The 288,358-nt window shown below is 44.5% G+C and overlaps 4 protein-coding genes across 6 annotated transcripts; 2 read left to right on the plus strand and 2 right to left on the minus strand.

Moving 5' to 3' along the window:
- Nucleotides 1–12,706: 12,706 nt before the first annotated feature.
- Nucleotides 12,707–60,305, plus strand: MPPED1 (metallophosphoesterase domain containing 1). The gene is made up of 7 exons (XM_069763380.1): nt 12,707–12,995; nt 21,410–21,677; nt 43,825–44,006; nt 45,113–45,338; nt 53,754–53,869; nt 56,481–56,594; nt 58,017–60,305. Exons 2-7 carry the CDS (start codon nt 21,526–21,528, stop codon nt 58,133–58,135), a joined length of 909 nt encoding a protein of 302 aa, XP_069619481.1. The 5' UTR covers nt 12,707–12,995; nt 21,410–21,525; the 3' UTR covers nt 58,136–60,305.
- Nucleotides 60,306–70,932: 10,627 nt separating this feature from the next.
- EFCAB6 (EF-hand calcium binding domain 6) lies at nt 70,933–195,157 on the minus strand. Of its 2 annotated transcripts, XM_069763367.1 has the most exons (31): nt 195,094–195,157; nt 191,369–191,519; nt 187,566–187,786; nt 186,170–186,261; nt 184,077–184,143; nt 168,625–168,761; nt 163,331–163,449; nt 160,968–161,095; nt 151,036–151,184; nt 143,140–143,250; nt 140,819–140,939; nt 138,942–139,112; nt 135,084–135,155; nt 120,588–120,748; nt 119,985–120,155; nt 118,372–118,543; nt 114,015–114,129; nt 112,545–112,678; nt 112,201–112,436; nt 108,606–108,702; nt 100,007–100,125; nt 96,192–96,419; nt 93,985–94,140; nt 84,154–84,349; nt 81,688–81,879; nt 80,007–80,234; nt 78,321–78,536; nt 77,471–77,645; nt 74,089–74,273; nt 72,822–72,971; nt 70,933–71,561 (listed from the first exon to the last, which is right to left on the minus strand). In XM_069763367.1, exons 2-31 carry the CDS (start codon nt 191,499–191,501, stop codon nt 71,439–71,441), a joined length of 4,575 nt encoding a protein of 1,524 aa, XP_069619468.1. In that variant the 5' UTR covers nt 191,502–191,519; nt 195,094–195,157; the 3' UTR covers nt 70,933–71,438. The 2 variants fall into 2 exon arrangements, with proteins under 2 accessions (XP_069619468.1, XP_069619469.1); XM_069763368.1 differs by lacking the exon at nt 81,688–81,879 and having other exon boundaries at nt 71,300–71,561; nt 195,094–195,139.
- Nucleotides 195,158–214,325: 19,168 nt separating this feature from the next.
- On the minus strand, nt 214,326–273,833 carry SULT4A1 (sulfotransferase family 4A member 1). Of its 2 annotated transcripts, XR_011320657.1 has the most exons (8): nt 273,556–273,829; nt 224,173–224,303; nt 222,351–222,431; nt 221,681–221,807; nt 220,260–220,354; nt 220,039–220,177; nt 215,116–215,432; nt 214,326–215,021 (listed from the first exon to the last, which is right to left on the minus strand). XR_011320657.1 is itself a non-coding variant. In XM_069763382.1 (7 exons), the coding sequence occupies exons 1-7, from the start codon at nt 273,722–273,724 to the stop codon at nt 215,320–215,322; spliced, it is 855 nt and encodes a 284-aa protein (XP_069619483.1). In that variant the 5' UTR covers nt 273,725–273,833; the 3' UTR covers nt 214,326–215,319. The 2 variants fall into 2 exon arrangements, 1 of the variants encoding a protein (XP_069619483.1); XM_069763382.1 differs by having other exon boundaries at nt 214,326–215,432; nt 273,556–273,833.
- Nucleotides 264,307–266,073, plus strand: LOC138675284 (E3 ubiquitin/ISG15 ligase TRIM25-like). The gene has a single exon (XM_069763375.1). The coding sequence runs from the start codon at nt 264,343–264,345 to the stop codon at nt 265,936–265,938; it is 1,596 nt and encodes a 531-aa protein (XP_069619476.1). The 5' UTR covers nt 264,307–264,342; the 3' UTR covers nt 265,939–266,073.
- Nucleotides 273,834–288,358: the final 14,525 nt, after the last annotated feature.

The raw sequence follows: 288,358 nt of genomic DNA on the forward strand, positions 1-288,358 counted from the left end.
TCTTTGGTGCCCACTTTGATGCCCATTTTTTTGCCAGTTTTATTGTTTTTGTAGCCGTTTTTAAGCGTATTCACATTAGGGCACCTCACTGCATTGTATGTTATTATTGTGATGCTTATTTTTAGTTGTTAAACCTGCAAAAAACAGAAAATAAAAAATTGCCGAATAAGAAACTGACGAATAAGAAACCAACTTCTGCCTCGTACTTCACCCTTCATTTCTTCTTTCCTCAAGTGATTACTTTTTATTTCTCCAATCAGTATAGCATACCTCCCAACCGTCCCGGATCCAGCGGGACTGTCCTGATTTTGACAGTCAGCCCCGCGATCCTGGGCGGGACATTACTGTCCCGCACTGGTTGGGAGGTGTGTAATATCACCCGATCAGATCCCTGAGTCCCTGCACCCGCAGAGCAGCACACTACATATTGGCTGCTCTGTGTGCACAGGACCTGTGATGAGGTCACAGGATGGGAGGAGTCAAGGGGTCACATGATCGGGAGGACCTCCATGTACAGGACTCTGCTGGTTGTCATGGCGCCGGACGAGGGTAAGGGTATGTGTGAGGTCAGGAGGTGTTTATAGTGTGGATGTAGCAGAGCCATGTGTGTACGAGGTGTATGGATCGGAGCAGCGTGTGAAAGGTGTATGGAGCGGAGTTGTGTGTGGGTAAGACGTGTACGGAGCCGTGTGTACGAGGTGCACGGAGCACAGTCGCGTGTGTATGAGGTGTACGGAGCGGAGCAGCATGTGAAAGATGTATTTAGCAGAGTCGCATTTGTATGAGGTGTATGGAGCGGAGCAGCGTGTGAAAGGTGTATGGAGCAGAGTCATGTGTGTAAGAGATGTACGGAGCAGAGCCATGTGTGTGCAAGGTATACAGAGCGGAGCAGCAAGTGCAATGTGTATGGAGCAGAGCCGTGTGTGTACGAGGTGTATGGAGCGGAGCCGTGTGTGTACGAGGTGTATGGAGAGGAGTCATGTGTGTATGAGGTGTACGGAGTGGAGCCGTGTGTGTACAAAGTGTACGGAGCGGAGCCGTGTGTGTGCCAGGTATATGAAGTGGAGCAGCGTGTGCAATGTGTATGGAGCGGAGCCATGTGTGTACAAGGTGTATGGAGTGGAGCCGTGTGTGTACGAGGTGTACGGAGTGGAGCCATGTGTATATGAGGTGTACGGAGTGGAGCCATGTGGGTACAAGGTATACGGAGCGGAGCAGCGTGGGCAATGTGTATGGAGCAGAGCCATGTGTGTACGAGGTGTACGGAGTGGTGCCGTGTGTGTACGAGGTGTATGGTGAGGAGCCGTGTGTGTACGAGGTGTACGGAGCGGAGCCGTGTGTGTGCAAGGTATACGGAGCGGAGCAGCATGTGCAATGTGTATGGAGCGGAGCCGTGTGTGTACGAGGTGTATGGAGCAGAGCCGTATGTGTACGAGGTGTACGGAGTGGAGCCATGTGTGTATGATGTGTATGGAGCGGAGCCGTGTGTGTACGAGGTGTACGGAGCGGAGCCGCATGTGCAAGGTGTATGGAGCGCAGTTGCGTGTGTACGAGGTGTACGGAGTGGAGCCGTGTGTGTACGAGGTGTACGGAGCAGAGCCGCGTGTGTACGAGGTGTATGAAGTGGAGCCATGTGTGTGCAAGGTATACGGAGCGGAGCAGCGTGTGCAATGTGTATGGAGCGGAGCCGTGTGTGTACGAGGTGTATGGAGTGGAGCCATGTGTGTGCAAGGTATACGGAGCGGAGCAACGTGTGCAATGTGTATGGAGCGGAGCCGTGTGTGTACGAGGTGTATGGAGTGGAGCCGTGTGAGTACGAAGTGTATGGAGCGGAGCCGTGTGTGTACGAGGTGTATGGGGAGGAGCCGTGTGTGTGCAAGGTATACGGAGCGGAGCAACGTGTGCAATATGTATGGAGCGGAGCCGTGTGTGTAAGAGGTGTACGGAGCGGAGCCGTGTGCGTACGTGGTGTACGGAGCGGAGCTGTGTGTGTACGAGGTGTACGGAGCGGAGCCGTGTGCGTACGTGGTGTACGGAGCGGAGCCGTGTGTGTACGAGGTTTACGGAGCGGACGCTGGCTGTGTCGGATCGGAGCAGATATTGCTCCTCGCTCTGAGGCTGGCGTCACACTACCGTATTTTACGGACGTATGAGAGGTGCAGAAAATACGGATTGCATACGGTACAATGACTCTCTATGGCCCAGCTCCTATCAGCTGTATTTTACTGATCCGTATTATACGGTCTTCTACGGCCGTAGAAAATCGCAGCATGTTGCGTTTGTCACCGTATTGCGCAAAACAAAAAATCGCCAATGAAAGTCTATGGGGGCAAGAAAAATACGGACCAGCAGTGTGACTTGCGAAAAATACGCAGCGGTGTTCTATATAAGTAATTCAATTGCCGGCTTTTGCTATCTCCTTCCTAAACCCGACATGATATGTGACATAGTTACATACAGTAAACCATCTCATATCACCATTTTTTTTTGCATATTCCACACTACTAATGTCAGTAGTGTCTATGCAAAATTTGGCAGCTCTAGCTATTAAATTAAAGGGTTAAATGGCAGAAAAAATTGGCGTGGGCTCCCGCACAATTTTCTCCGCCAGAGTAGTAAAGCCAGTGACTGAGGGCAGATATTAATAGCCTGGAGAGGGTCCATGGTTATTGGCCCCCACCTGGCTAAAAACATCTGCCCCCAGCCACCCCAGAAAAGGCACATCTGGAAGATGCGCCTATTCTGGCACTTGGCCACTCTCTTCCCATTCCCGTGTAGTGGTGGGATATGGGGTTATGAAGGGTTAATGTCACCTTGCTATTGTAAGGTGACATTAAGCCAGATTAATAATGGAGAGGCGTCAATTATGACACCTATCCATTATTAATCCAGTAGTATGAAATGGTTAATAAAACACACAGACATTATTACAAAGTATTTTAATGAAATAAAGACACAGGGTGTTGTAATATTTTATTAGACTCTTCCTTCAACCTTAATAACTATGTTACTATGTTACTACAACAAGGTTGACTCTTTTGGCTGAGCTCTACTCTACTGTATCCTATTAATCATTTGTTAAAGTATTGTGACGGTTCCACACTATGAGTGGACAGGGAGTACTCACTTGGCTGGTCGTTGAGGTAGATACCGGGACACTAAGGGTATGTGCACACGTTGCGGATTCCATTGCGGATTTTTCCGCAGCGGATTTGATTAAATCCGCAGTGCAAAATGTACTGCAGATTTATCACGTTTTTTTTGTGCGGTTTCCACTGCGGTTTTAGACACCTGCGGATTTTTAATATGGAGCAGGTGCCAAACCGCTGCGGATTCCGCACAAAGAATTGACATGCTGTGGAAAATAAACCGCAGCGTTTCCGCGCGTTTTTTTCCGCAGCATGTGCACAGCGGTTTTTGTTTTCCATAGGTTAACACTGTACTGTACACCGCATGGAAAACTGCTGCGGATCCGCAGCGTCAAAAACGCTGCAGAACCGCAGCAAAAACCGCAACGTGTGCACATAGCCTTAGGGTTAAAAAGTCCATTCGGTTTATTAGCGTACAGCATAAACCGCTCCTCAGGAACTTGGTAGCATGCAGCAGCCAGTACACTGTCCGTTACACATTCGGCTCCATAGTATAACCACGGTCCCTCGCTGACTCCGCTGACTCGCATAACATGGATTACTGTCTGATAACTGTTAGCGTCCATCACACAGGTTCCCGGACACCTCTTATCCTCAGAGGTATCCTATAACCACTTCTCACTGACCCCTAGTCAGTATCTCTCACGGTCTGCATCTTGCACCATATCTCCATCCTGCCCCATGATACTGCACCATGTGTCTCCATCTTGCCCCATGTTCCTGTCCCATCTGTCTCCATCCCTCCCTGTCTCCATCCTGCCCCATCTGTCTCCATCTTGCCCCATGTGTCTCCATCTTGCCCCATGATCCTACCCCATCTGTCTCCATCCTGCCCCATGTGTCTCCATCTTGCCCCATGATCCTGCCCCATCTGTCTCCATCTTGCCCCATGATCCTACCCCATCTGTCTCCATCCTGCCCCATGTGTCTCCATCTTGCCCCATGATCCTGCCCCATCTGTCTCCATCCTGCCCCATGTGTCTCCATCTTGCCCCATGTGTCTCCATCTTGTCCCATGATCCTGCCCCATCTGTCTCCATCCTGCCCCATCTGTCTCCATCCTGCCCCATGATCCTGCCCCATGTGTCTCCATCTTGTCCCATGATCCTGCACCATCTGTCTCCATCCTGCCACATGATCCTGCACCATGTGTCTCCATCCTGCACCATGTCACACGGCAATAGAGTTTAACTGAACCTGCGTCTTGGACGTACTGTAGGTTCAGTTAGTGCACTGGCTGAATCCTGCCGCTGGAGCTCAGTGAGCAGAAGAGAGGGGGCCCGATGCGGGCCCCATATACCAGTCAGGGGAGTAATGCCCTGATGGTGTCCTGGTGATAATTCTCTCTAGTGAGAGAATTGCCTCAATTATGCTGCTGACACTCGGCTCAAACTCTCATCCAAGTGTCAGAATCGGAGCACATTGAGAAAACACAGAAATTAACTTCTCCATCTTCTCCATTGTCTGAGGCTGTGGATGACGGACTGCACTCAGATGACAGCCGACTGCAGTTCGATGTTTCACATGCAACCATAGACTTGAGTGGGTGCTTGTGATCCGAATTTCGGAGTCACTCAAAGTCCCAGCATACTGCACACAGATCCGCGCTGCCCCATAGTATAACATTGGGCAGAGTGCTATCTGATAAACTATCACATAGCAATACATAGTAAACCCTGATGAAGGCCCTGTGTGTCTCAGTGGAGAGATGAGCGTGAATTTGCCTCTGTCTGGTGACTTCTATGGGAGCCCGGCAAGTGTAATCATCTGTATTCAGAGGTCCCATAGAAGTCACCAGAGAGAATTACATGTGTGACCCCCTCAGCCCTGACGGAGACAACGCCAGGACGAAGCTTTCCATAGCAAAACGCGCGTCGGGTGTGGTTGGCCCCTGGCTGCTGGCTTCCATTAGGTAAATACACCCCATGGTTCCACATGGTTTTTCAGAGTGAGATGTTCCATTACTGCGGGTGGTTGTGCTCCGGCACTCTGTTTACTTTGTGACGTTATTTATTAGTGGTTGTCTCCACATTACTATTATCATACTAATGCACCTTATATATTGTGGTCGACCACTACCGTCTGCAGGTTGGATTAACTGACTAATGAGAAATATATACATATATAACTATCCAATGTGTTTTGAGCTTGTCTGTTGATATATTTTGATTGTGATACTTGTTAATACTATCCTGGGTTGTATCAGATGCTAATCTAGCCATCTTTTCAGCTATACCTGCCGGTCCTTTCCTGTACTTGATCTTTTTCTCCTATCTATACATGTATTATTTTATACGCTTTTATTGATGCTGTTAAAGGTATAAATAAAGTTGACATTGTTTTATCCAGCCTTCTAAGCGTTAACTTTGGAGAGACTATTAGATATCACTTTTTTTCTGGTACATATTATTGAGATGATCTATTGGTGTTGTTGTCCTATTAAACATTTGTTAAAATATCCAATACAATTTTGGTATTTTTTTTTTTTAATGACCAATAATATCACATTCAGGGGACAAATATTGCCGCACCATGACCAGACACCATATTACCACAACATAGTGACCTATAATGCCAAATACATGGAACAAATACCACCACACCATGTCCAGACCACATATTATCACCACAGTGACCGAATAATATCACATGCAAGGGACAAATACCGCCACACCATGGCCTGACAACATATTACCACCACATAGTGACTGAAAACTATAATACTGATCAGTAATAAAAAACACAATACTAATATCACCATAAGTGCCATTATACACAGGAGATCTGTACTTAGTATGCAGTGTCTGTATACAGGTATTACAGTGATATTATACACAGGAGCTCTGTATATAGTGTCAGTGTACAGGTAATACAGTGATAACCGGTGACATTATACACAGGAGCTCTGTATATAGTGTCAGTGCACAGGTAATAGTGATCACTAGTGACATTATACACAGGAGCTCTGTATATAGTGTCAGTGTACAGGTAATACAGTGATAACCGGTGACATTATACACAGGAGCTCTGTATATAGTGTCAGTGCACAGGTAATACAGTGATCACTAGTGACATTATACACAGGAGCTCTGTATATAGTGTCAGTGCACAGGTAATACAGTGATCACTAGTGACATTATACACAGGAGCTCTGTATATAGTGTCAGTGTACAGGTAATACAGTGATCACTGGTGACATTGTACACAGGACTGCTGTATACAGTATACAGTGTATACTCTGTATACTATCGCTGGGGGTCTCAGAATTGGGGGACACCATGATCAGCATTGATGGGGGTCTGTCATCAATCGTTTTGCTGCAAAAACATTTTCTCGGTATCTGCAATATGGCCTTCTTGCGTGCGTGGGAGCATGTAATGTGGGGTGCATCCTACTGTGTGAGGAGCTGTGAGGAAGCATATGGTGTGTGTGTGTGTGTGTGTGTGTGTGTGTGTGTGTGTGTGTGTGTGTGTGAGAGAGAGTGGGAGGGAAGGAGGGACTATGGGAATATCATACTGTGCATGGGTGACTGTACTGTGTGGGGCATCCTACTGTGTGAGCGGCTGTGAGGCAACATACTGTGTGTGTGGGGAGTGGGCGGAAAGGAGGGCTGTAGGAATATCATACTGTGCATGGGAGCATGTACTGTGTGGGGCATCCTACTGTGTGAGGAGCTGTGAGGAAGCATACTGAGTGTGAGAGTGGGAGGGAAAGGGCTATGGAATATCATACTGTGTGTGTGTGCATGTACTGTGGGGGGAATCCTAATGTGTGAGGGGCTGTGGGGCAGCATGCTGTGTGTAAGGAGGTGGCCGGGACCCTCAATTGCTTCCTCTCTGCTACACACCGAGCCCATGCGGCATCCCTATGGTTCCCTCATGGTTTACATTGTTATGCTGTGTAGTAATGTATAACGTGCTGTATATGCTATGTAACTGCATTTGTACATAGTTAGCTTAGGGTTAGAAGGAGTTAAGAAGGGGGCCAGTCCAACCAGCTTACAGGAGAAGGATTCCTGCAGGCAGCAGAGCCCGGGCAGGCTTGCCCAGGGCAGGACGCTCTCCACAGCCAGGGACAGAAGGGGCACCGGTCGAGGGGATGAAAGCTGGCACGGACTTTCGGGCAGTGTGGACGGGCCCTGGTACTGTGGGACCGTCTCCAGAAGGACTGTTGTGGTTCTCAAATCTGGATGGGAGCCATTGATGCTGAGTGGCCTCCGGAAGTTGCAGGGATGAAGCAGGAAGCATTGCATTGTTTACATTAAAGTTTTCCCACTGGAAAAGAACTGTGGCCTGTGGTGTTTTCCTGAGTGCTCATCCCCAGCAACTGAAGTGAGCGTGTGGTGAAGGTAAAAGACTGTGTCACAGGACTGGGACTTCACCTGCCTTTTCTATATACAAGGTGTCGGGGTGCTCACTGACTGTTAACGGATTCGGCCATAACTACCACCCCGTGCTACCTTGTTACATGTGTGCAGAGTGGGAGGGAGAGGGGCTGTGGGAATATCGTACTGTGCATGGGCGCATGTACTGTGGGGGGCAACCTCCTGTGTGTGGGGATGTGGGGCAGTATACTGTGTGTGTGAGAGTGAGAGGAAAGCATTGACTATGGGAATATCATACAGTGCATGGGCGCATGTACTGTGGGGGGAAACCTCCTGTGTGTGGGGATGTGGGGCAGTATACTGTGTGTGTGAGAGTGAGAGGGAAGGATTGACTATGGGAATATCATCCTGTGTGTGGGTTCATGTACTGTGGGGGGCAACCTACTGTGTGAGGTGCTGTCGGGAAGCATACTTTGAGAGTGGGAGGGAATGAGGGACTATGTGGGGGCATAATAGTGTATAGGGAGCACTGTAGGGTCCATGAGAGCAGTACTGCACTGTGTAGAAACATTAATGTAATCTTTCTGTGTGGGCGCATATAAATGTTTTAGCGATGTAAGGGAAGTGGATTAAGGTAAAAAAGAAATTTCTGCCTGCGCTGCGCTGTACGTGTCGCCCTTCCTTGATTTTGGCATGGTTTAGATAAAGTTTACAGTGTACGATACCACTGAAGATCAATTTTGAAGGTGCATTACCAGGCTTTAACAGAAGAGGACAGCAAAGTAGAGAGAATAATGTAAATGTTCCCTTTTTTGTGAAAAAAAATAAATATTTTTAAAAAAAATTTTTTTTTTGCAATCTTGTCCATTTTCCAGGGACCAACTGGCAGGATCACCTTGAAAGAGCAGTGATCGATGTGTTATCTCCGATCGGTCACACACATTAGATGCCAGTAGCATGTGGCCGGCTGAGGGTGTCCTGACTCCCCTCTGGTGGGGTATCCGACGGGGCAGTTGGATTTTGACTGTTTGATCCTTTTTGCTGCCTTCTTACTCCACTACTTTATCAAACAATATTCATCTCATTGTCTGAGCTGGGAAATAGCGCCACTCCTGTCCACAGGCTGTGTCTGTATTGCAGCTATTTAATTTAATAGCTCAGAGCTGCAATACCAGACACAACCTAAGTACAAGAGAGGCGCTGTTTGCGTTATTTTGCTCGGCATGTCAGATCTCGGCCTTCATCATATACAGTTATATGAAAAAGTTTGGGCACCCCTATTAATCTTAAGCTAAATGTTTTATAAAAAAAATTTTTTTGCAACAGCTATTTCAGTTTCATATATCTAATAACTGTTGGACACAGTAATGTTTCTACCTTGAAATGAGGTTTATTGTACTAACAGAAAATGTGCAATCTGCATTCAAACAAAATTTGACAGGTGCATAAGTATGGGCACCCTTATCATTTTCTTGTTTTAAATACTCCTACTTTTTACTGACTTACTAAAGCACTTTTTTTTGTTTTCTAACCTCATTGAGCTTTGAACTTCATAGCCAGGTGTATGCAATCATGAGAAAAGCTACTTAAAGTGGCCACTTGCAAGTTGTTCTCCTGTTTGAATCTCCTCTGAAGAGTGGCATCATGGGCTCCTCAAAACAACTGTCTAATGATTATCCAACATAGTTGTTCAGGGGAAGGATACAAAAAGCTGTCTCAGAGATTTAACCTGTCAATTTCCACTGTGAGGAATATAGTAAGGAAATGGAAAAACACAGGTACAGTTCGTGTTAAGGCCAGAAGTGGCTGGCCAAGAAAAACATCAGAAAGGCAGAGAAGAAGAATGGTGAGATCAGTCAAGGACAATCCTCAGACCACCTCCAGAGAGCTGCAGCATCAACTTGCTGCAGATGGTGTCACTGTACATCGGTCACCTATACAACGCACTTTGCACAAGGAGAAGCTGTATGGGAGAGTGATGTGAAAGAAGCCATTTCTGCAAGCACGCCACAAACTGAGTCGGCTGAGGTATGCAAAAGCACATTTGGAGAAGCCAATTTCTTTTTGGAAGAAGGTCCTGTGGACTGATGAAACCAAGATTGAGTTGTTTGGTCATACAAAAAGGCGTTATGCATGGCGGCCAAAAAACACAGCATTCCAAGAAAAACACTTGCTACCCACAGTAAAATTTGGTGGAGGTTCCATCATGCTTTGGGGCTGTGTGGCCAATGCTGGCACCGGGAATCTTGTTAAAGTTGAGGGACGCATGGATTCCTCGTAGTATCAGCAGATTCTTGACAATAATGTTCATGAATCAGTGACAAAGTTGAAGTTACGCAGGGGATGGCTCTTTCAGCAAGACAATGATCCAAAACACCGCTCCAAATCTACTCAGGCATTCATGCAGAGGAACAATTGCACTGTTCTGGAATGGCCATCCCAGTCCCCAGACCTGAATATCATTGAACATCTGTGGGATCATTTGAAGAGGGCTGTCCATGCTCGGCGACCATCAAACTTACCTGAACTGGAATTGTTTTGTAAAGAGGAATGGTCAAAAATACCTTCATCCAGGATCCATGAACTCATTAAAAGCTACAGGAAGCGAATAGAGGCTGTTATTTGTGCAAAAGGAGGATCTACTAAATATTAATGTCACTTTTCTGGTGGGGTGCCCATACTTATGCACCTGTCAAATTGTGTTTGAATGCAGATTGCACATTTTCTGTTAGTACAATAAACCTCATTTCAAGGCAGAAACATTACTGTGTCCAACAGTTATTAGATATATGAAACTGAAATAGCTGTTGCCAAAAAAAACAATTTTTATAAAACATTAAGCTTAAGATTAATAGGGGTGCCCAAACTTTTTCATATAACTGTATAAATCGGTATAGGATTTGGAAAAAGTAACAGCGCCTCCCCGGTCTGCAGGCTGTGACTGGTACTGCAACTCCGGTCAATTTTAGGTGGAATTTTAGCCGGAAATGACTGATAACAGAGAACAGAAGACTGAATTATACCTGGGTCCCCATTGTAGAGTGTATCCCCCCAGTCTCAGTCGATGGAGGGAACTTACTGCTTCATTGCAATTTTTTATTATTAAATATTTAGCGACTTTCTGGTAAAATTGTGCTATCACACAAGATGTTCTGAGTAAGCTGCAGTCTAAAGTATGAAGGAGACAGAAAACAACAAATACAGATGTGATGAAATGTTTTCATTGAAACTTATGTACAGACTCATTTTTAAAAACTTGTGGCAAAACTTATTTTTATTAAGAAGATGTAGCAGTGCTGAGTGTGTCGTTTGGCAGAACTCCTAGTGATGTGATGAGATGTAGCAGAGCTAAGTGAGTTGTTTGGCAGAACTCATAGTGATGTGATGAGATGTAGCAGGGCCGAGTGTGTCGTTTGGCAGAACTCCTAGTGATGTGATGTAGCAGAGCTGAGTGTGTCATTTGGCCAGACTTCTTTTGACAATGCTTGTAAGCGTTCAGTATATGCAGATGTTGCAGAGTTGAGTTGATCATTGATCAGAACTCGGTGATCTACTGGGATCAGATGAAACAGTTTCCCTTAGGCACTGACATAGCAGAGGTGAGTTGGTCATAGGGATGCAGTAATGGGATTTAATTCTCCATGGAATCATTTCTGTAGATCTAGCAGAGTTGAGTTGGCAGAACTCATGGCGACTTACAGTAAATATGTGATGAAACATTTTCATTGAATAATATGTATAGTGTTTAGCAGAGCTGAGTTTGACACAAAGCCATCACGTTTCAAACACGGAATAGCAGGGCTGAGTGTGTCACAAAGAGATGACGTTGCAATCACGGTATAGCAGAGCTTAGTTAGCCATGAATCCATGATGTACCAAGCACGGAATAGCAGAACTGAGTTGGCCACTAAGCGATGACGTTTCAAGCACTTTATAGCAGAGCGATGATGTTTCAAGCACAGTATAGTAGAGCTCAGTTGGTCGTGAAGCGATGATGTTTCAATCAGGGTATAGCAGAGCTGAGTTTTAGCCATGAAGTTTCAAGCATGGTATAGTAGAGTAGAGCTGAGTTGGTCACTAAATAGTAACTTAAAGCATGGTATAGCAGAGCTGTGTTGGTCGTGCAGCTATGATGTTTCAACTATGGTGTGGTAGAGCTGAGTTGGTCACGGAGCGATTGACGTTTCAAGCACAATATAGCAGAGCTGATTTGGTCACAGAGCGATTGACGTTTCAGGCACAGGACAGCAGAGCTGAGTTGGTTATGGAGTGATTGACGTTTTAAGCACAGTACAGCAGAGCTGAGTTGGTCACGGAGCGAATGATTCAGGCACAGTACAGCAGAGCTGAGTTGGTCACGGAGCGATCGATGTTTCAGGCACGGTACAGCAGAGCTGAGTTGGTCATGGAGCGATTGACGTTTCAAGCACGGTACAGCAGAGCTGAGTTGTTCACTGAGCGGTTGACGTTTCAGGCACGGTACAGCAGAGCTGAGTTGGTCACGGAGCGGTTGATGATTCAAGCATAGTACAGCAGAGCTGAGTTGGATACGGAGCAATGTCGTTTGAGGCACAGTACAGCAGAGCTGAGTTGGTCACGGAGCGATTGACGTTTCAAGCACGGTACAGCAGAGCTGAGTTGGTCACGGAGCGATTGACGTTTCAGGCACGGTACAGCAGAGCTGAGTTGGTCATGGAGCGAATGACGTTTCAAGCACAATATAGCAGAGCTGAGTTGGTCACAGAGCGATTGACGTTTCAGGCACGGTACAGCAGAGCTGAGTTGGTCACGGAGCGATTGACGTTTCAAGCACGGTACAGCAGAGCTGAGTTGGTCACGGAGCGATTGACGTTTCAAGCACGGTACAGCAGAGCTGAGTTGGTCACGGAGCGATTGACGTTTCAAGCACGGTACAGCAGAGCTGAGTTGGTCATGGAGCGATTGACGTTACAAGCACGGTACAGCAGAGCTGAGTTGGTCACGGAGCGGTTGATGATTCAAGCACAGTACAGCAGAGCTGAGTTGGTCACGGAGCGATTGATGTTTTAAACACAGTACAGCAGAGCTGAGTTGGTCACTGAGCGGTTGATGATTCAGGCACGGTACAGCAGAGCTGAGTTGGTCACGGAGCGATTGATGTTTCAGGCACGGTACAGCAGAGCTGAGTCGGTCACTTGGTACTCATCATTGTGTTATTTCGCTCAGTGACAAACACGTCTCTGCTGCGTCTGTTGCACCTGCTGACGCCCGGCCCCTCCGTGTCTTCTATACCCCATCCCTCCTACCCGTACGGCGGGGAGCGCTATAAGCGGGCGGTGCGTGTAGGGGCCGCTGTGTACCGTTCTAGGGGGGGCGCAGGGACCGGTGTCAATCATCGCAGCCTCCACACCCCCCGCCGCGCACAGACATCCAGCAGCCGCGTCCTCTCCAGCGCGCCGCACATGAGATTAGCGGAGCTTTGGCGTCTGTCAGCGAGGAGCGGAGCCCGGACAAAAGCGTCTGCGATCCGGCATTGTGCGGAGGTCAGTGCCCCGGGGAAGGCGTCACTTGTCCCATTGTGTCCGGGGGGCTGTTTCGGGTGGGTTTGGGGGGCTGCGGAGATCTAAGAATGATTTCACCCCATTGTATGCGAGCAGCGGTGCATTCCAGCATCATCGGATCTGACGCCACAAAGTGTAAAACCGCTGCAAAATGACGGATTATGTGACCGTGGGCAAAAAGGAAAAGTGCGGCGCCCTCCGGTAACTTCCCCAGTTTGTGTCTGGGGTTATTGTCTTTACATTGGGGGAGAAGCCACCAGAGACCGGGCCACTAATAATTCTTAAAGACACCGCTCGGATTTCTAAAAATGACCTGGAAATAGGATTTGTGGCCATTACGGGTTGTCACCCAGCTTTCCAAAGACAGTTAGTGGCATCTACTATCATGTAGGATTGACTTTTATCATTTGTCCTTCTGGGAAAAGATGGGTGACAGCCAGACATTATCATTTAGGGGTTATCAGCGCTAATTATGGGTTGTCATCACTTCTAGAGGTCGTCATCCAGCTTTCTGCAGACCCTGAATGACATTAATATTTTGTCCTTCCGTGAAAAGATGGGTGACAGTCAATAATTATCATCATAATGGGGTTGTCTGCATCAACTTTATTTTAGAGACTATCATCAGTAATTATATTTTAGGGTCTGTCACCCAGCTTTCCACAGACCCAGATAGGCTAGTTACTTTATACTGTAACATTTTAGATTTATAAATGATAACATCCAGATTTCTGTAGTTCAGAATTTATGTAAAGCTGAAAAACAGCCCTATATGGTGAGGCCGTCACCCAGCTTTCCGCGGACGCTGACTGGCATGGCTACCTGCTTTTATATGAATTGTTGCTCTACATAACAGTATAATATTACATACCATTCAGGTTTTGGGGAAAGTGGTGTGATTCGCACTAATGGGTGCCATTATGATGGCTTTTTCACCCAGCTCGCCACGAATCCTGATTTTATTTTATTCAATTATGTAGATTTAAATATAAAAATTCAAATATACGACATTCAGAATTTGTGGAAAACTGGAGAATAGCCCTATATGGTAATCATTGAAATACTTTAAGGAACTGTCACCCAGCTTTCCACAGACCCTGAATGACATATTACTTTACACCATTATGATGGTTAAAAATGCAGCTTTATGTCCCTCTGAATGCAAGTGAAGCTTGAGAAGAGTCGGTAATGATAGATATTGCAATGCTCACAAGTGGTGTCACACAGCTTTCCTCATACCCTGAATGGTATATATTGTCATCAATGCAGATTTGTTATTCAGAATGTGGAGAAAGCTGGAGAACGGCTTCAAATGCTACTCATTACTATACCTAGTGGTGTGGCCACCCAGCTTTCTCCAGACCCTGAATGACATCTAAATCTGGATTTTTATAAACTTTTCCTGACTCGGGGTCTAGGGAGATCGTCTATCAGCACCATAATGATTGTCATTAATGGCTGTTACCCATCTTTCCACAAACCCTCGAATGGTGGCACTTTAATATATAATGTTAGATGTAGTATTACTTTATCAAAACTAATGCTGGTTTGTGTGACTTTCAGGACCTGGGGAAAGCTGGGTGACGGCTACTAATAATGTCCAATATAGAGCTCATAGGTGCGGTCTCTTAGCTTCAATGGCATGAATGGCAGATAAGTCTAAAGTTATATATAGACCATTCAGGGTGTGTGGAAAGTGGAGGGATCTCCCCTCAGAGCTCTGTAATGGATAGTAGAACTATGAATGTGTATATATATATATAATGTGTGTGTCTTGTTGGAAGGTGAACCTTCGGCCAAGTCTGAGGTCCAGAGCACTCTGGAAGAGGTTTTCATCCAGGATATCTCTGTACTTGGCCGCATTCATGTTTCCTTCAATGACAACCAGTCGTCCTATCCCTGCAGCTGAAAACACCCCCATAGCATGATGCTGCCTCCACCATGCTTCACTGTTGGGATTGTATTTGGCTGGTGATGAGCGGTGCCTGGTTTTCTCCACACATACCGCTTAAGAGTTATCACCAAAAAGGTCTATATTCATCTCATCAGACCAGAGAATCTTATTTATCATAATCTGGAGTCCTTCAGGAAAAGCTGAGTGACGGCCCCGTGGGCAGAAGAATGATCAGTAATTATGGAATAAGAGGCGCGGACTCCTCTCCATTTCATTTCAGCCTTTGTGTTGCGGCATGAGACGCTCTGCAGATTATACCGCCATCTAGTTATCATGGAATTATTTAGAACCTGAGAGTTGTCACAGAACTGAGATTTCGGAGCTGAATGACGAGGTCCTTACACTGGGGAGCGATGGTGACTTTTATTACCCATCACTGATGGCCGTGTGCCCCTGCTGTGCCGCTGCTGTGCTCCTCCAGGCTGCACTGACTACCAGGATACATACTCACAACATCGTACATTTCATTTAAAGGAATTGTCCAAGATTAGAATATTACAGCTGCTTTCTTTCAATAACATTGCCACTAATTTAACAGATTAGAAAACATATCTAACAATAATAACTTTTTTTTTTCTATAAACAGCGCCACACCTGTCTACAGGTTGTGTGTGGTATTGCAATGCATTCCTATTTACTTCAATAGATCAGAGGAGCAATTTCAACTCGAAGCAGAAGTGAAGTGAGTGTTCTGCCGTATACTGTATGTTTCAGCCATGTGAAACTACAACTCCCAGCATAGCCTGAACAATGGTAAGGGTATGACTCTTCATCCCCCTACAGTCCAAGCTGGCCCTGTGTCCTCTCCCACCACCCCCCGAATTAGTACCAGGTTACTATTTCCCCCTTTAATTAAAAATTCAGTCATGGTACCCCCCTTAGATAAAAAAAAAATTAAGCTACTGCATCCCCTTGAATTAAAAAAATAACAAAACCAAGCCATCATGCCCGTGGATGAATAATAAGCTACTGTACCCCGCCTTCTTGAATCAAAAATTGAATAGTGCCCCCTTCCCAAATAACTAATAAACCACTGTCTCCACCCAAAATAAAAAAACGAAGCCACTGTGCCCCCACAGAGAACAGGACATTTTAATTGACAGTGTAAATCCATATTTCTCCTGCGGGGGAGCTGCAGGTAAATGAAACACTTGTTGCTTGTTTATTCAACAGTTGATGGTCAATTAGCTGAAGTGATCTGTGAAAAATTCTTGGTGTTTTTTTGTGGACCCTTCTGACAAAAATGGAAAGTTCCTTTAAGAATTACAATACATTGATTGTACTCCACTTTGAAAGTGTAACCGTCGAGAATTACAGGTTACACCAATTTAATTTTTTTACGATAATTTTTGATTAATTGAGATTAGTATAGGTTCTGTCAATGTCACGCGAGGCGGGAAGAGGGGAGGAGGCTTCTTGTTGACGGGCGGGTCGGCGGGCGCTCGGCTGACGTTGTCAGGTATTGCGGATGATCTGAAATTGAAAAGTGAGTGTGATTACCGTCTGAGCGGCTCAGCGTGTTCCTACAACAGAAGTAAGAATTCCCAGCCATAAATATCATGCGGTGACATCCCGCTATTAAAATCTCACTAACAGAAACATATGCTGCAGTTAATGAGGTCTGGGGGCTGTCTGCTCCTCCGATCACGGCGCACAACAGAACGCCAGCTACCGCATAATCAGGAGCCGAGCCGCACAGGTCAGGAGCAGGAGGCTGCCGAAACTGTCACATCGGCAAAAATTCCTCATTTTTTTCTGTACCTTCATTCTTCCTATTAGATCTAAGTTGGAAACGTCCTACAGTCTTATAAGGATTGTTGATACTTGAGAAAATCCTAAAACGGGAAGGAAGGATGGCCAGATCTTGTGTCTTATTTTTTGATGAAGGGGCCCTCACTTTGGGCTTGAAGAAGAAGTGTTGAAGAACACTCCTGATCTTCTCCTCTCCACGCCCACATTATGCCCCTGGATAGTTCTCTACAAAGTCCCCACCATTTAGTGGCCTCTACCACCCAGTCCTCTGCAGTCACAGACCACTCACTGATGTGTGATGGCACTTGGGTCTTTATGGGTAGGAGTCTATCCTCATGGCGCATCTCGAATAGTCAGTCTTTGCCCCCTTTTCCTTGCAGTAGCTCTACATCTCAGGAACTGTGAGGGCATCTGTTGTGTATAGTACAATCTTTAGGTCACCCACAGATTTTGACATAAATTCAGATCTGGGATATTCCAAAACCTTGATCTTCTTCTGGTGAAGCCATCATTTTTCTGATTTGGAGGTCGCCGTCGTGTGGAAAGGTGAAATTCCTTTTCAACTTCAGATTTTTAGCAGAGGCCTGAAGGTTTTGTTTCAAAATTGACTGATATTTGGAACAGTTCATAATTCCTTCCATCTTGACTAAGACCCCAGTTCCAGTTGCCGATAAAGCACAATGCTGCCTCCGACATGCTTCACTGTGGGTATAGTGTTCTTTTCGTAATGCACAGTGTTGACTTTGAGTCAAACATGCCTTTTGAAATTATGGCCAAATTGTTCAACCTTTGTCTCATCGGACCAAAACACGTTCTCCCTCAAGCTTTGATGTTTTTCTTTGTGAGAAAAGGCTTCCGTCTTGCCATCCTATCCTACAGCCCACACATATGAAGAACAAGGGAGGTTGTTTTCTCATGTAGTACACCAAAACTTGCCCGAAATTTCTGCAGCTCCTTTAATGTTACTGTAGGTCTCTTGACAGCCTCCCATGCCAATTTTCTTTATGTCTTTTAGAAAATATTTGAAGGACATTCAGCTCTAGATAACGTCATTACGGGCGGATTAAGAGTAGCCAGGGTTTCGGGCAGTTTAGTAGGTGTTGGCCCCCCCCAGGTACCAGATGAGTCACGTGACATGTCATATGATCCCCTTTGATAGACCATGTGATAGGTCATGCAAGTAACAAACAGATTCACATCTGTACATGGAAAATGACAGAGAGAGCAGAAGTGAGGGGAGATCGGGACTAGTATTGCCCTTTACACTTCCCTTCCCCTGACAGCGGAGGTTGGCATCCTAAGCTGTAACTTATGGCGTCGCCGCTCCTCGTCGTCTACCCTTATATAGTCCTACCACTACTCTAGATGATCAGACAATATATAATGAACATATATAATATGTACAATATAGATACTAGTGGGCTGACGGATGGAGATATATATATATATATATATATATATATATATATATATATATATATATAATCAATATTTATCAACAATCTCACCAGAAAAAAACCCTAGCAAAGTCCAAGAAGTAACATATATGATGTCCTTGTACAACGAAGAATAACTCTTCAGGTCATAAATGGCCGTTAAGTAGCAGAGCAACTAACACCACAAAACATCCATATACTGTACCTCATAGTCACGTACTATACATATTTTCTGCCAAAGCTATAAGAGACCACTGTAAAATGTTCAGTTTGTCTGATTTTTCTCTCTATAGATATATTTTTGAGTAAAATGTAAATTGTTCATTTATTCTATAAACTTCTGACCACGTCTCCGAAGTTCCAAGCAATACATTTTGTTTTGTTTTTTTCTGACGAAGAAAAATAGTCAAAATTTAAAAAAAGTGCTTTCAAACCTCAAACAATGCAAAGAAAATAAGTTCATAATCATTTAGAAACAACAATACTAAGGTTTAACACAGGAAGAGTTCGGAAATCAATATTTTGTGGAATAACCATGATTTTTAATCCCAGCTTTCATGCGTCTTGGCATGCTTTCCACCAGTCATTCACACGGCTCCTGGTACAATAATGTCAGCAGTTCTTCTTTGTTTGATGGCTTGTGACTATCCATCTTCCTCTTGATTACATTCCAGAGGTTTTCAATGGGGTTCAGGTCTGGAAATTGGGCTGCCATGACAGGGATTTGATGTGGTGGTGGTTGCCAGAGCTGTATATATATAGTGAGAGAGAGACGCTCTATGGCCTGAACACTTGTATACATATATTTAGCTTATTGGCATCTTCCTCCAACGCGTTTCCCCCTCTTTTGGTCATTCAGGGTTTTATCAGCGAATTCCTTCAATCAAGACAACAACAAAAAAAAGATCATAGGCCATACTGCAATGAGGATTTCAGCTCACAGGCCCAGGCAATATGCCCCCGCATAACCCTCTACATACAATATGAGCCCCCACATAGCCCTCTACATACAATATGAGCCCCCACATAACCCTATACATACAATGAGCCCCCACATAACCCTCTACATACAATTTGAGCCCCCACATAGCCCTCTACATACAATATGAGCCCCACATAACCCTCTACATACAATATGAGCCCCCACATAACCCTATACATACAATATGAGCCCCCACATAACCCTCTACATACAATATGAGCCCCCACATAGCCCTCTAAATACAATATGAGCTCCCACATAACCCTCTACATACAATATGAGCTCCCACATAGCCCTCTACATACAATATGAGCTCCCACATAGCCCTCTACATAAAATATGAGCCTCCACACAGCCCTCTCTATACAGTATGAGCCCTCGTATAGCTCCTACACACTACATACAATATAGGCCCTCAGACTCCCAATATACAGTATGAGCCCCCACATAGCCCTCTACATACAGTATGAGCGCCCACACAGAGCCCCCTACATACAATTTGAATCGATACACAGCCCCTACATACGAGTCCACACACAGCCCCTACATAAAGTATAAGACCCCACATAGCTACCTATATACAGTATAAGGCCCCATAGCTCCCTATATACAGTGTTAGCCCCCACATAGCGCTGTACATAGAGTATGACCCCCCTAAACCATATAGCTACCTATATACAGTAGGTGCCCTCACATAGCCCTGTACATATATAGCATGAGCCACCACACGGAGCTCCCTACAGAGAGTATGACTCCACATGTAGCCCCTACATGTAGTATTATACCTCACATAACTACCTATATACAGTATAAGGCCCACATAGCTCCCTATTTACAGTATGAGCCCTCACATAGCCCTGTACATAGAGTATGAGCCCCCTACATCATATAGCTACCTATATACAGTATGAGCCCTCACATAGCCCCGAGCATATATAGTATGAGTCCCCACACAGAGCTCCCTACAGAGAGTATGACTCCACACACAGCCCCATACACCATATAGCTACCTATATACAGTATGAGCCGCAGATGGTGGCGCACAAAAAAACATTATGATCTGTGCAATCTGCCGATGGGGACCCGCCGGGCCCTGGGTGGTAGCCCAGATTGCCCTCATTATAATCCACCTATGAATGTCAGTGTTGTGCCAAATTTAAGCCACTTCTTTTAGACGACTTCATAGTCTTCCATTGTATATCTAATGGGAATTTGTTAGTACCCTTCCTATTACTGAGATCTTTCCACCATGACATCCCTTTGCTGTGTTGTTGGCTGTTTACCAACCACGGTTTCTACTGTAAAATGCTGAAAATGGCAGGAAAATCCTCCTAGAACAGCAAAACTTTATATGGGGTTAATCAGAATCAAAATAATTGATGGATTTATACAGATTATAGGTGACCTTTTTTTAGTTACTTGACAAAAACTGGCATCTTAACAAGGCCGTGTAGACTTTTTATATCCACTGTTTATGCTTATTTTAAGGCATTATTTGGTCATGATTTTATGTTTTTTTAATGCTTTTTTGTGTTCTGTACGGTCCGTTTTTTTGCATTATTACGTAGACCACGTATAACAGTATTATGTCACCACGCGATGGTGGTATTATTTAGGAACAATGTGACCTTTGTGGCACCGAATAACACGTTCTCCTGCCCTCAGCATGCTCTCGTAACCATTTATGATGTAAAAATTGGGTAAAATAAAGCCTCATGTAGAAATCTGCTCCTGTTTCCAGTATCTGATGGTAATTATATCTTCCTGCAGGGTGGGAGGAAAAAAAAAAACAACTTACCTTCTGTTAAAAAACCCACAAAGCTCTGTCATTTAGGTGCTGCTTTTTAGCAACATTTAGAGGCATGTCGCCTGTCATGTGCGGGATTGTAAAATTAATTTTCTGTTTTATCTTTCCTGGAGAAAAAAAAAAATTAATACAAAGGACGGGAGGAAAAAAAAAATGGGTTGTTTAGAGTCGGCGGCGTTGGATTCAGCTTAAAAAAAAATTAAAAAAATTAAAAAAAATTCTAAAAAAATTGATGATATATTTACTTAAAAAAAAAATACATTAACCCTTTGTTCTCAATTGCGAATGAAGGATTAACATTATTTTGTTGGGGAATAATAACAGACTATGACAAATGGCAACCCTACTTAAATATGTGGCAATTAACCTCCCCCCCACCTTCATAAATATACCCCCCTCCCCGCCGGGGATTTTAGCACATGGTTCATGTGTGAAACACTTACATCTTCTGCCTTTTTTTTTTAGGATTTCTAGGAGGGGAGTGTATTGTAGACGGAGAAGATGACAGACTTGTCTCTCATCGGGGTGGGAAGATAGCAGGGACAATCGCATGAAAATAAAAGCAGGACCACACTGCGACGATGGCGTACACCCACTCGCACATCATGGCATCGAGAAGGCACCCGCCAAGTCGAGTCATTATTGAGCTAGACGAGTACAGCTCCAATCCTACCCAGGCGTTCACCTTCTACAACATCAACCAGGGACGATTCCAGCCGCCCCATGTGCAAATGTGAGTACACCCATCACAGAAGGTGATTCTTAATGATCCGAGTGATTGCCCGTACTGATGTGCGGGATTTACATAGGACTGCTGGTAGACCTATTACAGTATGGATCTTTATGGAGAAACTCTTCTACTTTTTCTACAAATTGTTTCATGATGATTATGGTATATATTTATGAACCCAACAGTATAAAAGTGACTTAGTGAGGATGATAGAAAGATAATAGATAGATAATAGATTGATAGATAATAGATAATAAATAGATAGTAGTTGATAGATAATAGATAATAGATTGATAGATAGATAATAGATTGATAGATAATAGATAGAAATAGATAGATAATAGATTGATAGATAATAGATAGATAGATGAAAGAAAGATAATATATAGATAATAGATAATAGATGATAGATAATAGATGATTGATAGATGGATAATAGATAGATAATAGATGATAGATAGATAGAAAATAGATAGGTAAGATAGATAGATAGATGATCGATCGATAGATGATAGATAATAGATAGATAATAGATGATAGTTAGATGATAGATAGATGATAGATAGATAGAAAATAGATAGATGATAGATGGAATTAATGGTGCTATATCAATAAATAATAATAATAAATAATACATAGATAGATAATAGATAGATAATAGATAATAGATAGATAGATGATAGATAATAGATAGATGATAGTTAGATGATAGATAGATAGAAAATAGATAGATGATAGATGGAATTAATGGTGCTATATAAATAAATAATAATAATAATAGATAATAGATAGATAGATAATAGATAGATAATAGATAGATAGATAATACATAGATAGATAATACATAGATAATAGATAGATAATACTATTTACGGACTTATCAGTTATTGCTATATTACTCTGACTGGCTGAATATGATGTGGAATATTCTACATGTTTTATCTTTCCCATGTAATCAGTGATTGCTAATCAGGAGAACTGTGCAGTATAATGATCATACACCGCGGACGCTCGATCTCAGCGATGTAAGGAGACAGAAATGAAAGTTTCCATCTTGCGCTTCCGCCATCATTTGTTCGGCTGTCTGAATGGTGAAATGTAAAATCATCACCTGACACTAAGGAATTATTGTTATGGAGGCTCGGAGAAAGTATTTATTATGTTCCATAAATATCAGTGAGCGCCGCGGCGATAAATACGGAATAAAGCAGAACGGATGCTCACCTGTCAGCGAGGATAGAGAGGAGAGGGATGGGGCTGCGTGAAATCACAGCAAACCAGAGAGTTAGTATTATATTATTTATATTATTTATTATACAAAAAAGGGCAAACGTTTTATTTTTTATTTTTTTTACATTTCTTTTATTTCCAAGAATGGAGAAAAAAATAAATACATTTTTAGAAGATGACATGAACCAAATAATATATTCCAAATTCTCGCTTCAAGTTTGCCATTTTAGGAGTCAGAGGGTTAAGTTGAAGCTTCTGGGCCCCAGTGAAAAATATGAGGGACCCCACCTACCATATGCAATATGTATGTGGTGGAAAGGCTTTGGGGGTCTCCTCAGGTGCTAGGGCTCAGGTGCGAATGCGACTAATGCAACTACCATATTTTGGCAAAGGGCTGTAATGGCATGTTATAGCCCAACTGTTGGTTGGAAGCATTGGTGCTGCAGGGTACGGCAGGACTGGAAATGCTGGTCTGCACCTAGAGCACTGGAACAGCAGAGCTGGATTTGCTGGACACCACCTGGAGCAGCATAGAACAGCAGAGCTGGAAATGCTGAACATTACCTCTAGCCGCGTTGAGCAGCAAAGCTGGATATGCTGGATGGCACCAGGAGTAACATGGAATAGCAGAGTTGGAAATGTTGGACGGCACCTGGAGCTACGTGGATCAGCAGAGCTGGAAATGCTAGATAGTACCTAAAGCGGCACGGAACAACAAAGCTAGAAATAATGGACCATACCTGGAGCAATGTGGAACAGCAGAGCTGGAAATACTGGATGGTACCTGGAGAAATACTGGATGGTACCTTGAGCGGTGTGTAATAGCACAACTTGAAATTACGGACAGTACCAGAAGCAGCATTTTTTTTCAGCAGAGGTGAAAATGTCAGATGGCACTTGGAGCAATGTGGAATAGCAGAGCTGGATTGCATCTGGAGTACCATGGAACAGAAGAGCTGGGAATGTTGGATGACACCTGGAGCAATGTGGGACAGCCGAGATGGAAATACTGGACAACACCTGGACTTACGTGGAACAGTAGAGCTAGAAATGCTGGATGGTACCTGGAACAGTGTGGAATAGCAGAGCTGGATATGCCAGATTGCATCTGGAGTACCATGGAACAGAAGAGCTGGGAATGTTGGATGACACCTGGAGCAATGTGAGACAGCCAAGATGGAAATACTGGACAGCACCTGGAATTACGTGGAACAGTAGAGCTAGAAATGCTGGATGGTACCTGGAACAGTGTGGAATAGCAGAGCTGAAAATGTCAGATGGCACTTGGAGCAATGTGGAATAGCAGAGCTGGAGTACCATGGAACTGAAGAGCTGGGAATATTGGATGACACCTGGAGCAATGTGGGACAGCCAAGATGGAAATACTGGACAGCACCTGGAATTACGTGGAACAGCAGAGTTGGAGCTGGAACAGGAGAGCAACATACAATGATTGAAGCTTATCTAATAGGTTACAATGGGCAAACTTTGTTCCCAATGTGGTGCCTTATATTTCACATAAGTGTCAATGCCCAATTGGTATTCTATCCCCCAGCCCCAATGGATCTACTATGCTGTGACCCTGAGGATCTGTACATAGATCATAATATTTCCCCTCAAATCCAAATTGGGGCTTATCAGGCTTGAGAAATAGTATGGCAGCTTTCATTTCACCAAACGTAGCCAATGCGGCGGAACTAGATCGATGCGAATTGAAATTATAGGTGGTTAATGGGTCCTTAGTACCATTTGATAAAGTTCAAACATGTGCCCTAGTTGTACATCAAATAGAGTAAAAGTGTCTGGAATTAAAGATTACAAAATTGTGGCTATAAACCACCTTAGATGCCATGATAACTAATGACTGTGGCAGATTAGGGGTTCAGCTGCTGGGAAGCAGCTATACAGCAGGACCAGGCGCAGTCACATCTACAGGACATCAGCTGTACAGCAGGACCAGGCGCAGTCACATCTACAGGACAGCAGCTGTACAGCAGGACCAGGCGCAGTCACATCTACAGGACATCAACTGTACAGCAGGACCAGGCGCAGTCACATCTACAGGACAGCAGCTGTACAGCAGGACCAGGCGCAGTCACATCTACAGGAAGCAGATGTACAGCAGGACCAGACAAAGTCACATCTACAGGACAGCAGCTGTACAGCAGGACCAGGCAAAGTCACATCTACAGGACAGCAGCTGTACAGCAGGACCAGGCAAAGTCACATCTACAGGACAGGAGCTGTACAGCAGGACCAGGCACAGTCACATCTACAGGACATCAACTGTACAGCAGGACCAGGCGCAGTCACATCTACAGGACAGCAGCTGTACAGCAGGACCAGGCACAGTCACATCTACAGGACATCAACTGTACAGCAGGACCAGGCGCAGTCACATCTACAGGACAGCAGCTGTACAGCAGGACCAGGCGCAGTCACATCTACAGGAAGCAGCTGTACAGCAGGACCAGACAAAGTCACATCTACAGGACAGCAGCTGTACAGCAGGACCAGGCAAAGTCACATCTACAGGACAGCAGCTGTACAGCAGGACCAGGCAAAGTCACATCTACAGGACAGGAGCTGTACAGCAGGACCAGGCACAGTCACATCTACAGGACAGCAGCTGTACAGCAGGACCAGGTAGAGTCACATCTACAGGAAGCAGCTGTACAGCAGGACCAGGCAAAGTCACATCTACAGGACAGCAGCTGTACAGCAGGACCAGGCAAAGTCACATCTACAGGACAGGAGCTGTACAGCAGGACCAGGCACAGTCACATCTACAGGACAGCAGCTGTACAGCAGGACCAGGCGCAGTCACATCTACAGGACAGCAGCTGTACAGCAGGACCAGGCGCAGTCACATCTACAGGACAGCAGATGTACAGCAGGACCAGGCAAAGTCACATCTAAAGGACATCAACTGTACAGCAGGACCAGGCACAGTCACACCTACAGGACAGCAGCTGTACAGCAGGACCAGGCAAAGTCACATCTACAGAACAGCAGCTGTACAGCAGGACCAGGCAAAGTCACATCTACAGGACATCAACTGTACAGCAGGACCAGGCACAGTCACACCTACAGGACATCAACTGTACAGCAGGACCAGGCACAGTCACATCTACAGGACATCAACTGTACAGCAGGACCAGGCACAGTCACATCTACAGGACAGCAGCTGTACAGCAGGACCAGGCACAGTCACATCTACAGGACATCAACTGTACAGCAGGACCAGGCACAGTCACATCTACAGGACAGCAGCTGTACAGCAGGACCAGGCACAGTCACATCTACAGGACAGCAGCTGTACAGCAGGACCAGGCACAGTCACATCTACAGGACATCAACTGTACAGCAGGACCAGGCACAGTCACATCTACAGTACAGCAGCTGTACAGCAGGACCAGGCGCGGTCACACCTACAGGACATCAACTGTACAGCAGGACCAGGCACAGTCACATCTACAGGACATCAACTGTACAGCAGGACCAGGCACAGTCACATCTACAGGACATCAACTGTACAGCAGGACCAGGCACAGTCACATCTACAGGACAGCAGCTGTACATCAGGACCAGGCACAGTCACATCTACAGGACAGCAGCTGTACAGCAGGACCAGGCACAGTCACATCTACAGGACAGCAGCTGTACAGCAGGACCAGGCAAAGTCACATCTACAGGACATCAACTGTACAGCAGGACCAGGCACAGTCACATCTACAGGACATCAACTGTACAGCAGGACCAGGCGCAGTCACACCTACAGGACAGCAGCTGTACAGCAGGACCAGGCACAGTCACATCTACAGGACATCAGCTGTACAGCAGGACCAGGCACAGTCACATCTACAGGACAGCAGCTGTACAGCTGGACCAGGCAAAGTCACATCTACAGGACATCAACTGTACAGCAGGACCAGGCACAGTCACATCTACAGGACATCAGCTGTACAGCAGGACCAGGCACAGTCACATCTACAGGACAGCAGCTGTACAGCAGGACCAGGCACAGTCACATCTACAGGACAGCAGCTGTACAGCAGGACCAGGCACAGTCACATCTACAGGACAGCAGCTGTACAGCAGGACCAGGCAGTCACATCTACAGGAAATCAGCTGTACAGCAGGACCAGGTACATTCACATCTACAGGACAGTAGCTGTACAGCAGGACCAGGCACAGTCACATCTACAGGACAGCGGCTATACAGCAGGACCAGGCACAGTCACATCTACAGGAAGCAGCTGTACAGCAGGACCAGGCAAAGTCACATCTACAGGAAGCAGCTGTACAGCAGGACCAGGCACATTCACATCTACAGGACATCAGCTGTACAGCAGGACCAGGCACAGTCACGTCTACAGTACAGCAGCTGTACAGCAGGACCAGGCACAGTCACATCTACAGGACATCAGCTGTACAGCAGGACCAGGCACAGTCACATCTACAGTACAGCAGCTGTACAGCAGGACCAGGCACAGTCACATCTACAGGACAGCAGCTGTACAGCAGGACCAGGCAGTCACATCTACAGGAAATCAGCTGTACAGCAGGACCAGGCACATTCACATCTACAGGACATCAGCTGTACAGCAGGACCAGGCGCAGTCACATCTACAGGACAGCAGCTGTACAGCAGGACCAGGCACAGTCACATCTACAGGACAGCAGCTGTACAGCAGGACCAGGCGCAGTCACATCTACAGGACAGCAGCTGTACAGCAGGACCAGGCACAGTCACATCTACAGAACAGCAGCTGTACAGCAGGACCAAGCGCAGTCACATCTACAGTACAGCAGCTGTACAGCAGGACCAGGCGCAGTCACATCTACAGGACAGCGGCTATACAGCAGGACCAAGCGCAGTCACATCTACAGTACAGCAGCTGTACAGCAGGACCAGGCACAGTCACATCTACAGGACAGCAGCTGTACAGCAGGACCAGGCACAGTCACATCTACAGGACAGCAGCTGTACAGCAGGACCAGGTAGAGTCACATCTACAGGAAAGCTATACAGCAGGACCAGGCACAGTCACATCTACAGGACAGCAGCTGTACAGCAGGACCAGGTAGAGTCACATCAACAGGAAAGCAGCTGTACAGCAGGACCAGGCACAGTCACATCTACAGGACAGCGGCTATACAGCAGGACCAGGCAGAGTCACATCGACAGGAAAGCAGCTGTACAGCAGGACCAGGCACAGTCACATCTACAGGACAGCAGCTGTACAGCAGGACCAGGTAGAGTCACATCAACAGGAAGGCAGCTATACAGCAGAACCAGGCACAGTCACATCTACAGGACAGCAGCTGTACAGCAGGACCAGGTAGAGTCACATCAACAGGAAAGCAGCTATACAGCAGAACCAGGCACAGTCACATCTACAGGACAGCAGCTGTACAGCAGGACCAGGCAGAGTCACATCTACAGGACAGCGGCTATACAGCAGGACCAGGCACAGTCGCTTCTACAGGAAATCAGCTGTACAGCAGGACCAGGCACAGTCACACATACAGGAGATCAGCTGTACAGCAGGACCAGGCACAGTCACATCTACAGGACAGCAGCTCTACAGCAGGACCAGGTACAGTCACATCTACAGGACAGCAGCTGTACAGCAGGACCAGGTAGAGTCACATCTACAGGACAGCAGCTGTACAGCAGGACCAGGTAGAGTCACATCTACAGGAAAGCAGCTGTACAGCAGGACCAGGCACAGTCACATCTGTTGTGACTGTGTTTGCCCTCCACACCTTTAGTCAGGTGTGGAGATTTTTGCATTCCTCTGCGGTGGAATTTTTCTTGTTTTTATTACTGACCGCACAGCGTTCTGTCCTGTACTTTTTCTATCTAGCTAGAAGTGGCCTCCTGTGCTTAATCTTGTTTCATACTACGTATGTCTTTTCCTTCTCCTCTCACAGTCATTACTTGTGGGGGGCTAATCTATCCTTTGGGGATTTTCTCTGAGGCAAGATAGTTTTCCTGCTTCTATCTTTAGGGGTAGTTAGCTCTTAGGCTGTGACGAGATGCCTAGAGAGAGTTAGGAGCATTCCACGGCTACTTCTAGTGTTGTGTCGAGCTTTGGGACTACGGTCAGTATAGTTACCACCTGCTCAGAGCTAGTCGCATGTCGCTCCTTAATCACCAGACCATAACACACATCTACAGGATATCAGCTATACAGAAGGACCACCGTCACATCTACAGGACAGCGGCTATACAGCAGGACCAGGCAGTCACATCTACAGGACAGCGGCTATACAGCAGGACCAGGCACAGTCACATCTACAGTAAATCAGCTGTACAGCAGGACCAGGCACAGTCACATCTACAGGACAGCGGCTATACAGCAGGACCAGGCACAGTCAAATCTACAGGAAATCAGCTGTACAGCAGGACCAGGCATAGTCACACATACAGGAGAGTAGCTGTACAGCAGGACCAGGCACAGTCACATCTACAGGACACCAGCTGTACAGCATGACCAGGCACAGTCACATCTACAGGACAGCAGCTCTACAGCAGGACCAGGTAGAGTCACATCTACAGGACAGCAGCTGTACAGCAAGACCAGGTAGAGTCACATCTACAGGACAGCAGCTGTACAGCAGGACCAGGCACAGTCACATCTACAGGACAGTGGCTATACAGCAGGAACAGGCACAGTCACATCTACAGGAAATCAGCTGTACAGCAGGACCAGGCATAGTCACACATACAGGAGAGTAGCTGTACAGCAGGACCAGGCACAGTCACATCTACAGGACACCAGCTGTATAGCATGACCAGGCACAGTCACATCTACAGGACAGCAGCTCTACAGCAGGACCAGGTAGAGTCACATCTACAGGACAGCAGCTGTACAGCAAGACCAGGTAGAGTCACATCTACAGGACAGCAGCTGTACAGCAGGAACAGGCACAGTCACATCTACAGGAAATCAGCTGTACAGCAGGACCAGGCACAGTCACATCTACAGGACAGCGGCTATACAGCAGGACCAGGCACAGTCACATCTACAGGAAATCAGCTGTACAGCAGGACCAGGCATAGTCACACATACAGGAGAGTAGCTGTACAGCAGGACCAGGCACAGTCACATCTACAGGACACCAGCTGTATAGCAGGACCAGGCACAGTCACATCTATAGGAAATCAGCTGTACAGCAGGACCAAGCACAGTCACTCCTACAAGAAAAAAGTTGTACAGCAGGACCAAGCACAGTCACAACTACAGGAAAGCAGCTGTACAGAAGAACCGGGCACAGTCACACCTAGAGGAAAGCAGTTGTACAGCAGGACCAGGCACCGGCACAACTACAGGAAGGCAGTTGTACAGCATGACCAAACAATGTCACACCTACAGAAAGCAACTGTACACCAGGACCAAGCACAGTCACATCTACAGGACAGTAGCTGTACAGTTGGACCAGGTAGAGTCACACCTACAGAAAGCAACTGTACAGCAAGACCAGGCACAGTCACATCTACAGGAGGGCAGCTGTACAGCAGGACCAGGCACAGTCACACCTACAGGAAGGCAGTTGTACAGCAGGACCAGGCACAGTCACACCTACAGAAAGCAACGGTACAGCAGGACCAGACACAGTCACGCTTAGGCTACGTTCACACTAGCGTTATGCTAGTGTGCGTCGGGTTAGCGTCGGGCGACGCAGCGGCGACGCACGCGTCATGCGCCCCTATATTTAACATGGGGGACGCATGCGTTTTTGTTTGTTGCGTTGTGCGACGCATGCGTCTTTTTTGCCGCAAGCGTCGGACCAAGAAAACGCAACAAGTTGCATTTTTCTTGCGTCCGATTTTCGGCAAAAAACGACGCATGCGTCGCAAAACGTAGCGTTTTTGCGTGCGTTTTGACGCGTTTTTGCGTGCGTTGTGCGTAGCGTCGCCGACACAGCAGCGCACAACGCTAGTGTGAACGTTGCCATACAGAAAGCAGCTGTACAGCAGGACCAGGCACAGTCACATCTACAGGACAGCAGCTGTACAGCAGGACCAGGCACAGTCACATCTACAGGACAGCGGCTGTACAGCAGGACCAGGCAGAGTCACATCTACAGGACAGCAGCTGTACAGCAGGACCAGGCACAGTCACATCTACAGAACAGCAGCTGTACAGCAGGACCAGGCAGAGTCACATCTACAGGACAGCAGCTGTACAGCAGGACCAGGCACAGTCACATCTACAGGACAGCAGCTGTACAGCAGGACCAGGCACATTCACATCTACAGGACAGCGGCTATACAGCAGGACCAGGCACATTCACATCTACAGGAAGCAGCTGTACAGCAGGACCAGGCACATTCACATCTACAGGACAGCAGCTGTACAGCAGGACCAGGCACATTCACATCTACAGGACACCAGCTGTACAGCAGGACCAGGCACATTCACATCTACAGGACATCAGCTGTACAGCAGGACCAGGCACATTCACATCTACAGGACAGCAGCTGTACAGCAGGACCAGGCACATTCACATCTACAGGACACCAGCTGTACAGCAGGACCAGGCACATTCACATCTACAGGACATCAGCTGTACAGCAGGACCAGGCACATTCACATCTACAGGACAGCAGCTGTACAGCAGGACCAGGCACAGTCACATCTACAGGACATCAGCTGTACAGCAGGACCAGGCGCAGTCACATCTACAGGACAGCAGCTGTACAGCAGGACCAGGCACAGTCACATCTACAGGACAGCAGCTGTACAGCAGGACCAGGCGCAGTCACATCTACAGGACAGCAGCTGTACAGCAGGACCAGGCACAGTCACATCTACAGGACAGCAGCTGTACAGCAGGACCAGGCGCAGTCACATCTACAGGACAGCAGCTGTACAGCAGGACCAGGCGCAGTCACATCTACAGGACAGCAGCTGTACAGCAGGACCAGGCGCAGTCACATCTACAGGACAGCAGCTGTACAGCAGGACCAGGCACAGTCACATCTACAGGACAGCAGCTGTACAGCAGGACCAGGCGCAGTCACATCTACAGGACAGCAGCTGTACAGCAGGACCAGGCGCAGTCACATCTACAGGACAGCAGCTGTACAGCAGGACCAGGCACAGTCACATCTACAGGACAGCAGCTGTACAGCAGGACCAGGCACAGTCACATCTACAGGACAGCAGCTGTACAGCAGGACCAGGCACAGTCACATCTACAGGACAGCAGCTGTACAGCAGGACCAGGCACAGTCACATCTACAGGACAGCAGCTGTACAGCAGGACCAGGCACAGTCACATCTACAGGACAGCAGCTGTACAGCAGGACCAGGCACAGTCACATCTACAGGACATCAGCTGTACAGCAGGACCAGGCAGAGTCACATCTACAGGACAGCAGCTGTACAGCAGGACCAGGCAGAGTCACATCTATGGAAATGTAGGTGCACAACAGAATAAGGCACAGTCATACCTACAGGAAAGCAGCTGTATAGCAGAGGCAGGCACACTCACAGGTAAAGGAAGATAGCTGTCCTATAAAGGAAATAATGACGCTCTCTAGACCACCATGGCCCCTTAGTTCTAATAGACACCCACTGATCACACATTTTCCTTTCCGATAATCCCCTTTAACCTACACCCCCCTGAGTTCGCTATAAATTTGCTTTCTAACCTCTATGTTACATTTCCCGCTGGTTTTCTCCATCTCTGGCAGATTTCCTTCCCACTCTTATTAATAAAAGCCCCGTAGAGGTTTTATTGAATTCCTTCTAGGTGCAATGTAAGAAAAAAGGTTAATCTTCTCGGAGAAGCTGTAATTAACCTCGTCAGTGCAGCGGCCTCTGATACTGGGGATTCACACTAATTAAAACCCAGTGCTCTTTGTGGTAACGGGAGTAAATTATCACCAATTATACCGCGATTTGGAGCATCTTCATCAACGGTCTCTTGTTAGACGCAGAATTCAGTCATTATTCAGGAAGCGTGGCTTTCATATGCTGCCAGACTAATTATTTTTCTTAAAGGAGCCATGTCTCATTACTGCTGCTGGTAGAAACGGCCTCTTGTATAAGAGATAGATAGATAGATAGATAGATAGATAGATAGATAGATAGATAGATAGATAGATAGATATGATCTATGGTATAGATATATAGAAAATAGCTAGATAGATAATAAATAGATAGATAATAAATAGATACTAGATAGATAATATATAGATCATAGATAGATAATAGATAGATAATTCCCACTAGGCCGTAAGTCTCTCTCTCTAAGTCTGTTAAAGTGCGCTGAGCTTCCCACGCACCAACCGGCCTCCCCTCAACCTGTTGTCCTGACCCTGTCCAATCCCAGTACCGTATGTCAAAACTGGAAGTGATGGCCGTGCTTACTCACCCCGTCCCTCTGCGGTCACAGGCATGCCTTCTTCATCTCCTCATGGATCTTCACTGCTTGACCATCGGCGAATATCTGCCAGACCCGTAGCAGAGAGGACTAAGACTCGGCTTTTGACAGGCGAAATATGGTCTTTGGGTCTTCCCCACAGTAGGGCGCAGGTCTTGGTCTTGACTGGTGTAGCCGAAACTCTGGATCTTCCCAACCGTAGTCGGACCCTTAACTCCAGCACTTAAGTACTGCAGACTTCCCGCTGAGGCCTGTCATGCTGGCCTCAATGCCATCCATGGTCTGCGTCTGCTCCTCTCCTACACTTGGCACCAAATCCTCCTGTGGTTTGGCACGCAGGGCCTCTATATCCTGGGGCTCTGCCCCGCAAGTCACCTGACTAGGTCAAACACATGAAGCTGCTCCCCCTGAAATTCCTCCAGTACAAATTGGTTCCACCTGATTGCGCCCGGCCAGCAGAAGGCGGTCTTTCCTCACTATGATCATATTCTGCAAGGGCTCTTCAGAGGTGTCACTGCTTCCTCTTACAGATAGATAGAAAATGGATAAATATTACATAGAATTATATTAGATATAACAAGGGATACACTGACTGGGTGGATCAGGGAAATGCGGTAGATATAGTATATCTCGACTTCAGCAAAGCATTTGATAAAGTATCTGATACTATCCTTATTGAAAAAATGACCAAGTATGGGATTGGCAAGGCAACTGTTAGGTGGATTCTTAATTGGCTCAGTGATCATACTCAAAGAGTGGTAATAAATGGGTGCACATCCAATTGGAAAAGTGTTTTAAGTGGGGTGCCACAAGGCTCTGTCCTGGCCCCAGTGTTACAATTGGGGTACCACAAGGCTCTGTCCTGTCCCCAGTGCTGTTGAACATTTTTAGAAATGATCTAGATAAGGGAACTAAAAGTAAACTAATCAAATTTGCAGACAATGCAAAGCTAGTAGGGATAGCTAAAGGTACCGTCACACTAAGCGATGCTGCAGCGATACCGACAACGATCCGGATCACTGCAGCGTCGCTGTTAGGTCGCTTGAGAGCTCTCACACAGACAGCTCTCCAGCGACCAACTATGCTGGTAACCAAGGTAAACATCGGGTTACTAAGCGCAGGGCCGCGCTTAGTAACCCAATGTTTACCATGGTTACCAGCGTAAAAGTAAAAAAAAAAAAAAACACTACATACTTACCTTCCTCTGTCTGACCCTCGGCGCTCTGCTTCTCTGCCCTGTGTAAACACAGCGGCCGGAAAGCACAGCGGTGACGTCACCGCTCTGCTTTCCGGCCGCTGTGCTTACACAGGGCAGAGAAGCAGAGCGCCGAGGGACAGACAGCGGAAGGTAAGTATGTAGTGTTTGTTTTTTTTTACTTTTACGCTGGTAACCAGGGTAAACATCGGGTTACTAAGCGCGGCCCTGCGCTTAGTAACCCGATGTTTACCCTGGTTACCAGCGAAGACATTGCTGAATCAGCGTCACACACGCCGATTCAGCGATGTCAGCAGGAAGTCCAGCGACGAAATAAAGAGCTGGACTTTCTGCAGCGACCAACGACATCACAGCAGGATTCTGATCGCTGCTGTGTGTCAAACTGAACGATATCGCTAGTCAGGACGCTGCAACGTCACGGATCGCTAGCGATATCGTCTAGTGTGACGGTACCTTAACACTAGAGATGACAGAGAAAGGATTCAGAAGGATCTAGATAAGCTTGAACAATGGGCAGCGACTAATAGAATGGTATTTAACGGAGAAATGCAAGATTCTACATCTGGGCAAGAAAAACAAAAATTACTTCTACAGAGTGTGAGGAATAGAACTAAGCAACAGCACGTGTGAAAAAGACTTGGGTATACTAAAAGATCACAGACTGTACATAAGTCAACAGTGTGATGCAGCAGCAAAAATGCAAACATGGTTCTAGGATGTATTAAGAGAAGCATAGAGTCTAGATCACGTGAAGTAATTATCCTCCTCTACTCCTCCTTGGTCAGACCTCATCTGGAATATGGTGTCCAGTTCTGGGCACCACATTTAAAAAAAAAAGATATTGAAAAACTGGAGCCAGTTCAGAGAAGAGCTACCAGGATGGTGAGCGAACTGCAAACTTTGTCCTACAAGGAAACGTTAAAGGATCTGGGAATGTTTAGCTTCTAAAAAATAAGGCTCAGAGGAGACTTAATAGCTGTCTACAAATATCTGAAGGGCTGTCACACTGTAGAGGGATCATCCTTATTCTAATTTGCACATGGAAACACAAGGAGCAATGGGACGAAACTGAAAGGGAGAAGATGCAGATTAGATATTAGAAAAACTTTGTGACATTGTGATTAATTGGTGGAACAGGCTGCCACGAGAGGTGGTGACTTCTCCTTCAATGGAGGTCTTCAAACAGAGGCTGGACAGATATCTGTCTGAGATGGTTTAGTGAATCCTGCATTGAGCAGGGAGTTGGACACGATGACCCTGGAGGTCCTTTCCAATTCTATCATTCTAGGATTCTAGGATACCAGAGAGGGATAGTTAGAAGCGAGTCCATAGACAGGAGATGGAGATGTAGCGCGCTGCAGACTATTTCATGTGATGCTCTATGCTACTAATGTAGCGAACTCTCATAAACCTGTGTGTGCCGGTAGCTCGGCAGTGCTGGAACGTGCAGCAGGCGTTCTGTGTATTTTCTGCAGTGCGTTATGGATTTCGCCCTTTGCAAAAGGTAAAATACACAATGAAAATCTGCAGGAACAATTGACGTGCTACAGAGCTGAAATCATTACATATGAAGAAAGTCTCCGCACATGTGGGTGAGACACAAAGCCGCAGAAAATAGCCTCTGAGAGAGTTTCCCCCAACTAGGAAGATCTACCATTCAGGAAATTGGAAAAGCTGGGTTATAGCTGTATGTAATGTAAGAGCAGTTGGGATCATGTCTTCACATTCTCAATAAACTAATATTCAGCCTGACAGAAGCAGCAAAGTCCAGGAGTAATATTTTCTGCTGTCCACAGGCCAGGTGATAAGTGTTTCCCCACCAACAACCAATGATTGAGAGACATGAGCTTTAAAGGGACTGTCCAGTCGGAAGTTCAAAAGTGATATATAAGTCCCATCTTAGAGGGGATAGTAACCTGCTTTTTATTTTTATTTTATTTTTCTCAGATCTTGCTTGTTTGCTGATTTTTAGTTTAGAATTGTGAGGTCAGAGCTGTGATCGGTGTCTACAGCTCATCCACAGAGTCTACAGGAAGTCTTATGTAGTCAGGACACGCCCCTTTCTCATCATTGGTTTAGGAGGCTGTTTTCTCCCGCCTCATTGCAACTCTGCCTCTCCTGATTGGCTCCTGACAGGCACACTAGAGGGAGGCATTATCTATTACAGAGGAAGAGGATGATTATAAATTACAGATACTAAGTAACCAGAAAGAAGAGATAGATGATAGATAGGGGGAGGTGAGCTGTGACATCACCTATTGGTGGATCCTGTGTTACACACTGTATATAGAGGTGTTATCAGTCATTGTACAGGAGGAGGAGGTGAGCTGTAACATCACCTATTGTGAATGGTGGATCATGTGTTATAGACTGTATATAGAGGTGTTATCACTCATTGTACAGGAGGAGGAGGTGAGCTGTGACATCTCCTATTGTGAATAGTGGATCCTGTGTTATCTACTGTATATAGGTGTTATCAGTCATTGTACAGGAGGAGGAGGTGAGCTGTGATATCACCTATTGTGAGTGGTGATCCTGTGTTATCTACTGTATATAGAGGTGTTATCAGTCATTGTACAGGAGGTGGAGGCGAGCTGTGACATTGTCTATTGTGAATGGTGGATCCTTTTGTTATCTACTGAATATAGAGGTGTTATCAGTCATTGTACAGGAGAGGGAGGTGAGCTGTGACATCACCTATTGTGAATGGTGGATCCTGTGTTATCTACTGTATATAGAGTTGGTATCAGTCATTGTACAGGAGGAGGAGGTGAGCTGTGACATCTCCTGTTGTGAATAGTGGATCCTGTGTTATCTACTGTATATAGAGGTGTTATCACTCAGTCATTGTACAGGAGAAGGAGGTGAGCTATGACATCACCTATTGTGAATGGTGGATCCTGTGTTATCTACTGTATATAGAGGTGTTATCAGTCATTGTACAGGAGGAGGAGGTGAGCTGTGACATCACCTATTAAGAGCAGGGACAGTGCAAGTAAAAGGATGACGGCCGTTTCGCGTTATACACGCTTCCACGGGTCCAGATATGAAGTGTGTATAACGTGAAACGGTCGTCGTCCTTTTACTTGCACTGTCCCTGCTCTTATTACCTTGTCCATCAATTTATATTGGAAATAAAGGACTAAGGTTTCTTCGTCACATAAAGGAAGTGTTTCTGCTTTCTTCTTCCTTTGGATGTAATATATGGAGGACTATGGGGAGTGCATTATACAATTTGGAGGACTATGGTGCACATTATACTATAGGGAGGACTATGGGGTGCATTATACTATGTGGAGGACTATGAGGTGTATTATACTAAACAAGCAAAATGCTGCCTATTCATTGAGTGATTGGATTGTTTAGCCAGAACAGAAATTGATCTCAGCGGCACATCACCCAGTGAAAACTGTATATATGCTGCTGATAACATGATACTGTATGGAGACAGAATGATCTATTAGTGATTGTTCGGTCCTCATCATTGTTCCTCAGCCGGTGTAAAGAGACCCGGGAACAAGCGTTGAACAACTTCAATATTGTCGATCATGCTCAATTAGTGGCCTGAACTCAGCGCTTGTAATCGCAACCGAAATGCCTCTGTGTGATGGTGCAATATGTCAGCATTTGGGGCCCCACTTTAAACTTTTGCCCAGGGCCCCACTTTGTCATAAACCGGCCCTGGATCTATATTCCTAACCACACTATGGCTGTCCTCATGTCTTGTGGATCTATAATAAATCTGACACCAATTTAAACTTTAGTAAGTAACATCTCAACTCTCTGCACCCTCATGGAGACAGACTGCTGAATGCTGCACTTTAAAAATATGTTAAACTTCACTATTGTCAGACTACAAAGGGAAGTGTTCCTCTGACAAGCCGACTATTCCCCTGTGACGCTTCCCTGCTGCTCTGCAATTCTATCCCCTGCAATCCCAGAGGAGCTAATTATTACCAATGTATATCTATTGTATAAAATGGAGGAGGCAGTGGCAGACATTGAGGGGCTGACGAGGCTTTATATGTGGCTTTTTGTTTAAAATTTGTTGAGAAACTTCAAATAAATACGAGACAATCTTCTATCGTATATTATCTATCTATCGTATATTATCTATCTTTTATCTATCATATATTATCTATCTATTATCTATGTATGTTATCTATTTATCATCTATCTATTATCTATCATATATTATCTATCTATTATCTATCTATTTTCTATATATCTATTATCTAGTTATCTATCTATCTTATCTATTATCTATTTATCTATCATCTTTCTATTATTTATTTATCTATTATCTATTTATTATATATTAATCTGTCTATTATCTATCTATTTTCTGTATATTACCTATTATCATCATCTTTCTATTATTTATCTATTTATCTATTTATTATCTATCCATCATCTATCTAATTATCTATCTATCATCTATTATCTGACTCTTATCTTCTGCATACTTTGTGCTACCACTATTGTATTTGCATATCCGACCAGTGTATAACCATTGTGTATATAGTGTTTTGTCTAGTGTGCCCTTAAGACGATTAAATATATAATTTAACTTTCTGTTGAACTTTTATCTCGATCTACGAATCCACACGTCCGTGTTCTCGACTTAACTTTCCACGCCAGTGGCGCTGGTTTCTGGCCCGATATAATCCCATTAATGGACTGGGCTTATGTCTAACAAGGAACTGGTGGCAGTCCTACCAGGCACACCAGGCGCTGTTTCATTGGTACTGGTGAAAAGGGCCTCTCATTCTGTCAGGGTTGAGAGCGTGTGTGGTTTCACATCAGTGACTGTGTGGGCTACATCCTCTCACTCCCAGTGCCTCCCTGGGCCCATGTGAAGAGGGGGTGTCTGTGTAAAACTGTGCCAAGCTGACCTTGCGTGTTACCAGTTGGTGCAATTGAAGAAAGCGTACCACGTGAACCCCCAGACGTAAAAGTGACGTCAGGCAGGGTGGCGAGGTCGGGGTTCTGCACATGTGATTGTAGCGGTGGGATTTTGCGTGATCTCTCCAGTGTCATCCTTCACAAGGAGGCTTTGTAGAAAATTTGTGGCAAGAGTCGATATTAACTTTTTGGACTCTTAGGCCGGCGTCACACACAGCGTATGAAAATACGGTCCGTATATTACGGCCGTAATATGCTGAAAAGTCCCGAAAATAGTGGTCCGTAGCTCCTCCGTAGGCAGGGTGTGTCAGCGTTTTTTGCGCATGGCATCCTCCGTATGTAATCCGTATGGCAGCTGTAATGCGTGTTTTTATCGCAGGCTTGCAAAACTGACATATGGCTATACAAGGGATCCATGTGTTAAAAATAAAAAAAACATATATACTGTCTCTCTCTCTCTCTCTCTCTCTATATATATATGTCAGTAGACACATATATGTATATATATTATTACTTCATACAGCGCGATATAGCAGAAAGCCGGTAATTCAATTACCGGCTTTTGCTTTCTCCTTCCTAAACCCGACATGATATGACACCTGGTTTACATGCAGTAAACCATCTCATATCCCCATTTTTTTTGCATATTCCACACTACTGTTATTAGTGTGTATATGCAAAATTTGGCCGTTCTAGCTAGTAAAATAAGGGGTTAAATGGCGGAAAAAATTGGCGTGGGCTCCCGCACAATATTCTCCGCCAGAGTAGTAAAGCCAGTGACTGAGGGCAGATATTAATAGCCTGGAGAGGGTCCACGGTTATTGGCCCCCCCCCTGGCTAAAAACATCTGCCTCCAGCCACCCCAGAAAAGGCACATCTGGAAGATGCGCCTATTCTGGCACTTGGCCACTCTCTTCCCATTCCCGTGTAGCGGTGGGATATAGGGTAATGAAGGGTTAATGCCACCTTGCTATTGTAAGGTGACATTAAGCCTAATTAATAATGGAGAGGCGTCAATTATGACACCTATCCATTATTAATCCAATACTAGTAAAGGGTTAAAAAAAAACACACACATTATTAAAAAATAATTTATTGAAAAAATCACAAAGGCTGTTGTATTCATTTATTCTACTCTCAATCCACTCACTGAAGACCCTCGATCTGTAAATTAAAAAAAAATAATAAACCAACAATATCCTTACCTTCCGAGGATCTGTAAGGTCCAACGATGTAGATCCATCTGAAGGGGTTAAAATATTTTGCAGACACGAGCTCCGCTAATGCAGGCTGCTCATGTCTGCAATACCCCGGCGAATGAAGCTAAATATAGGTCAATGACCTATATTTAGCTTCATTTTCGGTGAGGCGCCCTCTGCTGGCTGTTCCTAGATCGTGGGAACTTTCCTAGAAAGCTCCCTTGCTCGAGTTCATATGAGGACAACCAGCAGAGGGCGCCCTCTTATGAACTCGAGCCTGGGAGCTTTCTAGGAAGGTTCCCACGATCTAGGAACAGCCAGCAGATGGCGCCTCACCGCAAATGAAGCTAAATATAGGTCGTTGACCTATATTTAGCTTCATTCGCCGGGGTATTGCAGACATGAGCAGCCTGCATTAGCGGAGCTCGTGTCTGCAAAATATTTTAACCCCTTCAGATGGATCTACATCGTTGGACCTTACAGATCCTCGGAAGGTAAGGATATTGTTGGTTTATTATTTTTTTTTAATTTACAGATCGAGGGTCTTCAGTGAGTGGATTGAGAGTAGAATAAATGAATACAACAACCTTTGTGATTTTTTCAATAAATTATTTTTTAATAATGTGTGTGTGTTTTTTTTTAACCCTTTACTAGTATTGGATTAATAATGGATAGGTGTCATAATTGACGCCTCTCCATTATTAATTAGGCTTAATGTCACCTTACAATAGCAAGGTGGCATTAACCCTTCATTACCCCATATCCCACCGCTACACGGGAATGGGAAGAGAGTGGCCAAGTGCCAGAATAGGCGCATCTTCCAGATGTGCCTTTTCTGGGGTGGCTGGGGGCAGATGTTTTTAGCCAGGGGGGGCCAATAACCATGGACCCTCTCCAGGCTATTAATATCTGCCCTCAGTCACTGGCTGTACTACTCTGGCGGAGACAATTGTGCGGGAGCCCACGCCAATTTTTTCCGCCATTTAACCCCTTATTTTACTATCTAGAACAGCCAAATTTTGCATATACACACTACTGACATTAGTAGTGTGGAATATGCAAAAAAAATGGTGATATGAGATGGTTTACTGTATGTAAACCAGGTCTCATATCATGTCGGGTTTAGGAAGGAGAAAGCAAAAGCCGGCAATTGAATTACCGGCTTTTCTCTCTAACAGCGCTGCGTATTCCTCGCAAGTCACACTGCTGGTCCGTGTGTGATCCGTAATTTTGGGGCTTCCATAGACTTTCATTGACGTTTTATTTGCGCAATACGGTGAAAAACGCAGCATGCTGCGATTTTCTACGGCCGTAGAAAGCCGTATAATACGGATCAGTTTAATACGGCAGATAGGAGCAGGGGCATAGAAAATAATTGTGCCGTATTTTTTGCGAGTTTTACGGACGTAGTTTCTGCGCTCTTACGTCCGTAAAACTCGCAAGTGTGACGCCGGCCTTACACCCAATAGGAGGCACTGGAGTTCTAGTCCTCTTCCTCTCTCTTGCATATGTAAATTCCCAGAGGAGCATTGCATGGCCCATAAGTCTCCTTACATAGGGTTGGCAATTTCAACATGGAGAAATCTACCCCTTTAAAGACCTGGATGCACATAAATCCAAAGTTAGACAAATTGTCTAAAAATGGAAATAGAAAAAAAGCAATACTACCGTAGGACTGCTCTCTCGCAAGTTTGTCCTAGAGGCATCACAGAAATATTGATGAGCCAGAAAGCACATTTGCAATAAGGAGCAGTCTAAAACATTGTAGATATTTTATTTAAAAGCTGTAGGAAACATTTGGTGATGGTAATGATTAGCTATTTTATCGAATTTGTCACCAGATTTCACATTACAAATTGTACACTTAATTAGATATTTTGACCTGATGAGCCTGGTTTAATCACTTTGAAAATCTTTGTCATATTGGCTATATACTCCTGATGTTAAAATGATCATTCGATGAGTCTACCTAGAGTTCATGAGTTCAAGTTGAACACACTCTCCGTCCATCCAGACTGACAGCTGCGGCTTATACTGAGCAGTGTCGTGTGTCAGCAAGGAGGAGGCACACTGAGGAGCTGACAACCAGGCTAGGTGGGTGGAAATTGACTTTGTATTTCTAAAAAGGATTATACAAGTAATTCGGTTATGGATTTTTTTAAAAGTAAATACAGAAATCTGCGTGTTTAAAAAATATGTTCTAGTCCCCGCAGCTGCATATCTCGTAGCTGTTCAACAGTCTCAACATATGCAGAGATTTCCTCTTTGTTAGGCAATCTCTACAAGTGTTGCGGCTGTCAAACAGCCGCGAGACATGCAACTGCAGGGACTCAAACATATTAATCGAGCATGCCGAAAACACTCGGTTAGCACCCGAGCATGCTCGAATAACACCTTATCCAAGCACGTATGCTCATCACTAGTAGTCAGTGCAGAAATCCAGGTCATCCCAAAGGGTTCACTTACTTTTTCTTGCATCTATAACTACTGGCATAGAAACAGACAGGCTACAAAGAATCTTTTTTTTTTCTTCCCAAGATGTATATATCCCCTCACTATAAATCTTCTGCCATGAAGGGGACAGTATCTGCCAATAAAATATGCAGAGCAGCCTCTTCCATCACAAGGTAGAACACATTCTGTACCGGAGCTATTTTAATCCGCAACATCGAGGGAATCTTCACAAGGATTTCGGCTTGAAACAAATATTAATAGCAGCAGACTGAGAAAGAAGCCGCTGTCTCTGAGGCTCCATGACAAACTCAAAGGGGAAGAATTAAAGAATTAGGATGTGGAGCTGTTATTAAAGGGCCACTTCGCTTCCAGACAGAAGTGAAAATTGAATTAAAATTAGATCGAAAGCATTTTTAGAAAATTAAGAGCTGTTTTCTGCTTATAAAAATGGACAGCAAGGAGGTACCCAAAAAACAGGGGCGCTACTATAGAAGTTGCAGTCGCACCTTGCACTGGATCCAAAAAGTGATAGTTGGCGCCCCTGATGGGAGATTTTGCATTGGAGCCATGAGCTTCTGCCAAAAGCCGTGATCCTGTCTTAGCCTTTGCAATTTCTTAAGGTATGGTTAAGGTTATAGTTTAATCATAGAGTTACCATTTCTTGGTTTTGACACCCATAACTTTTCCAGACTTTTGTATGAGTGTATTACGATATGTTACCGTATACTGTATATTCCTCCAGGGTAGATCCCGTACCTCATGACGCCCCAAAACCACCTGGCTACACCCGATTTGTCTGCATTTCCGATACCCATTCAAGGACTGATCTCATACAAATGCCATATGGAGATGTCTTAATCCACGCTGGAGATTTTACAGAGCTCGGGCTACCGAGTGAAGTGAAGAAGTTTAATGATTGGCTCGGTAAGTAGCGAGGAACCCTAGAGCACCGTAAACTAGGCTCTGTATTTTAGCACTCTGGATTATTGTATGGTCGTGAGATTTTTGGGATGTATATATGAAACGCAATGTCAAATGTAGCCTGAGGAACCACCACATCTAAGTGTGGGAGTAAAGTTGCCATCTTAAAAGATCAGGCATCCACATAGAAGACGAGTCAGAATGCCACATTTTGGATGGTTTTCGTCACCATGTCATGTATTGGGTGAGATGCTCCTATGCGTCCTAAAGTTTATAGGAGGGACGGATGATATAGCACTTCAGCTGGGTGGATGCATAAAGGTAAAGCAATGCACTAGACCAAGGTGAAAACCAAGAACTGACCACCTTCCATACAAGTCAGATGTTGGACACGATGACCCTTGAGGTCCCTTCCAACTCTAACATTCTATGATTCTATGAAGTCACTTGGACAGCTTCTGCATGGAAGCTTTTTAAAATCAATTTTGTGGGAATCCTACGAAAATATGGGCGCCATATTGAAGATTTTGCTTCAGGGCTCACGAGCTTCATATTATGCCACTGATGTCTACCCTCAATGGTGTAGGGATTACCAGTGCTACTTCCCACTTAGGGACTATCCCTGAGCAAATTCCATATACAAACGCCAACTCCTACTTGGGAGAAACTTAAATCCATTCTCAGTAATATACACATACTGGTGTTTTGGACCTAAAGTGCAGGATGGTCTTGACTGTCACAAAACACCTCAGCGGAGCTTTCTGAAGGCCATATGGCCTCCATGTTTTCCTGTGCACATCACCCATTCTAATAAAAGATGCTGATCTGATCACCGATCATCTTGATCATGTCAACGCACCATTTTTGGAAATGACTGTAACGGAAATCTGGCACTAGGCCATTACCACTAATGAGGACCCTCTAACTAACCCCCCCATAACTCACCCCTTCGTATTCAGTGACCCGATACGTCTTCTATTTGACATACCGAGATAATTTTGCGATTTTCTAGTGTATAACGATAAGTCCTGTAATCTCGCCATCAGTATACAGCTATTTTTATACATCGGCCCTCGGTATCTAACGATGTATAATGTGTTCTCTCTTAGGTGGCCTCCCGTATGAGTATAAAATAGTAATTGCCGGCAATCACGAGTTGACATTTGACCACGAGTTCATGGCAGATTTAATCAAACAAGATTTCTATTATTTTCCCTCCGTGTCAAAACTGAAGCCGGAGAATTATGAAAATGTTCAGTCTCTGCTCACAAACTGCATCTATCTCCAAGACTCTGAAGTGACCGTGCGAGGTTTCCGGATATACGGCTCCCCGTGGTAAGAACAACTTATTAAAACAGGCAAAACCTGATGTATTACAAGTTGAGGTTTTCCGTAAGGTAAGAATACCGCAAACGAGGAGCAGGGGAAGAGGCGCTGATGTTTAACACATTTTATCATGTACAGCATCGTAGAAATGCTACATCTACGCGGGGCTGGTGCAACTATGGCCTTGGGATGTATATAACCAGTTTATACTCAACTCTCATCATGTAGTGGAAGGGAGATAAAGCTCTTTATACATCACTGATGACCAATATATGTAGTAGGATGAAACTTGGAGCCATTTAACATAGGGGTTTAATAAAGGTGTTCTCCATTTTTCTTTAACTAAGTTTTTTTTGTAAGAGCTTCATTTTTTAAGTTACTATAAATCTGTCATATGATGAACAAGCGTTCCTTAAAGGGGACTTGTCACCTGCCATGAATAGACTATTTTTTTGCCCTGTTATAAATGCCGCTGTTCTCCTGAATCCAGCGATGTTTTTCTTTTGTTCCTGTTCCTCTCCTTTCCTGAGATACGACCCTCCCTTCCCAGTATATAAATCTAATTTTGTTAGGCACTCCCCTAGTCAAGAGTTGAGAACCACACCTGCTTTGCTAACAAGACTAGAAGGAAGAAAGGACGATATCTTGGGAACGGAGAGGCGCAGGAACAATAGAAAAACAACGTTGGATTCAGGAGAATGGCGCCATTTACATTAGGTAACAAAAATTACATATTTATGGCAAGTGGCAGATCCTATTTAAGGAGTCCAGATGTGTATGGAGTCTTGCAATGCTTCATGAGAAAAGAGGAAATTTAGCTTTTTTTCAGAGTGTCTAGTGGAAGTAGCCCCCATATAAGTCAACGCCTGATATTTTAATGACATTTGCCACTGCTTCTGCTTGCTTGCTTTAGAAAAGTACCCCTTTAAATAAAACGTATAGATATTCTAGACATTATCATAACTCTTAGAGGCATTGAGGCACATTTGTCATTAAAGAGGTTCTCTACTTTGGACAATCCGGACTGGAATTAGAAAAAAGATCCCTCAAAAATAAGCTGATCACAAAGTAGCTCTCCTCCAATCATCTTGGAGGGGAATAAATCACACCCTTCCCATTCAAATCGAAAGATTGTGGATTGCAGGTCAGGACTAGTCTAACCTTTTTTGAAGGAGTCTAGTTGGGGGATGGCCACCTCCATGTGAGCAGTGACGGTGGCCATGTTGATTTTTTTTTTTAGAATCAGATAAAACTAGAAAACGGGTCGAAAAAATTATTTTTACAACTCGTCAGGAAGGGTTTTCAACCCCTTTTTGTTAAACAAATGAGCGCAAAATGTACATCTCCAAGCTTCCTGTATCGGGTGGTCACACCCCTAGAAGAGGAGGCCTGGAAATCGGCAGGAGACTTAAGAAGCACTACAGATGAGTGGTGATGGATTGGTGAGTACTTACACTTTTTTATTTTATTTTTAAAACTATACAATCTCATGTAAGATCCTGAAACCCCTAGCAAACAGCTATTTTTTTTTCCAAAGGAAGCCATCTCTGGCCAGACATTTTTCTTGTATTGCCCACTACACGGTCAACACATGAATGTCTTGAGTTGGCCAGAGCAGTGGACTCTCTTACAGAAGGGCCGTCCATTCCGGCTCACGGGTGGTGGGGTGGTCCATATAAGGGACCTCCCTAAAATGAAATTCATATGACTTAATAAGGCATATTTACGGAAGTTATCACCAGGAGACAACCTCTAAAATTTAGAGACTTATTACATTACTTCGATTTCCACCCAGCAAATTGATAATTTACAAAATTTGGTCGCATTTGCCTATTTCTTTGCCAATAAAATTGTGTATTAGGAAGAAAAATGACAAAAACTCAGTGCAAGAGGCAGTCTCTGTTCAGACAAGCTCGTCCCTGTGTATTGTAAATTCGGGAAGGATATAAGCCACCCGGAGTGCGAGCTTAATAACAAAAGGATTCAGCTGTCTGGAAGTAAATTGTTTTCCAGATTACTTACTTCAAGAAGGAATCTGTTTCGGCAGGATGTACAATGGCCTCGGCAACAAGTTGAGAACATGACAAATAAATATGGAAATTTACATTATTTTTTTTTTGTCTTCCCGTTAAGAAGAATTTCATTGTAGATTTAAAATCTGATGGAGTCGATCTGTGACTTATTACGTTCCTTGGCAAAGTCTTGATTTTTTTTTTTTTCGAAAGTTGTCAATTGAAAATCTCTCTCGGCTTTATACAAATCCCTGTGGATTTTCATTATGGTAAATATAGACGAGGCCGTCGTTCCTGTGTTGTCTGCAGAGACAGTACGGAAGGGTGTGTGTGCTGAAATAAATAAGAGTTAATGGACAAATACAGGGTCCAAGATGAAAAGTAAAGTCCCTCTCCCTGAAAACCTTGTCTGTGTATATTGTGTTACCAACCGGTCTTATCTAGGCCTCCTCGGTACAATAGAGCCCTTAGTTCATCCATTCTCTAATAATAAGGAAGTGACTCAGGTCAACCTGTCTCAGTCTACACAGCAAAGCTGATATGTGAACTATAGTTAACAGGAGATCTCAGCTCAACCTATGTTCTGAAAACTCCAATTTTCCTTAATAATTTTCATAGGGATTGTCACATTAAAAATAAAGAGTTTCTTGCTGCCCTTTGGCAGATGTGTTACTATGGGTGAGGAAGGGTTGGCAATCATATCTATCTCTGGTGTTTAAAAGGACATTATTGGCCATCGGTCACAGTGTTCAAAATGGCATGATTGTTGGGAATGTTCATTGATTTAAAGACCGTCGAGATGCCCAATAAAAAGAAGTCTTTCACAGTGGACAGCCCCTTTAAGGTAGGAAGGAGGTGTATTATGGCTCTGTTTGGAGGCACTGCTATAGCTGGCTATGTCATGGGAAAATTATACCAATTTTATTATGGGTCTATATAAGGAGGTGTGGACCAATTGTGGGAAGATGTCGAAGTATGGTAGTGTTAAGTGGTTTTAGGTGTGTGATAGCGTTGGTTGACAAGTCTAGCTTGTTACATGGGGCACTGGGGTTGGCACTACCTTGGGAGCTCAGTGATGGTCTTTCTTAAGTGGCTGTTTTTGTTTGGGGCACTGTTATAGAGTTTCTTTAGCCGTGTGGTCGTTTTGTGGTAAAATCTGCACCAATGCTATTATGGGTCTATGGAAGGAGGTGTGGACCATCAAAGATGGAAGGATGTAGAAGTATGGTACTGTTATGTGGTTTTAGGTGGGCAACACTGTGGCTCAGTGGTTAGCACTGTTGCTTTGCGGCACTGAGGTTCTGGGATCAGATCCCATCAAGGAGAACATCTGCAAGGAGTTTGTATGTTCTCCCCGTGCTTGGTGGGTTTCCTCCAGGTTCTCCGGTTTCCTCCCACATTCCAAAAACATACTGATAAGGAATTTAGATTGTGAGCCCCAATGGGGACAGTGATGATGTATGTAAGGTGCTGGGGAATATTGTGGTGCTATGTAATAAAAGCATAATAAAAAAAATAACAATATCGTTGGTTGACAAGTCTAGTGACTGATGTTCTTATGGAAGAGGCTGTGGATCCTTCTGTTTGGGGCACTGTTATGGGGTTTCTTTATCTGTATGGCTCTGTCATGGGAAAATTTCCACTTCTATTATGTAAGGAGGTGTGGACCACCCTGTCATGGGAGGAAGTTGGTGTATGGTACTTTTATGTAGGTTTTTGGTGTCCAACTAGTTGACAAGTCTAGTTTGTTATAGGGACACTGAGGTTGGCACCACTTTGTGGATCACTATGACCCTCTCTGTCATGGAGAAGGCGGTGGCTGGTTATTTGAGGCACTGTTATAGGGTTTCTTTAGCTGACTGTGTCACGGGAAAACTTTACCTTTTGTAAGGAAGTAAGGAGCACCCTTTTACAGGAGGCAGTCATGTACGGTACTGTTATGAGGTTTCAGGTGTCTGATATTATCATTGGTTGACAAATCCAGTTTGTTATAAGGGCAACTATGGTTGGCACTACTTTCGGGATCACTCTGGCTCGGTTTGTTCTTTGGGGTTTCTTTTATGGGTTCACGGTTATAGGTTTTCTTTTGCCGGATCTAAAACTATATGGATTAGTGAATGGATTCCTTTATAGATGGAGGTGTAGACCAACTTTTAAAAGATGAAAGATGGAGACGCCATAACTGGTACTGTTGTGCTTTTTGAGGAGTGTCAACTGGCCCTAACTGCTACTGTTGTGGTGGCACCGTGCTTAGCTGTCTGACACTTTCATTGCTTAACCCTATTTTATTTCTTATGTGGACACTGTCAAAAGCATCGCCGTAAGGGGAGGGCACTGTGATTAATAACTTTTGTTTTTTACAGTATTTTTACTCTTTTTTAACTTTTGTACAGGAATGAGCGGATCTGTGGAAGTTCAGATTCTGGTACAACAACTTCAACCCGAACTCGTTTAAAAACAAAGGGGACACGAACTTTTGAGCTGGAAAATTTTCTCTTTCTTTCTCTCTCTTTCTTCCACTCTCTCTTTCTCTTTCCATCTATTTCTCTTCTCCCTTTTCTCTCTCTCGCTCTTTCACTTACTTTCTCTCACTTTTTCGCTCTCTTTCTCTGTCCATCTCTATCTCTCTCTGTACATCTCTTTCTCTTTCCATCTTTTTCTCTCTCTCTTGCTCTTTCTCTTTTTCTTTCACTCTCTTCTTTGAATCTCTCTTTTTTTCTCTCTCTTGCTTTCACTCTCTTTTGAGCTGGAAAATTCTCTCTCTTTCTTTCTCTCTCTTTCTTCCACTCTCTCTTTCTCTTCTCCCTTTTCTCGCTCTCGCTCTTTCACTTTCTTTCTCTCACTTTTTCTCTCTCTCTTTCTCTGTCCATCTCTATCTTTCTCTGTCCATCTCTTTTTCTCTCCATCTTTTTCTCTCTCTCTTGCTCTCTTTCCATCTCTTTTTCTTTCACTCTCTTTCCATCTCTTTCTCTTTTTTTCTCTCTCTTTCTCTGTTGCTGTTTCCATCTCTCTCTCGCTTGCTCTTTCACTCTTTCTCTCTTTTTTCTCTCTTGCTTTCACTCTCTTCCTCTTTCACTCTCTTTCTCTAACTCTTTTGCTCTCTTTCACTCTGTAACTCTATCTCTCTCTGTTTCTGCTTCCATCTTTCTCTCTCGCTTTCTTTTTCTCTCTTTTCACTTTCTCTCTTGCTCTTTCACTCTTTCTCTCACTTTCCATCTCTTTCTCCCTCTCTTTTCTCTATCTCTTGCTCTTTCACTCTCTTTCTTGCTCTCTATTTTTTCTCTTTCTTTCTTGCTTTCTATTTCTCTCTTGCTTTCTCTCTCTCTTTTCCCAGACTCCCCCTTGAACTCTGAACATTGCTCCAGACTTCCTTCCGGCAGAAGTCCGTGTTCGGCATTTAGCACTGGACACTAATTGTCCAGTACAAACCCTGAACTTTCGGGTTCACTCATCTCCACCTTTGTACAGTTTATATGGCATTATGTAATTATTTACTTATTTTAACTCCCTGGGAAAAGTTTTACAGTTCCGCAAAATAGTTTTCAGATTGATGCCTTTGAGGTCGCTGGTGAAAGCCTCAGTATTAAGGCTGCCGTTCCATCTGAGAGAATGACAAATCTAATTTATTCTGAGCGCCGCCTGCAGCCAGCCGCACACAGCAGGAATTATGTCGTGATTACTGTGGTTTTATCCGCTACAAGTGGGAATAACCGTGACGCTTGCTGACATATGTGCGGTAAGACGGCAATGTCTGCACGTGCGTCCGGTGCCATCGCTGAACTCATTATGTGCAATTATCAAAGTGGAAGTCAATTGAGAAAAATGTATAAAATAGTCGCAAAACTGGATTATCTTCTTTTTTTCCTAATTTGAGAACCTTAGCTGCATTCCCTCTTAGAGTTTCTCCCCCATGCTTGACACTGCAGGTGTATTTTTTCAGGTGCTGTGCCTTCTAAAAAAAAAAAAGCATGGAGGAAATTGTTTTCACCTTTGGAAGCCCCCTTTCTTTAAGGAAAAATGGAGGCCCCCATGACCTCGGCAATATGATTCACGATGGCCGACTCACTCCATAGAAGTTAATCATGAGTTAGGCGCAATCCTAAACCCGCTAATATGTGAGGAGCGAGTGGTAGAATCCTGTGCACATGAACATCTATGCAACGTGGCACCAAAATGTTTCCACTTCTTGAACAGACCCCAAGGTTCAATACAAGAAGTGACAGACGCCCCCAAAAGAGTGCGTCAGCTAAATACCCTAATAACACAAAGGTGGATTGCTTCAAGGGGTGTAGAGGTAGCAGTGGCATCGGGGTCCTGATGCCTGAGAGGAACCTAAAGCCCCTCCATCTTATAAAGGTTATGGTATTATACACAGCACAAGATTGTTGGGGGCTGTTACAGATTTTGCATCTGAGCCAAAGGTACCTTAATGACAGACTGTTAGTTACAGTTACCCCCATGTTAATGTATTACCCACAGATCCCCCATAACAGTGCGTCATCCACCGATCTATTATAACAGTACATCCACATATCCCCCAATGTGTCATCCACAGATCCCCCATAACAGTGCGTCCACATATTCCCCATTGTGCCGGATTTCCGAACCTGCCAGATTTCCTCGGAATGACCTCCATGCAATTAATGGAGACGGGTACCGTCACACTATACGATTTACCTACGATCACGACCAGCGATACGACCTGGCCGTGATCGTAGGTAAATCGTAGTGTGGTTAAGAGTGTTACGGAGTAAATAGGGATTACTAATTCCGTGCCGTAGGCCATGTAGGATAATGGCGGCTTCCTAGGAGCCATTATTGGGGTTAATATGCAATAAATAAGAAGGTTACCGGGAAAATAACAGATAACCCTCCACGGTCGGACTAGTTTTACTCTCTGTCGCCAGCGCATTTATAGGAGTACAGGTAAAGTTTGCATTAATTTTCCCCTGGGTTTGGTTTTTCACATTCTAATTTTCCACTAAATGAGACATCTGTTCTGAGAAGAGAAATTTCGATGGTTTCCATGGTAACCATCATTCTGCGTATGAAATGTATTTGAATGGTTACCTCAGAATCTTAGCGGGAGCGTGGGAATATTAGTATTAGCCTTTGTGTCGCTTTCTCCTTGGCCAAATCTCTATATATAATTATCTGTAACCGAAATCCCACGTTGCTGATTGGTCGCGCCCGGCTGGGCACGACCAATCAGCGACTGGCACGTTTCGGCCAATCAGTGATATTGGCGCGGGATTTAAACACCACTTCACTGATAATGTATATATTTTACCTGGAAAATCCTGTGTATAATTTGCATTATTCTTGAATCTTCATAAATAAACTACATACATATTCTAGAATACCCGATGCGTTAGAATCGGGCCACCATCTAGTCTTAAAATATTTGTGAACGAGACGACTAATTAGACGTAATGCTGCTCTGTGGATTGAGGTAATTATGACCCATCAGGTCACTGCTTTCATATTCAAGCTATGGAGTGCAGAAATGAGAAACCAAATCTGATTGGATGTTGCTGTGGACAATCCTGACTACATTTGGTTTTTTCTGTAGTCAGGACTGAGTAGTTGTTTTGTTTTTCCTCAAGATCTAAAGTAATGGATGATCCCTATATACGATACCTTACAAACGTCCCTTTGACGAGAACAGACCATTTTAATAACACAGATCGTGTCTCCCAATATTTGATTTACCACCTACGAGACATTTTAAGCTCCACCCTGAGTTTCCCTTCAAACGCATGCCCAATATTTACCAGAAATGGCCATATTGGGGTAACATCTGAGTAGCCCAGTAGAGTAGCGCCATTGGTGGTAGGCCACATGACTGCCATTGGGGCTCGTGAATAGGGTGGGCCCAGTGCTGAATGGCCCTACCCCAAGCATGGTGTCCATCTACTTTGCTTTACATCTAGCATACATGGGTGGGCAACAAAAAGAGACCATGGCATTTACGTGTTTAGATGAGGGAGCCCTTTGTGTCCTCTACCCAATGCTTTGTCTGAGGTTGGCAGGAGGCCCCAAATTTGAAGTGTCCCTCTATCACCCTCCTGGAGACCCCAACTCGTGATCGAGGGAATCAATCGAGTTGTTGAACGTCTGCTGTAAACCAAAATTCGTCCTTTCACTATGGGACCCCTACATTTCTATGTAAGCCCATGGCTTAATCATCACCACTTTTAAGACACATTTTACGAAGCATGAACGAGGCAATCATCACCCCCATTGCTGTTAAAGAGATAGTACAGAATTTAAGAAAAAAAACCCAAAAAAAAAACATGTATTTCTCCTAAAAACAGCGCCACACCTATCTACAGGATGTGTCTGGTATGGCAGTTCAGCGCAACTAAAGTGATTGGGACGCTTTCTGATGACATGTTCTTTTCTTTTATAGGCAACCATGGTTTTATGGATGGGGATTTAACCTCCCTCGTGGGCAGGCTTTATTAGACAAGTGGAACCTCATTCCAGAGGCTACAGATATCCTTATAACGCACGGGCCACCACTTGGTAAGATATACAAAAAATTAACAAAAATAAAAACACATAGCAACCCTACAATGTCAACCTTTCAAAGCCATAAAGGGTCAGAGGTAGCAGTCGCATTTAGTCTCTCTAATATAAATTAGGGCCCTGTTACACATTTTGAATTGTGGCCTAGGAGCTTTCAGTTACTCCTCTTAAAGAAAAGAGGTTGTTCTACTAAAACATAAATCTTGTAGCTCTTCACCTTTCACTGAATGTCAGTGAGCTAAATTGACAGTGAATTGATTTCTCCTTAGGTGCTGAAAGGCCAGTGCCTAGGGAAGCGCTTTATGATAGGCGGTGTGACCTTACATAAAAAAGGCTTTTGCAGTTGCAGCCCCTACCTCTCATGGGACTTCTGACTACTCCTTAGACCTTGGATTGCTAGTGCCAGGGTAGCACTATATGAGGGCTGGTCTGACCTCACATAAAAAGGGGCACCATTTTTCAGTTCCTGCCTCTCCTAGGACTTCTGACTACTCCCCTAGGTCCTTTTTTTTTCAGACAGTGTCTCTCACAGGACTTCTGATTACTTCCTAAGCCATGGATGGCCAGTGCCTAGGGCGGCGACATATTAGGGGAGGTGTGACCTCACATAAAAAAGGTTTTTTTTTTTACAGACCTTGCCTCTCGCAGGACTGATTTGATCCAAGAGGGGGAAGTTCTAGAAGTGAATTATGGTGGGACCAAGACAACCTTTGGTTTCCAGCCCTGTTATCTACTAGATTCTTATGCCAGCAGCCTACATGGAACATGGTGCAACTGCACGCCACAGACTTGCAGCACAATAATGCCATAAGTGGCAACGTAAATGGGCCTTTAATAGAGGTGAATTCAGGCAGTATGATCTATAAATATGGCCGCATGCCAAGGAACAAAAGTGGCGCTGCTTCCGGAGAGTCCCCTTTAACACATCCTGCTATTTCTTTTGTCAGATTCAGTGGGATTCCATATTAAAATAAATCTATCTGATCATTTTTCCTGGCCTCAGAGCTTTACAATCCCCCCCGGACGTCTTGATTTAGTGAAACTGGGATGTTGCATTTAGGAGGCGGTTTTATCTTTTTTGTCTTCCTCTTGATGGCAGCTGCTTTTGAAACTGATGATAAATTTGGAAGCGCAGAAAGAAAACCAATGAGATTCGTTCTATAGGACGAGACTGTCAGGGAACAATTATCCTCGTATTTACAGGATGTAAATGACGCTGATGAAATTGCTCGGTGTTGACTGACTGTCATCCGGCATATTGTCCCAGTTTAACCTATACGGTGCTGACGCAGACTGTGACAATGAACTTCCATATAAACTGTATAGTAATTTCATATGAGTTGGTCACGTACCTTTGCGGCTTGGAATCGTCTTAGTCGTGTGACCTATTTAGAGATGACAGATTATTGCAAAATTCTTTGTGGTCAGATTCACTTCGATCCGTATCAAAAATGTTCAGATTACCGTAAAAGATGTCTGTTAAGATCTAAAAAAAAATAATAAAAATACTCACCTGTCCTAGACCCTCACCAGTCTTTCCCCTCCCACAACTCCTCAGTCTTTTGCACCGGTCTTCTGCTCTTCCTTGTGTCTCAACCATATGACCAAGTGAGGCCAATTACTGACCTCAGTACCGGAAGAATTGAAGACCGGTGTGGATCTAGAAGGTTAGCATAATGGATCTTACTATTTTAATTCCCTTGCAAGTCTTAAAAGTATCCTTTGAGTCAAATCCCCAAAATTTTGGATTTACCAGAATCTAACCCACACCTTACAACCTAGTAGAACAATAGGATGCGGTCAATGTGGTTCTGGTGGGGCCATCTTTACTGCCCAGCACTTGTGACCCTGGCCAGTGCTAATCTTGTCTAAACACCTGAGAGAGTTTTGGATGGATTTCCAAAGAGCTGTACTAAGGTAGCAGATTCAGGGGGCATTGTAGAGTCTCCAACTAGCGTAGTGAAATATTGGCTATTGTATTGAAGAGTCGGGAAGGAATTTTACCCTTAATATGAAGTTACTAATGTCTGCCCCATGGGTTTTTTGCCTTCCTCTGGATTAACATGTTAGGCCATAAGTTAAACTCGATGGACTTAAGTCTACCTTCAACCTTAAAAACGATGAAACTATCATGGGATGACAAATTGAATTACCTTCAACCTTAAAAAAATGATGAAACTATGATGGGATGACCAGGTGAGCTACCTTCAACCTTAAAAAATGATGAAACTATGATGGGATGACCAATTGAGCTACTTTCAACCTTAAAAACGATGAAACTATGATGGGAAGACCAAGTGAACAAGCTTCAACCTTAAAAACGATGAAACTATGATGGGATGACCAAGTGAGCTACAGTACCTTCAACCTTAAAAAATTATGAAACTATGATGGGATGATCAAGTGAGCTCTGTCTTTCTAGCCACTTAAGATGCCACAGTCACCAATCACCGCAGTATTTAAGGGGTTTGACAGCAGTAGCCTAAGTTTTATTTGATCTTCTTGCAGATAGGACACAGTGTTCAAAGTAACATTTCTTCTGACATCTTAGTACATCTCCGGTATATTGTTGGAAACATGCAGCATTAACATTACATTTGCATTGCAGGATTTTTGGATTGGGTGCCGAAGAAATTACAGAGAGTGGGATGTGTAGAATTATTAAACACGGTGCAGAGAAGGGTCCAGCCCAGGTTACATGTGTTTGGTCACATACATGAAGGTATGATCATATTAAACCCTATACATAGTGTGACCACATAATAATCTAAAAGTGGTTTGGGCACAAAGTAGAGATGTGCGGATCAGTCAAAATTCGAATTAGTCTGTTGGCACTTGTTTTCTCCAGGAATTTCAATGTGCGGTGATGTTATTCTCTGTCATTTGATGTCCACTATTATAATCATAGATCTCCACAGACCCCAGAAAATAACAAACATAATATGTTAAAAAATTAGGAAAATCCCTAACCTTAACGTTCACCTCTCTGGCCCCTCTCCTCACAGTCACCCGTCCGGTCCTTGCCACATCTTCAGATTCTCTGTGGCTCGCACTCAACCGGGATGGTTCTCAGTAAGTTTGCGAAAGGTCACAGCGTGATGACATGCGTTATGACCAAATGTATTCATGCAAACAACTCTACCGGGCCTTATGAAAGTCGGTAGTCCCAGCTCAGCATGAGAGGCTAGTAGATTCCAGTGGCAGCATCACAGTCACCCTTCTGGTCCTTGCCACATCTTCTGATTCCCCGCCACTCACGCTGGAATCCCCAGTCCTGTCACACTCAGCTGGTACGGTTCTGCGTAAGCTTGTGGAAGGTCACAGCGTCATAACATGCGTTATGACTGTCCATGCTTATGCACACAATTCTACCAGGCCTTATGAAAGTCAGAGTCGCAGCTGAGCATGAGAGGATAGTGGATTCCAGCGGCAGTACCACAGTCACCCGTCCAGTCCTTGCCACATCTTCTGATTCCCCGCCGCTCGTGCTGGAATCCCTAGTCCTGTCACACTCAGCCGGGACGGTTTTGCGTAAGCTCAGGGAAGGTCACAGCGTCATTACATGCGTTATGACCGCCCGTGCTTATGCACACAACTCTACCAGGCCTTATGAAAGTCAGGCGTCCCAGCTGAGCATGAGAGGCTAGAGGATTCCAGCGGCAGCACCACAGTCACCCGTCCAGTCCTTGCCACATCTTCTGATTCCCCACTGCTCACGCTGGAATCCCCGGACCTCTCACGCTTAGCCAGGATGGTCCTGCATAAGCTTGCGGAAGGTCACATCATTATGAAATGCGTTATGACTGTCCGTGCGCATGCACAGAACTCTATCGGGCCTTATGAAAGTTGGGAGTTCCAACCGAGCATGAGAGGCTAAGGGATTCCAGCGGCGGTGGACCAGAAAATATGGTGAGGACCGAAAGAGTGGCGATGAGTAGCGAAGGGACTGGAGAGGTGAGCGTATAAGTATTCTTTTTTAAAAACTTTTAACTTTTTGATGGTCTTTTATGGTTTCGAAAAATGGCGGGCAAAGGCCACCATTTTGCGGAAGCAAATTACAAAATATCTGCATCACATTTTGACATGGCCATAGGCCCCTTACTAATGAAACTCGATAAATTGTAATTTATTTCTGTTGTTTTAGGTTATGGTGTCATGGCAGATGGAACCACGACATACGTCAACTCCTCAGTATGTACGGTCAATTACCAGCCAGTAAATCCACCCATAGTTATTGACTTGCCGAACCCAAGGAACACGTGATTCATACATTGTCTACATCTTCATCATCCTCCTCATCAGCTGGTCCATGGATGCCGCTTACATGCGTGATGTAAATACCAGCGCTGAATATGGACTTCTATGGGATTTGCAGGTGGCTAGTTCTTGCGCGAGCCCATAGCATGAAAAATCATTACCAAGCTAAACCTGACGTCAACCACTCGGACATTGCTATTGAGAGAACTGTGATGTTTTAATGATGTCATCAGGCTGCACATAAGTCAATGTCTATGGATTTCCATGCTGCTGCTATGGTTATTTAAAAGCACAGTAAAAAAGCTAAAAAAAAACAAAAAACTTTTTTTGTATACTTAGAATAAGCAAGAATCAATGAAATGGACATTAAATGCCGAAAAATGCTGAAGACCTCTTACATTATCCTTACCAGCTGCTAAGGGGTTAACTCTAGTGAGACTTTTATATATGTTGACTCATTCCTTTCCATCTCTCACTGGTAGCACTGGTGCTGCCACGCCTGTTTTGCAAGCACAGTTCTCGTTAGTCGTGTTTGGCTGAATTCTTCTTTCATTCTGAATGCAAAAAGGAAAAACTTTTTTTTGTTTGTTATATTTTAATTTTTTTTCTTCTGTATATAAATAAAAAAAATCTTCAATCGCAGAAGAAATTCTGATTAATAGCAAGTTAAGCATTAGAAATTAGATCTTAACAATGATTGATGGTACAGCATTTAATTAAGTATTAATTGGGCAACTTTATAATTAAGGTAAATTATATGGCACTATTGTGCAGTTTACATTACAATTGGAACATGAAACAAAACGTAAAATAGAAATAAAACAAACATATAACCCGCTATAAGTTGTGGTGACACGGGGGTCAGTGGGTGCTCTTGTCCGGTAGCCCAAAACTGCATGGACCCACTGAACACCTGCTCTCCTTTTACATGAGCGCAATACTACTCAGACAACACAGGGTGAGGGTAAAACAGTGTGGCAATACTTTATTGAACCACAACACAGGTAAATAATACATAAAACAGTTGCAGCAAAATACCCAAGATGTTGCAAAATTAGAGTCTCATCCTTCCGCTGACTCACCAGGATAAGAGCGGCTGTGATGTAAGAGATTCTAGGCATAAGGCGAGGTGACTGGAGGGTCACAACTTAGCTTCTCCAAAGATCTTCATGGAGCCAGGTGACCGGTGGGTCTCAATTCTGGCTTTCCCAAATGTATCCATGGGGCTCAGGTGACCGGTGGGTCCAAATCCTGACTACCCCAAACGTATCTATCGGTTCAGCGATGGTCAATGGAGCAGATCTGTATTCTTTCAGCTGAGGCCATGGTCCCCTAAGTTGGCATCCTGTAGAATGCCAAATCTATGTCCCTCGTGATGGAGCCATGATCTGGCAGCTATCCTATAGAGTGTTCCTGGCTGTGGTTTTGTAAAGACTCTCTGGTTCTTTGGATCTCTTGGATAACCTGTTACAGAGGCATATCCCAATTTTATAGTTCCCAACTGTTGTCCTTTAAGCCTTCATCCATAGGTCAAGGGGAAGGGATTATAAGGTTAACTCACATTACTTGGTTATTTATAGTTTATCCTTCAATGTTTGCAAGTCAACAAACTGCATGGCCTGGTATAATGTGTAATCAACATATTAGCAAGCATAATTGTTCAGTAACCTTGTGTGCCTGTTTTGCAAAGATAAAAGTACAATAAACTGTAGGAGCTGATATAAGAGGTAAATAACAACCATTCATCAATTTACAAATATCAATTCAACCTACAAGAAGACAAAACATAAAGAAAACAGTCTATGCCTCCTGGATTAATGAAATTACGTTTGGATAATTAAGATTAAATGCTGTGTCGTCACTTAAGTAAAAAGCAATAGTGCGTTTAAATAACACAGATGTGTAGTAAACACTGTTTTTGATCAAAAAAAGCATAAAGGCTATCCCGCAAGTGCAATCGAGCACGTCAGAGACATTATTGTTTGGCAACTGCATAGGGCGCTGCCAGAAGTGGATCTTGATGATTTACCCAAATGTATTCTGCGCGGCAGAACATTCCTCAGACAATTAGTACTTACTTAATTGATACCAGCCAAGGCTGTAATTTTCAATCTGGGGGTTTCTGCAGGTGGTACTCAGACTCCATACTGAATAAATAAAGATGTTTTGAAATGTTTACCTTTTTTTTTTCTTTTGCAGATCATAAACATGTCTAGCGATCCTGTGATTTTCATACTTCCTTGACTTTTAATTCTTGATGTTGGGATCTAAGGGGTAAAGTTTCTCATCAGTTGGTAATTTGCGTTGCTTCACATTTGATACCAGGTGCTGCTGATCCTTGGCTGCTGTGAACTGCCACTGATCTTCAGCATCAGGATCTTGATGACCAGTGGTGCCAACACAGACTAGCACTTTGGTGGGAGGAAAGTACCTCCCATTCCCGGCAGCCCCTTTACACTGTCGCCGCTTATCAACTAAGTGATCAGTGACAACAGCATTCAGAGGCGTCAAGGCAACTTCTACAAGCAGCAACAGAGCTCTGCGCCTCACAACCTCGCTTTGTGATCTCCATGTGCCTTTGAAATGGATCCACAGCAAAACCCGAGCTGGGCAATGGGGCTTATACGGTGAGCTGACCCTGACCCTTAGTTAATGTTATGCTCATGCTATGGGGTGGCCTGTGGGGGTGGTCTGTGGGTGGGGCATTATGTGGTGCTCTTGCTTACATATGCATCCTTATGGGCTTATGACAGGTCACTGATCTTTCAGTGACCTGCCTCCTATTTTACATAATGCATATAACTTTGTTAGCTTACATAAAATGAATTCACATCCAGCAAAATGATGCCGGCGGCAGCACCTGACAGAGGCATCTTTCTCTTACCTATAGATTCTACTGTGCAAGCGCCGTGACCGGCGCCATTTTGCTGCAGCCACATTTTTTCCTCTAGCAAAATGGCGGCGGCACCTGCGCCGTAGCATCTATTTCTTACCGATAAAATTCTACTGTGCAAGCGCGGCTGCCGGTGCCATTTAGCTGCAGCCACATTTTTTTTCCTACAGCAAAATGGTGCTGGCAGCGGCGTATGCGCAGTAGCATCTAGCAGTAATAGATGCTACTGCACGGGGGTAGCCGTGGCCCTCATCTCCCATGCCCTATCACATTACATGAAAGGGTTATGGCTGGGTCTGTGGACTTGAGCAGTGAGGGCGCTAGGCCCATGCAGGCTGCATGTAATCAATGTTGTAGTCAATGTTGCTGGTTTGCCAGGACCAGGTGTTGAATAGTGCAATGAGGGAGACCACCAGTAGGAAATAAACTTTTTACTGAACGGAACTTGATAGGGAATATATACAAGAGATAGCGGATACACAGTCTTATGAATGTTTGCTTTACAACTGGAAGTATTTTCCTCACAGTTTCCTTCCTTCTTTTCTCTATATTCCTCTTTACTCTTTCTACTTGTCCTCAGTGTCCACCGTTTCTCGCTACTACACCACAACCCAGCTCGCCATTATAGTCCTGTCTTGCAAGAGTCCTTTACTTGACCTGCGGTTCCGCGCTTTTTTCCCCCTCATGGTGCCAATATGGCCGGTACTTATCTTCTCTAAAGCTGACGCTCTGTAACACCGTCTACTCGTCTCACCTACTCAGTTATGTCTAGGTCCATTGCCTTCAAGAGCTATAAGCTAGTCGGGGGCCTTTCTGCTAGGCGTCCTATTTCAGGACCCATCTCCAGTAGATCACTCGTATCTTAGTCACTTCTGCTCCAGGACATGCTATCTCTTTCCTTCAGCCGTCTCTCACTTTAGGGACACCCCAGAAGGCGGCACTGCTCACAATGGACATTAAGTCCTCTTTTTGTGTACTTCAGACCCTATCTGACATTCTAACAGGAAACTGTCACTTTTCCTTCAACTTAGTGCCTCCCATTCTGGGCTAGTCCCAAACATTAACTCTCACTCTCCCTGTGAACTAACTGTTGCTGGGCCGAATACAGCTTCGTCACCAACTACACTGATCACTACACATACAAACATCATCAACGTGTATCACTATTCACATTACACAATATACTTCTTTCTTCAAGGGGGAACGTGAGCAGCATGTCCAGCTCCTTACAACTACATGGTATGTAAGCATGTAGTCACATAGAGCGACTGTAGACTTTCTCCAACAACCTGAACAACTCATTTAACTTTGCTGATATGGCCTTGCATCTACCTTGATTACTTTTTTTTTACCTTTCTTTACCTTACAAAACATCTGCTTTTTTTATAGTTTTCCACTTGGACTGATTTCCACTAATGACGATGTTCCCTGCGTAAGTATGGTCTGAATGGAGTTCTTGTTAATCACTTTTTTTTTAATCTCCCGCTAGAAAGAGGCACTTGTAGACTAATGTAGACTGACTACCTTGACCATTAAATTACCTCAGTCTATGGGGTAGAATTGAGTCTGTACAATCTTTTCTATTCTATCCGGGCAGCTTCACGGACTCAGAAACCATCACAGAAACAATAAACCATAATCCATTTTCTTTCCGTTCAAGGTAGGACGACAATTGAATGAAGTTTGTTGAAAATAAAGTAATTCATTTTAGCCGTCACTTATCCCGGGCGACAAGACCTCGGATTCGATCCCAGGGTGTTGTTTACCTGCAATAAAAGCTGAAATGACCATTGTCCTCAGTCTGAAAGCTTTCAAGAGCCGTTCTAGTGACGCTATACATTGCGTACAATCAGTATAGAAACCGATATCATTGTGTTTACTTAATTGGTAAAAAAAGTTTCTTCTTGGCCTTCTCTTTTTAGGACACTAAATTACAATGAAAGAGTTTCTTCATTACCTGAAAATCACAAACAATTTCTGTAACTTCCAATGAGACTTTTGCACCCGTCCACATGTATTTTGTACAATCCTCGTAAACAAATTGCTCCATGTGTCTCAGATGTGAAGGCGCCTTCTCCAGATACGAGGTTTCAGATCGTTCCACACATGTTCAAAAGGATTTAGATCATGGTTCATAGAAGGCATTTCAGAGGAGTCCAATGCTTCGCTCTTAGCTGTGTTTTGGGTCATTATCATGTTGGAGGACCCATAAACTGTGACTCAGACCAAGCTTTCTGACATCGGGCAGCACATTTTGCTCCAGAATGCCTTGATAGTCCTGATATTTCATTGTAGCCTGCACAGATTCAACACACCCTGTCCCAGATGCAGCCCCGAAACATAACAAAGCCTCCTCCATGTCTTACAGTAGGCACAATGTTCTTTTCTTTGTATTCTCCCAGAAGCTCTGTGGCTCGTCAATATGCATTTTGGCAAATTTTGTTTCCCTTTTATTTTTTTTATAATATGCTTTCAGAAGTGGTTTCTTCCTTGGTGGTCTTCCAAGAAGTCCACTTTGGTCAACATATCAACGGATGGCGCAATCTGATACTGATGTACCTTGACCTCTTATCTATTTGGAAGTTATCCTGCGTTCTTTGCTTACAATTCAAATTATCCATCTCTTCAATTTGTTATCAATTTCCCACTTCTGACCACGTCCAGGGAGGTTGGTTACAGGCCCATAGACCTTAATCTGCTAAATAATATGTGCAACTGTAGCAACAGGAACATCAGGATTTTTGAAGATGGTCTTATAGCCCTTACCTTTAACATATTTGGCTATAATTTTCTTTCTAATCTCCTGAGATGTCTCCTTACCTTTCTTTGGTTCTTGTTCACTGTGGTACACACCATGATGCCAAACAGCACATTGACTACTTTTCACCCTTTAAATAGGCAAACTGACTGGTTACATGTTTCGAGACACCTGTGATGCTAATTAAAGGGCACACTTAATATCTAATGCTACATTTCCCAATCATCATCTGTTAGGGAATAATTCCCCAACATCAGAATCAGAAAGGATCCTATTAACATTAGATGTTTGGCCTTTCCTAAGAAAAAAAATCAGAGTGTTTGGCCGACTTTAATTTCAATGTAAACGATTATTTTGCAGGTGGAATTTAACAACCTTTTTAGCAGGCTATCATCATCTGAAAATAAGTTTGCATGCTTCATATTTTTGGCCGGTAGTCTAGGACTTCTAGGGCATTTGCAGTAACAAGGAAAACATTATAGCAGTCAACATATATTGGGAAAATCTTAGGTTATTTTTTTGTACATTGTCTAAATGTCCTGATGCAAGCCAGTGAGATTCCGAAAGCGCTCTTCTGGTTATCCTTCTCATTTCAGACTGAGACAGGTAATTAAAATGCAAATTAAAAATGGAAATTAAGGATGTTGAACACATCTCCCAAGAATACACCACAAGGAACTGCTGGATCTTGTTTTTTTTTTTCTATATGCCCAGCAATGCAGAGAAAGATAGTGACAGCAGTCTACGTAATACTCACCCGACTCTCGTCAGCTTTCATTTGGTCAACAGCTTTGATATTCACCAGGCAGGATCGCAACTTGGTGGATTTGCTCATAATTGTTAATTTTGACAATTTAATGGAAAAAAATAAAATAAATAAAACACAGAAATATAAAACAAAATTACAATTAAAGCATAAAGTGGATCTGTCATTAGATTTCAGAATATATACTGCAGTTTAATAGATACTAGACTTTATGGGGCTGGTGTGCTTACTGTGAAAATCCATGTCAGAATGGCCATAACATCCTTCTTGAAACAAAACTAATTTTCCACTCACCTAGTCTGATTGACAGCTCCTCAATGTCCTTCCTGTCTGCTGATGAATATCCGCCTACCGAGCCTGATTGACAGCTCTGCAATGTTCCTCCTCTGCTGCTGAAAGTCTTCCTCCCCCCAACCCGACAGTTCCTCAAAATCCCTCCTCTGATGAATTTCTGCCCCCCCAAACTTGACAGTTCCTCAGCATCTCTCCTCTCTGATGCTGAATCTCAGTCCATCTAGCCTGATTGACAGCTCCTCAGTGTCCCTCCTCCCTGCTTAAATCTCACCCTGCTCAGGACAATCAGCTGCTTGCATCTGTCCGTTAGGCTGGGTGGGCAGGGACAAAAAACACTTGGACTCATGAGGTATAATTACTCTTTAGCTTGACTTATAAAAGGCACAAGGGATTGGAATTTGAAAGCATGTTTATATTGGTAACTCATTTTTCAAGTATGTTCTGACAGCAAAAGAAAAGATTCAATATTACCTTTAATACTGTTTAGCAAATGGTACTGTATGTGTTCTTTTTGAGCCCTCCATTTGTAAAGAAGTACAAGGGTAAATACCCTGTTCCTAATATCCGTTAATGACAACTTTTTACAAGTCTCTATGCCTAATCTAGGTCTTAAATGAAGTCCTACTCTGCTAAGGGTTGCTCAATACTTTGATACTGATGACCAATCTTAAGGATAGGTCATTAATATAACATTGTGGCAGTCCAACATCCGCCATCAGCTGTTCTCAGAGCCGATCTGCAGCGGCCACTAATCAGTTGATAGAGGTGTTCTGTTCAGCTTCAGGAATGGCTGATCGGTTGGGGTGATGAGTGTCGGACACCCCACCGGTCTGATATAGATGACCAATCCCAAGGTCATCAATATCAAGGACCTATTCCGAAGTCATTGGAGCAAACCTTGAACTATCCGGGCTACTGGTGCCCCATTGAGTAGAGCAAGTTTATGAGCCATATGGAAGAGCACAGGTTATACATCCCTCATGGTGATGACTCCGATTAATGATGCCAAGTTATGTGCAGGAGCATGCATTGTTGTTTTACAGATTTTGGATGGCCAAGGACGACCATATTTAAAGAAGGGGGATATGTAAGGAGATGGACATCTGTCTTAATCAATAGTGATTTGTTTGACATGTCCTGGTATATGTAAGCTGATTTGCCATTAAGCAGTCTAGAAACACTGAATGACCCCTCCTAAGAGGAGCTGTGGTGGCAGCCATATTGCATGCTATAAGGAATACTAGTTATATCAGCTTGACAAAAGGAAGCAGTCAATGGCTTATACTTACATGCATTTTTATTTTTTTGGGGGGTGGTAGAACTTCCTTTTAGTGCAACAATGAAAGGGTTAACTAAATTGCCAAGTAATAGAATATCTTCCGACCATTAAGAATGGACTGAATTGCCACTTCCTGACGCAAAACTAGTAAACGTTTGTCATTGAACATTTTCTGAGTGCCCATAAATCTTCAGCGATACTTGTATATCGTGATGGACGACTCCCATCAGTTTCCAACGAAAACTCAGTGAGAGATGTTTTACCGGGCGCGTGGACGGCGGTTAATATCAGATTTGTGTTTTCACGGGCAGAAACAGACAGAATATGGAATGTTCATTTAATTATGGCTTCAGAATCCCTACATGAAGCTGATCGATATTCAGCTCACGTTAGGATGAAGACATTGGGGATGAAATGTATTTCTGTACAGATAGAAAGCGGAGACGGAGGCAGCGGGGACGCCAGAAATGAATGAGGGATGAGTAAGAAGGATGTCCTTTTCACTTGTTTGTTACAATCAGGCGCGTAGAACAGATGCTTGATGATAAAGTACATCTGAAATGGATGTTTTTGTTGGGCTGAGTGCTAAGTGGATTGCTAAAATAACTGTTGATTAGGTTTATCAGACGCTAGAGCTTCTCCGAGAGGAGGAAACGAGATACACGGGTATGCAAAAAACAACACAAAAGCCGTAAAAATCACACCGCAGTCCAAAAAATAACTAGTATATACGTAACACTTCAATCAATATACTGAAACTTGACTGGGGATGCGGTTGAAATGCAAATGGTCACTTGTACAGCTTTTTAAGGGTCTCCTAATTCCCAAATATTCCAAATTTTGACTATTTCAGCTTGTTTAAAATTTTGGGCTTGGATAGAAAGGTTATGAAGCAAAAAAAAACTATCATTATGGGATATCCTGATGGGACACGGTTCGCTCATCACTATTTAAAACGTAAGATTTCGATACGTGAAAAAATGCAAAAAGGAGTTGTCGATTTGTTTTCACCTGTCCACAGGATCGGTGATAACTTGATCACTAGTTGTTTGGTTGTTGGGACCAGCTTTCCTGAAATCAGGGGTTTGAAATGCCCCATTAAAGATGGTTCGTGTGTGCCACCGCTCCTTGCATTGCCTATGGGACTGCCTACCTCTACGAGAAAACTAAAACTGTGATGGTGCACATTTGCGGCTACGCATGATCCTCGCAGAGTGTCAGAGCCCTTTTGTCAAGTTAGGAAAACCCTTCTAAGAAAAGAAAAGTCTGATGAAATTATAATATTGCTATTGCCCTAGTGTTAAAGGGATGTTTTAAACTAAAAAGAAACATTGGCCCAAAATCTTATACTAAGTAATGCCATGCCGATTCCCTGCCGCCCCCATTTTGACGTTACTAAAGCCCCTAACCAGTTTCTGTTAGTCCTTGTCTATTCCGGGGGACTGAAGGCAGTGATTGGCTGCAGTGTACTCACGTTCATCTAGACGGCAAAATCTCAGAGAGGTCATCTGACCAAAGCCAACTCGACTGACGAGGAACTCAGGAAGCCTTGAAGCCTGAGCAGCGAGGGATCGGTAAGGTGTGTATTACCTTTTTTATTATTTTACACCATTTTGAATAGTTTTTTAAGTGATCGGACAACGCTTTTTAATGGTCAGAGATAAAGCTTTGACACTATTATGATGTGTTAGTAATTCTAAGACCTTCCAAGTGTCACTAGGGGACAACAGTATGTGGAGTTGCGAACAGTCAGGGAGCAAAATAAAGGATACCTGGGCGAATGGTGGGGGAATACTGTCTTAGTGTAATAGAATCCCCTCCATCCTACGTTACCGAGCAATCCTGATTAAAAGAAACACATAGTCAAGGCATACAAGTGGTTAAATTAAGATGGCACACACTACAGAGGTCCAAAATTTAAAGCCTACCAGAGCAACATCGGCATGGGATTGGTACACTTCTCATTGGTTTCTTTCACATATTTCAGTTTCCACCCAGACTTCTGAAAATTCTATAAAATTCCTATAAAATTGTTTCTGGTGATTACTCAAAGAAAGAACTAAATTGTATATTGGTGCACTGCTTGACCCAGAACTTGGTTCTCCAGCACTTTGTTGCTCTGTTGAGACAGTGGTCAGTCAGAGCTCAGTATACAGTGAGTGCACGTAATAATTACCGCAGCTCCTTCTCTGCCTGTGGTCAAGGTGCATGTACTGAGCCGCGTGGCTGTGAATCCAGCACTCACTAGAAAGGTGATCCATCATCTCAATGTCTCTCACTGCTCTTGACATGTCTCCTCTCCATAGAAGGTAATAGGAGGTGTAACCTGACACATCAGTGAGCTGGCATTCTATATTGTGCATCATTTTTAGGCTTATACGCCTACTGGAGGCGGAAACTTGGATGTAGCAGACTGTGTCAAGGTATTCGCCTCCAGAAGGCATATATGGCCAAAAATTATGCACTTTAGGACACACGGGGACTCTGTCAGCACCATTATAATCAATGGGCCTGTCTATACACCTGAATCCTGTTTTGAGGGGGTTTTGGATTGTTAAGTCATGTGAGCACTGCAGCCAATGTCATGCTAGCCCCGAGAGACATCACTGGAACAGCGTCAGTGTGAGAGGTGAGTATCTGTAATTTTTTATTTTACACTGGAGACTATAGTACTTAAAGGGAATGTGCCATCAAAAAAAATTTTCCCACAATTTTTTGCTTTAAAATGTTTTATTCTTTTTTTTTTAACGGTATAAAACATTAAAAATTGTTTAAAAAGGTTAGACACTTTTAAAACACTAGCAGTTGCTGAAATTGTCATGAAAACCTAGTGTACCGCTAGCTCACGTTACGACTGCAGTAAAAGTGGGCGGGGTCCACTCACATGTGTGTGATGTCACTGCTCCCCGCCCCTTCTGGGCGTTTGCAAAACGATAAGGGAGGATGAAGTTTAGGGTCACAGTGCGGAGATATTTTGTTGGTGACTGCCAGTGATATGGAGATGTGGAAGGTGTCACCGATGACGGCCGGCAGCACTGATTCTGTTAGTTGGTAATGCTCGTCGTATCACTTGCTGGAGTAAGATGCATGGAGTGTTTCACATGCTGGAATTATATTCAAAGACTGTATCACATGCTGGGATTAGATACAGGGCTCAGTGGAGTGTATCACACAGGATGAGATTAGATACGCAAACTGTATCATGTGCTGGGATTAGATACACAGAGTTTATCACACACTGGGATTAGATACAGGGGTCAGTGTAGTGTATCACATATAACAGAATTATATTAAGGGCTCAGCGGAGTGTATCACACAGGATGGGATTAGATATGAGGACTGTATTATGTGGTGGGATTAGATACGCGGAGTGTATCACATGCTGGGATTGGATACGCAGAGTGCATTAAAAAATGGGTTGATACACAGAGTACATCAAGCACTGGGCTTGGCTATGCAGAGTAGATTACGGACTGGGCTTGGATTCGCAAACTGCATAATGCACTGGGATTAGATAGAGTTGTATCACATACTTAAATTTAATGTGTCTGCATCATGCCCTGGGATTAGATACGCATCTATGCATCATGCACTGGGATTAGATACGAGTTTCTGTGGGCTGTATCACACATGATGGGCATTAGATACACGTCTCTGCAGGATGCATCACACATAGTGGGGATTAGATATACAACTGTGTAGGCTGTATCACACATCATGGGGATTAGATACGTGACTCTGTAGGCTGTATCACACATAACGAGGATTGGATACAAGGCACTACTGCCTGTACCACACATGATGGGCGTTAGAGAAGAGGCAAAGTGCACTGCATCACATATGATTGCATTAGATACACGGCACTGTAGGCTGTACCACAAAAAAAAAATCCTGCACCTTCCCATTGAGAATGGGTTGTTTAACTAGTGGACAACCCCTTTAAAATTATTATTTTTCAATTGGACAACCTCTTCAAAGTAAAAAAAAACTAAAAATAAAGGAAATAGACAAGAGATTTTTGTGTTTAGGTCATACTCTGATATACCCTTTACTAAATATAAATTGAGTTTACATATTGTTTATAGTTAAATATATTTTAATATTTAGTTTTAATATTAATTTAATATTTATTTTTATTTTTTAATATTTAATTTTCTACCATTTCGAAAATGGTAGTTAATGACATGTAATCTTAGAATTTGACTAAAAATAATTTTTTTTTGTTAAACAGGGTTAGGGTTAAAGAATAAAAATAATTTCAGCCCCCGGTTTAAATGATGAGCTTGAGAAATTCCTTGGATTGCCGAAATGCCGATACCTGTATTAAGTCAAGTTAAAGATAATGCTACAAGCCATATGATAATTTCTTGCTTCGACGACTTCAATTTCAAGTCTATTATTTCCTTTCATGCATGTAAATAAATTTTTCTGATTCCAGACAAATATGAAGCCGCCTTACAGTGTGACGCCCGGCTTATTTGGATCCTATTATATTGTAATGAAACATTGTTCGTGAAAATGTGCTCCATTATTATAGGGCAAAATGGTGAGGACAAAAGGTAGATTAATTTCACAAAAGCAAATAATATTTCTAGGATTTTGTTTTCCCCTTATTATTCCTTGTGCATCTGGAAAATAGTGTCAGGATAATAGAAGCATTTTATAGAGGCAAAATTAATCGTCTTATTTAAAATACTTACGGCACATATCATAAAATATATAAAAATCACCCACTGGAGAAGAAAAAATGAATTACAAAAAGTTAAGAAAATAAAATTTCAAAATAGGAAAAGAACAAAACAAGCCATTTTTTACAATACCAAACTTATTTATTCCAAAAATATAAAGACAAAGTATTAAAATTATAAATGCCTTTTTTATGCCTATAAAAGCACCACTGCAATTTATTTATTTTTTTCAGAAGCAGATTTAATTAATAGTTTTAATGAACGCAAAGATAATAATTAAGTTTATTTATCACTTCTGTATGGTAGATGATTATAAAAAAACAACTAAAAAAACACACATCTCCCCATGAACTGGAGGAATTTTTTCGTTTATAATAAATGAAATTTTTATAATTCAAGTTATAAAGTGCCATTGATATTTTTGTCTCAGTCTAGTAATTAGAGTAATTAAAGCCAACCCTTACATTTGAAAATTCTGCTTTTTGTGTATTAAGATGTGGCTTAGAAGCTGCCGCCATTGTTAACATATCTTTGGTTTATTCCATAACATCAATTGATTTATCCTGTTGGAGTCGAAGCAGAGAAACAACTCACGCATTTCGCAGAAATAGTCACATTGCATCGTATGGAATTACTTTAGGAATTTCCTCAAAAAATCGCTGTAAGATATTTTAGATTTTAAATCTTTGTCAAAGTAACCAAAAACGTAGAAGAATTCATCCTCGGAAAGGTTGACGCTAAATTTTCGTAGAACCTGCAATGAGACATGGATATAAATTCCAATAATCAAACATACGGTACTACATGCATTTGGTGGTGGGATTACAGTTGGATATAGACATCTTAGACATATATGTTATATCCACAGAACCTGGGGCATTTATATATATCTACCTATGGAACCAACATCTATTTTAGAGCTGGGGCCGTATTGTGTACCACAAAGAATAGAGGTGAGTGCTCGGCAATTTCCGGAACTCCCATACAAATGAATGGAGAGAGAAGTCCTTGTGGGACCACCTCTTCATTCCGGGTTTCAAGTATGACGCCAACATCTTTTTTGGAATTGGGGCCCTATCGTGTACCACCAAGAATAGTGATGCGTGTTCGGCAATTTCTGGAACTCCCATACAAATGAATGGACAGAGAAGTCCTTGTGTAACCACCTCTTCATTCTGGGTCTCAAGTATGGTATCAACATCTATTTTGGAATCGGGGCCTTATAGTGTACCACCAAGAATCGTGATGCGTGCTCAGCAATTTCCAGAACTCCCATACAAATGAATGGACAGAGAAGTCTTTATGGGACCACCTCTTCATTCTGGGTCTCAAGTATGGCACCAACATCTATTTTAGAATTGGGGCCCTATCATGCACCACCACCAAGAATAGTGATGCATGCTCGGGAATTTCTAGAACTCGCATTAAACAAATAGATAGAGAAGTCCTTGTGTGACCATCTCTTCATTCCGGGTCTCAAGTATGGGACCGACATCTATTTTGGAATTGGGGCCCTATCGTGTACCACCAAGAATCGTGATGCATGCTCGGAAATTTTTGGAACTCCCATACAAATGAATGGACAGAGAAGTCCTTGTGTGACCACCTCTTCATTTTGGGTCTCAAGTATGGCACTAACATGTATTTTGAAACTGGGGCCCTATAATGTACCATCAAGAATAGTGATGCGTGCTCGGCAATTTCAAGAACTCGCATTCAAACAAATGGATAGAGAAGTCCTTGTGTGACCACCTTTTCATTCTGGGTCTCAAGTATGGCACTAACATGTGTTTTGAAACTGGGGCCCTATAATGTACCATCAAGAATAGTGATGCGTGCTCGACAATTTCTAGAACTCGCATTCAAATAAATGGAGAGAACAGTCCTTGTGTGATCACCTCTCCATTCCTGGTCTCAAGACAGATGCAGGTCTGAATCTCAAAAAACACAAGGTTCTACATCTTTGGGTCCCGGACAACCTTTATACACTTTTCAGTGAGCATTCCTATGTTACCTGTTTAAAATCCTGAATCTTGATATATCCAGACCTTGTCTCATCGTAAGACTGAAAAGTTCTTCTGATTGGTCTCCAGTTGCTCAGGATCTGTGGCTGGATCCTAACCATGGCATCTAGGAAATTGGGTCCGTATAATCCAGTACCCATCTACAGTCCAATAAAATATATGAGATGACAACAGAAACATCTTAAAGGGGTTGTGCATGTAACTGGGGCAAGTTAGAATGTGCAAGGAAACAACATCTGTAAAAGCCAAACTGCAATTTTTTTATGAAACCCAATTGCAAAATTTTTATTAAGCTTCACATGCAGACAAATAAGAAAAAAACGTAGCCCTAAAAGGTGGATAATCCCTTTAACTATAAAAAAACACACACAATGTGAGTGGCACTTTTAGGTAGAAGGTGGTTTTGGATGACTGAGACCTCCACTGACATTTTTAATGTATTCTCAGAACTCTTGTCATCCCGGCCCATTTTTTATAAAAAGTGGAAGGTGTGATGAAGGAGAGCTATTCTTCAATCTAACAATAAGTCAGAGACATGACATATACACCCTCAAAAAAACTGTTAAAAGTGTACACAAATCCTGTTGAAAGGAGTCGTTTTGTTGCCCCCCATTGCCTACTTGAAAGGTAAAACTGCTTTACACGCACATAAAAATCTAATATACCCAGGACCTATCCTGATTATCACACTTTGCAACTTCCATCCACTTTTTATCAGTGTGTTGTTCCTCTTCATCAGCATTTTGCCAGCACTACAGGAGCTGGAACTTCCTTCTCTTCACTACCCAGTATGCATTGACTTCCCTGTCATGAACTGAATGATTGTCTCTCTATTATTCCTTTATACAAGTTTGACAGACAGGAGAGCAAGAGCAGAGACAAAGATCTGCCCCATTTCCTGTGGCAAGACAAAGCTCCACCCTCACTTCCTGTAGAGGGACAAAGACCCGCCCCTACTTTACACTTGACAACAGGCAATTAATAGCAAGACAGGTAGAACGAAAAACCCTAATGGTTGACACTTTAATGTTATTTTCCAGGGGTAAAACAACTTAAATTTTTAAACAAAGAGATTTGCGGATTGTCTAGTTATCACATTATCTATCAAATGAGACCAAGTTTTGTGAAAGTCCAGAAACAATTTAAGATATGATGATTTAGAGATCAACCTGATGGAATAAATTAAAATAAGGGGACTGATTTAAAAGGAAACTAACTGTTATGTCAGGACCACGATGTCGAATATTTCCTACTTACCGGTATGCGCGGCTTCTGCAGCTTCAGCCTCTGTAGGAGGGTATTATTTTGGGGTGCTGTTCCGGGGGTGAAGGTCCGCATGAAATATGAATAGGAGACCTTTCCGCTATTTCCCAAATCATATTTCAGTGTTAAACTCTTCAGTTCTTCATCAGAAATTTCCATATTAAACTGACGCAGAACAGCTACAACAAGGTGTAGAAAGTAGCTTAGTTGATATTGGACTTATACTGTACATCAAGTAAAAAAATATGAGGGGGGCAAAACAAAATAAAAAAGCTGATACATTTTGGTATTAGTGGGTTATGTAAAAAATAAAAGATAAATGTACGATCATCACCGAGATTCCAATGATTGAGAGGTCCAAAGTCACCTGTGTGAAAGGAACAGTAGTGAGCATGTGCGACCATTGCTCCAACAGACAGGCAGTGGTCGCACATGCTCACTAACGTTACATTCATACGAGGGACATTGAGATCTCCGTCCTCGTGATCAGTGGTCGCCTGCGATCATTCAACATACATTTAGGACCTGTGACGTGGATGATGTTTATAGGACAGCCCCTTTATATAAAAACTGTCTTTTGTGAAGACCCCTGTGGACATACAGTCCTTATCTCCAGCCAAGTAGCAGTGCCTCAGGATACAGGATCCTAATTTTTGGTTCTTTTCCATTCTGGATCCCAGTGGTGTTCCCGTCTGTGATGCAGAAGCCACCCGTGATGGGGTTCCACATTGATATGTGCTTGCCAAAGAGTCGTGCCTATCTATAGGACAAGTTAGTAGGTCCTAATTAAGGATTATCAGGGGATTGATTTTTGCCTAGCTATATTGTTCAAGGAACTGTTGTGAACTGCAATGCCACATCCAACCTGTGGACAGATGGGGGCACTGTTTCTATAAAACAAAATCCGACAGTAAAATATATATATATATATATATATATATATATATATATATATATATATATATTTTTTTTTTTTATATATATATAAAAATAAAAAATAATTTATTCCTAAATTAAACAAGGTTTAATGATGCTGGCCGTGGAACAGTTTTTTGTACTAATGATCAAAACAAACGGTACACTTAATTATCTCCATAAAATTTGCAACTCTTCATTAAACGTCATTAGCGGTGTGTTCATCTCAGCGTAGGAAACCAAGTTTTGCTAAGAAGGAGGAACCTCGTGGGCATCTAACTTTAATTATAGAGAGATGAACACTGTTAAAACTCTATAGAATCATTTCACAATGATCACTGTATCACCCATGATGCCGGGATGGTATTGGACAAAGAAGTCATGAGCGCCACTGTCACCTGTCTTCTATCATTGTAGCTCTGGCCTGTTACGACCAGTACCAGATCAGGGTCAGAGGAGATCCCCTGGGCCAAATAGGAATTATTCTCTTTTACTTAGGTCCATTTCACATGCACGTGTCTCTGGTACATGTGGCGTCCGTTTTCATGAGCACATGTTGTTTTTTTCCAGCAGTAATGATGTGGGGGATAACCAGCAAAGGTAAAGCAGACAGCTGCGAGCTGGTATTATCAGGCTGGAAAGGTCCATGGTTATTGTGCTCTTCCCAGCCTAAAAATACCAGCGCGCAGCCACCCTAGAACTGGCACATCACGAGATGCTCGCATTTTGGCGCTTGGCCTTCACGCTTTCTGACTCCCCTGGTGTGGTGGTAATCGGGGTAATAGTAGATGGGGTTGATATCAGCTGTGAATTGTCCCAAAACACAGCTGACATCAAGCCCTGGTGTTAGTAAAGGAGAGGTGTCTATCAGATTCCCCACTACTAACTTAGTAAGAAGAAAAAAAACACACAAATATTTTATTCAAAAAACACTCCACAACTATTTCCCTGGTTCAACAATTTATAAAAAAAAATCCCTTGCAGGTCCGACATTTTTTTAATACTGTGTTAGTAATGGGGGAGCCTGGTAGACACATCTCCATTACTAATAGTAGAGCTTGATGTCAGCTGTGTTTTTGGACAATTCACAGCTGACATAAACTCCAACTATTATTACCCCGATTGCCACCGCATCAGGGCAATCAAGAAGAGCCAAGGAAAAGTGCCAGAATTGGAGCATCTCATGTGATGCGCCACTTCAGGGGCGGCTACGGGCTGGTAGTTTTAGGCTGAGAAGGGTCCAATAACCATGGACTTTACTAACTTGATAATATCATCTCTCAGCTGTCTGCTTTACCTTTGCTGGTTATATAAAATGGGGAGGACCCCACAACAATTTTTTTGATTTATAGATTAGGTTAATAGCTGCAAGATTACGTCAACATACAAAGCACTAAAGGGTGCAATTTTTTATAATGTGTCTTGGGGTTGTGAAATTAGATATCTATCTAGGCATTTTTTCCCGTACTGGTATCAGGATGTGACATGGCGGCCATAGTCTGGAAGGAGGGAAATGTAGAGTATCATGACCTGCCAAATCCCAGACAAGGATCACAAATTGTAAATCATTCTGAGGGTCGTACCTTTTGCAAAAGTGATAGGCATGTTCTGCTTTGAACAATCCCTACGTGTTAGGAATGTCTCGACAATAATCATGCTACAACATGTCTCCTGCAGAGACTTCTCAAGCGATTTGCTATCATCTGTTGTGAAACTTGTCAATAAGTATCCAATTTCCCTGCAGCACCCCCGCAGGGGAAATTAAGTATTACACAATATTCTCAAGACCTCCTTCTCTACTCCCCTCTCATCTCTTCTTCCCACAACCGCATCCAAGACTTCTCCCGTGCTTCCCCCATACTCTGGAATTCTCTACCCCAACACATCAGACTCTCGCCTACCACAGAAACCTTCAAAAAGAACCTGAAGACTCACCTCTTACGACAAGCCTACAGCCTGCAGTGATCCTGAACTTACTGAACCGCCGCACAACCTGCCCTACCCTCTCCTAGTGTTTCATCACCCACCCCCTGTAGACTGTGAGCCCTCGCGGGCAGGGTCCTCCCTTCTTATGTACCCGTGTGCCTTGTTACTTGCTCATGTTTAATATATTTGTCTATATTTGCCTGTATTCACATGTAAAGCGCCATGGAATAAATGGCGCTATAAAAATGTATAATAATAATAATATTATTCAATTAAATCGCGCAGTTGTCTGTGCAATACAATAAAAAACAGGACAGGTTCTCCAGAGATGATCTTTGTAGTCTCTCTCCAAGAGATAAGGATGCCTCTCTAGTAAACGTATTCATGAAGATGGTTTTTCTAAACTAAACAACCCCAATAAATCTAAAGATCCAAAATACCCCCTGCTGGCGTCACCAGCTCCTTTGCCAAGGTCTAGGAGATACTCCATAAGAGGCCTTCAAAAAATAGTTGCACTGTGTGTTATCTACTCTACCTGAAAAGTCGGTGGCCGTGACCTGACCCTCCTTTTCCTGGTCCTTTTCTCGAAATGCTCTATGAACATCCAGCCATCGCTTCGAGATTTTACTTTTCAGCTTGTTTTCGATTTGCTCGCAGTTGATGATTGGCGCAGGGTGTGGTGCTGCTGTATGTGGCCTCGGAGCAGGAGTCTGAGGGAAGAAAGGGTTAAAGGGGTGGTCCAGAAAAACATGGCTGCTTTCTTTTGGGCTATAGACCATGCATGGGTTTTCAGCTCAGCTTCAGTCACTACAACGGGTAAATTGGCATACACTAGGTGAGTGGGGCCCTATGCACAGGTTTCACACTAGTAATTCTAATAAACGTAATTCACTTGATACAAACAGAGCCTTAAAGGGGTTGTCTGGCCTTGAGGTAAAAAATTGCAGCCACTGTGTGACTATAGCCTTGTGAACCTTTCCAGCAAGCTCTACGCTGTGAGGATTCTCTGGTGTCGGCGCCGAGAGTTGGCTGTTATGTGACGTGCATGTTTCCAGACACATTCCGACTAGACGTGCCGGCATGCACGCGTCTAGTTGGCCTGTGATCGTATGTATTCAAATCCCATACTTGCGGTCACATACCCGCCGCTGGCAGTGGAGAATCCTCACAGCGCTCGATGTCAGGATTCACAAGTCTGAGGTCACATACAGTGACTGCAGACTTGTACCCCAAGGCTGGACAACCACTTTAATAGGTTATTAAAATCTCAGCCTTTGAGGTCACAGATGATAACTCCATTGTGGCCCTGACCAGAAGCTCTGCCTTCCTCCATTATTTCCATATTATTTCCATGTAATGGTCATATGTGAAGGAGCAGAACTTACGGGAGGTTTATTTAAGGTGGATGGCGCTGTTTTAGGTCGTCTGGTCACCGATGGCCGACCTTCTGTGACTGATCGCTCGGGCCTATAGTTCGGTTCTGCATTACGTGGCAATGGTAACGGAGTAGTTGGCATTTCTCTGCTAAACATCTTCAAGAAATCATGGTATTTGAGATTCCCATACGTATTCAGAGGCAAAATGCTCCAAAGGTGGTCAAACTGTGGAGAAAGAGGGACAATCTAATAAATACCCATAAATGGGAGATAAAGGTAGTTGGTCCTACAGTAAGAGAGGATTTAGGGTGTAAAAAAAGTAATAAGAAATTAATATAAAATATACATATATTATAATTTTCAACTGAGCATCGGAAACAATCAGTTTATTGTTTGCATTGTATAAAGCATTGTCAACAGTTTTCAATGAAAAACTGTGTGAAGATTTTTAGGGGTTGAATTAATGAGTTATTTCCAAATAATATAAGCTATCCCCTATCCATAGGATAATTTACTGATTGCTGAGGGAGGGAGGGGGCACAAACCGATGCGAACAGAGCTCTGCAGAATTGGGTAGAGGAGAGCATGCTCAATCTTTGCTCCATTCCTCGGCTATCAGACTGCTGGAAATAGTGGAGTGTACCGACAGTCCCATAGATAATGAATGGAGCACAGGTTGAGCATGCGCACCTCTGCTCCAGTCAAGACATGCTCAGCAGAGCCTGCCCCTGCGGATCCAGAAACTCATTCTCACGATCGCAGGTTGTCCCCGTAGTAAGTCACTCCTAATCCTATCAATAGGGGCTTGCTGGTCAAGACAAGCTCAGCAGAGCCTGCCCCCGTGGATCCATTAACCCCTTCGCAAGATTGCAAGGTGTCCCCGTAGAAAGTCACTCCTAATCCTATCAATAGGGGCTTGCTGGTCAAGACAAGCTCAGCAGAGCCCTACCCTGCGGATCCATTAACCCATTCTCAGGATCGCAGAGTGTCCCCGCAGTAAGTCACTCCTAATCCTATCAATAAGGGCTTGCCGGTCAAGACAAGCTCAGCAGAGCCTGACCCGCAGATCCATTCTCAGGATCATAGGAGGTCCCCTTAATCAATAAGTCACTCCTAATCCTATCCATAGGGGGTAATTTACCATTTTAGAAATAACCCTTAAAAAGGGTATTCCAATCACAAACATTTCGTACCACCTTAAGGTCATTAAAAGGTCACAAAGGAGGAATCACCCACTTCGGACTCTCTTCTAAAAGCCAAATTGGTGAAAGCTGAATAATTGGCTGGGAAGTAATACTCCATTTTCCCCAAGCTAAACCATTAAGTTGATCATCAGTTCACCGGCTACAAAACATTTAATCTATTTTGGAAAACCCATTTTCTAAATGTTAAATTAAAGGGTCCTCCTTTCAGAATTCTCATCTGTAAGACAGATTGGACAGCGGTTACTTATAGCGTGTTCTCCCTTTTCTCTATTAAGAAGACACATATTGATGTGAATGGGCGTGGTGTAATGCTGAAGTTCCCCTCCGGTGGGAAAACAGGAAACCTGATCACTTATTACCAGTTTCCACCACCGATCACGGCTGATCACTGGAGGACTCAGCAGGAAAACACCTTATGATCAACTTTTTGACCAAGAGTCCATTCTCACAGTTATAATGGCAGATAGTGGTGACTTAAGATTCCCCTTACCTGGTCATCTGTTAGCAACATGAAATTTTTATAAAAAAACTCTCGAAAGTCTTCCTTTGAGATGACATTGATGCCGGCATAATCAATGTTGAAGAGATCCTTAGTGATGGAGTAAAAGCGAGCGGCCATTATTTCCCGTATATGTGTCACAATGTCCTTCATTGTCAGATCTTGACCAGATCTTGGTCTGGTGGCCCTCTCCACTCGTTCCACCCAGGTGGAAACCGGCTGTGACAGGAGAAAAAGTAGTGTTTTAGTGTATTTTACATTAAAATGTTGAAGAAAGTTGTAGTTTTGATGGTCTACAGAGAGCTGTGGGCCTTGAGGGTATATAAAAACTCTGGACTTGTGGAATCATGGGTCACTGGTGAAGTGGAGAATATTCATTTAATGTAGCGGGTGCTGAGAAGATGCGGGCATGTGCATCTGGCCCTAGACACTAGTTGGGAGAATGGGTTTAGGGTGCCACCATGAGTCATTGGCAAATGGTGAGAATGCCAATGGTGGAAAGACTTGAGGAATATGCCTCTGGGCCCAGGTACCAGCCACTAGTTGGAAGAATCATTGGGGTCTAACTCATGGTCTACCAATGATGTCCTCTTCTGACATGTCCATATGCCACGTAAAATAGGTACAATCATAACAAGGGATGGCCTTGCGCTGGATGATGCCCTGTGTCTTAGATATGGTGTACTGCCATAGCATACCATGTATTTTGCTTACAACCGACCTCTTCGGGAGCTGAAAATAGCCAACTAGTAGAGCCTACAGCTCAACAAAAAGATTTGCAGGAACCTGCTCGGTAGACCATGGTTGCAGGACTAGAGCCCTGTGAAGATCTTATCTGCCGACAGCCTCAGTGCCACTTTCGATTAGTAGGGCTGGCGTGTCGAGATGTGCTGTTGATGCAGACAGGTAGGAGAAGGCAGGGCTGTGGAGTCGGTAAGCCAAACCTCCGACTCCGACTTCTCAATTTCCATGACACCGACTGCGACTCCACCAAAATCGGCTCCGACTCCACTCCACGACTCCGACTCCACAGCCCTGGGAGGAGGTTCACATGGCTTTGGTGACCACGAACTACCGACCTGCTAAACTTTTTGTTCCTCTCTATTAGGGGTGTATCCACACCAATCTGACACTAATGACCCGTCCTGTGGACAGGTCATCAATATCATATCAGAGGTCTGGAAAATAAATCCTAGGGTGTCAGGCGATTGGTGGATCCTCCTGAGTTGGGCTTCTCACTTTTCACAGTCCCTGAATCAACAGCTTGGCCGGCTCTGATGCTATGTCTACACCCGCTTTTTCGTGACTGTTCCCACCCTTCCACCAAGAATCTAATGTGACCATTCATTATACATTAATGATTGTGTTTATCTCGACAAGAAGTTTTCTTTCTTATTTTTTTTCCTGCAACGAGTAGTCGAAATCGTCACTCGTTAGTAAAACGTTGGTCCGTTCCTGGTAATCAAACTACCGAGAAGACAGACGGTCTCGCGTCTTATTGTTTGCATGTCAATGGTGTTTTTTTTTTTTTCTAAGTGTTTTTCGGTCAGGAGCTTAATAGTCAGTTTTACGTAAAATTATAGGTTTTATTCGGAAATTCTTGATGCGAGAACAACAAAGGAAGAAAAAAAAAAATTCATAGTGCTTCTGTACGTGAGGCGGTCGTTCCTACCTCGTCGGTGAAGGTAGGGAAATTATGTAGGAAGCTTCTCCAGTCTATTGTGTCGCTCCCGCTCGACGCGAGTTTACTCAAGACGTACTTGAATTGCTTGTCCGTAAGCTTAAAGCAGAAACTGTCAAGGATCCGGTGTAATTGTGAAGGCTTTATTGTGCCGGTGTCGTCCTTATCAAATGAAGAAAACGCCTGAAGGTGACAGGAGAAGGGGCTGAATTAGTTTTCAATCAGTACCGGGTATAATCCGCGGTGACTTTATGGCCGACGTCTTCTCCGCCTGCCGTGTTCTTATGTAAAAACAATAGACTTCTCGCTTCTTGGTACGACTGATGTAGGAGGTAAAAACGGGCAAAAATGTGACTGTCATAGAAACAGGGAGGAGAGAAAACTGTGATATCGAGCTCAGGAAGGAAGAAGATGATAGAAGTTTTAAAGGGATGTCGTGTTAGAACCTATGGACATCATAAGTTGGCTGGTGGAGTAGGAACTGGGGCGATCAACTGATCGATCTAGTAGCTGCTGTCCGTGGTCACCATTTGAGGGAGCTTAGGAACATGCTGTACACTGTCTATATATTAAAGGGAACAATTAAAAGGGTTGTCCACTACAGGACCCCTTCATAATAAACTTAGTGGAGAACAAAAAAAAAACACAAATGATACTCACCTCCCGGACTGCTGGTATCACATGACCTGCAATTAGGCAAAATTCATGAAATCTAAGAGAGATCCCTTCACCCCGGGTCGATTTTCCACTTTTTCCTCCCCTTCCTCCAAAACACATAACTTTTTTATTTTCCTGTCCACATAGCCATATGAGGGCTTATTTTTTGCGGGGCAACTTGTACTTTTGATTGACCCAATTCAATTTATCATGTAATGCACTGGGAAAAAAAATTCCGAGTGTCCTGCAATATTAAAAAAAAAAGTGCAATTCCATAATTTTTTAATTTTTCTAATTACCATGTTCACTATATGGTAAAACTGACCTGGCGATATGATTCCCCAGGTCAATCTGAGTACGCAGATACCAAACTTGCTTTTTTTTTATTAAGTGGTAAAAAAAAAAGTCTGGAAAATTGTAAGAAATTTTCTTTTTTTCTTTTGTCGCCATTTTCCAAGACGTTTTCATTTTTCGAGATCTGGGGCTGGGCGAGGGTTTTTTGTTGGGATTTGAGCTGATGTTTTTACTGATATAATTTTGGAGCAGATAAGACGTTTTGATCGCCTCTTATTGCAATGTTTTGGTGGCCAAAACAACGTAATTCTGTTGTTTTTTTTTCTTTGCTACACTGTTTACCGATTGGATTCATATATTTTGATAGATCGTAATTTTGCCAAACGCAATGATACTAAATATGTGTTTTTTTTTTTTTTTATAGTTCTATGTTTAATGGGGCAAAAGGTGGTAATTGGAACTTCTGTATTTTTTTTATATTTTAAAACTTTATTTTTCTACTTCTTACTGTGTTTAATAGTTCCCCTAGGGAACTTGTAGCCTTGATCGTCTGATCGCCTGTGCTATAACTACAGTGGTTCAGCAGTCCTATGTATAGCTAAAATCACGATCACCTATGAACGCCGACCACGGGCTGGCTTTCACAGGAGGATCATAATGACAGGCACCAAGGTCATCAGCAGACCCCGTCTCTCATGACAACCCATCGGCGCCCCGCGATCTTGTCACGGGCGTGCCAATGGAAGCATGGAGCGATACGCCCGTATGATGGCTCATAAACTCATCATTCGCTCCCAAAAGCAGCTAAAATCATTCTTAGGCAAAAGAAGTTGAACTGTCATCTCACTGAGGGATCAGATTACAGCTGCCTATCGAAATATATAAAGAGGGGAGGAGGAGAAGAGAGAAGCAGAGTTACAAAGACTTTTCTGCATCTTTCTAGTAAGTGTTTTATCTCACTCCAGATCTGGATACACGTCTACACTGCTCAGTACTTGTACATTGTCTTCCATGCTGCTGCTGTGGCTTCGGAGAATGTGCTACATAAAGACGAGAGAAAGCAGGAATCCCTCATGTCTGTGTATGCTGTGTATGTAGGACATTATAGCAGCTCGTCATCATCACACACTAGGCCAGAGACGACCAAAAATTAAAAATAGAGCCTGCAGGGGGAAAATGGTGACAAATGCAGGATACAAGTCATGTAATGTAATAGGTAGAAATAATGTAACTCCTCAAGTACACACATAACAGCTTGTTCTGAAAATTCACCTGAAATTGCAAGAATTATTATAAAGGAGATTTGGAGCTCTGATGATGTGAAGAAATATTAAGACACCGTCACCTACTTCCATTTTGCACCAGGAACAGAACTCAGAGAGAACACGGGAGAATGATACACGTAATTATGTGGACTGCTGTAATCCAGGCTTCCTATATGTCTTAGTGAAATGGATTTACCAGGTGGAAAGTGTCTGGAGAGCAGATACAGTATCCAGTTCTTACTTTATGCAGCTCCTCCTGACAGTTCTTCACCGATTCCTTCAGCTTTACAAGCACCTTCTGTGGACTGACGTGCTGGACGGTCTCCGTGGGCGCAATCATCTCGCGCCTCTGTCCGTACTTTGAAGCTCTCCCGTCGTCAATCATTTTCAGGAAGTCAAAATAGGAGAGTTTGTTGTCAAAAACTCTTAGCCTTAACCTTTAAGATAAACGAACAGCACTTACACCGGGAAGTCATATCTAATTAATTTCCCAATCTGCCTCCGATTAGTCGTCTACTATTGATGAAGGCTCAGTACTGCGATCTGTGCGGCGTCACCATGGATGATGCCCGATGTAACACAAGATAAATAGACATGCTGCGGTCTGGAGAGATGCGCCACATGTCCGTCTCCACGGGCGTCTGTGCACGCATAGAGGGCATGGGATTTCTTGAAATCCCATCTACTATGCTGTAAAATCTTGACGCTACACAAGTACGCAGCGTCCAACCCGCAGCGTTTACTGATCATGTGCACCTACCCTTAATCATTTAATCCCAGTTTTTCATTCATCTCCATTGTCCCCGGTGTATAACATCTAGCCCCCAGGTATATAAAACCCACCCCTTGCTCCCTGGTGTATAACATCCGGCCCCTCACTTCACTGAAGGCTGATTGGAACCTGTGGTCAGGGATGGACATTGTTCCCCACTGCTCTACCGCACACGTCCTTGAGTGATTCATCCTCTACCCGTCACTCAGAGATCTTTCTAGTATGTCTCCTGATGAACCGACCTCGGGGAAACGCGTCGAGTTGAACATACTGAGATATGTATACTGAGATGCACATACTGAGATTTGTATACTTTTATGTATTATCTATGTAATTGGGGATTTGTCTTTTTTTGGTTAGGTGTTATGGTTCACCTTTTTTGGTGACTGTACGTGCGGCCTGCTTTTTGTATTTTTTCGGTTTTGTTGCCATCTGGCATTGTTAGGGCGTATCAGGGACAGACGACGGGAGCAGGGGCGCCATTTTGCGCAGGATTATAGGGTGCCAACCCCCACAGGCAGGCAGTATGTATCTAGGTACAGTTTAATCCCACAGGAAGGCTATAGTCCATATGGGGATATGTGCAATTGTGTACTAAGAGTGCGCTATTATTGATCTACTATAGCACACGTGCACTTTATTCTTTGCTGCTCCAATTATATAGCACATTGGTTTTTTCTATTTTGTTCGTTTGTCTGTTTGTATGGTCTGCTGTGTGTCTATTTTCCTCACTTGAGGGTCTTCCAGGGTGAGTCAGGGCGAGCCTACGTTGAGCGGGGGCGCTATTGCGCAGGGTTTATAGGGTGCCAACCTCCGTGGCAAGGTAGGGTATAGACAGTTATATATTAGGACCTGAGTGCACCCTGTATCTTTTTGTCAGCCTACAGTACACGTTTTTAGGTCGTGAGTGTTGTCATTTTTTATCTGTATTATTATTAAATGTTACGTTTTATAGTGTATTGTATTTATTTGCTTATTTAGTGCTTTAGTCGGTGAATTACTTTTGTTCTTTTGGGCACTTACATTTATAAGTTTTTCTGTGATAATATCTGACCCCCTCGCAGTGGCGTAGGAAGGGGGGTGCGGGGGGGGCGGTCCGCCCCGGGCGGCACAATGCGGGGGGCGGCCGGCGCTGCTGGAGAAGAAAAAAAAAAGAAAAAAAAAAAAAGACGCCCCTTTAAATCTTCGGGCGGCGCCGTCCGCCGCCACGACCAGGGCCAGCTCCCCCCACCACCGGACCCCGCTCTATACTCACCTCTCCTGGTTCCTGCGGCGCCGGCAGCTACAGCGTCCTCTGACTCTGCGACGTCTCAGAGCAGAGGGCGCGATGACGTCACTACTGTGCGCGCCGCTCTGCCTCTCTGTCCTGAGCGTCGCAGAGCCGGAGAGACGCTGACTGCACCGGACCTGCGCTAGGAACGGGAGAGGTGAGGATTTTACTTTTTTTTTTTTTTCTTTATGTCTGACTGTCTGGGGCTGGGGCAATGCTGGACACACTGGGGCAATACTGGAGACCATGGGGCAGATTGCTGGACACACTGGGGCAATACTGGAGACCATGGGGCAGATTGCTGGACACACTGGGGCAATACAGGAGACTATGGGGCAGATTGCTGGACACACTGGGGCAATACAGGAGACCATGGGGCAGATTGCTGGACACACTGGGGCAATACAGGAGACCATGTGGCAGAATGCTGGACACACTGGGGCAATACAGGAGACCATGTGGCAGAATGCTGGACACACTGGGGCAATACAGGAGACCATGGGGCAGATTGCTGGACACACTGGGGCAATACTGGAGACCATGGGGCAGAATGCTGGACACACTGGGGAAATACTGGAGACCATGGGGCAGAATGCTGGACACACTGGGGCAATACAGGAGACTATGGGGCAGATTGCTGGACACACTGAATACTGGAGACCATGGGGCAGATTTCAGGACACATTGAGGCAATGCTGGAGACCCTGGGCAGACTTCTGGACATACTGGGGCAATACTGGAGACCATGGGGCAGATTGCTGGACACACCGGGGCAATACTGGAGACCATGGGGCAGAATGCTGGACACACTGGGGCAATACAGGAGACCATGGGGCAGATTGCTGGACACACTGGGGCAATACTGGAGACCCTGGGGCAGATTTCTGGACACATTGAGGCAATGCTGGAGACCCTGGGGCAGACTTCTGGACACACTGGGGCAATGCTGGACACTGGGGCAGATTGCTGGACACACTGGGGGTAATATGCTGGACACACTGGGGCAATGCTGGACACTGGGGGTAATATGCTGGACACACTGGGGCAGACTGCTGGACACACTGGGGAAAGGCTGGACACTGGGGCAGATTGCTGGACACACTGGGGGCAGTGCTGGACATACTGGGGCAGATTGCTGGACACACTGGGGGTAATATGCTGGACACACTGGGGCAGATTGCTGGACAACATGGGGGTAATATGCTGGACACACTGGGGCAGATTGCTGGACAACATGGGGGTAATATGCTGGACACACTGGGGACAGGACTTGAGGCATGGGCAGAATGTAGATACGGGGCATGATTGGAGACACGGGGCAGGATTGGATCATGGGGCAGGACGGATACGATGGAGGCTGGTGGGGCAGGATGTGGAGATCATATGGGGTAGAATGGATACTCATGAGGGCAGGATGCGAGAACATATGGCTGGAGCCAGGAATGAGAAACGGGGCCAGGGTGGGGAATATTATTACCATAGGGGCTAATTAAGGGATATTATTACTGCAGTGATGTATTTATTTTATTTTTTTGAGTATACTGTTTTAAATGGGGGGGCGGTCTTGTTACTGTGCAGAGTGACACTATATCACCTTTTTTTCTTCATGTGATGTAATGTAGAAGTTGTGAAAAATTAAGTAATGTGTTCTGCAAGCGGAGCTCGAGATAACTGTGTTATTTCCTGCAGAAACGAGTCCTGGCTGGAAGGAATGATGGCGGTCTGTGCTGGATGAAAGATGAAGGACTTCACCTAGAGACGTCACTGGTGAGTCAGTGTTACCTATACACTGACACTATACACTGTATACTATATAGAGGTCCTGTGTATAATGTCACCAGTGATCTCTGTATTACCTCTACACAGACACTGCATACGAAGTACAGATCTCCTGTGAATACTGGCACTTATGGTGATAGTATTGTGGGTTTTTTTTATTACTGATCAGTATTGTAGTATTCAGTCACTATGTGGTGGTAATATGTGGTCTGGAAATGGTGTTGTGGTATTTGTCCCTTGTATGTAGTATTATTCGGTCACTATGTGGCCTGGTCATGGTGTGGTGGTATTAAGTCACAGGTGTGGCATGTGGGGGTGACACCATTAGGCCCAGTTTAAGTTCTACAAAACAGGAAAACCGTTTTTGGTAACCTTTGTGTGTATTGAGCCGGGGGGGGGGGGGCGCCAAACTCGGGAACAGCCCCGGGCGGCAAAAGCTCTAGCTACGCCTCTGCCCCCTCGCCCCGATGTATATAACATCCACACCTCGCTCCCCAGTGTATAACATCCACACCTCGCTCCCCAGTGTATAACATCCACACCTCGCTCCCCAGTGTATAACATCCGGCCTCTCACTCCCCGGTGTATAACATCCGGCCCCTCACTCCCCGGTGTATAACATCCGGCCTCTCAATTCCCAGTGTATAACATCCGGCCCCTCACTCCCCGGTGTATAACATCCGGCCCCTCACTCCCCGGTGTATAACATCCAGCCCCTCGCTACCCGGTGTATAACATCCGGCCCCTCGCTCCCCAGTGTAGAACATCCAGCCCCTCATTCCCCAGTGTATAACATCCGGCCCCTCATTCCCCAGTGTATAACATCCGGCCCCTCGCTCCCCAGTGTATAACATCCGGCCCCTCATTCCCCAGTGTATAACATCAGGCCCCTCACTTCCCAGTGTATAACTTCCGGCCCCTCGCTCCCCAGTGTATAACATCCGGCCTCTCACTCCCCGGTGTATAACATCCGGCCTCTCACTCCCCGGTGTATAACATCCGGCCTCTCACTCCCCGCTGTATAACATCCGGCCCCTCACTCCCCAGTGTATAACATCCGGCCCCTCGCTCCCCAGTGTATAACATCCGGCCCCTCACTCCCCAGTGTATAACATCCGGCCCCTCGCTCCCCAGTGTATAACATCCGGCCTCTCACTCCCCGGTGTATAACATCCGGCCCCTCGCTCCCCAGTGTATAACATCCGGCCCCTCACTCCCCAGTGTATAACATCCGGCCCCTCACTCCCCAGTGTATAACTTCCGGCCCCTCGCTCCCCAGTGTAGAACATCCGGCCCCTCGCTCCCTGGTGTATAACATCCGGCCTCTCACTCCCTGGTGTATAACATCCTGCCCCTCACTCCCCGGTGTATAACATCCAGCCCCTCGATACCCGATGTATAACATCCGGCCTCTCACTCCCCAGTGTATAACATCCAGCCCCTCACTCCCCGATGTATAACATCCGGCCCCTCACTCCCCGATGTATAACATCCTGCCCCTCACTCCCCCGGCGTATAACATAAGCCCCTCACTCCCCGATGTATAACATCAGGCCCCTCACTCCCCAGTGTATTACATCTGGCCCCTCACTCCCCAGTGTATAACATCCGCCCCTCACTCCCCGGTGTATAACATCCGCCCCTCACTCCCCGGTGTATAACATCCGGCCCCTCACTCCCCGGTGTATAACATCCGGCCCCTCACTCCCCGGTGTATAACATCTGGCCCCTCACTCCCCGGTGTATAACATCCGATCCCCCACTCACCCGGTGTATAACATAAGCCCCTCGCTCCCCAGTGTATAACATCTGGCCCCTCACTCCCCAGTGTATTACATCTGGCCCCTCACTCCCCAGTGTATAACATAAGCCCCTCACTCCCCAGTGTATAACATCTGGCCCCTCACTCCCCAGTGTATTACATCTGGCCCCTCACTCCCCAGTGTATAACATAAGCCCCTCGCTCCCCAGTGTATAACATCTGGCCCCTCACTCCCCAGTGTATTACATCTGGCCCCTCACTCCCCAGTGTATAACATAAGCCCCTCGCTCCCCGGTGTATAACATCCACCCCTCACTCCCCAGTGTATAACATCCACCCCTCACTCCCCAGTGTATTACATCTGGCCCCTCACTCCCCGGTGAATAACATCCGGCCCCTCACTCCCCAGTGTATAACATCCGGCCCCTCAGTCCCCCGGTGTATAACATAAGCCCCTCACTCCCCCCGGTGTACAACATTCACCCCTCACTGCCTGGTGTATAACATCCGGCCCCTCACTCCCCGATGTATAACATTCACCCCTCGCTGCCTGGTGCAGTGCTGTCCACCATTACTAACTTGTGACAGAATGGCTAATAGTAAAGACCTCAATGTTGCCAGCACATTCCTGTAAAAGGAGCCACCAAGGTAATAAGTCCGTCCATGACCTCTCTTCCCTCCTAAATATTCCCCCATCACCTGTGAGTGATATTATTGAGAAGTGGAAGGAACTGCAACAAGCGGAGACTCTGTAACATTACAAAGCAGGGGCTGAGTGCTTAGAGGAGCAGAGGACAGAAAAAGTCACCAACGCTCTGCTGACCCCATAACTGCAGAGTCCAGACCCCCTCTGGTAATAACATCAGCACAAACACTGTTCCCCAACCGGGAGCTTCATGGTCAAGCAGCTGCATGCAGCCGTACATCACCAAGCACAATGCCGAGCGTCAGATGGAGTGGTGTAAAGCCACCACCACTGGACTCTGGAGGAAACGTGTTCTGTGCAGTGACGGATCACACTTCTCTATCTGCGTGGAATGTAAAAGTCTGGATTTGGTGATTCCGGGAGGATGTTATCCCCTGACTGCATTGTGCACCCTGTACAGTTTGGTGGAGGAGGATAATGCTGTGGGCTGTTATCAGGGGTCGGCATTGGGCCCTTAGTTCCAGTAATGGGAAATCTTAATGCTTCAGCACAAGACATTGTGGACAATTGTAGCTTTGGTCTTTGTGGGAACAGTTTGGGGAAGACCCTTCTCTATTCACCATGACTTGGGAGCCAGATAATCTTGGAGCATTGTCAAGTATGATTGCAGTCAACTAAGACTTTTAAGTCAGAAGTTGCTATGAAAAAAATAAGCATTAAGAAGGCTGTGGGTGACATTTACATTAAAGAGTCCCAGTGTGGCGTAACTAACCAATACTTTATCATCACAAAAAAAATTGGAGTAAAATATTTACGGAACTTGCGCTAAAGTCAAATGTGCGACTGTGCTGTGTGACGGTATGTGGCCCCGAGCTATTAATATTTATGCTGAATATTACGGCACATTTTATTTATTCTAGTATATTTTTCGCTGCCTTTTCAGCCTTCACCTCCTATCTGTCTCCCAGTCCCCGGCCTCCTCTGGGGCCGCACATCTAATTAGCGAGTAATGTTACACAAACAGTCGTCGCCCCGTCAGCTTTGTCAGAGGGGCGTGCGGGGTATTACCAAAATCATTCTGAAAGGCCGTGGTAACGTAGATTAATATTTGTACATTGTGTGAGGCTGTGATGTGCGGAGGTCTGGGAACACGTGCTCGCGAGTCAAGCTCCAAACATCTGCCGCCCATGAGGGAGGAGTTGGCACCGAACCCGGGCAGCTGCCAGTGAGGGCTGCTGTCAGCTGCAAGGTCTCCCCTCTATGTTTTGCCAATAGTACAAAAACTGGGGAGCGGGGCGGCCATGGTGAGAAGAATACAATCACAGAAGAAACACACTGAATGCTCTCAGGTACCCAGCATCATACCAGGTGCTGGCGCCATGATCAGCCCTCCATACTTACAAGACTGAAACAGAGAAATATGGAGAAGTCCTTCCTACTGACCTGTAATGATCGGGTGTAACACGCAACCCCCTCCTGATTTGTAATGTTTAGTGGGGGGCCGGATATGACCTGTGGGGGCAGCAAATGACCTGTGGGGGCAGCAAATGACCTGTGGGGCAGCGTATGGCCTGTGGGGGCAGCGTGTGACCTATGGGGGCAGTGTATGGCCTGTGGGGTAGCGTATGGCCTGTGGGGTAGCGTATGGCCCTGCGGATGCAGCGTGTGACCTGTGGGGGCAGTGTATGGCCTGTGGGTGTAGTGTATGGCCTGTGGGGGCAGTGTATGGCCTGTGGGGGCAGTGTATTGCCTCTGGGGGCAGTGTATGGCCTGTGGGTGTAGTGTATGGCCTGTGGGGGCAGTGTATGGCCTGTGGGGGCAGTGTATTGCCTCTGGGGGCAGTGTATGGCCTGTGGGTGTAGTGTATGGCCTGTGGGGGCAGTGTATGGCCTGTGGGGGCAGTGTATGGCCTGTGGGGGCAGTGTATGGCCTGTGGGTGTAGTGTATGGCCTGTGGGGGCAGTGTATGGCCTGTGGGGGCAGTGTATGGCCTGTGGGTGTAGTGTATGGCCTGTGGGGGCAGTGTATGGCCTGTGGGGGCAGTGTATGGCCTGTGGGTGTAGTGTATGGCCTGTGGGGGCAGTGTATGGCCTGTGGGGGCAGTGTATGGCCTGTGGGTGTAGTGTATGGCCTGTGGGGGCAGTGTATGGCCTGTGGGGGCAGTGTATGGCCTCTGGGGGCAGTGTATGGCCTGTGGGGGCAGTGTATGGCCTGTGGGGGCAGTGTATGGCCTCTGGGGGCAGTGTATGGCCTGTGGGGGCAGTGTATGGCCTGTGGGGGCAGTGTATGGCCTGTGGGGGCATTGTATGGCCTCTGGGGTAGCGTATGGCCCTGCGGATGCAGCGTGTGACCTGTGGGGGCAGTGTATGGCCTGTGGGGGCAGTGTATGGCCTGTGGGTGGAGTGTATGGCCTGTGGGGGCAGTGTATGGCCTGTGGGGGCAGTGTATGGCCTGTGGGGGCAGTGTATGGCCTGTGGGGGCAGGGTATGGCCTGTGGGGGTAGCCTATGGCCTGTGGGGGCAGTGTATGACTTGTGGGGGGCAGCGTATGACCTGTGGGGGCAGCGTATGGCCTGTGGGGGCAGCATATGGCCCTGCGGGTGCAGCGTGTGACCTGTGGGGCAGCGTGTGACCTGTGGTGGCAGTATATGACCTGTGGTGGCAGTGTATGGCCTGTGGGGACAGTGTGTGGCCTGTGGGGGCAGTGTATGACCTGTGGGGACATGTATGTGACCTATGGGGGCAGTGTATGGCCTTTGGGGGCAGTGTGTGACCTGTGGGGGCAGTGTATGACCTGTGGGGACATGTGTGTGACCTATGGGGGCAGTGTATGGCCTATGGGGGCAGTGTATGGCCTGGGGGGGGGGGGCAGTGTATGGTCTGTGGGGGCAGTGTATGGTCTGTGGGGGCAGGGTATGGCCTGTGGGGGCAGTGTATGGCCTGTGGGGGCAGCGTATGGCCTGTGGGGGCAGCGTATGGCCTGTGGGGGCAGCGTATGGCCTGTGGGGGCAGTGTATGGTCTGTGGGGGCAGCGTATGGCCTGTGGTGGCAGCGTATGGCCTGTGGGGGCAGTGTATGGCCTGTGGGGGCAGTGTATGGCCTGTGGAGGCAGCGTATGGCCTGTGGAGGCAGCGTATGGCCCTGCGGGTGCAGCGTGTGACCTGTGGTGGCAGTGTATGGCCTGTGGTGGCAGTGCATGGCCTGCAACGGCAGTGTATGACTTGTGGTGGCAGCGTATGACCTGTGGGGGCAGCACATGACTTCTGAGGGCAGTGTATGGGCTGTGGGGGCAGTGTATGACCTGTGGGGGCAGTGTATGACCTGATGACCTGTGGGGGCAGTGTACGGCTTGTGTGGGCAGTGCATGACCTGTGGGGGCAGTGTATGGCCTGTGGGGCAGTACATGACCTGTGGGGGCAGTATATGACTTGTGGGGGCAGCACATGACCTGTGGGGGTCGCACATGACTTGTGGGGGCAGTGTATGGCCTGTGGGGCAGTATATGACCTGTGGGGGCAGTATATGACTTGTGGGGGCAGCACATGACCTGTGGGGGCAACACATGACTTGTGGGAGCAGTGTAGGCAATGCTGGAGATAGGCTTGCGCTGTACTCCGCTATCTCTAGCAGTCCCATAGACAATGAATGGTGCGCTGTCGTGCTCATCTCCATCCTAACAGATAATCTTAGAGCCCTGGTCTAGAGATCTGTGGGTTTCTCAAAGTCAGACCCCCAGCAATCCGTTAATTATCACCAATGATGATGGATAGGTGATAGCTATGAGGTGGGACAACCTATCCCGAGACCAGAACTCCATTACTTCCTCCGGTCCTCTCTCACATTACCTGTACAAGAGGTTGAGGAACTGATCGTCATCTAAATGAAAGTTCATATCTTCGAGCATCAGCCGGAAGTCGTCCGCGGAGATCAATCCGTCCTTGTTTTTGTCTATTTTAGTGAACGCCGCAGCAAAATCGGGGTAATACTCTCTGAACTTGTCTCTGTGGATACAAAGATGTAAATCAGAAAGACAGAAACTAACTGAGGTCAGGCCCAGTGTATTACTGAGGATCAGGAATATATCAGAACGGGAGCGTGTCATCAGAAAAGGGTTTCATCAGGTGTTAATTTTAAATGTTTTTTAAAATTGTTACCAATTTGCAATTCTTACAAATACTCATATTAGACTCATTTTTCTTGTGCTGTATAGAAAACTTTCAGTAGTCTCATTATCATCACAGACAGGATCACAATTAAAAGGTAACACTTATATGTACAGTAGATAACACAGGATCCACCATTCACAATAGGTGATGTCACAGCTCACCTCCTCCTCCTGTACAATGACTGATAACACCTCTATACACAGTAGATAACACAGGATCCACCATTCACAATAGATGATGTCACAGCTCACCTCCTCCTCCTGTACAATGACTGATAACACCTCTATACACAGTAGATAACACAGGATCCACCATTCACAATAGATGATGTCACAGCTCACCTCCTCCTCCTGTACAATGACTGATAACACCTCTATATACAGGAGATAACACAGGATCCACCATTCACAATAGGTGATGTCACAGCTCACCTCCTCCTCCTGTACAATGACTGATAACACCTCTATATACAGTAGATAACACAGGATCCACCATTCACAATAGGTGATGTCACAGCTCACCTCCTCCTCCTGTACAATGACTGATAACACCTCTATATACAGGAGATAACACAGGATCCACCATTCACAATAGGTGATGTCACAGCTCACCTCCTCCTCCTGTACAATGACTGATAACACCTCTATATACAGGAGATAACACAGGATCCACCATTCACAATAGGTGATGTCACAGCTCACCTCCTCCTCCTGTACAATGACTGATAACACCTCTATATACAGTAGATCACACAGGATCCACCATTCACGATAGGTGATGTCACAGCTCACCTCCTCCTCCTGTACAATGACTGATAACACCTCTATATGCAGTAGATAACACAGGATCCACCATTCACAACAGGTGATATCACAGCTCACCTCCTCGTCATGTACAATGACTGATAACACCTCTATATACAGTAGATTACACAGGATCCACCATTCACAATAGGTGATATCACAGCTCACCTCCTCCTCCTGTACAATCACTGATAACACCTCTATATACAGTAGATAATACAGGATCCACCATTCACAATAAGTGATGTCACAGCTCACCTCCTCCTCCTGTACAATGACTGATAACACCTCTATATACAGTAGATAACACAGGAGCCACCATTCATGATAGGTGATGTCACAGCTCACCTCCTCCCCTTCCCTTCACTCTGACCTTTGCCTAGATTAGAGCATGCTCAGATGATGCCAATAAACAGGGTTTGAGTCAGTCTATTGCTTCTATTACCCATGTAAAGAACAGGAGTCTAATATTATTCCTAGTGGGCAGTATGAACATTGCAAGATTTGGGCTTTTTTTTAATACAGGGATATTAAAAATGTAAAAAACAAAACATCAATTTGTGAAAGCTATACTTGACATAAAAAATCTGCTTTATATAAGAGGTTATTTTCTGATGACAAATTCTCTTTAAAGTGGTCATTGGCTCTGGACAAGGTCTTTCCATTCGCTCTATTAATGAATATGGGCACATAGCGGTGTGGAGGAGACATAACGACCCGGCATTAGGTCCAGAAATCTTTGGCTAGTGTCCGAATCTTTGTGATTTCAGCTCTGCAGGTCGATAATTTGGATTAAAATGACAACTGAAGTAGAGACTTTCAGGTTTAATTAAAGGGATTGATCAAAAACATCCCGTGAAAAGTTTAGGCACTGCAGCCATTTTTCGACAAAGCCTCCTCATTTCAGGGGCTCAAAAGTAACTGGACAAATTAACTTTTCCAGGATGTGAATACCCCTATATTAGAGCTTAGAGTCGGCACTTTACGCCCATACTGATTATATATCGGTATCTTGACCATTTTTTGGTAAAGGGACACAATCGGTGCTCAATGGGTCAAGTAAAAAGAAGTTCAAGGTCTTACTTGATCTGCTGTTCTACATCTTTCATGTTGAGGGCTCGGGTTTGGTGCTTATGAAACTCGTCCATATCTTGGAGGATTTTCTGCTGGGAGCTGTAGTGTTTCTCTAGAGCTTGGTGGTTGTCTTCTATGATGCGTTTGCTCGGGCCGTTGTCTCCAGAGGTGAAGTTCACACCTAGTTTCTGGAGGAATTCTTGATGGGTGAGATGGCCTTTACCTTCGGGATCATATCTAAGGAAGACAATGGTCATAAGACCTTTTGATATTTTGGCAATGGAATGACTTTGGTTCATTTTCTACAACCCGGAAAGGTAGATCGGTCACCAACAACTCCCAGCTAGACCGGGCTTTGGTGCCACTCTCAGTGGAGAAACTATGGTTTGCAAAAATTTTTCAGGTTGGTATTTATTGTTAGAGGTGATTGCTCCAATTTCCAATATTATTAGCTGAGCGGTTGTGGTGTAGTGTCCAGGGGTATTATCTGCCGGGTAAGTACCGTAAATGTTTGGGTCACTAATACTACTTCGCACCACGTTTGTTAGGAGCACCGTGTGTGGAGCACTATAGTGAAAAAAACAGGTAGCTGAGCTGCAGTACCAGGAATGACCACTACACAGCGTATGGAGCTGTGCTGTACCGCCTCCATGCACCGCCTCCAGCCACAATCATGTGATCAGAGGTGGTGCTGGGTGGTGTCAGACCCAGACCGATCCGATATTCATGACCTTTCCCAAATGAGGAGTAGATGTAAAAAGGGGAGACCACCTGGACTCCCCGGAAAAGTTGGCAAATCTCCCACGTATAACTAGACTAGAAATGGCGCTTTAAGTGGCCCCTATTTTAGTTTTCACCATCATTCAAGAACATAAAAAGATCTAAAACCTACGATAACTAATTACAAGTTACAATAAAGCTCAGGCGTTTACAGGAAAACATTTTTTTTTAATGCATTCAAATCGGAAAAAATAAAAAAAAAATGTAATTTTTCTTTTCAAATATTTCACATCAGAATAAGAATTTTAATACACCGGAAATAAAGAAATATTTTCTAGGGCAAAGTATGATAAGTACAATAAAGTCCTCCGGTGCGAGCACTTAGCAATTTTCATGTAGATTTTTCTTTTTCGGTATGAACTGTTTAATTGGTGATGATAGGACTTCATCTCACGTGACGCCGCCACAAGGCTATTCTAGATCTATTCTAGACTAAATGCACAAAAGTATGTGCCCCCTCCACATCCCACCTCCAGGAGCTTTTAGGACCTGCCATCCTGCATCCATAGACATTAATATGGCGTTGGCCCCTCTGCAGATATAACGGCTCCCGCTCTTCAGGGAAGAATCTACAAGATTATGGAGGGGTCTGTGGGATTTATTTGCCCCTTCATCCAGAAGATAATTTGTGAGATTAGACCCCGATATTAGGGAGAGGCCGGGATCACAACTTGGTGTTGGATGGGGAGGAGGTCCGGGCTCTGTGCGGCCGCTCATGTTCTCCCCTCCATGTCTGTATGGACCTTGTGCACTGGGCACAGTCATGGGGAACAGGAAAGAGCCATCCCCAAACTGTTCCCACAAAGCCGGAAGCTACAATTGTCCACAATGTCTTGTGCTGAACCATTAAGATTTCCCTTCACTGGGTCTAATAACCTCGTAAATACAGTGTAAGCCCCCAACATTACCTTCTAAATACAGCGTGAGCCCCTCACATTGCCTCCTAAATACAGCGTGAGCCCCTCACATTGCCTCCTAAATACAGCGTGAGCCCCTCACATTGCCTCCTAAATACAGCTTGAGCCCCCTCATAGCCCTCTATAAATAGAATGAGCCTCCACACAGACCTCTATATACAGTGTGAGCCCTCACATAACCTCCAATATACAGCATGAGCCTCGACAAAGCCCTCGAAAAACAGTATAAGCACCCACATAGCCCTCTAAATATAAATTGAGCCCCAACACAGTCTCCTAAATAAAGTGTGAGCACCCACATAGCCCCTATATACAGCATAAGCCCCCCGTAGCCTCCTATATACAGTATGAGCCTTCACATAGCCTCCTATATAAAGCATAATCTACAGTACAAGCCCACCCTTAGCCCCTTATATACAGTATGAGCCTCCACATAGCCCCCTACACACAGCATGAGCCCCCACATAGCCCCCTAAACAGTATGAACCTCAACATAGCCCCCTACACACAGTATGAGCCCCCACATAGCCCCCTAAACAGTATAAACCTCAACATAGCCCCCTACACACAGTATGAGCCCCCAGATAGCCACCTAAGCAGTATGAACCTCAACATAGCTCCCTATACACAGTATGAGCCCCCACATAGCCTCTACACACAGTATGAGCCCCCACATAGCCCCCTAAACAGTATGAACCCCCACATAGCCCCCAACATACAGTATGAGCCCCCACATAGCTCCCTATACACAGTATGAGCCCCCACATAGCCCCCAACACACAGTATGAGCCCCCACATAGCCCCCTACACACAGTATGAGCCCACATAACCTCCTTTATACAGTGTGAACCCCCATATAGTCTCCTATATACAGTATGAGCCCCACATAGCCCCAGTCATACAGTATGAGCCCCCACATAGCCCCTACACACAGTATGAACCCCCACATAGCTCCCTATACACAGTATGAGCCCCCACATAGCCCCCTACACACAGTATGAGCCCCCACATAGCCCTCTACACACAGTATGAGCCCCCACATAGCCCTCTACACACAGTATGAGCCCACATAACCTCCTTTATACAGTGTGAACTCCCATATAGTCTCCTATATACAGTATGAGCCCCGCATAGCCCCAGTCATACAGTATGAGCCAAGACACAGCTTCCTATATACATGTGAACCTCGCTTCTGTTCGCTCAGACCTCTGCTCCTGTGCGCTGACTCTCAGCAGCACAATGCAATGACGTCATCACATCAGCTGTCTCACAGGCTGATCGGTGGAGGATGGAGCCGGCGGCCCTGATCTCCACTAATGTATTCACCATTATCCACATATGTTTAACAAAATATAGCAAAAATTATATATATATATATTTTAAGTAACAAATGTACCAAAAATAATTTTAATAAACGAGCGAGGAAAATAAAATAAAACAATACTTTTATATTTTTATTATTGTTATTAGTATATTATTTTAATTATTAATTATGAAAAAAATAAAAGTTAGCAGGTCATGAAGTAGTTAAACAAAAAAAAACCTTTTGAACATTGTACCTTTTTTAGACTAATAATAATAATATTTTGTACTTGATAGTTTTACTGGTTTCTTCACTTTTTAGTGACTTCTTAAGAAAAATACACTTTTAATGCATTCAGAAACAGAATGTGTTTTTTTTTTTTAAGGTTTCACATTAGAGAAAGAATTTTAATATACCGGACGTAATGAAATATTTTCAATTGTAAAGTATGATAAGTGCAATAAAATCCTCCAGCGTGAGCACTTAGCTACGTCAGAAATGTGCAAATACATTATTAAAAAAAAGTCAATTTTCATGTAGAAGATTTTCTATTTCGGAATGAAATGTGTAATTGGCGCTGATAAGGCTTCACCTTACGTGACACCGCCGCGAGGCTATGCTATAATATTCCATATATCTGTCTGTACTGTGCTAGTAATGAGCATTATCCAGCAGGTAAGGAGGACCGTAGGGTCTGCAATGTGATCGGAGGTGGCGATCGGCCCCTTGATTCGACTTCGGTTGGACATCCGATAATCCGGAATCTATTTTGTTAATCCCGGGACTTTTCCGCTACATATATCTCATCATTCCATATTACTCACCTTTGCCAGAGTTTTTCAAATTCGCCCTTTGTAATAGGAAGAGAAAACCTGTACAAAACATTCCTCAAATCTTTCTTCTGAATGATGCCGTTCCCGTCACTGTCGATTTCACAGAACGTCTACAAGACAGAAGACAAAAAAAAATGGAGTCGTACAGTACGACTGTGCTGAAAGACTCCAGTGCTAGCGTGCATCGGCGAAGCTTGGGAGGGTGAGAATAGTACATGGCTGCTTTCTTCCAGAAAACAGCGCCACACATGCCCACAGGTTGTAGGTGGAATTGAATCTCTGTAATTTACCTAAATATTCTGCACATGGCCTTACTGTCATGTGAGTGTCAGCACCGTGGGAGCCGTGAAAGCCATATCTTGTGTATGTGGTGGCATCACACTGTAAGGGGTTACTGTGTGTGTGTGTGGGCACTGAGGACTCTGTACTGTGCAGGTGACACTGTGGGGGGCATCATTCTGTGTGAGTGGCACTGTGGGAGCATACTAATAATGTGTGGGGGGGAACATCAAGGGTGTGGGTATTGCATTGTGTGGGAGGCCTCATACTGTGTGGGTGACATTAGTGTGTGTATGGGCATAAACCTGAGTAGAAAGCACTGTGGGGGCATCATACCATGAGGGAGGCATTGATATGTCTGTGGGACTGTCACTGTGAGTTAATTATACTGTGTGTGGGCATCATTCTCTGTAGGCAGCACTGTGGGAGTGCAATACTGTGTAAGGGGCATCAAGGGTGTGGGCACTCTACAGTGTAGATGGCACTGTGGGGGCATCAATGTGTGTGGACACTAATCTGTGAGGACATTATACTGTGTAGGCAGCATCATTGAGTGTTTTGGCACTATGAGAGCACTATACTATGTGGGCAACACTTTAGGGGCATCATACCGTGTAATTGGCATCAGTGTGTGTGGGTAGGCACTATAATGTGTGGGTAGCAATGTGGGGGTCTAGGCACAATAGTGTATGCGTGGGCACTGTAACAACACTGTACTGTGAGAAAGGCACTGTGGCGGCATCATACAGTGTCTAGGACAATCTGGAATTATACTGTGGAAAGCAGCAGCATACTGTGTAGGGGCAGCTTACTGTGTGAGAACCCTAGCTGGCTTTACTATGGGCACTATTTAAGTGTAGGCGCAACAACAAAAAATGGGGTGGGAATAGGGGTGTGGCTTAGCATAAAAAAAGTACTTACGGTATCCTTTTTTTAAATTTGGGACGTACGGCCAAGATATACATTAATAAATGCCTATTTTAAATTATTATTTAAAGTCTTATGAACTGCATTTTTAGTATATTTCACTGTTATTTCTAACTTGATGAAATAGTAAACAGTCTGGGCACCGTAATGGGCACCATAGCTGTGCCCAGGCAAGGCACCAGTGCTTTGCTTCTCGAATACAGAACACCAATCCTTTGGCCTTCCTGGTACTGTTACTTGCCCATCTGTGGAATCTTTAGACTTGAACGCCAAAAGGCAATTTTGATCCACTAATTATAACTTATGAAGCCTTGGAGGATTGTGGCCCATCTTACAGAAAGGGAACTGTAAAGGGGTATCCTCACAGCCCACACTTATCACTTTTCCATAGGATGTAAGAGGTGATATCTCATCACCGAGACCCACACTGACGGGACCCCCATGATGGCTAGAATGGGGCTCCAAAGCTCTCATCTTTTTTATTTTTTTTTTTAGTGAGGAGCATGGAGTGTTGTGAATTCTGTGGCTGAATTCACTCCTGTGGTCACAAGTGGTATTGCAGCCTCTGGGCTTCCTCCCTCAGGTGTTTTGGTGAGCTCGTTGGCTGCCTTGCTATTTAACTCCACCTGAGTCTGTCTTCCTTGCTCCTTGTCAATGTTCCAGTGTTGGATCTGAGCTCTGCATCTTTCCTGTGGCCTGCTGCTCTGCTAGATAAGTGTTACTTTGTTTTTGTTTCCGTTTTTTCTGTCCAGCTGTGCTATTCTCTTTTGCTGGAAGCTCTGAGACGCAAAGGGTGCACCGCCGTGCCGTTAGTTCGGCACGGTGGGTCTTTTTGCCCCCCTTTGCGTGGTTCTGCTTTAGGGTTTTTTGTAGACTGCATAGTTCTCTTTGCTATCCTCGCTCTGTCTAGAATATCGGGCCTCACTTTGCTGAATCTATTTCATTCCTACGTTTTGTCTTTTCATCTTGCTAACAGTCATTATATGTGGGGGGCTGCCTATTCCTTTGGGGTATTTCTCTGAGGCAAGTCAGGCTTGTATTTCTATCTTCAGGCTAGTCAGCTCCTCAGGCAGTGCCGAGTTGCATAGGTAGTGTTAGGCGCAATCCACTGCTGCTTTTAGTTGTGTGAGGATAGGTTCAGGTATTGCGGTCTACAGAGATTCCACGTCTCAGAGCTTGTTCTATTGTTTTTGGGTTATTGCCATATCACTGTATGTGCGTTGATTACTGCACACTGTGTTGCCTGATAGCACAGCATAACAGTACAAGGAGCCCAAACCAATGATTCTCAATAGAGGGAAAAAAGAAGTCCTGACATCATTTTTTTTTCCTCAGCTCTGTCTTCAGTTTTTTTTTTTTTTTCCCCCTAGACATTAGAGTGCTTCAGGACACAGCTGTGGACATGGATATTCAGGCTCTGTGCTCCTCAATGGATAATCTCGTTATAAATGTACAAAAGATTCAAGATACAATTGATCAGAAATCTATGCTAGAACCAAGAAATCCTATTCCTGATTTGTTTTTTGGTGACAGAACTAAGTTCCTGAGCTTCAAAAATAATTGTAAGCTATTTCTGGCCTTGAAACCTCATTCTTCTGGTAATCCTATTCAACAGGTTTTGATTATTATTTCTTTTTTGCGCGGCGACCCACAGGACTGGGCGTTTTCTCTTGCGCCAGGAGACCCTGCATTGAGTAATGTTGATGCGTTTTTCCAGGCGCTTGGATTGCTTTACGATGAGCCTAATTCAGTGGATCAGGCTGAGAAAAATTTGCTGGCTTTATGCCAGGGTCAGGATGATGTAGAAGTATATTGTCAGAAATTTAGGAAGTGGTCAGTACTCACTCTGTGGAATGAATCTGCACTGGCGGCTTGGTTCAGAAAGGGTCTCTCTGAAGCTCTTAAGGATGTCATGGTGGGATTTCCTATGCCTGCTGGTTTGAATGAGTCTATGTCCTTGGCCATTCAGATCGGTCGTCGCTTGCGCGAGCGTAAATCTGTGCACCATCTGGCGGTATTGTCTGAGAGTAAACCTGAGCCTATGCAGTGCGACAGGACTATGACTAAAGTTGAACGGCAAGAACACAGACGTCTGAACAGGCTGTGTTTCTACTGTGGTGATTCCACTCATGCTATTTCTAATTGTCCTAAGCGCACTAGGCGGTTCGATAGCTCTGCCGTCATTGGTACTGTACAGTCCAAATTCCTTCTGTCCATTACCTTGATATGCTCTTTGTCATCGTATTCTGTCATGGCGTTTGTGGATTCAGGCGCTGCCCTGAATCTGATGGATTTGGATTATGCTAAACGTTGTGGATTTTTCTTGGAGCCTTTGCGGTGTCCTATTCCGTTGAGAGGAATTGATGCTACACCTTTGGCCAAGAATAAGCCTCAGTACTGGGCCCAGCTGACCATGTGCATGGCTCCTGCACATCAGGAAGTTATTCGCTTTCTGGTACTGCATAATCTGCATGATGTGGTTGTGTTGGGGTTGCCATGGCTACAAACCCATAATCCAGTATTAGATTGGAACTCTATGTCGGTAACCAGCTGGGGTTGTTAGGGAGTACATGGTGATGTTCCATTTTTGTCTATTTCGTTATCCATTCCTTCTGACATCCCAGAGTTCTTGTCTGACTTTCAGGATGTATTTGAAGAGCCCAAGTCTGATGCCCTACCTCCGCATAGGAATTGTGATTGTGCTATCAATTTGATTCCTGGTAGTAAATTCCCTAAGGGTCGTTTATTTAATTTGTCCGTGCCTGAACACACCGCTATGCGCAGTTATGTGAAAGAATCCCTGGAGAAGGGACATATTCGCCCATCGTCATCACCATTGGGAGCAGGGTTCTTTTTTGTAGCCAAAAAGGATGGTTCGCTAAGACCGTGTATTGATTACCGCCTTCTTAATAAGATCACTGTTAAGTTTCAGTATCCCTTGCCATTGATATCTGACTTGTTTGCTCGGATTAAGGGGGCTAGTTGGTTTACTAAGATTGATCTTCGTGGTGCGTATAATCTGGTGAGAATCAGGCAGGGAGATGAATGGAAAACGGCATTTAATACGCCCGAGGGTCATTTTGAGTATCTGGTGATGCCGTTCGGACTTGCCAATGCTCCATCTGTTTTTCAGTCTTTTATGCATGACATTTTCCGTGAGTATCTGGATAAATTCCTGATTGTTTACTTGGATGACATTTTGATCTTCTCTGATGATTGGGAGTCTCATGTGAAGCAAGTCAGAATGGTTTTCCAGGTACTGCGTGCTAATTCCTTGTTCGTGAAGGGATCAAAGTGTCTCTTCGGTGTGCAGAAAGTTTCATTTTTGGGGTTCATCTTTTCCCCTTCTACTATCGAGATGGATCCGGTTAAGGTCCAGGCCATCCAGGATTGGACTCAGCCGACATCTCTGAAAAGTCTGCAGAAATTCCTGGGCTTTGCTAATTTTTATCGTCGCTTCATCTGTAATTTTTCTAGCATTGCCAGACCATTGACCGATTTGACCAAGAAGGGTGCTGATTTGGTTAATTGGTCTTCTGCTGCCGTGGAAGCTTTTCAGGAGTTGAAGCGTCGTTTTTGCTGTGCCCCTGTGTTGTGTCAACCAGATGTTTCTCTTCCGTTCCAGGTCGAGGTTGATGCTTCTGAGATTGGAGCAGGGGCGGTTTTGTCACAGAGAGGTTCTGGTTGCTCAGTGTTGAAACCATGTGCTTTCTTTTCCAGGAAATTTTCTGCTGCTGAGCGTAATTATGATGTGGGCAACCGAGAGTTGCTGGCCATGAAGTGGGCATTCGAGGAGTGGCGTCATTGGCTTGAGGGAGCTAAGCATCGCGTGGTGGTATTGACTGATCATAAGAATCTTACTTATCTCGAGTCTGCCAAGCGCTTGAATCCTAGACAGGCCCGTTGGTCGTTATTTTTTGCTCGTTTTGATTTTGTGATTTCGTACCTTCCGGGCTCTAAAAATGTGAAGGCGGATGCTTTGTCTAGGAGTTTTGTGCCCGACTCTCCGGGGTTATCTGAGCCGGCGAGTATCCTCAAGGAAGGAGTCATTGTGTCTGCCATCTCTCCTGATTTGCGGAGAGTGTTGCAGAAATTTCAGGCTAATAAACCTGATCGTTGTCCGGCCGAGAAACTGTTCGTCCCTGATAGGTGGACTAGTAAAGTTATCTCTGAACTTCATTGTTCGGTGCTGGCTGGTCATCCAGGAATCTTTGGTACCAGAGAGTTAGTGGCTAGATCCTTCTGGTGGCCATCTCTGTCACGGGATGTGCGTGCTTTTGTGCAGTCCTGTGGGATTTGTGCTAGGGCTAAGCCCTGCTGTTCACGTGCCAGTGGGTTGCTTTTGCCCTTGCCGGTCCCGAAGAGGCCTTGGACACATATTTCGATGAATTTCATTTCTGACCTTCCCGTTTCTCAAAAGATGTCGGTCATTTGGGTGGTCTGTGATCGCTTTTCTAAAATGGTCCATCTGGTGCCCTTGGTTAAATTGCCTTCCTCCTCTGATTTGGTGCCTTTGTTCTTCCAGCATGTGGTTCGTTTGCATGGCATTCCTGAGAATATTGTTTCTGACAGAGGTTCCCAGTTTGTCTCGAGGTTCTGGCGAGCCTTTTGTGGTAGGATGGGCATTGACCTATCTTTTTCCTCGGCCTTCCATCCTCAGACTAATGGCCAGACCGAACGAACCAATCAGACCTTGGAAACATATCTGAGATGTTTTGTTTCTGCTGACCAGGATGATTGGGTGTCATTTTTGCCGTTGGCTGAGTTCGCCCTTAATAATCGGGCCAGCTCGGCTACCTTGGTCTCTCCATTTTTCTGCAATTCTGGGTTCCATCCTCGTTTCTCTTCAGGACAGGTTGAGTCTTCGGACTGTCCTGGTGTGGATTCTGTGGTGGACAGGTTGCAGCAGATCTGGACTCAGGTAGTGGACAATTTGACCTTGTCCCAGGAGAAGGCTCAGCTTTTCGCTAATCGTAGACGCCGTGTGGGTCCCCGACTTCGTGTTGGGGATCTGGTTTGGTTATCTTCTCGTCATATTCCTATGAAGGTTTCCTCTCCTAAATTTAAACCTCGTTTTATTGGTCCGTATAGGATTTCTGAGATTCTCAATCCGGTGTCTTTTCGTCTGACCCTCCCAGACTCCTTTTCCATACATAATGTATTCCATAGGTCGTTGTTGAGAAGATACGTGGCACCTATGGTTCCATCTGTGGAGCCTCCTGCCCCTGTTTTGGTGGAGGGGGAATTGGAGTATATTGTGGAGAAAATTTTGGATTCTCGTGTCTCTAGACGGAAACTCCAGCATCTGGTCAAATGGAAGGGTTATGCTCAGGAGGATAATTCCTGGGTTTTTGCCTCTGATGTCCATGCCCCAGATCTTGTTCGTGCCTTTCATGTGGCTCATCCTGGTCGGCCTGGGGGTTCTGGTGAGGGTTCAGTGACCCCTCCTCAAGGGGGGGGGGTACTGTTGTGAATTCTGTGGCTGAATTCACTCCTGTGGTCACAAGTGGTATTGCAGCCTCTGGGCTTCCTCCCTCAGGTGTTTTGGTGAGCTCGTTGGCTGCCTTGCTATTTAACTCCACCTGAGTCTGTCTTCCTTGCTCCTTGTCAATGTTCCAGTGTTGGATCTGAGCTCTGCATCTTTCCTGTGGCCTGCTGCTCTGCTAGATAAGTGTTACTTTGTTTTTGTTTCCGTTTTTTCTGTCCAGCTGTGCTATTCTCTTTTGCTGGAAGCTCTGAGACGCAAAGGGTGCACCGCCGTGCCGTTAGTTCGGCACGGTGGGTCTTTTTGCCCCCCTTTGCGTGGTTCTGCTTTAGGGTTTTTTGTAGACTGCATAGTTCTCTTTGCTATCCTCGCTCTGTCTAGAATATCGGGCCTCACTTTGCTGAATCTATTTCATTCCTACGTTTTGTCTTTTCATCTTGCTAACAGTCATTATATGTGGGGGGCTGCCTATTCCTTTGGGGTATTTCTCTGAGGCAAGTCAGGCTTGTATTTCTATCTTCAGGCTAGTCAGCTCCTCAGGCAGTGCCGAGTTGCATAGGTAGTGTTAGGCGCAATCCACTGCTGCTTTTAGTTGTGTGAGGATAGGTTCAGGTATTGCGGTCTACAGAGATTCCACGTCTCAGAGCTTGTTCTATTGTTTTTGGGTTATTGCCATATCACTGTATGTGCGTTGATTACTGCACACTGTGTTGCCTGATAGCACAGCATAACAATGGAGGGAACAATTAATCTCCAATTAACACCTTCCCGAAAATGTACGTAGTACTTAATCTTATATCAGATCCGCATGTATGGAGCAGGACCAGGAGCTCTTGTTTAAAGGGATTGTCCAATACTCTTATCTTGATGGTCTATTTTTAGGAAACAATCAAATTCAGTTTGGTGTGGGGTGTGACACAACTGGCACTCCCGTTGATCAGTTGCTCTTGGTGTGATCAGTTAAGGAGCTGCGCTCTGCAACTCCGCAACTGATCACATCCTGCCGCCACCTGCACCTGGAAACAGTTGATCAGTGAGGCTGCCGGGTGTTGCACCCTCACCAATCTGATATCGATGACATATTTGATTTATGTTTTTTTGGTTCGTAGCACAAAATAGAAAAAAAAATTACAAGTTTCCAGAAATGGTGACACAAACCAATTTTTTTTCTACAAAATTTTGACACATTTTTCACATTTTTTTCACCACTTAAATTAGAAGAAGCTATGTATCATAGTCATTGTACTAGTGACCTGTCGAATCACAACATGAGATCATTTTCACCACATAATGAGCAAACGGTAAAAACCCCTCCCCCAATAAAAAAAAAATCAATGCCAAAATTAAATTTTTTTAACTATTTCAATACATTTGGAATTTTTTTTCCTATTTTCACTCCGTTATATGGAAAAATGAATGGTGGTGCCTAAAACTACAACTCATGGAGCAAAAAAACAAGCCCTCGAATGGCTGTGCTGCCAGAAAAACAAAAACCAAAAAGTGCAAAAATTAAAGGGTTTAATGTTTATGAGGCCGAAAACAGCCTTGTATGGGGCTCAACTGCTTTTATCAGTAGCACAAAAAGGATTGGAGTGGCCGCGAGCATTAGGCTCCTCCTACAGGAAGTGGGCAAAGGATTCTGGGTCTAGCGATCAGTGAGATCTCAGCGATCAGCTAATCTATTTGGGTAATGATGATCCTTGAAAAAATAAATGAATGAACCTCTTTAACTCCGTATGGGCTGCGTTTTTGGTCCTTTTAGGGCTTCATTTGAATAAATCTGTGTCATTCCTTTATTTCGCCAGCTGATAGACGTATCCCGGAGGACGAGGTGTTGCGCAGGGCTGCTGACGCTGCGAACAAGCACTGGATTAATGAATTAAGTCACACATTTTTTACCTTGGCTAAGTCGTGCCATCTGCCTTGTGCCTTTGTAACGAGATAGTAATGAGCCTGCTCACAGGCCAGATCTGCGCAGTCCTGGCTTTGCTTGGGCCTCCGAGAAATGAAAAGAGCTGGTATTAATTAACGGAGATGTATTCATGTAGGAGCTGGAGGCAGGGCTGCTGCTACAATATGTCGCGCGAACGGCAATTATCCTGCAAAGTAACGCTATAGTCTGCAAATAACGTTATCAGACAGGAAGAGTTATCGAGTGACGCATCATCTCCCCCCCTCCATATCTGTCCACTCTGGAGAAGGATTCCCACTAAAAATGGTCACCCCGTGTAGAAGAGCATCCAGAAGAAATGTAAGAAAAGGCCTATTAGTGTAATCAGAAAATCTGAAAACCATTTTTTAATATCTTACTTTTAAGCTGAGATATGACCCCTTGAAGTTACAGGCCTAAAGCCATAGTCTGCACTACCGAGAGATACTGATGAAGGAGCAGAAATCCAGATGAAATGCATAGTCTCGGGGCACTCACAACCCAAACATCAGAGTTGGGTTAATATGCAAAGACTTCAACAATTTTTTTTCTTTTTTAGCAGCTTTCTGCCAGTACTATAGGTGCTGGGATGCGCTTTATCCATCATAGCAGCATGGATTGCGCTTGTCAGTATTCTATGAATGTGCCTGATGTAAGCTGAAAGTCTCTATGCTATGCCAGTATGAAGATTGACAAGCGTGAGGACAGGAGATGAGTGATGAAAAATAGTCCTCACTTCCTGTAGAGATGCAAAGACCCGCCTCCACTTCCTGTAGAGATGCGAAGACCCGCCCCCACTTCCTGTAGAGATGTGAAGACCCGCCCCCACTTCCTGTAGAGGGAAAGACACCCTCCACACTTCATATAGGGGCAAAAACCCACCTCAACTTCCTGTAGAGAGAAAAACCCTCCCAAACTTTCTGTAAAGAGATAAATATCCTCCTGAACTTAATTTAATTTAAAGATAAAGACCCGCCCCCACATTCTGTACAAACCTAACACCCATTTCCTGTAGAGACAAAGACCTGCCCACTCTTCCTGTAGAGACGAAAAACAGTTCCCACTTCCTGTTATAGAGGAAAAAACTCACTAACATTTCCTGCAGGGAGACTAAGTCCCGCCCACACTTCTTCTAGAGAGACAAATACTAACCCCCTTCATGTACAGATAAATACCCACCTCAACTTCCTGAAGAGAGAAAGACCTTCCAAAACTTACTGTAGAGAAACAAAGAACTGCCCGAACTTCATGTAAAGAAAAAGATCCACCCACACTTCCTGCAGTGATGAAAACCCACTCCCTACTGACTGCAGACATAAAAACTCACCCACACGTCCTGCAGAGACATTATCTGCAGAGAGGTAGATACCAGTCCCCCCTGACTGTAGAGAGACAGAGACCCACCTCCAATTTTCTATAGAAAAAAAAACCACCCCAACTTCCCGTAGAGACAGAGATCTGATCCAACTTCCTGTAGAGAAACCTGCTCCAACTTCCTATAGAGACAGAGACTCGCCCCCAACTTCCTGTAGAGAGACAGAGACTCGCCCCAAAAACCTGTAGAGAGAGAGACTCGCCCCCAACTCCCTGTAGAGAGAGAGACTCGCCCCCAACTACCTGTAGAGAGACTCGCCCCCAACTAGCTGTAGAGAGACAGAGACTCGCCCCAACTACCTGTAGAGAGACTCGCCCCCAACTACCTGTAGAGATGGAGACTCGCCCCAACTACCTGTAGAGACAGAGACTCGTCCCAACTACCTATAGAGAGAGACTCGCCCCAACTACCTGTAGAGAGACTCGCCCCCAACTACCTGTAGACAGAGACTCATCCCAACTACCTGTTGAGACAGAGACTCGCCGCAACTTGCTGTAGAGAGACAGAGACTCGCCCCAACTACCTGTAGAGAGACTTGCCCCAACTACCTGTAGACAGAGACTCGCCCCAACTACCTCTAGAGAGAGAGATTCACCCCAACTACCTGTAGAGAGACAGAGACTCACCCCAACTTCCTGTACAGAGACAGAGACTCGCCCCCAACTACCTGTGGAGAGACTCACCCCAACTACCTGTAGAGACGGAGATTTACCCCAGCTACCTTTAGAGAGACAGAGACTCGCCCCAACTACCTGTAGAGAGAGACTCGCCCCAACTTCCTGTAGACAGAGACTCGCCCCATCTACCTGTAGACAGAGACTCACCCCAACTACCTGTAGAGAGACAGAGACTCGCCCCAACTTCCTGTACAGAGACAGAGACTTGCCCCCAAATACCTGTGGAGAGACTCACCCCAACTACCTGTAGAGACGGAGACTTCCCCCAGCTACCTTTAGAGAGACAGAGACTCGCCCCAACTACCTGTAGAGAGAAAGATTCATCCCAACTATCTGTAGAGAGACAGACTCACCCCAACTTCCTGTAGAGAGACAGAGACTCGCCCCCAACTACCTGTGGAGAGACTCACCCCAACTACCTGTAGAGACGGAGACTTACCCCAACTACCTTTAGAGACACAGAGACTCGCCCCAACTACCTGTAGAGAGAGACTCGCCCCAACTTCCTGTAGACAAAGACTCGCCCCAACTACCTGTAGAGACTCACCCCAACCACCTGTAGAAAGAGACCTGCCCCAACTACCTGTAAAGAGACAGAGACTTGCCCCAACTACCTATAGAGAGACTCGCCCAAACTACCTGTAGAGAGAGACTCGCCCCAACTTCCTGTAGACAGAGACTCGCCCCAACTACCTGTAGAGAGACTCACCCCAACTACCTGTAGAAAGAGACCTGCCCCAACTACCTGTAAAGAGACAGAGACTCGCCCCAACTACCTATAGAGAGACTCGCCCCAACTTCCTGTAGAGAGACAGAGACTCGCCCCCAACTTCCTGTAGTGACAGAGACTCGCCCCAACTTCCTGTAGACAGAGACTCGCCCCAACTACCTGTAGAGAGACTCACCCCAACTACCTGTAGAAAGAGACCTGCCCCAACTACCTGTAAAGAGACAGAGACTCGCCCCAACTACCTATAGAGAGACTCGCCCCAACTTCCTGTAGAGAGACAGAGACTCGCCCCCAACTTCCTGTAGTGACAGAGACTCGCCCCAACTTCCTGTACAGAGACAGAGACTCGCCACAAACTTTCTATAGAGAGGCAGACTCGCCCCAACTTCCTGTAGAGAGACAGAGACCTTTATTTTTGGTCTGAGCCCTATATTTATTTACGGGGTCTGCATTTCTTTATGGGTCCGATCTGGTGGGTGTCTGTATGTGTTTAGGTGTTCTTGTCAGTGGTCCTGTACTCATTTGGTTGTGCTGAAGGGGTCATAATGCTCCAAAATTCTGCATTATACATTAGTAGAGGGCATGATCAGAATCTCAGTAGTGCCATCATTTTTTAATGTGGATTTAAGAGTTTTAAACATTTCTCCTGGTATCTTCAAATTTTCTCTAGACGTAGAATGTGTGTGACCTAAATGTATCCCAGGAATGCGGCACTACCACAGTTGGGTCAGTTATCATTTGTTCAGGCGTTATACATAGGCGTATAGATATACTGTAGGTACCTGTAGAGCGAGTTGAGCCATGGCGGGTAGTCCTCTTTCTCCTGCCTTTGTAGTAAGTTCAGGAACTCGGGATAGTTTAGGGTGGACATTAGATTCAGTCCGAGGAGGTGGAGGAGACGCTCATATTCCTTCTGACTGATGAGGAACATGAAGCTGTCCAGCAGGTGACGGAAGTCATGCATTGTAATGAGGCCGTCCCGGTTGCTGTCCATCTTGTAAAAGGCGCTGTATGTGTCCTAAAGATTAGAAAATCAGATTGGAGACGAGGCATCAGCGTACATGGGGCCGACCGTCTCCATTTATATGGACTACCTCGGTCTCCCATAATACACATCCGTACTTACCCCATACCCTTCTCTCAGTTTATCCAGCATCTGGCTGAGACACTCTTCCGCGGTCATGTAATGACACTTCGCCTGATTCACTCGATGGTTGGGCCTATTATGTAACTTCTCCCCAGGTCCATCCCCCGATGGGACTAAGAATAAAATATATTATGGACAATAAACTATTTCAGTAATATTTAGTATTTCTATCATTTTCTTTTAAACAAATTCTTGTTTTTCATTTTGGAAGTGTGGCTTCTAAGCAGAATCAGTCTCCTTCCTCATCTGGCAGCTGACAATATAAGCTTTACTTACAGTCTTCTCAGCTATACTGCTATTCTTGCCTGCTTGTCAGGAAAGGAGCAGAGCCTGTGTATCAGCACACAGGCTCTGCTCCTTTTCAGACAAGCAGGCAAGAAGCTAGGTAGGGAGAGTGACTGGGCATGTGTGTCCGCTAGTTTTATTTGATGGACGTGCTCATTGCTGTTTACACTGAACACCAGGTGGCGCCACACTATGCAAATAATTACTCTTCATTCAATCATCTTCTAACAGCACGTAAATGGCAAACATTAAAATCTAACAGCGAATATGTGATTTATTGGTGGTGCAACCACTGTAAAGACAGCTTTAATATGATAAGATTTATGCGGTGTTCTCTCCAAGACAGATATTTTCCCACATCATTTACAGCTACGCCGTCAGAGAAAAACAAGCTGATAAGGGTTGGAAATTTTAACATGCAATCACAAAAAATATCTTGTATATTAATTTAGTTGTGCAGAGAAATGACATAGGAGGTGGAGTAAGGCACATTAACCAGATCAGGAGCGGGCCATTTCTCCCCCGTTCCGGACCAAGCACATTTTCGATTTTTTTCGTACATTCGGTTTTAAGAGCTGTAGATATTTTTCTCTTTCGGATAGTCAAATATAATTTTTGTATCTGATTTTCATGATGAATGGGTTAATTTTTTCCCATTTTTTTTCAATGGGGGAACGGCTAGTAACAGCTTTTTTCTTCCTGTTTTCATTAATTATTTATTCATTCATTTCTCACTTTGTGTCCTGGATAAAGTCATTAAAGATCTTTGGGGGGCATTTTCAACATGTCATTTTTTACATGATTTTCCCTGTAACTGGGGAAGATATATTAGCCCCAGTTACAGGAGAAATTTAGCCTGTTTGACCTAGGACGCAGAAATTCTCCCTCCCTGCAGTTATCAGATTTCACTGGGTCCAGAGAAGGAAGCACTGTCAGTGCTTCCTATACTGTATAAATGTGAAGGCAGAGACGGTAAGAAAGCGTCTCTGCCTTCTAATACATGAGTTTGATAGAAAATGATGTGTCTTCACATGTAACTAAAATAATAGAAGATATTTATGCGATTACATTTTACCATTTGTCAACCTTATTCTAATATTAAGAGATTTACATTTTTTTTTACTATATACCCGACGCATCATATGCTATTTAAAGGAGTCATACCTTCAAATAATGACACAAAATCCAGATAACTAAGGCCTTCTTTTGTAAATCCCAATTTTTTAGTTAAGGCATTAAATTGCTCCTCATCTAGATGCAGCTCGTGATCTTGCAGAACCTGCGGAAAAGGAGTCGTACAAATTCAGATACATGTAGCGGCTGCGGATGTGCCAATTTCCGAAGGTGCAAATTGCCAGATAACAGACAGAAGAGCCGAGGAATTTACAGAGAGGAGATATATGATATAAAGTATTTCAAAATGTGTTAATGAATGGAACGCGCTCTCCGAGGAGTTGGGGAAAAAAAAAAAATACCGCCACAGGGAACCACAAAAAAATTCCGTAACTTTATTATTATTATTTTTTTATTTTTTTATTTCAAAAGTTTCATTCGGGTCTCGTGGGTAAAATATCTCCCTTCTCCCGAGAAGAAGAAGCATCTTACATAACGAGGACTTGACAGATGAGATGTAATGAATTATTTCGGGAGACTTAACTGGTTGAATGACAGCAGCCATCCAAAATGAACATTTTCATTTCTTCCGTGCTTGACAGCAGGGGAATGTGTATTTTTTTTTTTATTCTTTATTTTCTTTAAGACAACAAATCTTTATAAGTTGTTAATGCAGTCATAAATAATTTAAATTAGGGCGCACATATGTATGGGCTTATGCTCCGCGGAGGTAAATATGCAAATCTAATACCTAGCGGGGGGATCTAAAAATAAATACATTTCAAGAAATACCTATTTTTTTTTTACATGTTACACTAAAATAAAATTAAAATAAAAAGTTTTATACCTGCCCCATAAATTTAAAGGGATCTACCAGATTTAACAAAGTTTACCCTGGTCTTATAGGTGGACCCCCCCCCCCAAACAACTACTAAATCTAAATGGTCGCATGGCATGGGGCCGTTTTGATAACCCCAGGAAAATTATATTGTTCCTCTGTTTTTAGTCTCCAGCACTTTCTGCATGATCCTTGTAGAAATCCTACAGAGAAAAGAGGGGTTATTATCCTCAATATTTCCGTCTTTAAGAAGGTGGTGGGCTGAAGCGCTGTCTCTTTAACTAATGGGGTGGGGCTTAGTGATCTCTTGTCCTAAAATGGAGAGGGAAGTGGGGGGAGGCTCCTGCTGCAGTCAGCTGTCTTACAGCTCCAAATAGGACTGTGAGCATGAGGATAGAGGACACAGCTGATTTAGGTAGCATCAAAGTCTGACCCGGCCACATGACAGATTAGCAGAGGGGGTCGCATAACATGCTCTGGGTGGCCGCGTCTACTGAATGACGTCACGCAGCGCGCCTGGCGCTGCCTATTCTCGCTGTAGAGGATCTCCAAGCAACAAAGACGGACAACAGGCAATCCGCATGACAGGAGATAAGAGCTAAGGAGGCATTATACTATATGTAGGAAGGCTTTAGAGAAATTATACAGTATATAATGAGTGGTGGGGTTATTATACTGCATATAGGGGGATGTGGGGCCAGCATACTGTATATAGAGAGCTGTGAGGACATTATACTGTACATAGGGAGACTATATGGACATCATACTTTATATAGGGGCTTTGGGGTCGTCAAACTGTATTACAGAGGATCCGTGGGTCCACCATACTGCGTATAGGGAGATATCAGGCTATCATACTCCATATAGGGAGCTGTGGGGCCATCATACTGTACAAAGGGGGATTATGTAGACATCATCCTTTATACAGGGAGCTGTGGGATCATCACACTGTATTACAGAGGACCTGTGGGGCCACCATACTGTGTATAGGGAGCTTTTCGCCATCATACTCTATATAGGGAGCTGTGGAGCCATCATACTGCACAAAGGGGGACTATGTAGACATCATCTTTCATACAGCGAGCTGTGGGGTAACCATACTGTATATACGGAGCTGTGGGAGCCATCATACTGCGTATAGGGAGCTGTTGCCAATCATACTGTATATAGGGAGCTGTGGGGCCATCATACTGTACATACGGGAACTATGTAGACATCATCTTTTATACAGGAAGCTGTGAGGTCATCATACTGCATTAGAGAGGACATGTGGGCCATCATATTGTATACATGGAGCTGTGGGAGCCATCATACTGTGTATAGGAAGCTGTCGGCCATCATACTGTATATAGGGAGCTGTGGGGCCATCATACTGTACCTACGGCAACTATGTAGACATCATCTTTTATACAGGAAGCTGTGAGGTCATCATACTGCATTAGAGAGGACATGTGGGCCATCATACTGTATACATGGAGCTGTGGGAACCATCATACTGTGTATAGGGAGCTGTTGCCAATAATACTCTATATAGGGAGCTGTGGGGCCATCATACTGTACCTACGGCAACTATGTAGACATCATCTTTTATACAGGGAGCTGTGAGGCCATCATACTGCATTAGAGAGGACATGTGGGCCATCATACTATATACGTGGAGCTGTGGGAGCCATCATACTGTGTATAGGAAGCTGTCGGCCATCATACTGTATATAGGGAGCTGTCGGGGCCATCATACTGTACATACGGGAACTACTGTCTGTAGACATCATCTTTTATACAGGGAGCTGTGAGGCCATCATACTTCATTACAGAGGACCTGTGGGGCCACCATACTGTGTATAGGGGGTTGTGGGGTCACCGTACACTAGGCATCGCAATGCAAAACCATTTACTTGTACGGCAAAATAATGTGCCAACTACACAGAATTAACTTTGACCATGCAACTTCTGTCGTGCTGTGTAACCCCAGCCACAATGCAGTCTGTGCACTAATGTGAATTTGCCAAGCGGCCCTGGTCCTATTTTAGGTTAAGACCCCGGGTGTAAATGAAGACCCTAATAACAGTAAACTAGTCGGAGTCGATAAACTCTCAATCAAGGCCTATAAATAATGGATTATATGTAAATGACACCTGCCAAAAATCCTGATTTTAACGGGACTTATCCACAAATCGAGTCCCCCAAAAGGGAGGTGCTTATGCTAATTTCCATAAGGTGGAGTTTCCGAGTAGAAAAGTGTGACTCAAGTGTTCGCAAGCACGGCAATACAGACGTGGTTAAGTGCTAGTACGGCCATTATCACTCCAAGGAAATAAAAGACCAGTGAGGACCACCTGAACATTGACACTGGATTAACAGGGGGTTTAATAAGTATCATTAATGAATAAGCTAGTCTAACTCCTCAAACTCTTGGCCTTTAGCTAAAAACAAAGTGCCATGGAGCTGATCTTTGGAAGTTGTTAGCGTGATTAGACATTATGACATTCAGTCATTTCCTATAATTACATGTATCTTAGAGATATTTTAATGGTTGTCCTACAGCTTTCCTACATAACCACTGCACTGATGAGGGGCAAAAACCCTGAAACAGTGCGGTCTACAGACAGATCTCCGGTCTAGCCAGTATAAGGTACTTTGCATATTTTTTTGCCATGGGTCATTGCCTCTAAAATAAGCGCCAGTATCCCCCCGTACTATCTAAATAATCACAAAATAGACACCAACAATACAAATGTTATTGTTTAAGCAGTTTTCTTTATTGATTTGCAATAAAAAGAGACATTTTAAATAATTTTTTTTTTTAACTATGATTTCATCACTAATTGGGATCAAATCTTTTTTTTTTCCTTTTTTATTGGAGCTTATGTGGCAGATCGCTCTTTTCCATCTACCGCGTTGTGTATTTTTTCTCTTTTTTTTTTTTTTGCAGTAAGTGTTAATTGCGAAGTGTATAAAGAGGATGATTTGTGGCTCGTGGGGCTACGTGATGTGTTAACCAGAATGAGAAATCTCTCACTAACAACTTGGCACTGTGCTAAGAAGTCTCGCGGTACAACAGAACGAGCCTTTTGATCAGCGCGAGCCCCGAGTCAACCTGTGATCGCTATTATGTAATATCTCACGATTAAATGGATTTGACGCGTGATAGGCCAATGAGGATTGTACGGGGTGTGGGAGAACGGGTGAATCGCTCTAATTAGCCTCTGATTATTTTTTTATTCCATATACATTTGGATGATCTTTGAAAAGTTGGCTTCCAACCGGTTAGAGATTAAATGGCCGTAGACAATGATAGACCGGGCAGACCGTCCCGTGTTCCGTTGACAACACGATCATTATAAGGTCACAAAGTGAGACAGTCACAAGATAAAAGCCCATCTACAGGGTGCGACCGGCAAACTCGTGTACTCCTTCCCTCCCGCTTCCAGATTAACCCGATAAACACTCAGTGAAAACGTCATAGCTAGAGTCAACAGAGCGTCCACCATAGTGACTCAATGGATCAATCACTCGGCTAACTCTGCTGCCATTCTCGGCCGATCTTCACTGGCACAAGGCCAAGCTTACCTTTCTGAAATCATTTTTGGTGACTTTTCCATTTGGTTGTTTGTTGCAGGCGAGAAAACTTTCCTTGATGGAAAACTCGTGTTTGGTGACGCAGTCCTTTAACTTGTCGATCGCCTCATCCACGGTAATCTTCCTGATCAGGTTGCTGGCCTGATTGTCAATCTCTTTCATTCTTGTAATAAATGAAATACAAGTCAGGAAGTTCAGACTGTGACATGGATACAAGGAATAAACTACGAGGGGGAAATCTGGCCAAAAAAAATCATAGTTGGAGCTACTGAGATCGGTCTTGGATAAAGTCCACCCTCCTTCTCTTTATAGAGTTAGTAAACTTATATACGGTAACCACTTTATCTAATGCTGAGGCTGCTGCAATCACAGCACGTTAATAATAATAATAATAATCTTTATTTAATAATGAATAATAAATTAAAAATAAATTAAGATACTTTTATAGACAGCTTGAAATTCTCTTTTTCGACAAGATATTCTAGTTATTTTATCTATCATCTATAATCTATCTATTCTATCATCTATTATCTATCTATGTTATCATCTATCTATTATCTATAATCTATCTATTATCTATCTATCATCTATTATATATCTATTATCTATCATCTATCTATTATCTATTCTATCATCTATTATCTATCTATTTTCTATCTATTATCTATCTATCATCTATCTATAATCTATTATCTATCATCTATCTATCTATTATATATTATCTTTCTATTTTCTATCTATTATCTATCTATTAATCTATTATATTTCTATTATCTATCTATTATCTATCTATTCTATCATCTATTATCTATCTATTATCTATTTATTATCTATTTTCTATCTATTATCTATCTATTCTATCATCTATTATCTATCTATTCTATCATCTATTATCTATTATCTATCTATCTATTATCTATCTATCTATTCTATCTATTATCTATCTATTATCTATCTATCTATTCTATCATCTATTATCTATCTATTATCTATCTATCTATAATCTATTATCTATCTATTATCTATCATCTATTATATATTATCTTTCTATTTTCTATCTATTATCTATCTATTAATCTATTATATTTCTATTGTCTATTATCTATCTATTATCTTTCTATGTTCTATCTATCTATTATCTATCTATCTATCTATCTATCATCTATCTATCTATTATCTATCTATCTATCTATCTATTATCTATCTATCTATCTGTTATCTATCTATCTATTATATATTATCTTTCAATTTTCTATTATCTATCTATTATCTATCAATCATCTATCTATTATCTATATATCATCTATTATTTATCATCTTTCTATCTATTATCTATCTATCTATTATCTATCATCTATTATGTATCTATCATCTATTACACTATTATCTATCTATCTATCATCTATTACACTATTATCTATCTATCTATCTTGCTCTCAGCAGGTAGAAAGTAAAGGGCTGCAATAATACTGTAATATTTTGCAACAGAGACAAACGAGATTATGGAGCTTCATGGCATCTTGTGTACAAAAATAGCATATAAGTTGACTGAATGGGAATCATGGTTGCTCTTATTTTAGCGATAAGGCCATGACTTAAGTTACCTGTCTGAATGATCAACCTGCCTTAATTCTTCTTGGAAATGATTTCTTTCAAAAATCTCCGTGCTTACGCCATTGGTGTCACCAGCGCAAGAGACGCACACGCCCAAATCGCCCAGGAACTGCGAGATCGGCACGCCATCAGAAGAGCCGTAATTGTATTGATCAAAAATCCTGAAAAGTACAAAAAGGTATCAAAATCGGAAAACTGAATGTAATATCAGAAAAATTAAAGACTGGGTTGTTGTTTTTGTGGAGGTTCTCATTAAAATGGCAAGAAAAAGAGATCTCCAAAAAATCCAGCAGTGGGTCTGAACTGTCAATCAAGCAGGAGCGCCCGCCCACCCATCAACCGGGAAGTCAGCAGACTGGGGAGTGGGACGTTCCAGGAAAACCATCTTTGGAGTAAATGTTTAGGCACGATAAGGGAAGATTGGGCAACCAAAGTCACCGCGTAGCCTCAGGCCGCAATGTCCGGCTTGGCCGTGGGTCTCCTGACCTATGGTCATCAGGCTGCTTGGGTCAGGAGAACCACGGCTGGTCTGAACATTGTCAGATATGAGAAGCCGGCCTTCGTCATACCAAATGTATTAGTCTGCACCGTACATCTGACAGTGATCATCTGACGCTGAAGGACAGTATGACTGAAGGACTCTCTTCAACTGGTCCCTGCTGATCATTCCAGATCCTTTGGTGTCGCATGACTGGATCGCCTTGTAGAAGTCCTTCCAGTGTGCAGTGATCTTGTCTCGGAGAATGTCTTCCACCTGCAATCAAAAAATGTTGTTATCCCTAATATTTAGGGTCCAAACACCTGAACACCCACCATTCAAGCTCATTCTCGAGGTTCCATGATTTCGGAACCACTTGGTGTGGGGTGGTGGTGTCCCAGTGGTCGGTTCCCCCATGATCAGCAATCTATCCAGCCTGCATTTTTTTGGGGGGGAGGAATACCTTTTTTTTTCGCACATCCATTCATTAGAGGCTTCCATTATAAGCAGGAACCACAATGATTTTGCACAGCAGACATTTACGTGTGTGGTATTTTTCACAATAAAATATATTACATTAAAAAATATTTTACATTGGCTAAGAAGCTTCAATTTTTTTTTTTTAGCGTTAATTAATGGAAGAACTTGCTGCCTGAGCCAAGATAAGCAGTTTTCACGCTGAAAATAATAAAAGCAACACTATAGACACCCGATATTAAAATAAAATCCTTTAAAAAAAATGTAAAATTCTATTGTATATATCACACGGAGCTCAAACTTCACAGACTTCGTTCCTGGAAAAAAAAAGTGTTAATTGTTGACATGCAAATTAGAAACAGGTTTATATGTAAATGGTTCTACAATGTAGCCGCATTTTTTTTTTACAACATCGCGGCACTGTTTACTACCAACGACGAGGCAGCCAGATGAAAGTCAAGCTATTAAATAAGAATTAATTTAATCAGCCAGCCGCTCCCGACTTTTGGAAATGCGCAAAAATTCACTAGAATGTGAAGCATTCAATGTCTGACATAATAGCGGAGCGTCCGCGGGGACAAGGGAATGTAGCGTCTCATAGAGCATTATGCTGCATTATTTTTATTGTGTATCATAGTATTTTTTTTCTATTATATTCTCCATATAAAATATTATATTACTATACAGCCTTAATAATATTCTAAAAAAAAAATATATATACAGTACAGACCAAAAGTTTGGACACACCTTCTCATTTAAAGATTTTTCTGTATTTTCATGACTATGAAAATTGTACATTCACACTGAAGGCATCAAAACTATGAATTAACACATGTGGAATTACCGTATATACTCGAGTATAAGCCGACCCGAGTATAAGCCGACCCCCCTAATTTTGCCACAAAAAACTGGGAAAACTTATTGACTCGAGTATAAGCCTAGGGTGGAAATGCAGCATTTACCGGTGAATTTCAAAAATAAAAATAGATCATTATTTCCCCATAGCTGTGCCATATAGTGCTCTGCACCGTTCATTATTTCCCCATAGGTGTGAACCATATAGTGCTCTGCACCGTTCATTGTGCCCCCTAGCTGTGCCATATACGGTGCTCTGCACCGTTCACTGTGCCCCATAGATGTGCCATATACGGTGCTCTGCACCGTTCACTGTGCCCCATAGCTGTGCTGTGCCATATACGGTGCTCTGCACCGTTCACTGTGCCCCATAGCTGTGCCATATACGGTGCTCTGCACTGTTCACTGTGCCCCATAGCTGTGCTGTGCCATATACGGTGCTCTGCACCGTTCACTGTGCCCCATACATAGCTGTGCTGTGCCATATACGGTGCTCTGCACCGTTCACTGTGCCCCATAGCTGTGCTGTGCCATATACGGTGCTCTGCACCGTTCACTGTGCCCCATAGCTGTGCTGTGCCATATACGGTGCTCTGCACCGTTCACTGTGCCCCATACATAGCTGTGCTGTGCCATATACGGTGCTCTGCACCGTTCACTGTGCCCCATAGCTGTGCTGTGCCATATACGGTGCTCTGCACCGTTCACTGTGCCCCATAGCTGTGCCATATACGGTGCTCTGCACTGTTCACTGTGCCCCATAGCTGTGCTGTGCCATATACGGTGCTCTGCACCGTTCACTGTGCCCCATAGCTGTGCCATATACGGTGCTCTGCACCGTTCACTGTACCCCATAGCTGTGCTGTGCCATATACGGTGCTCTGCACCGTTCACTGTGCCCCATAGCTGTGCTGTGCCATATACGGTGCTCTGCACCGTTCACTGTACCCCATAGCTGTGCTGTGCCATATACGGTGCTCTGCACCGTTCACTGTGCCCCATACATAGCTGTGCTGTGCCATATACAGTGCTCTGCACCGTTCACTGTGCCCCATAGCTGTGCTGTGCCATATACGGTGCTCTGCACCGTTCACTGTACCCCATAGCTGTGCTGTGCCATATACGGTGCTCTGCACCGTTCACTGTGCCCCATAGCTGTGCTGTGCCATATACGGTGCTCTGCACCGTTCACTGTACCCCATAGCTGTGCTGTGCCATATACGGTGCTCTGCACCGTTCACTGTGCCCCATAGCTGTGCTGTGCCATATACGGTGCTCTGCACCGTTCACTGTGCCCCATAGATGTTCCACATAAATTTGTGCCGCCGCTGCCGCAATAAAGAAAAAAAAACACATACTCACCTCCCTTGATTGCAGCTCCCGGCGTCTCGTTCCGGCGCCTCCATCTTCCCGGCGTCTCTGCTCTGACTGATCAGGCAGAGGGCGCCGCGCACACTGTATGCGTCATCGCGCCCTCTGCCTGAACAGTCAGAGAGCAGAGACGCCGGGAAGATGGAGGCGCCGGCCGGGAAGATGGAGCGGCGCCCGGCGGCTGGAACGAGGACAGGTGAATATGCTATACTCACCTAGTCCTGGCGATCCTCGCGCTGTCCCCTCCTGTCTTCGGTGCCGCAGCTTCTTTCTCTATCAGCGGTCACCGGCACCGCTGATTAGAGAAATGAATAAGCGGCTCCGCCCCTATGGGAGGTGGAGCCGCTTATTCATGTCTGTAATGAGCGGTCCCACGTGACCGCTGAAGAGAGGAAGAAACTGCAGCGCCGAAGCCCGTGGGACGGCAGGGACAGCGCGAGGATCGCTGGGACTAGGTGAGTATGCCTCAGCGCCCTCACCCCCTCACCTGCCGACCCCACCGCTACCGTGACTCGAGTATAAGCCGAGGGGGGCACTTTCAGCCCAAAAATTTGGGCTGAAAATCTCGGCTTATACTCGAGTATATACGGTATATACTTAACAAAAAAAGTGTGAAACAACTGAAATTATGTCTTATATTCTAGGTTCTTCAAAGTAGCCACCTTTTGCTTTGATGACTGCTTTGCACTCTTGGCATTCTCTTGATGAGCTTCAAGAGGTCGTTACCGGAAATGGTCTTCCAACAATCTTGAAGGAGTTCCCAGAGATGCTTAGCACTTGTTGGCCCTTTTGCCTTCACTCTGCGGTCCAGCTCACCCCAAACCATCTCGATTGGGTTCAGGTCTGGTGACTGTGGAGGCCAGGTCATCTGGTGTAGCACCCATCACTCTCCTTCTTGGTCACATAGCCCTTACACTGCCTGGAGGTGTGTTTGGGGTCATTGTCCTGTTGAAAAATAAATGATGGTCCAACTAAACACAAACCGCACAGAATAGCATGCCGCTGCAAGATGCTGTGGTAGCCATGCTGGTCCAGTATGCCTTCAATTGTGAATAAATCCCCAACAGTGTCACCAGTAAAGCACCCCCACACCATCACACCTCCTCCTCCATGCTTCACGGTGGGAACCCGGCATGTAGAGTCCATCCGTTCACCTTTTCTGCGTCGCACAAAGACACAGTGGTTGAAACCAAAGATCTCAAATTTGGACTCATCAGACCAAAGCACAGATTTCCACTGGTCTAATGTCCATTCCTTGTGTTCTTTAGCCCAAACAAGTCTCTTCTGCTTGTTGCCCATCCTTAGCAGTGGTTTCCTAGCAGCTATTTTACCATGAAGGCCTGCTGCACAAAGTCTCCTCTTAACAGTTGTTGTAGAGATGTGTCTGCTGCTAGAACTCTGTGGCATTGACCTGGTCTCTAATCTGAGCTGCTGTTAACCTGCGATTTCTGAGGCTGGTGACTCGGATAAACTTATCCTCAGAAGCAGAGGTGACTCTTGGTCTTCCTTTCCTGGGGCCGTCCTCATGTGAGCCAGTTTTTTTTTTTTTAGCGCTTGATGGTTTTTGCAACTGCACTTGGGGACACTTTCAAAGTTTTCCCAATTTTTCGGACTGACTGACCTTCATTTCTTAAAGTAATGATGGCCACTCGTTTTTCTTTACTTAGCTGCTTTTTTCTTGCCATAATACAAATTCTAACAGTCCATTCAGTAGGACTATCAGCTGTGTATCCACCAGACTTCTGCACAACACAACTGATGGTCCCAACACCATTTATAAGGCAAGAAATCCCACTTATTAAACCTGACAGGGCACACCTGTGAAGTGAAAACCATTCCCGGTGACTACCTCTTGAAGCTCATCAAGAGAATGCCAAGAGTGTGCAAAGCAGTCATCAAAGCAAAAGGTGGCTACTTTGAGGAACCAGAATATAAGACATAATTTCAGTTGTTTCACACTTTTTTGTTAAAGAAGTTATCCACTACTATAAAGTTTTATTTTTTTTTCATAAATCTTGCTATTATGTGCCACTGAAAACATCTACTGTGTTTATTTTAGCAATATTAGCTGTTATCATGCTGTAGCAGCACATCTTCAGTGCTGGATTCAGCTCTCATGAGGTTAATCGACAACTTCCTCATTGTGCCCTAATACTACAAGTTCCATGATGCTTTGCACTGCCACTAAGTCCCAACCTAGCACACCCACTCCAAAAACACACTCAAACCCCTCTCTCCTCCCCCTCCTCTCTCTTCAAAAAGATTTGTGGTGTCATTTCTGTCCAACTCCTCTTTTACATTTGTCCAACCCACACTCCATTACACATAGATAGATAGATAGATAGATAGATAGATAGATAGATATTAGATAGATATTAGATAGATAGATAATAGATAGATAGATAATAGATAGATAGATAGATATTAGATAGATAGATAGATAGATAGATAGATAGATAATAGATAGATATTAGATAGATAGATAGATAGATAGATAGATAGATAGATAGATAGATAATAGATAGATATTAGATAGATAGATAGATATTAGATAGATAGATAATAGATAGATAGATAATAGATAGATAGATAATAGATAGATAGATAGATATTAGATAGATAGATAATAGATAGATAGATAATAGATAGATATTAGATAGATAATAGATAGATACATAATAGATAGATATTAGATAGATAATAGATATTAGATAGATAATAGATAGATATTAGATAGATAGATAGATAGAATTAGATAGATATGGGATAGATGGATACATACAGATATATCTATTTATCTATTTCCATAGATATGTCCATATCCATGTTTCTAAACCCCTTCACCCCTGGAGCTTTTTTTCGTTTATCGCTCCCCTTCTTTCCAGAGCCATAATGTTTCCGTCAATATGGCCATGTGAGGGCTTATCTTTTGCGGGACAAGTTCTACTTTTGAACGACACCATTGGTTTTACCATATCGTGTAGTAGAAAATGTGAAAAAAATTCAAAGTATGATGAAATTGCAAAAAAAGTGCAATCCCACACTTGTTTTTTGCTTGCCTTTTTGCTAGGCTCACTAAATGCTAAGGCTGTGTGCACTCGTTGTGGATTTGATTGCAGATCTGCAGCGTTTTTTGCCGTACGGAATTGCATCAAATCCACAGTGTTGTTCACAACCAATGTAAGTCTATGGGAGCCGCAGACTTGTGCACATGCTGCGGAAAAGGCTGCACCGAAACGCAGCTTTTTTTCTTCTCCGCAGCATGTCACTTCTTTTGTGCCGAACTGCAGCGTTTCTGCACCCTTAGGCCGGATTCACACTACAGTGAGATACGGCCGAGTCTCGCGGGTTAAAACCAAACTCTGGCACCGGCACTCTGGAGCGGAGCGTGCGGCCGCATAGCAATACATGGAGCGGCACGCTCCGCTCCGCTCCGGAGTGCCGGTGCCAGAACTTGTATTTAACCTGCAAGACTCGGCCGTATCTCGCTGTAGTGTGACTCCGGCCTTACACTTTCATTGAGATGTAAAACATATCTGCAGTTTTGCTGCGTTTGTGGGTCCGAGAAACGCTGCAGTTCAGGAGGAGGGAAGTGTGTGGGCGGTGACCAGGGCCGGACTGGCCATCGGGCACTTCTGGTAAATGCTAGAAGGGCCGGTGCCAGTAGTGGGCCGCTGCACTCTATCCCCCCTACTCCCGCCAGTGCCGCCGCCGCATTCAACTATACCGGCGTCTATGACGCCAGTATAGTTCAATGCAATGATGGACGCTCCCTCTCCCATCATTCCCCGCTCTGCCTCTGACACTGCGGGTGCACGATGACGTCATATCATCACACACCTGCTGTGTCCCGGGCAGACTGCAGCCGCCGAGACAGGAGCAGCGCAGGCAAGAGGAAAGGTGAGGAGAGTGTGGAGCCATTATCGGGGGGATGAGATGTGGGTTGTGCTGTATATACCACTGTGTAGGCTGTGCTGTGTATATACCACTGTGTGGGCTGTGCTGTGTATATACCACTGTGTGGGCTGTGCTGTGTATATACCACTGTGTAGGCTGTGCTGTGTATATACCACTGTGTGGGCTGTGCTGTGTATGTACCACTGTGTGGGCTGTGCTGTGTATATACCACTGTGTGGGCTGTGCTGTGTATATACCACTGTGTGGGCTGTGCTGTGTATATACCACTGTGTGGGCTGTGCTGTGTATATACCACTGTGTGGGCTGTGCTGTGTATATACCACTGTGTGGGCTGTGCGTGTATATACCACTGTGTGGGCTGTGCTGTGTATATACCACTGTGTGGGCTGTGCTGTGTATATACCACTGTGTAGGCTGTGCTGTGTATATACCACTGTGTGGGCTGTGCTGTGTATATACCACTGTGTGGGCTGTGCTGTGTATATACCACTGTGTAGGCTGTGCTGTGTATATACCACTGTGTGGGCTGTGCTGTGTATGTACCACTGTGTGGGCTGTGCTGTGTATATACCACTGTGTGGGCTGTGCTGTGTATATACCACTGTGTGGGCTGTGCTGTGTATATACCACTGTGTGGGCTGTGCTGTGTATATACCACTGTGTGGGCTGTGCTGTGTATGTACCACTGTGTGGGCTGTGCTGTGTATATACCACTGTGTGGGCTGTGCTGTGTATGTACCACTGTGTGGGCTGTGCTGTGTATATACCACTGTGTGGGCTGTGCTGTGTATATACCACTGTGTGGGCTGTGCTGTGTATATACCACTGTGTGGGCTGTGCTGTGTATGTACCACTGTGTGGGCTGTGCTGTGTATGTACCACTGTGTGGGCTGTGCTGTGTATGTACCACTGTGTGGGCTGTGCTGTGTATATACCACTGTGTGGGCTGTGCTGTGTATGTACCACTGTGTGGGCTGTGCGTGTATATACCACTGTGTGGGCTGTGCTGTGTATATACCACTGTGTGGGCTGTGCTGTGTATGTACCACTGTGTGGGCTGTGCTGTGTATATACCACTGTGTGGGCTGTGCTGTGTATATACCACTGTGTGGGCTGTGCTGTGTATGTACCACTGTGTGGGCTGTGCTGTGTATGTACCACTGTGTGGGCTGTGCTGTGTATATACCACTGTGTGGGCTGTGCTGTGTATGTACCACTGTGTGGGCTGTGCGTGTATATACCACTGTGTGGGCTGTGCTGTGTATATACCACTGTGTGGGCTGTGCTGTGTATATACCACTGTGTGGGCTGTGCTGTGTATGTACCACTGTGTGGGCTGTGCTGTGTATGTACCACTGTGTGGGCTGTGCTGTGTATGTACCACTGTGTGGGCTGTGCTGTGTATATACCACTGTGTGGGCTGTGCTGTGTATGTACCACTGTGTGGGCTGTGCTGTGTATATACCACTGTGTGGGCTGTGCTGTGTATGTACCACTGTGTGGGCTGTGCTGTGTATGTACCACTGTGTGGGCTGTGTATATACCACTGTGTGGGCTGTGCTGTGTATGTACCACTGTGTGGGCTGTGCTGTGTATGTACCACTGTGTGGGCTGTGCTGTGTATGTACCACTGTGTGGGCTGTGCTGTGCATATACCACTGTGTGGGCTGTGCTGTGTATATACCACTGTGTGGGCTGTGCTGTGTATATACCACTGTGTGGGCTGTGCTGTGTATATACCACTGTGTGGGCTGTGCTGTGTATACTACTCCGCGGGCTGTGCTGTATATACTACTACGCGTGTTGTGCTGTATATACTACGACCCGGGCTGTGCTGTATACTACTACACGGGCTGTGCTGTATACTACTACGCGGGCTGTGCTGTATACTACTACGCGGGCTGTGCTGTATACTACTACGCGGGCTGTGCTGTATACTACTACGCGGGCTGTGCTATATTATGTGGGCTGTGCTATATACTATGCAAGTTGTGCTATATTATATGCGGGCTTTGATATATACTATCGGAGGTACATTATATTCTATGGGGGAGGCCGTGTTATATACTATGTGGCTGTGTTATATACTATTGCGGGGGTATATTCTATTCTATGGGGGAGGCTGTCTTATATACTATGGGAGGTATATTATATTCTATGGGGGAGGCTGTCTGATATACTATGGGGGGCTGCATTATATTCTATGGGGGCTACATTATACTCTGGGGTGGCTGCATTATACTCAGCAAATTCAGATGTAAGGCTACTTTCACACTTGCGTCGGTACGGGGCCGTCGCAAACCTTCGGCCAGACGTACCGACGGATGTTATGCTAACTTTAGCACAACGTGGGCAGCGGATGCAGTTTTACAACGCATCCGCTGCCCATTGTGATGAGCGTGGAGGAGGGGGTGGAGTTCCAGCCACGCATGCGCGGTCGGAAATGGCAGACACGTCGCACAAAAAAACGTTACATTGAACTTTTTTTTGTGCGTTGTGTCCGCCAAAACACGTTACTAATACAAGTCTATGGGTACAAAACGCATCCTACGAGCACATTTGCAGGATCTGTTTTTTTTCGCCGGATCTTTTTTTTTCTGCCGGATCTTTTTTTTCCGCCGTATCCGTTTTTTTACCACCTGATTGTTTTTTTCTGCCAGATCCGTTTTTTTCTCATAGAGTTGTATTAGCGCCGGAGTGCGTCTGATGGCCACATGTTTCATCCGTTTTTTGCTAGATCCGTCGCTGTGCATTTTTTCAACGTACCGAAAAACCATTCCTCTGTATGTGTTTTCCGTCCGGTGGAAACAGCTTTTTTGACGGATCCTGCAAAAACGGATTAAACGTGTGGCCACCAGGCGCAATCCGGCGCTAATACAACTCTATGAGAAAAAACAGATCTGGCGGAAAAAAAAACATCCGGTGGAATAAAATGGATTCGGCGGAAAAAAACGGATCCGGTTGAAAAAAACGGATCTGGCGGAAAAAAACGATCCGGTGCAAATAAACGGATCCTGCAAATGTGCTCACAGGATGCGTTTTACCCATAGACTTGTATTAGTGACGGATCGTGACGGATGGCCAGACATCGCCTCCGTCGTGCTACGGATCCGTCGTGTTTTGGCGGACCGTCGGCATGGATTTTGCCCTCTCCCCCCCCCCCGGCTACAAATACCAGTCCGCAACCGCCCCAGAAATGGCGTATCTGTAACATGCGCCAATTCCGGCACTTAGCCCCTCTCTTCCCACTCCCGTGTAGCGGTGGGATATGGGGTAATAAGGGGTTAATGTCACCTTGCTATTGTAAGGTGACATTAAGCCGGGTTAATAACAGAGAGGCGTCAATAAGACGCCTATCCATTACTAATCCAATAGTAAGAAAGGGTTAATAAAACACACACACGGAAAAAAGTATTTTAATATTCTTCATTTAACCATACTTCAGCGCCTGCAAAAAAAAGTAAAATAATAAACCGTATACTACCTTTCCGCTGTAGTCCAATTAATAACGAGTGTCCCACGACGATCTCCCCTATAGAACAGTGACATCGGGTGATGTCACTGCTCTATAGGACCCTCAGTGACACACTGACAGGAGACAATGGCTAAAGTTCAAAGTCTTACTTTATGGCAATTGCTGCGTGGGAAAATGTCTCACCCAGCAATGCCAATAGTGAGACTAGGGACTATTTTCTCACAGGGGCGTAGGAATACCTTGTGAGGAATACATGATGGAAGGATACCTTCCATCATTGTCCTTCCATCATTGTGTTCCTGGAGCCCCTGGAGAGTGGTCGCATCAACTGATGCTCCTGCTCTCCACTGGGAGATCGTCGTGGGACACTCGTTTTAATTGGATTTCTGTGGACAGGGAGTATATTGTTTGTTTATTATTTTAATATTTTTTACAGGTGACAATGGCTTCGGGGAACAAAGTGACAAGTGATGGTGAGTATGTACTCTATGTTATATGTACTGTATGTATGTACTGTATGTCGCTGCATGGTGCATGTCGTTGCATGGTGCATGTCGTCGCATGGTGCATGTCGCATGTCGTCGCATGGTGCATGTCACATGGTGCATGTCGTCGCATGGTGCATGTCGCATGTTGTCGCATGGTGCATGTCACATGGTGCATGTCGTCGCATGGTGCATGTCGTCGCATGGTGCATGTCGTCGCATGGTGCATGTCGTCGCATGGTGCATGTTGCATGTCGTTGCATGGTGCATGTCGTTGCATGGTGCATGTCGTCGCATGGTGCATGTCGTCGCATGGTGCATGGTGCATGTCGTCGCATGGTGCATGTCGTCGCATGGTGCATGTCGTATGTCGCCACATGGTGCATGTAGCATGGTGCATATCGTCGCATGGTGCATGTCGTCGCATGGTGCATGTCGCCGCATGGTGCATGTCGCATGTCGCCGCATGGTGCATGTCACATGGTGCATGTTGTCGCATGGTGCATGTCGTCGCATGGTGCATGTCGTCGCATGCAGCATGTTGCATGTCGTCGCATGGTGCATGTCGCCGCATGGTGCATGTAGCATGGTGCATGTCGTCGCATGGTGCATGTCACATGGTGCATGTCGTCGCATGGTGCATGCAGCATGTCGCCGCATGGTGCGTGTCACATGGTGCATGTCGCCGCATGGTGCATGTCGTCGCATGGTGCATGTCGTCGCATGCAGCATGTTGCATGTCGTCACATGGTGCATGTCGCCGCATGGTGCATGTCACATGGTACACGTCGCATGTCGTTGCATGCAGCATGTCGTCACATGGTGAATGTCGCCGCATGGTACATGTAGCATGGTGCATGTCGTCGCATGTCGCCGCATGGTGCATGTCACATGGTGCATGTCGTCGCATGGTGCATGTCGTCGCATGTAGCCGCATGGTGCATGCAGCATGTCGCCGCATGGTGCATGTCACATGGTGCATGTCGTCGCATGGTGCATGTCGCCGCATGGTGCATGGTCGTCGCATGCAGCATGTTGTCGCATTGTGCATGTCGCCGCATGGTGCATGTCGCCGCATGGTGCATGTCACATGGTACATGTTGCATGTCGTTGCATGCAGCATGTCGTCGCATGGTGCATGTCACATGGTGCATGCAGCATGTCGTCGCATGGGGCATGTCGTATGTTGTCGCATGCAGCATGTCGTCGCATGGTGCATGTCGCCGCATGGTGCATGCATGTCGTCGCATGGTGTGTGTTGTATGTATGTACTGTGTATGTTTTTTTTTTTTTACATTCAACACATTAGCCGGATGATGGGACTACTACTGTCCCATCATTGGCTAATGTGTCAATCACTGTCAGTGTAGCAGGCAGAGCCCGATGGGACTTGTAGTCCCATCGGACGATGCCTGCACACACACATCGCCAGCACGCACACACACATCGCCCGCACACACACACACACATCGCCAGCACACACACATCGCCCGCACACACACACACATCGCCAGCACACACACACATCGCCAGCACGCACACACACATCGCCCGCACACACACACACCGCCAGCACGCACACACACATCGCCAGCACGCACACACATCGCCCGCACACACACATCGCCAGCACACACACACATCGCCAGCACACACACACACACATCGCCAGCACGCACACACACACACATCGCCCGCACACACACACACACACCGCCAGCACGCACACACACACATCGCCAGCACGCACACACATCGCCCGCACACACACACACATTGCCAGCACACACACACCGCCCGCACACACACACACACATCGCCAGCACACACACACACATCGCCAGCACGCACACACACATCGCCCGCACACACACACACACACCGCCAGCACGCACACACACACATCGCCAGCACGCACACACATCGCCCGCACACACACACACATTGCCAGCACACACACACCGCCCGCACACACACACATCGCCAGCACACACACACACATCGCCAGCACGCACACACACATCGCCCGCACACACACACACACACCGCCAGCACGCACACACACACATCGCCAGCACGCACACACATCGCCCGCACACACACACACATTGCCAGCACACACACACCGCCCGCACACACACACACACATCGCCAGCACACACACACACATCGCCAGCACGCACACACACATCGCCCGCACACACACACACACACCGCCAGCACGCACACACACACATCGCCAGCACGCACACACATCGCCCGCACACACACACATTGCCAGCACACACACACTGCCCGCACACACACACACACATCGCCAGCACACACACACACACACCGCCAGCACGCACACACATCGCCCGCACACACACACACATCGCCAGCACGCACACACACATCGCCCACACACACACACACATCGCCAGCACACACACACACATCGCCCGCACACACACACACACCGCCAGCACACACACACATCGCCAGCACGCACACACACATCGCCAGCACACAGACATCGCCAGCACACACATCGCCAGCACACACACACATCGCCAGCACGCACACAAACACACATCGCCCGCACACACACACACACACATCGCCAGCACACACACACACACATCGCCAGCACACACACACACATCGCCAGCACACACACACATCGCCAGCACACACACACATCGCCAGCACGCACACACACACACATCGCCCGCACACACACACAAACATCGCCAGCACGCACACACACATCGCCAGCACGCACACACACAATCGCCAGCACACACACACACATCGCCAGCACGCACACACACATCGCCCGCACACACACACACACATCGCCAGCACGCACACACACATCGCCAGCACGCACACACACACATCGCCCGCACACACACACACACACATCGCCAGCGCGCATACACACACATCGCCAGCACACACACACACACATCGCCAGCACACACACACATCGCCAGCACGCACACACACATCGCCCGCACACACACACATCGCCAGCACGCACACACACATCGCCCGCACACACACACAATCGCCAGCACACACACACACATCGCCAGCACGCACACACACATCGCCCGCACACACACACACACATCGCCAGCACGCACACACATATCGCCCGCACACACACACACATCGCCAGCACACACACACATCGCCAGCACGCACACACACATCGCCGGCACGCACGCGCACACGCCGGCGGGCAGAGCCCCGCACATCGCCGGCGGGCAGAGCCCCGCACATCGCCGGCGGGCAGAGCCCCGCACAAGCCGGCGGGCAGAGCCCCGCACATCGCCGGCGGGCAGAGCCCCGCACAAGCCGGCGGGCAGAGCCCCGCACATCGCCGGCGGGCAGAGCCCCGCACATCGCCGGCGGGCAGACACCCGCACACGCCGGCGGGCAGACACCGGCGCCGGTCCACAAAAACGCCGGCGGGCAGATCCCCGGCGACCGCAGCACAGCCCCACCCGCACATCATGATCCCAGCAGCAGTGAGCACACAGAGCCCCGCCCGCCCACAGTCCAGTCACACTTGCTGAGTGACTGCTGACTGTGAGGCTGGGTCACGCCTGCTGCTGACGTCACGTCAATTTCTAGAGTCTGGAAATTGACGTGACGTCGGCAGAAATGAGCGGCGGCTGCAGCCTGGGGGTCACGTGACCCGGACTCAGCAGGCAGAATAGCGCCGCTCACAGGCGAAAACGGCAACGCAAGGTAATTGCCCAATTCATTAGGGGCCCCGGGGGGATACATTGGGGGGTTAATTGAAAGTAGTGGACAACCCCTTTAAGTATATAATTCCACATGTGTTAATTCATAGTTTTGATGCCTTCAGTGTCAATTTACAATTTTCATAGTCATGAAAATACAGAAAAATCTTTAAATGAGGTGTGTCCAAACTTTTGGTCTGTACTGTATATATTTTAAAAATAAAAAATCTGAAAAAAAAATGAATTTACATATGTGCAGATTGTAGCATTAGTCTTTTCTATACACTCACTGTATCCACAGACAGCGCCACCGGAGTCTCCTTTGCAGGCTGTCGAGTGTTATTTAACCATTTGTGACCCATCTGATTAAAAAAAACAAAAAAAAAAAATACAAAATATTAAATGCAGGCAAAATGTTTTCTGTGTGTGTGATATTCCTCTTGTATATTTTTGTATTATACAGTAATATTATTATGATAGCACATGCACCAGGAATGGACGCAATGATGAAATCACATCGGAAGAGTGAAGAAGAAGTACACCATTAAATACACAATCCTGTAGGCACAGATATTGCTGCCACCTAATCTTTCCTTGGGCTTATAGGCACAGATAATACTGAATCAGTCCTGTCGTTAACATAGGCACAGATAGTACTGCCTAGCATTCTCTTCTAAGATTCACGTGTCTTTTTTTATATATAATTTAGGCACAGATAGTACTGCCTACCATTCTCTTCTAAGATTCACGTATGTCTATTCCTATATAATTTAGGCACAGATAGTACTGTCTAGCATTCTCTTGCAAGATTCACGTATGTCTATTCCTATATATAATTTAGGCACAGATAGTACTGTCCAGCATTCTCTTTTAAGATTCCCATGTCTTTTTTTTATATATAATTTAGGCACAGATAGTGCTGCCTACCATTCTCTTCTAAGATTCACGTATGTCTATTCCTATATATAATTTAGGCACAGATAGTACTGCCTACCATTCTTTTCTAAGATTCACGAATGTCTATTCCTATATATAATTTAGGCACAGATAGTACTGCCTAGAATTCTCTTCTAAGATTTACGTATGTCTATTCCTATTTATAATTTAGGCACAGACAGTACTGTCTAGCATTCTCTTCTAAGATTCATGTATGTCTATTCCAATATATAATTTAGGCACAGATAATACTGCCTTCCTGTTTCTTTCTATATTTAATGTACCCACAGAGGGTACTGCCATCCATTCTCTTCTAATATATAACATTTAGATTCAGCTAGTACTGCCTTCCTGCCTTTTCTACACATATATTTAGGCACAAAAAATAATGCTTTTTTTGTTACTTTCTATACATAATATAGGCACAGATGGTATCGCCTTCCAGTGTATTTCTATATCTAATTTAGGCCCAGATAGTACTGCTTCCCTGTCTCTTCCTTAATTTAATTGAAGCACAGATGATACTGCCTTTGTGTATATGTCTATATATGACGTAGGCACATGGTACTGCCATCCAGTCTCTTTCTATATAAGGTTTAGGCATACCGTATATAGTACTGCTTGCTGTCTTTTTTCTATTACATGATCTAGTCACAGATAGTGCTGCCTTACTGCCTCTTTTTAAAATGATTTGGGTACAGGCAGTACTTCCTCCCTTTCTTTTCCTACATATTATGTAGGCACAGATGGTGCTGCCTCCATCATAGGCATATATGACATTAAGTTCAGGTGACCAGAGGATCTGTGAATGTGGAAATTATGAAGTGGACTTCAGTCGGACCAAATTTATTATTCCCTTTCTCTTCCTATATGTAATTTAGGCACAGATAGTACTGCCTGCCTACTGGACCTGTCTCTTTCCATCTTTGAGGTAGGCACAGACGGTAGTGGTGCCAATTTCTTTCTTTATATGATTTAGGTACAAAAATTACTACCTCCTGGACTTTAATATTATATGATTCAGACACAGATACCCTATCCTCCCTCTATGCACGATTTAGGCACAGATAATACTGCCTTCCATTCTCTATAGACTCATAGTCGAGAGTGTTGAAATTGTTCCAAAAAATGAAGTATTTCTCCTAGAAAATTATTGCAATTACACATTTTGTTCTACACACGTTTATTTCTTTTGTGTCTATCGGAACAACACAAAAAAAACCAAAGAAAAAAGGGAAATTGGACATCATTTCACACAAAATTACAAAAATGGGCCAAACAAAATTGTGGGCTCCCTCAACTTAATATTTGGTTGCACGCCCTTTGGAATAAATAACAGCAATCAGTCGCTTCCTATAACCATCAGCAAGTTTCTTACACCTCAACTGGAGTTTTGGACCACTCTTCTTTTGCAAACTGCTCCAGGTCTCTCATACTTGAAGTAGTAGCCTTCTCCCAACAGCAATTTTAAGATCTCTCCACAGGTGATCAATGGGATTTAGATCTAGACTCATTGCTTCATAACTCTCCAGAGAATTGTTTCCATCCATTTCTGGGGGCTTCTTGAAGTATGTTTGGGGTCATTGTCCTGCTGGTAGACCTAGGACGCAAACTCAGCTTTCTGACCCCCGTGCACTACATTGTGAACCCAAAATCCTTTGCTAATCTTCATATTTTATGATGCCTTCCACACATTCAAGGCACCCAGTGCCAGAGGCAGCAAAGCCCCAAAACATCTTTGAACCTCCACCATATTTGATTGTAGGTACTGTGTTCTTTTCTTTGTAGGGATCATTCCATTTTCAATAAACAGTAGAATGATGTGCTTTACCAAAAAGCTTTAGCTTGGTCTTATCTGTCCACAAGACGTTTTCTCAGAAAACTTTTGGCTTACTCACATACATTTTTAAAAACTGCAGTCTAGCTTTATGTCTCTGTGTCAGCAGTGGGGTCCTCCTGGGTCTCTTGCCATAGTGTTTCATTTCATTCAAATGTGGATGGACAGTTTGTGCTAACACTGACGCACCAGGAGCCTGCAGGACAGCTTGAATTTCTTTGGAACTTGATTGGGGCTGCTTATTCACCGATCCGGACTATCCTGGGTTGTAAACTTCTTGATTATGTTAAGCATCGTGGACAAAGGAACATCAACATCTCTGGAAATGGACTTGTAACCTTAATATTGTTCAGCAATTTTGATTCTCAAGTCCTCGGACAGTTCTCTTCTCCTCTTTCCATCATCTATGCTTAGTGTGGCACACTAATGCAAAGATTAAGTCAACTTCTCCCCTTTTTATGTTTTCAGTTGTCATTTTCATATTACCCACACCTGTTACTTGCCACAGGTGAGTTTGATTGAGCATCACGCACTTGAAACAAAATTCTTTACCAGTAATTTTGGAATATTTTATTTGACCCATTTTTGGGTGAAATGTTGTTCAATTTGCCTTTTTTTCTCATTTTTTTTGTGTTGTTCCAATGCACACAAAGGAAATAAACATGTGTATAACCAAACGTGTAATTGCAATAATTTTCTGGGAAAAATACTTAACTTTCTGGAACAATTTCAAAGCTTTCGGCCATGACTGTATATGATTTATATACAGATAGTACTGCAATAGCTCCCACAAATTTTTATCTTTCAGACCCATATGTACTTCTACAGAAAACTCTTCATGCCCATGGAGGTCGATGGGTGCAATATTCTCATTGTATCTTGGTTGCACAATGATTTTGATATTTAGTGCTTTTGGCTCCCGCATACAGAAACATATTCCTTTATTTTCATAGCTTTGTCTATTGTCAGGCGGTCTACTGTTTACCTCCTCATTAGTAACGTATCACTTCTCCATACCTGATATTCCCTTGCACGTTTCCATTTTTTTTTTATTTTGGCTTCAGAGACTGCCTAACGCATTTGCTAAACTATGATTATCGCTCCCGTGAATTCCAAATATGTAATAATTGATAATCATTTGCACCGCTCCCACCTCCAGCCGTAGACGGCAATCATCCCGGTGCAGAACTTTCTGTAGTGTTAATGTATCATGCTCATTAGGCAGGTGCCGTACAAGCGAGCGCACCGGCATTCATCCCCTCGCGTCGTTATGAGAGCTCGGCAAAATCTCAGGAGCGGGAGAGTGAGCCAGAAACGTAGAAAGAAGAAAAAAAAAAGAAGAAAAAACAGCTTTCAGCTGCTAATGGGCACGTACAACAGATTCCTTCTCCTCAAACAAGTCCAAGAAGTGGTGGTAGCTGATGAAGCCGGTGTGCTCCGGGTCAAGGATGATCATTAACTCCTTGAACTGCTCGTCTGTGATTCGAAACATCATGCTGTCGACGATGCGGCGCAGCTCCTTCCTGCTGATTTTCCCATTGCGCCCCTTAGAAGACACGGAAACACAAAAATAACAATAAATCTTGGCCAGTACCGCCGTCAGTCCAATTACGGCCTAAAATTGGAAGAGTGCTATGGAAATGGAACATTGTGTATGTCCGTGGTGCTCAATTTGGGAATACTTAAAGGGGTATTCTCATCTCCAAGATCCTATCCCAATATGTAGTAGGTGTAATAATATTAGCAAATACCTCCAATTAGTAGTCTAGTTCTCCTGATTCGCTATGTCGCTTACCCCATGTGCAGAGCATAGCAGTAGCTCAGGTATCCATGGTTATGACCACTAGCAACTAACTGTCACTATATGATTGGTCGTAGCCATGGATATCTAACCTATTGCAATACCTTGCACATGGGGCAAGCGACATAACTAATCAGAAGAACTATACTACATTTCTAATTGGAGGCATTTGATAATATTGTTATTTCACCTACTACATACTAGGAGGGACAAGATGGTAATGATGCGCCCTAAGGGCTGCGCTTCTCACCTTTTTCAACTCCAAAATATGGTGATTAGTGATGGGAGAGCCTGAACAGCAAAGTTCGTATACCTAGTATCGTATACCTAGTGTTCGGGCACGGACACCGAACACAGACTTCTCAAGTGAAATATTAATTAACATGACAATGACTCTTTACAACATTTTCAGAGGTTCCCCTATGTTAAAAAGTTTAAAGGGGTTGGCCACTACTTTTTATTGATGGTTTATCCATATCTAATCGGTGGAGGGGGTGACACCTGGCATCGGCGCTTATCAGCTGTTACTGACGATGGCAGTTCTCGGATACTGCCGGAACACAGCAGCTCCACCATTTCTATTGTGGCCATGGTTCGGTACTGCAGATCCACCCCCTATTTAAATGAATAGTACCCGCCACGGCCTCTATAGTTTTGATGGAGATGCTATATTCCAGCATCATTTGAGAACATAATAGCCAATGCCGGTAACAGCTGATCTGTGATGGTACTGGATGTTACATACCCACTGATCAGATATTGATGGCATGTCCTAGGGATAAACCATCAATAAAAAAATAATAAAGAAAAGTAGTGGTCAACCTCTTTAAGTGGGAGTTGATGCTGTAGTAGGTGCCAACCTATAGCCACTTCCTTGGGTCCCTTATAAATAAAACCCTCCATCTGGGTACTTAAAGCAAGGCCAAGGACAAGCAAGCTTGGTAAAGCAAAACCAAGAACAAGGAAGCTTGGTAAAGCAAAGCCAAGGAAGCGTGGGAAAACAAAGCCAAGGACAAGGAAGTGTGGTAAAGCAAGGCCAAGGACAAGGAAGCTTGGCAAAGCAAGGCCAAAGGAAGCTTGGTAAAGCAAGCCAAGGAAGCTCGGTTAAGCAATGCCAATGACAAGGAAGCTTGGCAAAGCAAAGCCAAGGACCAGAAAGCTTGGCAAAGCAAAGCCAAGGAAGCTTGGAAAAGCAAACCCAAGGACAAGGAAGCTTGGTAAAGCAAAATACGCCCCTACTTCCTTGGTCAGGCGAGAGTAACTGTTATGGAAGCATGGGTCCATGGTGATGGGTGATGAAATGGACCATAAGAGTGAACAGATTCCTAAACCAAAGAGTGACCATCATGGAATTATTGCCACCCTGGTCCTATTATTTCAGAGTTGCCACCTTTACCCTAAAGCAGTATCGCCAATACCATAGGGAGTAGCCATTGCTTACACCTACTTACCTCATCAAGGATCAGGAAGGCCTGTTTTAAAGAGGGATACGCCTCTTGGAAGTGCTGGTGAAGTTTCTGAAGGATGTGGTCATTTGAAAAATGCAGGTCTTTTACTTTTACAGAATTGACCCTAAAATGTAAAATTGAGGGTGTAACCAACGGTAGAATCCAGCTTGATTGAGGCAGATCGGCAAATACAGACTAGATAATAGGATTCAATCTGATTCTACAAAAAGTCTATGAAGATCCTGAATCTTGGATCTGAGATCTTCTTATATGAAGCTAATGTGGAGCTTAGGTCTATCAACTTTCGAAAACACCGAAGAATCAAAAGACTCCAGGTACGGATATAAATCCAATATAAAACCAAGTTATAATCACACAAAAGATAAAATCAGACATACAATTAAAAAAACTATGAGTATATCAGACTGGAGAAAATGCACGTGGGTGGGTGAACAGGACTTTACGACGTCACAGATGACACAACTGTGTATAACACAGAAGTATGAGGAAAGAAGCATCAGTAAGCAAAATGGTTTCTGTGCCCTTCTAGTGCTACCTTCTGGCGGCATAGGTATTCAATATATTTATTTTGGAATGCACTAGCGACCCCACTCCACAACTGTAATCCATTTAATAACTAACCCTGCTTTCCATTGGTCTGCCCTATGTTAAATAGTCCCCACTGACCATTTACTAAACACCCCAGATGAAGCATCAGTGAAACACGTCAGTGCTTTTCACTGGTCTGTCCTATGTTAAATAGTCTCCTCCGGCCATTTACCAGCTAACCCAGATGAAGCATTGACTCGGTGTGAATACATCTCCTAGATCATGGCTACATAGTCCTCTGATCTTTTGATCTATATATATATAATTGTCTAAGGGGTACTTGCGTCTGTCTGTCGCGGAAATCCCAGGTCGCTGATTGGTCGCGAATTGGCCCCTCCCTACTCCCCTCCAGTCAGCGGCCACATAGGGTTTTAGCAGTCTGTTAACGTTGCTATTAACCCTGTGTGACCAACTTTTTACTATTGATGCTGCCTATGCAGCATCAATAGTAAAAACATATAATGTTAAAAATAATAAAAAAATAAAAAATCATTATATTCTCACATTCCGGCGCCTTTCCCGCTCCTCGCGACGCTCCGGTCCCAAAAATGCATTTCGGCAATGACCGGAGATGATGTAGCGGTCTCGCGAGATGATGACGTAGCGGTCTTGCGAGACCGCTACATCATAACGTGTTATTGCAGCAATGCATTCTTGGGACCGGAGCGTCGCGAGGAGCATCGCTAAATGCCTGGGCTGAACCCGGTGGCCGCCGGAAGGTGAGTATGTAACTATTTTTTATTTTAATTATTTTTTTAACAGGGATATGGTGCCCACATTGCTATATACTACGTGGGCTATGTTAAATACTATGTGGGCTGTGTTAGATACTACATGGGCTGTGTTATATACTATGTCTCTGTGCTATATACTACGTGGGCTGTGCTATATACTACGTGGCTGGGCAATATACTACGTGGCTGTTATATACTACGTGGGCTGTGTTATATACTATGTGGGCTGTGTTATGTACTACGTGGGCTGTGTTATGTACTACGTGGGCTGTGTTATATACTATGTGGGCTGTGTTATATACTGCATGGGCTGTCCTAAATACTACGTGGGCTGTGCTATATACTACTATACATATTCTAGAAAACCCGATGCGTTAGAATTGGGCCACCATCTGGTACTTTATAATTATTTAGAATTTTTTTTTTATAGGGGAGGAAAAAAAGTCCCATCAGGAAGGGTTATTCTAATGTGTTTGTGGGCTTGAATAGCTGTCTGCACAAATCTCCCATAAATATGCACACCTCTGCCAACCATACATGTGGTTTCAATGGGTAGAGAAGAAAAAGGTGATGCCATCCTTCTCTGGCAGTGGCTTATCTTCTGTAGGGACAAAGGACTGGGCATTTTAAAATCCATCTTAGAACTCATTGGTTGATCTAATAATTTCAGAGGTGTCCATGACGCTGGGCCGAGGAACTGCAAAAGTATAGACTACACTAGTCCGGCTGCCATGGAGGACTAGACTGGATACCGGACAGTGGCAGAGTGAACCTTCTTGTTCATCTCTAGATAGAAAATTGTGTTTTTCTTCCAATGTCAGCTACATGGCTGGCAATTTACAGCAGTCATGGGACAATTATTTGGTCACCCATGCTTCACAGAAATGTATAACCCCCGTTCTATTTGTCGCTTGCCCCACGTTTGACACTACGACTGTCTAGGAACGACCGTATTTAATAGAGGGTGAGAGGATTCACTACCTGTGATTGGATTTCATTGGCAGAGTTTGTCCGTTTTCCATACAAGCAGGTCTTCTGAACATGTGCAGAAAATCTTCCCAACAAATCCGATCCGTGGTTCCGAATTTGAACCTGGAATCAAAAAACCAAGAAGGCAATGTTTATGTGTGAGCCACGATTCTCTGGCACATGTCAGATTTTATTTTTCTGACATTTTTTTTATTTTCAACATTTACAAAAATTGAACCACAAAATATTCCAAAATCACTAAATATGGCACAAACAGAAACACATTTTCTTGATACAATTGTTTGTTTATTTCTTGTTGAGTCTCAATACTGGAGTCATTTAATTTCCCTCCATGTTTCACCAGTTGCATTATGATCTATTGTCATTCTTTTCCAATAATTTGCAGACAACACAAGACAGATGATGTTTTACATCCCCAGCCATTGTGCACCGACCAAGCCAATATGTTAGAGCATTGTACTTCAGTAGGATAATAATATTCTGTAAATTTGCTTAAAAATTGGACTGTTTTGTGATGTTTTTGTGGGGTACAATAATATAAAATCTAGTGAGTCAAGTTTCAACAGGCAGACTGGTAATTAGCATTGGTGATGATCATCGGTTCCCAGAACATTTGAACCGCCGGGATGTCGACAGGGTGATTAATTTGCGTTTTGGTGGCCATATTTACCAGTAGTGGATGGAATGCCCTCGTTCCTTCTTCAGGACTTCTGATAGCCACATCTGACAATAGTTGACCGTGAAAAAACACACACATGTCCACTTCAGTCTCTCCTTAACCAGCGCATCAATTCACCAGAACATCAGTCCAGACTAATGTTTCGTTCATGACCCCTGGCTATGTTCTTGACTTTGCAACAAGATCTTTTCTACAATGCCACATTTAGTAATATCAGTGATGGCAGTATAGGGATCTAGAAGCTTTTTTTTGGACCAAAACAGACCCCAATTTGCTATTCTTGAGTAGAAAAAAAAAATCAGGACTGAGCCAGGAAATTTAAGACTGTTGGCCGCTGCTATTCTGGAGACCTCCTTTGAGAAAATGGATTCTCATGATTAAAAGGTTGTCCTAACTGGGAACGATTTGTCTTGGCTGCATCTCCATTCCTTAGCATTATATGCAGTCGCTCGATATTGGTGATCATTGATAGTTCATAGACTTTATTTATTTTTAACGGCCTTCAGCTCGATCCCGAGTCATGGCGACTTGATGGATGAATGATCCATAGGAACATCGATCTTGTACAATTCTAGATAGGTCCAACGGGGTCTTCTCAACCGTTATCTTGATTGCATGAAGCCATCAGGTTGCTGGTCTTCATCTTCACCTCTATTCTTTCCACCATAATGTCCTTCTCCAGTGATTGCTCTCTTCGTATGATGTGTCCAAAGAAAGCAAGTCATAGCTTGGTGATCTTTGCTTTGAGTGACATGTTTGACTTGATTTGTTCCAAAATTAATGTGTTTGTTCTTCTTGCCATCCATGGTATTGATAACATCCTTCTCCAGCACATTTTAAAGGCGTTAATTCTTCTTCTGTCTTGTTTCTTTATTGTCCATATTTCGCATCCATATGTTACCACAGGAAAGACCAGACTATGTAGGAGTCATGTCTTCGCCATCAATGATTTGAAGACCTTGTCCAGTGACTTCATTTTTGATTTGCCCAAAGCTTTTCTCCTATTGACTTCCGAGATCATTGATTCGAATAGTTCATAAACTACTCATGACAATTTGATATTCTAAATTTAAGCCATCGTAGCTGTCGGACAAACTCCAATTTGGTGACCTCCTCCCATACACATTAGATGGTTGGATGACCTGGTTTGCCCTTTAGTCTTTTAAAGGTGGTCTCAGATGTTTGTGGGGTGCAGTGATATTGTAAAACGTCATTATTAAATTATAAAATCTTGACTTGCTCAAGCACATGTAGGAAGGGGAAGAACCAAATGCCAAAAGCATTAGTGAAGGGTCACACAACCAAAACAGTGGCCATGTTTTGGAGCCAAAAACTAAAGTCGTAGCTGTAATATGCCTACTCTGTTAGTTGGAATTCAGCAATATGATCCACAGACGTACCACACAAAAAAAGAAGAAACCAAATAATTCCAAAAAGTCTGATAATCATCATGTTAATTATAATAAAAGAAAGAAATACTCATCTAAATCCAGGTATTACTGCAGCAGGCGGCGAGTTCTTTTAATTACTTTTCTTAATAACCTTCAAATTAACTAATTTGAGCCAACATTCTATTTATTAGAAACTGAATGCTGTAAGCTGGAGAGTGGGATAGATATGTTAACCTCTTAAAGGGAACTTATCAGGAATTTTTTACTACCAAAACTAGTGGAATGACTGTATAGATCCTAGTAGAATAATAAAAATGATACCTGTCTTGTAGTAATCGCATGTGCCAGCCCTGAGAAAATGAGCTTCAAAGTTATATGCAAATCAGCCTGGAAGTGCCTGAGTGCACTGACACGCCCCCAAGGTACTTACACGCTAATCTGCATGTGGATTCAAAGCTCTATATCTCAGCGCTGGCACATCCGATTACTACAAGACAGGTATCATTTTTATTGTTGTACTAAGACTTATACAGCCGTAACCCTTGTTTTGGTAGTAAACTCATTCTGGTAGGGTCTCTTTAAGGCCGTAGCCTATTAGTGTGGCAAAAGGATGCTGCAATTTAGTCCCAATTATTGAGGCACCTTCCTTTGTATTTGTATGCAGAGGCGACTGTTGAGATCACTAGCAGAAACATGCCTGCACATCTGCAGGTAGGGTTAATAGACTCTATAAATGCGCTAAATACACTACACTCATAAAGTAAAGGCTTTATTTTCGGGAAACTGGAACGACTGAAAATTCTGCATAACGCCTCTCATTATAGATGTACTGCTCATCTCAGAATCGCTGTTCCTATTTTTGGAGGCATTGTGCTTCTAGGAGTAAATCATCGCAGGTAAGGGAAATTGGAACACCTTTATTTGCCTTCCTTTTGAACACTGTAATCTATTAGTGTATGGAAAAGAAGTTAAAACGAGTCTGCGGAAGCGAAGGTCTGTTTTCAGCAAAAGTAATGGCTTATTATTTTTCTGTGCCGCTATTCGCAAAGGTAATTACTTAAAGGGTTTTGTACCAAGTAAGTTATCACCAATTCATAGGATAGGTCATAACTTTCCGTATATCCGTATGGGGTCTGACCGGTGGAACCCCATCAGTGCCTAGAATGTTGGCAAAGCTCTGTTAGGGTAGGTTCACATGTTGCTTTATTTTTTTCACAATATGCTTTTTGCAGCATTTTCTTTCCCATTCATTTGAATGGGTGAAAAACTCTTGAAATGCTGCAGATTAAAAAAAAAAAAAGGACAAGTAAAGATCCTAGTAGTCTAAATCCCAGCCATTAGTAGGGTAGCACTTATCTCATGGTTATTAACCCTTTAAAAATGGGATTATCCTGATACAATATCTCTGTCTAGTAGAGGGTCAGTCGAGGAGGAGCAAGAAACAGGGATTTTCTTATTTTGGTGACATGTGAGTCCTTTTATGCATCGCCCCTAAAGACTCTATACTCTCACAGTCTATAATATAAATACTTAGGGTAGCTTGAAACTGAACTTGTAAGCGCTACAAGGAGAGGGGATCGGCCCGGTGGTGCAGCTATCCACATTTGACATGCTGAATTTATACATGAGCCAAGTAACCCTTATAATAATAATAATTTTTATTTATATAGCGCCAACATATTCCGCAGCGCTTTACAAATTATAGAGGGGACTTGTACATACAATAGACATTACAGCATAACAGAAATACAGTTCAAAACAGATACCAAGAGGAGTGAGGGCCCTGCTCGTAAGCTTACAAACTATGAGGAAAAGGGGAGACACGAGAGGTGGATGGTAACAATTGCTATAGTTATTCGGACCAGCCATAGTGTAAGGCTTGGGTGTTCATGTAAAGCTGCATGAACCAGTTAATTAATTTTTTTTTTTTTTTTTAATATAGGCCACACAGGGATCGTTAGGTTAATGCATTGAGGCGGTAGGCCAGTCTGAACAAATGAGTTTTTAGGGCACGCTTAAAACTGTGGGGATTGGGGATTAATCGTATTATCCTAGGTAGTGCATTCCAAAGAATCGGCGCAGCACGTGTAAAGTCTTGGAGACGGGAGTGGGAGGTTCTGATTATTGAGGATGCTAACCTGAGGTCATCAGCGGAGCGGAGGGCACGGGTAGGGTGGTAGACTGAGACCAGAGAGGAGATGTAGGGTGGTGCTGAGCCATGGAGTGCTTTGTGGATGAGGGTAGTAGTTTTGTACTGGATTCTTGAGTGGATGGGTAACCAGTGTAATGACTGGCACAAGGTAGAGGCATCGGTGTAACGGTTGGTGAGGAATATGATCCTGGCAGCAGCATTCAGGACAGATTGGAGCGGGGAGAGTTTGGTAAGAGGGAGGCCGATTAGTAGAGAGTTACAATAGTCCAGACGAGAATGAATAAGTGAAACAGTAAGAGTTTTTGCAGAGTCGAAAGTAAGAAAAGGGCGAATTCTAGAAATGTTTTTGAGATGCAGGTAAGAAGAGCGAGCCAGTGATCGGATGTGGGGGGTGAATGAAAGGTCAGAATCAAGGATGACCCCAAGGCAGCGGGCATGTTGCTTTGGAGTAATGGTGGAACCGCAAACGGAGATGGCAATGTCAGGCAAAGGTAGGTTAGTAGAGGGAGAAAACACGAGGAGTTCAGTTTTTGACAGGTTTAGTTTCAGATAGAGGGAGGACATGATGCTAGAGACAGCGGTAAGACAATCACTGGTGTTTTCTAATAAGGCAGGCGTGAGATCAGGAGAAGAAGTGTATAGTTGGATAGTATAGAACCCTTTGTCATTTGTATATACTCCTGATGAACCTCTTAGAATTAGAAGGGGAGAAACGCGTTGAGTATAAAGGGATATATATAAAAAACTGTTAGTCTAAAGGGATATAAAATCTGTATAAATATATTATGATTTTTGGTCTGTATTGGATTTATAAAAAATGGGGATGTCATTAATGAATGAGGTTAATTATGGCCGTCTAGGCATCTTTTGTTGATATAGTGCTGCAGTATATTATTAAGATATCAGAAGGTGGCATGGGGTATGTTTGACATTACAACACATACACTTCCCTATTTTTTTTATGACAACCCCACTACATGTAAAAACAGACCATAAATATATATGTGTTTAGCCTTAGGTTTGAGTTCCTATCTGCCGTTGCAATATTTAAGCTGGCAAAAAATGATATATGAAGTGAGCAAAGGGACACAGGTTACCAAGCCAGTTTAGAACCCTAGATTTAGCTAGTCAGCTATACTGACATATTTATGCCCTTTCAAGCTATCCACATTTTGTATTGTATATGTGATATATTTCTCCCCCTATCCTATTAGGGTGTGATAGGGATAGTAGGGTTAGCCGGCGTTGAGCGGGGGCGCCACGGCGTAGGTAATAAGGGTGCCAACCTCCGCAGGCAGGTAGGGGATAGATAGAGATCGTAGGACTTGGCACTATTCCGCCCTAAAGACTCTATACTAGCCATAATGGCCATACTGCTGGTCCCCGGTCCACCTCCCGTCTCCTCCTCCCATACAGAGCTCCTGTTGTGGTCACCAGGCTGCTGACATTCTCCTTTGGCTAGAAGCTCTGGTGCTCCCTCTCGGTTGCAGTTACGCTGCTTCCATTGAATGGACAGTATGCAACCTAATAAATCTTCATCAATGTCCATCTGGCCCAGGATCTCACCTCCAATGTTCCTTGCCTTAGCCATAAAGTTCTTTAGCTCTGGTCAGTAAGATACTCTTCAGTGCAGTGCTGTCTTCCAGTTAGCAACTCAGCTTGAAGTCAACTTTAATTCTTGTCTGCCACCTGCTATGATCACCCGACAATCTTCCTTTCTGAGTGGCATCTTCTTTTTAGCTTGCACCCCGCCTTTAATTCTTGTCTGCTGCCTGCCCTGACCACCCGACAATCTTCCTTTCTGAGTGGAATCTTCTTTTTAGTTTGCATCCCCGATTTTAATTCTTGTCTGCCGCCTGCACTGACCACCCGACAATCTTCCTTTCTGAGGGGAATCTTCTTTTTAGTTTGCATCCCCGATTTTAATTCTTGTCTGCCGCCTGCACTGACCACCCGACAATCTTCCTTTCTGAGGGGAATCTTCTTTTTAGCTTGCACCCATGGCTTTGATTCTTGTCTGCCGCCTGTCCTGATCACCCGACAATCTTCCTTTCTGAGTGGCATCTTCTTTTTAGCTTGCACCCCTGACTTTGATTCTTGTCTGCTGCCTGTCCTGATCACCCGACAATCTTCCTTTCTGAGTGGCATCTTCTTTTTAGCTTGACCCCTGCCTTTGATTCTTGTCTGCCGCCTGCCCTGACCACCCGACAATCTTCCTTTCTGAGGGTAATCCTCTTTTAGCGTGCAACCCGGCTTTGAATCTTGTCTGCCGCTTGTCCTGACCACCCGACAATCTTCCTTTCTGAGTGGAATCTTCTTTTAGCTTGCACCTCTGGCTTTGATTCTTCTCTGCCGCCTGTCCTGACCACCCGACAATCTTCCTTTCTGAGGGGAGTCTACTTTTTAGCTTGCACCCGGCTTTGATTCTTGTCTGCCGCCTGCCCTGACCACCCAGCATTCTTCCTTTCTGAGGGGAGTCTACTTTTTAGCTTGCACCCGGCTTTGATTCTTGTCTGCTGCCTGCCCTGACCACCCAACATTCTTCCTTTCTGAGTCGAATCTTCTTTTAGATTGCATCCCTGATTTTGATTCTTGTCTGTTGCTTGTCCTGACAACCCAACAATCTTCCTGAGGGGAATCTTCTTTTTAGCTTGCATCCCCGATTTTGATTCTTGTCTGCAAACTGTCCTGACCACTCGTCATTCTTCCTTTCTGAGGGGAATCTTCTTTTTAGCTTGCACCTTCGATTTTGATTCTTGTCTGCCACCAGCCCTGACCACCCGACAATCTTCCTGAGGGGAATCTTCTTTTTTAGCTTGCATCCCCAATTTTGATTCTTGTATTCTACCTGCCCTGACTCCCCAACAATCTTCCTTTCTGAGTGGAATCTTCTTTTAGCTTGCACCCCCAGCTTTGATTCTTGTCTGCCGCCTGCCCTGACCACCTGACAATCTTCCTTTCTGACAGGAATCTTCTTTTTAGCTTGCATCCCCGATTTTGATTCTTGTCTGCCACCTGCCCTGACAACCCAACATTCTTCCTGCGTAGAATTTTCTTTTAGATTGCATCCCCGATTTTGATTCTTGTCTGCCACCTGCCCTGACCACCCAACATTCTTCCTTTCTGAGTCGAATCTTCTTTTAGATTGCATCCCTGATTTTGATTCTTGTCTACCGCCTGCCCTGACCACCCAACAATCTTCGTTTCTAAGGGGAATATTCTTTTTTTGTCGTTGACTCTCTCACGGAGACGCAGCCCACTCAGAAGAGACGCCAAGTCTATTAAGTGGTGTGTGTTTTTAATGAATTCAGCATCTTCTCCTACTCCGGAAAGACAGTCTTGATGAATCGATAGTATTCTTGTTGCTTTTCCTTCATTTTTAAATAAAATACTATAAAGAACAACATAACTGAGGAAGGAACTGGTTGCCTTAGCTGGCCATGTACAAAAGTAGCTCAAAAGACAAACCTAAAAGACAAAAACTACGAGCGAGAAGGACAATAAAAACTGTAACAAACATTAAAAAAAAAAGAGCATGAAAAGTGAAAAGTTTGTATTTTTCATTCTCTGAATAAATTGGAATAATTTTCAGCAAATGGAGCCAGAGGTTAATCCGTCTTCCATGACACTTCAAGAAACTCTGGAGGAAACATCAGGGGTCTTACCTGCTCATTAACTCGTGAAATGTTCGGTCGGGTAGCGTGAAAATAAAGTTATTAATGATTGACTTGAAGGCATCGAGAGGAATGCATCCGGTGTGATCTACGTCAAACGATCTGAAGGCTTTCGCAAGATCCGGGTGGGAGGAGGACATCTGTATGGGAAGACATTGTACAGCCTTTGTTCATAAAACGGGCTTCATTAATTTTTGATAAGACGAAAGTTTTTTTTTTTTTTCTTTTACATTAGCGTATTTGTATTTAATGTCAGATGAGCGTCCTCAGATGTTTAATTGATAAGTTTTTACCGTTGCCTAAAAGCCGACTGTACTATACTAATTAGGCTCAAGTGACAAGTTTTATTCCTTTGGTATAATTACGACTTCTGAAAATGCGCGAGATGTAAAAAAAATTTGGGACCCGTTCTTTGCATTACGGCAGACATTAAATACTACCTGCTGAGTTGGAAAAGTGACTTGAGTCCCTCATATATATATAGATATTAGGAATATCTTTATTAAAAAAGAAAACAACAAAAAAAAACATGTAAAAGTAAATTTCCTATCTGGTAATGCATCTGGAAACACACGCTGAGAAGTTGGTCATATTTCAAAGATAGAAAAATCGAGTTACATTTTTTCTTTTTTTTGTTTATTGATTTGATTTTTTTTCTTTTTAGTCTTTTTTTTTTTAGTATTTTTTTAGGCACTTTTCGCTATAAAATAAAAATAAAAAATAAAAATGATTTATTCCGTCGTCTGTTGATATTGAAGCAAACGCACAGATGGCTACGCCCGCCATCTATATATGGACTGTATTTAAATATAGCGACGCAGCCTCGAGCCGCATTTACACTCGTTTTTCATCTGTCAGTTTATGCTAATTAAAATATTTATGGCAGTAATCTTATATTCAACACACAGAGGGGGGGGGACAGGTCTAGTTTATTAATCTATTTACAGTTAAAAAGAAAAGGCTGAGATACAAGTCTAAGGAAACTTGTAAAAATTAATGAAATGTGCAAATTGTCTCTTCAGACAGGAAGAGGACTCGAACTCTAGAGTCACCTGTAGTTGGATCTAGAGTTCTAGTCCCCTCTGAAGAGACAATTTCATATTTAACTTCCCAGAGGAGTATGCATGGCTTTTAAGTCTCCTCGCTCTGACATAGAGAGTGACATGTCGAGCCTGGCATAAGGAGAAACGTTGCCCCTTAAAAATTAAGAAATGATCCAACAGAGAGTCCCGCAATATAATTAGGGATTATTACAGTCCTATAGGTGAGAGTCAGTTCCAGGTTTATTCCGGTCCATGTGCAACAATGTGCTAGTGGCGCACTCTTAGCTTTCGATTTTTCCTCTTTGACTTCCAAGAAACATAATTTAAGATTATGCCTCGGTCATCTTTTTGTTTCGTCATTTTTTTTTTCCTCTTTCTTATCTTCAAAGGGTGTTTTTTTTTTTAAATTTTTCACTAATATAGTTGTATAAAGGAGCAGTCAGCCGGCCCTAAAAATTGGAAACAGACTGGAACCCAGTGCTCGGACTGGCCGACGGAACTACCGACCCGAGTGTGACAGCTGCATAGAAATACATGAAGATGTAATTATAGGGTAGGGAGAGCCACCGGCCAGTCCGAGCATTACGTTACGATTTCCATTCGATTTATACGACCGCCTGAATGTGCAAGTTCTTAATTTTTTTACAGGTCGAGCTGTAGTTTTGAGTTGCATAATTTAATTTACCATATAATGTACTGAAAAAAAAAAATCTTTGAGGAGTTGCATGGAGAAAAAAAAAAAACATTATTATTTTTTATTATTATTATTATTTTTTCTTGCTTTTTATTTTATATTACTATTATTATTATATGACTTTTTTATTAGCACTAATTTGATGAAATTGCACCTTTTTTCATTTCATTTTATTAAATGATTATTATTATGTGACTTTTTATTAGTACTAACTAGATGGTGGCCCGATTCTAACGCATCGGGTATTCTAGAATATGTATGTATATAGCAGCCACATAGTATATAGCACAGGCCACGTAGTATATAGGAGCCATGTAGTATATAGCAGACAAATACGACGTGGCCTGTGCTATATACTATGTGGCTGCTATATACATACATACATGCATATTGTAGAATACCCGATGCGTTAATACAGGCCACACAATGTATAACAGTGGCCATGCAGTATATAACACAGCCCAAATAGTATATAGCACAGCCCACGCAGTATATAACACAGGCGACGTAGTATATAACACAGGCCACATAGTATCTAACACTGGCCACGTAGTATATAGCAGCCACGTGGTATATAACGCAGCCCACGCGGTATATAACACTGCCCACGCGGTATATAACACTGCCCACATAGTATCTAACACTGGCCACGTAGTATATAGCAATAGTAAAAAGTTGGGGACACACAGGGTTAATAGCAGCGTTCAGGCTACTTTCACTCGAGCGTCAGAATCTCCCTGTCGCAATGCGTAGGGCAGAGATTCTGACGCTAGCGTTTGACGCATTGCACAACGGGTGCAGCGGATGGATTTCTCCGGCGCATCCGCTGCCCCATTGTGAGGTGCGGGGAGGTGGGGGCGGAGTTCCGGCCGCGCATGCGCGGTCGGAACAAGCGGTCCGTCAGGAGCAAAAAACGTTACATGTAACTTTTTTGCTCCTTGCGGTCCGCCACAACACAGCGCAACTGTCGCACGATGGTTGCGACGTGTGGCAAAGCGTCGCTAATGTTAATCTATGGGGCAAAAACGCATCCTGCAAACAACTTTGCAGGATGTGTTTTTTGCCATAAACGACGCATTTCGACGTCTGGCAAAAAACGCCAGTGTGAAAGTAGCCTAACGGAGTGCGGTACCCGCGGCCCGTTACCGCTGGCATTAACCCTGTGTGAGCGGTGAGTGGAGGCGAGTATGCGGGCACCGGGCACTGACTGCGGGGAGTAGGGGAGGGACTAATCGGACTGTGCCCGTCGCTGATTGGTCGCGGCAGCTATGACAGGCAGCTGGCGAGACCAATCAGCGACGCGGGATTTCCGTTACGGAAGTTGCAGACAGACAGACAGAAGTACCCCTTAGACAATTATATATATAGATTTGAGGAATTTTCACCTTTTTTCTTGCTTTTCATTTTATTTTACTATTATTATTATTATTATGTGACTTTTTTATTAGTACTAATTTGAGGAATTTGTACCCTTTTTCTTGCTTTTCATTTTTATTATTATTATTACTATTATTATGTGACTTTAATTTGTATTAATTTGATGAAATTGCACTTTTTTCCTTGCTTTTCATTTTATTTTTTTATTATTATTATTTTTATTATTATGTGACTTTTTTATTAGTACCAATTTGAGGAATTTGCACCTTTTTCTTGCTTTTCATTTTATTATTGTTATTATTATTATTATTATTATGTGACTTTTTTATTAGTACTAATTTGAGGAATTTGCACCTTTTTTCTTGCTTTTCATTTTTTTTTAGGAGCTGAGAAAAAAAAAATTTCTGGCATTTTTTTTTTAGTGAATGTATAAGTTCTGACTTTTATAGTTGTAAAAAAAGAAATGTTTTGGTTTTTTTAGTTACAGAATTGGAATAGGGAAGGTGATGGCACAGGCTTTTACATTTTTTTTGCACTCAATCGCCTTCTTAGTTGGGGTGATAGGTGACCTCCCTCCTTTTTGACCACTTAGATGCTGCAGTCGTCACTTAGGCATATGGTCGCCGGGTCGCCCATAGTATAGGCCCGCCGTGTGCTGCCACTGCGCAGGACAAGCAATGCTGTAACATGGATCTTTAATGGATGAAACCTCCATGTGCCCCGGTATAAAACCAGAAGCACATGGCGGTACAATATGGGCCTATAGTGTGTGTGGGAGCCCCTGAGGGCCCGCAAAATCTGTGCCAAATTCACAATAAGGATTTTATCCCCCATTTTCGTCATATTCGTTCAATGAAAAAAAAAAAAATGTAACGGGTAAAAAAGTGACACAATGAAAAATGAAATCCCAGTGCAGCAGCATCTGCCCGTCATGTAATTGTAAAACTTGCCTTACAGCCACACATACACGGATAGTGTTTTTTTTCTCTGTCGGCTGTTTACTTAAGCAACGACAGATGGTTTTAGGATTGGAAATTAACTTGCCTTTAATTGAACACACATTTGCTTCCTATAATATGTCCGCACCACAGCCAAGCAATGTATCTAAATGCTATATATATATATATTTGTGTGTGAATAAATGTGATTTATTTTTATTTATTTATTTATTTATTTTTTTTTGGGGGGGGGGGCGGGTGTCAAAAATGGGATCAGGCAAATTTTTCGGGTTGTCCTGTAGTTATAATGGTAGAATATTTCTCATGCTTTGGCTCATTTACCCCATAGGTCTCTTTCTACTACTTACTTTATAAAGGATTAGGCTTAAAAGCAGTAAACTGGGGAAGATGAATGAAAACTGCGAGCTGTTGCCTATAGCAACCGGTTTGGAATGCAGTTTTGAATTCTTTTGCATTCCAAATTGATGCTATGAGTTAGGCTGGAGTCACGCACGACGTATAAAAATACCGTCCGTTTTTTACAGGACCAAATAAGCAGAAATGTTCCCTGAACATTGATCCGTATGTCATCCGTTGACAAGGTGTGGCTGCGTATTTTGCGCATGTAAACCTCTATATGGCATCCGTATAACCATGATTATTGCCCCCCTGGCTAAAAACATCTGCCCCCAGCCACCCCAGAAAAGGTACATCTGTAAGATGCGCCTATTCTGGCACTTAGCCTCTCTCTTCCCATTCCCCTGTAGCTGTGGGATATGGGGTAATAAGGGGTTAATGTCACCTTGCTATCGTAAGGTGACATTAAGCCTGGTTAATAATGGAGAGATGTCAATGAGACACCTATCCATTATTAATCCAATAGTAGGAAAGGGTTAAAAATAAGCACACACGTTAAGAATAAAGTATTTTAATGAAAGAAAGAAACACACAGGTTTTAAAATCTTTATTGTACGCTCAATCCAACCGAAGCCCTCGTTGTCCTGGAAAAAAATGCAGTAATCCATCGCAAAGGGGTTAAATTCATTTACAACCAGGAGCGGTGCTGATGCTGCTGCTCCTGGCTGTAAAAGACTGGGGAATTAAGGAAATGCAGGGGGCGGAGCTTTGGTGACTAGCGGTGACGTCACCGAAGCTGCGCCCCCTGGTGGCATAAACTTATATGAACTGTAGCGTGAGAAAATATGCAGAAAAATTCCCACGCTACAGTTCAAATGAGTTTATGCCACCAGGGGGCATAAGCTTCGGTAACGGCACCGCAAGTGCCCTAAGCTCCGCCCCCTGCATTTCATTCATTCCCCAGTCTTTTACAGCAAGGAGCAGTCAAATTAGCAGCGCTCCTGGCTGTAACTGTATTTAACCCCTTCAGATGGATTTACAGCGTGGGACATGACTGTGCGGCGGACAAGTACGGGATATTGTTGCTTTTTTATTTTCCTTTCTTTACAGGAGAACGAGGATTGTCAGTTGGATTGAGCGTACAACAAAAATAATAAAAGCTCGTGTGTTTATTTATTTCATTAAAATACTTTATTCTTAATGTGTGTGTGTATTTGTAACCCTTTCCTACTATTGGATTAATAATGGATAGGTGTCGTATTGACACCTCTCCTTTATTAACTAGGCTTAATGTCACCTTACAATAGCAAGGTGACATTAGCCCCTTATTACCCCATATCCCACCACTACAGGATAGTGGGAAGAGAGTGGCTAAGTGCCAGAATAGGAGCATATGTGAGGAATACGTAAAAATATAACGGATATGCAATGGTTTATTCTGATCCATTCTATTCTAACCTGTCAGTGTGATTTTACTGTACACTGCGCTGAATTGCCGGCTTTTCTATAGGACACAAGTGCGTATTTATCGCTATCACAGGTGTGGTCCGTGTGTAATCCGTATTTTTCTCACCCCCATAGACTTTCATTGGCGTATTTTTGGAGGAATACGCTGACAGTCGCAGCACGCTGCAAATTTCTCAGCCTGTTAAATACAGCCGAGAAATATACGGCTGATGGAAGCTGCCCCACAGAGAAACATTGGTCCGAGTGCAATGCCTTGTTTTTGCGCCTCTCAATCGTCCGTATTTCTCTCTAGTGTGACCCCGGCCTCACTGCTACACATTTTGAAAGTTACCCACTGAAGACCATAAGGCGAAACCACTGAAGACCATGAGGCGAAACCACTGAAGACCATGAGGCGAAACTAGTTTGTCTTCAATCAATCGGCTCTTATCCATACTAACTTGCCTAATATTTCATGATATTTTTCTAGTTTCTTGTGGGTTACTGATAATATCCTTAATATTTAGTGTCTCAATAACAATATTAACCCTGGTGTTTAGTATGACAAAATAATATGTCGGTTATCTTTATATTTTTATCTGATTTTATATATCTTTAATAATATTCTATTACTAACAATATTATCCCTTGAATTTTGTGAGTTACTGATAAAAGTCCTTCATATTTATTTTATCAATAACAATGTTATCCCTGGTGTCTAGGGGTTCAATATCATCCCTGGTATCTTTTGATATCTTTTGATAACAACCTTTGTGTCCCATGTATCAATATCAATATTATCCCTGGTGTCTACATAGTAACATAGTTATTAAGGTTGAAGGAAGACGTTAAGTCCATCTAGTTCAACCCATAGCCTAACCTAACATGCCCTAACATGTTGATCCAGAGGAAGGCAAAAAAAACCCATGTGGCAAAGAGTAAGCTCCACATTGGGGAAAAAAATTCCTTCCCGACTCCACATACGGCAATCAGACTAGTTCCCTGGATCAACGCGCTATCAAGGAATCTAGTGTATATACCCTGTAACATTATACTTTTCCAGAAAGGTATCCAGTCCCCTCTTACATTTAAGTAATGAATCACTCATTACAGCATCATACGGCAGAGAGTTCCATAGTCTCACTGCTCTTACAGTAAAGAATCCGCGTCTGTTATTATGCTTAAACCTTCTTTCCTCCAGACGCAGAGGATGCCCCCTAGTCCCGGTTTCAGGTCTATGATTAAAAAGATCATCAGAAAGGTCTTTGTACTGTCCCCTCATATATTTATACATTAACATAAGATCACCCCTTAGTCTTCGTTTTTCCAAACTAAATAGCCCCAAGTGTAATAACCTATCTTGGTATTGCAGACCCCCCAGTCCTCTAATAACCTTGGTCGCTCTTCTCTGCACCCGCTCCAGTTCAGCTATGTCTTTCTTAAACACCGGAGACCAGAACTGTGCACAGTATTCTAAGTGCGGTCGAACTAGTGACTTGTATAGAGGTAAAATTATGTTCTCCTCATGAGCATCTATGCCTCTTTTAATGCATCCCATTATTTTATTTGCCTTTGTAGCAGCTGCCTGACACTGGCCACTGAATATGAGTTTGTCATCCACCCATACACCCAGGTCTTTTTCATTGGCGGTTTTGCCCAGAGTTTTAGAATTAAGCGCATAATTATACATCTTATTACTTCTACCCAAGTGCATGAACTTACATTTATCCCCATTAAAGCTCATTTGCCATTTATCAGCCCAAGCTTCTAGTTTACATAAATCATCCTGTAATATAAAATTGTCCTCCTCTGTATTAATTACCCTGCAGAGTTTAGTGTCATCTGCAAATATTGAAATTCTGCTCTGAATGCCCCCTACAAGGTCATTAATAAATATGTTAAAAAGAAGAGGGCCCAATACTGACCCCTGTGGTACCCCACTGCTAACCGCTACCCAGTCCGAGTGTGTTCCATTAATAACCACCCTTTGTTTCCTATCCCTGAGCCAGCTCTTAACCCACTTACACATATTTTCCCCTATCCCCATTATTCTCATTTTATGTATCAACCTTTTGTGTGGCACCGTATCAAAAGCTTTTGAAAAGTCCATATACACTACATCCACTGGGTTCCCTTGGTCCAGTCCGGAACTTACCTCTTCATAGAAATTGATCAGATTTGTCTGACAGGAACGGTCCCTAGTTAACACATGCTGATATTATTCTAGTGTGTTTAGTTCAATATTATTCTTGGTGTCTAGGGGTTCAATATTATCACTGGTGTCTAGGGGTTCGATATTATCCCGGTGCCTAGGGGTTTGATATTATCCATGGTCTCTAGGGGCTCGATATTATCCCTGGTGTCTAGGGGTTCAATATTAATGTCTAGGGGTTCGATATTATCCATGGTGTCTAAGGGCTCAATATTATCCCTGGTGTCTAGGGGCTCGATATTATCCCTGGCATCTAGGGGCTCGATATTATCCCTGGTGTCTAGGGGCTCGATATTATCCCTGGTGTCTAGAGGTTCGATATTATCCCTGGTGTCTAGAGGTTCGATATTATCCCTGGTGTCTAGGGGTTTGATATTATCCCTGGTGTCTAGAGGCTCGATATTATCCCTGGTGTCTAGAGGCTCGATATTATCCCTGGTGTCTAGAGGTTCGATATCATCCCTGGTGTCTAGGGGTTCAATATTATCCATGGTGTCTAGAGGCTCGATATTATCCCTGGTGTCTAGGGGTTCAATATTATCCATGGTGTCTAGAGGCTCGATATTATCCCTGGTGTCTAGAGGCTCGATATTATCCCTGGTGTCTAGAGGCTCAATATTATCCCTGGTGTCTAGAGGCTCGATATTATCCCTGGTGTCTAGAGGCTCGATATTATCCCTAGTGTCTAGGGGTTCGATATTATCCATGGTCTCTAGGGGCTCGATATTATCCCTGGTGTCTAGGGGTTCAATATTAATGTCTAGGGGTTCGATATTATCCATGGTGTCTAGGGGCTCAATATTATCCCTGGGGTCTAGGGGTTCGATATTATCCATGGTGTCTAGGGGCTCAATATTATCCCTGGTGTCTAGGGGTTCGATATTATCCCTGGTGTCTAGGGGCTCAATATTACACCTGGTGTCTAGGGGTTCGATATTATCCCTGGTGTCTAGGGGCTCAATATTATACCTGGTGTCTAGGGGCTCGATATTATCCCTGGTGTCTAGGGGCTCAATATTATCCCTGGTGTCTAGGGGCTCAATATTATCCCTAGTGTCTAGGGGCTCGATATTATCCCTGGTGTCTAGGGGTTCAATGTTATCCCTGGTGTCTAGGGGCTCAATATTATCCCTGATGTTTAGGGGTTCGATATTATCCATGGTGTCTAGGGGTTCAATGTTATCCCTGGTGTCTAGGGGCTCAATATTATCCCTGATGTTTAGGGGTTCGATATTATCCATGGTGTCTAGGGGTTCGATATTATCCCTGGTGTCTAGGGGTTCGATATTATCCCTGGTGTCTAGGGGTTCGATATTATCCCTGGTGTCTAGGGGTTCGATATTATCCCTGGTGTCTAGGGGTTCGATATTATCCCTGGTGTCTAGGAGTACAATATTATTCCTGGTGTCTTTTTGAGATACTGATAATACCCTTTGAGTCTCATGTATCAATAATATTATCCCTGGTTATTAGGGGTTCAATAATATCTCTAGTGTCTACATTACTGATAATATCCTTCAAGTCTAATGTACCAATAACAGTATTATTCTTCCTGTCTAGGAGTTTAATATTATTCATGGTGCCTTTTGGGATACTGATAATATCCTTCACGTTCTCCAAGCCTAACAACACCATCCCTGGTGTTTAGTGTTTTTTTTAATAATATCCTTAGTGTTTTGTAGAAATTAAATTGGGGAAATAATTTCTGGAACCCAATAGTGGAGATTTACTGTATTTTTTTCATCTTTGGTGTTTAGTCCGTGATAAATAATAAGTCTGATACCTGGTGGAGACAAAAATATTACCCCTGGTGTCCTAGTGTCTAGTGGTTTAATAGATATATTTTTTTTTATTACCTTTTTCCTGAAAATCCCTTCGAGGTCCTCCAATGTGCACTCCTCAGGGTTAAACGCATTGGATACAGATGGTGATCTCCACCTTTTCTGCTTCTCCCGTTGTATCTTGGTCGCCTCCCAGTTTAATGCTGTTGAGAAACATTGTAAATTAGAAAAAAAAAATGTTTTTTTTTTTATATACAGTCCACATTCAAAGCAAAATGCATGAAAAGAATGGCAACACCTCAAAGGTCCGATCTTATAAAGTTGTAGGGTATCACCTGTTTTAGGACACAGGCGTGCCAGCTACAGTCTACATGTTAAAGTGAACCCATCAGTAAAGGTAATGACTTTATTATAGGGACCAACTACATGTATTAAAGGGTTAATCCTATCTTCACAGATGGATATCGTATTGGATAGAGCTTGTAAAAACAAGCACTTTTGCAATTTACTGCTTCTTAAAATTTGCAGCCGTTCTTGAGATATTAACATTTTCCTTTTGTTAACAGCTTGTTGCCTTGGAGACCGACCACCTCTGCTGTCTAGCATTTAAGCACTGCGCTGAAAACTGAAGCTGGCCTAGATCAGGAGGTTATTGCGAGAGATCAAGAGGTTATTGCGTGCTCCAGAGATCTCAGCCTGCTTCGAAACAGCACTTACAAAAGAGGAAAGAACTTGTAAACAATTTACATGTTCTACTTTCTAACAGCGGTGGTCGATCTCCCAGGCAACGAACTGTGGAAACGAAAGACAAGTGTAAATATCTCGAGAACGGCTGAAAATTTTAACATGCAGTAAATTGCAAAATTGATTGTTTTTACAATAACTATCCGAAAATATCAATTTATGAAGAAGGGAATATAACCCTTTAAGGAATTTTTTAGCTGGATGACAACTCTGAATGTCCCCATTATGCTTCTAAAAGGGGTTCTCACAAAGCTTTACTGCTTTCTGCTTGTCGCTGCATAGCGAAATGGATCCGAATTTCTGTGCTGATGAACTTTTATTCTATTTTTATATAGGGACTGCTTACGCACAAGCATGGAGGTAAAGAGTTCGTTAAAAACTAACATAAAAGAAGCATAAATTGGTAACGAGAACACAACAGATATATTATCAGGAGCCATAAAGGACTAAACACTCTCCGTAGAGATGTCAGTCACTTCTTCCTATAAAAGGGGACGGTTCACTTTAACAGTTGACCAAAACGAAGCAAATGTAACACAAATAACAACAAATACAATAATAAAGTAAGAAGTAGAACAAGTACTAGAAACACGCGAGCACTCACTTTATCGGAGGAGAAGCGGATTCCATGAAAATAATGGACAGGGGAAAAAACAGGAATAAGCAGCAGAAAGTGTTATTTTTCAGACTCAGCAAACGTGGGGTTATCAGCCCCCCCCATAACGGCACCGGTCCTTATAGGACTATAAGACGTATATAAGGAGCTCGACTATAGGGGTTTGTACACATGTTGGTAAATCTGCTTAAATTAACGATCGTCGGCTAAAAGCTCCAGTCCCGGTCCCCCTCTTATTTTCTATATTGGAATTATTTATTACATTTTTAGTATTTTCTTCCTATCACTATTTTTTATGGTGTTATGGTATATTATGTGTTAATAAAATTGAATATTTTGTAATTATTTAGATTGATTTTGCTTAATTTTTTTGAACAAAATTTTTGGTGGGTTTCTGTGACAGAGAAGGGGGCTGGTTTTGCTACTGAAATGGGCAACCAGCCAGCCCCCTTCTGTACATCGCCTGCAAATGAAAAGGGGTCTGGATTTATTATTGAAATGGCCTTCTATACATTGGACAGAAAAGTAAAGGAACCTGGCTTTACTACTGAAATAAGCTGTCAGCCAGCCCCCTTCTATACATGGGCCGCAACAAAACGAGGATTCAACCACCCCCCTTCTTTCAGCCAACCCCCTTCTATGCATGAGAAACAACGGTAAAGGGCACTGGCTTTAGTATTGAAACAAGCAGCAAGTCAGCCCCCTTCTTTACATTGTGAACAACAGAAAAGGGCACTGGTTTTTCTATTCAAATGAGCAACCATCAGCCCCATTCTATACATAGGATACGACAGTAAAGGGCACTGGCTTTTCTATAAAAATGAGCAGTCAACCAGTCCCCTTCTATATATGGGCTGTAACAGGGAAGGGGGTTGGTTTCAGTAGTGAAATGAGAAATCAGCCAGCCCCCTTCTATACATAGACTGCAACAAGAAAGGGCTCCGGCTTTACATTGAAATGGGCAATCAGCCAGCCCCCTTCTATACAGTGCTGCAGTAGAAGACATCTGGCATGCATTGTTCAAACCTTGCACAACCCCTTTAAGGAAACCAACTAATCACACGACGAATTGAGTCACCTTGTGCGACGTTCTCCTGCCCGGGTCCGCTCTGCCGTTCTACACTGACGCCGAGATTTCTCAGCAGCTCCTTGTAGTCCAGCGTGTGCTTCTTACCGATACAGTAATGGCTCCAGAATCTGAGAAAAGCGAGTAGACGTTATAAAGACAGCTTATAATGGTCAGGTCGTATGTGCACAGGACATAAGAAGAAGGTCCAGGGGGTCACCGGCCGTACACGAGGGCCAGAGGCCAGGGCTAGATGGCAACTCCAACATGCCAAGGACTCACCGCTAGGGACTGTAGGTTGTGAGCCCCGATGGGGACAATGATGATGATGTTTGTAAAGCGCTGCAGAATAAGATGGCGCTATATAAGTGAGCGTAATAAATAATGAACTTTGTACAAAAGGCTTCATCTAAGATTCACCCTCCAAGGGGTCGATATGGAGCGTCCGGAGCGCAAAGCGAGCGAGGAAATGTGTCACCATCAGTGAGGAGACAACTGCAAAGCGTCATCACAGGGGCTGCAGCAATATACTGCCCTATCTACAGTGTGCATGTGCTCCACCTGTACTATATGTACTGTACCGTGCTCCACCAGTACTATATGTACTGTACCGCACTCCCATGTACTATATGTACTGTATCGTGCTCCTCCTGTACTATACCGCGCTCCTCCTGTACTATATGTACTGTACCACACTCCACCTGTTCTATATGTACTGTACTGTGCTCCACCTGTACTATATGTACTGTACCACACTCCCCTATACTATATGTACTGTACCGTGCTCCACCTGTACTATATGTACTGTACCGCACTCCCATGTACTATATGCACTGTACCGCGCTCCTCCTGTACTATACCGCGCTCCTCCTGTACTATAGGTACTGTACCACACTCCACCTGTTCTATATGTACTGTACTGTGCTCCACCTGTACTATATGTACTGTACCACACTCCCCTATACTATATGTACTGTATCGTGCTCCTCCTGTACTAGACCGCGCTCCTCCTGTACTATATGTACTGTACCGCACTCCCCTATACTATATGTACTGTATCGTGCTCCTCCTGTACTATACCGCACTCCTCCTGTACTATATGTACTGTACCACACTCCACCTGTTCTATATGTACTGTACTGTGCTCCACCTGTACTACATGTACTGTACCACACTCCACCTGTTCTATGTGTACTGTACCACACTCCACCTGTACTATATGTACTGTACCGCACTCCCCTGTACTATATGTAATGTACCGCGCTCCTCTTGGACTATACCGCGCTCCTCATGTACTGTACCACACTCCACCTGTTCTATATGTACTGTACTCCATCTGTACTACATGTACTGTACCACACTCCACCTGTTCTATGTGTACTGTACCACACTCCACCTGTACTATATGTACTGTACCACACTCCACCTGTTCTATGTGTACTGTACCACACTCCACCTGTACTATATGTAATGTACCGCACTCCCCTGTAATATATGTAATGTACCGCGCTCCTCTTGGACTATACCGCGCTCCTCATGTACTGTACCACACTCCACCTGTTCTATATGTACTGTACTCCATCTGTACTACATGTACTGTACCACACTCCACCTGTTCTATGTGTACTGTTCCACACTCCATCTGTACTACATGTACTGTACCACACTCCGCCTGTACTATATGTACTGTACCGCGCGCCTCCTGTACTATACTGCGCTCCTTCTGTACTATATGTACTGTACCACACTTCACCTGTTCTATATGTACTGTACTGTGCTCCACCTGTACTACATGTACTGTACCACACTCCACCTGTTCTATATGTACTGTACCACACTCACCTGTACTATATGTACTGTACCGTGCTCCACCTGTACTGTGTACTGTACCGCACTCCCCTGTACTATATGTAATGCACCGCGCTCCTCCTGTACTATACCGCGCTCCTCTTGTGCTATATGTACTTACCACACTCCACCTGTTCTATATGTACTGTACCGTGCTCCACCTGTACTATATGTACTGTACCGCACTCCCCTATACTATATGTACTGTACCGCGCTCCTCCTGTAGTATACCGTGCTCCTCCTGTACTATATGTACTGTACCACACTCCACGTGTTCGATATGTACTGTACTGTGCTCCACCTGTACTAAATGTACTGCACCACACTCCACCTGTTCTATGTGTACTGTACCACACTCCACCTGTACTATATGTACTGTACCGCACTCCCCTGTACTATATGTACTGTACCACACTCCACCTGTGCTATATCTACTGTACTGTGCTCCACCTGTACTATATGTACTGTACCACACTCCACCTGTACTATATCTACTGTACCGCTCTCCACCTTTCCAACATGTACTGTAGCACTCCATATGTTCTACATGTACTGTACCGCTCTCCACCTGTTCTACACATACTGTACCGCTCTCCACCTGTCCTACATGTACTGTACCCCTCTCCACCTGTCCTACATGTACTGTACGGCTTTCCACCTGTCCTACACATACTGTACCGCTCTACACCTGTCCTACATGTACTGTACCACTCTCCACCTTTCCAACATGTACTGTACCGCTCTCCATCTGTCCTACATGTACTGTACCGCTCTCCACCTGTCCTACACATACTGTACCGCTCTCCACCTGTCCTACATGTACTGTACCACTCTCCACCTTTTCTACAAGTTTGAGTCCCAGCGGCTGCATGTCTTGCTGCTGTTCATCAGCCGCAATGCATGTATGGATTGCATAACAAGCAGACAATCCCTGCATGTGTTGCGTCTGCCGAACAGCAGCGAGACATGCAGCCTTGGGGATTCGAACATAGTATTTGAGCATGCTGAAGACACTCTTAACGCACGAGCATGCTCGGTCATCACTATCCTCTACCTGTACTGTAACCGTTCTCTACCTGTACTACATGTACCGTACTGCTCTCTATAGAGTATGCATATTGTACTGGTCTCTATCTACAATACATGTACTGTACTCAACCTGTATTATAATCTACCTGTCTTCTATGTACTGTTCACCACTTGTACTACATGTACTGTACTACTCTCTACTCATACTACAGTGCTTTGTACCTGCACTACATGTACTGTACCAGTCTCCACCTGTAATTGCATGTACTGTACTGTTCTCTACCTGTATTCTTACCTACCTGTACTAACCTGCTCTCTATCTATAGAGTATGTATATTGTTCTGCTGACTATCTACACTACATGTCCTGTCTCTACCTGTCCTCACTGTTCACTACTTGTATTACATGTACTTTACTACTCTCTACTCATAGTACCTGTACTACATATACTGTACTCATCTCCACCTGGACCACAGATTTTATGCTGTTATTTACCTGTGCTACTTTTTCTGCTTTTTTCTTCTATCCCATGTACTGTTTTCCGCCAATAGATTAGGTGGTAACACACGTACATGTCCCTTGCCACTAGAATCTATGGGAGTTATGGAGACTTATAAAGCGACATGGACGTGCACACCGGCCCATCTCTCCACCTTGTCTCAGCTGTATAGGATCACCTCTTTTGGATTAACCCTCTTTTGCACAAAAGGTTTCCAGAGTCGAGGAATGTATATGCCCCCAATCTGACAAGGAGGGTGGGTGCACCATTCATCGCCTACAGTCAATCCCCAAACTATATCCATCTCCTCTTATGTTGTGATTCTGTTCCTTCATTTCATCCCACATTATTACTATTGTTCACCATAGACTTTCTTTAATGTCCCATTTTTCTTTCCTTCGTATATTTCCATATATTGTATTTTTCATTTTTTTTTATTTTATTGCCCCACATGCGAGCGTTTCTTTATTACTGACATGAAAAGTTACAGCGCCTTCGCTCCTCTCTTTATTCCTGCGTGCACTGGCTTGTATCGCGGTAGCGCCGTCGTCCCCCTCCGACACTACTACCACCACCACCATCGCTCTTTTTAAACCTTTTGCCGTTTAATTGAAAACCGTGCGGACGTTAATTATAATTTACTGCTTATGTGATTCCGGAATGGATACAAATTAAATTTTAGGATCTAAGCTGTTTTTTAAGATCGCGGTGAAAAAAAAAAAAAACAAGTTGGGTTTAGTGCGAAAATAAAACACGGCGCTGGGTTATTGCCTTCCTAATTTCATAATGCCGGCGGGATTTTGGCCGGGGAACAGGGGTTCTCGGCGTCAGACGCTGGGTATTTATGTACCGTGTCATGGACAACGTCCGGTCACGATAACGTATGCCTTTAGTATCCGCCCTTGCTTCGTCCAAGGGGTAACTTTCTGCTCTCGGCGGCGTGCCGGATATAAACCCCGTGCCTCCGTCTAAGTGATGATCTGTGAAATATCTCAGCGTTTCGCCTGAACTTGAGCGGCAGATGTGTTTTTATTTCCACTTAGTATGCGGGTTTATTAATGGCGTCTGTAAGAGATGCGTTTTATTATACAAAAGGGGTTTGGGCATTTTTTTTTGTAAACCAGAACAAGGGAAATATGGAGGCTATTCGTACTTTTGAGGGAGTGCTCGCTTGGTCATGACTCTCCTCTGAAAGTATTCTAAAAAGTGTTTTGTCGGTACTTTTTTTCAGCATTTTTTTTCGGTACGGTACCATTCAAAAAACACTGGAAAAAAAACATAGTCTGAACATACTCTTAGGTTTCATACTGGGGAATTTTTTGGAGTGTTGTTTTTCACCACTTCAAAAAAAATCTATGTGCACACATCCTTAAATAAGTTACCTTGAGTTAAAAAAAAAAGTTGTGTCAAGTTTCAAGGTGCAATCTTCATTCATTTTCAGATGCCTTCATTTGCAGTTTGTAGATACCTAACTTTTAATCTCAGACTTGTATTCTCTCCTCCCTCTTTCCCCTTACTCTGACATAATACGTCCTGTATGATCTATATTCTCTGACAACTTAGATGCTTTCCCACCTCTCCAGACAGTAAACGCTGCGCATAACCATCTCTCTTCTCCCTGAGATGAGAAATGGGTAGAGCATTTTCAGACTTCCCCTTCTCTACAGCTCTGCCTTGTATTCTCTTCTGCCTCTTTCCCTTTAATCTGACATAGCACGTCCTCTGTGATCTACCTTCTGACAACTTAGATGCTTTCCCACCTCTCCAGACAGTAAACGCTACCACCTGGAAATCGGTGGTAGTCCCACTGATCCGAAAGGCATCACTTATCCTAGAATTGTTACCAAAATACCCCTTTAAGATCACTAGAAGAAGAGAGTGGTCAAAAATGGCATCCGGATGCTAATGTCTAGAGGCTCATCACGCTTACTTCTCGTACTCAACATTTTTCATCTTGAAGCAATAATTTTCTAGGACACGTCGGAGCTCATGTTTCTGGATCTGCCCGTTCTGATTGTAATCGAAGAGCCGACAGGACCTGACGAAGTTTTTCAGATTATTGGATATCTGTTGGCGGAAGAAAGTTAAACATCAGAATTGAGGTCATCTGGATCTCCGCAAGGAAGACCGGGACCTACCAAAAGACATCAACTGCTTCTCATGGTAACAAACTATAGATGGCACTAACGAGACCGTTTCCTTCATCCTGGAGGAGACTTAATTTGGATTTTTTTCCCCAAGGAGAATTGTATGCAAGACTCCCTGTACCAGCTGGGTCTTCACAAGTAGAACCTGGATTTTCAAGAACTCCATCATATGGTATACACCAGGGTTATCACTACACCTCACCTACTTATACCACCACACTGCCAAATACCTGGGGAGGAGAACCAACCGAGCAACCTGAATATCACGAACCTCAAGAGCCCGACCGCTCTAATGACTTCAACGGTCGCCGTCCATTATAGACAGATGTGTAGATGTGGTACCCAAAGTGCCCCAGCTGTGTCCCAATGCTATCAATAGTCCCCCAATAACAGCCATGATGCTCCCAATAATAGACATTGTCCCCCAGTGCTAGCCCTTGGTCCCATAATAACATCCACAGTCAACCAATAGAAAAAAATAGTCCCACAATGTCAACCCTAATGTGCCCAGGGTCTAGCCAAAGATCCGCTTATAATACAATGCCCCAAGAAACAGCAACTGTGCCCTGATGACAGCCATAGTCCCATATAACAATGGTAACCACTGTGGCCCACAGAAACAGCCATACTACCCCAGCCGAAAAGCCATGGTCCCCCAATAACAACCATAAATCCACTACACTGTGTCCCAGTACTAGTCTTAAGCTGCCTAATAATAGCCACAACCCCATGGTAACAGCCACAGTGCCTGCTGCTAGTCATAGTCCCCAATAACAGCCACTGTGCTCCGGTGCTAGTCATAGTCCTCAATAACAGCCACTGCGCTCCGCTGCTAGTCATAGTCCCCAATAACAGCCACTGTGCCTGCTGCTAGTCATAGTCCCCAATAACAGCCACTGTGCTCCGGTGCTAGCCATTCACCCCAATAACAGCCACTGTGCTCCGGTGCTAGTCATAGTCCTCAATAACAGCCACTGCGCTCCGCTGCTAGTCATAGTCCCCAATAACAGCCACTGCGCTCCGCTGCTAGTCATAGTCCCCAATAACAGCCACTGTGCTCTGCTGCTAGTCATAGTCCTCAATAACAGCCACTGCGCTCCGCTGCTAGTCATAGTCCCCAATAACAGCCACTGTGCTCCGCTGCTAGTAATAGTCCCCAATAACAGCCACTGTGCCCGCTGCTAGTCATAGTCCTCAATAACAGCCACTGTGCTCCGCTGCAAGTCATAGTCCTCAATAACAGCCACTGTGCTCCGCTGCTAGTCATAGTCCTCAATAACAGCCACTGTGCTCTGGTGCTAGTCATAGTCCTCAATAACAGCAACTGTGCTCCGGTGCTAGTCATAGTCCTCAATAACAGCCACTGTGCTCCGCTGCTAGTCATAGTCCCCAATAACAGCCATTGTGCCCGCTGCTAGTCATAGTCCCCAATAACAGCCACTGTGCCCGCTGCTAGTCATAGTCCTCAATAACAGCCACTGCGCTCCGCTGCTAGTCATAGTCCCCAATAACAGCCACCGTGCTCCACTGCTAGTCATAGTCCCCAATAACAGCCATTGTGCCCGCTGCTAGTCATAGTCACCAATAACAGCCACTGTGCTCCGCTGCTAGTCATAGTCCCCAATAACAGCCATTGTGCCCGCTGCTAGTCATAGTCACCAATAACAGCCACTGTGCTCCGCTGCTAGTCATAGTCCTCAATAACAGCCACTGCGCTCCGCTGCTAGTCATAGTCCCCAATAACAGCCACCGTGCTCCACTGCTAGTCATAGTCCCCAATAACAGCCATTGTGCCCGCTGCTAGTCATAGTCACCAATAACAGCCACCGTGCTCCACTACTAGTCATAGTCACCAATAACAGCCACTGTGCTCCGCTGCTAATCATAGTCCTCAATAACAGCCACTGTGCTCTGGTGCTAGTCATAGTCCCCAATAACAGCCATTGTGCCCGCTGCTAGTCATAGTCCCCAATAACAGCCACTGTGCTCTGGTGCTAGTCATAGTCCTCAATAACAGCCACTGCGCTCCGCTGCTAGTCATAGTCCCCAATAACAGCCACTGTGCCCGCTGCTAGTCATAGTCCCCAATAACAGCCACTGTGCCCGCTGCTAGTCATAGTCCCCAATAACAGCCACTGTGCTCTGGTGCTAGTCATAGTCCCCAATAACAGCCACTGTGCCCGCTCCTAGTCATAGTCCCCAATTAACAGCCACTGTGCCCGCTCCTAGTCATAGTCCCCAATTAACAGCCACTGTGCTCCGGTGCTAGTCATAGTCCCCAATAACAGCCACTGTGCTCTGGTGCTAGTCATAGTCCCCAATAACAGCCACTGTGCCCGCTCCTAGTCATAGTCCCCAATTAACAGCCACTGTGCTCCGGTGCTAGTCATAGTCCCCAATAACAGCCACTGTGCTCTGGTGCTAGTCATAGTCCCCAATAACAGCCACTGTGCCCGCTCCTAGTCATAGTCCTCAATAACAGCCACTGTGCTCCGGTGCTAGCCATTCACCCCAATAACAGCCACTGTGCTCCGGTGCTAGCCATTGACTCCAATAACAGCCACTGTGCCCCATTGCTAACCATTGAGCCCAATAACAGCCACTGTGCTCCGATGCCAGCCATAATCCCCAATAACAGCCACTGTGCTAGCCAACTTCCCCAATCATGACCAATATGCCCCAGAGGGCATTATGTCCTGCGACAGCATGATTACTCTACTGAATTTTGTGAATTTGGGAGCCATGCTGCACCTCATCAAAAACTGTGGGTCACCTCACCAACATGGCCACCCTTACAACATCAAACAGCATTGTTATAAAGTCATCCTGGCAAAGACTAAATCCTTTTAAAAAATACCCCAAAACTCTTGGTAAAACTATAACCCTCTGCTCTATTAACCACTAAACGAATTCCTTGTCCTTTGACTGACTTTGAAAGTCGACCACCATCTCTCGGAGTTTACGGCCCCGTTACGGGCTCCCGGCACTCCTTTGCGCACCCGACATTTACATAACACTATGAAGCGGGCAATCAAAGCGGGGGAAAAAAATTGCTCCCAGGAGGGGCCATTTTATCGACATCTTCTCCCGGAAGCGGCACGGCTCAACTGGTCACACGAACCCTTCGCGAGCAGTTAGATCAGTGACAGGCCAACACCTAAGTGTGCGAAAGGGTCAAACAAGTCGTCCGGGGGGACAAGAAGATTGGTTATTGTTAGCTTTTGTTTTCTTTTTTTTGTGTGTTATTGTCTTGAAAATTGTCATTGTAGAAGAAAGACGAAGAAGATGAAAAAAAAAAAAAAGACACAGATGAGCAGATATCAAGAGACATTCGCTACTAAATGAACTGGAACAGGATAAGTATCTAGACAGTGAGGTTGTGCGTTCCGGCGGTATTCCGGCAGTATTCCGGCAGGCGCGCGCTCTAACTTGTCTTTCTCTATTGATTCCATCTGTTTACACTCTACAGAGTATTGGCGCCCTGCTGTGCACATATCCTATTTACCAGCTGGTCGCTTTGGAAGCCTTCCAGGCCCTGGCAGCCCGCCTAGAAAAACAAATGGAGTTTATTACTCTGTTCGTCTTCTGTTTTTAATTAACTGGAGTGTCCAGTATGGCTAGTTGACTTGCATTTACATAAAAATGAATGTGTTTTAGGATGAGGCGACATGTCCCCCCTGGTTGGGTCCGGACTTGCACGCAGGGATCACCACTTGTTCTTGATGAGGAGGGAAGCTGCCGGCACTTCCACAATGCGGAGGACATACATCGTGTAGAATACAATCCATTCGAGTCGATTACTATATTTTCCGGATTTCATGTGTATTATACATACACGTAACGATGTTTTGAACTTCTGACTTTCAGGCTCCATATCTCACCATCCACTACTGCATTGGAGGTGACACCACCATCATTTTACAGACAACCATCTTGGCTATCTCATACATAAACCTGACTTGCAGATACTTAGCATATGATTAGTTATGCACATTCTTGTCATGTCACTGCATTGTTAATGTTTTGTTCCTAAGAATCTAAATTTTAATTATTATTGTGTTAGTATTTTGTAAATCCACCTTTTGGCTTTCACCACGGCCTGAATCCTTCTGGGCTGCTTTTGGTCAGAATCAAACAAGTCTCGACCAATATCAGATCCCAGGTCTCTTCTACACGTTCCCCATGTTGGTGCCTACTGGTCGCCTCACTTGGGTCTGTATACAGCATTTTCTTCAACTCTACCACAAGTGTTGGATTGGGTTGAGGTCTGGAGACTGTGAGGACAATCCAGCCCTTCTACTTCATTGTTATTGAGATATTTCTTCTCCAATCTTGATGTATGCTTCTGGTCGTTGTGCTGCTGGAACACTATGTCGTCCTTTTCTTCCCTATAGTACTTGAGTGTACAAAGTAACTCATCTTGTAGGACACACACATATAGCTCAGCATTGAGACCACCATCGATCCTGGTCAAGTGTCCAACGCCTTTGGCTGTGAAACAACCCCATATCATCAGGCTTCCTCCACCGAACTTGACAGTTCCTTCAATCTCTTGATCCTTTAGCCCCTTTTTCCCTAGTTTCTTCCAGACCCATTTGCACCCATCAGAGCCTGGTCTATTGACTTTCATCTCCATTGCTCCGAATTACCAGTTTCCAATCATCTTCTGTCCACTTTTTATATTTTTTTGTAAACTCAAGACAACGTTTCTTATGATGATATTGAAGTTGAGGCTTCTTCACCTTTTGTTCAGGCCACCATTCCAGACTTGTGTAACGCCTGGTCCTTGCATGGACGTCTGTGATCTCACTATTACGAAGCATACAAGCCTCCTCCACTGCCGTGTTTGTCGCACCAGAACTGATAGACCTTGTGATGAGCTGACTTGTTGACTCTGATATTTTGCCTGAATGTCCACCTCTTGGCTCCTGAATGGATGGACGGATTTCATTTCGTGTTCTCCCAGCTGTCATGGCGCTCACATGATGCGGTTTGGCAATGTTCTTGGCTGAGAGACTCCTATTGATGAGCTGGATGATGCCGTTTCTCTTTTCTTGGGAAATCTTCTTCATGGCTGCTCCTTGATTAGAATCAGTGACCTTTCACTTGGGAATCAAAGTAATAACACACTGAGCTATTAGGGAATGTGAGGACAGGTTGTATTTTGTAGTATTCAGGAAGAAAATGATTTTTCCACCACCAGAAGCAAAACATTAACAATGCAGTGACCTGACGAGAATCTGCACAACTAATCATATGCTAAATAGCTGCAAGTCACATTTATGTATGAGATAGCCAAGATGATCGTCTGTAAAATGATGGTGGTGTCATGTTAGAAGCTGTAGAGGATGATGAGATATGGAGACTGAAAGTCAGACGTTCAAAACATTGTTACCATTTTGCTTGTCACTGTATATAGATTTATAGCACACACATTATGTATAGTCTCTGCAGCGCACACATGTACACTACACTGTTGCATGCACATGCTCATTCGGCTCAACTATGACACAAGCAGCCCAGCTACAACACACACACAGCTCAGCTATATACACATACAGCTCAGTCATTATACTCACATGCAGCTCAGCAACGAGACACACAGATCAGTAATAACAAACACAGCTCAGGGACAACATTCACTCTCAAAAAGCTCTGCTACGACACACACAGTGCAGCTGCAATACACACCCATACACACGCTGCTCCGCTACAATACACAAACACACAGCTCAGCTACAATACCCAAATGAGCTAAAACAGACACACACAGATCAGAGATGACACTCGGAGATGACATCCACACACAAAGCTCTGCTATGACATGCACACACACAACCTAGCTACAATACACACATAGTTCAGCTACAATACACACTCACAAACAGCTCAGTTACAATACACAAACACACACAGCTCAGCTACAAAACACACACAGTTAAGCCACAATACACAAACAAAGCTCAGCTACAATATACAAACACACACAGCATAGCTACAATACACACACAGCCCAGCTTCAATACACACATAGTTCAGCTACAATACACACTCACACACAGCTCAGCTAAAATACACACACAGTTCAGCTACAATACCCAAATGAGCTAAAACAGACACACACAGATCAGAGATGATACTCGGAGATGACATCCACACACAAAGCTCTGCTTTGACATACACACACACAACCTAGCTACAATACACACATAGTTCAGCTACAATACACACAAACAGCTGAGCTACTATACACAAACACACACAGCTCAGCTACAATACACAGACAGTTCAGCCACAATACACAGTCACACACAGCTCAGCTACAATACACAAAGTTCAGCTACAATACACAAACACACACAGCATAGCTACAATACACTTAGCTCAGCTACGATACACACATAGTTCAGCTACAATACACACTCACACAGCTCAGCTAAAATACACACAGCTCAGCTAAAATACACACACAGCTCAACTACGATACACACACACACACAGTTCAGCTACAATACACACAGCTCAGCTAAACTAAATACACACAGCTCAACTACGATACACACACACGCACAGTTCAGCTACAATACACACGCACCTTAACTACGATACACAGACACACAGTTCAGCTATAATAAACACAGCTCAGCTAAATTAAATACACACAGCTCAGCTGCAGAACACACTGTATACATTACCACATTTTGCCATCTTGAAATGTGACTGATTACATGATCTGAAAGATCCTTCAGCTAGACCGGACCTGCAGTGTCCGTGCAGCTAAAGTGATAATGATGGGCAGGTCCTAGTAGCTTCTTCCCTGCCCTGTACCTGTCAGACTGATCAGTGTTGGGCTGGAGGAGAGAGAGCTGAGCAGCTGCATAGTTCTCTCAGTGACTAGGAGGAAAGTTGTCACAGCGCTTTCCTCAATCATAAGAAGCTACCCCAGGCTATAAGACAGACACACTTAGCAAGAAAACAAAACAAAAACAAAACAAACAATGCCAAATTCAGGAGAATAGCGACATTTGACCAGGTAAAAATTTCCCTAACGGGGAGCTGGATGACAACCAAGAAGTCCACTATTGTACTTCCCACAAGGGTTGTCAACCTTTTCAGAGACTCGGATATTAAATCTAATCTCTTAGTCTGTCTAATAAATACTTTTTATCAACAGTGGACTTGGCAGGAACTCCCAATTTTTGGTAGACCTTGTCCATGTGAACTGCCGTACTAGTGAGGTGTTTACGCCAGTATATACGTAATTACCAGGGAAGCAAAAAATAACAACTACTAGGTCCACCAACTTTTCTACCAAGACATAAGATGACTATGAACGGAGACACGCAAAACATAACTCATGTAGATTGTCACCGTATGGTGACACCACTGTGTGCACGATGCCAAATACTGGTTTTCAGATTTCTGGGGGTTGTAGTCAGCACCTAGGACGTTTGTCTACTAAGTCTGGATTCAGGGAGGTTTCCCCCTATTCTTCTGGATGTTTCAGGAGAGCTGGCAAGTATTCTTGATATGCTTGACAACTTGTCACTTGTCATAAATATGTAATTTTTTTACTTGGTGAAAATGCCTCTATTCTCCTGAATCCGGCGATGCTTTTCTTTTTTTCCTGCGCCTCTCCGTCCCTTCTTCCCTAGGCTTTTTATCCAAAAAGGCGTGTTCCCTGAAAATATGTCCCGTAGAACGTTATGGACCACACCCTCTTGGCTAACGAGACTGAATTTATGTAAAGGGAAGAAGCGGCCATATCTCAAGAATGGAGAGGCGCAGGAAGAAAAGAAAAACAACGTTGGATTCGGGAGAAAGGCGGCATTTAAACCAGGTAACAAAAAATAAAATCACATACTTATGGCAAGTGACAGGTCCTCTTTAAAATATCTACTGTTGGGTGATTTTCTCTTTCCTCCTTACAAAAAAAAGCAGAGGAACCTTAACAGATTTACATATTTGATACCGATAAAAAATTTGGAACTGATCATATGAGAAATTCTCCAGACCACGCAACTTTCATGCCCATTTCTTACCCTGGATCTCAGGGCTTCTTTCGAAGACGAAACATCCTGCCCATGAAACCTGGAGGCACTGCTTTCCGGAAGGTTTCGCAAGTTTTTTTTCTTCTCTTTTTTTAGGTGGGAGGGTCCTGGGTTTATGGCGGGAATTGGAGAGTATGAAATAGAGACATCTCCTGCAGTTGGAGAAGAACGTCTCAGCTAGGGCCTATTCCTCAATGCCCACCATCCAAAAGGAACTTCTCACCCATAGGCTCGAGAGAGGAAGTGCGGCAAGGATTCTAGAGCGTGGTGATGAGTGGTGGCCCCATTTTGCCGTATGTATGCCCTTGCATGGTAGGATGACTAGACGGATGGGTGATTTGGCAGGCAGGCATGTACATGGTTAATAATTATGATTCCCGTATAATATAGAAGCCATTGGCATATATTCCAGACCGAGCCCTCCAGCTTCTCCCGCAGACGTTCCTCATACGCTGGCAGCACTCGGGTGACCCTGTTTATCACGCTCGGCGTTCTTCTCCCTCTCCTCGATAGCGCTTTATTTATAATGTCTGTATAATTTTTGCGGAGACGTGATTAAAGTCAATAATTTACAAAAGACTTTTATTACGCGCGAGCCGAGTCGTTCATCGCTCCTCCAGACCCCACCGGCAGTGAAGGGATTACCTGATGTACAATAAGCAGTTGTCTTTTTATCATCCCTCTGACAAACACGAGAGGCAAAAAAAAAAGAAATGTGCAAAAGAGCGAAAGAGATCGGGCCGGGACGTCGTAATACTCGACAGCGCCATCGAGGGGCAAAACACTCATAAATCAGGGAAGAGCTGGCAATTATCAACCCCATGTAATTTTCTAATAGTTTCACGCCTCAAGCTGAAAGAGCGGGGAGTCTGGACTAGAGATGACGGAAGACGCCGGTAAGAAACGATCCTGCCGAGAAGAAACAGAGCGGAGACATTATATGATCTGTAATACGTCTATCACCTCAGTATTTGCCCCCGACGAGGGTATGTAGCATGGACTGACACTGACGATACCATGGAGCCGGGTAGTGGAGGTCTCATCCTCAACAGGAACCAATGGAAGAGCTTAAGGGCAGAGGACACCCTACGTAAGACCATGATGAAGGCTCGGTTACAAGTTCAGGACCTCGGAACTTCATGGTACACCTCCGAGGCAGTGAGATATCAATGTCCGAGAATCCTTCGGAGGGTGATACTGGCGTAACGGGTAGGTACAAAAATGGCAGTGGCCTTTTTCTACAAAAGAGCCCCTAATATAAATATCAGACCCCCAACATGATCCTATATCAGTACCCTATAGTAATATCAGACCCCAGACTAGAACCCCATTGCAATACCAAGATGAGACCCCCTCTAAGATTTTCAGTTCTCATATATTAATATCAGATCCCAGACCCCTATATTAAAATCAGAACACAGACCGGGCCCGTATTTTACCATCAGGCCCCAGACCAGGCCCCTATTTTACCATAAGGCCCCAAACCAGGCCCATATTTTACCATCGGTCATCAGACCACACCACTATTTTACCATCAGGCCCCTACTTTACCATCAGGCCCCAGACCAGGCCAATATTTTACCATCGAACCCCAGAGCAAGTCAATATTTTATCATCAAGCCTTAGACTAGGCCCCTATTTTACCATCAGACCCCAGACCAGGCACCCATTTTACCATCAGGCCCGAGACAAGGCCCCTATTTTATCATCAGGCCCCAAACCAGGCCCATATTTTACCATCAGTCCTCAGACCATGCCACTATTTTACCATCAAGCCCCTACTTTGCCATCAGGCCCCAGAACAGGCCACTATTTTACCATCAGGCCCCAGAACAGGCCACTATTTTACTATCAGGCCCCTACTTTACTATAAGGTATCCAGGCTCCCCAAGCCTTCCCATCATTCTGGTACAGGTTGATCTTCGTTTTGCTTTTCCAGAATCGTGCTGGCTTCTTTAGATGTTTTTTGGCAAAGTCTAATCTGGACGTTCTATTTTAATGCTGATTAACCCCTTTCTGACCTCGGACGGGATAGTCAGATGCTTTGATGCAGGGCTCCGGCGGCCTGTTCAAAACAGCTGACATGACATGACATGTGCGCGCAATAGCAGGCGGGTGAAATCGTGATTCACCCGCCGCTATTAACTAGTTAAATGCCGCTGTCAAACGCCGACAGCGGCATTTAACCGGCGCTTCCGGACGGAAATGAGCGCATAGCTGACCCCCGTCACATGATCGGGGGTCGGTGATGCGTCAGGATGGTAACCATAGAGGTCCTTGAGACCTCTATGGTTACTGGTGCCAGCCTGCTGTGAGCGCCACCCTGTGGTCGGCGCTCATAGCAAGCCTGCATTTCAGCTACATAGCAGTGATCTGATGATCGCTGCTATGTAGCAGCGCCGATCGAGTTGTGCCAGCTTCTAGCCTCCCATGGAGGCCATTGAAGCATGGCAAAAGTTAAAAAAAAAAAAGTTAAAAAAATTTGAAAAAAAAAAAAAAAGTTTAAAATCACCCCCCTTTCGCTCCATTAAATAAAAAAAAAAAATCAAATTGTCGCGTTCAGAATCGCCCGATCTATCAATAAAAAAAAGCATCAACCTTATCGCTTAACGGCGTAGCGAGAAAAAAAATTTTAAACGCCAGAATTACGTTTTTTTGGTCGCCGCGACATTGCATTAAAATGCAATAACGGGCGATCAAAAGAACATATCTGCACCAAAATGGTATCATTAAAAACGCCAGCTTGGCACGCAAAAAATAAGCCCTCACCCGACCCCAGAACATGAAAAATGGAGACGCTAAGGGTATCGGAAAATGGCGCAATATTTTTTTTTTTTTTTTAGCAAAGTTTGGAATTTTTTATTACCACTTAGATAAGAGAGAACCTAGACATGTTTGGTGTCTATGAACTCGTAATGACCTGGAGAATCATAATGGCTGGTTAGTTTTAGAATTTAGTGAAGCTAGCAAAAAAGCCAAACAAAAAACAAGTGTGGGATTGCACATTTTTTGCAATTTCAACGCACTTGGAATTTTTTTCCTGTTTTCCAGTACACGACACGCTAAAACCAATGATGTCGCTCAAAAGTACAACTTGTTTTGCAAAAAATAAGCCCTCACATGGCCATATTGATGGAAAAATAAAAAAAGTTATGGCTCTGGGAAGGAGGGGAGCGAAAAACGAACACGGAAAAATGGAAAATCCCAAGGTCATGAAGGGGTTAATGGTTTGCACCTTGTGGTAAACCCTCTATATTTCTCTCATGAAGTCTTCTCTTTATGGTACACTTAGACACTGAAACACCGACTTCCTGGAAAGTGTTCTTCACTTGGGTGGATGTTGTGAAGGAGTTTTTCTTCCCCATGGAAAGGATTCTGCAATCATACACCACTGTTGTCTTCCATGGACGTCCAGGGCTTCTTGCGTTCCCCAGTTTTTTTGCAAACTGTAAATTTGTCCACTCCTAACATTTCTGCTATCTCTCTGATGGATTTATTATTGTTTTTTCAGCCTAATGATGGTCTGTTTCTCTTCCATTGAGAGCTCCTTTGACTGCATGTTGTGGGTTCACAGCCACAGTGTCACGACTCTGCTGTTGGGTACCCCAGGGCCAGAAGCTCCTTCGCTGTCCCTAACAATAGGGGTGCCCTAGCTTGCTCTGTTCCCCGGATTACTTCTGATGGTGAAGACGCCAGGACCACGTATCTTGCCTTAGCTCCTGAATCCGCCCTCAGTCTGTACCCTTCCCCCACCCAGGGAAGAGGGGAGTAGTAGTATACTGTAGTACACCAACCAGACTAACAAGGTAATATGAACAGTGATAAAGGAAAATACCGATCATACAAATATACACACATAAAATACAGAGGTAAACATTGGAGAGTGGAGGATGTGGTTAAATCACAGTATGAGAAAAAAAAGAGAATTATCACACACAAAAAACCTAGCAACAGTCAAACATAAATCCATCAAACGCCTTCTACAATAATAACCACTAACAACCTCCAGCCATGCAGCATAAGCTAACTCTGACAATGAGCGCTAGCCATGATCCAGTTTATATAGGAGATGGGAGTGGCTAACAGTGAACAGCTGAGAGCCTTAATGCAGGAAAGCTTCCAGGAGCTCTCAACTGAGCAGATTAACCCCTGCACTGCTAAAATAAATTTACACCGTTTAATGTGAATGTGAAATGCTTCTAATCAGTGCAGGAGTAGGAGAAATCAGATGCTGCGGTCTTCTGGCTCCTCTCTGTCACGGTAAACCCGTGACACACAGCTTCCAGATGCAAATGCCCTCACTTGGAATAAGCTCCAGACCTTTTAATTGCTTAATTGATGATGGATTAAAGAACGAAAAGGCCATAGAGCCCATTAAAGAGCTTTTGAGGTAACTGTCCAATTACCTTTGGTCCTTTTAAAAAGAGGTAGCTCCATATGAAAGAGCTGTAATTCCTAAATCCTTACTCCACTTATGATGTGAATACCCTCAAATTAAAGCTGTGAATCTGCACTTTTAGCCCATATTCATTATATAATTGTATCTTGAATATGTTTTGGTAAACAGTTAAAATTCCAAAATTTGTGACACTGTCCAAATATTTCTGCACCTAACTGTGTATATACCCACAGACACGCACTAATCAGTAATAAATAGCGATCATCTCCATCAGATGTTTTTTTTTCAAAAACCACAACCAAAACCAACAGCGCCATCTATGAGGAAGCATGAAGTATTGCACTCCGACCCAGGTACTGATTCATTAATCCCCTGCTAATTGGCGTTATTTCATGTCTGTGTATCAGTATCGACAGCCGGCTACGCAAGATATATTAACTAGTTAAATTTAAAAAAAAAAAAAAATCGCAAGATCTGAAGGGTACGACGAGATCAGGCAGATTGTAACGAGGTGCCTCTAATTACTAAGTAATTAGCTCATTCCAATTAACCTAGATTTTAATTATCACCACCGCTAACCTGAAAACCTGAGGGCATACGTACAGCGTAGTAAGATAAGAGGATGTGTGAATCTGGTGTACCAGGACTCAGACATAACCCGTATCAATGGAATATATGGACACCCTAAAGGGGGTCCCACAAACAAACAATAAAAAAGGAATTTAAATATATGTAAAAAAAAAAAAAATCTAAAAATACATATCATTCACATTTTATCCCGGAACAAAAATAATAAAAATAAAACAAAATAAAATATAGAACAATAAAATCTATAAAATAAAATATAGAAAAAATAAAAATCTAGAAATGCATGAGATTCCCTTTTTTTTTTTAACAGGAACAAAATCATAAAAATAAAACAAAATAAAATATAAAATAATAAAATGTGCAAAATAAAATAAAATGTAATATATATGAAAAAAATAAAAATCTAGAAATGCATATCATTCCCTTTTTTCGAAACAAAATAATAAAAACAAAGCCACATAAAATAACATCTAGAAAAAAAAATATATGTTTATATTTTAAAAAATGCATATCATTCCCTTCTTTTTCTCAAAAAAAAAAACCCAGAATTAAATATAAAATAATATGATCTAGAAAACAAAATATAATATATATATATATATATATATAGAAATAATATTATAAAAATATAAAAAAATAATATAAAATTAAAAAATGTATATACCATACTTGGTGTCGTAACTGTAAGAACTAATAATGTAGTATGATAATTGTCACATATGGTGTAAGAAAAAAAATAAATAAATAAAAATGGCTAAATCTATGGGGGGGGGAGTTTTGTCAATTCGCCTCCCAAATAATGAGGTCACAAATCCCAAAATGGTGATAATATAAAATACCTGCAAAAAAAAAAAAACAAGGCACAACTCTATTGACCAAAAAATGATACAAAAAATAAGGAGAAATGAAAAAAAAAAAAAACAGAAGCGGAGAGGGGCCCCGTTTCTGGGTGTCAATGCTGGGACCCCCAACTGAAGGGTCCCACTAGAATAGAGAGCCAAGTATAGCGCTCAGCCCCTCTAAAAGAACACTTCAGAGTCCATTCTCGGGATCGATGGTGGTCTCAGAGGTCGGACCCCCAGTGATCATAAAGTTATCATTTCTCCTGTTCATAGGAACTTACCAATTTAAGGTCTGGGAGCTGCTTTGTCATGAAAGAGGGCCCCGTATTGTGCCAAAGGGGCATCAACAGTTAATAGCTGGGCTTCTCGCGGCACAGGAATTAATAGCGACACGTAAAGTGAGATAACACTACATGAGCCGCAGGAGGCTGAGCCAGATGTCTTCTCTCCCTTCCACCCCTGCAAGGTGCAAATTCACACCTGCTACCCATTTTCATGGAAAAACAAAAACTAAAATTATGCTAGATAAAATATAATTAACTCTATAAAAGCCAGTTTTATGTCACTGTAATCCAGTTTGAATCATAGGGATGGGAGAAATCCAGTGTCGACAGGTCCATTTAGTCAAAGGTTTTTACACCAAGGTAATCGTGATGCGCTTTACTTGCAATACCAATCCTCACCACTTGGTGTGCTGTTCAGAAGAAACCAACACAAAGACTTTTCTTTCAGGAGACACGCACCTTCTAGTGGTCAAAATAGGTAGTGCAATTAAAAAAAAAAAAAAAGTATAAGGGTAAAATACAAAAAGTATAATATACTTGTCCTCAAAGCTAAATCAATTAAAGAGATATCAACTGATAAAGTCACATATTGGTGTAAATTATCATGAATTTGATCTGATCCTAGAAAGTAAGGGGGACGCAGAGCTGACTCTTACCCTGCACAGTGGGTGGGGAATTTGTAACACAGCTCCGTTCATATAGAGCCGCCAACAGCAAATAAGGCGCAATGTACAGCGAAAGACAGCAGTCATTCAATTAAAGGGGTATTCCCTGATTACATGTATCTAGGACTTTTTGGACCACCACCAATTTCTGAGAATAAAGAGTCAACTTGTGTAGCACCGCTTCTTCTAAAGTCTTCCCTGCTTCTCCTTCTAAAGTCTTCCATGCACAGAGCCCCCCATGGACCTGTGGCTGTGAAGAAAATTGCATTTCCTTAAATGAAAATGTGCTGCAGTTCCTTGGGGGCGAAACCCAATGGAAACAGGGCAGAGCTGATTGGCTATCCCCCCCAGGAGGTCAGACCCCACCACTGATCATGTTTTTAAGATGGGAACAGTAATGTGTTACCATTTGCTTCAGTCGGGTTTCCAGCTCGTTCAGAGTCATTACTTGGTTTGCTTGAGAACAGCTCCATCTGAAAAAAAACAATAATGGAACAACTATAAATCGGACCGAGAGGTCAGGAAGTAATTTAGGGTCACGTGTAGTGGTCGTCGTGCACATGCATCCTGAAGTAACCAATTACCATTCATTTACCTAAAATCCAACTTTCCATCTAAATACGCAAGCTATGTTATTGGGGTAGTTGCATCTTCTTTCTTCACTAGTGCACTGCTACTCTGCCTCCAGACTCCCTGTTTGGTGGGTGGCGGTGCGCTCCCGATGAGTGACAGGGCGCTCCCGATGACTGGCAGTTCGGACCAACAGCATTTTTGCACTGAGGATCACTTTGTGCGCATGCAGCTTTGTCTCTGCAGCACCAAAGCCGGCCACATCCAACGATCCCGCCAACTCTATAGTAAGAAGCTTGTAAGAGCTGAGCTCTTTGCCTAAGAAACCGTCCTCCTCTTATAGACTGCAGAGGTGGCCGGTAACCTTGGCAAAAAAAAAAAGCAGTAAACTATAAAACTAGAAATCCCTCCATTCTTGAGAACATTGAGGGTCTTTAGTAAAAGGTAAAAGTGCGCAAAAAATGTTCATGTTTCAAAAAAAAAAAAAAAAAGGTATCCGTTGATGTGTCTGTAGTTCTAGGCCATACCATGGACAGCTCCTGATCTACAGCTGTTTGCCGTATACACAAACCAACCAAATTGCTATGTTTCCTGTTCCCTCATGGGTCACCACCTGCGGATGACTTCACACACGAGGCGGCAGGAGGTGAACGGGAAGCGAGAAACATCTCCATAGATTCAATGGTGACGGAGGACAATATGAATATTAGTCTCGTATCCGATACTTCTTTTGTTTCGGAATTGTACAGTCTTTGGTTGTGGTCAGGCAGTGTACGGTCTTTGGTTGTGGTCAGGCATTGTAAGGTCTTTGGTTGTGTTCCGGCATTGTACGGCCTTTGGTTGTATTCAGGCAGTGTACGGTCTTTGGTTGCGGTCAGGCAGTGTACGGTCTTTGGTTGTGGTCAGGCAGTGTACGGTCTTTGGTTGTGGTCAGGCAGTGTACGGCCTTTGGTTGTGGTCAGGCAGTGTACGGTCTTTGGTTGTGTTCCGGCATTGTACGGCCTTTGGTTGTATTCAGGCAGTGTACGGTCTTTGGTTGTGGTCAGGCATTGTACGGTCTTTGGTTGTGTTCCGGCATTGTACGGCCTTTGGTTGTATTCAGGCAGTGTACGGCCTTTGGTTGTATTCAGGCAGTGTACGGTCTTTGGTTGTGGTCAGGCAGTGTACGGTCTTTGGTTGTGGTCAGGCAGTGTACGGTCTTTGGTTGTGTTCCGGCATTGTACGGCCTTTGGTTGTATTCAGGCAGTGTACGGCCTTTGGTTGTATTCAGGCAGTGTACGGTCTTTGGTTGTGGTCAGGCATTGTACGGTCTTTGGTTGTGTTCCGGCATTGTACGGCCTTTGGTTGTATTCAGGCAGTGTACAGTCTTTGGTTGTGTTCCGGCAGTGTACGGTCTTGGGTTGCGGTCAGGCAGTGTACGGTCTTTGGTTGTGGTCAGGCAGTGTACGGTCTTTGGTTGTGGTCAGGCATTGTACGGTCTTTGGTTGTATTCAGGCAGTGTACGGTCTTTGGTTGTGTTCCGGCAGTGTACAGTCTTGGGTTGCGGTCAGGCAGTGTACAGTCTTGGGTTGCGGTCAGGCAGTGTACGGTCTTTGGTTGTGGTCAGGCAGTGTACGGTCTTTGGTTGTGTTCCGGCAGTGTACGGTCTTGGGTTGCGGTCAGGCAGTGTACGGTCTTTGGTTGTGGTCAGGCAGTGTACGGTCTTTGGTTGTGGTCAGGCATTGTACGGTCTTTGGTTGTATTCAGGCAGTGTACGGTCTTTGGTTGCGTTCCGGCAGTGTACGGTCTTTGGTTGCGGTCAGGCAGTGTACGGTCTTTGGTTGTGGTCAGGCAGTGTACGGTCTTTGGTTGTGGTCAGGCAGTGTACGGTCTTTGGTTGTGGTCAGGCAGTGTACGGTCTTTGGTTGTGTTCAATGTGCTACTACCCACCTTCTCTTCACTTGAGATCCGCAAGTGCCGTCTCGGAGGAATTGTGCCAGAAATTCGACATATGGGATTGTGCCATTGTCAAGGACCATAATCTGAGGATAGAAGATCAAGAGATATTAAAACAAACAACGTTAATTCCGTTTAATGGCTCAAATATTGGGTGATGATGTGAGGTTAATTGATGGTTGCCGGACCCCCATAGGCATCAAATCTTGTAAATGAGATTGCCTTTGTAATAGTTTTTCTTGAGGGACCTCATCACCTATCCACATGTATGATTCACTGGCGTACCACCGATGACAGCACACCACGTGACCGCTATGGAGCCAATAAGAAGGGTGTCCTGGTTCCACCTGCCATCCGCCCATTTCTCCTGACAATTGAGGATTTGTATGGAGCAGGCTCACACACTGAACCTGCTCCATACTCAGCAGCTGCCGGCTGTTTTACAAAGCAACCACCCACCAGTATGGAGTTAGCAATTATTGCAACCCTTTAGATGCCAAGGTGAAGTGCATCTATGGCATTTAAGTGGTTGGACCTCTCTACCTACATTGGGTCCTGCACTCCAACTGGTTTTTCAATTGAAGATGGGGACCCCAATTCAGGGTATGATCACTACAGGTCCACCACTTGGACTCTCACCACCCACGAGAAAGGGACTGCTAAAATCCAGTGTGAATAAACCTGTACTGAGCAAGTGCGACCATTGCTTCAACCGTTGTCTATATGAGTGGTGGTCGCACAAGCTCAGTACCTCTCCATCTACACAGGGGACTTTGGAACCTATCAGGTTTGGGTGTCCTCTCAGTAGACAGATCATCAGCGACCATACATTTACCATCTATTCTGTAAATAGAGGATAAATATTACTTTTGGGACAACATCTATAATGACCAGGAATGTTCAGGCCTTACCGACAAACTCATTTTTAAAATTTTCCCCTTTTTATATTTACGTGGGCAGATTTAAGCCACATTTTATGTGGGGGAAAATGTGTACTTTTTTGCTGCAATGTATACATTACCATGCAACCATTTAAAATACTTCTGTGGGTTATTACGGCTGCGTGGATCCCTAATGAAGTAGATTTTTTTATGTGAGGATGCAAAAAAAATACATTTTACAGGAAATGTTTATTGCTTTTTTGGTTGCTTTTTAAAGTTACTTTGGCCCCGAAACGTTTCCAATCAGACGGAGCAATGATTTTAAATCTGTAGAACTTCAATTTCAGAAATCAGTAACAAATCTGCAACCAAAAAATCTGCAGCAAATCCGCCGTCGGATTTTGCAACAGATTTTCGTCTGATTTTTTCTCCCTTGTGGACATCCCCTAATGGATCCATAGTATGACGACGGCGCAGAAAACAAGTAGTATACCACCATAACCGCTCACCTTCGTCAGTAGTTCCTCGTACTGGGGTTGAGTGAGAGATATGATAAAGTTTTTCAGAACTTGGTACAGCTGGCCTTTGGTCACAGTGAACGACTGATCGACATCCAAGACAAGAAATGCATTTTTCAGATCTTCCTGAAGCTCGTTGACCCTTTGGTATAAGATCTTTTCAATGTCTTGTCCTGAGAGTTTGGGATCCGGGACGGAGACGACTGAAGAACCTTCAATAGTGAAAACATAAAACGGAAAAATGGTCCAGTGACAACAAGTAATCACCTATCTGAATGGTACCGCAGGATATTTGCGATTGGTGCTACAGCTGGGTGATCGGAAGAACGAGGTGCGGCTCCAAAACAATGCTGCTCTAGATCAGAGGTCAGAATCCCACTCATCACACAAAAATTGCACACTATAGCGACATGCCATCACTCATCATATATGGCTGCCTTGAGTTATACCAGAGCAGGCGCTGCTCTTTGAAACAAGAGGTGAGGACAGAGTAAACATAGAACTACCGTAACCAAATTTGCCCATCACTGCCTATTTCAAGGTGTCAAAAAATGGTCACCGTCACATATTTCAAGCTGCAACCTGCCCTAGTCACGTGTCAGAAAAAAGTTGCAGTGTGAAGAAACACCACTCAAGATGGTCAGTCACATATTTCAAGCTGCAACCTGTCCTTGTCACGTGTCAGGAGGGGTCACAGTGTGAAGAAACACAGCTCAAAATGGTCAGTCACATATTTCAAGCTGCAACCTGTCTTAGTCACGCATCAGTACGAGTCGCAGTGTAAAGAAACACAGCTCAAAATGGTCACTGTCACATATTTCCTGCTGCAAACTGTCCGAGAGCTGCAAACTGTCCTAGTCACGTATCAGGACGGATCGCAGTGTGAAGACAAAATGCTCAAAACGGTCACCATCACATATTTCAAGCTGCAATTTGCCCCAGTCACATGTCAGGAAGGGTCACAGTGTGAAGAAACACCACTAAAAATTATCATTTATTCACAAATGGTTGCTCACAAAAAACTATACACATCCCTCCCAAACAGAGAGTGAAGTACCAACTTACAATATATCCTTCACAAACAGTGTGACCAGAAACATAAAATGATCTCCACTAAGGTACTTGATATAAAATAACAATTTTATTAAAGTCAGATAAAAAAACATGTAAAAATACATTTAACTACATGCCAAGAAAGGTGCAAAAATCCACAAAAAAGGGACTGTTCTGCCATAGGCAAACTCAAAACCCAGATGAGCACCAGCACTGACCATCAAAATAACCCTCTACACAAAATAGCCTAAGCCAATATTAAAGTCCCTATGGTAAAGAACTATGAAAACGTAATGCAATAATACATACGAATAGAAAATAACCCCCAAAGATGGGGTTAACCGATTAGCATTCAAGTTCAAGATAATGGCGACTTAGTCCTATATGATACACATGTAGTGGGTGATGTGAACAAGATACCTTGCTGTGCGTCCTGGGTGAGTGCCCCGGCGTCCCTCTGCCCCGACGCGCGTTTCGCGTTCGCTTCTTCTGGAGGCGTGAAGAAGCGAACGCGAAACAAAAAATATGGAGACCAATGCAGAGTTACATACAAAAAGAAATAATATTACCTCCTCCTAAGTGCCGTCCGGTCCTCAAAGGTACAGAGCACCCCGACGCGCGTTTCGGACCGTGTCCTTCGTCACCCCCTGACGGCACTTAGGAGGAGGTAATATTATTTAGTGTGTACTTGCACATTGCACTTTTTGCTTGGGAGGTATTCTAACATTCATGCTTGTAGGCGCTGCATGTCTTGTTGCGCATTGCACTTATCTCCTTGCACAAATATACGCAATTGGCGTACAGCTCATTTTTTGCACAAACATACGCAATTGTCGTACAGCCTATTCCATATCTATGAGCCGGTTTTTACACATGCTCTCCTGTATTTAGGTGCTGCATGTTTTGCTGCGCATTGCATTTTTCTTTTTGCACTAATATACGCAATTGTCGTACAGCTCGTTCTATATCTATGAGCCATTCTTAACACAGTTTTTACACTTTGTTATACACTTTCTCCAATATCATCACGGTTTATTCAGTTGCTTATTTTTTGTGTTTTCTGTTTATACACAACACGGTTTTTTATTTCTATTGTTCATTTACTCATATATATTTTTTATATATTTTTTTATATATTTATTATTTTTTTATATTATATTTTTTTGTTTCCCACACCTTTTTGTATTTTTTTACACATTTTGCAGCACAACCGAATACCATTACAATCATCTTTTACGTATTATATGTGGATTCCTTTCTCTTAGTCATCATATGATAACTGTCTCTCTTATATATTTACTTTTTATTTGCTTTGTCTCATACGTACCTTGCCTCCTTTTTGCTTCCGGTTTTATCATTGCTATTTTGCTGTATATTTTGTTTTGTATATCTTTTCCTCCAGCTACAGGCACATTACTGCTGCTGCCATTTTTTGCCCAGTATATATACATATATTTATAATAAAGGCATTTTAACATACTATACCTGTTTGGTATTTTATTATTTTGGCTTTTTATTTGGTCGTTATTATTTTTTCTATATACGAGTTTACTTCCATACGTAGGGATTTTCTTTGGTTCCAAATCACCGAATGGTCTGCCATTCAGCTTCTAAGTAGTGGTCTTTTATACATATTGTATATATATATATTTTCACTTAGAAATTAATACACTATTTTGAGGTGATATTATCTTTTATTATTATTATTATTATTATTATTATTATTTATATTTATTTTTGTCCTTTTGATCTCATATTCTCTGTTCGCTGCTTTCTTTCTTCCCATAGCCCCTTCCAAGGCTATTAAAATCAGCCCACAGCTGTCTGCCTAGCCTTTGCTGGTTAAAAATAGGTGGACCCCACATCATTTTTAAGGGGGGGGGTGTCACCCCTTGTTAATAACCAGTAAAGGCTAGGCAGACAGCTGTGAGCTGATATTAACAGCCTGGGAAGCCCCATGTTTATTACCCCCTAAACATGAGCCCCCAGCTGGTTAAGAATAATATGGGGGACCCCGAGCAATTTTTTTCTTTTATTATATCTATATATCTCTTCTATTGTATTCCGACGGTTCACGCTGTGAATTTACTGTACTCGGCTGATGAAATGTCGGGTTTCCTATGAGATTTGGTCCCCGTGTCGTGCAATTTTTCTCTTGCACCCATTGACTTTCATTGGTGAGTCTCTGCCGTTTCACGCAGCCATATGCAGCAAATTTTTCCACTCCCCAATTCCAGGTGAGGAAAAATGAGCACTGCCTTATTGACTATCATTGGAACGAGTGCAATGCGATATTTTCTCACATTTCCGCAGCTCCTGGTTACCCTACTCATATAGTGACAGTTAGTTGTTAGTAGGCATCACCATGGATGCCTAAGCTACTGCAATGCTCTCCACATGGGGTAAGTGACATAGCTAATCAGAAGAACTATACTACATTTCTAATTGGTGGTATTTGCCAATATTATTATTATTACACCTACTACATACTGAGATAGGACCTTGGAGATGGGAATACCCCTTTAAAAATTTCCTATAAAGCCCAGCACAAAGATAGCAGCCAGTCTCAAGTGGTCCCCCAACTGCCAGTGCAATCCACCCACTCTCTGACCCCTCGAGCACAGATGATGACTAACTTATAAATCCCCCCCAACATTGGGCTGAGAGGCAAAACATTTCCCCTTGTATTTCCAATCTCTCAGCATTTCAGAATAGATAAATGATGAATGTAAGAAACTTACGAAGAGAAGATCTCACGGATGTCGCACTGCTGCCTCGAGACGTGGTCAGGCCTGGGGAAGAATATGGCCGACCGGTGAAGGTGATGCTCCGGGTGAGGGGACGCAGCTCACATAAATGTCCAGAATTCATCATTTTGGATTCTACGTTTTTCTGTTGGAAGGAAAGTGACAGAATAAGAAATAAAATGTCGACCAGAAATAATGCAGAATTGTCAAGAAGTAAAGAAAGTCGTCGGGGAGACGTCGCGCTCGACCACATTTAAGGAGAGGTGACGATGTGACTCCTGAAACCTTCACGTGAGTCTGTGATTGACCCCGAGGGTTCATGTCAATTACGATGAGACCGAAAAAAGAGGGGAAGATCACACCCCTGCCGGGGAAACTGATAAAAACAATTCTAAGAAATAATAGTCATTGAGTTGTCTGTTTCCTTTACTGTCATTTCTTTTGGCTGACATCCAATATGGCTGCCATTATAATGCCCTCAGAGGTCCTCATACAGCCTAAGACGACCCTCTGCTCTCTTGGCAGGTCTGTTTTGATATATGTTTGTTTGATTTTTTTTCTTTACGTCCCTCTGTTCATCCTCCTGGAAATGTAAGTCGAAATTGTCTACTGGGTGCCACCATTCCCCCTATCGATAGGGATGAGCACCTATACAGTCCGACACGCCAAGTCTCACTGGACAATGTCGGACCAAGTTTCCTTATCACTCCGCACTGTTCAGCTCCTCTGTTATTCCTACTGGAAACGTATGTGTGTCTGGTGCTAATGATGTGGCAATTTATTCACGTGCTTTCAGGAGGAATAACAGAGGAACAACACACAATGTGGAAATTTACCATTCAAAAGGGGAGCAGGCAGATTCTAATGAATGCCATTCAGATTAGCACCCAGCTTTTCCAGGATCATGTAACTAGAAAAAAAAAGCTAGGACGATTTAAGGCCTCAAGGCTGTGTGCACACAGTGCGTTTTTGGGGTTTTTTTTCCGGGCGGAAATGGACCAAAAACACTATGGAAACCTTATGCAAGCTAATTCAATGACAATCCTGAAGGGCTGTGCACACAATCAGTAAATTTCCTTTGAGTATTTGCAGTGTGTTTTTTTTCTGCAGCATGGCAATTCTTTGTGCGTTTTTTTTTTTTTCATTTTTTAAATTAAGAGTTGCTGTTTGGTTACAGCCTATGTAGGTTCATTCTGTTAATGCTCCTACATAGGCTGGTGACAATGTTTGTTTTTTGCGTTTCTTTGTGTTTACTTATCGGCTTAGTAATGAGGGTGGTTTGCAGACACCTTTTCATTGCTACCGGTAAGTCTTACTAAAGAAAAAAACCTCACCAGCACCTACTAGGTGTAAACAGGCGCTAAGAACCTTCATTTTTGTAAGTTCATCTTACGGAATAATAACAATGTCTTCAGAGTTTGCATATATTTTGGCTCCTATAGAGTGCTGCTGTGTTTTTTTTTTAAATTCTAGATAGACAGATAGATAGATAATAGAAGATCGACAGATAATAGATAGATAAATAATAGTTAGATAGATAGATAATAGATAGATAGATAGATAGATGATAGATAATAGATAGATAATAGATAGATAATAGATAGATAATAGATAGATAGATAATAGATAGATAATAGATAGATAATAGATAGATAATAGATAGATAGATAGATAATAGATAGGTAATAGATAGATAATAGATAGATAGATAATAGATAGATAGATAGATAATAGATAGATAGATAGATGATAGATAGATAGATAATAGATAGATAGATAGATAGATAGATAATAGATAGATAGATAATAGATAGATAGATAGATAGATAGATAGATAGATAGATAGATAGATAGATAGATAGATAGATAGATAATAGATAGATAGATAATAGATAGGTAATAGATAGATAATAGATAGATAGATAATAGATAGATAGATAATAGATAAATAGATAGATAGATAGATAATAGATAGGTGATAGATAGATAAATAGATAGATAGATAATAGATAGATAATAGATAATAGATAGATAGATAGATAGATAGATAGATAGATAGATAGATAGATAGATAGATAGATAATAGATAGATAATAGATAGATGATAGATAATAGATAGATAATAGATAGATAATAGATGGATAATAGATATATAATAGATAGATAATAGATGATAGATAATAGATAGATAATAGATAGATAATAGATAGATAATAGATAATAGATAGATGATAGATAATAGATAGATAATAGATAGATGATAGATAATAGATAGATAATAGATAGATAATAGATAGATGATAGATAATAGATAGATGATAGATAATAGATAGATAGATAATAGATAGATAGATATATAGATAGGTAATAGATAGATAGATAGATGATAGATAGATAGATAGGTAATAGATAGATAGATAGATAGATAGATAGGTAATAGATAGATAGATAGATAGATGATAGATAGATAGATAGATAGATAGATAGATAGATAGATAGATAGATAGATAGATAGATAGATAGATAGATAGATAGAATTTATGGCATATCTGATAGATGGGGATTTCACCTCTGGTACTTGCATCTAACCCAAATGAACACCACCAATCCAAAAAATAGCCGAACAAGCCCTGAAATTCCCATAGTTGGTAAAGATGATGTGTGACCTCTGCGTGGAGTAAGTAGAAAGGACGACTGTCAATCTGTGACACTGGTATTTAAGTGGCGCATCAATTCGGAAGCCCCCTGCCTCCTCCTCACAGTCGCCACCATGTTTGCACTCCTATGAAGACTGGCCATCACGGAGATCAGTACTTCACTATACACTGTACTGTAATATTATATTATACAGCAAACATCGCCGGCTCATATTATAGCCGTAAGTCGCTAAAAAAAAAAAAAAATTGGAATTTTTTTTTAAAGTTATTAAAAAAACATGGAAAAATGACTCACCCCCCTTTTCCCCATAAAAAAAAAAGAGAGCGACAATAATAATAATAATAATAATAATAATAATAATAATAAAAAACAATTACAGCGTCTATCAACATATAAAGTCACGTAACTGATTTATTAATTCTAAATTATTTATAAGTCATTTTGACCTGTACAACAAACACCATAAGGAAAAAAAAATCAAAATGCCAGACTTGCTGTTTTAGGAGGGTTCCTTTTAGTTTGGGTCGTTGCACCTACTCATAAAATGCACTAAAAGAGATGAAAAGTGTCTAAAAAATGGTATAAATAAAAATTGCATCCAGGCATGCGAAAAAAAAAAAAAACCCCGAGCTCTGACACGGCTCCATTATTGAAAAAATAAAAGTTATATAAGTTGAAGAAAAAGGCGCTAAAAACAAAATATGTTTATTTTTCAAACGTTTCTTTGAAGAAGGGGAGGAAGATGTGAACGCACAAAAATAGAAAATGGCGAATGTGAACGCTGCCATAAGGCAAATGGAGCTCATAAATTGGGGAGAGATAGCACTTAAAGTGATTGCTGACCTCCGCCATGTTGATTCCATGCAACCAATCACATCACTGCTTCTATCTTTTCACCTGCCCTGGGAAAATAAAAGCTGCAATTTGATTGGTTGTTATGGGCAACCAGCTCAGTGTGTATTACAACCTATCCGGACACCTAGCGTGGTTGCACGGTACAGAAAGCCGTCATGTCTTATAGGAAGGAGTGCGCAGCCCCCGCATGCGGGTGGGTCACATACCTCAGCCTGATGCGGAGCTCACACCGGACCCGCCACTTCCATGTACTCCGCACCCGGCATCAGTATCTGTTTCCAAGACGCTGTTGCTCTGGGAACGGCCGCCGGCATAGTGGTTGGTCCAAAATGTCACGTGGGAGAGAATCTGCAACATTTTGATTGGTGGAAACATTTCAATGAAGCGAGAACGGAGGAGGGAGGGGGTTGTGGGGGATGAAGAAAGGTGCCGGCGTACCGATTGGTCATAAATGTCACGTGTGAGAAAGCGGCAGAATTTCTATTGGTGGAAGTGTTTCCATGGAGATAGGGCGGGACTTTGGTAGTAACTATAAGTGGCAGTGCAGGGATTAGGTTATTTATATGTATTTATATCCTGTATATATTTTTGGGGGGTTATTCATGAATATATACGGTAAATAAAATATGTATTTCATTCATTTATATATATACTATGTATATAATTTTTTATTTATATATATATATACTGTATATATCTTTTTATTTATACAGTATCTACTGTATATATATATATGTATTTTTTAATTTTATCAACTCTTATTCATATTGCTTTTTTTGCATTTTTGTGGAGTGAGGTGCTACGACTAGAAAACGGTAATATATGTTTTTTTTCATTTGTATATATGTACAGTATATATATTATTTATATCTATCTTTTTTGCTAATACATGTATATATAAATATAGTATATTTTTTATATATATACTATGTATATATTTTTTATTTTAATATATATATATATATATATACTGTATATATCTTTTTTATTTATATATGTATATATACAGTATATATACCGTATACTGTTTGTATTTCTTTATATATATACTGTATACAGTATATCTGTTTTTATTTATACATGTATATATACAGTATATATATATTTATGTGTGTGTTGTTTTTTTTAATTTTATTTATCAATTCTTATGTTTTTTCTTAGTTCTCTTTGTAGACTTGAACCTGATTACTGGAATACTACAGTTTTATAGATTGAAATTGATGATGATCTATGCAGCCAATCCTCAGGGCAGAGGACGGTGGTGCTAGTTCAGGTCGCTGCTGCTAGAGCCAGATACCGGCAGTATAACACAGCCGGCACCTGCCCCGTATGGAGCAGCCTTAGCTCCTGAGCCTTCTCTATACACACACAGCTTATTATGTCAGGGTGTATGAAGGGGTTAATGAGCCTCCATTGACGATATCTTACAGTTACACACCTGTACCGGGTATCTTTGCTCCCTTCCCTTCGTTGTAGAGCCCTCTCTTGGGCTTCACGTTGGGTTTTTCCGGTGGCCTGGTGTGTCTCACTGACTTTATCTCCTTAAGCCTTTTGGCCCTTTAGGACACACACCTTCGTCTTTGGATCGCTATTCAAGATTCTTGTGTTCTCCCCGTCTTGTGGAATCCATGATAACCTACTTCTACCCTCGCTGCCCTGCTGACTTCACTTCATCTGTCCTACTGCTCCCAAGATTCCTGAGGGTGCCCCGTCCCCGATGCCCATGTGCACCAACACCTGGACCTGGGAATAGTGGGTCCACTTCACAAGGTGAACCTACCACTATAGACAGGTTGCTCGGCACTCGGTTTCTTCTCACACCCGAATTGATGGATGCAGAATGATCTTGTCCCCCCCGTACAGCATCCTTGTTGTCATCAGCGAATCTCCTGTTTAGATGGTGTCATGTGGTGCTGACAGTGGCCGCTTCGGGGCCTCTATAGACAGCCCAATCCCCCAACAAATGATCACCTTGCTATTTTGACGACTGATCGATAATTGGAAAGGAGCTTTTGTATGAGTATTAAATGGAGGCAGGGCCCAGACGAGGGGTAGGCAGGGTAGACTCCCGCCAAGGGAGCTACCTCCCGCCTAACTAGGTGAGGCACACTTTAAAAAAAAAAACCTTACATTGCTGAACGCCAGCGGCTGCTTGACGCCTTCATTGAGCCACAGGCATTCAGCACGGTGATGACCGCCGGGCCGCAGGCACTCTGGGGAGCATTGTCAGACATTGATACCATTCACCCCTTCCTCTGCCAGTGCCCGGGCATGGTGGTCAGAATTATCTTCTCACATTCAATTGTATTCATTTTTGTAAGGGGACATCAGATGGCGCGATGCAGTGACGCCATCACACCGTCTAGCGCCCACTGCTGTACAGTAAAGACGAAGCGACAGCTGGTTGTTGAGGACAGGAAGCTGGCTGTGGGGGATATCATACTGGGGGCTGGTTGTGAAGAAATACTATATAAGGGGCATCATATTGTAGAGGGGCTGTAGGGGATATCATACTGTGGGGGGGGACATTATACTGTATATAAGAGGCTTTGGGGGCTATTACACCGTATCGGTGACTGTAGGCCCATAGTGCTGTATAGGTTGCGGTTGGAATCTTCATACTATACATGGGGGGCTGTGTTAATAAAGGTGAACGGTGAGACGGGTATAGCTGATAACGGCGGACAGTGTGAAGGTTATAGCTCATTAAAGCGGACAGTGTGGATGCCATATACCTTAGGATGCTTATTTAGGTCATAGTATGGACAGATATTTTTGTGTAGAGGGCATATTAATAATACAGTTGGAGCGCCCCCAGACGCAGGGCCACGGGTTACTCGGTACCGGTCCTCTGCTGGCTCAGTTCTGGGGATGTCACGGTGGCTGGACCCGGTCCATGACCCTGCTAAGGGGCGTCCAATGAAAGGTGATACGAGTCTGTCAAGGTTTAGTGATGCCACCTGTGGTGTTCGGTCAGGGTGACCGACGCTGCTTGGGGTCCACTGGGGTGATGTGATGGCAGCTAGATGGTATACCTTCCCACAGGTGAAGTATGTCCCCAGGGCGCCCCAGTAAGGTGGATGGTGATTGTGTGAGGTGCAGACAATAACGAGGACACAGGGTTGCAGTCTCTTTACCTCTTTACTGAAGACTTCAGGATCCGCAATCCAGAGCACAGTTAACAGGGCTATCTGAGACCGGCCAGTCCGAAGGCACATCCAGAGTTCTCTTTGCAGGTGGAAATCGTTGCCTACCAATAGCACCTGTGTGTTGTAGTGCTTCCCTGCTGAGCATTCGGGATAGTCCTCACAACTTTTGTTCTCGTTCGTTCGTTCTAATTTGTTCCAGTTCTTTCTAGTTCTTTCTATTCTCCGTCCCCCACGTAGGTATGTTATGGCTCGGACGCACCAGTTTGACGGGTAGGCTCGGAGTTCTTCCGGGACCCTAGAGACGCCCCTCTCCACGCGTTGCCCCCTATGTCTGCGTAGGTGATGTAAGGTAGACAGCCAACCTATAATTAACTGTCCTGCGGAGTTTGAAGTAAGGCATGAAGTCAGTTACTTCCTCGGTGTTCCGGGCACCGGCTACGCGCCTCAGTAGGATGTTGCCGTTCTCCGGGCACGACTCCTACTGGCTCTCCTTTGTGCTTGATCTCGTTTCTCACTGTCCACAATATCCTTCGCTTCGTGTCTCTTTCTTAGGATACCGCCGCAAGGTAGTACAGGCGCGGTTCCGTAACGTTCTATTCTGGTCGCTAGGTACCTGCCAGGTTCCCACGCCTGACAGGGCCCCCCCTGAATCTTCTCTCTGCAACACCCCCTGCCACGGGATGTTGCCTGAATCCAACCCAGTCAGCTTCTGACTAACTTCCTATCCAACCCCTAGTTTTACCAGTGTGAGGAGTGGCCCAATAAATAAAGCCTTTTTCTCCCCCTAGTGGCCGGAGTGTGAAGTGTAATGTGTGCTGGTGATACCTGGTCAGAAGAACTCCTTTAGTGCCATCAGACGTACCATCACTCCCCTTAGTGGCAGAGTGTCATACTGCAACGACCAGGTCTCTGGGGCGCTGCACTCTTATTTTTAAGTGACCCATGTTGGGATATGCTGCAGAAGACTGGAGAAGAGCGAGAGTCTGTAAAGACGAGATGTGGATGTGAAAAGTCATTATGGAGTCTGGGCAAGATGGAGATGAAAAAAAAGAACAACTCCAATCAGAGAAGATGTCACCTATGAGGTACCTGGACGTAAATGTTTACTTGTTGATACTGATTTCGTCTCATTGGTACTAAAGTTCTTGTATGGTCCACAGTCTGATAATGACTGATAACCACAAATCCCAACATCTCCTTACCATTGCTAAGGACAAAGTAAGAGTTGTAGGTTCATGCGATACTAAACAAACTGTTGTTCATGCTGTACTAAACTTGGTGATGTATTCATATACTGGTGTATTTACTGACTGTGGTTCTCATGATGTATTCATGTACTCGTGTATTTACTGACTGTGGTTTTCTGATTATGGTTCTGGTGATGCATTCATGTACTGAATGGTTCTTATGTAGTGATGAGCAAGTATACTCGTTACTCTGGTTTTCCAGAGCACGCTCGGGTGATCTCCGAGTATTTGTTAGTGTTCAGATATTTAGTTTTCATCACCTCAGCTGAATGATTTACAGCTATTAGCCAGCCTGACATGTGGGGGTTGCCTGGTTGCTAGGGAATCCCCACATGTATTCAAGCTGGCTAGTAGCTGTAAATCATTCAACTGTGGTGATGAAAACTAAATCTCCGAGCAGTCATAAATACTCTGAGACCACCCGAGCGTGCTCGGCAAAACCCGAGCAACGAGTATATTAGTTCATTACTATTCTTATGATGTTTTCATGTACTGATAGTGGTTTTAGTGACCTATTTACTTGTGATAGTTCTGGTGCCGTTTTTATGTACTATGGATGGCTTTTTTCTGCAATTTATGTTCTGATGATGATTGTGGTTTCGTTATCATGTACCGATTGATGATTGTTCTGGTGATGAATACCATAACCGTCATCACTACATGAATACTGTAATCCAAATGCCAGCACCCATGTATGATTCCCCTTCTCCCACCATGCATGAGTGCCAACACACCGCTCCGACTGCATGGTGACCTCCACTTATCCTGCATCCTGCTTCTTGTACATGCTGCACAGGCTTCCGGGGCGGTGCCTAGTGCACGTGCACACATGCTCCCCTGGTCTTAAAGGGGCAGCGAGCGCAGTTTGAAAATGACCATAGCCAATAGCTGGGAGGTATCTTGTATAAAAGGCACCCTCTTCAGTAGGGAGGTGCCTGAGCAACTCTTGTAGTTCCTTGTGTAGCATGTTTAACTGTATGTTGCAAGGTCCTAATATCCAGTGTAGTTGTATGTGTACCTGTTCCCCTGGTCCTTGTGTGGCCAGGCCCTGAACCTGAAATCGCATCAGTGGTTCCTGAACCTTGAAGCCACACCCGCGGTACCTGAACCCTGAAACAGCACCTGGTGACCCCTGTAACCTGAACCGTGAAGCCTCACTGGTGGTAACTGAACCCTGTAACCATTCCATCAGTATTAGAACCTACACCTGTGGCAGTCCTGGTTAGTGTTCCAGAGTCCTGTCAGAATCCAGCCCTGTCTGCGACTCCATGTCATTATCCTTTCCGCTCCAGGATCCAGAACCAACCCTCTCCTGACAGTCACTCCAAGACCAGTCTGTGTCTGCGAGGCTGACCCCTGGGGTCAGCAGCTGCAGTGCCTGGGACTGCCTTAGAGTGGTACCTGGCGGTTACCTATAGCTCAAGCCTGACTCCACCATGAGGAGCTCCAGTAAAAACCAGGAGGCTGCTTAGCTACGTCCCTCCTAGGTAAGCCCGGCCCTGTGGCACAGTTGGTCCACAAACCACAGGCGCCACCTACGTGTTTGACAAATACATCACCAGAGCCATCAGTAGTACACGAATACAGCACCAGGACAACCATCAATACATGAATACGCCTCCAGAACCACCAGCGGTATTTGTCGCATGACGGAAAAAACATCATAAGTATCCTTTTATTTATAATAGGGTCTGTTTAGTTTCCACTAGGGTATCCAAATGCTGGACACCTTAATTAAAACCAAACAGCACCCATTATAGTTATATTAGTTTCCATGATTGTGCTTTTGTCTGACATTTAAAATATAGGATGTCAGGGGATGAATATCGCTATTTGTCCCTCGTATTATATAAATTGTCCACAAACAACGACTGACTCCATATCTAATTTTGAAATTACGCTCCCTGTTGAGCCTCGACCATAAAGTACATTACTTTTTTACTTTTGCTGGTATTTTATGGTGAAAAAAAGTATCAATTCTAGTGGAAGTTGTCACCAGAGCTTGTTACGTGACCCATCGCAGGTGAAATGTTACCCTAGTCTGTAACCAATTCTTTTGCTTGGGGGTTTAGGGTTCACCAGTGGGGTGGGCGCAACTGGCTTCACCTACCTTGGGAGCCAAAATGCCTTGTCCCGGCCTTGGATTAAGGAATGCTCACCTTTCAACCCCTCAGTGGGTCCAGCGCAGGCATAGACCCCGGAGTGGTCCCTGCCCCATTCAGAAGTCTCTGTACCACTGCAGCCAGTAATTGGCTACAGCGGTCAATTGAAAATAAGAACGCAATATTTAATCGTTTATGCCTACATTTGTTATATTTAATCAATCCTTCTGGAAGGTGCGTTGAGCAGATGATTGATGTATAAATGCGATCTGATTCTTCCTGAGAATGTAGGAGGTCAAATCCTTCCCGAGTCACTTGTGAGCGACTGAATTATAGAGGAAGCTTTCGGGACGACGGCGATGAAAGGAAGGAACGTGTCCGGTGAATTCTGAGGAGTCGAGCCTCCCCGAGGTCAGATGAAAGGGATTTAAGATGTTGTCAGAAATAAAATGCCGGCGTATTAAAGATTCAGGAGAAGCGGCAAGAAAAGGGATGTAAAACTAGAGAAGGAGTTAAATATTGGATGTGAGGATGAGACTGAACGGTTGTAAGCTCAGACGACCCCAATATCGGATTCTGATCGCGGCAAAAGTAGGAAAGGATTAAATCTGGCAACTGATAGATGGTGAAGAAAATTGGTCCATAGAAGCCAAATTTTTCAAGTGGTCGGTAAACTTGCGGAGGTTACTCCGAACCCTTCCAAGCCCTTTAATTGGAACCCAAAAAGGAGAATTTGGACGCCTGAGATCCATCTGAGGAGGAAGGACACATCCCGATGCCATGCACAAGAAGCTTTTCAGAGACGCCGCTTTCCAAGAGGATTTGTTAAACTTTTTGGAAATTTGACAACTTTTCCAAGAGGTTTTCCAATGTTTCCAGACCGACAGAGATGGCGGATCAGTGTCACGTCCAACCAGCAGAGTGAAGAGTGACGGGGGATCCATCACATGTTGGACACCACCGACAATTAAGTTACTGAACGTGTGCATCATCCGTTAGCCACACACCTGGTTTGGCAAGGATAGAATATTGCTTGGACCGCCATCAAGAATGAAGGCGTCTCGGCACTGGTTTGTTAAGTCTGCACCTTTTAATGGAGTCATGCTGCTTGCTGTCATGGGGATCAGTGGTGGCTCCAGAGGTCGGAGTGGTGCCACATCATAGGGTATGTTCATAAAGGGCGGATTTGTGGCAGAGTTCGCATTTTGCATATTGGTTGCTGATTTCACACAATGCATTAGAAAGGGTTAAATCCCCAGTCAAAAAGTCTGGGACATAAATGGACATGCTCCAAATTTAGTGTGCATAGAAAGCACTGCGCAAAGATATATCCCAACTAACGGACTTTTAGAGCGCATTGAAAACCAGAGTAAAAGCAGCATCTTACTGCCCTCACCCACTAAAAACTAAAAATGCCAGTGCACATACTAGTCTAATAAGTCCAGGAACTGCCCTGATGCTCATGCTCTCAAACTTGCCACCCATTCTGCTTTCATGTGCAGTCCCCCCTATCAGCATTCTGTCAGTACTATAAGTGCTGGAACTTTATTCGCTTAGCAACACGCATTGCTCCTACTATTGTCCAATGGTTTGCCTGCCCTGACTGAAAGCTCTTACCTCTTCTGTCATGCTGGTATGTAGTTTGACAGAAAGGAGAAGACATAAACCCACCTTACTTCCATCTCTGCTTCTCTGCACTAGAGGCAGATGGCACCTGACAACAGGCAGTAAAGAGCAGAAGGGAGACACCTAGTGGCCGGCACTTTGCAATGATTTTTCAGGGGTAAGAAAACATCAGTTTAAAGAAAGTTATTTACAATTTTTTGTATTGCATTGGACATCAGATTAATCTAAGTTTCTTGAAACAACGGTGATCATTTACAATATAAAATGATGGTAATACACTCAGGCGGCCACTAGAATTTGTTAACTGGCTCTTATGTTTCATCCATCATTAGCCTAAATGAAAGACTATGATAAACATGGAATATTTTAATTGTCAGAGCGATAAATAATCATCTATCGGAGATTTTCCCTGATTTGGGTAATTGCCTGGATGATAAGCAGCTGGGGGTCTCTCTAATTCAATTTCTTTCGTCCACCCAGTTAATCATTTGGCTCGAGCACAGAGCAGACAGTTCTGATTATTTGTATGGACGTGTGACTATCGCATTACCCACAAGCCCACATGACGCAGAGTCGGGGGTCTGTATGAGGGGGAGAATTAAAGTATTAATTATTCATGTATAATGGATTAGGACTTGATCAATGTTTTACATGGCACAGCTGACGGACCCTCGGGGACTGTATAATGGGACAAGTAGGGTCTATGTGTTATAATAAAACCCTTTATTGATACAGACCATACTATTAGGCAGCTAAGAAGCAGGAAAAATTATTCTGATAACGCATTGAGGTTGGGAGAGCGATAGCTGTCTATAGAAAGAACGTTCAGCCGACAGCTATTTCATATGTATGCCCATCTTATTAGCACATGGCAATGCTGGAACCGTTCTGTATTACTGTACTATATAGCGCCATGTGATGAGACATCATGTTACTCCCCAGAGACAATCCAGAGCTAGAAAGTTTGGCAATGTTACTTGTGTCCTCCTTCTTACTGAGATACCTAGTTCCCTCCTCCCTACAGAAGTACCTAGTTCCCTCCTCCCTACAGAAGTACCTAGTGCCCTTCTTCCTACACAAGTACCTAGTGCCATACTCCCTACAGAAGTACCTAGTGCCCTTCTTCCTACACAAGTACCTAGTGCCATACTCCCTACAGAAGTACTTACTGTTCTCCTTCCTACAATAGTACCCAGTTCGCTTCTTTCCTACATATGTACCTAGTGTCCTCCTTCCTACCGAGATAACTAGTTCCCTCCTTACTACAGATGTACCTAGTGTCCTCCTTCCTATAGATGTACCTAGTACCCTCCTTCATAGAAAGGTACATAGTTTTCTCCTTACAGATGTACCTAGTGTCCTCCTTCCTATAGATGTACCTAGTACCCTCCTTCATAGAAAGGTACATAGTTTTCTTCTTACAGATGTACCTAGTGTCCTTCCTATAGACATACCTAGTTCCCTACTTCCTGCAGAGGTACTAATGTCCTCCTTCCTACAGAGGTAATGTCCTCCTTCCTACAAAGGTACTAATGTCCTCCTTCCTACAGAGGTGCTAATGTCCTCCTTCATACAGAGGTGCTAATGTCCTCCTTCCTACAGATGTACCTGTGTCCTCCTTCATACAGAGGTACAAGTGTTCTCCTTCCAACAGAGACACCTAGTGTCCTCCTTTGTACAGAAGTACTAGTGTTCTCCTTCATATAGAGATACCAGTATTCTCCTTCCTACAAATGTACCTAGTGATCGCGGGTCCTCCTTCCTACAGAGGTACCTAGTGTCCTCCTTTTTGCAGATGGACCTAGTGTTCTCCTTCCTACAGATGTACCTAGTGCCCTCCTTATTACAGATGGACCTAGTGTCCTCCTTCCTACAGATGTACTAGTTTTCTCCTTTATACAGATGTACCTGACGCGCCCACAGGGCAGTGGGATACTCGGTACCTGGTCCGGTTGCAAAAGGGGGGATGTCATGGTGGCTGTGACCCGGTCCATGGCCCTGGGCATCAACGTTAAAGGGATTAATGTTCAAAGTTTGTCATGACGCCACCTGTGGAGTTTGGTCAGCAATGGGGCCGACACTGCATTAGAGGTGTCCCCTGGGGAATGTTGCGGCAGCATAGATGTTACACTTCCCACAGGTGAAGCGGGGTCCCTAGGGGTCCTATGGTGTGTGGCGTAGATGATATAGCCAGTGAATAAATAGAGGAGACAGTTGTTAGTCTTTACCTGGTTTACTTGTGGGTTGCTGGCCACAGTCCAGGGTACCAGGCACGGATGATGGTAGTCCGGCCAGCTCAGAGACAAATGAGAGTTCCCTTGTCCGAGTAGAGGTCCATGAGCCTTCCAACTAGCGCCTTTCAAGGTGAGGTCCCTGCTGCCTGAAGCTTCCTACAGGGTCCTCCAGTTTCCCCCTGTCCTGGGACAGGTACCTGCACGACGGGCAGCTTAAGCCTTTTTACAGGGACTCTAACATGCCCCGGGACCCTTAGGTGCTGCTGCGTCTTAGGTGTGGTGCCTGGCAGGTAATGTGTAGTGTTGTGCCCTGTGGTTCTGCTACGTGTCTTAGAGTCCCACGAAAGCCTCGGGTTCCTACAGATGTACCTAATGTCCTCCTTCCTACAGATGTACCTAATATCCTCCTTTCCACAGATGTATTGTACCTAGTGATATCCTTCCTACAGAGGTGCCTTGTGTCTGTCTTCCTACAGATGTACCTAGTGTCCTCCTTCCTACAGATGAACCTAGTGTCCTCCTTCCTACAGATATACCTAGTGTCCTCCTTCCTGCAGATGTACCTAGTGTCCTCCTTCCTGCAGATGAACCTAGTGTCCTCCTTCCTACAGATATACCTAGTGTCCTCCTTCCTGCAGATGAACCTAGTGTCCTCCTTCCTATAGATGTACCTAGTGTTCTCCTTCCTACAGATGTACCTAATGTCCTCCTTCCTGCAGACGAACCTAGTGTCCTCCTTCGTACAGATGTACCTAGTGTCCTCCTTCCTACAGATGAACCTAGTGTCCTCCTTCCTACAGATGTACCTAGTGTCCTCCTTCCTGCAGATGAACCTAGTGTCCTCCTTCCTACAGATGTACCTACTGGCCTCCTTCCTACAGATGTACCTAATATCCTCCTTTCTACAGATGTACCTAGTGTCCTCCTTCCTACAGAGGTACCTAGTGTCCTCCTTTCTACAGATGTACCTAGTGTCCTCCTTCCTACAGATGTACCTAATATCCTCCTTCCTACAGAGGTACCTAGTGTCCTCCTTCCTACAGATGTACCTAGTGTCCTCCTTCCTACAGATGTACCTAGTGCCCTCCTTTCTACAGATGTACCTAGTGCTTCCTTCCTACAGGTGAACCTAGTGTCCTCCTTCCTACAGATGTACCTACTGGCCTCCTTCCTACAGATGTACCTAATATCCTCCTTCCTACAGATGTACCTAGTGTCCTCCTTCCTACAGATGTACCTAGTGTCCTCCTTCCTACAGATATACCTAGTGTCCTCCTTCCTACAGATGTACCTAGTGTCCTCCTTTCTACAGAGGTACCTAGTGTCCTCCTTCCTACAGATGTACCTAGTGTCCTCCTTCCTACAGATGTACCTAGTGTCCTCCTTCCTACAGATGTACCTAGTGCCCTCCTTTCTACAGATGTACCTAGTGTCCTCCTTTCTACAGATGTACCTAGTGTCCACCTTCCTACAGATGTACCTAGTGTCCTCCTTTCTACAGATGTACCTAGTGCCCTCCTTCCTACAGATGTACCTAGTGTCCTCCTTCCTACAGATGTACCTAGTGTCCTCCTTCCTACAGATGTACCTAGTGTCCTCCTTTCTACAGAGGTACCTAGTGTCCTCCTTCCTACAGATGTACCTAGTGTCCTCCTTCCTACAGATGTACCTAGTGTCCTCCTTCCTACAGATGTACCTAGTGCCCTCCTTTCTACACATGTACCTAGTGTCCTCCTTTCTACAGATGTACCTAGTGTCCACCTTCCTACAGATGTACCTAGTGTCCTCCTTCCTACAGATGTACCTAGTGCCCTCCTTTCTACAGATGTACCTAGTGTCCTCCTTCCTACAGATGTACCTAGTGTCCTCCTTCCTACAGATGTACCTAGTGTCCTCCTTCCTACAGATGTACCTAGTGTCCTCCTTCCTACAGATGTACCTAGTGTCCTCCTTTCTACAGATGTACCTAGTGTCCTCCTTTCTACAGATGTACCTAGTGTCCTCCTTCCTACAGATGTACCTAGTGCCCTCCTTCCTACAGATGTACCTAGTGTCCTCCTTCCTACAGATGTACCTAGTGTCCTCCTTTCTACAGATGTACCTAGTGTCCACCTTCCTACAGATGTACCTAGTGCCCTCCTTTCTACAGATGTACCTAGTGCTTTCCTTCCTACAGGTGAACCTAGTGTCCTCCTTCCTACAGATGTACCTAGTGTCCTCCTTCCTACAGATGTACCTAGTGTCCTCCTTCCTACAGATGTACCTAGTGTCCTCCTTTCTACAGATGTACCTAGTGTCCACCTTCCTACAGATGTACCTAGTGCCCTCCTTCCTACAGATGTACCTAGTGCTTTCCTTCCTACAGGTGAACCTAGTGTTTGCCTCCCTACAGAGATACCCAGCTTCCATTTTCCCACATAGGTGTCTTCCATCCTAAAATGTAACCCCTGTCCCTCACCAGTTATTGTAGTTATTTTTCCTCTTGGTACGTATAAAGAGTTTTATTTTCCAGAATGACAAGTTGTCCCCTACACATTGGATCGCTGGCAGTCTCACCTCTTGGCCCCCCACCAGTCCCCATAAACGGGGCTACTTGATTGGAGTAGAGGTGAGCATGGTGATCTCTGCTCTATTCCGCACCCCACTCTTTCTGGCAGTGCCATTGGTAATAAGCAGAGGAGAGGTAGACCATGTGCACCTTTACGGAGTCCCATTCTCAGGATCACCGGGGGTCTGATGGCTGATATCAGCAATTTATCCCCAATTTTATCTTTGCTGTGGCGCAAGCCGTTATCATCTCGGTGCAGACGAAGTAGCTCAGCTCCGCTCTCCATAGATGTCAGTGTGAGCAGTTGTTATGTAGTCTTACTAAATCCCAAGTTACCTGGCTGAAAGCATCTTGCATCAGCGCTGAGTGTTTCTGATAAATGACAGCGCGGGGAGTCACGATATCGGGGTGTCTGCGGCAGGAGGAGGCGTGGGAGCACACGTACGTCTGCAGGCGGTGTGGGGATTGATGTGATGGAAAGGTAACAAGATGTTCCATTAACTATTCAGACTGAAAAGTGGAATAGAACACAAAACTATCCGGCGAGGATTAGTCATTACTAAAGTATGGCTGGAAAATATGTCTACAGTTAAAGGGATGAGAACCACTGGTCGCTACGCAATAGTGTAGTGACCTTGGTGCAGGAGGTGGTGTTAGGTTCACCAGGTGAGGTGGATCCTCTAAGCCTCAGGGCTTGGTGGGCACGCGGACTCGGAGCATTGATGCAGCAGGCAGGAAGCCTAGTGGGCAACCAAGACTAGACACGCTCAGGAGCAGCAGAATGGATGAAGTGGAACCTAGCAGGGAAGAAAGCAAGTGAAAGCACATAAGGTGGAGCATACCAAGCATAGAGGTCTACAGTCACAATCCCAAGACACAGGTCTTAAGTAGGTCTAGGGAGATGATATCAGTTATCCACTGCGGGCAACGTACAAAACTCAACGCGGAGCACAACAGAGGGCAGCGGATCCAGGGGAAGGAAGTGGAGCCCAGGATATCTGGTACCAGTGTGTGATAGATTGTGATGTCACCACGCCATGTACACAATGAGTCCTTGTATGTCTTGTGCCTAAAACGACTTATATCCTAAGAGACAGAAAATAGCAGGTCAATGAGGCTACACCCCCCAATTCCCATAGATTTCAGCTTTATCTGCATCCCGAGGATGGATCCAAGACAAAAGTTTGGGATAAAGTGCCTCAAAGAATGGTGCCAATAACAGTGGTACACGAATCCTATCCTGGGGATAATGTGCCCATAAAAACAGTGGTACAGGAGGCTCCCTGGCTTTGGGGTCTGCGTAGCTAAACACCTTGATAGGATCGGCATTGAGTCAGAGGGAAGACCCCTTTTTTTGGCAGTAATGGAGATACCAGCAATTGGACTATTGTCAACCAGACATTGATGGCTTATTCTGTGTGTGCCAACCAGCACAAACCTTGAGGGGTCAGCCGTGCCCCCTGAAGAGATGGTAAAATGGGTGGTCGTATATGCCCAACTCCATCTCTAGACTCTTATAGTTGTTCCGAGGAACCTTGGGTTATGTGGTATGCAGGGGCAAAAGACCACGGGGTGCAAGTGTGAAATTCACAAAGGGCATCCTTTTCCAGGAAGACCACCCTCTATACATGGGAATGCTGGCTATGGCTACCCTTCCAGGGTGCAGTGGTAGACCCCCTTGGTTGCTTGGTCTTGCGGTAACCGTTACGGCTGATTGAGCCAATTTATTGTGATCCTTTAATGATCTTAAACCAGGGGAGGGAATGCTGGGAGTTGTAGTTTTTGCAAAATTAAAATGAATACCCTCAAGGTACAATCTTTTTTTTTTATTACATGTACGTATCTCACAGCTAGTCATGGCAGCACAATTACTGCACATTCCCACTGATTCTCAATCACGGCACAGGCCGGCGAGGAGACGGCGCGATGTCCTGGTGCTCGGATAAATTAAACTTCTCAATCTTTGGAAGAAGATAGTTATAGGATCCAATCTCTGTATATCTAATATATATTGGTGCTCAGCAAGACATAAGATATAAGAAATATGTCCCGGGGGGAGCTCTGCTGTGGTGGGGGTGGTATTAATCTGCCCCATACTGGGTCAGCAATTCATTTCTATTTATTCATACCAGTAATTGGAAAGCTCCGTCAGTAATTCGTTGCTAATGATTGGTGTATTATAGATGCATATAACACGGACGTGCGTCGGGGTCTCTCTGCTGTAAACTTTTAGGCTATTTCCTATGTAGATAAACCATTGCGCCACCTACTGGCAGCTGTTGGAAACGTGATATTATTAAAACAAAACTTTTTTAAAAAGTCGTTCCCATAATTTTAGGTGACTTTTCAGAATAAGTTGTGTATGTACATAAAGAATAAGAGTATTCCTGCCCACTACATGACTTTCATCCTGCAATTGTTTCCCTCTGAGGGATCTATTTCTAATTGTCAGTTGTCTCTGAGCTGGTGGGTACAGACCAGCTGCTATACCCATCACTCATAAATAATCCTGCTCTTCTATCTCTATATAACACCCGTTCAGAAGCAGCAGCATAAAGGATATTATACAGCATTACTGAGCAGTGTAGATGTGAATCCAGCGTTAGGCTGAAATAAAACACTTACTAGAAAGCAGCAGGACAATTTGTCTGTGTGTACCCTCTGCCTTTATTCTGCTACCTTCTCTATAGTTTTCAATAGAAAACTGTAATCTGATCTCTCAGTAAGGGATAAGTCCTTTGTTTTGACCAAACGTGCTTTTATTTTTTCATAGTGGATGATAAGTTAAGAAAGCAGAGGCGAGAAGTGGCTCATAAGTGGAGAAAGACGTATATTTCTATGAAAAGATATATTCCAAAATTTCTTGTATTCCCTTGTAGTAGTGATTTATGCAAAGTTCAGAAATGGCTCATAAGTGGAGACAGAAGTGTGTTTCTCTGAATAGATATATTACAAAGATTCTTGTACTTTGTTGTACTGGTGATCTACAGTCATGGCCAAAAGTATTGACACCCCTGCAATTCTGTCAGATAATACTCAGTTTCTTCCTGAAACTGATTGCAAACACAAATTCTTTGGTATTATTATCTTCATTTAATTTGTCTTAAATGAAAAAACACAAAAGAGAATGAAGCAAAAAGCAAAACATTGATCATTTCACACAAAACTCCAAAAATGGGCCAGACAAAAGTATTGGCACCCTCAGCCTAATACTTGGTGGCACAACCTTTATCCAAAATAACTGCGACCAACCGCTTCTGGTAACCATCAATGAGTTTCTTACAATCCTCTGCTGGAATTTTAGACCATTCTTCTTTGGCAAACTGCTCCAGGTCCCTGATATTTGAAGGGTGCCTTCTCCAAACTGCCATTTTTAGATCTCTGCACAGGTGTTCTATGGGATTCAGGGCTGGACTCATTGCTGGCCACCTTAGAAATCTCCAGTGCTTTCTCTCAAACCATTTTCTAGTGCTTTTTGAAGTGTGTTTTGGGTCATTGTCCTGCTGGAAGACCCATGACCTCTGAGGGAGACCCAGCTTTCTCACACTGGGCCCTACATTATGCTGCAAAATTTGTTGGTAGTCTTCAGACTTCATAATGCCATGCACACGGTCAAGCAGTCCAGTGCCAGAGGCAGCAAAGCAACCCCAAAACATCAGGGAACCTCCGCCATGTTTGACTGTAGGGACCGTGTTCTTTTCTTTGAATGCCTCTTTTTTTCTCCTGTAAACTCTATGTTGATGCCTTTGCCCCAAAAGCTCTACTTTTGTCTCATCTGACAAGAGAACATTCTTCCAAAACGTTTTAGGCTTTTTCAGGTAAGTTTTGGCAAACTCCAGCCTGGCTTTTTTATGTCTCGGGGTAAGAAGTGGGGTCTTCCTGGGTCTCCTACCATACAGTCCCTTTTCATTCAGACGCCGATGGATAGTACGGGTTGACACTGTTGTACCCTCGGACTGCAGGGCAGCTTGAACTTGTTTGGATGTTAGTCGGGGTTCTTTATCCAACATCCGCACAATCTTGCGTTGAAATCTCTTGTCAATTTTTCTTTTCCGTCCACATCTGGGGAGGTTAGCCACAGTGCCATGAGCTTTAAACTTCTTGATGACACTGCGCACGGTAGACACAGGAACATTCAGGTCTTTGGAGATGGACTTGTAGCCTTGAGATTGCTCATGCTTCCTCACAATTTGGTTTCTCAAGTCCTCAGACAGTTCTTTGGTCTTCTTTCTTTTCTCCATGCTCAATGTGGTGCACACAAGGACACAGGACAGAGGTTGAGTCAACTTTAATCCATGTCAACTGGCTGCAAGTGTGATTTAGTTATTGCCAGCACCTGTTAGGTGCCACAGGTAAGTTACAGGTGCTGCTAATTACACTAATTAGAGAAGCATCACATGATTTTTCGAACAGTGCCAATATTTTGTCCACCCCCTTTTTTATGTTTGGTGTGGAATTATATCCAATTTGGCTTCAAGACAATTCTTTTTGTGTTTTTTTCATTTAAGACAAATTAAATAAAGATAATAATACCAAAGAATTTGTGATTGCAATCATTTTCAGGAAGAAACTGAGTATTATCTGCCAGAATTGAAGGGGTGTCAATACTTTTGGCCATGACTGTATAAGACAGCTGTCTTTAGTGCAGGTAACGAGTTAATTAGGTGCGTCTAACTGGTCTGTAGGAGCCAGAGCTCTTAGGCCGGGATCACACATACGCGAGATACGTCCGAGTCTCACAGGTGAAACCCCAGCTCTGGCGCCGGCACTCCGGAGCAAAGCGTGTGGCTCTGTGTATTGCTGTGCGGCTGCACGCTCCACTCCGGAGTGCCGGCGCCAGAGCTGGGGTTTCACCTGCGAGACTCGGACGTATCTCGCGTATGTGTGATCCCGGCCTTAATGGTTGGTAGGGGATCCAATACTTATTTCTCACTGCAAAATGCATATAAATTTATATAATTTATACATTGCGATTTTCTGAATTTTATTTTTGATATTCTATCTCTCAATGTTAAAATTCACCTACCCTTAAAATTATAGACTGTTCATGTCTTTGTCAGTGGGCAACCTTACAAAATCAGCAAGGGATCAAATAATTATTTCCCCCACTGTAAGTGGAGAAAGAAGTGTGTATCTCTGAATGGATATATTACAAAGTTTCTTGTACTTTGTTGTACTGGTGATCTATGCAAAGTTCGTTAAAATGACATTAACCATTTAATGGCAACTTAAAGTTGTATTTTGTTATATGGTAAAGTTGAGTATCACTCAAGTCATAGGAAAATGCTACAGGTGCTTAATTTTATTATTAAAAATAATCTTTTATGTTTACTTAAACTTTCATTATTGGGCCATTACGGTGGAATATTTGCATCTAAGAAAGGTGACCTGACTGCATCGAGTCCATGGGAAAAGATTAAGCACTATGAGTATATGAGAATAAATGTGCAAATGTCTCCATCTAGTGGAAGATTATGGGAATAACAAGTAAAAAAAAAGTTATCTACAGCTGTGCTCAAAAGTTTACATACCCTGGCAGAATTTTAGCTTTCTTGGCCTTTTCTCAGAGAATATGAATGATAACACCACAACTTTTTCTCCACTCATGGTTAGTGGTTGGGTGAAGCCATTTATTGTCAAACTATTGTGTTTTCTCTTCAAATTGACAGCCCAAAACATCCAAATGACCCTGATCCAAAGTTCACATACCCCATTTCTTAATACCGTGTATTGCCCCCTCTAACATCAATGACAGCTTGAAGTCTTCTGTGGTAGTTGTGGATGAGGTTCTTTATTTTCTCAGATGGTAAAGCTGTCCACTCTTCTTGGCAAAAAGACTCCAGTTCCTGTAAATTCCTGGGCTGTCTAGCATAAACTGTGCGCTTGAGATCTCTGCAAAGTGGCTCAATGATATTGAGGTCAGGAGACTGAGATGGCCGCTCCAGAACCTTCACTGTGTTCTGCTGTAGCCAATGATAGCTCCACTTGGCCTTGTGTTTTGGATCGTTGTCATGTTGGAACGTCCAAGTACGTCCCATGCACAGCTTCCGGGCTGATGAGTGCAAATGCCACAAAGTATCTTGCCTACAATATGCAAAACAGCACAGTGCCACACAATGCTACCATTAATCAGTGCCACACATAAATACCCTATAAATCAGTGCCCCATGATGTGCCCTCCCTCACACAAAATGATAGTGCCACACAGATGCCTCACAGAAAAAAGAGGCACATTCCTCTGAAACACACACGATGTCAGCTTTTTTCTTGGCACTCGTCAGTCACTGTATGTTACCTGGTGTGCAGAGGCCGCTGGCAGGCTGGTACAACCGGCATATTGGGAGGAAGCAGAGAAGTTGGGACTCCTGTTCCCCCCCCAGTCGCCTCTACTAACGGAGCGGTGTTGGAGTATACGTTCTGTTCCTATATGGAGTTGGACAGATGATCACGGCCGCTTTTGTCCCTGGCATCGGGAGGGGGGGGGGGGCAATGCACCCAATAACTTCAAGGAAAAACCCCATAAACTCCAAGCTGATATATAAGATTAAAATTTTATTTCTATTGAATGATGACACAAACCAGACGACCAATGCGACCACAAAGCCCTGAGATTCACACACAGCATCGGCTGCCCCGGCCAGCGACCGTCCGGCCGTCCATCCGCTCCGCCACCGGAATCTAATTTATCAAAGATTTTCCATTGAAAAGCGCTAGAAAATATGAGAAACTATTAGCTCCACAAAGATAAAGAGAGAAGAGACAGGACAGGATCCATATTCCAGGTTCACCAGGCTTGGATGCGGCTGAGCGGCGGCTCCTGGATGGTACCCGGCACCGCCATCAGTACTGGGCACCGCCATCAGTACCGGGCACCGCCATCAGTGCCCGGCACCGCCATCAGTACCCGGCACCGCCATCAGTACCTGGCACCGCCATCAGTACCTGGCACCACCGTCAGTACCCGGCACCGCCTTCAGTACCGGGCACAACCATCAGTACCCGGCACCGCCATCAGTACCTGGCACCACCGTCAGTACCCGGCACCGCCTTCAGTACCGGGCACAACCATCAGTACCCGGCACCGCCGTCAGTACCCGGCACCGCCATCAGTACCGGGCACCACCATCAGTACCCGGCACCGCCATCAGTACCGGGCACCACCATCAGTACCCGGCACCACCATCAGTACCCGGCACCACCATCAGTACCGGGCACTGCCATTTGTACCCTGCACCACCGTCAGTACCCGGCACCACCTTCAGTACCCGGCACCACCATCAGTACCCGGCACCGCCATTAGTACCTGGCACCACCGTCAGTACCAGACACCACCATCAGTACCTGGCACCGGATGTGTCAGCAGTCACTGCTCCGTGGATGGAAGAAGATACAAGCAATGAAATAGTGGGAGACGGGCCGCGGCCTGGGAACGGTTCTGGTGAAAGAGTTACATGGGGTAATTACAGAATATTGTGCAGAGGCCGTACTCTCGTCAGGCGAGTACGCGGGGTTAATGCATGCGTTTCCTATAGGCTGAAGTCAAACGTCAGATCCGACTTCCCCATCCGCTGCTTATACACCAGGTCGAATTTGTCATTCATCGAAACAGTGAATATATCTTTCCACAGGCCGACCCTTCCTGAAAAGAAAAAAAAAAGTTAAAAACTGCAGTTACATTTGACAATTTTCCCTACTTCTCAGATCCTTGTCCATAGGGGGCAGCGTTGCTCTGCTTCGGGCAGGGGTAGTAAGAATATTTTTAGAAAAACAGCGCCACCCCTTATACACAGGTTGTGTCCGGTATTACAGCTCAGCTGCTCTGAACTAAATAGGGTCTCTGTAGTAATACCGCACACAACCTGTGGATTGGGGGCGCAGTTTGGTTTTGGACAACTCAGAGAAATTGTTTAACCCCTTTCTAATCATCTATGGTCATCGGACACATGATGGGAGTGATAGTCAGAATTTTTAAAAAGTAGACATTTCATTAAAAGTCTAAAAAAACTGATTTTTTTAGAGGGTTGACTGATTTTTGCCTTCTACAGGAGCTTCAGCGGGAGAGACTCCAGTAAATTACTAAAGAGTCATAGTTTCAGTTCATTTAAAGGGATTATTATCCACTTTGGATAACCCCTTTATTCAAGAATAATAATAAAAATTATAATAAACTGATCACAATGTGACGGGACCTCCAGGAGACATATGGAATCTATATGTAAAGCTGACAACAAGTGTTACATTTCTCTACAGCTCCCCCACAGGAGGAAAAGGGTATTACACAGTGTCCTTTAAAGTTAATCTGTCAGTAGGTTTTTGCTATGTAATCTGAAAGCAGCATGATGTAGGGGCAGAGACCCTGATACCAGTGATGTGTCACTTACTGGGCTGCTTGGTGCAGTCTTGATAGAATCCCTGTTTTCTCTGCTGTAGATGTGGCAGAGCTCTGAATGCTGAGCTGTATATAACTCCGCCCACACCACTGATTGGCAGCTTCCTCTATACACTGTCAAGCAACTTACCAATCAGTGTTTGGGGTGGGTTTACAGGTATATGAAAAAGTTTGGGCACCCCTATTAATCTTAAGCTTAATGTTTTATAAAAAAAAAAAATTTTTTGCAACAGCTATTTCAGTTTCATATATCTAATAACTGTTGGACACAGTAATGTTTCTGCCTTGAAATGAGGTTTATTGTACTAACAGAAAATGTGCAATCTGCATTCAAACAAAATTTGACAGGTGCATAAGTATGGGCACCCTTATCATTTTCTTGTTTTAAATACTCCTACTTTTTACTGACTTACTAAAGCACTTTTTTTTTGTTTTCTAACCTCATTGAGCTTTGAACTTCATAGCCAGGTGTATGCAATCATGAGAAAAGCTACTTAAAGTGGCCACTTGCAAGTTGTTCTCCTGTTTGAATCTCCTCTGAAGAGTGGCATCATGGGTTCCTCAAAACAACTGTCTAATGATCTGAAAACAAAGATTATCCAACATAGTTGTTCAGGGGAAGGATACAAAAAGCCGTCTCAGAGATTTAACCTGTCAATTTCCACTGTGAGGAACATAGTAAGGAAATGGAAGAACACAGGTACAGTTCTTGTTAAGGCCAGAAGTGGCAGGCCAAGAAAAACATCAGAAAGGCAGAGAAGAAGAATGGTGAGATCAGTCAAGGACAATCATCAGACCACCTCCAGAGAGCTGCAGCATCAACTTGCTGCAGATGGTGTCACTGTGCATCGGTCAACTATACAACGCACTTTGCACAAGGAGAAGCTGTATGGGAGAGTGATGTGAAAGAAGCCATTTCTGCAAGCACGCCACAAACAGAGTCGGCTGAGGTATGCAAAAGCACATTTGGAGAAGCCAATTTCTTTTTGGAAGAAGGTCCTGTGGACTGATGAAACCAAGATTGAGTTGTTTGGTCATACAAAAAGACGTTATGCATGGCGGCCAAAAAACACAGCATTCCAAGAAAAACACTTGCTACCCACAGTAAAATTTGGTGGAGGTTCCATCATGCTTTGGGGCTGTGTGGCCAATGCCGGCACCGGGAATCTTGTTAAAGTTGAGGGATGCATGGATTCCTCTCAGTATCAGCAGATTCTTGACAATAATGTTCATGAATCAGTGACAAAGTTGAAGTTATGCAGGGGATGGATCTTTCAGCAAGACAATGATCCAAAACACCATTCCAAATCTACTCAGGCATTCATGCAGAGGAGCAATTACACTGTTCTGGAATGGCCATCCCAGTCCCCAGACCTGAATATCATTGAACATCTGTGGGATCATTTGAAGAGGGCTGTCCATGCTCGGCGACCATCAAACTTAACTGAACTGGAATTGTTTTGTAAAGAGGAATGGTCAAAAATACCTTCATCCAGGATCCAGGAACTCATTAAAAGCTACAGGAAGCGACTAGAGGCTGTTATTTTTGCAAAAGGAGGATCTACTAAATATTAATGTCACTTTTCTGGTGGGGTGCCCATACTTATGCACCTGTCAAATTGTGTTTGAATGCAGATTGCACATTTTCTGTTAGTACAATAAACCTCATTTCAAGGAAGGAACATTACTGTGTCCAACAGTTATTAGATATACGAAACTGAAATAGTTGTTGCAAAAAAACCTATTTTTATAAAACATTAAGCTTAAGATTAATAGGGGTGCCCAAACTTTTTCATATAACTGTATACAGATTAGCTGGACTGCCTGGCTCACAACATCTAGGCCTGCAGTGATAATCTCCTGCTGATAAAACACTAATCGTGTTGAACTTAAGGTACCTTCACACTGAACAATTTAACAACGATATCGCTAGCGATCCATGACGTTGCAGCGTCCTGGATAACGATATCGTTGTGTTTGACACGCAACAGCCATCTGGATCCTGCTGTGACATCGTTGGTCGGAGCAGAAAGGCCAGAACTTTATTTCGTCGCTGATCACCCGCAGACATCGCTGAATCGGCGTGTGTGACGCCGATTCAGCGATGTCTTCACTGGTAACCAGGGTAAACATCGGGTTACTAAGCGCAGGGCCGCGCTTAGTAACCCAATGTTTACCCTGGTTACCAATGTAAATGTAAAAAAAAACAAACACTACATACTTACCTTCCGGTGTCTATCCCCCGGTGTTCTGCTGCCCTGCACTGTCAGCGCCGGCCGGCTGTAAAGCACAGCGGTGACGTCACCGCTCTGCTTTCCGGCCGGCACTCACAGTCGGTGCAGGAAAGCACAGCGCCGGGGGACGCCACAGGCGCTGGTAACCAGGGTAAACATCGGGTTACTAAGCGCGGCCCTGCGCTTAGTAACCCGATGTTTACCCTGGTTACCAGGGGAGTTCGCATCGTTGGTCGCTGGAGAGCGGTCTGTGTGACAGCTCTCCAGCGACCAAACAGCGACGCTGCAGCAATCGGGATCGTTGTCTAGATCGCTGCAGCGTCGCTAAATGTGACGGTACCTTTACAGAAAACTGCTGAACAAAATTGGAGAGAATGAAACAAGTGATCACCCCCCCGTGTGTAGTGACTTACACATCATATCTGAGCTCTTGACTCACCCTGGGACTACAAGATGCGCCCGCTAAAACAGCAGGTGTGACTATAGCTCACTGGGAGTTAGTGGGTACAATGAAGGAATATCTGAAAACTAATGATCATCCTCCTTAAAGGGAGAGTATCGTCATATTCCGACCTACTGTTTATTGACTCAGGTTTTTATCTTAAATGTATTTTGACATTTTTAACCCCCGGTGAAATGTTCCTTTAGATGTGAGCGTACAGGCAGCTGACCTGCGGCATTATTTATGAGACGTGACCCACCTGACGCCGCTGCCTTCCTGTAACTGGGGCGCATGCAATACAAGCTAAAGAAGAACTGAATCTTCAGAATGAAAACAACCAATGAGCTAAAAGAAAGCAAAACAGAACCGAAAAATAAGATCCACAACGGAAAGATGGAAAAACATAAATGATTCTAGAAATAAATAATGCATGAAAAATATAGACATAACATTAGCATAAAAGGAAGTTAAAGTAAAAATCTTACATATAAATTAATTTTTTTTTTTTACTAAAAAATAAAATAATCATGAACTAAATTAACAAAAAAATGAATAAAAACCTAATCAAAGGCCTTGGGAAATGATCGTCTCTCTATTGTACAAGTGAATGGGTCAAGTTTTCACCCATTCACTTGCACAATAGAGAACCTGCAGTACCACTCATGGCCACTACACCCTCTATGGCGCTGTGCCATTTAGAGTGAGTCACAGACCCTGCCGATCATCTGATCGTTTTGGAGTTTGATCCCCACTGATCTGATATTATTGTCCTGCCCCAAGGATAGGTTATCATTATTTATTAATTTTTTTCTTAAATGCTCAAAATCATTTTTACTATTTGGTTTCATAAAATAAATGTTGCACCATATTACAAGGTCTTGATTTCTTTCTTTGATTCGTGGCCATAAATCAGCTGAGAGCAGCTCAAAAAAAGACAGAGGTACAAATTATTCCATTATTCAATCTGAAGGAGCTCACTGACGGATTCTCAGTTAACTCATTCTGCACACAGCGGATATAGAAGGCAAACGGGCAACATTTTAAATAAAACCAAATTGCAAAAATGATTTTTAGCCCTAAATACAAGCAAATAAGTAACAAAAAAAAGACCCTAAAGGTGGACAACCCCCGTGTTCACATTGGATCTCAGAAATAAGGACTATAGCGGCTGTGTACTCACCTCGGCCAATCGGAAGCGCCTCGGCGTTACAGCACTGGTCGATTAGCTGGTGGCAATGCTCTACCGTGGACTCCAACTGAGCCTTATCATACGAGACCCCCAGGAATCTCACCAGCTGTTCCACCATGGTGCCCAGGTCCTGGAGAGAGGCACAATGTACAGTATATACTTATATACTGCTATAATATGTCAGCATAAATGATGGGACCGGCTGCCCTCACCTTGTGCATATCCTCATACTGGAGAAAAAGTACGTTCGAGTCCAAGTGATGATCCCAGAATTCTTGGACATGGTCAAACCATGAACCATAGCCCACTGGAGAAGAAAAGAGACCAGAACAGTCAGTATGTTGTAACCACTATGTCAAGTGTGTCGGACATGTGCCTATTAACGGGATCAGTCACACAAAAAAAACACACAGGCCGACCTTCTACACACAGATATCAAATGAGGCGCGAAAAGCTCACCATACATAAAACGTGTAAAAATATTGGCTTCCATTTGCCACCACTAGGGGGCAGATCTGTATTCATCTGTATACAGCTCCTCTTAGCCTGCATAAAAGGCACACAGAGATTGCCCCCCTAGTGGTGACTACAGAAAATAAACACCAGGGTGCTATCAGGAAAACATAAACTGATGACTGAACTCCATCTCTCTGATTTCACAACTTTTCTGCACTATTCCTAAGGCGCACCTGTCTTTCAGATGCCATGTGCATGTACATGAGGAATAATAGTGTTTCTATCCATTATATGGGTTGTATTCTGCATTTTTCACCAGTTTTCTCAGATTTTTCACAGGTTTTCCCTGCATTTTTCATCAGTTTTCTCTGCATTTTCACCAATTTTTCACCATTTTTCTCTGCATTTATTAGCAGTTTTCTCTACATTTTCGATCACTTTTCTCTGCGTTTTTCATCAGTTTTTCCCTGCATTTTCACCAGTTTTCTCTGCATTTTTCACCATTTTTTTCTGCATTTTTCTCTAGTTTTCCCTGCATTTGTCATCAGTTTTATCTGTATCTTGACCAGTTTTTCCTGCATTTTTCACCAATTTTTCACCAATTTTTCACGTTTTCTCTGCATTTTTCACCAATTTTCTCTGCATTTTCCCCCAGTTTTCTCTACATTTTTCATCTCTTTTCTCTGCATTATTCACCAGTTTTCTCCCCTGCAGGTTCTGTCTTTAATTTTCAGTTGTCTCTAAGCTAGTGCATGGAAAAATGCTGCTATGGAGGTCTCCCAGCACACACAGACATGAGGGATTCATGCTCTCCTGTCTCTATGTAGTGTAAATAGCAGCAGCATGGAGGACATTACACAGCCATACTGAGCAGTGTAGCTGTGAATCCAGCACTAGGGTGAGATAAAACCCTTACTAGAAAGCAACAGCACGGTTGAGGCATGTCTCTCTCTTAAATCACAGCCTGTCTTTTCTTAAGCAAAATAGGTTTTAGCAGTTTTTCAAAACGAATGAAGAAATGACTCATGAGTAATGGAGAAGTGGCTCATAAGTGGAGAAAGAAGTAGATTTCTCCAATAAGATGTGTTGCAAGTTTATATTTGCTTGTAATATTGATTTATGTTCTGTAAACATTAAAAAAAAAGTACATTAATGCAAAAAAGCCCTTTTTTCTCACGTTTGTCATTCATGAATCTTCGGCAAAATTCCTGAAACGTCCCTCTGTAGCTCATTGTCCTCAGGGACCGGTGGAATTGGTAATAAGACACTACGAGGTCTTTGGGATTACGAGCCATATAGATAACCTGTAATAAAATGACATAGGTTATAAACATTGTAAGACCATATTGGCCCAGAGCCTTAATTTTGCCAACACAGAACCTCAAAAAGGGGCAGGGCTTTGCCAAACCAGGCCCGTAAGTGGGCGTTCCTGTCAATTTTTCAGGTATTTCTGGGTGGGGCTTAAATGTCCTAAAGTTATGTTAAAATATTGGCTTGTATGTGTGTGACTACAGCACACGGAGGTCTTAGATATCATTCAGCCCCCTCCTGGGAATCTAGAAAAGGGGTCTCAGTATCAAGTAGGGAATTCCTACTTTTTAGAAGGGTTACGTCAGAATAAGCTGATGCCGAGGACCCTCTGATACTCAGTGATCAGCTGTGATCGTAGGAGGAAACCTAGCAGTAAGTGTTCAATTTCTCTGCAGCTCCCCCGCAGGAGGAATGAAGTATTACACAGTGTCCATTTAAATCATTATGTTGTCTGTGTAATGCAGGACAGGAGGGGTCCTCCAGAGACGGCTCACTATTAGGTGACCACACTAAAGCCATCAGTGGTGGTTCCTCACCTTGGACTCTCCATTGTGCAGGTCTGTAGGCAGGAATCGGTACGGGAGGTGACTTTTTATAAGTCTAGGAGATGTCAATTCCTGGACCAAAGCAAATATACACCAGATATTATGAACATAGAGAACAACATAACAAAGATTTAAAGGGTTATTATGGGACTAGAAAATATATTTTAGAAACAGCGCCGCTCTCAGACACAGGCTGATTTTGGTATTGCAACATTCACATGATTGAAGGTTAAGCTGCATTATTTTACAAAGCCAAAGGGTGGCACAGCTTAGGAAAATGTTTTACTAATCTCAGACTCAATTTTCGGGACCATCCATTAAGACATGGTGGGAATATCACGATCATGGCTGCTAACATTTTTCAATTATTTAATCCAGGTGATATATTATTAAAGAGTTTGTTCATTTTCACTATATAAAAAAATAAACAATCTTGTAATTTTCACACTGTCCACTAAGCTTATATTCGATTTCTACCTTCCTCTTGGGCACAAAGATATTAACAAAAATAGACTGAGAACTGATTAGTTTATATAGAAGCGTTATCTGAGCATGCTGTAATCTGGTCCTCTAATCTCCTATACATAGAGGTGTCTGTTATGAACTGGTGGTTTAGGAGCAACATGGGACAAGCTCTGAAGGAGGTGGTACCTGTACTGACCGCAGTTCCCAAGCTCAACACAACACTAGAAGTAGCCGTGGGATGTACCTGTCACTCCCTAGACACCTCGTCACAGCCTGAGAACTAACTACCCCTAAAGATAGAAACAGGAAAGCTATCTTGCCTCAGAGAAAATCCCCAAAGAATAGATTAGCCCCCCACAAATAATGACTATGAGAGGAGAGGGAAAAGACATACGTAGAATGAAACCAGGATGTAGCAAAGGAGGCCAGTCTAGCTAGATAGATAGAACAGGACGGAATACTGTGCGGTCAGTATTAAAAACTAGAAAAATCCACCACAGAGTTTACAAAAATCTCCACACCTGACTAAAGGTGTGGAGGGTAAATCTGCTTCCCAGAGCTTCCAGCTTAACTGAATTAATCCATACTGACAAGCTGGACAAAAACATAGAATGTACCGAACAATTAAGTCCACAACATGTGGACAGAAAAGAGCAAAGCAAGGACTTATCTTTGCTGAACTGGTCAGGATATCAGGAAAATCCAAGCAGAGATGTGAATCCAACCAGGAACCATTGACAAGTTGGACAAGCTGAAGGGAAGAGCCAGGCTAAATAGCCGAGCAGAATAGACAATTAGTGGAAGCAGCTGCTGACTGCTAAATCCAAGGAGCAGCCATTCCACTTAAAACCATCAGAGGGAGCCCAAGAGCAGAACTCACAAAAGTGCCACTTACAACCACCGGAGGGAGCCCAAGAGCGGAATTCACAACAGGTGTCATCAAGCAATGTACAAGAGAACATGGAGAGTTACATCGCATATTGTGAATGGTGGATCCTGTGTTATCTACTGTATATAGAGGTGTTATTAGTCTAACAAAAATGTATCATTGTAATATTGTCTGTGATGATAATGAGACTGTTGAGAAGTATTCTGTACAGAACAGGATTTGAGTCTAGTATAAGGCCTGCGTAAATATTACAAGATCTCCGATCATGATTTAGAAGATTACAACAAAAAAAAACGAAAGGTAATTACTAAAAAATTAAATAATATGTATTTAACATAAAAAAAACTAAAAGGTAATTTTGTGATGACACGTTCCCTTTCTTGTACTGCATCAGTCTGAATGGTCAGGAGACGTAATGTCCCACCATTTATTCTCTGAGGCCTCCTGAGAAGATCTTACCTTGATTATATCCAGTCCGGGCTGCGGATACTCGAGGACGGGCAGCTGCTCATCGATGTTCATCAGTCCTATCTCATCGGGGTCCGCTCCCTGACTCACTAAGTAGACGATTTCCTGAAGCAAGCTGGTCCCTACAGGAGGACAGAGACACTTAGATTGACCACTTACCACATTTGATTCTGGGGTCTGTACATGTTGAGGTCGTATCCTGACCTCTGAGTACTGCTGAAATCTCCTACAATCAGGTGATTCTGCTAATAATGCACTGCCCCCGCAGGTGAAACGCAGTATTACATTTCACTAAAATGAATGTTGTTGGCGCTACAATCTACAATGATGGTGGATCTGTGGGGCTCATTGTCTGAAGGACATCTTCTATATTGTGTCCTAAGAGCAGAGGTTATCCTGATGGCACAATCCCTTTAAGTTTTTTAGGGCCTTCAAATAGATGCCACTTTAAAGAGGAACCGTCGCTTCCCCTAACACGTCTGTTTTAGTATTTTGTTGTATTCCGCATAATATAACTATTCTTAGAGATTTGCATTGTTTCCTCTCCCTATTACCCCACCTGGAAATGTGGAAATATACAGCAAGGAAGGTGTTTCCCCTCGGGGGCGTGTCCGTACACACTCAACACACCTGTCCAATCAGTGTAGACTTTGTAAGGACACACCCCTCAGAGAACGGAAGAAAATGGTAACACCCAGTTGTCAATTTAGTCAAGAGATTTCCAGGAGAAATAACAAAAGAACAGATCAGAACAAGAATTGTGATTTCTTTGAAAAAGCGAGCATTTGCTAAAATAGAAATGTCAGGAGAGTTGAGCGCTTCTTTTTTAAAGTGGCAGATGCCAGCTCTGATCACGGCTGTTTAACCCCTTAAATGACGCTATCTCCAACAGAGGCATTTAAAGCACCGGAGCAGTCAGCGAGCTCTTTGAGAGGCCCATTGACTCCCCCTTGCGATTTGGGGCCAATAGGTTACCATGAATGCTGGGGGTCTGCTGAATGGCCCTCAAACCCATGACTACCATCTTGGTCCTCCTCTGAAGACCATCATTTTCACTTGATAATATAATACTGTTGTGTTTTTAAAAACATATAAATAAAATTAATAGAAAAGTTTGTATTACTGTCCATTCCCAGTTCAAATATAAAGAAAATAAAACTATATATATATATGTTGCTCAAAAAATAAAGGGAACACTTAAACAATACAATGTAACTCCGAGTAAATCAAACTTCTGTGAAATCAAACTGTCCACTTAGGAGGCAACACTGATTGACAATCAATATCACATGCTGTTGTGCAAATGAAATAGACAACAGATGGAAATTATTGCCAATTATCAAGACACCCTCAATAAAGGAGAGGTTCTGCAGGTGGTGACCACAGACCACATCTCAGTACCAATGCTTTCTGGCTGATGTTTTGGTCACTTTTGAATGTTGGTTGTGCTTTCACACTCGTGGTAGCATGAGACAGACTCTACAACCCACACAAGTGGCTCAGGTAGTGCAGCTCATCCAGGATGGCACATCAATGTGAGCTGTGGCAAGAAGGTTTGCTGTGTCTGTCAGCGTAGTGTCCAGAGGCTGAAGGTGCTACCAGGAGACAGGCCAGTACACCAGTAGACGTGGAGGGGGCCATAGGAGGGCAACAACCCAGCAGCAGGACTGCTACCTCAGCCTTTGTGTAAGGAGGAACAGGAGGAGCACTGCCAGAGCCCTGCAAAATGACCTCCAGCAGGCCACAAATGTGCATGTGTCTGCACAAACGGTTAGAAACCGACTCCATGATGATGGTCTGAGTGCCCAACGTTCACAGATGAGGTTGTGCTCACAGCCCAACACCGTGCAGGACGCTTGGAATTTGCCACAGAACACCAGGATTGACAAATTTGCCACTGGCGCCCTGTGCCCTTCACAGATAAAAGCAGGTTCACACTGAGCACATGTGACAGAGTCTGGAGATGCTGTGGATAGTGATCTGCTACCTGCAACATCCTTCAGCATTACTGGTTTGCAGTGGGTCAGTAATTGTGAGGGGTGGCATTTCTTTGGAGGGCTGTGCGGCTAACCCGTAGCTAACCCCCCACCTGACACCTCCAATATCTCGGGAACAAAAGGAGATCTAACGTTAATTTTTTGCTGATCAAACCGGATCTAACGAATATCTATCAGCATCCATCCAAAAAATGGCAAATTTTAAAGTAGGGGGGTTAGCTACGGGTTAGCCCCCCCCCTGAAAAAGATGGTAAATATCTCATTTTGTAGGGGAGATCTAACGTTAGTTTTGGTTGATCAAACCGGATCTAACAAAGATCTAACGAATGAAATAATTTTTTACCCAAATTCTCAATGGGGGGCTAACCCGGGGGTGGTCCGTCACTTGGCACTGCCACATCTATTATCACTGTTGTCTTCTGATCCTTGTCTACTATCACAATCAGGGCCACCATCAGGGCATTACTCCCCTAACTGGCATATGGGGCCCGATGAGCAGAGGGGGCCCGCATCAGGCCCCATCCCTTCTGCTCACCAGGGCCCAGCGGCAGGATTCTGCCAGTGCAGTAACTGAACCTTTGTCTGAGAAAGGTTAAAAGCCGCCAGCCAATAGGAGGCTGGCAGCTGACGTCAGCGCGCACGTCACCGGCATATGATGTCATTGTCATTCGCCGGCGAGTCCGCGCTTCATATGCCTGGAGGGAGCATTACCGCAAGAGCGCAGCCAGGTAAGGAGAAAGGGTTTTAATTTTATTGAAAGCGACAAGTTGCAATATGTTTCGACAGCAGGATGGAGACACATGGACCATGGCCCGGGGCAGAATGGAGGCACGGGGCAGAATGGAGACACGAGGCAGGATGGAGACATGGGGCAGAATAGAGACACGGGGCAGGATGGAGACACGGGGCAGGATGGAGACACGAGGCAGAATGGAGACACGAGGCAGAATAGAGACACGGGGCAGAATGGAGACACGAGGCAGAATAGACATGAAGCAGAATGGAGACACGGGGCAGAATGGAGACACGAGGCAGAATGGAGACACGAGGCAGGATGGAGACACGGGGCAGAATAGAGACACGGGCAGAATGGAGACACGGGGCAGGATGGAGACACGAGGCAGAATAGAGACACGGGGCAGAATGGAGACACGGGGCAGAATAGAGACACGGGGCAGAATGGAGACACGGGGCAGAATAGACATGGAGCAGAATGGAGACACGGGGCAGAATGGAGACATGGGGCAGAATAGACATGGAGCAGAATGGAGACACGGGGCAGAATGGAGACACGGGGCAGGATGGAGACACAAGGCAGGATGGAGACACGGGGCAGAATAGAGACACGGGGCAGAATGGAGACACGGGGCAGGATGGAGACACGAGGCAGAATAGAGACACGGGGCAGAATGGAGACACGGGGCAGAATGGAGACACGGGGCAGAATGGAGACACGAGGCAGAATGATGGAGACACGAGGCAGAATGGAGACACGGGGCAGAATGGAGACACGAGGCAGAATGGAGACACGGGGCAGAATGGAGACACGGGGCAGAATGGAGATATAGGACAGAATGGAGACACGAGGCAGGATAGAGACATGGGGCAGAATAGAGACACGGGGCAGAATGGAGACACGAGGCAGAATAGAGACACGGGGCAGAATGGAGACACGGGGCAGAATGGAGACAAGGGGCAGAATGGAGACACGGGGCAGAATGGAGACACGAGGCAGAATGGAGACACGTGGCAGAATAGAGACACGGGGCAGAATGGAGACACGGAGCAGAATAGACATGGAGCAGAATGGAGACACGGGGCAGAATGGAGACAAGGCAGAATGGAGACACGGGGCAGAATGGAGACACGGGGCAGAATGGAGACATGGGGCAGAATGGAGACAAGGGGCAGAATGGAGACACGGGGCAGAATGGAGACACGAGGCAGAATGGAGACACGGGGCAGAATAGAGACACGGGGCAGAATGGAGACACGGAGCAGAATAGACATGGAGCAGAATGGAGACACGGGGCAGAATGGAGACACGGGGCAGAATGGAGACACGGGCAGAATGGAGACACAGGGCAGAATAGACATGGAGCAGAATGGAGACACGGGGCAGAATGGAGACACGGGCAGAATAGACATGGAGCAGAATGGAGACACGGGGCAGAATGGAGACACGAGGCAGAATGGAGACACGGGGCAGAATGGAGACACGGGGCAGAATGGAGACACGAGGCAGGATGGAGACACGAGGCAGAATAGAGACACGGGGCAGAATGGAGACACGGGGCAGGATGGAGACACGAGGCAGAATGGAGACACGAGGCAGAATAGAGACACGGGGCAGAATAGAGACACGGGGCAGAATGGAGACACGGGGCAGGATGGAGACACGAGGCAGAATAGAGACACGGGGCAGAATGGAGACACGGGGCAGAATAGACATGGAGCAGAATGGAGACACGGGGCAGAATGGAGACACAAGGCAGAATGCAGACATGGGGCAGGATGGAGACATGGGGCAGGATGGAGACATGGGGCAGGATGGAGACATGGGGCAGAATGCAGACATGGGGCAGGATGGAGACAAAGGGCAAAATGGAGACACAGGGCAGGATGGAGACACTGGGCAGAATGGAGACATGGAGCAGAATGCAGACATGGGGCAGAATGCAGACATGGGGCAGAATGGAGACACGGGGCAGGATGGAGACACGAGGCAGAATGTTGACACGGGGCAGAATAGAGACATGGGGCAGAATGCAGACACGAGGCAGAATGGAGACACGGGGCAGAATGGAGACACGGGGCAGAATGGAGACACGAGGCAGGATGGAGACACGGGGCAGAATAGAGACACGGGGCAGAATGGAGACACGAGGCAGAATAGAGACACGGGGCAGAATGGAGACACGGGGCAGAATGGAGACACGGGGCAGAATGGAGACACGAGGCAGAATGGAGACACGGGGCAGAATGGAGACACGAGGCAGAATGGAGACACGGGGCAGAATGGAGACACGAGGCAGAATGGAGACACGGGGCAGAATGGAGACATGGGGCAGAATGGAGATATAGGACAGAATGGAGACACGAGGCAGGATAGAGACATGGGGCAGAATAGAGACACGGGGCAGAATGGAGACACGAGGCAGAATAGAGACACGGGGCAGGTAAGGAGAAAGGGTTTTAATTTTATTGAAAGCGACAAGTTGCAATATGTTTCGACAGCAGGATGGAGACACATGGACCATGGCCCGGGGCAGAATGGAGGCACGGGGCAGAATGGAGACACGAGGCAGGATGGAGACATGGGGCAGAATAGAGACACGGGGCAGGATGGAGACACGGGGCAGGATGGAGACACGAGGCAGAATGGAGACACGAGGCAGAATAGAGACACGGGGCAGAATGGAGACACGAGGCAGAATAGACATGAAGCAGAATGGAGACACGGGGCAGAATGGAGACACGAGGCAGAATGGAGACACGAGGCAGGATGGAGACACGGGGCAGAATAGAGACACGGGCAGAATGGAGACACGGGGCAGGATGGAGACACGAGGCAGAATAGAGACACGGGGCAGAATGGAGACACGGGGCAGAATAGAGACACGGGGCAGAATGGAGACACGGGGCAGAATAGACATGGAGCAGAATGGAGACACGGGGCAGAATGGAGACATGGGGCAGAATAGACATGGAGCAGAATGGAGACACGGGGCAGAATGGAGACACGGGGCAGGATGGAGACACAAGGCAGGATGGAGACACGGGGCAGAATAGAGACACGGGGCAGAATGGAGACACGGGGCAGGATGGAGACACGAGGCAGAATAGAGACACGGGGCAGAATGGAGACACGGGGCAGAATGGAGACACGGGGCAGAATGGAGACACGAGGCAGAATGATGGAGACACGAGGCAGAATGGAGACACGGGGCAGAATGGAGACACGAGGCAGAATGGAGACACGGGGCAGAATGGAGACACGGGGCAGAATGGAGATATAGGACAGAATGGAGACACGAGGCAGGATAGAGACATGGGGCAGAATAGAGACACGGGGCAGAATGGAGACACGAGGCAGAATAGAGACACGGGGCAGAATGGAGACACGGGGCAGAATGGAGACAAGGGGCAGAATGGAGACACGGGGCAGAATGGAGACACGAGGCAGAATGGAGACACGTGGCAGAATAGAGACACGGGGCAGAATGGAGACACGGAGCAGAATAGACATGGAGCAGAATGGAGACACGGGGCAGAATGGAGACAAGGCAGAATGGAGACACGGGGCAGAATGGAGACACGGGGCAGAATGGAGACATGGGGCAGAATGGAGACAAGGGGCAGAATGGAGACACGGGGCAGAATGGAGACACGAGGCAGAATGGAGACACGGGGCAGAATAGAGACACGGGGCAGAATGGAGACACGGAGCAGAATAGACATGGAGCAGAATGGAGACACGGGGCAGAATGGAGACACGGGGCAGAATGGAGACACGGGCAGAATGGAGACACAGGGCAGAATAGACATGGAGCAGAATGGAGACACGGGGCAGAATGGAGACACGGGCAGAATAGACATGGAGCAGAATGGAGACACGGGGCAGAATGGAGACACGAGGCAGAATGGAGACACGGGGCAGAATGGAGACACGGGGCAGAATGGAGACACGAGGCAGGATGGAGACACGAGGCAGAATAGAGACACGGGGCAGAATGGAGACACGGGGCAGGATGGAGACACGAGGCAGAATGGAGACACGAGGCAGAATAGAGACACGGGGCAGAATAGAGACACGGGGCAGAATGGAGACACGGGGCAGGATGGAGACACGAGGCAGAATAGAGACACGGGGCAGAATGGAGACACGGGGCAGAATAGACATGGAGCAGAATGGAGACACGGGGCAGAATGGAGACACAAGGCAGAATGCAGACATGGGGCAGGATGGAGACATGGGGCAGGATGGAGACATGGGGCAGGATGGAGACATGGGGCAGAATGCAGACATGGGGCAGGATGGAGACAAAGGGCAAAATGGAGACACAGGGCAGGATGGAGACACTGGGCAGAATGGAGACATGGAGCAGAATGCAGACATGGGGCAGAATGCAGACATGGGGCAGAATGGAGACACGGGGCAGGATGGAGACACGAGGCAGAATGTTGACACGGGGCAGAATAGAGACATGGGGCAGAATGCAGACACGAGGCAGAATGGAGACACGGGGCAGAATGGAGACACGGGGCAGAATGGAGACACGAGGCAGGATGGAGACACGGGGCAGAATAGAGACACGGGGCAGAATGGAGACACGAGGCAGAATAGAGACACGGGGCAGAATGGAGACACGGGGCAGAATGGAGACACGGGGCAGAATGGAGACACGAGGCAGAATGGAGACACGGGGCAGAATGGAGACACGAGGCAGAATGGAGACACGGGGCAGAATGGAGACACGAGGCAGAATGGAGACACGGGGCAGAATGGAGACATGGGGCAGAATGGAGATATAGGACAGAATGGAGACACGAGGCAGGATAGAGACATGGGGCAGAATAGAGACACGGGGCAGAATGGAGACACGAGGCAGAATAGAGACACGGGGCAGAATGGAGACACGGGGCAGAATGGAGACAAGGGGCAGAATGGAGACACGGGGCAGAATGGAGACACGAGGCAGAATGGAGACACGGGGCAGAATAGAGACACGGGGCAGAATGGAGACACGGAGCAGAATAGACATGGAGCAGAATGGAGACACGGGGCACAATGGAGACAAGGCAGAATGGAGACACGGGGCAGAATGGAGACACGGGGCAGAATGGAGACAAGGGGCAGAATGGAGACACGGGGCAGAATGGAGACACGAGGCAGAATGGAGACACGGAGCAGAATAGATATGGAGCAGAATGGAGACACGGGGCAGAATGGAGACACGGGGCAGAATGGAGACATGGGGCAGAATGGAGACAAGGGGCAGAATGGAGACACGGGGCAGAATAGAGACACGGGGCAGAATGGAGACACGGAGCAGAATAGATATGGAGCAGAATGGAGACACGGGGCAGAATGGAGACACAAGGCAGAATGGAGACACGGGGCAGAATGGAGACACGGGGCAGAATGGAGACACAGGGCAGAATAGACATGGAGCAGAATGGAGACACGGGGCAGAATGGAGACACGAGGCAGAATAGACATGGAGCAGAATGGAGACACGGGGCAGAATGGAGACACGTGGCAGAATGGAGACACGGGGCAGAATGGAGACACGGGGCAGGATGGAGACACGAGGCAGAATAGAGACACGGGGCAGAATGGAGACACGGGGCAGAATAGACATGGAGCAGAATGGAGACACGGGGCAGAATGGAGACATAAGGCAGAATGGAGACATGGGGCAGAATGGAGACACGGGGCAGAATAGACATGGAGCAGAATGGAGACACGGGGCAGAATGGAGACATAAGGCAGAATGGAGACACGGGGCAGAATGGAGACACGGGGCAGAATAGACATGGAGCAGAATGGAGACACGGGGCAGAATGGAGACATAAGGCAGAATGGAGACACGGGGCAGAATGGAGACACGGGGCAGAATAGACATGGAGCAGAATGGAGACACGGGGCAGAATGGAGACATAAGGCAGAATGGAGACACGGGGCAGAATGGAGACATGGGGCAGAATGGAGACACAGGGCAGAATAGACATGGAGCAGAATGGAGACACGGGGCAGAATGGAGACATAAGGCAGAATGGAGACATGGGGCAGGATGGAGACATGGGGCAGAATGCAGACATGGGGCAGAATGGAGACAAAGGGCAAAATGGAGACACAGGGCAGGATGGAGACACTGGGCAGAATGCAGACATGGGGCAGAATGCAGACATGGGGCAGAATGGAGACAAAGGGCAAAATGGAGACACGGGGCAGGATGGAGACACTGGGCAGAATGCAGACATGGGGCAGAATGCAGACATGGGGCAGAATGGAGACACGGGGCAGAATGATGACATGGGGCAGGAGGGAGACAGGGGGCAGAATGGAAGCCCCCCATAAGAATTAAAATGGGGGTCTCATGGTGACAGGAACCCTTCATTTTGTTTATTATTGCCATGGGTCTTTTTGAGGTCTCTGTTACAAAGAGTTAATGTCAGTAAGCTGTGTATGACAGGAGCAGGTTGTTCCAGTTTAAACCAGATTTTCAGTGGTTCTTTTATCTCTATTTTCATTGGTTTAAATAAAAAGAGCGGGAAGAATTGTATCTATAAATAGCTGGCTCTACCTGAGCAGCTGCTCATTCTACAGGAGCCGCAAAAGAGTGAAGCACCCGCCGCCCTCCTCTTTCTATGTTCATTGTATGTTTAGTCCTAAAGTTTTGTTAGTGGGAAAATCGCCCAGCCCTGCTGGTAGGATTGTGTCAATTTTTAGTGGATTAAATATTTAGTGTTATTTATTTATAATATTACGGTTATTTATTCAAATCATTTACTGTATGTAACTCTTGATAAAGCTTCACAGCCAATTTTTTGTCCAAAGAATATTACTGTGTCTTGGTATTTTTAAAGTGGGTTCTGTGTCACCATGGAGGTACGGGGGCAGGATGGAGACATGAGGCAGGATGGAGACACGGGGCAGAATGGATACGGTGGAGACAGATGGGGCAGGATCATGGGGCAGAATGGATACTCATGAGGGCAGGATGGGAGAACATATGGCTGGAGCCAGGAATGAGACACAAGGGGCCAGGATTGGGGATCTTATTACCATAGGGGCTAATTAAGGGATATTATTACTGCAGTCATGTATTTATTTTATTTTTTGAGGATACTGTTAACATTTTGCTAGTATGGTGCCCCAATATTCCTAGTGGTAGGCATGACCGACATTATCTATCGGCCGCCGCCATCTTGTGGTATTCATCACTAAGCGGTGCAGCACCATCCCAGAGCACCTCTCCACCTACGGTAATAATAACCTGGGAAACTCTCCCTGAATTACCTCTGTGGCCCCACGCCGCCTGCACTCTCCACTGTGGTAGTTCAGGTGGCTTCCCCCAAAATTTCTGACCCTGTCTGTCATCCTGTGGAAGCCCCTCTTGCGAGGGACCTCCTGAAGTGGTAAAGGATTAAAGCAGGTGAAACCTTCCTCCCCTGAAGACTACTCTGAGATCCGCCGTTTACTGGCACTGAAGGGGTGTATCGGACTTAGATCCATTTGTATCATAGTCTGCAATATAATTAATCATCTGTAGCACTCTACTACCACCTAGTGGCACTACATGTAACTGCATTATCATTTTCAGGTTACTGCATCAAATACTTTAACCATACCGGTCCACAAGTTGGCTACTGACATATTTGCATGAGAATCAAATCTCACAGACCAGAGAGATACGCCTTGTAACAGAGCATGATGGATATGTAGAAACACCATTCCCCACGTCACCGTCCATAGAGAGAAGAAATCACATAAGCATTTAACCCTGCTGTTCTGTTCGGTCTGGGGAGACCTATTTTGAACTTTGGTATTTTTTGGGGTGTTCAAGATGCGGTTCTGAAACTTGTGGTTGATTGACTTAAATGAGGATGGGTCGGTCGGCCACGGGTTTCAGAGCCGCATCTTGAATATTTTAAAGAATATTGAAGTTCAAAGTCGGTTATTTTTGACCAACAGAACAGCAGGGTTAAGACAAACTGGCCGGGAAAAAGCAGGAGAGAACTGAATTACTCCCAAGAGTATGAAATTCAACAACCCATCTAACATCCCTAGACCGGTTCTTTGTAAAGGGAAAACGTGTCCCTAAACTTCTCAACAAAAAAATGTCACCACTTTATAGTAACAGAACCGCGAGTTGTGCCAAAGGCGTCCTGTGTTCTGCTGGGATGCATCTCTTCTGAGCCTCGATCCACAACGAGATACAGACATTCCCAGTATAAAGTCACTAGGCTTGCAACTAAAAGGACAACAACCCTCAGCTAACTCTCCATAAGGTGCAGTAGCGAGATAGATACCAAGCATGCACTATCTTCATTACCTGCAAGCTTCTTTCCTGGGCCTTTGTATACGCCATTGAGGATACCTCCTTTCGGATCAACCAAAACTCAAACCTCTTCTACCCTTCCACTTACACTGCAAAAAATCAGTACCAGAAATACTATGCCACCAAAATCTCAACAACAATCAGCCCATAAGGGAGGACTAGGAAAAAAAATCGAGGAGCCTGGTTGCCCCCCACCCCCCCTCCCCGATACGGAGTTGGGGGCAGCCCCATCATTAAATGCTCTACTTTATCTTCAAGACGTGGAAGGAGGCTCTCAGGATTCCCCGATACACTGAATTAGGAGAAATGGCTTTACCCTCAGGAAACAAGTCACTGGAAAAATACCTCAGTCACCTCACTGCTAAACATGACTTTAAATCCCTTGTCTCAGAGGTAAAGGAGGCCTGCAGAGCAGAAAATAAATCCATGCGTCAGGATGTCAAACTTCTCATGGACAGAGTGGACTTCATGGAAACAGAGCATGACGTTACCAGACAATTCATCTCCAAGCTACAGAGTCACGTCACCTCTTACACTAAGGCCTTAAATGAGACAAATAAGCTCCTTGAAGACCTAGACAGCAATATCAGAATGAGAAATATTCCTGAAGCAACAAGTTCTGAGGATCTTTTATGCTCTACTTGCATCGTTATTCAGTTCCATCCTGGACCAACCTTCCTCTCATAAATTAAAGTTGGACAGAGAACACAGCCTTCCTCACCAAAGCTGTCAGTCTCAGCCAGATATGATCTGTTGTGTCCACAACTTTCAATTACAATAGTCCATCTTGTCCAAAGCTCGTACACTCCACAAGATCTAATTTGAAGGAACTCTTATTCACCTATATCCCGATCTCTGCTGGATTACCCTTCAAAGAAGAAGACTCCTAAGAACCCTCTTTCTTGCTGTGAGGAACAAAAACTTCCAATATAGATGGAACTTCTCATTTGCCGTTTACAGATATGAAAAATGGGCGACCAGTTACTCTACGCTCACCCTGAGATCTGGTAACTTTTCATACAGAATTGGACATTCCAGTTCCTTGCCTACCAGATTGGGAGTTGGAATTTCCTTTCACCGCACCTTCACTGATCTGGCAACGAGTAGCATCCAGGAAAAACGGTTCCTCACCACGAGAAGAATTTACATTTATCTTCTCTCATACATTATTTTAATCTCATTATTGTTGGGCAGTGAGCGATGGACAATGTGATTCCCCTCATCTCCGATTTCTGCTCTGCTTCATGACACCCCATCTCCCCCTTAATACGGCACTTAATTTTTTCCCTCCCTTTTTTTCCTTCCCTAATGGTAACATTATTGTTGTTTGTTATCTTGTAGTATATGTTATGTCTTAGGCCGGCGTCACACACAGCGTAAAACAATACGGTCCGTATATTACGGCCGTAATACGCTGAAAAGTCCCCAAAATAGTGGTCCGTAGCTCCTCCGTAGGCAGGGTGTGTCAGCGTTTTTTGCGCATGGCATCCTCCGTATGTAATCCGTATGGCATCCGTACTGCGTGTTTTTCTCGCAGGCTTGCAAAACCAACATACCGCTATAGAAGGGATCCATGTGTCACAAAAATATATATATATATATATATACTGTCTATATATATATATATATATATGTCAGTAGACACATATATATATATATATATATATATATATATATTAATATTTCTTCCAGCGCGAGATAGCTTTAAAGCCGGTAATTCAATTACCGGCTTTTGCTCTCTCATTCCTAAACCCGTCATGATTTCAGACATGGTTTACATACAGTAAACCATGTCATATCCCCCTTTTTTTTGCATATTCCACACTACTAATGTTAGTAGTGTGTATATGCAAAATTTGGCCGTTCTATCTACTAAATTAAAGGGTTAAATGGCGGAAAAAATTGGCGTGGGCTCCCGCACAATTTTCTCCGCCAGAGTAGTAAAGCCAGTGACTGAGGGCAGATATTAATAGCCTGGAGAGGGTCCCCGGTTATTGGCCCCCCCTGGCTAAAAACACCTGCCCCCAGCCACCCCAGAAAAGGCACATCTCGAAGATGCACCTATTCTGGCACTTGGCCACTCTCTTCCCATTCCCGTGTAGCGGTGGGATATGGGGTAATGAAGGGTTAATGCCACCTTGCTATTGTAAGGTGACATTAAGCCAAATTAATAATGGAGAGGCGTCAATTATGACACCTATCCATTATTAATCCAATACTAGTAAAGGGTTAAAAAAAATACACAAACACATTATTAAAAATTATTTTAATGAAATAAAAACAAAGGTTGTTGTAATATTTTATTCAACGCCCAATCCAATCACTGAAGACCCTCGTTCTGTAACAAAAATAACATAATAAACCAACAATATCCTTACCTTCCGCAGATCTGTAATGTCCAACGATGTAAATCCATCTGAAGGGGTTAAAATATTTTGCAGCCACGAGCTTTGCTAATGCAACATTGTTCATGGCTGCAAAACCCCGGGGAATGAAGGTAAAGTAGGTCAATGACCTATATTTACCTTCATTTGCGGTGAGGCGCCCTCTGCTGGTTGTTCCTAGATCGTGGGAACTTTCCTAGAAAGCTCCCAGGCTCGAGTTCATAAGAGGCGCCCTCTGCTGGTTGTCTCATATCATGTCGGGTTTAGGAAGGAGAGAGCAAAAGCCGGTAATTGAATTACCGGCTTTAAAGCTATCTCGCGCTGGAAGAAATATTAATATATATATATATATATATATATATATATATATATATATATGTCTCACTGACATATATATATATATATATATATATACCTATTCTATGTGTACACATTTATTCTACCTATTCTATTGTAAGCTGTCAGTGTGATTTTACTGTACACCGCACTGAATTGCCGACTTTTCTCTCTAACACCGCTGCGTATTTCTCGCAAGTCACACTGCTGGTCCGTGTGTGATCCGTATTTTTCAGGCTTCCATAGACTTTCATTGGCGTATTTCTTGCGCAGTACGGTGACAAACGCAGCATGCTGCGATTTTCTACGGCTGTAGAAAGCCGTATACTACGGATCAGTAAAATACGGCAGATAGGAGCAGGGGCATACAGAATAATTGTGCTGTTTGTTTTGCGAGTTTTACGGACGTATTTTCTGCACTCATACGTCCGTAAAACTCGCAAGTGTGACGGCGGCCTTAGTCTTCCCCAATCTCTTCTGTATCTTAATAGGTAAGATGAGAACTTCTACAAGGGCGATCTCTCACCAGAATGCGATCAACCCAAAGGGTACCGTCACACTAAAACGACGCTGCAGCGATACGACAACGATGTCGATCGCTGCGTCGCTGTGTGGTCGCTGGAGAGCTGTCACACAGACAGCTCTCCAGCGACCAACGATCCCGAAGTCCCCTGGTAACCAGGGTAAACATCGGGTTACTAAGCGCAGGGCCACGCTTAGTAACCCGATGTTTACCCTGGTTACCAGCGTAAACGTAAAAAAAAAAAAAAAACACTACATACTTACATTCCTGTCGCGTTCCTCGGCGCTGTGCTTCTCTGCACTGACAGTGAGCGCCGGACAGCCGGAAAGCACAGCGGTGACGTCACCGCTGTACTTTACGGCTGGCCTGCGCTCACCAGTCAGTGCGGGAAGCTGACAGCGAGGGACATGACCAGACACCGGGAATGTAAGTATGTAGTGTTTTTTTTTTTACATTTACATTGGTAACCAGGGAAAATATCGGGTTACTAAGCGCGGCCCTGCGCTTAGTAACCCGATGTTTACCCTGGTTACCAGTGAAGACATCGCTGAATCGGCGTCACACACGCCGATTCAGCGATGTCAACGGGAGATCCAGCGACGAAATAAAGTTTCAAATGATCTGCTACGATGTACGATTCTCAGCGGGGTCCCTGATCGCAGTAGCGTGTCAGACACAGCGAGATCGTAAGGATATCGCTGGAACGTCACGGATCGTACCGTCCTAGCGATCAAAGTGCCACTGTGTGACGATACCCTTAGATTGGAGACCAGTATCACTGCATTTTAGGTAAAACTTCATTCGCCCTTCATCATCAAGATTTAGATAATGGTTAATCTCTTATCACTAAATGTTAAGGGTGTAAATTCTAACACTAAAAGACGTCTGGTTGTAAACGAGTTACGTACCCAACAAGCAGACGCAGTTTTTCTGCAAGAAACCCATTTACACCTTAATGGAAACTGTAATTTTGCTAAGCGCCTCTATCCCATAGTATACTTAGCCTCCCAAAACGAGAAGAAAGCAGGAGTGGCCATATTGATTTCGGCTACATTGGATCAGCAGCAATAGGGAATTCCACCTTGATGGTACCTGCCTTAAGACCTTTGGATTCTGGATCACCTGAAGTTCCCTGATGAACCTCAACAACCAGTAGGGAGAAATGAGACTGGACAGTGTTTCGTGATGGGATAAGTACCATCATTAATAATATATATAATTATTGAGCATGTATGTTACATATAATCTTGGAAATATGTGATTGGGATCTGCTCCTCTTATTTGCTATACAGTTGTATTATCATTTGAGCTGATGCTGTATCTATTGGACTTGGTCCATCGGCCTCAGGAAAGTTCAATATACTTGTGGTATCATTATTCTGCCACCGATATATGTGGATGATGTATCTGAGGGATGTGATCACGAATCGCTATATAAACAATGGCGGACAGCGTTACTCACTAACTGTGCTCCTAGTCTTTATCAGCCGTGCGTGGTGATCCGGAAGGATGATGCAGTGATACATTCAACAGGTTTTATTTACAGTACCTTGGTGAGAGTGAGGACTGTAGGTTAGAGCTGTTACAGAATCACCAGATAGAGATAATAGAAGCTCCAGATTAGAGGTAACAAGAGAATCCTTTATCCACCTCTGCAGCACATGTGAGATCCAAGATGGCACGGAGTACAAAACAAGAAAAGAAGGAAAAAGATAGGAGGAGCTAAAGACAGAAAGGTGTTGTGGGAAAGTACCTTGACAAATATTACAATACAACAACAAATACAACAAATGATAGAACCAGGCATATTAGCACTACATAAATGTCCATGTATGACTGAAAGTCTATCAGAATAAACTGAGCAGCACACTCCCCGTCTGAAATCCTCGGATTTCACTATACCAACAGTCTTAAATTGGAAGTGTTTACCTGAAGTACATGGAGGGATACCTCAACCTGTAAGATAAAAACAACGCATGCAATGCAACAATAACATATTGTATAACAAGAAAGACGAATGTCTATAACGAGTTCCTGAAGTAATCCAATGGATAACTCATCTTTGGATTGGAGAAGCCGCGCTAGGCCAAACTGTCTCCAACCCATTTGTAATCCAAAGGTTGAAGTTCCTTGAAAGAGTTCCTACTGATTGGATGGATAATCAATCCTCAACCGGTATGAGTAAGATAATTCTGATTAAGGCCTAATGAAAGATTTGGGGTCACCTTGCTTAGTAACTGTCACTTCTACCTTGCGTACCTTGCTATCGTCACTTGGAAAGGTTTTAGATATAAGTCCCATAGGCCATGTGTTTCTTTCCTCCTTCTGGTCTTTCATGAGGATAATATCTCCTACTTGTAAATTTGGCTTTATTTTAACGACCACCAACTCTCAATAAATACCTTTCGTCTATTACTGGGTTTAAGTTGACAATGGGGCTGTTTTTAGGAACGTCTTGTTTTTTACGTATACATTCCAGTTCCTTGTGAAAAACATTCTGCTGCACATTGCGTATCACAATGAGTTCACTCAGAGCAATGTCTTCTGCAGAGAGAGGCTTATGGCAGATATGCCAACCGTGACAATCAGTGTTACTGTCCTTATTGCGATAGCATTGTACAATGTGTACTAACCTTGCAATGGCACGAACCAGCCTCGTCCATCTTGAGAAGCGATCAAAACACCGACAGTCCAAGCCAACCTCCTCCTTGAATTTGGTGATGAAGGTGCTGACATCAGGACGGATCTCTGGGTCGACATCTGGATCCTCAAGGCTGAAGCTGTCTTCAACGGCAGTCTCTTTGCACTGTTCGTGAAGGAACTCTGGTCCTGTCAACCAAGAAGAGCTTGCGAAGGCACCAATAGACACTGGTCTAGTAGCAAGGTCCGCAGGGTTAAGATGGGATGGGACGTGCTGCCATTGCTGGGGTTTGGAGAATTTCCTGATCCTTTCCACTCGGTTACTGACATAGACGTAGAAGGGTTTCGTCTGGTTGTAAATGTAGCCCAGAACTACCTTACTGTCTGTGTAGAATTTTGTGTCATCCACGTGAATAGCTAGTTCACTCTGTATGAAGTCTGCAATCTCTATGGCTAGTACAGCCCCACAGAGCTCGAGTCTGGGTATGGTGTGCTCGGGTTTAGGAGCCAGTTTAGCCTTTCCAAACAGAAATCCAACATGGGCTTCATTATTAGAGTCTACAACCTTCAAGTAAGCGACAGCGGCAATAGCTTCAGTGGAGGCATCAGCGAATACATGAATCTCCTTCCCTTGACTTGTAGTTAGGGATGCCGGAGTGTAACAACGTGGTATGTGGATCTTATCCAAGGCGCAAAGAGATTCTCTCCATGACTTCCACTTTAGTTGTTTGTCTGCAGGGAGTGGTATATCCCAGTCCTTAATGTACTCTGAGAGTTGTCTCAGCAGGAGCTTGCCTTGTATAGTCAGGGGTGCGACAAACCCAATTGGATCATATAGACTGTTCACCACTGACAGAACCCCACGCTTAGTAAATGGTTTTTCTGCACCACTAACCTGAAAACTGAAGGAGTCCTTTAGCAAGTTCCACCTAAGGCCTAGGCTTCTCTGTACTGGTGGATTGTCTGGGCCTAGATTCAAGTCCCTAAATTCTGCGGCGTGATCATTAGGGTGAAAGGCCTTCATGACAACAGCTCTATTGGAGGCAATTTTATGCAATCTTAAATGAGCTTTAGAAAGCATACCTTGTGTCCGTTTGAGCAGATCTGTGGCTTCTTCTGCTGTGGGCGGGGATTTAAGACCGTCGTCCATGTAGAAGTCCTTTTCAACGAACTGTTGGGCATCCTTCCCAAACTCTGCTGCACCATCGGAGGCGGTCCTACGTAGGCCGTATGTAGCGACTGCAGGAGAAGGACTGTTTCCGAACACGTGCACCTTCATGCGGTATTCGACCATTTCCTTGTTGGTGTCGTTAGAAAACGGAGATAATTTCTGTGATCTTGTTGCACGATGAAACAATGGAACATTTGTTCGATGTCGGCGGTAATGGCGACTGGTTCCTTTCTGAATCTCATGAGCACTCCCACCAGGTTATTAGTCAGGTTCGGACCAGTGAGGAGAACGTCATTCAGAGATACGCCGTCATGTTTGGCGCTTGAATCAAACACCACCCTGATTTGTTTCGGCTTTCTTGGATGATAGACTCCAAAGGAAGGTAGATACCAGCATTCTTCATCAGCTTGCAATGGTGGAGCTGGCTCTGCGTGATCATTGCGAAATATCTTGTCCATAAAAGCTATGAAATGTTCCTTCATTTCAGGCTTATTCCTTAATGTTCTCTGCAGTGAGATGAATCTAGATAAGGCCTGTTCTCTGTTGTTAAGAAGCCTGGTCCTTGAAGCCTTGAAGGGTAAGGGAGCAACCCAGCGGTCAGATTCATTTTTGAAGAATCCACTGTCCATGATTTTAAGAATCTCCTTGTCTTCTATGGATAAGGCGACTTTGTTGTCATCTTTTGTTGTGTGAAACACTGTTCTCCCTAAGTCATCACCGTAGGGAGTGGGAATGATGTCAGGCTCCTGGATGCAATCAGAAAACCTCTCTTTCACTTCGTAGTGATGAAGGCATGGCTTAAAGTGAGTTGCGCGACAATTTTGGAGCACATACGTTTTACAAGCGTTGACTTCGGATGCCTTGTGACTCCTATCCAGACATACATCGCCCACGATTACTCAGCCTAGGTCGAGTCTTTGGGCGTATGGAGCATCTGGGCCGTTGCATTGTTGGCGCACCTTGTGGACCTTCAGAATGTCCCTTCCGAGTAGGATTAGAATATCAGCATTCATGTCCAGAGGAGGAATTTCATTAGTCAGGTGCCTCAAGTGGCGATGATGAAGTGCGGCTTCCGAAGTGGGAATCTCCTCCCTGTTATCAGGTATATGGTCACATTCAATTAGGGTTGGCAAGGGTATATGCACGTTTCCCTTGATTGAAGAGACTATGTACCCAGAGGCTCTCCTGCCAGAAGTCTCAATACGACCAGAGCAGGTTGTCATGATATGTACTTTTGCCCTGTCCTGTATTTGAATAATATGCCATTTGATGTATGTAACTGTTCTCTGGTTTCTATTAGCTGTAATTCATGTATTTTCTTGGCTGGGAGTTCACCTGTAACAATATGTCTCCTTCCCCCAATACTTGCAGCCCTGAGCTATAATGTAATTAAGCTTTGTCAACATCACTAGTGGAGGAATAGCCATTCTTCCTCACAGCAGGTGGCTAGTCAAATGTACATATTAGATAGACTGCCTGGAGCCCACCAGTCTAGAATCTTCTGGTGGACCCAACCATTGAATAGAAGGTGTAACCCCTACCCCCTTCATGGGCGGATCCCAGGAGCTCAGACAATCCATTCTTATTTTGAGATCAGATGTGAGTTGATCCTTGAAGGAGAAGGAGTGGGGATTCTTAGCTGAGGCAAGACCCCACGCCCATCTAGGACTGTGGAAGCGAACGGGGCGAGACTTGAGCTGAGTACATATCTCGTCGTTCGTGAGATTGTTTTGGGATCCCTTGGACTAATTGTGGACTATTGCTTTGTTACCTGGCACAAGGATTATCGGGAGGTGCCCCCGAACCTGTTCCATTGGACTAATTGTGGACTCTGTAGATCTACCTGCATGTGTTGTTCCAGCGTTCTTGATAATAAATCTGTTGAATCATCCCTCGGCCTGTTGTCCCTTCTTGCTCTGCCGTACACCCCGTCACAAACTGGTGGCAAGCAGTGGGACCAGAGCAGAAGGAATGGAGGACAAAGGCCCATCAACATCGGGAACCAGCACCGCAGAGTACAAGAACTGGACTGCGGTGAACCTACAAACAAAGGCCAGTGAACTGGGAGTCAGCTACAAGGGACTCTCCAAGGAGCAGCTCATTGAGGCTTTGGAAGGAGTTCGCCTGCAAGATGACGCTGAGGAAGGATCCTCACAGCAAATGGAGGAAAGACTGCAGCCGGAGGTAAATGCCCAAAGGAGTCAGTGGGTTGTGTGGTACGAGGAGGAGTTGGCATTGCTGGGAGAAGAGGCCACCATAGACTATAAGAAAGAGGCCATTCACCGAGCTCAAGAGAGGGAGAGGGAGGCCATTCACAGAGCCGAGGAGAGAGAGAGGGAGGCCATTCACAGAGCCGAGGAGAGGGAGGCCATTCACAGAGCCGAGGAGAGGGAGGCCATTCACAGAGCTGAGGAGAGGGAGAGGGAGGCCATTCACAGAGCCGAGGAGAGGGAGAGGGAGGCCATTCACAGAGCCGAGGACAGAGCTCAGGAGATGGCATTGCTGGAGAGGCAGATCGCTTTGGAAGCAGCTAGAAGCTCCAGACAGACTCTAACCCCAGCACCCACCATGAGGGAACTCCCCAGAGTGTCCCGCAAAGACTTCAAGCCCTTTAATGAGGCTGCAGGCGACATTGAGGGCTTCTTCCAGGACTTTGAGCATCAGTGTCGATTAATGGAAGTCCCAGAAAGGGAGCGAGTCCGACATCTGGTGGGGCTCTTAGAGGGTGGAGCTGCCGCAGCCTATAGAGCTATGGACCCTCGGGGAAACTGTGAGTATGCGGAGATTAAACAGACTATTCTAGAACATTATGCTGTTACGCCAGACACTTACAGGACTCAGTTTCGCACTTTAGCCTGCGATGAGGAAGTGTCTTTCAAGATGTATGCCCACAGACTCAAACAAATATGTCATCGCTGGCTGGAGGCAGAGGAGGCCTTAACCTGGGAGACCTTCTTCCAGGTTATCCTAAAAGGGCAGTTTTACTTCAAGTGCCCTGCTGAGATCCGGGAATGGGTGCGTGAGAGGAGACCAGCCACTGTGGAGAAAGCTGCAGCTCTAGCTGATGAGGCTCTCACCATCAAGCCTCAGTGGAAAAAACTACTATTCAGTGAGAAAAAAACTACCAGCCCCCCAACGCTGGCGGCCCCTGGTCCTTCGGCCTCCAATATTTACCATCCCACTAGACCATCAACTCATGGTGACCTTCGTGTGACTGTGCCCCGCACTACTCCTGCTCCACCTTTGGGAATACGACGTGGAGGAAGAATCCCAGAGCGCAGATGTTATGGATGTGGGCAGCCTGGGCATCTGCAATTCCAATGTCCAGGTGTTCGGAGGCAGAACAGCTACAGACCGCCTTTGCCTGTTCATTATCTACAGACCCCCTCACCAGGAGAAGAGCTGGATTCAGTCCCTGATGACTTGCCAAGTGACTCTGATATCCTGGCTCCCCTACCAGGAGTCTATGGGGTGCGAGCCCCAGCCACCTGTTCTTCTGATCTTCATCACAAACATCTACAGGAGGTTGTGCTGGATGGCCAAAAAGTTGTTGGCTTCCGTGACACTGGGGCTTTCCTCACCATAGCCGATCCCCGAGTAATTCAACCAGAAGCAATACAAAAGGGACCAGGAATTGCCATTGAATTGGCTGGAGGCACCCAGAGATATATTCCAAGAGCAAGTGTGACCCTGGATTATGGCTTTGGGGCCAAACAATGCATGGTCGGTGTGATGAGCGGCCTCCCTGCAGATGTTCTTCTGGGAAATGGTGTGGGAAATCTTCATTGCAACTTTGTCGGTGCGGTAACCAGAAGTCAAGCCAAGAGAGCAGCGGATGTGGACGTGTACAACCCATCCATGGAAATGAGGCCACCAGAACTGCCGTCACAGCCGGTGAGTGATTCTTCTTGTGGGGATAATATGAATGTTACTTGGGATAAAGTTCAGTTTAGACAAGAGGTAGAGACTGACCCCACCCTTGCTAGTTTTAGAGCTCGAGCTGAGATAGGGCAGCTAGGGGAGAATGGGGAAAGAATTATCAGAGAAAATGGACTTCTATATCGGGTTACCAATGCCGACTCCCTAGATAAGCCCTGGACTTATAGCAAACAGCTGATTGTTCCTCAGAAGTACAGAATTCCCCTATTACACCTTGCTCATGACATTCCTACGGCCGGCCATCAAGGCAAAACTCGCACGGAGAGACGATTGACTCAACTTTCTATTGGCCGGGGATTTCCCAAGCTGTAGCGCATTTCTGCCGAACTTGTGACATATGTCAGCGTAGAGGGCGACCCGGAGATCACCCAAAGGCACCCCTGCAACCGCTGCCTATAATAGAAGAACCCTTTCAAAGAGTAGCTGTCGATATCATTGGACCTCTGGCTAAACCAAGTAAATCTGGAAAGCAGTACATTCTCACTGTTGTGGATTATGCCACCCGATATCCAGAAGCTGTGGCCTTGTCAAGTATTTCCGCAGCCAAGGTGGCCGAGGCCTTGGTTACCATTTTTACCAGAGTAGGATTCCCCAGTGAGATCTTGTCAGACCAAGGCTCCCAGTTCATGTCAGAGCTGGTCCAGTGCCTGTGGCGCACTTGTGGAGTACGAGCAATCCGAACGACCCCGTATCATCCCCAAACAAATGGACTTTGTGAACGATTCAATGGCACTCTGAAGAATATGCTAAGGGCCTTCACTGACAGAGATTCAGACTGGGAGAAGTACCTACCCCATCTCTTGTTTGCCTATCAAGAAGTTCCCCAGGAGTCCACTGGGTTTTCCCCCTTTGAACTACTCTATGGAAGAAAGGTCCGAGGACCCTTAACCCTGCTCAAGGAATACTGGGAGGGGCAAGTTGAGGATACAGGAGCCCCTGTTGTCCCTTATGTCCTAAAGTTGCGAGAAACCCTGGCTCAACTTGCTAGTTTTGCCCAGAGTCATGTGCGGATGGCTCAAACCAGACAGAACATAGTAATATAGTAACATAGTAACATAGTTAGTAAGGCCGAAAAAAGACATTTGTCCATCCAGTTCAGCCTATATTCCATCATAATAAATACCCAGATCTACGTCCTTCTACAGAACCTAATAATTGTATGATACAATATTGTTCTGCTCCAGGAAGACATCCAGGCCTCTCTTGAACCCCTCGACTGAGTTCGCCATCACCACCTCCTCAGGCAAGCAATTCCAGATTCTCACTGCCCTAACAGTAAAGAATCCTCTTCTATGTTGGTGGAAAAACCTTCTCTCCTCCAGACGCAAAGAATGCCCCCTTGTGCCCGTCACCTTCCTTGGTATAAACAGATCCTCAGCGAGATATTTGTATTGTCCCCTTATATACTTATACATGGTTATTAGATCGCCCCTCAGTCGTCTTTTTTCTAGACTAAATAATCCTAATTTCGCTAATCTATCTTGGTATTGTAGTTCTCCCATCCCCTTTATTAATTTTGTTGCCCTCCTTTGTACTCTCTCTAGTTCCATTATATCCTTCCTGAGCACCGGTGCCCAAAACTGGACACAGTACTCCATGTGCGGTCTAACTAGGGATTTGTACAGAGGCAGTATAATGCTCTCATCATGTGTATCCAGACCTCTTTTAATGCACCCCATGATCCTGTTTGCCTTGGCAGCTGCTGCCTGGCACTGGCTGCTCCAGGTAAGTTTATCATTAACTAGGATCCCCAAGTCCTTCTCCCTGTCAGATTTACCCAGTGGTTTCCCGTTCAGTGTGTAATGGTGATATTGATTCCCTCTTCCCATGTGTATAACCTTACATTTATCATTGTTAAACCTCATCTGCCACCTTTCAGCCCAAGTTTCCAACTTATCCAGATCCATCTGTAGCAGAATACTATCTTCTCTTGTATTAACTGCTTTACATAGTTTTGTATCATCTGCAAATATCGATATTTTACTGTGTAAACCTTCTACCAGATCATTAATGAATATGTTGAAGAGAACAGGTCCCAATACTGACCCCTGCGGTACCCCACTGGTCACAGCGACCCAGTTAGAGACTATACCATTTATAACCACCCTCTGCTTTCTATCACTAAGCCAGTTACTAACCCATTTACACACATTTTCCCCCAGACCAAGCATTCTCATTTTGTGTACCAACCTCTTGTGCGGCACGGTATCAAACGCTTTGGAAAAATCGAGATATACCACGTCCAATGACTCACCGTGGTCCAGTCTATAGCTTACCTCTTCATAAAAACTGATTAGATTGGTTTGACAGGAGCGATTTCTCATAAACCCATGCTGATATGGAGTTAAACAGTTATTCTCATTGAGATAATCCAGAATAACATCCCTCAGAAACCCTTCAAATATTTTACCAACAATAGAGGTTAGACTTACTGGCCTATAATTTCCAGGTTCACTTTTAGAGCCCTTTTTGAATATTGGCACATTTGCTATGCGCCAGTCCTGCGGAACAGACCCTGTCGCTATAGAGTCACTAAAAATAAGAAATAATGGTTTATCTATTACATTACTTAGTTCTCTTAGTACTCGTGGGTGTATGCCATCCGGACCCGGAGATTTATCTATTTTAATCTTATTTAGCCGGTTTCGCACCTCTTCTTGGGTTAGATTGGTGACCCTTAATATAGGGTTTTCATTGTTTCTTGGGATTTCACCTAGCATTTCATTTTCCACCGTGAATACCGTGGAGAAGAAGGTGTTTAATATGTTAGCTTTTTCCTCGTCATCTACAACCATTCTTTCCTCACTATTTTTTAAGGGGCCTACATTTTCAGTTTTTATTCTTTTACTATTGATATAGTTGAAGAACAGTTTGGGATTAGTTTTACTCTCCTTAGCAATGTGCTTCTCTGTTTCCTTTTTGGCAGCTTTAATTAGTTTTTTAGATAAAGTATTTTTCTCCCTATAGTTTTTTAGAGCTTCAATGGTGCCATCCTGCTTTAGTAGTGCAAATGCTTTCTTTTTACTGTTAATTGCCTGTCTTACTTCTTTGTTTAGCCACATTGGGTTTTTCCTATTTCTAGTCCTTTTATTCCCACAAGGTATAAACCGCTTACACTGCCTATTTAGGATGTTCTTAAACATTTCCCATTTATTATCTGTATTCTCATTTCTGAGGATATTGTCCCAGTCTACCAGATTAAGGGCATCTCTAAGCTGTTCAAACTTTGCCTTCCTAAAGTTCAATGTTTTTGTGACTCCCTGACAAGTCCCCCTAGTGAAAGACAGGTGAAACTGCACAATATTGTGGTCGCTATTTCCTAAATGCCCAACCACCTGCAGATTTGTTATTCTGTCAGGTCTATTAGATAGTATTAGGTCTAAAAGTGCTGCTCCTCTGGTTGGATTCTGCACCAATTGTGAAAGATAATTTTTCTTGGTTATTAGCAGAAACCTGTTGCCTTTATGGGTTTCACAGGTTTCTGTTTCCCAGTTAATATCCGGGTAGTTAAAGTCCCCCATAACCAGGACCTCATTATGGGTTGCAGCTTCTTCTATCTGCTTTAGAAGTAGACTTTCCATGCTTTCTGTTATATTTGGGGGTTTGTAACAGACCCCAATGAGAATTTTGTTACCATTTTTCCCTCCATGAATTTCAACCCATATGGACTCGACATCCTCATTCCCTTCGCTAATATCCTCCCTTAAAGTGGACTTTAGACAAGACTTTACATAGAGACAAACCCCTCCTCCTCTCCGATTTTTACGATCCTTTCTAAACAGACTGTAACCCTGTAAGTTAACTGCCCAGTCATAGCTTTCATCTAACCATGTCTCGGTTATTCCCACTATGTCAAAGTTACCTGTAGATATTTCTGCTTCTAGTTCTTCCATCTTGTTTGTCAGGCTTCTGGCGTTTGCGAGCATGCAGTTTAGAGGATTTTGTTTTGTTCCAATCTCCTCACTGTGGATTGTTTTAGAAATGTTCTTACCTCCCTTCTGAGTATGTTTTCCTGGGTCGTCTTTGTTCGAGTCTAATGTTTTTCTTCCCGTCCCCTCTTCTTCTAGTTTAACGCCCTCCTGATGAGTGTAGCGAGTCTTCTGGCGAATGTGTGTTTCCCAGGTTTGTTGAGGTGTAGTCCGTCTCTGGCGAGGAGTCCATCATACCAGTAATTCACACCGTGGTCCAGGAATCCAAATCCTTGTTGTCTGCACCATCGTCTTAGCCAGTTGTTTGCATCAAGGATCCTGTTCCATCTCCTGGTGCCATGCCCGTCTACTGGAAGGATAGAAGAAAAAACTACCTGTGCATCCAGTTCCTTTACTTTCTTCCCCAACTCTTCAAAGTCCTTGCAGATTGTCGGTAGGTCCTTCCTTGCCGTGTCATTGGTGCCAACATGTATCAGAAGAAATGGGTGGACGTCCTTGGAGCTGAAGAGCTTTGGTATCCTATCGGTCACATCCTTGATCATCGCACCTGGAAGGCAGCATACTTCTCTTGCAGTTATGTCCGGTCTGCAGATGGCTGCTTCGGTGCCTCTCAGTAGTGAGTCTCCCACCACCACCACTCTTCGTTGCTTCTTGGCTGTACTTTTTGCTGTCACTTGTTGCTGTGTGCCCTTTTCTTTTTTGCTTGCTGGTATTGCTTCATTCTTAGGTGTGCCATCTTCATCCTCTACAAAGATTTGATATCGGTTCTTCAGTTGTGTGGTTGGTGATTTCTCCATGGTCTTCTTGCTTCTTTTGGTCACATGCTTCCACTCATCTGCTTTTGGAGGTTCTCTGACACTTTTTGCACCTTCTGTGACCAGTAGAGATGCTTCTGTTCTGTCTAGAAAGTCTTCATTCTCTTTGATGAGTTTCAAAGTTGCTATTCTTTCTTCCAGACCCCGCACCTTTTCTTCTAAAAGGGCCACTAGTCTACACTTCTGACAGGTGAAATTGGATTCTTCTTCTGGTCGATCTGTGAACATGTAGCACATGCTGCAGCTCACCATGTAGGTTGTCACATCTGCCATGTGACAGACATGGTCATGACCGTAAAGCACGCTATCGGGAGTTTGTAGAAGGACAACAGGTCTTAATGATTGTTCCCCACCGGCAGAATAAACTGCAGACCACATGGGAGGGTCCCTTCCGGGTTCTCAGAAAACTAAATGACACCAATTATCTTCTTGCTTTAGATGATCAGGGGCTAAGACAAAAGACTGTCCATGTGAATATGATTAAGGAGTACCATGACCGGAACATTCCAGTGATAGCAAGCTGTCGGCTGGCTTCAGAAGATTGACAAGAGGATGAGGACTCCCTACCTGATCTCGTGGAAGCAGCGAGAGCCCCATCCACTGTGGAACAGGTTCCACTGGGGGATCACCTGGATTCCTTACAGAAAAAACAGATGCTGGGAGTGCTTCAACAGAGACAGGCTGCTTTCTCATCCCAACCAGGTCGAACCACCATCACCCAACATCATGTGGACACTCAGGGTATCCGTCCCATACAACAGGCTCCTTACCGGGTACCTGAATCAGTTCGACACACCATGCAGCACGAACTGGAGGAGAGTTACAGCTTGGAGTAATCCAGGCCTCCCATAGCCCTTGGGCCTCTCCTGTGGTGTTAGTACCCACGAAGGATGGGAGTACTCGGTTTTGTGTGGACTATCGACGACTAAACGACCATACCGTCAGTGATCCTTACCCAATGCCCCTTACTGACGAACTTCTAGACCGCCTGGCTGGGTCCCGATATGTCACTACCTTGGATCTCAGTAAGGGATACTGGCAAATCCCTCTGACGGAGGAAGGGAGAGAACGGTCCGCTTTTATAACCCCATTTGGTCTGTATGAATTTCTAAACATGCCCTTTGGAATGAAGACTGCCCCTGCAACCTTCCAGAGAATGGTGGACCAGATCCTCCGGGGATGTGGTGATTTTGCTTGTGCCTACTTGGATGATATCGCCATCTTCAGCCAGACGTGGGAGGAACATCTGAACCAAGTAGCCGTTATTCTTGACCTGCTTCTTGCAGCAGGCCTAACCATTCGACCAGATAAATGTCAATTGGGGATGGGTGAAGTCCAGTACCTAGGGCATAGAGTGGGAGGAGGGAAGCTCCGTCCTGAGCCTGCCAAAATCCAGGCTATTAGAGACTGGCCTGTACCCCAAACTAAGAAACAAGTTATGGCTTTTTTGGGCACTGCCGGTTATTACAGAAAATTTGTTTCTCATTTCAGCACTGTGGCCAAGCCTCTTACCGACCTGACCAAGAAAACGATGCCCCGGCTGGTGGTCTGGACTCCAGCCTGTGATGAGGCTTTTAACCGGCTGAAGGACGCTCTGGTCTGCGACCCTGTTATGGCTGCTCCAGACTACAAGAGGAGATTCATTGTGCAGACGGACGCCTCTGCTTATGGACTGGGAGCTGTACTCAGCCAGGTGAATGCAGCTGGGGACGAGCACCCCATTGCCTACCTCAGCCAGAAATTGCTGGACCGAGAAGTGGCCTATGCAACTGTTGAAAAGGAATGTCTGGCTGTAGTGTGGGCCCTCAGGAAACTAAGACCGTATCTGTATGGACGAGAATTCACTGTGGTTACTGATCACAATCCCCTCATCTGGCTGAACAGAGTCTCTGGGGACAATGGACGCTTACTACGATGGAGCCTGGCGCTGCAGCCCTATAACTTTACCATACAGTATAGAAGAGGCAGCCAACACCAAAATGCAGATGGACTGTCCAGGCAAGAGGAGCCCTGAGTCCGGTCAGCCATGCCTGTGTGTACTTAACCAGCGACCTGTAGAGGTCCCTAGTACGTACACAAATTGGGAGGGGAAGGGATTGTCATGATATGTACTTTTGCCCTGTCCTGTATTTGAATAATATGCCATTTGATGTATGTAACTGTTCTCTGGTTTCTATTAGCTGTAATTCATGCATTTTCTTGGCTGGGAGTTCACCTGTAACAATATGTCTCCTTCCCCCAATACTTGCAGCCCTGAGCTATAATGTAATTAAGCTTTGTCAACATCACTAGTGGAGGAATAGCCATTCTTCCTCACAGCAGGTGGCTAGTCAAATGTACATATTACATAGACTGCCTGGAGCCCACCAGTCTAGAATCTTCTGGTGGACCCAACCATTGAATAGAAGGTGTAACCCCTACCCCCTTCATGGGCGGATCCCAGGAGCTCAGACAATCCATTCTTATTTTGAGATCAGATGTGAGTTGATCCTTGAAGGAGAAGGAGTGGGGATTCTTAGCTGAGGCAAGACCCCACGCCCATCTAGGACTGTGGAAGCGAACGGGGCGAGACTTGAGCTGAGTACATATCTCGTCGTTCGTGAGATTGTTTTGGGATCCCTTGGACTAATTGTGGACTATTGCTTTGTTACCTGGCACAAGGATTATCGGGAGGTGCCCCCGAACCTGTTCCATTGGACTAATTGTGGACTCTGTAGATCTACCTGCATGTGTTGTTCCAGCGTTCTTGATAATAAATCTGTTGAATCATCCCTCGGCCTGTTGTCCCTTCTTGCTCTGCTGTACACCCCGTCACACAGGTGTTAAGGGTGTATGGAGTCGTTTATCCCTTTATGTTGAAGATCTCAAAGAATTTGGGCCTTGCTAGAGATCGGTTACTTTGCTCATCTATTATGGCATACATTTTGGAGGCCTTGTCGGGTTGTCCTTCTGGATAGACCTTAATCAGACATACCTTTGCACAGCATTTAGGATGAGTCCCTTTTCCACATACCTCAGTACATGAGGAGGAAACAGCGGTTGCAGTTGGGTCAGGGACCTGTGGCTCCCCGCCATGCTTTTGAGCAGGGTTAGATGCTGAAGGTTGTGAGTTGTGTGGAGCTGGCGTGGGATGCATGGCTGTGACGTGTTTATCACTGCTGCATTCAGTGCACTTAATAGCGGCTTTACAGTCCTTAGCGAGGTGGTCTGAGGGGGTGCAACACTTATAACATATCCCAAGCTCCTTGAGGATATCTTTACGCTCCTGCAAAGTCCTTGCTCTGAATCCACGGCATTCTTTAAGTGGGTGAGGCCTTTTGTGGATAGGGCACATACGGTTACTGTCCGTGACTTTAGGAGCAACATTATTTGTCTTAGTGAAGGCAGGTGTAGTAAGTGGAACGTCAGTCTTTCTCACAGATATTGTGTTCCTTGAATCTCTACGTTTGGCAATGTTATCATACCTTGTAGATGATGATGATGCTGGTGGAGTAGGCTCAGTGAAGTCGAAGCTGGGATCGTTCTTCTTCCGAGCTTGGTCACTGATGAACCTGGAAAAATATGAAAAGGGGGGAAAGGACACATCATGCTGCCTTTTATACCATGAGCCGTGGTCTGCCCATTTATCCTGCATGCCGTGTGGCAACTTGGACACTATTGGATTAACGCCATGAGCAGTATCTAGGTAGCTCAGTCCTCAGAGACGTGGGTCTAATTATGCCAATTCTATTTCCTTTAGCAGGTCGCTCAGATCTTGATGTTTTCTATTGTCCTTGTTAGTTATCTTTGGGAAGGTTTGCAGTCTTTTAAATAAGGCACATTCTATGGTGTTGTGAATTCTGCTCTTGGGCTCCCTCCGGTGCTTATGAGTGGTAGTGCTGCTGTCTGTGGATCGCAGCATTCATCAGGTGTGTTCAATTTGGACTCAGCTATTTAGTCCTGCTTCATCCTTTAGTCTGTGCCAGTTGTCCATTGTTTTTTGGAGGATTCACTTCCCTTCTGGTCTCTCCTGTTTGCTGTGCTTTTCTACAAAGATAAGTCCTGGCTTTGTTTTTGCTGTCCACCTGCTGTGGACCTTCTAGTTCTGTGCATATTCATGTTTTGTCTTGTCCAGCTTAGTCTGTGAAGGATTTTTTGCAGCCAAGCTGTGTCTCTGGAGATGCAGATATACCCTCCATGTCTTTAGTCAGATGTGATGTTTTGTATTTTCTGTGGTGGATATTTTCTAGTGTTTTAATACTGACCGCATAGTACTCTGTTCTATTCTTTCTTTTTAGCTAGTATGGCCTCCTATGCTAAATTCTGATTTCATGTCTGTGTATGCTATTTCCCTCTCCTCTCACAGTCAATATTTGTGGGGGGCTATCTATCCTTTGGGGATTTTCTCTGAGGCAAGATAGGTTTCCTGTTTCTGTCTTTACGGGAAGTTAGTTCTTAGGCCTTGTCGAGGGGTCTAGGGAGTGTTAGGTACCCCCACGGCTACTTCTAGTTGCGCTGCTAGGTTCAGGGTTTGCGGTCAGTACAGGGACCACCTTCTCCAGAGTCCGTCTCATGCTGCTCCTAGGCCACCAGATCTTAACAGTACAACTGGCCAACAATGAGTTAATTGCATCTCAGAAGAAGGGAGGGAAGGTTTTGAGCCATTTTTTTTTCCTTAGCCTGTTTGGTATTTTCCTCTCTCTTAATCTCTGGGTGGCTACGGAATCTAGTAATAACATGAATGTTCAGGAGTTAGTTTCTCGGGTGGATCAGCTTGCGGCTAGGGTACAGGGTATTTCAGATTATATTGTTCAGACTCCTGCCTTAGAACCTAAGATTCCCACTCCTGATTTATTCTTTGGTGACAGATCCAAATTTTTGAGTTTCAAAACTAACTGTAAACTGTTTTTTTGCATTGAGACCCCGGTCTTCTGGTGATCCAATTCAGCAGGTTAAAAATCATCATATCTCTGCTGCGTGGTGACTTACAGGATTGGGCATTTTCCCTGGAAACTGGCAATCCTGCTTTGCTTAATGTTGATTCTTTCTTTCAGGCATTGGGGTTGTTGTATGATGAGCCTAATTCTGTGGATGAGGCTGAGAAAATCTTGTTGGCCCTGTGTCAAGGTCAAGAAGCGGCAGAATGGTATTGCCAGAAATTTAGAAAATGGTCTGTACTGACTAAATAGAATGAGGATGCCTTGGCGGCAATTTTCAGAAAGGGCCTTTCTGAATCCGTTAAAGATGTTATGGTGGGGTTCCCCACGCCTGCTGGTCTGAGTGATTCTATGTCTCTGGCCATTCGGATTGATCGGCGCTTGCGCGAGTGCAGAGTTGTGCACACTGTGGCGTTGTCCTCTGAGCGGAGCCCTGAGCCTATGCAGTATGATAGGATTTTGTCTAGAGCTGAACGTCAAAGATTTAGGCGTCAGAATAGGTTGTGTTTTTACTGCGGCGATTCTGCTCATGTTATTTCTGATTGCCCTAAGCGTACAAAGAGAATAGCTAGTTCTGTTACCATCAGTACTATACAACCTAAATTTCTGTTATCTGTGACCTTGATCTGCTCATTGTCATCATTTTCTGTCATGGCATTTGTGGATTCAGGCGCCGCTCTGAACTTAATGGACTTAGAATTTGCCAGACGTTGTGGTTTCCCCTTGCAGCCTTTGCAGAACCCTATTCCTTTAAGGGGCATCGATGCTACACCGTTGGCTAAAAATAAACCTCAGTTTTGGACACAGCTGACCATGCTCATGGCGCCAGCCCATCAAGAAGATTGTCGTTTTCTGGTTTTGCATAATTTGCATGATGATATTGTGCTGGGTTTTCCATGGTTACAGGTACATAATCCGGTGTTAGATTGGAGATCTATGTCTGTGACTAGTTGGGGTTGTCAGGGGGTTCATGGTCACGTTCCTTTGATGTCAATTTCCTCTTCCCCCTCTTCTGAAATTCCTCAGTTTTTGTCAGATTTCCAGGATGTATTCGATGAGCCCAAATCCAGTTCCCTTCCACCGCATAGGGACTGTGATTGTGCTATTGACTTGATTCCAGGTTGTAAGTTCCCTAAGGGCCGACTTTTCAACCTGTCTGTGCCAGAACATGCCGCCATGCGGAGCTAAATTAAGGAGTCTTTGGAGAAGGGGCATATTCGGCCATCTTCTTCACCGTTGGGAGCGGGGTTCTTTTTTGTTGCCAAGAAGGATGACTCCTTGAGACCCTGTATTGATTATCGCCTCTTGAATAAGATCACGGTCAAATTTCAATACCCTTTGCCTTTGCTTACTGATTTGTTTGCTAGGATTAAGGGGGCTAGCTGGTTTACTAAGATTGACCTTCGAGGGGCATATAATCTTATTCGTATTAAGCAGGGTGACGAATGGAAAACTGCATTTAATACACCCGAAGGCCATTTTGAATACCTTGTGATGCCATTCAGACTCTCTAATGCCCCATCTGTGTTCCAATCCTTCATGCATGATATCTTTCGGAGTTATCTTGATAAATTCATGGTTGTATATTTGGATGATATTTTGATTTTTTCCAATGATTGGGAGTCTCATGTGAAACAGGTCAGGATGGTATTTCAGATCCTCCGTAATAATGCTTTATTTGTGAAGGGGTCAAAGTGCCTCTTTGGAGTGCAGAAGGTTTCTTTTTTGGGTTTCATTTTTTCTCCCTCATCTATAGAAATGGATCCGGTTAAGGTTCAGGCCATTCATGATTGGATTCAGCCCACATCTGTGAAGAGCCTTCAGAAATTCTTGGGCTTTGCTAATTTTTATCGTCGTTTCATTGCCAACTTCTCCAGTGTGGTTAAGCCTCTGACCGATTTGACAAAGAAAGGCGCTGATGTGACGAATTGGTCCTCCACGGCTGTTTCTGCCTTTCAGGAGCTTAAACTCAGATTTACTTCTGCCCCTGTGTTGTGTCAGCCGGATGTTTCTCTTCCATTTCAGGTTGAGGTTGACGCGTCTGAGATTGGGGCAGGGGCCGTTTTGTCTCAGAGGAATTCTGATGGTTTCTTGATGAAACCGTGTGCCTTCTTTTCTCGGAAGTTTTCGCCTGCGGAACGCAATTATGATGTCGGCAATCGGGAGCTGTTGGCTATGAAGTGGGCATTTGAGGAGTGGCGACATTGGCTTGAGGGGGCCAAGCACCGTATTGTGGTCCTGACCGATCATAAGAATCTGATTTACCTCGAGTCTGCCAAACGGCTGAATCCTAGACAGGCTCGATGGTCCCTGTTTTTCTCCCGTTTTGATTTTGTGGTCTCGTACATTCCTGGTACTAAGAATGTTAAGGCGGATGCCCTCTCTAGGAGTTTTTTTCCTAATTCCCCTGGGGTGCTTGAGCCGGTCGGCATTCTGAAGGAAGGGGTGATTCTTTCTGCCATCTCCCCTGATTTACGACGGGTTCTTCAGGAATTTCAGGCTAATAAACCTGACCGATGTCCAGTGGGGAAACTGTTTGTTCCTGATAGATGGACTAGTAAAGTGATTTCTGAGGTTCATTGTTCTGTGTTGGCTGGCCATCCTGGGATTTTTGGTACCAGAGATTTGGTTGGTAGGTCCTTTTAGTGGCTTTCTTTGTCGCGGGATGTGCGTTCTTTTGTGCAGTCCTGTGGGATTTGTGCAAGGGCTAAGCCTTGCTGTTCCCGCGCTAGTGGGTTGCTTCTGCCTTTGCCGGTCCCTGAGAGACCTTTGACGCATATTTCTATGGATTTTATTTCAGAGCTTCCGGTTTCCCAGAGGATGTCTGTTATCTGGATGGTTTGTGACCGGTTTTCTAAGATGGTTCATTTGGTACCTTTGCCTAAATTGCCTTCCTCTTCTGATTTGGTTCCGTTGTTTTTTCAGCATGTGGTTCGTTTGCATGGCATTCCGGAGAATATTGTGTCCGATAGAGGTTCCCAGTTTGTTTCTAGGTTTTGGCGGGCCTTTTGTGCTATGCTGGGCATTAATTTGTCTTTTTCTTCCGCATTTCATCCTCAGACAAATGGCCAAACCGAGCGAACTAATCAGACTTTGGAAACTTATTTGAGATGCTTTGTGTCTGCTGATCAGGATGATTGGGTGGCTTTCTTGCCATTGGCCGAGTTTACCCTTAATAATCGGGTTAGTTCTGCTACCTTGGTTTCGCCTTTTTTTTTGTAATTTTGGTTTTCATCCTCGTTTTTCTTCAGGGCAGGTTGAGCCTTCTGATTGTCCTGGTGTGGATTCTGTGGTTGACAGGCTGCAGCAGATTTGGGCTCATGTGGTGGACAATTTGGTGTTGTCTCAGGAGGTGGCTCAGCGTTTTGCTAACCGTCGTCGGTGTGTTGGTTCCCGGCTTCGGGTTGGGGATTTGGTCTGGTTGTCTTCCCGTCATGTTCCTATGAAGGTTTCTTCCCCTAAGTTCAAGCCTCGGTTTATTGGTCCTTATAGGATTTCTGAGATTATCAATCCAGTGTCTTTTCGTTTGGCCCTTCCGGCCTCTTTTTCCATCCATAATGTTTTCCATAGATCTTTGTTGCGGAAGTATGTGGTGCCCGTTGTTCCCTCTGTTGATCCTCCGGCTCCGGTGTTGATTGATGGGGAGTTGGAGTATGCGGTTGAGAAGATTTTGGATTCTCGTTTTTTGATGCGGAAGCTTCAGTATCTGGTCAAATGGAAGGGTTATTGCCAGGAGGATAATTCTTGTTGCTTCCGATGTTCATGCTGACGATTTGGTTCGTGCCTTTCATTTGGCTTTAATAATGTTTATTAACTCCCAGCGAATCATGTATCTGGTGAAGTCAGACATGTCTGATCTCCCCGGTCATTGTTGCAGGATGAACTTGTGGTATCCGTAGGGAATGTAAGTTCTTTGGTTTATATGACTGCGACAAATCAGGACGAAATGATGCGGCATAAGGGTTAAACTGCGGTTTAGTCTCTATAGGTTCTGCTGGCTGTTGCTTAAATTGTGAGTTAGTGCTGGAAGTTACCTTGTCGGCAGTAGGTGGCGACATTTCTTGACTTGCGGGCGCATCCGTGTTAGAAACTGGAGGTGATGCTCGTGCAGATGTTAAATGTCTTAGCACGTAGTCTGAAGTGCGATCAGCTGAGTCCTCCATTTCTTCTGGAATAAGACAGTCCGAACTATCTTCTTGTCCCAATGCTTGTTCAAGGACCTTCAGTTTAGCAAGGGCTGTTGCTTCTTCCCTTTCTGCTTGGAGTATTTTTAATTTCCTTTGAGCTTCCATCTCATTTCTTTGAGCTTCCACTTCCACTTCAGCATCCATTTTAGCAAAGCAGCTTTTTACTCTAGCTTCCTCTGCAGCTGCACGGATCTCCAGTAGCTTGTCGGACAATGTTGACTTCCTGGAGTGAGATGATCTGGAAGACCGAGCTGTGATTTTGGTCGATGTTGTGCGATGTGACCTAACCTCTTGGAGGTGAGCGATGCGGAGTTCTGCTTTATCCTGGGCATCTCGTACTAATGAGGTCTTTTCTTGGAGAAGAGTTTCCCTTTCAGTTACTTCTGCTGGGGCATCTTCCATGTCACAGTTACTCAGGAATGTGATGTACTTTGCAGACAGTCTCTGGTAGCGATCATAGGCAGCAGATAAACTCTTCAATGTGGCGGTTAAACCTGCGGCGTCACTGTGATAGCGTGGAAGAGCTGCTAAATAGTGATCAACTCTGCCCCATAAATGTTCTAGATTATCATGGAACTTGTCTCTAGTAGTCTCAAAGTTCTCTCTGGCCTTTTGTGTCGGCTTGGTTACACGTTTGGGTCGTACGTCCTGCTCTGCAGTAAGAGTGGACTCTGCTCCTGCAGCATCTATGGTGTCGGGAACCTGATGTGCTTCACTTGCAGATGGGTCTACGGTGCCCTTTGTGGACATGTTTTAGCTAAGATGGCGGACGGTTAAGACTTGCTAGCAGACAATGCATATGCACACAGACACTGTAGACTTAGGTCTCTTGTTACTATTCTACCACCGATATATGTGGATGATGTATCTGAGGGATGTGATCACGAATCGCTATATAAACAATGGCGGGCAGCGTTAGTCACTAACTGTGCTCCTAGTCCTTATCAGCTGTGCGTGGTGATCCGGAAGGATGATGCAGTGATACATTCAACAGGTTTTATTTACAGTACCTTGGTGAGAGTGAGGACTGTAGGTTAGAGCTGTTACAGAATCACCAGATAGAGATAATAGAAGCTCCAGATTAGAGGTAACAAGAGAATCCTTTCTCCAGCTCTGCAGCACATGTGAGATCCAAGATGGAATGGAGTACAAAACAGGAAAAGAAGGAAAAAGATAGGAGGAGCTAAAGACAGAAAGGTGTTGTGGGAAAGTACCTTGACAAATATTACAATGTGATACAGCAACGGCCAGTAGATGGCAGCAAAGCACAACAAATACAACAAATGATAGAACCAGGCATATTAGCACTACATAAATGTCCATGTATGACTGAAAGTCTATCAGAATAAACTGAGCAGCACAATCATCATTCTATCATTGATTTTATACTCTTGGGTTTTTTTTTGCATGTGTTTAACTTGTAATTTCTAGGTGGTAGGGTGGATAATAGGGCACACGAGGGCCAGCCGACAGTGAGCGGAGGCACCACTTCAGATATATTAGGGCACCAACCTCCTGGCAAGGTAGGGAATTTTTGGAAGGGAGAATATAGGGACAGTTTCCTTAACTCCATATATTGACTTTGCATTGTCTTGGATTCCCCACTATGACACCTAGCAGAGTGCGACACGACACCTACTTTAGAATTGGGAGTGTAAAACCTGTATTGCAGAATTTTAATTTTGAACTAATAAAGTATTACTGTTTTAAGGGTTTTTTTATTTTGTGTTTTTTTGCAATTTAACATTTTGTCCAGAGAAAAGTACACACTTGCTCAAGAGTCAAGTAAAGGATTTGCATGTGCTCCCGAGCTTTCATCCTGGATGTTTCCCTCCTTAAATGCTGTAGTTAAGAGACTTCCAATGTTAAATAAGTGAAGGGAGAATATAGGGACAGTTTCTTTAACTCCATATATTTAGTTTTCATTGTCTTGGATTCTCCACTATGACACCAAGCAGAGGGCGACACGGCACCTACTTTAGAATTGGGAGTGTAAAACCTGTATTGCAGATTTTTAATTTGGAACTAATAAAGTATTAAATAAGTATGTTAAATAAGATTTATATGGGTATTCTGGGTTCTAGACAATTTTCTGCAGTCACTTTATGTGACATCAGACTCTCAAAATGTGACAGTGATTCCAACAATTAGGAATAAAAACCTCCCCTGACGCCTCTCCATGGTGCATGCGGTGTTCCCCACGACTCCTGATGTCTGTTGGAGATGTTTAAAGGAAATAGGCTCCTACATGCATATCTGGTGGGACTGCCCCCCCATAAGGGATTTGTGGCTGGCCGTCTTTGAACTTCATAATAAGTTGTCTATCACACAGATCCAACCTTCAGCAGGTTTAGCTTTGCTGTCTCTATGCAACTTGTCAATATCTAGGTTCAAGAGGGGCATCCTAAGACACTTTCTTACCGCAGTCAGAAATTTGATCCCTCGGTTTTGGAAACAAGAAAAATTTCCTTCCCGTACAGATTTTGTGGCAGAACTTAATAACATCTATAGAATGGAGCAGTTGATAAATCAGTCACCAGGTAACACAGAGAAAACTTACAACATATGGGCCCCTTGGATCGCTTTTAGGGAAACTCCTGAACTAGATCTCTGGGTTTCCAGAACCCGACACACTACATAGCCTATTCTCGTATGCTTCCGAGCCGTTCCTCGGCATGCGTTCTGTCCGCTGGGATATGGGGGCAGCCACACTCCTTCCCTGAACCCCCCACACCCTCATCCATCCTTCTTTTCTTCTTCCCACCCTCTTTTCTTTCCCCTTCCTTACTTTCTATGTTTGTCCTCCTCATAACTAGTTCAATTATACATATCGTATTTTGAATATTCACAAAGAAATCTAACAATTGGTACCAATTATCCCGGCTGTTTTTATTGTTATCAGCTCATGATTTCGTGATAGCCAGGAGCATTGTTGATCAGAAAAGTTAAATCATAAGACATAAATGCTGTAACTATGCTCCCCTTGTTCGACTTAAAATTACTGCCTATCATTGCACAGATTTACCAGTTTGTAACGTTTGCCTTTGTTCTTTATTGCTGTGACCAATAAAAATGATTTATACAAAAACCTCCCCTGATTTCAAAGGAATTATTAGATAGGGCACTGATTTGTCACATATAGGAGAATGCGCAGAGAGAACAGTATGTATTGTTACTCAGCCCTACTGTAACCTGATGGGGGTTTTATGAATTATTATCGCACTCGTTCTGGAGATATTTATATATAGCCTCAATTCTGATCAGAACTAATACAAATACACTTATCTATGATGCTCCAGTGTATTATGGGCCCCATATGTGATGATCTGGTGTATAATGGGCCCCATACAGTGCACCGTATATAATAGGCCCCATATATGATGCTCCAGTGTATAATAATGGGCCCCATATAGTGCTCCATATATAATGGGCCCCATATATTATGTTCCATTGTATAATGGGCCCCCTATAATGCTCCATATATAATGAGAGCCATATGATACTTGTGTATAATGGGTCCCATATATGATGCTCCAATGTATGATGATCCCCATATATTGCTCCAAACATCAAAAAAAAAATAAAAGTGACACTCACCTCTCCTCGCTGCTCTGCTCCGAACTGCTCTCCATCTGTGTCTTCGGGCTCTCTGCACTGTGACTGCTCAGGCAGAGGGCACACAGATGTGATGTCATAGCGCCCTCTGACCTGAGACGTCACAGTCAGAAGATGCGGAAGACGTCACAGTGGTGGAACAGGGAGAGGTGAGTATCACAAGTGATTGGGAACTGAGCAAGCGGGGGGACTCTCATGGGTGCCGATACTGGCACAGGCTCCGAGCTCCCATAGTGCGCCGGTGTCCCCAAAGGAAAGTGAAGCCCCTCTCCTGCTCAGGGTCCCCGACACTTGTCTGGGTGCGCCGAGTGCTGACGTCGGCCCTGGAGATGAATATTCTAAAACAATTCTTGGAAAAAGAAAAAAAAATGATAGAATTGCTGCTCTTTCATATAATGACGCACCACCACCAACAAAAAATAGTCAGTCAATACAGTATACGTGCAGCAAAATTGTGTATTTGACGCATACATTCTTCTTACTAAACCAAACCTTCATATCGCTATATTGATTGAAGAATTAAAAAGTTATCGCTGTAAGAAAGAAGAAATGAAGGGTGAAGTGACTGGGTGTAACTACAACTTTGCCCTTTGTTCAGCATTAAACACTTTCAGTTTCATTTCTTCCTTCTTCCGTCAACCATGGCGTCTGCTGATCTGAGAGACGAGCTGCTCTGCTCCATCTGTTTATCTACATTTAAGGATCCTGTAACGCTGAGATGTGGACACAACTTCTGCCGGGTCTGTATTGGTCGTGTGCTGGATACACAGGACAGGTCTGGAGTTTATTCCTGTCCTGAATGCAGAGAAGAGTTTCAGGAGCGGCCGACACTGACGAGGAACATAAATCTCCATAATGTCGCTGAACGTTTCCTGATTACTCAGCAAGAACAAGAGGAGATCACCGGGATCTGCTGCACTTACTGTGTGGACTCTCCGGTACCTGCTGTTAGATCCTGTCTACTCTGTGAGGCTTCTCTGTGTGATAAACACCTGAGGGTTCACAGCAAATCAGCAGAACACGTCTTATCTGATCCCAGCACTTCTCTGGAGAAAAGGAAATGTCCTGTCCATAAGAAGATCCTGGAATATTACTGCACTGAGGACGCTGCTTGTATCTGTGTGTCCTGCAGTTTGGCCGAAGAACATCGGGGACATCGGGTGGAGATGCTGGATGAGGCCTCAGGGAAGAAAAAGAAGAAACTGAGAAATGGTCTCCAGAAACTGATCACAAAGAGAAAAAAGACTGAGGAAAGAGTCCGGAGTCTGGAGGAGCGCAATAGAAAAGCTCAAGAAAAAGCAGCTGGAGAAGCCGAGAGAGTCACTGCCCTGTGTGCAGACATCAGGAGACGGGTGGACGACCTGGAGAAGAAGCTCCTGAGTGAGATCTCCAGGCAGGAGAAGGAAGAGTCACTGTCTGCTCTGATCCATCAGATGGAAATAAAGAAGGACGAGCTGTCCAGGAAGATGAGACACATTGAGGAGCTGTGTAACATGACGGATCCACTGACTGTCTTACAGGATCCAGACACCGGTGACTTGTGTGATCCTGAGGAGGAGGGAGGTGATGAGGACACAGGAGGACACGATAAACAGCTCCATGATGGAGATGACCTGGATGTGGCTGTGATCTCACACACATTACACACATTATGTGAGGTAATATCAGGTATAAGGAGTGGGATCTATGTGGAGGATCCTGCAGACATATTACTGGATGTAACCACAGCTGGTAATTATCTCCTTATATCAGACGACCTGAAAACTGCAACCGAGACAGAAGAGAATCAGAAACGTCCAGAAACAGCAGAGAGATTCCCGGATTATAATCAGGTGATGAGCAGGAGAGGATTTACCTCAGGACGACATTACTGGGATGTGGAGGGCAGTAGATCAGGGGGTTGGAGTGTGGGGATGTGTTACCCCAGTATGGACAGGAGGGGGTGTCAGTCACTGATTGGAAATAATAACAAGTCCTGGAGTTTGGAGAGATCTAATAATAATCAGTATAAAGTGAGACATGACAGGAAAGAGATCCAGTTACCTGACAAGATCTCCAGTGATAGAGTCAGGATATGTCTGGATTATGAGGCCGGGCAGTTGTCCTTTTATGAGCTGTGTGACCCCATCAGACACTTACACACCTTCACTGCCGCCTTCTCCGAGCCCCTTCATGTTGTATTACATGTAGGTCACTCATTATTTTGTTGTGATGACTGGATTAGAATCTGCAGCTGAACAATAATAATTGTTGTAAGAAATTTGCCCAGAGACCGGTGACATTACAGGGAGGAGAATCTGATTGGCTGAACAGTTAATATAACAGGTCATGTGATCTGTGGACCCCATTATGTACGACCCCCAGGATCATTACTGTTATTAGTTTTAGGGGAGGTTCACAAAACCGTATAAAAATCATTCAGAGTTTCATCCAGAAAAGTGGGACAACTGTATACTCACTTATCCTCCGTGTACCATTAGTTTTTTTTTACAGCAGCTATTAACCATTTACAGTTCTAGAGTTGTGATTTTTTTCCTTTTTTGCTTCATGATGTTCACCGTACGGTGAAATAATTTTATATTTTCAGCAGGTTGGATATTTGTGGACACAGCAATACAAAATATTTTATGTTTTAAATTGTCATTGTCAGGAAGGTACAATATTTTAATTGTTTTTTTGTTCCTATTTTTTACAACTTTTTTTTAGTTTATGCTTCTTTTTCAGTGTTGCAGTCGTTTCCTCGCTTGTACTATATACTGTATAATCTCAGGATCGCTGTATACAGTCACTGGCAGTTTCCTATGAAGCTCAGTCACAATCTGGGCCTTACAATAGGATGGAGGGGGCAGTGACGCGGCCTATACATATTACACATAGTGAGGAATCTATTTATATAATTGCCTTGTAATGTTTTTATTTCCTGTTCTGTCTAGATGTCACCGTATCCCAGAATTCCAAGCGGAGGAAGTTCACCGACCGCCATATTGGGACACCCAAGTGATGGGTATCTCAATATGGAAACTGCTGCTGGTACCAACCTATTGCGCGGTACCACCAGCGGAACACCATCACACCACACACACACACTGTATACGCCGTATGCAACACACACATACTCTCACACTCAAGCTCTCACACACACATTCACTCTCACACTCACTCAGCCTCTTGCGCGGAACACCGTCGCAAACACGCCGCCGCCGGGATCAGCCGAATGATTCACTGACTGCCGCCATCTTTATACAGGAGGAGCGCATGCACAATTTCGATGTGACCACCGATATCTGTGTGCACAAAGATGGCGTTGGTCTGATTTACTGCGCCTGAGCGAATTACGCGCAGGTGCAGTGAATCATTCGGCTGATCCCGGTGGCAGATGCACGACGTGTCTACAGGCAGAGGAAGCCGTCACATTAATGGGGTTTTCCCACGAACGAAAGTTCATTTTATAAATTGACTGTGTCTGACCGTATACGGAGCATACAACATCTCCTGGGCAGGGGAGGAAGCAAAAGACAATACTGACATTACAGCAGGGGATCACAGTGGATTCATTTTGTGAGGTAAAATATTTCACTGACTGGTTTTAAAAAATATTTTACCTCACAAAATGTAACCTCTGCGATCTCCTGCTGTAATGTCAGTATTGTCTTTTGCTTCCTCCCCTGCCCCCCAGGAGCTGTGGTATGTTCGGTACACGGTCAGACACAGACAATTTTTTAAATGAACTTTTGTTTGTGGGAAAAACCCTTTAAAAAGCAAATATCATCCTGGCACATTGTGCCGGATGTCAGCTGCGATAGGCAGCTGACACCCGGCCGCCGATCGCTATGACGTATTATCCCGTCCGGGGTCAGATAGGCCCAGGGCACCTCGACGGGATAGTACGTCAAAGGTCAGAGAGGGGTTAAAAAGCAAATATCAACGCCAATATGGCTCTGCCTAAAAAGCACGCCAATGACAATGAAAAGAAAGCAGCAAAGGCACAACATCGAAGACATCAAAGGGCAAATGAGACTCTTGAAGAGCAACAGCATCGCTGGGACAAAAACAATGCATGTAAGCGTAGGCATCAAGCACATGAGTCCCCTGATGCAAAAGTCATTAGATTATCACCAGATGCCATTAGACAACAACAGCGCCGCATGCCTGCCCCCATCGTGACATTACCGCCCTACAGATGCGATAGCATTGGGCCTCCATCTAGTAGATAGGAGAATGTATAACTGCTCCTCATACAATAATCTGTGTGACAACCTTATTCCACCTTTCTGTCTCGCAGGACAAGGGTTGTCGTTATGTCCCGTGTTGGTCACTTCTGTGTGCTAAAAACTGTAAAGCGCTGCGGAATATGTTAGCGCTATATAAAAATAAAGATTATTATTATTTCTGGTTTTTTATCATTTTGGAGATTGTGTTTTTCCTTTTCTTGTATTATATCTAATGTAACCGCTCGGTATAATAAACTGTCCTCTCCTCCTGTAATATTACTACTCTGTCACGTGTCTCCTTGTGACATAGTGAGGGCTGGACAATTCATTTTACAGTACATATAGGACACCAAACTTGTATATTTTTTTCTGTTTGCTTTTTTTTTTTTGCTGTTAAGTGCTGAAACTAAATTCTGATGCCATTTTCTGAGACCAGTACCTTATGGGAGTTAAGTGAGAAAAAATATTATTAATGGCACCGTTTGATATTTAATTGATCGCCTTTTCATGCATTTTTTGGGGTGAGTTATAGCGAATAAAACATTTTTCTCTTCCGAGTGTCATCTTAGTGTGATCTGATTCTCTTGGATGAAAGAATCGGAGCAGATTGAGAAGACAGAGAATTTAACTTCTCCATTGAGGCCGTGGATGACGGACTGCACTCAGATGACAGCTGAGTGCAGTCCGATGTTTCACATGAAACCATAGACTTGAGTGGGTGCGTGTGATCCGAATTTCATAGTCACTCAAGTCACAGCATACTGCAGACTATTTTTCTACAGACCATTTCGGTCTGTGGAAAAAAATCACGACCTGTTCCCGTCCTCCTGAATAATGAAAACCTTCAGGAATCTGTGAAGTTTCAGGCAAGATCTGGGGCGGTTGGGATTTGCTGACTCTTCCATGAGTCCGGATCGTCTCTCCTTATTCTTCTGGCCCTGGTGCGATGGCTGCCCGTGAGCCCCCTACAGCTGCGCCTCCAGCCCTCACTATGAGAAACACAATTTGAGCGGGCACCATCCACTAATAAGATTTACCGGGGATCACCAGATGCATACAAAATTGACCAAACAATTCATAAGAAAAAAGACTGCATCATAGAAACGGGATCACCACGATTCAATTTAACAAACAAATAACAAATTTTATTAGAACCACACCACACAAACAACTGTAGTAAAAACAATTAAAAACACCCATAAACAATGGGAAATAAGGGTCCATATAATACAAAGTGCAATACTACAACAGCATAATAGGGCCTCATCATCTTGCGTGATGCCGGCTCATACAATGGTGGGAGAAAAGGCAAGTGGCATTAAGATACAGATCCTACGTGCTAATACACAAATAGAACCTACTTAAACAGTCCCAATAATAGAGAAAGGGCACATATTTATACACGTTACAGCCCCTGCGTGCATGCTGTGTCACCTGCTATAGCCTGCCTAATTACCACAAATGTAAGGTGCAAATGTATCATGCAGAGCAAATATGCTGAACATTACCTAGGGGAGCTAGCTGATGGAGAAGAGCCGCCCAGCATAGATCATACAGCTTTAGGGCAGAGTTTCCATTCAGCCGGTATTTGCTTTTTTTGTGGGAAGGGGGTTCTATGCTGGGCGGCTCTTCTGTAGAAAAATAGTCTGCAGTATGCTGTGACTTGAGTGACTATGAAATTCGGATCACACGCACCCACTCAAGTCTATGGTTTCATGTGAAACATCGGACTGCACTCAGCTGTCATCTGAGTGCAGTCCGTCATCCACGGCCTCAATGGAGAAGTTAAGTTCTCTGTCTTCTCAATCTGCTCCGATTCTTTCATCCAAGAGAATCAGATCACACTAAGATGACACTCGGAAGAGAAAAATGTTTTATTCGCTATAACTCACCCCAAAAAATGCATGAAAAGGCGATCAATTAAATATCAAACGGTGCCATTAATAATATTTTTTCTCACTTAACTCCCATAAGGTACTGGTCTCAGAAAATGGCATCAGAATTTAGTTTCAGCACTTAACAGCAAAAAAAAAAAAAAAGCAAACAGAAAAAAATATACAAGTACTGTAAAAACACAACCCAAAACAAACGGTGGAATTGTGTTTTTCCCCCCATTTTATTGCACTTTTTTCTATTTTCGGTGAATTATTTGGTAAAGTGAACGGTGACATTCAAAACTATTTTCTTTTATTTAGTACGAATTATTCATGGTCTTTACTAAGAGAGTTTCGCTCACAGGATCCTCGGGGGCGTGTCTTTAGCCTGTGAGCCACGCCCACTTAGTAAAGACCATAAAAAGTAGGCGTAAATAGAAAGGCCCATGGTCAGGTACCTTATGGCAGATTTAATAGGACAAAACACAGGAATAATCAGTCGAACAGTGGGAACAAAATAAGAGCAAAAACTGGACATTTGTGATGGGTCCTCTTTAAAGGGGTCTGCCAGGACTTTGATTTTAATGACCAATATTCTCAATAGTCAGGATATTTTATCCAGATACATTTCAGATCATTGGAGACCGACACCCGACACTCCCACTAATCAGCTGTTAACACCCCCCGCTACAGCCATATGTACAGACATGAATCGGCACAGCGCCACACACTATGTAGTGGCCGTTGTCGGGTACTGCAGCTAACTTCTTATTGCAGTGATCTGGGCTGCAGTACCGGGGAGTGGCCACTACATGGTGTACGGAGCTGTGGACCTGTAAACAGCTGATTAGTGGGGTTACTGGGTGTCGGACCACCACCAACTTTCTATTGATGACTTATACTAAGCAAAGTCTTGGAAAATCCATTTAATTTCTCCTGAAAATACTTCTCTCGAGCCACAGCATCCACTATATAAGAAGAGCGCTCCCTCCTTGGCATTCGGCAACGCTTCATCTCTCATCATTTATTCATATCCACTTACATAAGAGCCACCGGGTACATACCCATTACACAGATTAAAGGGATAGTTCAGGATGCAAAAAAAAACATGGCTGCCATGTTGCAAAACCAGCACTTATGCATTGTGCCTAGTAACACAGTTCAGCTCTTTTGGGGATGCATTACCACACATGACCTGTCGGCAGGCGTGGCGCTGTTTTTTCAGGAGTTTTTCTAATTGTGTCTCAAAGTTGCAACTTTCATTCCTAGCCCTGTCCTAATGCTGAGGGGCACGGAAGGCCCCTCAGGAATGTGTCCCCCCTACTGTCATCTATGGTTGCCCACTGTTAACCCATGCTCTCCTGGCTGGAATCCTCCTTTACCCATTTACTCCCAGCTTCTCAGGTCAATATTTGGGTCCTGAATCTTTTAAACATTTTTTCAAAAGCGTGTGTGACTATAACAGGATCCTCAGGGGCGTGTCTTTAGGCTGCTCTGCATAATTACCCAGTGAGCCACGCCCACTTTGTGAAGATCATGAAAAATAGCCGATATCTCTGGAACCGTATGGCGGATTTAAAAAAAAACAAAAAACATAATTCTCAGGGGAACAGCGGGAATAAAATAAGAGCAAGAATTTGGCACATTTGACCTGATGACAAGTCCTGTTTAAAGGGGTTTCCTGAGATCACAACATTGAATGTTATCACCGATCCACAGGATCTTATCGGTAGGGGTCCGAACATTGAGAGAGGGGGACGATGCAACGTCATTGACATTAGTTCATTAAAGATTTGCATGAAGGAAGGGTAAGGAGACTAGTGAGGGGAATGTAGTTTTTTTTTTTAATTATTATTTTAACCTCTTCCTGGCCATCAAACAAAAGATTCCATTTAAATATTTTTTGCTGGATTTGTGTGAATGGAATCCCCCCCCAAAAATGGCAGTAAATATGGCAGCACAGAAAGGGCAATTAATAAGAGGTTACACATTTCTCTCAAATTTGGGGATTTTAGCAAATCTGACATTTCGAGGGGATTCCATTTGAAATCTTTTGATGCCCAGAAAGAGGTTAAAATAACAATTAGGGTCCAAATGTGGGAAGATTCGCTCAAGGCCCAAATATGGGAGGATTTCCTTAGGGCCCAAATTGGTAAGATTCGCTCAGGGTCCATATTGGGAGGATTCGCTCAGAGGCCAAATTTCGGAGGATTCGCTCAGAGGCCAAATTTCGGAGGATTCGCTCAGGGACCAAATTTGGGAGAATTCGCTCAGGGTCCAAATTGGGAGAATTCGCTCAGGGTCCAAATTGGGAGAATTCGCTCAGGGTCCAAATTGGGAGAATTCGCTCAGGGACCAAATTTGGGAGAATTCGCTCAGGGTCCAAATTGGGAGAATTCGCTCAGGGACCAAATTAGGGAGGATTCGCTCAGGGACCAAATTAGGGAAGATTCGCTCAGGGACCAAATTAGGGAGGAGTCGCTCAGGGACCAAATTGGGAGAATTCGCTCAGGGACCAAATTTGGGAGGATTCGCTCAGGGACCAAATTAGGGAGGATTCGCTCAGGGGCCAAATTAGGGAAGATTCGCTCAGGGACCAAATTAGGGAGGATTCGCTCAGGGCCCAAATTAGGGAAGATTCGCTCAGGGACCAAATTAGAGAGGATTCGCTCAGGGACCAAATTGGGAGAATTCGCTCAGGGACCAAATTGGGAGAATTCGCTCAGGGACCAAATTTGGGAGAATTCGCTCAGGGACCAAATTGGGAGAATTCGCTCAGGGACCAAATTGGGAGAATTCGCTCAGGGACCAAATTTGGGAGAATTCGCTCAGGGACCAAATTAGGGAGGATTCGCTCAGGGACCAAATTAGGGAGGATTCGCTCAGGGACCAAATTTGAGAAGATTCGCTCAGGGACCAAATTTGGGAGGATTTGCTCAGGGACCAAATTAGGGAGGATTTGCTCAGGGACCAAATTAGGGAGGATTCGCTCAGGGACCAAATTAGGGAGGATTCGCTCAGGGACCAAATTTGGGAGAATTCGCTCAGGGACCAAATTTGGGAGGATTCGCTCAGGGACCAAATTTGGGAGGATTTGCTCAGGGATCAAATTAGGGAGGATTCGCTCAGGGACCAAATTTGGGAGGATTCGCTCAGGGACCAAATTTGGGAGGATTCGCTCAGGGACCAAATTTGGGAGGATTTGCTCAGGGACCAAATTAGGGAGGATTCGCTCAGGGACCAAATTTGAGAAGATTCGCTCAGAGACCAAATTTGGGAGGATTCGCTCAGGGACCAAATTTGGGAGAATTCGATCAGGGACCAAATTTGAGAAGATTCGCTCAGGGACCAAATTTGGGAGGATTCGCTCAGGGTCCAAATTTGGGAGGATTCGTTCAGGGTCCAAATTTGGGAGGATTCGCTCAGGGATCAAATTTCGGAGGATTCGCTCAGGGACCAAATTTCGGAAGATTCGCTCAGAGGCCAAATATTGACCCTAATAAGCCGGGGAGTAAACGGGAAGGAGAGGATTAACAGTGGGCAGTCCAAGATACCCGTCCTGGGGGCACATTCCTGTGGCGCCCCCTATGGACGCCGACCCCAGGTGTCATCGCATCACATACAATGAAAGTTTCCCGTCTCCTCCCGCAGACCCCTCCTCACCCGCTGACTCATGCCAGGCTCACCCCCTCCTGTGCCCACCCAATGCAGACCACAGGATGCACAGGAATATTAACCCCTCAGAGGCTTCTTCTGTGCTTGCACTTACCTGATTTGGGATAGGTAACAATCCAGATGTCATTCTCTCTGACAGGGAAGTCTGCAATCTCCTCCATCTTCCCTCTGCAGAATGGGGGTAACCTGATCCCATTGTATTCAAAGTACTTGCTCTCAAACTCCACCGGAGTGCTGGGGGTCTCTGCCTCGCTCTCGGCCATGCTCAGGGGTGCAGCAGGTGATGGGGGGCCAGTGTGGATGCGGGGGATGCAGGATGCTCGGAGGAGCGATGATGTAATGCTGAGGCTGCAGCAATCCACCTCTCCGGCTCCATCTGCTGGCCACTAGGCGCCAGTGCAGTCAAAGAAAACTGCTCGGGCGCATGCGCAGCACTCCCTGCTCAATTATAGGGGTCTTTAGAGAATTGTCGGAGGCTGGAGGTGAATGGAGGAAACACAAGATGCATAATTCTGTAATAGCAGCAGTCTGTGAGCTCAGGGCAATATGTACCTGTCCATAGCAGAAGGCAAGATGGAGTGTATAACTGGGGGGCTTCATTCCTTATAAGAGGGGGTCCTGCAAGATTTATCCATCTGTAATAAGGAAGTAGTGATGACAAATGCTCAATGGCTGGATACAATGTCAATGGCTGCAGCCACCACATTTACGAATGATGTTCTGCAGCAGCTGAGGTGTATTATGATGTCCTGCAGCAGCTGAGGTGTATTATGAGGTTCTGCAGCAGGTGAGATGTATTATGAGGTTCTGCAGCAGCTGAGATGTATTATGAGGTTCTGCAGCAACTAAGATGTATTATGAGGTTCTGCAGCAGCTGAGCTGTATTATGAGGTTCTGCAGCAACTAAGATGTATTATGAGGTTCTGCAGCAGGTGAGGTGTATTATGAGACTCTGCAGCAGCTGAGGTGTATTATCAGGTTCTGCAGCAGCTGAGGTGTATGATGAGGTTCTGCAGCAGCTCAGGTGTATTATGAGGTTCTGCATCAGCTCAGGTGTATTGAGATTCTGCAGCAGCTTAGGTGTATTATGAGGTTCTGCAGCAGCTGAGATGTATTATGAGGTTCTGCAGCAGCTGAGATGTATTATGATGTCCTGCAGCAGCTAAGGTGTATTATGAGGTTCTGCAGCAGCTGAGGTGTATTATCAGGTTCTGCAGCAGCTGAGGTGTATGATGAGGTTCTGCAGCAGCTCAGGTGTATTATGAGGTTCTGCAGCAGCTGAGATGTATTATGAGGTTCTGCAGCAGCTGAGATGTATTATGATGTCCTGCAGCAGCTGAGGTGTATTATGAGGTTCTGCAGCAGCTGAGGTGTATTATCAGGTTCTGCAGCAGCTGAGGTGTATGATGAGGTTCTGCAGCAGCTCAGGTGTATTATGAGGTTCTGCATCAGCTCAGGTGTATTGAGATTCTGCAGCAGCTTAGGTGTATTATGAGGTTCTGCAGCAGGTGAGGTGTATTGTGAGGTTCTGCAGCAGCTGAGGTGTATTATGAAGTTCTGCAGCAGCTTAGGTATATTATGAGGTTCTGCAGCAGCTGAAGTGCAGACTGTATAATATACACTGAAGCTGCTGAAGAACCTCTTCTGAAATGGCATAATAGATGATAGATATAGGACTGACATCACTCTGGATTATCCGTCCCCACGATCTTCTCTGACTTCCTCTTGTATAATCTCGCAGACTCTCGCTCTCCTGACCTGACTGTGGACGACTGTGCCAGGATATGGCGGATTATGGGATTTTCTGGGATTAGGCCGGGATTACGCCGTCCTTTGTTGTTGGCTTTTTATTTCTGCTTTTGGTTATAATCACAGATGTGACGTCACAAAATATAAAAATGTGCATTTCTGATCACATAATCCAGGGGGCATGAATCGTTCTCTCCTGAGGCCTCAACACTGGGCGAAGTCTGAGCCAAAATCATAAATGTGTGTCACTTATAGAAATATCCATTACTTACCCAAAGAATTCTTCTCTGATCCGCTGCTTCAACTCCGATCTTAGATCTTCATTATTCACATGACCCCTGCAGCCAATCACTTCTTCAGCTGCGACATTTTAATGAACTGCTTGAGACCATTGATTAGTTGCAGGGGTCACATGAAGGATGGAAGAATGGACTACATGGATTCATGGAGACCACTGTAGCACCGGCCCTGGAGTTCCGAGGGTTGATATTTCCTTATCCTTTAACATTCCCTACTCTTTGGTAAGTTTTTCTGGAGAAAGGGGTAAAATTTCTCCTTGTGTAGAGTGACAAGCCAGGCCTGGCATGTCAGAGTGCGGAGACTTGTAGGCCATGCATGATTCTCTGGGAAATTAAAGGGAACCTGTCAGCAGGATTGTGCTCAGTAAACTACAGAAAGTGTCAGGCCGGTACCATTATACTGATTAAAATGACACCTTGGTTGATGAAATCCGTCTTGTGGTCATTGTTTAATCTTTATTTTCAGTTAATGATATGCTCGTGCTCTAGGGCTGGCATGTGGGTGGGGCTGAGTATGTAAAATAGGGGGCAGGTCACTGAGGGATCAGTGACCTGTCATAAGCCATCAGTATGAATACCTAAGCAGAGCACCACCTAAAGCCCCACCCTTAGCTCTGCCCACAACCCCGCATACAGTCCCACCCCGGAACACAAGAATCTCATTATCTCAAAACTACAAATAAAAATTAACAACCACAAGACAGATTTCATCAACCCAGGTATCATTCCAATCAGTATAATGGCACCGACCTGACACTGTCTATAGGTTACTGTGTGCAATCCTGCTGACAGGTTCCCCTTAAATATGGTTACTTTACAATGTAAATAAAAGTGAAAAAAAGTTAATACCAATTTTTAAGCACAATAAAAAGCGTATTTTAATGTGTGACAGCAGCCTTACAAAAAAAACCTGATATAAATCTGGTATTGCTGTAATCTGTAATCACACCGATCCGAAGAATAAAGTCGTTTAATCGCTTATACCGCAGAACGAACGGTGTAAAAAATAAATAATACCAATTCTTCACCTGCTGTTGATTTGTTCATTCTGCCTCCCAAAGATCACAATAAGGCACGGCGCACATTTATCCTGCGCGCTACGCTGAGCACTTACACCGAGTAAATCTCTGAAACACATGATACAGACAGAACCCTTGGCAGAGGATTCCTCATGATGAGGTGGAGACGAGATGGACGCCATCTGTCCTATGATCCGTCAGTGTCTTTTTAGGCCAGCATAAAAGCGCCATAGGCCACCGGTTTGTATACCTCTGAAAAAAAGGACAGTGCTGAACAGAGGCCAGTAACTCTGCTGCCTCATTACAGTGAATGGATCCATCTGTTGGAAAAAAGAGAAAACGCTGGACAACGTTTAACCCTTATAACTCCCTAACAAAAAAAAAATTATGCTTCCAAAATTGTGCTGATTTAAAATAGACGTGGGTGAAATGTTATTTATTAATTATTTTGTGCGATATGACGCTCTGATTTAAGAGCATAAAAATTAAAAGTTTGAAAATTGCAAAATTTTCCAAATTTTTGCCAAATTTACGATTTTTTCACAAATAATCACAAGTGATAACGAACAATTTTTACCAGTATCATGAAGTATAGTATCTCACGAAAAAACAATATCAGAATCAGCGGGATCCGTTGAAGCGTTCCAGAGTTATGACCTCATAAAGTGACAGTGGTCAGAATTACTAATTGACGTCACAATTTTCAGAGTTATATTTTTAAAATAAAAGTTTGTGTGTGTAACGTGAAAAAAATGTGGAAAAGTTCACAGGCACTGTATGTGAGATTCATCAGTTTGTATGTTCTGGCCCTTTAAGAAATATTTCCTTACTGTGACTTCATTCAGATTCTGCATAATCAGGCCATTATGTAATCAGATTATCGGGGACTTTGCACCTCGGGGCAGTAATTATACAATTATATAACTGATAAACCTGTAATAAAATATTCTAGGTTGGAGTTTCAACAACAATACGGGTCAGAAAGTGAAAGCTTCACGCAGGGAGGGATATAGGTGAGGAGCCAGGCGGTCACAAAGTGACCCCCCAATGATGTCCGACCTCAAGGACTTACCCCCTTCCCCCGAGACCACCACCCACACACCGATTCTGATATATAAGAGGACACAGCTCCATTTATTTTTTCAGAGCAGCGCTCTCATCCACTCATCTATATTGCAGCCCCATTTAAAATGGTTGTCCACCTTTGGGGGGATTTCTCTTCATTCTTACCTGAATGTGTGTAATTTTTGTAATTGGGTTCATTAAAAAAAAAAGTGCTCTGTTTGCCTTCTATAGTCTCTGTGCTTTACTGTCTATTGTTAGCTGGCAGCAGAATGAGTTAACTGAGAATCTGTCAGTGAACTCATTCTGACTCTCTCATCCTTCTTTTTCTAAGCTCCTCTCATTTGATATACATGACCACAGACCAAATCAAATGTGAATGTGGTGGCAAACAAAGATCTTGTATTGCCAAACCATGAAACTATATAGCAAAAGTGATTTTTGTCCCCAAAAGAAAGAATTGTGTTTAGAAGTGGACAATCCCTTTAAAGAGGATCTGTCACTTAAATATGTAGATTATTTTTACCTGGTGTAAATGCTGCTCTTCTCCTGAATCCGGCGATGTTTTTCTTTTCTTCCTACGCCTCTCCATTCCTGAGATATGGCCCAAAAATATAGTTTTTTAGCCAACTGGGCGTCTTCCTCAACTTTTCTCTGGGCGTTTTTATGACTACGTGCAGTTGGCTAAAAAGGCTAGATTTACATACAGGGAATAGAGGGCCGTATCTCAGGAACAGAGAGGCGCAGGAAGAAAAGAAAAACAACGCCGGATTCAGGAGAACAGTGGCATCTAAAGCAAGTAAAAAAAACTAATATTTATGCCAAATGACAATTCCCCTTTAAGTGAAGAAGGCCAGCCATGGTTTTCCACCAGGAGTGGGGAAGGGCCAGTTTGGCTCTCAGAAGTTGGACCGTCACTAATCATAAAGTGATGGCATGTCCTAGCGATATGTCTGTACTTTACAAAGTGGTAATACTTCCTTACAGAAGTGGTCGTTTTGGATCATTCCTAGGTACTAAAAGGGTCCATCAATTATAAATTAATGTCCTACTGAAAAAGTTTTCTGCAGCACCATCCATAGGGGATATTTGTCATTACAATCCACTGGCTGACCTTATAATGGATACTGGGTCCTCCAGCGTGAGACGTTCTTTACAGCAGCTCTTAGTTACAGATGAATGATCCCCCCCCCCACCCACTCATAATGAGAAACAACCCTGGGAAAAAAGCTCCAATGTTTTCTCTCTTGTCTCCCACCATGAACATTCTACATTTATTATTATTATTTATTATTATAGCGCCATTTATTCCATGGCGCTTTACATGTGAGGAGGGGTATACATAATAAAAACAAGCACAATAATCTTAAAGGGAACCTGTCACCCCGTTTTTTGAGATTGAGATATAAATACTGTTAAATAGGGCCTGCGCTGTGTGTTACTATAGTGTATGTAGTGTACCCCGATTCCCCACCTATGCTGAGAAATAACTTACCAAAGTCGCCGTTTTCGCCTGTCAATCAGGCTGGTCAGGTCGGGAGGGCGTGTTCACAGCGCTGGTTCTTCCTCAGCTTTACGTTGGTGGCGTAGTGGTGTCCGCATGTTGAGGTGACTAATCCACTGTGGGCACGTGAACAAGCAGCGCGCGATCTGCGCTGTCATCCCTTTCATCGGTGGGGGCGGCCATCTTCCTGGGGCCGCGCGTGCGCAGATCGAGTGCTCTGCTGCACGGGGCTTCAGGAAAATGGCCGCGGGATGCCGCGCGTGCGCATTAGAGATCGCGGCGGCCATTTTCCCAAAGCCGAGATGCAAACTTGGTAAGTTATTTCTCAGCATAGGTGGGGAACCGGGGTACACTACATACACTATAGTAACACACAGCGCAGGCCCTATTTAACAGTATTTATATCTCAATCTCAAAAAACGGGGTGACAGGTTCCCTTTAAACAATACAAGTCACAACTGGTACAGGAGGAGAGAGGACCCTGCCCGCAAGGGCTCACAATTTACAAGGGATGGGTGAGGATACAGTAGGAGAGAGGACCCTGCCCGCGAGGGCTCACAATCTATTGTATATTTCCTTTTAAAGTGATTGTACTGTATAAGGTTAGAAAAACATGGCGGCTTTCTTACATTAATAGTGCCAAACCCATCCATGGCTCAGCTCTGCTCTCTTTATATATTTTGTATTATCCAGTATAAAATCTTTGGCAATAGTTCCGGATAAAGTTGCATTAAGATAATTGCTAAAGTGTTTAGCAAGGAAGGTCAGGCCCAGGGCCGGACTGGCCATTTGGCAATTCTGGCAAATGCCAGAAGGGCCTGTCTGGTTGTGGGCTGCCTTGTGTGCTACGTTGTTAACAGAATCAATGTTCTCAAGACACCCATACTGTTAACAGTTGTGACGGAGCACAAAGCCGATCACTCTGTCACTTACCTCAGCATGCTGTGGGTATCATTACAAATATTGGTCTTGTAGTAAATCTTCCTTTCCCTCATCCAGGGTAATTCTAGTTATATATCCCATCTGGTTATTGGGGACGGTGACACCATGGGCCTGTGTGATTTCAAATGCCAGGGCTGAATTTCGTCCCCAGTCCGTACCTGGTCAGGCCTGCCAAATGTTATAATGTGTGCCAATTCTCAGGGCAACACACTGAAACAAAGACATGTTGAGGCGTGTGATTAATCTGGGTGGGCACAATGAGTGACTATGTATCAGGGACTATGTGGGAGTTCATACTGTATATAGGGGGCTATGTGTGGACTCATGCTGTATACAGGGGGCAAAGTGAGGGCTCATTCTGCATATAGGGAGCTATGTTAGGGCTCATACTGTATATTGGGGCTGTGTGGGGGCTCATACTAAATATAAGGGGCTATTTGAGAGCTCATATTATATATAGGGGGCTATGTGAGGGTTCATAGTCTATATTGGGGGCTATGTGAGGGCTCATACTGCATATAGAGGGCTATGTGGGGGCTCATACTGTATATGGATGGTTGCTCTGCGGGGATCATACTAAATTATTATTATTATTTATTATTATAAATATAGGCAGGCTATGTGAGGACTCATACTGTATATACTGTATAGAGGAGGGCTATGTTACATGAATGCCCCCCTGTATATAAGGGGATACTCATGTAAAAGACACCTATATTTATGCATGGTATGCCTATATTCATGAAAGATATAAATAAACGAGTACTCCAGAAGTCTTTGGAGAGCACTGGAAATCACATGGTTGTGTGTCTTTCTTTGTTCTTACTGGCTGTAAACCGGATCCCTGAAACTTCTAAGTTAGAATTAGAGCCGTTCTTACAAAAGCTAGGCTTTGTCATCTGAGGGGGTCTACAGATCAACACTGAAATGCCCATTGCTGGGATCCCCACCAGTCACGATAGCTCGAGTATCATCTCAAGCGCGATGGTCACACATTCACTACTCTACATTCATTGCCTTCAAGACAGACAAAGAGAGCCAAAAATGAGAATGCGTGACCACCATTCCATACAAACGAGCGAAATAGGGAATGGGACCTTGATCATGATCGGTGTGGGTTCCAGAGGTCGGACCTCAAGTGCCACCTCTTTACGTCTCTCTGTTGTGGACATGGTATTGCAGGAAACTGAATTATTGGTTCAACAGTTCAGCGAATCCCTTTTTGTGGAAGATTCCAAATCTAAGTTGGCACAGCTAGTACAATATGCTGAATTAACGACACATCATCAGTACTTTACTGCGCACATATTTGGATATTTTGGGTTTATGGTAATGCCATAGATTCCAGGTGGTTTTCTTGAGACCTTTAGCATGCAATTTTTCATAAGTAGTAAATTATTTTGTGGGATATTGGCTGCTTGCAGTAATCACTCTTCAGTATGAAGCATAGTACCCATTATGATGATGAAATTCCACTCTTGTTCCTATGTTAATGTTTGGGTAACCTTTGAGACCCAATGGTGGTACCTGTGAACCCAATGTAAGAAACACTGTATCACAGAATTGCATTTCTGTGAATCGCAAAGAGACAAAGTGAAAAGGTAACCAAAGAGCAAGCTAGATATGAAACAAAGAGTAAAAAGTAGCTTGTAACAAGTATTTGTCTAATTTCTGGCACCATGATTACTCCTCTTGACTCAGTGTTCATGTGTTCTCTATTAGGAGAATGGAGCAAGCCACTGTCAGACTATTCTCATGGTAGCTTACCTAAGTGGAAAACCAAAATATTTGTGAAGTTTAAATTCAAACCACCACATCCTTATATCCTCTGACATAATCTGTCAGGGAAGAGAGGTCCCTGTAAATAGATGACCACCCCTTCCTGGCATAACTATAATCTAATGTCTATGGAGACCTTTGGTTGCCTAAAGTGATCAGTCTTCCTATGTAACACAATCATCTAGACAGGTTAAAATACAACCATTGTGTTCATTTTAATGTTTAGGGAACTCTTGAGACCCCATGGCGGTACCCTGGAACCCAATTTTAGAATCAATGTATTAGTGACTTGCATTAAGTTTTTAGAAACACTAAGAGGCTAGATGAAAGATTAGCAAGATGCTGGCTTAGAAATTAACAATCAAAAGGTCTGAAAGTCAGAATGAAATCTAGCTAGTAGCAAAGTCCTGTCAAAGATGCTAGCTTAGTGTCAGAGCCACCTTTAACCCCTTCCCGACCTTTGACGCATACACTGCGTCATGAAAGTCGGTGCCATTCCGACCCATGACGCAGCATATGCGTCATGGAAAGATCGCGTCCCTGCAGGCCGGGTGAAAGGGTTAACTCCCATTTCACCCGATCTGCAGGGACAGGGGGAGTGGTAGTTTAGCCCAGGGGGGGTGGCTTCACCCCCTCGTGGCTACGATCGCTCTGATTGGCTGTTGAAAGTGAAACTGCCAATCAGAGCGATTTGTAATATTTCACCTAAAAAACTGGTGAAATATTACAATCCAGCCATGGCCGATGCTGCAATATCATCGGCCATGGCTGGAAACACTTATGTGCACCCACCCCACTCCTCCGATCGCCCCCCCAGCCCCCCGATCTGTGGTCCGCTCCCCTCCGTCCTGTGCTCCGCTCCCCCGTCCTCCTGTCCGCTTCCCCGTGCACCAATCACACCCCCCGCGCTCCAATCAAACCCCCCCGCACTCCGATCCCCCCCCGCACACAGCGACCCCCCCGTGCTCCGATCCACCCCCCCCCGCACAGCGATCCCTCACCCCGTGCTCCAATCCTTCCCCGTGCTCCAATCCTCCCTCCCGTGTTCCGATCCACCCCCCCCATGATCCGATCCACCCCCCCGTGCTCCGACGCCCCCCCCGTGCCCTGATCTCCCCCCCCTTATACTTACCTGGCCGCCCGAGGTCCGTCCGTCTTCTTTCCTGGGCGCCGCCATCTTCCAAAATGGCGGGCGCATGTGCAGTGCGCCCGCCGAATCTGCCGGCCGGCAGATTCGTTCCAGAGTGAATTTTGATCACTGAGATATAACCTATCTCAGTGATCAAAATAAAAAAAATAGTAAATGACCCCCCCCCTTTGTCACCCCCATAGATAGGGACAATAAAAAAAATAAAGAATTTTTTTTTTTCACTAAGGTTGGGGTAAGAACTAGGGTTAGGGTTAGGGGTAGGGTTAGGGTTAGGGGTAGGGTTAGGGGTAGGGTTAGGGCTAGGGTTAGGGGTAGGGTTAGGGGTAGGGTTAGGGGTAGGGTTAGGGCTAGGGTTAGGGTTTCGGTATGTGCACACGTATTCTGGTCCTATGCGGATTTTTCCGCAGCGGATTTGAAAAATCCACAGTGCTAAACCGCTGCCGATTTATCGTGGATTTACCGCGGTTTTTCTGCGCATTTCACTGCGGTTTTACAACTGCGATTTTCTATTGGAGCAGTTGTAAAACCGCTGCGGAATCCGCAGAAAGAAGTGACATGCTGCGGAATGTAAACCGCTGCGTTTCCGTGCAGTTTTTCCGCAGCATGTGTACAGCGATTTTTGGTTCCCATAGGTTCACATTGAACTGTAAACTCATGGGAAACTGCTGCGGATCCGCAGCGTTTTCCGCAGCGTGTGCACATACCTTTAGAATTAGGCTATGTGCACACGGTGCGGATTGGCCGCTGCGGATCCGCAGCAGAGTTCCATCAGGTTTACAGTACCATGTAAACATATGGAAAACCAAATCCGCTGTGCCCATGGTGCAGAAAATACCGCGCGGGAACGCTGCGTTGTATTTTCCGCAGCATGCCAATTCTTTGTGCGGATTCCGCAGCGTTTTACACCTGTTCCTCAATAGGAATCCACAGGTGAAATCCACACAAAAAACACTGGAAATCCACGGTAAATCCACAGGTAAAACGCAGTGCCTTTTACCCGCGGATTTTTCAAAAATGATGCTGAAAAATCTCATACGAATCCGCAACGTTGGCACATAGCCTTAGAGTTGGGTTGGAATTAGGGTTGTGGTTAGGGTTAGGGGTGTGTTGGGGTTAGGGTTGTGGTTAGGGGTGTGTTGGGGTTAGGGTTGTGATTAGGGTTACGGCTACAGTTGGGATAAGGGTTAGGGGTGTGTTGGAGGTAGAATTGAGGGGTTTCCACTGTTTAGGCACTTCAGGGGGTCTCCAAACGCAACATGGCGCCACCATTGATTCCAGCCAATCTTGTATTCAAAAATTCAAATGGTGCTCCCTCACTTCCGAACCCCGACGTGTGCCCAAACAGTGGTTTACCCCCACATATGGGGTACCAGCATACTCAGGACAAACTGCGCAACAATTACTGGGGTCCAATTTCTCCTGTTACCCTTGAGAAAATAAAAAATTGCTTGCTAAAACATCATTTGTGAGGAAAGAAAAATGATTTTTTATTTTCACGGCTCTGCGTTGTAAACGTCTGTGAAGCACTTGGGGGTTCAAAGTGCTCACGACATATCTAGATAAGTTCCTTGGGGGGTCTAGTTTCCAAAATGGGGTCACTTGTGGGGGGTTTCTACTGTTTAGGCACACCAGGGGCTCTGCAAACGCAACGTGACGCCCGCAGACCATTCCATCAAAGTCTGCATTTCAAAGGTCACTACTTCCCTTCTGAGCCCCCACGTGTGCCCAAACAGTGGTTTACCCCCACACATGGGGCATCAGCGTACTCAGGAGAAACTGGACAACAACTTTTGTGGTCCAATTTCTCCTGTAACCCTTGGGAAAATAAAAAATTCTGGGCTAAAAAATTATTTTTGAGGAAAGAAAACGTATTTATTATTTTCACGGCTCTGCGTTATAAACTTCTGTAAAGCACTTGGGGGTTGAAAGTGCTCACCACACATCTAGATAAGTTCCTTTGGGGGTCTAGTTTCCAAAATGGGGTCACTTGTGGGGGGTTTCTACTGTTTAGGCACACCAGGGGCTCTGCAAACGCAATGTGATGCCCGCAGACCATTCCATCAAAGTCTGCATTTCAAAAGTCACTACTTCCCTTCTGAGCCCCCACGTGTGCCCAAACAGTGGTTTACCCCCACACATGGGGTATCAGCGTACTCAGGAGAAACTGGACAACAACTTTTGTGGTCCAATTTCTCCTGTAACCCTTGGGAAAATAAAAAATTCTGGGCTAAAAAATTATTTTTGAGGAAAGAAAACGTATTTATTATTTTCACTGCTCTGTGTTATGAACTTCTGTGAAGCACTTGGGGGTTCAAAGTGCTCACCTCACATCTAGATAAGTTCCTTTCGGGGTCTAGTTTCCAAAATGGGGTCACTTGTGGGGGGTTTCTACTGTTTAGCCACATCAGGGGCTCTGCAAACGCAACGTGACGCCCACAGAGCAGTCCATCAAAGTCTGCATTTCAAAACGTCACTACTTCACTTCCGAGCCCCAGCATGTGCCTAAACAGTAGTTTACCCCCACATATGGGGTATCAGCGTACTCAGTAGAAACTGGACAACAACTTTTGGGGTCAAATTTCTCCTGTTACCCTTGGGAAAATAAAAAATTGCGGGCTAAAATTCATTTTTGAGAAAATATTTTTTTTTTTTATTTTCATGGCTCTGCGTTATAAACTTCTGTGAAGCACTTGAGGGTTCAAAGTGCTCACTACACATCTAGATTAGTTCCTTTGGGGGTCTAGTTTCCAAAATGGGGTAATTTGTGGGGGATCTCCAATGTTTAGGCACACAGGGGCTCTCCAAACGCGACATGGTGTCCGCTAATGAGTGGAGATAATTTTCCATTTAAAAAGCCAAATGGCGTGCCTTCCCTTCTGAGCCCTGCCGTGCGCCCAAACAGTGGTTTACCCCCACATATGGGGTATCTGCATACTCAGGACAAACTGGACAACAACATTTGTGGTCCAATTTCTCCTATTACCATTGGCAAAATAGGAAATTCCAGGCTAAAAAATCATTTTTGAGAAAAGAAAAATTATTTTTTATTTTCATGGCTCTGCATTATAAACTTCTGTGAAGCACCTGGGGGTTTAAAGTGCTCAGTATGCATCTAGATAAGTTCCTTGGGGGGTCTAGTTTCCAAAATGGGGTCACTTGTGGGGGAGCTCCATTGCATAGGCACACAGGGGCTCTCCAAATGCGACATGGTGTCCGCTAACAATTGGAGCTAATTTTCCATTCAAAAAGTTAAAAGGCGCGCCTTCCCTTCCGAGCCCTGCCGTGTGCCCAAACAGTGGTTTACCCCCACATATGAGGTATCGGCGTACTCGGGAGAAATTGCTCAACAAATTTTAGGATCCATTTTATCCTATTGCCCATGTGAAAATGAAAAAATTGAGGCGAAAATAAATTTTTTGTGAAAAAAAAGTACTTTTTCATTTTTACGGATCAATTTGTGAAGCACCTGAGGGTTTAAAGTGCTCACTAGGCATCTAGATAAGTTCCTTGGGGGGTCTAGTTTCCAAAATGGGGTCACTTGTGGGGGAGCTCCAATGTTTAAGCACACAGGGTCTCTCCAAACGCGACATGGTGTCCGCTAACGATGGAGATAATTTTTCATTCAAAAAGTCAAATGGCGCTCCTTCCCTTCCGAGCCTTACCATGTGCCCAAACAGTGGTTTACCCCCACATGTGAAGTATCGGTGTACTCAGGAGAAATTGCCAAACAAATTTTAGGATCCATTTTATCCTGTTGTCCATGTGAAAATGAAAAAATTGAGGCTAAAAGAATTTTTTTGTGAAAAAAAAGTACTTTTTCATTTTTACGGATCAATTTGTGAAGCACCTGGGGGTTTAAAGGGCTCACTATGCATCTAGATAAGTTCCTTGGGGCGTCTAGTTTCCAAAATGGGGTCACTTGTGGGGGAGCTCCAATTTTTAGGCACACGGGGGCTCTCCAAATGTGACATGGTGTCCGCTAAAGAGTGCAGCCAATTTTTCATTCAAAAAGTCAAATGGCGCTCCTTCCCTTCCAAGCCCTGCCGTGCGCCCAAACAGTGGTTTACCCCCACATATGAGGTATCAGCGTACTCAGGACAAATTGGACAACAACGTACGTGGTTCAGTTTCTCCTTTTACCATTGGGAAAATAAAAAAATTGTTGCTGAAAAATCATTTTTGTGACTAAAAAGTTAAATGTTCATTTTTTCCTTCCATGTTGCTTCTGCTGCTGTGAAGCACCTGAAGGGTTAATAAACTTCTTGAATGTGGTTTTGTGCACCTTGAGGGGTGCAGTTTTTAGAATGGTGTCACTTTTGGGTATTTTCAGCCATATAGACCCCTCAAACTGACTTCAAATGTGAGGTGGTCCCTAAAAAAAATGGTTTTGTAAATTTCGTTGTAAAAATGAGAAATCGCTGGTCAAATTTTAACCCTTATAACTTCCTAGCAAAAAAAAATTTTGTTTCCAAAATTGTGCTGATGTAAAGTAGACGTGTGGGAAATGTTATTTATTAACTATTTTGTGTCACATAACTCTCTGGTTTAACAGAATAAAAATTCAAAATGTGAAAATTGCGAAATTTTCAAAATTTTCGCCAAATTTCCGTTTTTATCACAAATAAACACAGAATTTATTGACCTAAATTTACCACTAACATGAAGCCCAATATGTCACGAAAAAACAATCTCAGAACCGCTAGGATCCATTGAAGCGTTCCTGAGTTATTACCTCATGAAGGGACACTGGTCAGAATTGCAAAAAACGGCAAGGTCTTTAAGGTCAAAATAGGCTGGGTCATGAAGGGGTTAAATCATCAGTAACCTGATAGGATGAAATTGTGGTGCGGTGATCATTCTTGTTGTCCTTGGCTGACCTATGGAGTAGACTTTGCTTGTGGTGAGGTACGGTAAGTTCTTTACACTCTATCTTAGCTGTGTCATGTCTGTTATTATTTTCTCCTCCAGCACATAAATCTATCTGGTTATCACTGCACTTTGCACTACTGTGTTACAGTAAGAGTAATAACTTATATCTCAGTGATAAGACAACTGCTTTCGCTTAATTGCATCATGAAAACCTGTTTTAAACTATGACTATTATTATATATTTATATTACAGCTAGTCTTAATGCAATCTCTATTTCTTCTGGCTTTTGTTCACTTTTTAATACTATAAGAGAAATTGATCATTCCTCTTAGCAGCCAGTTCAGTCCGAGATTAGAAAAAAGGTTGCAGAGGACGCCTGATTGCCTGATTACCTGGAGACCTATGGAGTGGCGTGGGTAGTTCAGTGGTGATGTGACACAGGCTGAATGAAGTTTCCTCCAGAAAGGGATTGTCAGTGGTTCTAGAAAAGAAAAGCCTGGGGAAAATGGAACAGTGCTCTTGA

The sequence above is a fragment of the Ranitomeya imitator genome, chromosome 4 (assembly GCF_032444005.1).
Source record: "Ranitomeya imitator isolate aRanImi1 chromosome 4, aRanImi1.pri, whole genome shotgun sequence".
Lineage (NCBI taxonomy): Eukaryota > Metazoa > Chordata > Amphibia > Anura > Dendrobatidae > Ranitomeya > Ranitomeya imitator.

What these genes read in the sequence shown, in the direction of transcription:
- EFCAB6 (XM_069763367.1), bottom strand. Translation starts at nt 191,501, where the DNA reads ATGATGAATTCTGGACATTTATGTGAGCTGCGTCCCCTCACCCGGAGC. An exon ending in GGATCTCAAGTGAAGAGAAG is followed by an intron (nt 184,144 to 186,169) that starts GTGGGTAGTAGC and finishes GTTTTTTTTCAG; the next exon opens with ATGGAGCTGTTCTCAAGCAA. An exon ending in CCTTCCTGATCCTTGATGAG is followed by an intron (nt 139,113 to 140,818) that starts GTAAGTAGGTGT and finishes GTGTCTTCTAAG; the next exon opens with GGGCGCAATGGGAAAATCAG.
- LOC138675284 (XM_069763375.1), top strand. Translation starts at nt 264,343, where the DNA reads ATGGCGTCTGCTGATCTGAGAGACGAGCTGCTCTGCTCCATCTGTTTA.
- MPPED1 (XM_069763380.1), top strand. Translation starts at nt 21,526, where the DNA reads ATGGCGTACACCCACTCGCACATCATGGCATCGAGAAGGCACCCGCCA. An exon ending in GAAGTTTAATGATTGGCTCG is followed by an intron (nt 44,007 to 45,112) that starts GTAAGTAGCGAG and finishes GTTCTCTCTTAG; the next exon opens with GTGGCCTCCCGTATGAGTAT. An exon ending in CGGATATACGGCTCCCCGTG is followed by an intron (nt 45,339 to 53,753) that starts GTAAGAACAACT and finishes TTTCTTTTATAG; the next exon opens with GCAACCATGGTTTTATGGAT.
- SULT4A1 (XM_069763382.1), bottom strand. Translation starts at nt 273,724, where the DNA reads ATGGCCGAGAGCGAGGCAGAGACCCCCAGCACTCCGGTGGAGTTTGAG. An exon ending in TGTTACCTATCCCAAATCAG is followed by an intron (nt 224,304 to 273,555) that starts GTAAGTGCAAGC and finishes GTCCTCCTGTAG; the next exon opens with GGACCAGCTTGCTTCAGGAA. An exon ending in GGCGCTTCCGATTGGCCGAG is followed by an intron (nt 215,433 to 220,038) that starts GTGAGTACACAG and finishes TTTTCTTTTCAG; the next exon opens with GAAGGGTCGGCCTGTGGAAA.